The 288358-nt window shown below is 42.4% G+C and overlaps 3 protein-coding genes and 1 pseudogene across 3 annotated transcripts; 2 read left to right on the plus strand and 2 right to left on the minus strand.

Annotated features, from left to right (window-relative positions):
• Nucleotides 1-5746: 5746 nt before the first annotated feature.
• On the minus strand, nucleotides 5747-214009 carry UBAC2 (UBA domain containing 2). Its single transcript, XM_075563460.1, has 9 exons — nucleotides 213853-214009; nucleotides 182360-182487; nucleotides 177850-177969; nucleotides 177187-177296; nucleotides 91224-91347; nucleotides 87554-87601; nucleotides 59552-59797; nucleotides 27515-27631; nucleotides 5747-6024 (listed from the first exon to the last, which is right to left on the minus strand). The coding sequence occupies exons 1-9, from the start codon at nucleotides 213881-213883 to the stop codon at nucleotides 5917-5919; spliced, it is 1032 nt and encodes a 343-aa protein (XP_075419575.1). The 5' UTR covers nucleotides 213884-214009; the 3' UTR covers nucleotides 5747-5916.
• Nucleotides 119797-121226, plus strand: LOC142460849 (G-protein coupled receptor 183). The gene has a single exon (XM_075562616.1). It carries the CDS (start codon nucleotides 119810-119812, stop codon nucleotides 120881-120883), a length of 1074 nt encoding a protein of 357 aa, XP_075418731.1. The 5' UTR covers nucleotides 119797-119809; the 3' UTR covers nucleotides 120884-121226.
• Nucleotides 160924-161919, plus strand: GPR18 (G protein-coupled receptor 18). The gene has a single exon (XM_075562617.1). It carries the CDS (start codon nucleotides 160924-160926, stop codon nucleotides 161917-161919), a length of 996 nt encoding a protein of 331 aa, XP_075418732.1.
• Nucleotides 214010-245435: 31426 nt separating the features above from the next.
• On the minus strand, nucleotides 245436-246208 carry LOC142460851 (rRNA-processing protein FCF1 homolog pseudogene; annotated as a pseudogene).
• Nucleotides 246209-288358: the final 42150 nt, after the last annotated feature.

The following is a 288358-nucleotide window of genomic DNA, read 5'->3' on the forward strand; positions in this document are numbered from 1 at the left end:
AAAGGCGGGCTTTCTACTCCCATGAACAGTGACAGTCTTGGGAACTCACAGGGGCAGTTTTACCCTGCCCTATCGGGTGGCTATGAGTTAACATGGCATTGCGATCAAAGCTGGGTGGGGCTAGACTGAATGCGTGTGAGCCCTTGCCCACTGGGAGCTTCTTAGGGTTTATCCGGCGCGCACTCAGGGACCCAGCCGAGAACCACCGGCATGAAGCAGACTTGCTGTGGGATTAGCATCATTAAGTCAGGTCCCGGGGAGACCAGCAGACTTGCTTTGTTGTGACATGCCTGCATCGTTTCACTCCAGAGAAGGTAGAGGCGGGCCCCTGTCGTGGGTCAGCTCCCTCAGCTGGTCTGTATCCTGCATCTTCCTCTCCACACAATGAGGCTGAGAGCAGAAATCAGGGCTGAGGTGGACTCAAGCCCACCACAAGCCCAGGTGGACAGTCCAGGCCAGGAGGGGCCCCTTTCGCAGGCTCAACCAGAAGTGTCTCCACTAGTAAAACAGGGGAGTGCTGTAAAAGAAGTTCTTCGGGGTGCTCTCTCTCCATTCTAACACCGCTCTGGGGCAGATGCGCTGAGAGGTACCAACCTCCATTGCCCACGCACACCTAGCCTGAACTGCTGGACGGAGTTTGTAACAGGCCAGAATGAGGGGAATGGGAGGCTGCTTTGAAGGGTTTTCCAGGTTTTAGTTAGAGAACTCACATTCCTGTGCAGCTCCACCCACTCAGGAAGCAGAGTTTACCTTTCAATTACCCTGAAGCGCTCTGTGCACCCTTGATGTGCATCCTTGCCCCAAAGCTAGCCTGTCCTACAATTTGCTTTATCATGTGGAGTGGTTTGGAGCCACGGAAGTAGACCTTTCATATGCACCTGCAACGTCCACTCACACACCCAGACGGACAGAAGAGGCTGAGGGCGGGTAGTTGGCTTTATTAATTTTTAAGTAATAAAGCATCGTGAAGATTTGGCCATTTCTGAGCAGAACACCATCCCCGCTCTGCCCAAGCAAGGGGCAGGGGCAGGGCGGGGCAGGAGGGCCTTCCCCTCTGTTCTGACAAAGCAGCTTGGCTTAGCTAATAATTTGCTGGGCTCTTTATGCTTAAACAAAATGAATTCACTTATTTTTGTTTTTCCTTAACTAGGTCCTTAAGGTCACAGCAGGTGTGGTAGCATCAAGTTAATCTCTGTGGATATTTAAATAGAACAGCCTGACACACACACACACACACACACACACACACACACACACACACACACACACACACACACACCCCTCCCCCTTTCCTAAGCCCTGAGTGGAGACTCTTGCCTCCCCCGCAAGGACTTCCACGATCCTTGGAAACACTGGGGTCTGTCACTAAGTTACAATATGCAAGGATTACAAAAGCGGCATAGACATTACCAAGCTGAAAAATTTTCAGGTAAAACACAGGATTTCTGTTGAGCATGACATCATCTTCGATAGAAAGTCAATATACAGACCTGCCCAAATAGCAAAAGGCTAAAACCAGGAACAGGCAATCCCAGTGGACTCCTGGGCCTGGCTTCTCCCTCTGTGATGAGCGCACAACCAGTGGGAGAGGCAGAGGGGACCCCAGCTGACGAAGGGCAAGCAGGAATTCTGATCCTGTTTCCTGCCACAACAGGAGGGCCCTCCCTGCGCCCACCGTCTCTGCAGGCTCCTATCACCTCCACCTCTAACAGCCCAGCAAGGACACAGGGAGTGAGGCACAGCGACCCCCCTCATTCCTTGTGACAGCCGCTCCCAATCTCGTGTGAGCGTTGTGAGCATGTGGACACCCATCACCTTTATGCCTGAGGTAGCACGTGTTCGAAGGTCTGTCCTGGGTCAAGTACATGAAGGGTTTACAAAGCCCCTTTGGGCTGATGTCAGATCCAGTCTCCCATTTAGGCTCCAGCTGGACACCGCTGCAAAGGCCCATCTCAGAAGGCACCAGTCACCACGGTCCGCATAGGCTCGCGGGGTTAGGAAGCCCACCCCCCCTCCTCTGTCAAGTCTGTTCTAACTCACATGGGCCCTACAGGACATGGCAGATGCTCCATCGGCTTTCCAGGAGTGTAAATCTTACCGGGAACAGCCGGCTCCTCTCTCACCCACTGAGCAGCTGGGATGTTTGAATCACTATGTTGCAGTTAGCATCCCAATGCTCAAACAGCTGCACCACCAGGGAATCTTGTGTTAGGAAACCATGCCTTATGTGTAGGTTATCTAGTTTCTCATAAGCAACCCTGGTGGTGCAGTGTTTACCAATTGGGCTGCTATCCAAAGGGCCAGAGGTTCGAACCCACCAGCCGCTCCTCTGGGGAAAGAGGCGGCTTTAACGCCTGTAGAGTTAGTCTGGGAAACGCACAGGGGCAGTTCTAACCCATCATTTAAGGTCACCAGAGGTAAGAATCAGCTCAAAGGCAGTGAGTTTGGTTTTGGTTTGGAGTTTCTCATAACTATGTGTGAAGCGGGGAGCAGTGCTGGGGATGGCAAGCTGGCTATGGCTTCTGCAGACTTCAGTCGTTTGGAGAGGCCTGGGCTCTATGCAGTGAGAGGGTATTTCTCTGCAGTGTCATGTCCCTGAGGGTCCCTCTTCCAGCACTGTCAGCGGGGAGTCCGGGCCACCCAGGGTGACATGCTGGTCGGGGAGGGTCTGGGGTGTCTGAAAGCGAGAACTGCCTGCCGGGCAATTCTGAAGGTTGGACCAAGATGGACCTTGCCTTTCCACCTCTTCCTCCTCCTCCTGGGCTGAGGGCGATCTCCCCCAGCCCCACAGCACGCACGGTGGCCCCATGGTCTCAAGGAAGCATGCCCACTCCGCCCCGTTCCATCTGCCTGAGTCCTTCTTAGTAGCACCAGTCAACACAGCCACTGGAGAGACACTGCTGGGTCCGGCAGGTGGGCGCACTCAAGATTCGGGCGATTTTGACCATCCCTTTGAAAAACACCAAAACAAACACAGAGCTGGGATGGTGAAGTGACGAATGTAGGCTTTTGGCTCTCACAAAAATAAATACTCCCATCTGGTTCAAAGGCGCCGTGGTGGCACAGTGGGTTACGAGTTGGGCTGCTAACCGCAGGCTAGCAGTTTGAAACCGCCGGCCCCTCCTTGGGAAAATAATGAGTCTCAGAAACCCATAGGGCGGCTCTACCCCGCCTGAAAGGGTCGCTATGAGCTGGACTCGTGGATGGCAGTGAGTTGAATGAGCATTTTTTTCTGTAAACATGTAGGCTATGGTTTGGATATGCCCAATTCAACTTTAAGAATAATTGTGAAACGTACATATTATGAGCTCAGGGACTCTAAGAAAGCATTCTAAGTGATACTGAAACGTTTTACTATTTTTCAATTTTTCTAACAAGCTTTACCTGGGAAGGGAGGAGGGGTTCACCAAACACCTACGCCCACTTCCTCTTCTGAAATCTAACTTGATCATTAAAGCCCATGCTGGTGGTGAAGTGTTTCTAAGTTGGGCTGTGATCCACAAGGTCAGCAGTTCGAAACCACCAGTCACCCACAGGAGGAAGACGGAGCATTTCACTCCAGAGCAGAGCTATATTCTTAGAAGCACAGGGGCAGCTCCATCAGGTCTGACGGGGTCGCTGTGAGTTGGCATCAAGTCGGTGGCAGTGAGTTGGTCTTTGAGGCACTCCATTCCCACACGCTCTTTCTGAACCAGAGAGCTCTCTGGCCGACCCCACTGTGTGTGGAGCTTGATGATTTCCTTTAGGGGGTCTGCCAGCCTGGAAGGCTTCTGGGTATCTTGACAAGACCTGTGGGTGTTCTCAGGTGCTCAAAACCCTGCAGTGGGTGCTGTGCGCTTGGCTCCACGGCATAAAGACAGAAGAGTGGGCGGGATGGGGACCTCCGTGTGCACGTGTGAACAGTGGACTGGTGGGTGCCTGAAGAGAATGGTAAATACCATGTTGTGTTCGGGAGGGAGAGGGCATCGCCACTGTGAAAACCGAGGAAGAGGTTGAAAGAAGCCATGAACAACGCTGAGGTTGCCTCCCAGCCCTGTCCCTGTTGAGCTACTTGTCTACCTGTGTCTCAGCTTTCCACACTGTCAAGTCAACTTACTGTTGAGTTGGAAGGTCACTGAGGTTCCCTCGCAAAGGGTAAGGATCTCAGAAATGTTATCACATTTAGAAGGAAATTCTGATTAGAAAACAAACAAGAACTCTTTCATTTGTACTGTGACCATAACACTCCCGAGGCCACCGCTCCCACCCTCTAGGAGCCAAGACTTGGAATGGCTCAGAGTCCAGGGTGACTTTGGACTCTGACTTAGCTGTTGTGCTTGTTCCCACAGGAGGGGTGCATTTGGGTGGGAGTTGTGCCCTTTGGCCCTCTGCATCAGGACGTGCAGAGGATGGATTCCAACCTCTCAGATGCCAATCCCAGGCTCTCCTTATCACAGCCTCGGACAGTGCCGTGGGACAAGGACATCTCCAATCCCACCCATGCCTCTTTAGAACCTGGGTGGAGAAACTCATCTTCAGGTCAAGTCAGGGCATGTGCTCTCAGAGCAGCTGGGCTCCCACAAGGTTGCCTGATAGTGGCTCTCTGGCTTTGACCAGCCTCAGGAGTGGGGCCTTAGGACTGCTGACCTGATGGTGCTCAAGGGCCTGTCCACAGAGGCTTCTCACAAAACAAAACACACCCAAATATTCTGAAGGAAGAGACGTAGGCTGGAAAATTTTGTTCTTTTTTTCTTTTTTGTGGCAAAGAACACAAAAGAAAATTATTGAGATGGAGCTAAACCCAAAATAAAATGCTAAAAAGGAAAACACGTTGAAAACGTTATTGCAGCACGTATCTAAATGTGCATCAATTTGACACATCTCTGCCCATTCTGTAGAACCTAACAGTGACACAAGTTTCTTAAGTCATCAGAATCAACGTGCTCTAAGTCTTCATGCTCATTTCAGCCTATCTCCTATCTCCTGCCTCTTCCTCTTCCCCTGCCCCATGCCACGCTGCCCAGGCCCCAGGGAACCTGGAAGAGCCTGCTTCGGAGGGGCAGCCGTGAAGTGTGAGGGACAGGCAGGTTCACCTGCAGCCGCAGGGATGGGAGCCAGGAGAAAACACCAAGTAAGGGGCTTCCTCTTCATGTGCACAGTGGGGTCCAGTTGCCCTGGGCCAACCTGAGAGCTCTCTGGTCAGGCCCTCACATTGTTCCAGGACTCACTCTTGTCTAGGCCTGCTCTTCACACTCCCCTTTTAGCCTTTTTAGCTGAGAAGGCTAGCTCTGGGTATTCTGAGCAAAATTAATCCCAGTTAAGTTTCACAGAATCTTCCAGAACCTCAAGCGGGTGCTTTGCGACTGCTGTTTTTCTACTGGCAGCGAGGAGGCGCAGAGACAGAGGAACAGAATCCCGTGTCTTTCTTACCCCGTCACTGAGGTCTACTGTCCAGCTCGCAGGGGTGGGGGCGCTGGGCTGCCAGTGGGGTTGCAAACACTTTTTCAAAGAAAACAAAAGCAACTGGGAAAGCCCAGACCCAGTACCATCGCCTTTCTGAAGTAACCGCCTCCCTTCCCGCATGGGAGCACTGTGTGCCAATCAAATCCTAGGTGGGATGACGCACTGCAGTCAGGAGAATGAGGTCCTTTCCCATCGGGAGTGCCGTCCAAGTTGCTGCAGAAACCGGCCCCTTCAACGCATTGTCAACAGCGCAGGAGGGAAGAGGGACGATGCTCCTGACTCAGGAAAATACCCAGTAGAAAAATAAAGATAGAAAATACATGCTAATTTAATGGCAAACTGATTTGTGGTAGTCTGGCTATAACAATCTTGGAGTTAAGGAAGGTGGGGAGGTGCCCACCCTGGCACGGGGTCCTCCGGCCACCTCCGAAGCAGGGTCATGCCCAGCTCGTCCCTGTTTGGGGGCCTGGACCCTCAGTGCTGCAGCAGGAAGTTGGTAGCCATGTTCAGGTCGTTGTTTGATGCTCGCAGGGCTTCCAAAGCATCCCCTCTGGAAAATCCCATCTCCATGAGCCGGGCCACCTGGGAACAGAAACCAAACCAATCAAGATGTTGACACACGGCCATCTGCCCCTGCATGCAGGACGGCTCCCGGGGCAGCTCCGTGGCTCATGTGGAATGGTCAAAAGTATCACTGGGAGAAGGGTCAAATCCGCGTAAAAATTAACCAAAGTGCATCTGTTGTTTAAAAAAGTAGAGCGAATAACACTTGTAAGTACTTGCTGTGCCTTAGAGTTTCAGTTTCACAAGATGTAGTCAATGTATCTGTAGAATCTCACTTCAATGCGCTAGGTGAGGAACTGGGGGTTCCGAGAGCTCAGTTGGCATGCCAGGATCCACCTAGTCCTGGGGGGACACGGCAGCCCCACATTCCGGCAGGGCCATGCAGTCTGATTCCTGAGTAACCCAAGAAAATCCTGCTTCCACACACACGTGGTTACCTGCACTGCTGAAGGGCTATTCTTGATGCAGACACAGATGTGGAAATGCACTTGTAAGTTCTTATCAGAGAGAGAACTTTGAGGCATGCTTATCTCTTCACAGCTATACCATTTGCTAAGATCCTGTGTGACAAAGATCTCCCCCCTCCTCCCCAGCATTTCTGCAGGCAGCACTGGCCTGCAAAAGTGAAGTGGGGCTCAGCCTGGGGCCTCAGCCAGGGCAAGGTGGTAGAGCCACGCACCTGGGGGAGACAAAGCTGGGTTTTCCTTGACGATGGATCCTGCATCTGTGCAAACCGACATCTCCCATACACCAATGGGCAGTACTAGCCCCCTGCCGCCCTGAGCTGCTCCAAAGGGTGTTGGAGAGAGTCAACCTTACCGGCCCTGTCGGCCTCGTCTCTCTGCCTGGTCCACGGTGGGGTGCTAAACGCCTTGGGTCACTAGGCTCCTTCACAGGCAGTATTATGAGGGGTGATCTGTAACCTAGTTGCTCGGAAATTGGTTTCCTACTAAATAGGGCATTTCAAGACTAGCCAAGGTCCCAGAGCAGCGAAGGGAATCACACATCTCATGGCTTTTACAGTTGCTACAGGACTGTATGTGCTACCGCATTTACCGTACTTGTCCTTGTTCTTGTGAACGAAGTATTTTTTACTGTGAGTTGTGGTCACAAACAGCAACAAGATGTTTTCTACAAGAATGGCCTGTGCATGTGAAAAGGTGAGCAGGCAGGAGATAAAAAAGGTGGTACCCAAAAGCCAAATACAAATGGAAATATCTAGGGATATACCTGACTAAAAGAACAAAAGATCTATACAGGGAAAACTACAGAATACTATTACAGGAATCAAGAGCGACCTCAACAAGTGGAAGAAGATCCCACCTCGTGGATTGGAAGACTCAATACAGTAAAGATGTCAGTTCTGCAAGTTTAATGCAATTCCAATACAATTACCCTCATCTTTCTTCAAAGAAATGGAAAAACTGATTACCAACCTCATATGGAGAGGGAAGAAGCCCAGAAATAGCAGAGAACTCCTCAAGAAGAAGGACACAGTGGGAGAGCTTGCTTTACCTGACTTCAGCACATACTATACAGCCACAGTTGTCAAAACTGCATGGTTTTAGTACAATGACAGATACTCAGACCAATGGAAAAGAACTGAAAACCCAGAAATAAAGGCATCAGCATACAGACAACTGATCTTTGATAAGGGCCCCCAAAATATCAAATGGGAAACAGATGCCCTCTTTAACCAGTGGTGCTAGAAAAAATGGATATTTACCTGCAGAAAAATGAAGCAAGACCCTAACATCACTCCATGCACAAGAATAAACTCAAGGTGGATCACAGACCTTGAAGTTAAACCCCAAACTATTAGGGCCATCAATGAGGGAATTGGAGCCAACTTGAGAACTTTGGCGCAGGGAATACACAGGCTATCAGAAATAGGGAAGGACACAAACACAGAGGAGGCACAAATTGACAAATGGGATATACTGAAGATAAAACACTTGTGTACATCGAAAGAATTTACCAAGAGAGTAATAAGAGAGTCCACAGACTGGGTAAACATCTTTAGCAATAACTCATCAGACAAAGGCCTTATTACTAAAATCTACAACACTCTGCTAGCTTCCAAAAAGAAAAAAAAACTAACAGCCCACTTGAGAGGTGGGCAAAAGACTTGAACAGAAGTTTCACAGGGGCAGAAACCCGAATGACCAACAAACATATGAGAAAATGTTCCCGATCTTTAACCATAAGAGAAATGCAAATTAAAACAACAATGAGGTACCACCTAACACCCTCAAAGGTAGCCCAATTCAAAAAATCAGAAAGCAAGTGTTGGAGGGTCTGTGGGGAGACAGGAACTCTCATCCACTGCTGGTGGGCCTGTAAGTATGTACAGCCACTATGGAAATCAATCTGGTGATATCTAAAACAGATGGAAATAGAGTTACCATATGACCCAGCAATCCCCCTACTGGGCATATACACAGAAGAGGCAAGAAACAAACCAAGGCCAGACATCTGTGCTCCAATGTTCATTGCGGCACAGTTCACAATTGCAAGGAGTTGGAAGCAACCCAAATTTCCATCAACTGACGATTGGATTAAAAAACTGTGGTATATACATACAATGGAGTACTACGCATCACTAAAAAGCAGTGATGAACGTATGAGGCACATAGCGGCATGGGAAGAACTGGAGGAAATCATGCTAAGCAAAGTAAGTCAGGCACAAAAGGACAAGTACAACATGAGCCCGCTGAGGTAAGTGTTAAAAAAATGCAAAAGGGGCATAGGGAAAAAGTTACTGTATACAAACATTCTTGGGGTGAGGATCGTGTAGTATGGCAGGGACCAGATCAAATGCAGGGATGCACATGGTAGACAACTGGGGAGGAGGTGGGTAAAGGAAAAAAAAGATGAAAATAAGAAAGAAATGGGTAGTGGGGGCACAGGGCGCTAACCCACCCAAGGAGATGGTTATTATTTATATCTCCACAGGGAAAGAGGGACCAGACTTCAACCCAGTGCCGCAAGGTGTGAATGCAACATTCCGGCGCAGAGTAGGGAACCAGTGGAGAGGTCTGGGGGGCTGGCCCAGTACCCAATACTAAGTGGATGCCTGCCCCTCCCCCCAGAAGAATTGTTTTTCAAAGGACAGCATTGATCTGCAGCTCTTGGAGAGGGACATATCTGATCGGAGCACACAGGATCAGATGAAGGGGGAGTAGAAGAGAGTGGAGCACATCCTGGCCCACCAGGCCTGAAGGACGATGACCCTAATTAGAGCAGCCAGTCCACAGAGGGAACCACATGGCCAGCCCCACTATGAGACATGACAGCCCTCACTGACTCATGGCGCTACAGGGGACAGCACCGGAGACAGTGTGGGAATTGCACCCAACCTGATCCCACCACACCGAGGCAAAGCACTGGGGGAGTGCAGCGGAATAGCAAGGTAATGGAACAACTAAGTCCCCAGGGAATGCTGAAGGTGGACTTTGGGGGCCAGGACGTGGTGCCCAAACAGACTGGACTGGAAAACACTCCTAAAGGCCAACAAACGATCCTTGAACTAACTACAAGCTTTTCTTTCCTGTTGTGTTTTGTTTTGTTCTTTGTCAGTGGTTTGTGGTTGTTTTGTTGTATACTGTTGCTTGGTTTTGCTCTGTCTTGTTTCTGTGAAGGTTATTATCTCCGCAGGTTTGTCTAAATAAGATAGGCTGGATGAACAAGCTGCAGGAGAAAACAACGGGACCGACAGTTCCGGGGGGACATGGTATAGGGGTGGGTGAGGGGAAAGAAAGTGGTGTTAACAAACCAGGAACAAGGGAACAACAAGTGATCCAAATTGGTGGTGAGGTGGGTGTGGGAGGCCTGGTAAGGCATGATCAAGGGTGATGTAACAAAGAGGTATTGCTGAAACCCAGGTGGGGATGGAGCATGATAGTGGGACAGGAGGAAAGTCAAGGGAAATAGAGGAAAGAGCTGGGAGGCAAAGGGCATTTATAGAGGTCTAGATAAAGACATGTACATATGCAAATATTTTTATATATGAGTATGGGGGAAATAGAGCTATGTGCATATATTTATAGGTTTAGTATTAAGGTAGCAGAAGGACATTGAGCCGCCACTCAAGTACTCTCTCAATGCAAGAATACTTTCTTCTATTAAATGGGCATTCTATGATGCTCACCCTTCTGACACAACCACTGAAGACACAGCAGGTGAATAAGCAAATGTGGTGAAGAAAGCTGATGGTGCTCGGCTATCAAAGGATATAGCATCTAGGGTCTTAAAGGCTTGAAGATAAACAAGCGGCCATCTAGCTCAGAAGCAACAACAATGCCCACATAGAACACACCAGCCTGTGTGAACATGTGGTCCCGAAGGGATCAGTTATCAGGCATCAAAGAACAAAAAATCGTATCATTGGGTGCATACCTCCATGATACAATTGCTGAGGACAATGGGTGCATAACCAAATGTGGTGAAGAAAGCTGATGGTGCCCGCCTAATAAAAGAGATAGTGCCTGGGGTCTTAAAGGCTTGAAGGTAAACAAGCGGCCATCTAGCTCAGAAGCTACAAAGCCCACACGGAAGAAACACACCAGCCTGTGTGATCATGAGGTGTCGAAGGGATCAGGTATAAGTTATCATTAGAACAAAAAATCTTACCATAGTGAATGAAGGGGGAAGTGCAGAGTGGAGACCCAAAGCCTATTGTCGGCCACTGGAGAGATCCCCTTGCAGAGGGGTCTAGGGAGGAGACGAGCCAGTCAGGGTGTGATGTAGCACCAATGAAAAATACAATTTTCCTCTAGTTCCTAAATGCCCCCCACCCCCACTATCATGATCCGAATTCGACCTTGCAAGTCTGGCTAGACCAGAGGATGTACACTGGTACAGATAGCAACTGGAAACACAGGGAATCCAGGGCGGATGATACCTTCAGGACCAGGGGTGTGAGTGGTGATACTGGGAGGGTAGAGGGAGAGTGGATTGGAAAGAGGGAATCGATTACAAGGAGCTACATGTGACCTCTTCCCTGGGGGACGGACAACAGAAAAGGGGGTGAAGGGAGATGTTGCACAGGGCAAGATATGACAAAATAATAATTTATAAATTATCAAGGGCTCATGAGGGAGGGGGGAGCGGGGAGGGTTGGGGGAAAAAAGAGGACCCGATGCCAAGGGCTTAAGTGGAGAGCAAACGTTTTTAGAATGATGAGGACAATGAATGTACAGATGTGCTTTACACAACTGATGTATGTATGGATTGTGATAAGAGTTGCATGAGCCCCTAATAAAACAAACAAACAAAAAACAACAAAGAAAACGTGAGCAGGCGAGAGGTGGCAAGACCCACTCTTGAGAGACTGTGGGGTGTCCAATGTGGGTTCAATGTTCTCTCGCCAGAACAGTAGGATTCTCCTCATTTCATTTCTCACCTGGGGCAATCAGCCACAGCTGGACATTCTCTCGCTGCCCCAAACTGCTGCAGGGCACCAGGGGGATGCTGTGTTCCTGTACATGGGATGTTCCGGGAGGGGGAATCACTGACCAGATCGCAGACAGCTATTAATGGGGTGAAGGGATAGGCCGTCCACAATGAGGGGGAGGCCAAAGCAAAGGAAGGTAAAGGACACAAAGGTAAGTATTATTAGGGACAGAATCTGGCAGGAACAGTAAGAGCCAACTTGAATCAGCGGGCAGATACCCATGTGAGCTGAGTGGGTGTGGCATGGTGAACAGGAGCGCACCCACGAGTACATGGAGGTGTGCAGAGGTTGCTTCCACATATGCATCTGCATGTGTTGCAAACACATCCATGTCTAGCACAGAGCATAGAGACCAGAGTCATGAGGACTGCTTAACCATCACTCAACCCCTTGGCGGGCAGCTAGGTAAACTGCATTACATAGCCCCCAAAGGCAAGGCTCTCCATCCTACTTTGGAGAAGCATGACTATGACTTTTGTCAAGCTTGTGAGCACTCATCTCAGTTGTAACTAACTACTGGTCTCTCTCACCAAGAGCCAAGAAGAGCAATGAAGATCCAAGATGCTAGGACACAACTGGTCCAAAGGACTAGTCCGAAACACTAGCTGGAGACCAGAAGAGCTAGCGAGCTACCCTGCTGACTGCGATGACACAAGTGGGTGACAACAGAATGTCCTGGCAATAGAAGGAACATGTAGAACGAAATTCCAAATGAACAAATTAGCAGCAGTCTCTGGTTAACTCTATTTTCTTTCTGTGACCTATGAACATGACATCAAGGACACAAGACAGTATAGAGACCGTACCACCTGGAAATGAATTCACGTCTGGGATCAGCTTTCAATCAAACGACAGACAGACCCATGGAGGGAACCCCACCGCTCGGGAGGTATGCATACCTTAGAGTGATCAGCCAAGTGTCTCGGTGCCACCTGGTGTCAACAGGGGTACCTTCAGACCACAACATTCTAAACATTCGCAAGTCACCTCTGGAACAATCTCTTTCAGGCTTCCGTGAGACGTGAAACATCAATTTTGTCTTGCAATTCTCAGAACTCACACTTTCCTTTTTCTTGGGAGGTGTTTCTAAGGATTCTCCTTCCTTGCTCGTGATGCCCAAAAGACACACGTGGTGAGAGATGTTACAGCACCTGGGCTAACAGCAGGGAGAAAAATCTAGCCAGTCTATGCTTACCAGACTATTTCTAATCTTGGATTGAAGTAACCCTGTTATGGAGTTTATTCCAACTATTTCCAGCTAAAGGTCCATTATCTCTAGGGGAGATGACTATGCCCATTAGGAGTTGGTTAACTCTCCTTTCTTTCTGTGACCTATGAGCATGACATCAAGGACACAAGACAGTCAGACCAGTTGGCCTCCTTTAAATAGCACGGAAACACTACACTTACTACCCTAATCACGTGGCCGCCCTGAGCATCTCAGGCACAGCTAGGGCCTGGCTGCTACTTTGCCCCTGGCCTGCATGCAGACACCGTTTGTCGTGGTCCACAGTTGGTGATTTGCGGCTGGAAAAACCAGGATTCATCCGTGGTTGCTGGTGGAGTACAGACCTAGACTCAGCCTTGTGAGGCTGAGTCCATCTCCCGCCCACTGACTGTGACTTTGGTTTGTGAAGCAAAAGATGCTGATGATGGGCTGGCAGGTTACACAGACAGAGATCCAAGGTGAAGGAGCCGCAGGAAGGCAACACTCCGGACTCTGGATCGCTGGGCGCTATCTGGGCACTAGTCCTGTGAGAGTTCCCTTACCCCCCGGCCTCGGAGGCTTCTTTCTCTCTAGCCCTCGCCACCGCCGCCTGTCACTGGCTTTAGTAACAGAGCCAGGCTCAGTGTTGGCTGCTGCAGACTTGTTCACCTCTGGAATGTTGGCGATCATGCTTCCTTCTGCAGCCAAATGTGGTCTCAGAGCTCTCGGTGTTTACTTTTCAGGGCAGAGAAGGCAGTGTGATGAGATAATCTTTACGGTGGATTGACTCACTTTGATCAGATAAACCCTCACGAAGTAGATAATGTGTTCACACAGTTCTTTGCCTTCGTTCTTTCTTTTTTTTAAAGACCAATTTGAACCTTGAGTTCAAAACTAAAGGCTCAAGGGAAAAAAGCACCATTGCACGCTCCTTTTGCAACTTGCTCGTTGTGCTTGTTTGGATAACCATCAGTCCGCAAAGATTATCAGTGAACAGATGTTGAGCTAGCCGGGCCCTTCCTCGGTGGCATGGTGAGCAGACTGAGCTGCTGTGAGCAGTGAGGCGGCCCTCCCTTTGGGAAGTTACCAGAGCCCAAACTCACAGCTCAGACAACAGATACCCAGTGCTCGCTTTGGAGAATGCTAACAATAAGACTGCTGTTGACCTACCTCAGTTCTCTTCTGCTCAGAGAATACCTGTGTGGCCAATCTAGGAGTGTATTTCATTAGGACTGTAAGTGTGAAATCCTGTTCAAATGGCAAGGAGAAAACTGAGGCTGATGTCAACTTGTGGTCAGGAGGGCAGAAAATGTGGCCAGGATAAGACACAGGAAGGTCGGGCCCACTGCCCCGAGTGCGCCTGAAGCAGAGGAGGGCCGCTCTCCCTGGGGTTCCAAAGCTGCGCGTCTACAGGAGCAGACGGTCTTGAGGAGCTGGTGCATGGACCCCTGAGCACGCAGCCGGCAGCCTGCCCTCACCCTGCAGCGCTCCTGCGACAGGACGCCGAGGCTCACCACACTCAAAGCGAAAGGGACGGCTGGCAGGCACTTTCTATCCAACTGAAGGGCAGCCGTCCTTGCTGGCAGTGGGGGCCCCTTCAGATGGCAGTGGGGTCCTGAGCTGGCAGTCTGGTCCCAGTTCACACGGCTCCTGATTTTCTCAGTCTTGAAGCGTGGAGACATGTTATGTGGAAAGGCCTGGGGTAGTGGCTGGCACATACCATGGACTTCAAAATGTTGGTGGAAAAATGGAATGAAAAGATAATGGAGTTTTTCCAAAGATTTTTGTGAAAGCCCTTCGTAGGTGTTGCTATGAGTCGGAATTGATCCAATGGCAGTGGGGTTGGCTGGCTTTGGGTCATAGGAGTTCAATGTGCATCTGTGCAGTCCGATCCCACTCAACTGTGAGGGGGCTTTGTGTGTGAAAATCCCGATTCCTGAACAGCCCAGAGACTTTGTTAGTGTGACAAAACCGCCTGCATTCCCACGCCTCTGGGATCCTGGAGCTGTTTCTGTCATTCCCTGTGGCATGCTTTCCCTGCCACTTTGCTAGGGAGAGAACGCGTGCGTCTTTCACAACGGCGGCACAGGACCATTTTCAGAGAGGGCCTCTAGTAGCCTGGACAGGCCGAGAGCTGAGCTTTGGATCACAGATGCCACCCTTCCTGACCCTTGGTCATCGCCATAATGGAGAAACCCATTGTCCCTGCCAGGTGACAGGAAACCCAAAGAAAGGATTGGCTCCACAGCTAAATACGTGACATATACACATAGCTCACCCAACCTCGCTCCCCCACCCCAAATGCAAACCCACTGCCATCAAGTCAATTCTGACTCATAGGGAGCCTACACAGATGGAGGAGAACGGCCTCCTTTGGGTTTCTGAGGTGGTAACTCTTTATGGGAGCAGGCAGCCTCATCTTTCTCCTTCAGAATACTGGTGGTTTCGAACTGCTGACCTTGTGATGAACAGCCCACTATGTAACCAGTTCATCTCAGTATATAGCAATCTCAAAATCCTTTTCTCTAACTTGTTTTTACCTTAAACCCATTGCTGCGGAGTTGATTCTAACTCGTAGTGACTCTATAGGATGGAGCGCTGCCCCTGTGGGTTTTGGAAGCTGTACATCTTTTTTATCTTTATAAATTGTTTTGTTGGGGGCTCTCGTGGCTGCAAGGTTTTATGGAAGTGGATGCAGACAGTCACATCTTTCTCCCACAGAGCGACTGGTGGCTTCGAGCCGGCAACTTTCTGTTAGCAGCCAACTGCTTATCCACGGGGCCACCCAAATGGCTTCTCACTTCTTGGAGAAACCAGGGATCATTGAGTTAATATCTAAAGTGGGTGCTATGCTTCCCATATCTCCTATTTCTACTTGTTCATGAAAACTCAGGTTAATAAAATGTGGCCTTTCGAGAACGGAAGAGTTGACAACACAGAGGTAAAGATCAGAGGGAGGGAGACACCCTTGTGGGCGTGTTTACTGTGTCCCACTGGGAGCAAGCAGCGGTGCAAGTTCCCCTCAGCTACGAGGTGTCCCCGGCACCTGGAAGGACACTGGCATGACAGCTGTGTGGCTGGTTCATGGAGTGGTGGTGCTGCCAAGCCACGGCCATTTGGGAACCCGCGGCAGAGAACTGTCTACAAGAGACCCGGGAAGGAGACTTTTGCCTGTACTACGCTTGTCCACCAGAGACCAAACTGAAGCGTGAACGAGCAGTTAAAAAGATCAAGCTGTAAGTGCATCGGAGTCCCTTTCCTTTACAAACCCACAATACACATTCTGCCTTGGGGGGACAGCTGGGTGTCCCTGGGATCCCAAGATCTTCGTTACCCAAGTCAACGAGGGAAGCCCATGCCGGCATCACTCTGCGTGCTGGCAGCTCAACTACTCTTGGCCTGAGGAAGAGTCGGACAGTCATTCCAATGAGAATGATAAGAAATTTCTCAGTGAAATCTGTTGTTTTGTTCAAACAAGACTGTGGTTTTCATTAACTTCCCTTTAGTTAAGGGTGCTGAAAACAAATGGTTCCTTTTTCTTTTATTTCCCAAATTTGGACACTACTAGAGATGGACATGCCCACTGGAAGGTGCCTCTCAGACGGCTGCCCAATGGTGGCACACACTTCCCTTTCGGGGTCACATACACATCTTTCTGGGAAAGCCGCTTACGTGAAAATGTGGCTTGCCTTTCTCTTTGTGATGACAGTATTTACTTGTTATACCACCAGGCACACCGTGTCCCCCAGCCAGTTCCCCCAACCCCAACCTTATTCTGATGCAAGAGAAGATCACGCTGTAAGATGTCTTGGGTCGGGGCAGCTTCCTCCCTATTATCTGACCACTCTCTTCCTCCTCCTCATTGGGACCTCTCAACAAACGCTACTACTTACTTTTCTTTCCCACACCGCCTGCAATCTGCTCAGTGGCCGGATCAGATGGGTGCTCCCCATCTGTGCGCGTCTAATAACTTCAGGATTCGGTACTGAGCAGGCCCTCGATGAAGGGTGAAAGGGTTCCTTTACATCTTCGTTTTGGACTAAAACCAAACCTACTGTAAACCAAGTCAATTCAGACTTGTAGTGACCCCACTGGACAGAGCAGAACTGCCCCACAGGCGCCCCACAGCCCTGGAATCTTTCAGAAAGAGACATCTTTCTCCTGTTGACCATTTGGTGGGTTCAATGCCAACCTCTGGCTAGTCGCAGGGCATTTAACCTGTGCAGAGCCAGGGTTCCACTCAAGTAGATTAGGTAGCCATGAACAGGTAAGTATTTGATTGCCACCTAATATTTTATTGTGACAAATTCAACTTTTTATATTCTACTAGAAAATACATTTCTGCTTGATTACAACTTTAGGTAAAGAAAAGGAATCCAGAGGCACAATGGTTCAGAGCTTGGCTGCTAATTGAAAGGTGAGCAGTTTGAATCCACTGGCTGCTCTGAGGGAGAAAGATGGGGCAGTGTCCTTCAATAAAGGGCACAGCCTGGGAAGCCCTAAGGGGCAGTACACCTGTCCTGGAGCAGGGGTTCTCAGCCTTCCTCATGCTGCGACCCTTTCATACAGTTCCTCATATGGTGGTGACCCCCAACCATAAAATTATTTTCCTTGCTACTTCATCACTGTCATTTTGCTTCTGTTATGAATCAGGTGACTCCAGTGAAAGGGGTCATGGCCCACAGGTTGAGAACTGCCGTCCCAGAGGCTTGCTATGAGTTACACACCTCAATGGCACACAGGAAAAAGTTAGAGGTGAACGAATGGATACAGCTCCACTCTGCAGTCAAGTTGCACATGGAAACCAATGTCCCGAAAGCCTGTGTGTGAGCTTCTGGTCTGGGTGCTGCTGGTGTGTGGGACTAAGTCAGTCGGACATGGTACATGGTATCAGCCTCCCTGGAGCTTACTATCCACCAGGGAGAATGGCCACCACAAGTCACTCTGCAAATACTCAGGTCGCTGCCCTATCAATACTCACAGAAAGTCAAGATATAGGTCTAAACAAATCAATTACTAAGGGTGCTGTTTTTAGAGGGTGAAGATTTGGGAGTTGTGATGGGCTCTTGAGTTTCTGAGATGAGAAGAGACCCTCACTAAGACTGAGCCTCTAATACTGACACAGTTTGCTACTTATCAACCAAGATTAAAATTGTCATGTGTGATTAGAGCTTGTCTCCACTGGAGCTAATCAAAATTTCAGAGGATGTACGTAGAGCCACAAGATGTTTCTTATCAGTGTAGGGTCTCAAAGCTGCAACACATCTCATCAGGCGTCTTGTGAAGCAGCCTGATTACACAGTGTTTTCTGGACAGGGGTGGGGAAAAGTGTATCAAGAATGGATTCCAACTCACAGCAACTCTATGGGGCAGGGAACTTTCTCATGTCTCTCTCCTGTGGCGCAACGAGTGGGTTCCAATTGCTGACCATGCAGTTAGCAGCCTAGCTTGTCACCCACTACCTCACCAGGGCAAGCTGATAATGATTGTACAGCCCATCCTCCAAGGACGTCTGATGGTGTTACTCTGCAGTGTAAAAAGCTTCCACGGTCCTCTTACACGTACAGTATAAAAATGAGGCTCCACTGTACTGCTGCTGCCTCCTCAAGCTTCTCTTCCCCCCACCCCCGTGTCCAGTCCACCCCACCCATCGCCTTTCACTCCAACCCCACCTACTTGTGGTTCCTCGAATTTGGTACATTCTTTCACTATGCCACATGGTTATGCCACTGCCCTCACGCTCACTGCACTTGCAATCCTTTCTCAGCTTTAGGGGTGCACTCGTCACACTCGGAAGGTGCTGTAGAAGTGCCAGAAGCCCGGCAGCAGGAGAGTCTGCAGTGATCGCGACGGTTCAAGACCCCAGCACAGTGTTTAGCTGGGTGCAGAGTCAACAGTGATAACTACTGGGAGACTAAAAGGAACTCAAGAAAGGCATAGAGGAAAGGGAAGCTAAATTTGTAGCAGTTTTTGTTGATCTTCCTTGTATTAAATTCTAGATTTGGCTTATGGGCCCAGGTGGTGAAATGGTTAACCTCTTAGCTTCTAACAGAAAATTCAGAGGTTTGAATACACCAACTACCACCTGGGAGAAAGGACCAGGAGATCTGCTCCCATAAAGATGAAAGCTGGGGAAACCCAATGGGCCAGTACTACATTACTATGGATCAGAATCGATGGCACACAACAAAAGACTTGGCTTACTTTTGGTTTAACTTCCTTGGTAGACTATCTGTGCCCACTGATTATACACTGAAGGGTAATTTCTGATGCTTGGGAAAGGTCCAAAAGAGACACGTTTGGTGAGTTTTTTTTCTCCCTCTTTAACAACAACAACAAAAGAAATCAATATAACCAAACCCCATTAGTTGTTAATTTCAAGTATTAGGTATAGAAGTGGAAGATAAAGTCCTCACTTGGGAATGAAAAAGGAGATAAATGGATAATGGATGTGCTTATTTTTATGTTAATAGGTATTTGAGCATATCTGATAATTTTACAAAGAGTTTATTGGGCGGCCTGTGATTTTTGTGTATTTTCAAAAAGAGCAGGATGGTGTTTCCAAGAACATACAGGAATGGAATGAGAAGGATTAAGAACCGAAAAACTTAACAACAGCAAAAGTAGCCAAAGTATAAAAGGTGGGGGAGATTTTCTACAGGTACGTGCTAGACCACTATTGGATTTAGGAAGGGATGCACATTAGTTCTTAGAGCAGTTTGCTTTCCAATGACACATCAGACAAAGGCCTTATTACTAAAACCTACAGTACTCTGCTAGCTTATAAAAAGAAAAAACTATTTGCCCCCTGAGGAGGTGGGCAAAGGAACTGAGCAGAAGTTTCACAAGAGCAAAAATCTGATTGGCCAATAAACTTATGAGAAAATGTCCAGAGTACAGAGGAGCAAATGAAAAGGGAAGGAGAGAGAGTAGAACACATCCTGGCCCACCAAGTCCTGAGGATGATGTTCCTGCTCAGAGCAGCCGATGCAGAGAGGACCATAGGGCGGGCCCCACTACAAGACACATTCCCTCACTGACCCATAGTGCTACGAGGGACAACACTGAAGGCACAGTGCCAGAATTGTGCCCAATCTGACTCCATAATCTGACTCTACCACACCAGGCAAAATGCTAAGGGTAAGCAACAGAGCAGCAAGGGGAGCAAAACAATGAAGTCCCTGGGGAATACCAAAAAGACTTTGGGGCCAGGCCGTGGCACCCCATCAGACTTGACCAGAAAACACTCCTAAAGGCCAACAAACAGACCTGGAACTATTTATTAGTCTTTCTTTTTCTTTTGTTGTTGGTTTTGTTTTCTTTTGCTTTGTCTTGTTTTTGTGCTTATTATTGTCTCTGCATGTCTATCTAGATAAGATAGATGGGATAAACAATCTGGAGGAGAAAACAAGTGGACCAATGTTTCCAGGGGATATGGGAGAGGGGGATGTGGGAGAAAGGAAGTGGGTATTAATAAACCTAGGGATAAGGCAAAAACAAGTGATCTAAAATTGATGGCGAGGAGGGTGCAGGATGCCTGTTGGTCTTAATCAAGGGCAATGGAACCAAGAGGAATGACTGAAACCCAAATGAAGGCAGAACATGATAGTAGGACAAGAGGAAAGTAAGAGTAAATAGAGGAAAGAACTAGGAGGCAAAGGGGTCAAATCGAGGTCTAAATACAGGCATGTGCATATGTAAATATATTTATCTATAACGATAGGGAAATAGATCTATGTACATATATTTATATGTTAAGTATTAAGGTAGCAGATGGACATTGGGCCTCTACTCAAGTCCTCCCTCAGTGCAAGAATACTTTGTTCTAATAACCTGGCATTCTGTGATGCTCCCCTTCCCCACAATCACGGAAGACAAAATGGGTGCACAAGCAAATATGGTGAAGAAAGCTGATGGTGCCCAGCTACCAAAAAATATAGCATCTGGGGTCTTAAAGGCTTGAAGATAAACACATGGTCATCTAGCTGAGAAGCAACAAAACCCACATGGAAAGAAGCACACCAGCCTGTGTGATCATGAGGTGTTGATGGGATCAGGTATCAGGTACCAAAGACCCAGAACAAAAAATCATATCAATGGGAATGAGGGGGAATGTGGAGTAGAGACCCAAAGCCAATCGATAGACAATTGGACACCTTACAGAAGGGTCACAGGAAGAGATGAGTCAGTCAGGGTACAGTTTAGCACCAATGGAACATACAGCTTTCCTCTAGTTCTTTACTGCTTCCTCCCCTTATCATGACAGCAGTGCTACCTTACAGATCTGGTTAGACCAGAACATGTACACTGATAGAGATAAGAACTGGAAACATAGGAAATCCAGGGCAGATATACCCTCAGGACCAATAACGGGAGTTGTTACACCAGGAGAGTAAGGGGAAGGTGGTGGGAGAAAGGGGGAATTGATCACAATGATTTACATATAAACCCCTCCCAGAGGGAAAGACAGCAGAAATGTGAATGAAGGGAGACATCGGTCAATGTAAAACATGATAAAATAATAATAATTTATAAATTATCAAGGATTCACGAGGGAGGGAGAAAAATGAAGAGCTGATACAAAGGGTTCAAATGTTTTGAGACTGATGAGGGCAACAAATGCACAAATGTGCTTGACACAATGGATGGATATATGGATTGTGATGAGTTGTATGCGCCCCAATAAAACGATTTAAAAAATGATGTTAACAACATATGTACAAATGTGCTTGACATATGGATGTATGTATGGATTGTCATAAGAGCTGTACGAGCCCCCAATAAAATAATTTTTGTAAAAAAAAGAATAGTTTGCTTTCAAAATACATATATACATTTCCTATATATTAGGTTTACTTAAAATAGTCATTAAGAAATGTACTTGTTTACATTAGGGGAAAAATCTTTGCTTGCTTGGTTTATAGAATTATTAAGTTTCTGAACACATTAAATTATAGGACACTCATTAAATAAAGGAAAATAAGCACACTTAACAGAGTAAGAAAAAGTCTTGTTAATTCAAATGATTTCTAGCTGCATTACTAACAAATGCTACTTTTCATACAGTCTAGCATCAACAAAGTAAGCAAGAGGTTAAACATGAACTACAAGGTCTAAATTTTGCTGTAAACATCCTGAGGACAAGAACTGCAGGTCTCTTTTTGGCCTTTTACATTCTCTGCAACCCTGGTGCAGAAGTGGTTATGGCGCCGACCAGGCTTTCTACTCCTGTAAGGAGACAGTCTTGTAGCCCACGGGGGCAGTTCTCTGTAGAGTCACTATGAGTTGCCATTGACTTGATGGCACTGAGTTGTTTGTTTTGTTATTTATTTATTTAATTTATTTATTTTAACATTTTATTAGGGGCTCATACAACTCTTATCACAATCCATACATATACATACATCAATTGTATAAAGCACATCTGTACATTCTTTGCCCTAATCATTTTCTTTTTTTTTCCTCCTCTTTTCTTTTTTTACATTTTATTAGGGGCTCATACAACTCTTATCACAATCCATACATCAATTGTATAAAGCACATCTGCACATTCCCTGCCCCAATCATTCTCAAAGCATTTGCTCTCCACTTAAGCCCTTTGCATCAGGTCCTCTTTTTTTTTCCCCTCTCTCCACGCTCCCCCCTCCCTCATGTGCCCTTGGTAATTTATACATTGTTATTTTGTCATATCTTGCCCTATCCGGAGTCTCCTTTCTCCCCCTTCTCTGCTGTCCATCTCCCAGGGAGGAGGTTACATGTGGATCCTTGTAATCAGTTCCCCCTTTCCAACCCACTCACCCTACACTCTCCCAGCCTCACCCCTCACACCCCTGGTCCTGAACGTATCATCCGCCCTGGATTCCCTGTGCCTCCAGCTTCTATATGTACCAGTGTACAACCTCTGCCCTATCCAGCCCTGCAAGGTAGAATTCGGATCATGGTAGTTGGGGGGAAGGAAGCATCTAGGATCTGGGGAAAAGCTGTGTTCTTCATCGGTACTACCTCGCACCCTGACTGACCCGTCTCCTCAGGGGATCTCTAGTGGTCGACACTTGGGCTCGGGTCTCCACTCTGTACTTCCCCCTTCATTCAATATGGTGTGTATATATATATACATACACACACACATATACATACATACATACATACACACATATATACATACATATATATATATATTTTTTTTTTTTGCATGATGCCTTTTTCAAGTAAGAGAGAAATAGGAGGTTTTATACTTCCACTGTGATTTAAAGTTTTGGAAACTCAAAGTGGGTGGGGGGCAGTTCCATGCTGTTCTATAGGGTGGCTCTCAGAAGGAATCAACTTGCTGGCAGGGAGTGTGGCTTGAAAGTACCGACCGAGGGGCGCTGGCTGTGTACTGGATTCCTCTTTGGACTGCTAACCACAAGATCAGTGGTTCAAACTCACTAGCAGCTCTGAGGGAGAACGATGAGGCTTCCTGCCTTTGTAAATATCATTACCATGGGAAACCCAAAGGATCAGTTTTACTCTGTCCTGCAGGGTCACTATCAGTCACACTCAGGGTTACTATAAGACTGGATGTCAGTGAGCTTGGTTTGGTTCATGACACCTAGCATAAGAGAGACCAACGGGGTGCTTTATAAATAATGCTGGCAGGGACTCTGTGTTTTTAATGCGATGAGGCTCTACCTACCATCTTCAAGACAGTCAAGAAACAAACCAAAATTATCTAGAAAATCAGTGAATAAGAAAAGATGTTAAGACAAAACCTTCGATGTATGCCCCACAGCTTTTCACATTAGAAGTAAATGCTCTTTTAAAACTGAATTTGACCACATGTTAACCTCACTGTTGTCATCCTTGGGAGGATAAAGGGCAAATGATTCATTAAAAAAAACCCCTAAAAACTTCAATGACATGCATTCTTCTTGCTCTTGCCTTTTGACACCTTTCTCCCAAAGTGCCTGAACAAGAAAGAGCTCCCCTTCAAGCCCCTCATCTCTAACGGCTGCCCTGTGAGGGAGGTGACTCACTCCTATGTTCAGTACACAGCAATACACCAGAAGCTGAATTTTTAAAATCTGAAACTGAGTAAGATCATAATTCAAGAAATTGTTATCGTGAAGTTCCTACAAATGAAGTTACCGGGATTTAATTTCTTATCCACGAGAACGCTATTTTGCTGGAGCCTCCTTCCCTAATGGTGTGGAAGATGAGAGGTGTGGCCCCATGCCCTGCACTTGGTCCTAAAACCAAACCAAACTCGCTGCTGTCAAGTGGATACTGAGTCACGGCAGCCCCACAGCTCTGCTACTTGATCAGGTGTCTGCAGGACAGGGTAGAACGGGCCCGGAGGGTCCGAGACGGTAACTCTGCTGGAGTAAAAACCCATCTTTCCCATGGCGGGGCTGGTGGTTTCAAACCGCTGACCTGGTGGTGAGCAGCTATGCCAGGAGGGCTCCTGAAGAGTCACTGAAATTCTCAGCCTGCGTTGATTAGCTCTGAGAGGGAGGACAGGCTGGGTAAAATCCATGAAAACATGAATTGGACTTCTTTCAAAAGCATGTATTGTGACCTAACCCACGAGTGGCAGTGGCAGCCCTGCCCAGGCATGCCTGGAGCTCCAAGAGGGTCAGGCCAGCCTGCAGACAGTTTCCTCTGCGGTCGGAGGACAGGGAGCCTAGGCTTGGACCATGTGCACAATTGGGAAAAGCTTGTTTTGTTTGCTGAGAATCGCGGTGCAGAAAGCAAATTCTAGAAATTTGACATTTACACACTAATAATCTCATCTGGGTTACAGGTTCATCAATGGACCCTAGAATGTAACTAGCACTCAAAACTGCACTCCTCCCACTGTTGCAATCGAATTCCACGCCATGCATTACATTTACTGATCATGGGCCGTCCATTCCCTTTGTCCTCTAAGGGTCCACAGCATTGGTACCACTGAGGCAGAGAAGCCTAGGCACTCACTCTTCGGGAGGCTCACCCAGCCAGTCACCCGGTCCTGACTTTTTAACAGCGGTGCCCGTGTCACGGTGGCACATCGGAGGCACACCAAGCCCGCTTGTGTCATCACTGGTGACATTCATTTTGACAGCTTGGTTGGGATGTGCTTCAGTTTTCCCCGGAGGAATTGACTGATTTCTTTTGTAATTAATAAGTACCGTATGTACTCGTGCATAAGCCGAGTTTTTCAGCTCATTTTTTCCTGTTACTATTAATATTTTATTTTGTTTTCTCCTGATAGTATTAGCATACATATTTTTCATTTTAATATTGAAATCACAAAATGTGCGAGATTTAGTGCTGTTTTCCCCCTGATCAGCTAATTTTTAATGCAGTTTTTGTGGTAAAATTAGGTGCCTTGGCTGATAGCGGGTTGATTTATATTCGAGTATACACAGTAATTTGGGGGGATACTGTTTGAACCTACATATATATATATACATGTGTGTGTGTGCTTATATATGTGTGTGTGTGTATATATATATATATATATTCCTTGTATACCGATGAGTCTTCCTTAAAGGAATTTTTAAGATGAAGGAAGCAGTATTGTGATTTTTCCAATAGCATAGCCACTCTTTCTGTATTTCCTCCTTGACATTCTACAGAAAGGGAAAACATTTCCTTCCTACTGTGTGTGTATGTAATGTGTATGAATGATCATCTATTAACCTCATTGTAAACTCAGGAATTTCTCCCTACAACCCCATCTCCCCCTGCCCCCAACCCGGAGGATTATATTACATTACCTTCATTTTTAATTTTGATGGTCAAATCTGGTATCAAAGCTTGAGCACCAGGTGCCCAGGTTAGGCCTCTGGGATCACACTGACGTCAGTGTCTCTGTGACATGCTACCATTAGCTATGAGATCACACTGACATTAGTGTCTCTGTGACATGCTGCCATTAGCTATGAGATCACACCGACGTCAGTGTCTCTGTGACATGTTACCATTAGCTATGAGATCACACCGACATCAGTGTCTCTGTGACATGCTACCATTAGCTATGAGATCACACTGATGTCAGTGTCTCTGTGGCATGCTACAATTAGCTATGAAGCACTCTTTGGCAGCAAAGAGGTAACAATTTGTGCTGCTGAAAACTACTACCGTATATACTCGAATATAAGCCGATCCGAGTATAAGCTGAGGTACCTAATTATTACCTGGGAAACCAGAAAAACTGATTGACTCGAGTATAAGCCGAGGGTGGGAAATTCAGGATGTGAATTAACAGAGACCAGGGGAGAGATGGAGCGCAGCCACAGACACATTCTTACCAGTTCAGCTGCCGGCGTAAGTGAATCACTACGGGTGCTTTTGCAAATTGGAGCTGTCCACATCATAGGACGGCTCTGATTGGTTAGATGTGAGTAAATAAACAAACATTCCAAGTCCTGCAGTGTCAGCGGGGCTTTGAATGAACAGCGGAAGAACAGCAATCACCCGCGAGATGTTACACCTCGCTGGGGTACCACTGATCTGTGTATAAGCCGAAAATCAGTTTTTTAGCACAGTTTTTGTGCTGGAAAACTCGGCTTATACACGAGTATATATGGTAACTGCTCCGAGGGAGAAAGAAAAGCTTTCTACTTCTGTAAAGAGTTACAGTCTCATAAACCCACTCAGAAATCCAGGGGGGCAGTTCTACCCTGTCCTATAAGCTCACTATGAGTCTGCACCAACTCGGTGGCAGTGAATTAAGCTTTGGTTTGGTATTTCTAATAGAAGAAGCTGCAGGATCACCTCATCTGAGTGTCACTATTTCTCTAAAGAGACCTGGCTCCCCTTAGTGGGGAGAGGTATTAGAAACCAAGATCTTGACACAAGATATGCTGTGACTACTGAAATGTCATGGGTTCTGAGCCCTTTCAGTAAACTGAGGTAAGGGTCACACACACACACATACACATTTCTGCCATCATGAGTTCATGATGACACCTCTAATTGCTATCCCACCCGACCCAGCTCCTCCTTGCTGTTCCCTGTTCTATACTTGTATTTTCCTTCTCACAAAGTAAGAGCAATACACTTATTCATATGCTCTAGGCTAATATATATATATATATATACACACACACATACTTACTGCTATCAAGCTGATTCCAACTCATAGGGCAGGGGAGAACTGCCCCTGTGCATTCCTGAGGGTGTAATTCTTTACAGGAGTAGAAATCCCTGCCTTTCTTCCACAGAGTGGCTGGTGGTTTTGAACAGCTGACTTTGTGGTTAGTAGCCCAGCAGTAACCACTATAGCCCCAGGGCCCTTCCTAGCCTACTATACACACAATATCATTTTTAGAGTTGTTGTATTTATTCATTGCGAAGAATAAATCTTTTTAGGTAAGTGTAATATCTGTCTGGAATTCTTTTTATTTTTCTTTAGACAGAGGTTATATAAACTACTACATTCAATACTTACTACTGACATTAATTTCCTTGGAAATATAGTTGGCTAATTTATTTGTTTCTTTTCATTTTACACATGTACCGTTCATGATGTGATGTTTATTATCTACCACATTAACATAAATCCCCAAATCAAACCATATACATTATACTCCTTCCCCATCCCTTTTAGTCACCCCCATCTCTGCCTCTTCTAGGGATGTCAGCATCATAATTTCTCATTACATATGACATTGCAAATTTAAAAACAAGCTATTATGCCACACCATGCCTGCTTCAAATGCCAGAGACCCGGATATCAACAAAAGCCCAGGTTGGAGTTTAATTGTTATAAAAGCCCTTCGTCTCTGCAGGCTGGGGTTCTTTCTAGCGTTGGTCACAGGCATGGCTGGCTTGCCATTTAAAGCCCGGGCTCAGGTGAGGGAGGAAGAGTAACTGATTACCTGCTCCTCGGAAATTTCGAGAGGAGGGGATGCTTGCTGCTCAGATCCCCGACCATCCTGATAATTTCGTCGTTGGCGAAGAGGAGGGAAAAGGCGGTTCCAATTGATCATTCCTCCCTAAAAACAGATCAACACATGTTTATCACACACAGAAGGAGCTGGACCAATACACTTTCAATACACTCACATCTATGCACTATGAAAGACAATGTTCTATCGGATTTACGTGAGCAAGTCCAATCTGGCAGCAGCACAACAACGGGGTGGAACTGGTGAACTGCAGCGGGGCACAGAGCGTAAGGGAGGCAGTGAAGCTGCCATTTATCTGTGCAATCCACACCACCTGCACAGCGGTCCAAACGAGCCTCCACCGACCCTGCTCCAGCTCAGCCTGACTCTCAGGGGGCCCAGCTGGCCAACTGTTTTGCTTTGGACAACCTCATGAAAACTTGGGGTCTCATAGCACGGACCCCTCAAAGTCGGCCTGAGCACGTGCCACCTGCAGATGTTGGCGCTTTCCCAACCTTCTTGGTGTAAAGGAAGCAATTCTGTTACCGTGGGCTCGGGACAGCCGGGTTCTGTGAGAGGCTGTGTGGTAGGACAGCCTAGGCCGGTAGGTCAGACGCTGGACCATTTTGAATGCCTCCGCACAGCGTCCCCGGAAGATGAAGGCACTTGAGAGTTCAGAGGTCAAATAGGACTGCCAGAACATTTAATTTTTATGAACTCCAATTTATCTTTCCCCCCCACTTTTTGCTGATGTTTTGGGGGCATACTTGAGTCCATTTTAAAAAACAAGGGTCTATTTTCCAAAACAAGGTCTTAAAGATTTACCCTATCTTTTTTCCCTTTCTTATACATAGGGCATTTTGAGTTAAGTTTTGTAATATGGTGTGAGCTATGAGGCTAACTTTATTTATTTTTTGCATGTGACAATCTAGTTGTTCCAATACCATTTAATAAAGAGACTATTCCTTCCCTGGTGGACTTGGCATCTTTGTCAAATATCAATGGGATTTATCTCTACGTCTGCACGATTGCTTTTATGTTTGGATAAAAATGACCAGTCATAGGAGCGGTTTTCCTCTAAGGCACAGTGCTTGCCAAGGGAGAAAGAACAGGGCTTTCTGAGGTCCTATTGATATTCCATTTCTTGATATGGTGACTGGTTACATAGTACACTCAGTTTGTAAAACACCAGGGAACTGTATAATTATGTGTGTATGTGTTTCTTCGCAGAAGCTTCTCCCTATGTACATTTCAATAAAAAGTTACCAAAGTAAACAGAAAACCCGACAAGACTTCCTGCCATTAGTAAAACTGAAATAGTATTTAAAAATCCACCCACAAAAACTTAAAGGTGAAGTCCATGAAAATGCTAAGGACTCTCCATCTTATCAACATATTGTAGAAAGCAGGAAAAATTTCCCCTCTAAATTTTTAAAGATGAGTATGTCATGGTTTCCAAAACCAGAAGAGGCCATTGTGATAGAGAGAAAAAGGTAGAACAGTTCTTTTTTAAAATCTATGAACATAGATATATCAATCCTAAATAAAATTATTAGCAAACTCTAACAATGTTCCAAAAATAAATTACCTGGCGTTACCATGAAACTCCAAACCAAACCCACTGCCCAAAGGCGGATTCTGACTCACAGCGATCCTAAAGCGCAGAGCAGAACTTCCTGTTTGGGTTTCTGAAGTTGGAAACCTTCAGCCTTCTCCTGCAGAGTGGCTGGTGGATTTGAACAGCTGACTTTGCAGTTAGCAGGCCAATCCTTACACCACTATGCCATCAGGGATCTGTGGTATTGACTTAACTAGGGTTTATTTCAGGAGTTGAAGAAAACAGAAACAGAATAAAGGGGAAAAAAAGATTGTCTCAAAATAATATGAAAAAAATTGATGAAGTTTAGTATTTGTTCGCAAAAAAACAAGAATGCCTATTTCTACCTCTTTGATTTGATACAAATCATAATATAATGAGGCAAAAAAGACAAGAAGAAAATGTATAAATGTGAAATGGTAGGAAGAATATGGTCATTATTAACATATGATGATTAACTACTTGGAAACTCCAACAGTTCACCAAGCATTGGAATCAATGAGAGAGTTCAATGGTGCCCTCAACTCCTCAATGCTACTGACTGCTCCGAAGGGCTCATACTGGAAGGTATTAGACAGAGGGGTCTGAAAATGTGACACCAAACTCAAAACCATAAACAAAGAAAAGAAAAGAAAACCAGGCTTCCTGGTTTGGATAAAGACTAGTGACATCCTGGAGACTATGGTCTTTAGTCACTGTTCAGGCCTGGAACTGCGCCCACCCCTTTGGCTCAACTTTCAGATGAACAATAAACAGGTCTACTGGGTGAACATTAATACATGGGAACATGGAGACTCCTTACAACAATCAAGCAGCTGGGACCAGAAGGCCAACATTTGTCCAAGGACAAAGTCCGGGCGGCAGGGTTAGGAAAGGAGAGGGCGGAAATGGCAGATGCAGGCGGGAAGTGGGATGAGTGATATCACTCTGGGGAGACTGGAATCAATGACAGGAAACAAAATGTGCACGACATGTTGAATGAAAAACGGATTTGCTCTGGAAGTCTTCATCCAATACACAATATGGAGTTAAAAATAGACAAAGTGAGTTAAATTCTCTGCAGACAGGCCCTGGGTTATGAATGAGATCTGCTTCCAAATGCATCGTAAGTGGCATTTGTAAGTAAGGAGGAACAAGTGCATGGTGCCCCCCCCCCACTTTGTTTTAATACAAGAAAAGGAGTCCTGGTGGCGCAGTGGCTAAAGAGCTTAGACTTTGAAAGACTCAGAACTGTATGGGACAGTTCTACTCTATCCTGGAGGGTTAGGGTTGGGGTTAACTTGGCAGCAGTGGGTTTCAGTACAAGAACTGGCATGAAGGCTCTTCAATGATTTAAAGCTTCTTGTACATCACGTAAAGTTGTGATAAAGGATTTGTTGCAACTTGTGGTTAGTTCAGTGATTTCAAAGTGAGGGCAAGTTTATGTCTCATTAAAAAGCAAGTATGATTTTTGTCAGTATTTGTAACCCGAAGAGTTAAAATCTAGGTGCATAATGTTACCATTAAAAATAGCAAATGAAACTGTAAGGCACTAAACCTAATGAAAGACCTGTGATGAGTTATATTGTGGAACATAATTTATGGGGAAAAAAAAGAAAAATTGGATCGAAGGATATCAAAAGACCCAAGTAAACCAAAAGATTCTGCACACACCCATGCTTGGGGACTCAATAGTGTCCATAGCAGGTCAAGAGCTAACCACTCACTGTCAATTCCACTGTGTGTTGGTTGGCTCGTAGACAGATTCCCCTTTCTTCAAAAATAGGCTTTTAAAAAAGACGCGTCCACTACACTTCTCAGCTTCCCTTACATGTGGAGCACGTTCTGTCTTGGTATGCAAGTACAAAGTGAATGTGGGATTTCCAGGAAGAGTCCTTTGTTGCTTTCTCCTCCTTCCTGGAGCTCCATCAGCCATTTTGGACACCGAGGCAGAAGCCCAGTGCTGAGAATAACAGCAGGGTAACAGGAGCCCAGGTCCCTGGCCACTTTGTGAGCTGTCTCACCAGCCCAGAGCTGCCCATTTCCGGACTTCCGTTACATTAACCCAGCCCGCTGCCATCAAGTCAACTCCAACTCAGAGAGACCCTGCGCATGGTGTCCAAGGCAGTAAATCTTTACAGAAGCAGAAAGCCTCATCTTTTTCCTGGGGAGCTGCTGGCGGCTTCCAACTGCTGACCTTGTGGATGTGGCTAATCATATCATGAGTATCACTCAGCCAGAGAGAGAAGTGACGTCCGCATTCATGATGGTGTAACAAACTCTGGAAACGTCAAGCTGAGTGGAGTAAGTTAAGGAGAAACAACAGAAGACTCACGAGAAACCTGATAATGTCTATGAATTGATACCTTCCAGAAGAGGAACTCCAGAGTCCATAGTACATAAAAAGATGTTTACCCTCACCTGCATCAGGGAAATGAGTTAAAGCAACGAGGTATTGCATACCCACACACTGGCAAAAATTAAAAAGCATGGGGAGGGTGTGAACGGAATGGGAAATCTTTATGTTGCGGATGAGAGTGTAAACTGACATACATTGAAGGGAGCAATTTGCAAGATGTGGTATTACAAGTGCTGAAGGAGACTTACAGGCGCCCTGGAGGCGTAGCGATCATGCACGGGCTGCAAACCACAAAGTGAGCAGCTCAAAACTGCCCTGGGAAAGAGGTGTTCTACTCCTGTAAATAATTTCCAGAAGCCCCAGGGGCAGTTCTTCCCTGCCCTGAGGGATCACTATGAGTCAGGATCAAATCGATGGCAGTGAGGCTTTGTTATGAAGGGGCTATATGGACAGATGTTCTCTGAAGCACAGATTGTGATGGTAACTAAATAAATGTGAAAAAGTCAACGACCTGTAAGTAAGGAAATAAATTCATAAATACTTTCTTGAGATAATAACAGACACAGCTGGAATAAATAAGGCTAGACTGACCATGTGGGAAAGTCTCAAAGGTGCGGTGTTAAACAAAGAAGGCTGTATGAGTATGCATATACAATATCATTTACTTAAATAACTTTAAAAACCCTTGGGAACATCAGATTATGCTTTAAGCTATGTGTGTGTGTGTGTGTGTGGGGGGGGGGGGGTTTCTCCCCACGGGTTATATGGCAGTTATCTGGGGATATTTGGTTGTCATGACTTCGGATGTTTGGCATCTAACGAGGAGGTCAGGATGTTCCCAAGCCTCCTACAATGCATAGCACAGTCCCCCACAACAAAGAATGACCCGATCCAAAATATCCTCAGTGTCCAGGTTAACAAATGCAGGTAAGTACATAAAAACGCGAAACACACCACAAAGTACACAAGAACACCAGTTGCAAGGGCAGTGGGGTAGGTAAGACATTCAGTACTATCTGCAACATTTTACTTCTTAAAAGAGAGTGAGAGTGAAACGGTAAGCAAAACAAAGGAAAACCTTCATTGTTGAACGCCTATGATCGTAAAAAAGTGCTTAAAAAGCAGAAACTTCTCAGAGCGCTAGGTTCTAGGATGTTTTGACACTCATTTGCTCTTTATATGGAGCCTCTGCAAACAGGAACCATTTCCTGCACTTTGTTTTCTTCAAAAGCAGTAACCACACATTAAAAAAGGAAGAAGGAAACAGCTTGCATTTTGAAGAGTTTTTTTAAAAATGAATTGTATATTAGTTGTTAAGGAGATTTTAAAATATAGTAATATTTCTCCTGAGAATACATGCCTCATTTTCAATGTGAGGAGGAGTAAAACGGATTATATCAGGCAGAAATTGCATGGGACAGAAAGAATTACAACCTAAGGAGGGGTCTGAATGTTTCTGAATGGAATAGGTCTCACAGAGTGTCTACATCAGATAAGCCACGTCAGAAGAATGTAGTGGTGAGTTTTCTTGGGCACTAATAATTTCTACACACGATCTAGCATTTGCTCATGTAGAGCTCATAATTTTATTGGGAGATGGCAAGACATCCCCAAATTGAAAAATCACAGCAATAATACAGTAATACACTTCATGAAGAGGAAGACGGCAGGCAAGCTTTCAAGGGTTAGGAACGTTCAAAGCAGCCCGGATCAATGGCAGCTTAAGCACAGACGTAAAACTTCAAGGCAGATAAAGGGGTTCAGCTCCATTTTAAAGGATGAGAATAACCTACATCACAGCGGCGAGGGCAGATACTTTTGGTCAATGGGTTCAAGGGAGGGAGAAAGATAACGTATTTACAGCTACTTCAAAAAGCAAAGCGAAGGACTCATACTAGTACAGACTCAGTCCTGCAATAACTGCAATAACAATAATCAACGAGTGAATACACAGATAGCATCTCAAGCTGTACAGGATGGGAAGGTGAATGGATGACACTCACAAATACGTAGATTTGCAGGTGGTAGTTCTACACATAAATAGATCTGCGTGTGCAAATATACCCTGCGATAGAGTAGGGCGTATCGTTGCTGCTGCTGCTGCTAGGTTCCAAGGAGCAGTTCCAACGCACAAAGCACGATGGTGCCCGGTGGTGCACCATCCTCACAATAGGTCCTGAGCTTAATGGGGACAACCACTTTAGTCAATCCTGTACACAGCCTTCCTCTTCTTTTGTCCAGCCACTTCACCGAGCATGAAGTCCTGCCCCAGGAACTGGTCTCTGATAACATGTCCAAAATGGTGAGATCAAATGTCACTACCCTTGTTTCTAAGAAGCATTCTGCTTGTACTTCTGGCAGGTCATAGTCCATTACATATTTGTTGTCAACACCACACTTCAAATGCTTTCTCCAGCCTTCATCTGAATGTCCTTAAGGTAGCAAAGTTGTGTCACGGGCAGTCAGGAATCTTGCTACAATCTTGATGTCTCTTTCTCCTTCCCCCAGAGCAGCTAGCTGTCCATATTATTTGCTCCGCATACAGATTGAACGTATGTGGAGGATAGTGTATGGGAAAGCCTACAACCCTGACAGGTACTTACCCTGATCTTAAGCGACGCAGTATCCCCTTGTTTGGTCAAACATCTGTTTCTCAGTCTATGTTCAGATTCTGCAGGAGTGTACGTAGGTGTACTGGAATTTCCATTTTCCCACACATCCGAATGCCTTTGCACAATCAACAGAACACTAGTGAACGTTTCTGTGGCATTCTTTCCTTTCAGCTAAGAGCCATCTGACGCCAGCAATCATATCCCTCTTCCCACGTTGTGTGAGTCTGTCTTGAATCCTGCAAGTTTTCTATACATTGTTCCAACTGGGTTTGAATGATCTATTGCAACATTTTCCTTATGTTGTGACATAATGGTATTGTGAAACAATCTCGGCATTCTCTTGGATCTCTGTGGAAGATGAGGCTATCTACTCCTTGAAAGATTCACAGCCTCAGAAACATTCTATAGGGTTGCTATGAATCCGAATTGATTCAATGTCAGTGGGAGGGGGTTGGATAACGCTTCTTTGGAATGGGCACAAAAATGCTCTGTAAACTTTCTTGCAAGTCACAATAAAAAGTGAGAAATATGTGCACGTAGAATGTTTACAACAGATGGAACACTCCTAAAAGGTTATCTATCATACATTAGCTCTTACTATTCTAATATTTGGCATAATGTTGTAGACTGTTAATTGGCTTTTTTACAGTATAGTCATCTTCCCAATAATCTAAAAGATTCACACACACAGGAGTACACATTCCAAACTCAGAGTAACTTGAGCTGCTTCCTCAGTGAAATGGGTTTTCCATAAGTGAATGAAACAGAGTACAATTATAGGGAGTGGGTATTATGAATGTGACATCTGAGGAAAAATTAAATAGTAATAATAATTTCATCTTAATCTTAAAATCTTGGGCATCAGGGGGGAAAATGTGTCCTTTATTCTTGTTTCTGGTGACTGGAAAGCTTTTAATAGTACGATAGACTTTGAAGGGTGAAGTATACGGCCAAGGCCATAGTGTTCTTCTGAGGGCTACAGCCTGCAATATATTGTTGGTGGCTGCTTCCAACCACTACCGTTGAGAAGGTTCTAGAGGAGAGTGGGGTTCAGTGGGACAGAGTGAGTGACATGACTATTTATGATGCCTGCATTAGGGTAGGTGGCACCCACAGGAGGACTTACTAACACTCTTAGAGATCGGTACTTTCCAATATTTTTCACACCATGGCACAAAGAGAATGGTAGGATTTGCATGACACACCAACCAACCGCTATTGAGTCAATTCTGACATATGAAGACCCCACAAGACAGAGCAGAACTGGTTCATAGGGTTTCCCGGCTGTAATTTTTATGGGAGGGACAGGCTCATCTTTCCCCAGTTATCTGATACAAAGTGACTGACAAAAATTCCTGCAACCAGGCTTGGAGCTCCAGGCCCTTCCCAGTTATCTTAAGGGCGGAGGGCTGAATATTTCAGCACATTTGTGATTTCTCTATGACCTTGACACAGTGGTTGGTTAGTTCTTATGTAGATAATAAACAGACATGCATACATTTTAAGATCAGGCTCATTTAATATGAGCATATTTACAACAGTGTTGATCTTCAATTAAGTTTGCCTTTTGTTTTAGTTGCACTATTTAAGATAAACTCAATAGAATGAACAATTATCTTCTAATATAACAATGTAGCTAGAAAAAGAATCCTTGACTTCCAGAAGCTCACAGGTTGGTGCCTGGCTATTACATTATTAAAGTGTTTTTTCTTATTTTTCAATGTCACTAATAACACCCTTTATTAAATCCACCCCCATGGATCCTCTTAGCTCTCGCTCCCAGAATCACTGGATCCAAATGACCACTCCATCTCTGACCCTCTTTCTTCTCCAGAGAGGATCTTGGTGAGACCACACACACTTCCTTGGTCATTAAAGCCCTCTTGCAAATATTCTTTGAGGTGTCTTTCTCCTATTCATGCCATTTAAACGAAATGCATCCTCAATCCTAAACCCCTTCCTGTATTCCCATCCTCAGGGAATGACATGAACACCCAGACACTGCATGAGTCAAAATCACCAGGCGTTGTCAATGATAACTTCAAAATCTGCTTTGAAACCATCCAATTTCTCTTCACCAACACTTCCCTATTTTAGACCACCATCAAGAATAGGTATTGGTTCAGAGTAATTTTTATAAGCTACCAATTATACCATGTTATTCTTCTACTTAAAAACCCTTCAGTGGTTCATCATTGCACTTTAAAAATTAATTTTAAGATATTTATTAAGAAATAACAAACTTGGACCTGATCTGATCCCACCACACTGAGACAAACACTAAGGGCGTACAACAGAACAGCAAGGGGAACAGACAATGAAGTCTCCAGGGAACATCAAAAATAGACTTTGGGGCCAGAGCATGGCACCCCATCAGACTCAATCAGAAAACACTCCCAAAGGCCAACAAACAGTAACTAACTATAGGGTTTCTTTTTTTGTTGCTTTGTCTTGTTTTTGTGCATGTTATTATCTCCACAGGTCTGTCTAAATAAGATAGGTTGGATGAACAATCTGGAGGAGAAATCAACAGGGACAGACAGTTCCTGGGAGACATGGGAAAGGGGAAGGTGGGGGGAAGGAAGTGGTATTAACAAACCCAGGGACAAGGGAACAAATGATCCAAATTGGTGGTGAGGAGGGTGTAAGGAGGCCTGGTAGGGCGTAATCAAGGATAACGTAACCAGAGGAATTATTGAAACCCAAATGAAGGCTGAGCATGAAGGCTGAGCATGGGACAAGAGAAAAGGACAAGGAAATAGAGAAAAGAGCTAGGAGGCAAAGGGCATTTATAGAGGTCTAAATAAAGGCATGCACATATGTAAATAAATTTATATATGAAGATGGGGAAATAAATCTGTGTGCATATATTTATAGGTTTAGTATTAAGGTAGCAGATGGACATTGGGCCTCCACTCAAGTACTCCCTCAATGCAAGAATACTTCATTCTATTAAACTGGCATTCCATGACGTTCACCTTCCCAATAACAATCACTGAAGACAAATGGGTGCATAAGCAAATGTGAAGAAAGCTGATGGTTCCCAGCTATCAAAAGATATAGCATCTGGGGTCTTAAAGACTTGAAGATAAACAAGCGGCCATCTAGCTCACAAGCAACAAAGCCCCCGTGGAAGAAGAACACCAGCCTGCGTGATCACGAGGTGTGGAAGGGATAAGATTTCAGGCATCAAAGAAGAAAAAATCAAATCATTGTGAATGAGGGGGAGTGCAGATTGGGGACCCAGCACCCATCTGTAGGCAACTGGAAATCTTACAAAAGGGTCGCGGGGAGAGATGAGCCAATCAGGGTGCAGTGAAGCAATAATGAAATGTACAACTTTCTTCTGGTTCCTAAATGCTTCCTTCCCCTGCACTATCATGATCCCAATTCTACCTTACAAATCTGGATAGAGCAGAGGATGTACACTGGTATAGATAGGAACTGGAAACACAGGGAATCCAGGACAGATGATTCCTTCAGGACCAGTACTGAGAGTGGCGATAATGGGAGGGTGGGGTGAGAAGGGGGAACCGATTATCAGGATCTACAAATAACTTCCTCTCTGGGGAATGGACAGCAGAAAAGTGGGTGAAGGGAGCCACCACACTGTAAGATAGGACAAAATAATAATTTATAAATGATCAAGGGTCCATGAGGGAGGAGGGGAACAGAGAGAGAGGGGAAAAACTGAGGAGCTGATAACAAGGGCTCAAGTAGAGAGCAAATGTTTTGAGAATGATGATGGCAACAAATATATATTTTTTAATGTTTTATTAGGGGTTCATACAACTCTTATCACAATCCATACATACATCAATTGTGTAGAGCACATGTGTACATTCATTGGCCTCATCATTTTCAAAATATTTGCTTTCCACTTAAGCCCTTTGCACCAGGTCCTCTTTTTTTCCCTGCCCTCCCCGCTCCCCCTCCCCTCTCCCTCATGAGCCCTTGATAATTTATAAATTATTATTTTGTCATATTTTGCCCTGCCCGACATCTCCCTTCACCCCCTTTTCTGTTGTCCATCCTCCAGGGAGGAAGTTATTTCCTCTGGTTCCCCCTTCCCACCCCAACTTCCCCCCACCCTCCCATTATCGCCACTCTCAGCACTGGTCCTGAAGGGATCATCTGTCCTGGATTCCCTGTGTTTCCAGTTCCTATCTGTACCAGTGTACATGCTCTGCTCTATCTAGACTTGCAAGGTAGAATTGGGATCATGATAGTTGGGGGGTGGGCAGGGGGAGGAAGAGGAAACATTTAGGAACTAGAGGAAAGCTGTATTCTTCATCAGTGCTACATCGCACTGTGACTGACTCATCTCCTCCCCTAGACCCCTCTGCCAGGGGATCTCCATTGGCTGACAAATGAGCTTTGGGTCTCAACTCTGCACTGCCCCCTTCATTCACTATGGTAAGATATTTCTGTTTCGATGATGCTTTATACCTGATTCCTTTGACAACACCTCGTGATCGCACAGGCTGGTGTGCTTCTTCCATGTGGGCTTTGTTGCTTCTGAGCTAGATGGCCACTTGTTCACCTTCAAGCATTTACAACCCCAGACGCTATCTCTTTTGATAGCCGGGCACCATCAGCTTTGTTCACCACATTTGCTTATCCACCCATTTGTCCTCAGCGATCTTATCATGGAGGTGTGCACCCAATGATATGATTTTTTGTTCTTTGATGCCTGATAACGGATCCCTTCAGAACCATGTTATCATACAGGCTGGTGTGCTTCTTCCATGTGGGCTTTATTGCTTGTGAGCTAGATGGCCGCTTGTTTATCTTCAAGCCTTTAAGACCCCAGGCGCTATATCTTGTGATAGCCAGGCACCATCAGCTTTCCTCACCACATTTGCTTATTCACCCGCTTTGTGTTCAGCGGTTGTGTCGGGAGGGTGATCATCATAGAATGTCAATTTAATAGAAGAAAGTATTCTTGCATTGAGGGAGTACTTGAGACCCAATGTCCTTCCGCCACCTTAATACTAAACCTATAAATACAGGCACATAGATCTATTTTCCCATCCTCACATATATATTTGCATATGTACATGTCTGTCTAGACCTCTATAAATGTCCTTTGCCTCCCAGCTCTTTCCTCGATTTCCCTTGACTTTCCTCCTGTCCCACTATCATGCTCTATCCCCACCTGGGTTTCAGCAATACCTCTTCGTTACATCACCCTTGATCATGCCCTACCAGGCCTCCCACACTCACCTCACCACCAATTTGAATCACTTGTTGTTCCCTTGTCCCTGGGTTTGTTTACACCACTTCCTTACCCCCCACCTCTCCCTATCCCATTTCCCCCTGGAACTGTCGGTCCCGTTGTTTTTCCTCCAGCTTGTTCATCAGCCTATATTATTGAGACAGACCTGCAGAGATAATAATATGCACAAAAACAAGACAGAGCAAAACAAAGCAACAATATATAACAACAACAACAGCATACCACTGACAAAGAACAAAACAAAACACAACTAAAAAGAAAAGCTTGTAGTTAGTTCAAGGATTGTTTGTTGGCCTTTTGGAGTGTTTTCTAGTCCAGTCTGTTAGGGCACCATGCCATGGCCCCAAAGTCCACCTTCAGCATTCCCTGGGGACCTTGCCGCTCTATTCCCTTGCTGTTCCGCTGCACTGCCCCAGTGCTTTGCCTCGGTGTGGTGGGATCAGGTCGGGCGCAATTACCACACTGTGTCTCTGGTGCTATCCCCCGCAGGGCCATGGGTCAGTGAGGGACGTCATGTCTCATAGTGGGGCTGGTCATGTGGTCCTATCTGTGGACTGGCTGCTCTTTGGGGTCGTCGTCCTCAGGGCCTGGTGGGCCAGGATGCGCTCCACTCTCTCCTACTCCCCCCACCCCCCTTCATATGCTCCCATCAGATATGTCCCTCTTCTGGAGCTGCAGATTCAATTGAAATAAATTCTTCCGGGGGAGGGGCAGGTATCTACTTAGCATTTGGTACTGGGCCAGCCCTCTAGACTTCTCCACTGGCTCCCTACTCCTTGCCGGAATGTTGCATTCACACTTTGGGGCACTGGGTTGAAGTCTGGTCCCTCTTTCCCTGTGGAGATATCAACAATACCCTCCCCTTGGGTGGGTTAGCGTCCCAAGCCCCTGCTACCCATTTCTTCCTGATTTTCCTCCTTCCTTTTTTGTTCCTTTCCCCACCTCCTCCCCAGTTGTCTACCATGTGCGATGGCAACAAATGTATAAATGTGCTTGACACAATGGATGGATGTATGGACCGTCCTAAGAGTTGTACGAGCCCACAATAAAATGATTAAATTTAAAAAAGGAATAACAAACTAATTTGCTATTTGTAACATACTATATTTTTAATTAAAAAGTAAGTATGATTTCCAAAACAGAATGATAAGAGTGACTTTATTTTATATTTTTGCACAACTCTTCAATGTCTGGAGAAGATATCTAGGTACTCATCATATCTGCTTCTCCATTCAATCCTGTTATGTTACTTTACTTTTTGAAGCATGTTTTAAAAAAATAGCCTCATGCACATGTGTAGCTGGAAAGAAGAGGAAGACTTTAAGTAAGGCCATTTCAGATTGCTGTAGATATTTTCCCTTCCGACTACTCCAAAGATGGCACTATTTTTAAGGTATAATTCAAATTTCTTATTATGACTTACCAGCCCCCTGTTTACCATTCTGGTTCTTTTTCACTACTTGACTTTCACGTTCTACACTCCCCTGAGAGCGACCTCAAATCCCAAAGGTCTGGGATCAGATGGGCCTCTGATGTGCTCTCATATCTCACTTTACCTTCCATGCAGAGAGGGAAGCACATTACATTTCAATTGCATGTTAACTGCTTTGATCTTACATCAGGTTGCAATCCTCGTGAGAGCTAAGCCTATTTGAGGGAACTTCCAAAAGTTTGAAGGAAACTAAAATTAAAAGGTAATGAAATTTCCTATGAGCTTTTTGACGTCTCCTTGTATCCTTTGTTTTAGATCCATGCATTAGTCTAATGCATTATCATTTACATATCTATCCGTGCTGCATACATATGTACACACACACACACACACACACACTCATCCTAAACATACTGCCCTTGACTTGATTCCAACTCACAGTGACCATACACAGGGTTTTTGAGGCGGTACATCTTTACAGGAACGGACATCCTCCTCGTTCTCCCCCAAAGTAGCTAGTGATTGTGAACTTGCAGCTAGCAGTCCACCACTTACCTGGCCGTGCCACCAGGGCTTCTGCTTGTACAGTGTTCAACAAGTGCAAGTAAATAAACGAGTGCACAAATGCACAGTCATCTTCTCTGGGGACTTCCATTTTTTCCCTTCAGCAAAGGCCTCAAGTTAGTTGTACGAAGGAGATTTAAGTTGTAGGCTACTGAAAAGGAGGGAGGGTCATGAAAAGTTCGTGAATCGCTAACAGACTCTTAGGGAGCAAGGGCGGCGAGGCGTCCGCTTGCTTCCTTTTACTACCAAAGGAGCTCCTGCTTGGCACTGGTCAGGGACAGGAAAATGAAAGAAATCCTCAGTGATATACTTGAACACAAAAGCCACAACAGCGGACTCACGCATCAGAGTTGAGACTGTGAAGATGGTGCAAGGTTAGGCCATGTTTATGAGGGGGTACCCCCCGAAATGGAAAAAAGCTCTGCTGGGCGGAGCTTCTGTAGTACACATTTTTCCCCACCAGGCGAGTATTGAGCAACTTGCTCTGAGTTAGTGCACCCAGTGGCATTGCCTGGGAAGGTTCTCACTGATTACGGTGAATTTTTCCATAAAAACAATTTCGCTCTTACCGTGTGTGTGTGTGTGTGTGTGTGTGTGTGTGTGTATGTGAGATGGCTGATTTAAAAGAACAACATGTGGCTGTAAAATTTTGTTTCCTGCTAGGAAAAATGCCACAAAAACTGTTGTGACGTTAAACATAGCTTACAAGGGCAGAGCTATGGAAAAAACTCAAGTGTCAATTGATGACAAACTTCATTTTGCACGTCCATCAACTTCCGGAATGGGCAAAAAAGTCAACAAAATTCATGCACTTGTGCTCGGAGACCGACAATGGACCATTGAAGAAATGGGAAAGTTGTCTGGACTATCTTGGAGTTCAGTTCAGCAAGTTTTAATGGAAGGCTTGGGAATGAGAAGGGTCGCTGTGAAATTCGTGCACAGGGTGCTGGCTGACCAGGAAAAAGAGCATGGAATGGAAACACGCTGGGCTTTGAAGTGATTCAGACTTTATTTCCAAGGTCATTACTGGTGAGGAGACATGGTGCTAGGCTTATGACCCTAAAAGCAACCATCAATCAAGTCAGTGGAAGATGCCATTGTCACCTCGTTCAAAAAAAGCTCATTAAATGTCAAGACAATGCTCATATGCATTTTTTTAATGTGAAGGGGATAGTGCATTTGGAGTTTGTTCCTTCAAGTCAAACTGTTAATCAAGCTTTCTATTTAGAGGTTTTGAAGTGTACAACAAAAAAAAGGCCTGACTTCTGACACACAGGGGACTTGTTTTGCTACCACGACAATGTACCTGCTCACAAGGCCATCCCAGTGTGCTAGTTTTTTGGGCAAAAAACCAGCGTGCCTCTCTTGCCCCATGCACCTGACTCACCTGATCTTGCTCCGTGCAACTTTCTTATTTTTTTTCTGTGAATGAAGAGTGAAATGAAAGGACAGGGATTTGATGACATAGAAGAGGTGAAGAAAAAAAATGAAGGAGGTGCTGTCAGCCATCCAAACAGATGAATTTGAAAAATGTTTCCAAGAATGGAATCGCAGATTTGACAAATGTGTTACATGTAATGGAGAGTACTTCGAAGGCAATAAGGTTGTTTTGGAAAATATATATATCCATGTCTTTGAAAAAAAATCCATCGGGGGGGGGATTTTTGAATTTCGAATTTCTGTTTTCTATAGGGTCACCATGAGTTAAAGTTGATCCAAGCAGCAACTGAAGGATTCTTTAAGACCACGAAGAAGCACCCCCTCTTTCTCACACAGCCTCGCACCTGTAAGAGACAGCAATCACAAAGGAGTGGGGCTGGGAGTTGGGATGACAGGGAAACAACTGGTGAATGCTCATATAGGAGTGTTAATTGTAAATTTACTACATTGCTTCCAAGTGCTCATGGGAAAGCTGAAGCCAACGTGTAGTATAAACATGAATGAATTTCGTTTTACTCATCCATCTTCTACTTGCGTGCGCTGTACTAGGGGCTAGGCTCAAAGGCCTGAGACACACGAAGACTCTTAATCATTTCCTATGGCACTGAAAGAGCTTCGATGAGCAGACAAAGCAAAAACACCTCAGGAACTAAGCAGACACATTAAGGAGGCAGTATTTGATTAAGGATTAAGTGATGGGCATCACGTTAGACTTCTAACTAGCAATAAACACTACTAATGCAGAGGAAAACATATGACTGTAGGCCGTGGTTATCAGAGAAAGCTTCATGGCAAAACTAGACACAAGGAAAATGGAACAGACCCAAAACTACCACTACACGAATGAACTAGCAACCCATTCATTTGTTGGATGAGAGAGGAGCAGAACAGTGAGGTGCAGAAGAAGTCCAATTACATCTTTCAAAAGCATAATCCTTTGGTAATGCCTTAAAGATGTAAATACTGAAAAACTGAGGAAAATGAATCTAACTATGTCACATGAGGTGCTAATCCCTTACATTTGTACAGACTCTTGTACAACAGTAAAGGCAATGTCCTTCGGGGATGTACAGGGAAAAATTCATTAAAAAAATTAACTAGAGAGAAACTCTATGATCATTTGAACAGAATCCCAGGCTAGTCTGACACCTCTCAGTTTCACTTTTTCTTTGTGGTTTATCATACTGACCAGTTTTGGGGAGTGAGTTACTTCAACTCAAACCCTTCTTCTTGGCAAAACAGACAGCGGTTTCTACAGTAGTAAAGTCAGGTGGCCAAAAATAGAGTTCTTGGCTTAGTTTTCAGCGCCTTGGGCTTGGAGGCTAAGGCTTCTAATGGGACAGCAGCTCTTTGATGTTTCTCCTTCCTCTTTCTTGCTCTGGTTAGGTAGAGTTCAGGAGGCCACAAGCCAGGTCTGGTCTATTCCAGTCTCAGTTTGGAAGGGCAAGGGCCAGGGTGATGCTCTAGGGTTGAAATGGGGATGGTGGTAAAGAAAGAGGGGGTAAGGATGCACCTAGAGAGACCTTAAGGGAGCCAGGAAGTTGCGGAATAGGCTAAGATACAACCCAGCTGTGTGGTTACTGCTACTTCCCACTAGAACCATCTCAACTGCTGTGCGAGCCAGTCAGTGTGTCTCCTGGGCCTTGTACATGTACCTATATACTTGAGTATAAGCCGACCCAAATATAAGCTGAGGCACCTAATTTTAAAAATGCTCTGAAAAACTTGGCTTATACTTGGTATATACGGTATTTTGCTTGATGACATTTTTTTCTTTTTTGAAAAACAGTTTTATTGACATATAACTCACATATCCTATAATTCAATGATTGAAGTATATTTAAAATAGTTGTGTAATCATCACAATCAATTTTAGAATCTCTTCAATTTTCTTATTCATTGTTTCAGTGCCCCATTTCCCCCCAACCTAACTGTAAGAAACTACTGATGTAGTAACTGTCTCTATAGATTTACCTAACCTGGATTTCATATAAAGAAAATCATACAGGAAAAACCCCAGCTACAACAAAATTAAATACAGAAAAATCTCAATCCAAAAGAAAGCAGAAAGTATAAAGCAGAATAAGTTAGGAATGTGTTAAAAGGGAAAAGTAATGATAAGATGTGAAATTTAAATCCGACTCTACCTGTGTTAATCCACTTTTCAATGTACTCTGTCTGAGGGCAAGTCTATTCACATCTCTAGACAATGGCCCACGGAGTTCAACGGAGGCTTAATCCACATGGGGGCTCTGCACTTGGATTTTGGGCTTTCACTGTCATCCATCTTTCTGAAAACTGTGTGGGTGAAATGTAAACTCTAAGAAACTCCTCTGATCTTAGATTTTATTATTTACAATCCTTGGATCACACTGACTGGTGTGTTTCTACCACATGGAACTAGCTGGCACTTTCCTCAGGTGGCTGCTTATTTTAAGATAAGCTTTTAAGACCCCAGATGCTATTCTCTCTGATAGCCAGGTACCATCTGACTTTTTACACCCTCCTTTGCTATAGCACATTTATCTTCAGCACTCCCTTCCTGGTGAGCAGGGTTGCGTCATAAGAACTAAATTTTCTTACATTAGGGCTTATGGTTACACGCAGGCACAAAATCTATCCATATATCTAAGGTTTAGATATACTCCTGGCCCACTTTAGTGACAGCATTATAGGTCTCTGAAAGACAATTTAAGTAACCTCCCTGGGGCTCTTGGTAATTCTACTAAGTGCGAGTGACGTTATCTTTCTGATGCATGTGACATCTGACATAGTGGATCATCCTTCTTCTGAGTTATGGGTACATTTGAACAATAGGTTAACTTAATTTCAATTTCAGCTGACAAGAGACATATTTCCCATCTTTTATTGGGGGTGGGGGGATTCAATAAAGTAAGCATGACATCTTGCACACTTCTGTTTGAGAAGACACAGTAGTGCCAGGGAAGGACTACGAAAAAAGCAGCAGGATTCACACCTTGATTACTTACATAGGGAACAGGTGCAGGGCAATTGTCTACACTCCTGGCCCTCCTCCGGTTTCCTCATAAGTCAAATGAGGGTAACAGGTTGTTGTGAAGGTGAGGTGTGGTAGTGTGTTCACTGTACTGGGCCCAGGGCATGCCATATGGTGAGTCATCATGTTTTTCAAGGGCTTACCTCCAGTGGTACTGTTTCCTCCAGGCCACCAGAATCTACGATTTCTAATCTTCCCATCCCCCACTCCTTTGGTTTGGTTTTGGTAGAGAACAGAAGTAAATGCATGCTCAATCTTTTTGTAAGAAGGCAGGGCAAAGGGACAGCATGAGACAGACAACTAGCTTTTAAACATTTTCCACAAATTGAGCTCTCCAATTTAGGATCTCGGGCACAGGGAATTTACACCCATTGTTTGTTTTAAGGCTTCTTTACTATCTAAAAAGGTGTCCTGGTTGTGTGTGGTGAGTCACACACTGAGCTACTAATCGCAAGCCTAGCAGTTCGACCCCACTCGTTGCTCCAAAGGAGAACAATGATGCTGTCTGCACCTGTAAACATTTAAAGAGTCTTGGAAACCCAAAGGAGTGGCTCTACGCTACCCTAAGGGTTAGTATGAGTCAGCATGGACTCGAGGGCAGAGAGTATGGTTTGAGCTGTACTCTCTTTGGAGGCCTGTTTGGGCAGTGGTTGGGCGTTTGGCTGAGAGCTGAAAGGGTGGTGGTGTGAACTCCCCGGCCATTCAGAGAGAGAAAGCTGAAGCAGTCTGCTTCTGTAAAGATTATGGCCTTGGAAACCTGATGGGGTAGGTTCGGCTTTTTCCTACAGGGTTGCTAGGAATCAGAATCAACTCTCCACATCAACGCATTTACAGTCTTAACTTGATTTACCTGCACTTGAACTCTGACCATAAGTTATGGTGAAAACCACAGAGGTATGAACTTTGAGATGGCTTCCTTAAGACCTATCAGTGGAAGAGCATCTTTGGAACTGCATTACTGATTTCTGCACAATAGCATGTGCTTCCATCCATCTGTCCTTCCTTTGTCTGTAAATTTTGGGTCGTTTTCCCCTCCTCAATTTTAGCTGTACACAAAAATATATTAGTCAAAACTAATATTAGAACTTGTTGCCAGTAAATGTTTTGAAGATGAGGCAAAACTCATTAGTAAAAATGAGACTTGGGGCTTACTCATGAATTCCCCTCTTTTACTATCTATTGCCTCTGAAGGCTCATTCTTTTGCATGGCTCAAGATTACTTCTCCCCTCCCCTCTCTCATCCACAGGAGTTCAGCTGGCCAGTCTAAAGGTAGGTTAGCATTTGCTGAAACCCGGGAGGCGCTTTTCTGTGAAGGGTCTTGTGCTGGTTAGGTCTGTACCTCCTCCTCGGACAACAGCTTCTTGCTGCTATCACTGCACTGCTATTTCCCCAAACCAATGTGTACACCACTGCAGATGAAGCTCACGATACAGCCTGCACAAGGCCATGGCCTCCGTCTACACACACCCATGGCTCTGTATAGCTTCCTGCGTGACATCTGTTATTCCGTCCTGTTTCAAGAGTCTCTAAAGTCACCGCCAGTAAACTTATTTCTCAGCTCTCCCAACATGTTCCTTCTACTTCCCATGTCTCCCTCCTCCTGATTCCTGACTGCTCACCCTCTACAAGCTTAACAGAGCCCAAGCCTCGATTCCTACCTTAAACTAGTTTCTTTATTGACAACCCAATTTCCTTATTGATTTCCACCTCTGAACTTCTACAGAGGTTGCCAATTTAAAGCAGAGTAAAACACTGACTGCTGATTCATCTGTAAAACTGGAAGTTGGCCAAGACGATCCTTAAACTAACCATTGAGTTAGCTTTTCCTAATGAGTATCTTAACAGCCAAGACTGAAAGCGGAGCAGGTTTTGCTCCCAATGGCCCAGTTAGAACTACTGTAGAAATGATGTCTGCTTTTGGCAGGCCCTGGGCTAGAGCCCCCCCTTTGTTCTCCCCTGCACCACTCACCATCATGACCCGTGTTGATTTGGACTTCCAATGAGATAGGAACTCCTTCAGCAGTGCCTCCTACCATGACTACAGACCCGGGCAGTTCGCAAATGAAGAGGGAGTCACGGAGCATTCAAGGGAAAAAGACAGTGACGGTCTCAGTCTAAACTCAGGCTCTCAATTACAAACTAGGCCTCTTCTTCAGTGAACACTTTAAAGCTGGGATTTTTCAAAGTCTCACTCTTTTTTCTCTGTGCTCTGGTCTTGGTCAGGAGGACCATGACTCACTACACTGGAACTTCCAGTCTTCCTACTGCTGCAGTCACAAAACCATGTCTGTCGCCCATAGCAATAGGCTGCTGGCCTTGAACTCTGAGGTGAGATCCATGAAAGTAAAAAAAAAACAACCAAAATCAGAGTGTTCCTGAGAGGTTCACGGGTTCCTTTGTGTTCTTTATTAGAACTGTTTTATTTGGAAGTTCCTTGCGGATGTCTTTTTGTTCCCCCTTTATTAAGAAGGAAAACTTGCAAAATGATTATGAAGAAGGTTTTCACAAAATATCCCTACATAACATTATGCCTGCTTCAAGGTCTGCTTCTGAACCCATTTGTGGCTTTATAAACGATTAATATGTGACTTTTAGAAAGACTTAAAAGTTAGGATTTCTTTTTTTAATTATTTTATTGGGGGCTCATACAATTTTTATCACAATCCATACATCCATCATTGTGTCAAGCACATTTGTTGCCATCATCATTCTCATAACATTTGCTTTTTACTTGAGCCCTTAATATCAGCTCCTCATTTTCCCCCTCCCTCCCCACTTTACCTTCCCTAATGAACCCTTCATAATTTACAAATTATTATTATTTTGTCATTTCTTACACTGTCTGATGTCTCCCTTTGCCCACTTTTCTGTTGTCCATCCCCCAGGGAGGAGGTTATATGTAGATACTTGTAATCTGTTCCCCTTTCTACCCGACCTCCTCTCCACCCTTCAGGTGATGCCACTCTCACCACTGGTCCTGAAGGGATCATCTGCCCAGGATTCCCTGTGTTTCCAGTTACTATCTATACCAATGCACATCCTCTGGTCTAGCCAGATTTGTAAGGTAGAATTGGAATCATGAGAGTTGGGGAAGGAAGCATTTAAGAACTAGAGAAAAGTTACATGTTTCATCGTTGCTACCCTGCACCCTGACTGGCTCATCTCCCCATAACCCTTCAGTAAGGGGATGTCCAGTTGCCTACAGATGGACTTTGAGTTTCCACTCATTTACAATGATATGATTTTTTGTTCTTTGATGTCTGATAACTGATCCCTTCAACACCTCATGATCACACAGGCTGGTGTGCTTCTTCCATCTGGGCTTTGGTGCTTCTGAGCTAGATGGCCACTTGCGTATCTTCAAGCCTTTAAGACCCCAGACACTATCTCTCTTGATAGCCGGGCACCATCAATTTATCATAGGATTTCTTATAACATTTACATTTTCCTTATGCTAAGTACTTCATCATCATTTAATCCTTTAAAAAATTTCAATACCATGAATTTGTAGCACATTTTTCTTTCCCATGAAGAAATCAAGGTATAATGGAAACTAGAAAAGATTTTCTTACGGTCCCTTAATGAGTCAGTTTTGGAAAGGGATTAGAACTGACTGATCCTATCTTTTTGTTCAGAACTGTCAAAAAGGTCAGTATAATCAACTACAAAAGAACAAACAACCGAACAGTAGTAAAAAAGAACAGTAGTTTCTGTAAGGAAGTGCAGATTGAGATCAACAGCTCAGCTCTAATTTCACTTGAAAATAAGTTCTTGCATATAACTCTCATTTAATTTTCAGATTCTTATCAATAAGCACTGGTAACTTATTCCACATCTGATGCTTTACAGTTGTGTGCTCATAAAAGAAGAGTCATACAATAACTAGGTCTAACTGATCAGATTGCTTTGTTGAGAAAGAAGCGCAGGGACTTGACAAGGATGCTTTTTAAATTAAATTGCACCAAAAAATTGAAGAGTGTACTTAAAAGAGCAAAGTACCGAGAAGGGTACCTTGTGCCAAGTGACTAACTTTCAGGCTGCTTTGGGTCATCTGAGCATGGGCCTGTTTAGAATTTGTCACTCTGGATTCCAGGTGAATGTCTTTACTCTGTGCATACACTCAGAAATAGATGCATGTGTAGATGTAAGAATAGGAAGATGGTTCTCAGGGTTAATTTCTAAAACGATTTCTTGACCACTTGTGGCTGGGCTACGTTCTTGTAGGTGAGCTTGCCTTCCATTCTACTTTCTAGTCACAGTTGAGGAAGCAGGAGGACACTGGCTTGTTCAGACTCCGGTTTGACAGAAGGGAGGCAATAAACGGGTCTTGTGGGAAGGATGTTAATGGAATTGGTAGTGATATCAAGGGTCAAGGAAGCACAGGAGGCTTACCCAGAAACTGAGTCAGATGACAGAAGTTGTGCCAAGGGGAAGAAACCTTCCAGCATAAAGTTCCATTCCCTGGATCTTGCTAATTAAAAACACAGCATAGGATAATGACACATGCTACAACATGGATGAACCTCGAGAACATTATGCTAGTGAGAAGAAGTAAGTTATAAGGGACAATCTATTAGATGAATCCATTTATATAAAATGTCCCAAACAGACAAATCTATGACGATGAAAGTGGATTAATGGCTGCCCAGCACTAGGAAGGGTAGAAGAACTGGAAGTGCTTGCTAATGAGTGTAAAGTTTCTTTCTGCAGTAGTGAAAGTGCTCTGAAATGGATTGTGGGAGTTATTACAAAACTTTGCATACACTAAACACAAATGAACTGAGCAATTTAAGTGTGTGAATTATATACTATATAAATTCCATCTCAGTAGAGCTATTACAAATACAGCAAGGGCCCCAGAGAACTGTTAATCAGTAAAAATCTTCACTAAATTAAAATACTTGATTAATGATACCAATACTCATGATTTGTAAGGCAGGTATTAATCATAATGATGCATGCGTCAGATGGCACGTAACAACTGTTGTTGGGGGGAGGATAGAGAGAAACCGTTTTCACAGCCACAAAATGTTACTGAGAACACAGCTGTCTAACTTAGTTCACCCAAAACCTGAGAAGTGAGTGAAGCGCATGTGTGAGTCACGGTACCACACCTCTGTCTCCGTATGGAGGTGGTAATCATCCTGGACAGTCAAGCAGTCCAGTGAGGCGACGCGATAATGGATTCCATTGCCTCGTTAGTAAACTTCCCACTTGGCTTACACCAAACCCAAGTTACTTCAAGTGGGTTTCTTCTAATTCTGCTTCTAAAACTCCTGGAGATTTTACAGCGCTCCCTTATACAACGTTTATGTTGCGCTTATATGGCATTAACAGTCACAGCAAAAAGAGAAAATGGTCACCTAAGAGATGGGAAAAATTCTGAGAGAATTACAACTTCCTGATATAAAAGATAGGTACTGGCTGCTAACTGCAAGGTCAGTGATTCAAAACCACCAGCCACTTCATGAACAAAGATGAGGCTGTTCGCTCCCATACAGATTTATAGTCTCATGTAGGGTCATTATGAGTTAGAATCACCTTGAGAGCAGTAAGTTTGCTTTTTTTTTTTTTAGCTTGTGTTTCTTTTAAAAAGGTGCTTTGGAAGGCTCTCTGAAAGCAGTTGGCAGTACTTGTATAATTTTTTAGGGGAGAGGTTGGGAATTTATTTCTGTAAAGGGCCATATAGTAAATGTTTTAGGCTTTGAAGCTAATGAGGCAAAGTTAAGAATATCATGTTGGTACCTGTACAGGCATACGAAATATAAAAACCATTCTTAGTTCTTCGGTTGTACAAAAACAGGTGTTTAGGCTTATGAACCATAGGATGCCGACCTTTGTTCTCTAGAGGTCAATCATCCTTTAAGAGTAGTAACTACCAGGTTAGCGGCTAGGTCAAGACTCGCTCCCACTGCTAGAGAACCACAAGACAGAAGCCACTGTTGTAGTTGTTATTGTTGGGCGTCTTCCAGTGGATTTTGACTCATAGTAACCCCACGTGACAGAGTAGAACTGTCCCACTGGATTGTCTACATGGTAATCTTGAAGGGAGCAGACCATCAGGCCTTTTAACCTGAGGAGATGCTGGATGACTTCAAACCACCAACTTTTTGGTTAGCACTTGTGATAGTTAAGGTTTTATGTCAACTTGGCTGGCCCAGGATTCTCAAGTGGTTTGGCAGTTAAAACCTAGTAACCCCCCATGATGTAGCCTAACACAATATAATTGCCTCCATAATGGCTCTACTATGAGCAACCAATCAGCAAGATTAAGGTGGGGAACAACACTCTTACTCAGGGCACAGCTCTGATGCGATCAACCAAAGTTTCTCCAGGGGTGTAGCCTGCTTCCAATATAAGTGTACACTGTAGAAAAATCTATCTTTTTTCTGGGTCTGGATCCTGCATTTGGCACATGCACCTCTAATCCTTTGGACCTGAGCCAGCTGACTGCCATCTAACCTGCTAGCCTGTTATGTTTTTGCAGCTCTTCGGTTCATCAGCCCTTACAACTAAGTAAGGAGAAGCCTCCAGCCTATCACATAGCTGCCAGGACTTGGGTTTACCCACTTTCACAACCGCGTGAGCCAGTTACTCTTTATACATACCTATAAAAATGCCACTGGTTTTGCTTCTCTAGAGAACCCAGTCTAAAACAGCACCTGTGGACCCCCAGAACTCCTTGGTCAGTATCATAATCATCACTACTTACAAGATCCTCCTGGTCTATGAAGTAATTCTGTACAAATTATTTTTTCTTCATGATAGCCCAAGTAGAAAAGCTGTATCTAAATCTCCCTATCACTATGGTTGATCTTCTAACTAAAAGCTTCTTGCTCTTTCCATTGTATTATGCTGCTTATTTAGTATGAGCAGATGGGTTTCTTCTGTGAATATCAAAAAGAGAAACACAGTCACCGAGAAGCTGAAAAGTCACGAGCACCACAACCATCCATTAGTCATTGGCAGAGAAGATGCAATGATTCCTCTGCAGAGTTGGCTTGTGGTCACTCACGATCAGAGGTCAAGTTCTACCTCATCGTCATGAGTACAGTGAGCTGGGGTATACACCCACTCTTCATCCTCTCTCAACTGGTCTTTGCCCCCAGCCTCACTTTTTCAGTCCATCAATCATATTATGGTCATTTATGTTCTATAAAGGCAAATTTAATATATTCCCTCTGCCTGAAAGGCTTCAATGACTCACCACTTTTTGAAGGACAAAAAAAAAAGTTCTTTGCATGGTATAAGACCCTTTCCCCATGACCTGCCTCTGTCGTCTCCCCAGCTCCATCTTCCACTGTGCAGCAGGCAAATGCAACGCTCTGTTTGGATAGCTGTTTCAACCTCTTTGTGCCTGAATGTTGACATCTTCAGGTTCCACTCAGCGTCCTTGGATTGTACTGACCACTCCCCCCACACCCTCATACTCAGGGAGAAGTAGCTATGTCTATTATTTCTACCTTAAGGCTGTAAACAAACCTCACTAGGAACACACGCTTAGTCTGTTCTCGTTTATCTTCTTCTCAAGGCTGCGGCATTCTAACCTTCTAAGGGCAACACACTGCATCCAAAACAAAAGAGATATAAGTAGGTGAAACAACTAGATCCTGTGGTACAAGAACTCATATACAACTGAAGAAGAATAAAACACAAGCCTACGGAAAGTTTCATAATGCCTCCCCTCCCTCATTTCCCTTCCAGCACTCCCCTTGCCGCTGCGAGTACCACCATGATGGCGATGCCACTGCCGTGGGGCCAGCAATGTGTCGGGTGCAGAGCAAATGCGCCAGAGCAAGGTGCTCTCGGGGAAAGAGTGATGCATATCAACCACACTGCCTCCACATGAAGTATGGAAGAATAACAAGAAGCAGGAGAAACAGGCAGAAGCAGTGTAATGTAGTAAATCAGTTTTCCTCCCCACACTAGCATAGCAATGTGCGAGTTTCTACTGACACACAGGCCAGAGCTGTATGTGAGGTGCACCGGCCAGGAATCACATCTGGCTCACCCATATGGAAGGCAAGAACCCTTCCACGGAACCACCAAAGCTTTAAACAGGAGTCAGACTAAGCAAAACATGTGTTTGTGTAGGCGTGGGGGAGGCTGGCACAACATAAAGTTGTTTCAAGCAGAGAAAAGAACAGATGGGAAAGGAAGACATTGAGAAACAACGTGGGGCCGTGAGAAAGTTCCTCAGGTTAAACTAACTGGCTGTGCCAAGGCCATGGAAGGAGATGTGGCTACAAAGTAGTCAGGTGCCTGTGCAGTGAGTTTTACACTAAAATACAGCTAGAGTTTTATTTCAATGTATCCTTTTGTATTTCTTGAAGGCTACATATAGCTACTATGGAGTTAGTGGGAAGGAAACAATTAAGATAGATCTCTCTGTCGATAGATCTCCCTTGGAGGTAAATTGCTGGGCAGAATGGGGAAAGAGAGTCAATTGGGGGACAAAGATAATTAGATAACAAGATACTGCGGAAAACCAGATGTGGGATGATGGTGGCAGTGGGGACGAAGAGAGGGGGAACTTATGACTTACAACAAAGAGGTAGACTCAATAAGATTTAATTGGGGTGAGAGGTTGATAAGAGGAATATACAGATGTCTATGAGGAAAAATTCTAGCATCAAGCCGAGGTTTCCTAGTTTGGGTATACAATACTTTTTCCTCACTGTGTGGAGTGAGATGGATAAGCAAGTTTAGCCAAGCGATGGCAGATTGTCAAGTGTCCGGGGAACACTCCAGTGGAGATGTCTCGGAGCCCTGGGAATGGGGCCCACGAGAATGCAAGTTGGAATCCATATAACTCAACGTGGGTGCCATCAGTTTTAGACAATGGAGAAAACCAGTTCTTGGGTGCGTCACCTACTGAGCGCTTCCAGAGAGGAAAGCTCAGCTGACTGAGAAGTCTGACTTTTGGGAAACGACACAGGAAAAAGAGGTCAAGAGAGAGAATGCTATCATCTTAGGCAAGGCATGCATCTATCTGAGAACTGGATTTTTAAAATTGCCTTCTATTTATCGCCTTCTCTTGGTCTTTTCTTCTGTTCATCTTACAAACTACAATGAGATCGGTTTTCCCTCCAGAGTGAACTGTCACACTCCCTTTGTTATGGAGTGAACCTCATGTCACAGCCTCCCATCTCAAAACCTAAATCTGTTGTCAAGTTTAAGACTACCTCCCTCCATCATCAAAAGGCACCTTATTCCCCACCCTCCCCATTTCAACAGGGCTCCTTTTCAGAGTCTCTCTCCTAGAGATCCTCTCCTCTCCACTTATCAAACCCTGCCTATCACTCCAGCCTGCGCAGGCTTTGCTGACAGCAGCAGCGCACACTGCTGGCTCGCTTCTCCAGTCTCCCATCAGCCAGTATGTCCTTGCTTGTTCCAGGACAGTGATCTACTTCAAATGTAGCTTGTGGGGTCCCTAAAGTTGATTATAAACTCATGAAGGGAGAGGGCTTCTTCTTTACTTCTTCTATGCCCACAGATTAGCTATCCATCTTGGGCAGAGGGACTCAAGAAGCAATCGGCTGCTACTGAAAGTGACAAGTGAGAAACACAGGCAGATGGATGACAGCCGAGTGTCTAAGCTGTGGCCATATGGCGAGATGAAGGAAGACAAAACTGGGCCAAAGAAGCAGAAAAGAATACAGTGAGATAAGGCTCTAGCAAAATTTTGGAATGATTGATATAAAGAATGCAGAGAGGCCAATGTTATATATAGTAATTGGAAATGGAATGACTTTCTGACCAAGCAGATGCTGAGTTCTAGGAAAATACTAGAGTACCAAGTTTTAAAATAATAGATTTATTTAGAATTGTAATAATAAAAACTTGAGGTTGTCTACAATGAGATACAAGTATATTTTAAACCCATAGAGAAGATGGAGACAAAAGTTCTAACTTTGGGTTAAACAAGCAATTGGCTATATAACTGGAAAGAATGCGCTGCTTGCCAGTCAAAGTGGAGGAAGTGAAAATAAGTGACGGAAACCTGTGGGGAATTCTCATTACAGGGAGGCTAGCCGGTTGTAATGGTCAGGGACATTGGCCTTGGGACAGACACATCTGGGCCCAAATTAGAGGCCCCCCATACCAGCAGCTGTGCCCTGAGCAAGCAACCCATGCTGTCAGCCTTAATGGAAACATGTGTGTCTCTCAAGGCAGATGTTGGGAGTAGATGAAATATCACACACACACACACACACACACTCATTAGCATATGACTGGCACAGAGCCAGCACTTAAAAGGCATGGCTCTTTATTATTGAAAATTGGAACATGATAATTCTCCAAGCTGTGGGACTTAAGTTCTGTTTAGTGGGGTTGGGCAACACCATGACCTTGGTCTACATAAGGCTGCAAAGCCATCAATACCGGCTAACATTACACACCTCCCCCAAGAGAAGCTGTTCTCACCGTCCCTCTCCCAAAGCCACACTCACTGCCAATGAGTCGGGTCTGACTCCTGGCAGCCCTCTGGGACAGGGGTAGGCTTGCCCCTGTGAGTTTCAGAGAGACCAAAGCTTCATCTTCCTCCTGAGGTGCAACTGGTGGTTTTCAACTGCTGACCTTGTGGTTAGCAGCCCAACTCGTAACCTTTATGTCACCAGGACTCCAGCCATCACATGAGGGGTGAGCTAATTACATGTTTGACCAGTGTGGTCCACAAATGATGTTCTCAACATCCAAATGGTCTTTGGAGGAAGAAAGGTTCCCCCTCCCTGGTTTCAGAGTATTGGAAACAGTGTGTCGGACTAAGACCTTCGCTGTCCAGCACTAAGATCACTCACTGCCAAGGAGTATTCTGATGCATACTCAGTTCAGAGACCTCTTTGGGTTTCTGAGGATGTAAATCTCGGGGGAGCAAAAGCCTTTTCTCTCTCTTTTGGAGCAGCTGGTGGAGGCAAACGGCTGGCACTGTGGTCTGCATTACCCACTGTACCACACGTAATCTATCACCCCAGCAGCGCTCCTGCTGAGCGCGAGGCCGAGTACATAATAAGTACTAAGTACACATTGTGGGAAAAGAGAAATGGTATGTTTTCTCAGGTACTCGTTCCAATATAATTCTGTCACATAAGGTGCTTATACACACACAGACCACAATAATTTATTCAGTAGTGCTTTAATAGTGCACTTCTGGTGATATATCACATTGACTTGAACAAAACCTAAAGACAATCAAGTCAAACACAGCCAGGTTGAGCAGGCTCTGCAAGTAGTTAAGCTAATGACATTTAGGCATATAATGGCTATATTTTGTTGATATCTGTACAGCAGAAAAGAATGTACTAGAAGAAAATGTTCTTTACTGGCCAGCAGATGATTCAATGTAAAAGCCTTGGGCAAAAGCTGGGGAACTGGCATTCTGCTCAGGACTTAGAAATACTGAAGTAGGCAAGAATGACCTATGCAAATCGAGGTGCCCTGCAAGCAGCGAGTATTTAAAAAAAAAGACACATGTAGCAACACTTTGCACCAAGGTGTGGCTAAAATGAACGCACCCCCAGGAGGGCGGGGTTCTAATCTCCTTTATTCACTGATACCTGGAAGGTCCTACAGACTGAACACACGTGTGGAACGTATAACAAGCCCAATCCCTAAGGTAATGGAGCAAGTCCATCACATGTAAGACGACACAGTTTCTAAAACTGCTCCGGATACTGGCAGACATGGAGTTCCTTATCACTGGGGCACAAAATAAGCACGTGGTCAGGACTGTGTCTATTAAACTATGAGTATTTCCATTTTAAAAAACATTTTGTTGTAGTTCATAGGGAAGATTGCAGTCTTTGGTTTTTCTGAGTAAATTCTCCAAGTCCTCTTGGCGTTCAGCAAACAAGGTTGTGTCATGTGCACATCACAGATAGTTGATAAGCCTTCCTCCAATCCCGATGTCAGGTTCTTTTTCATAGTAATCCAGCTCCTTGTATCATTGGTTTAGTACAGAGACCAAATAAATATAGTGAGAGGCTAGAACCATGACACACACCTTTGCTGATTTTAACCTATTCAGTCACTCCAAGTTCTGTTGAAAAAACTGCTTCTCGCTGTGTACTGGTTCCACATGAGCACAATTACATGTTCTTGAATTCCCCTTCTTCACAACGTTCACTATTGTTCGTTCACCTTGGGTGTTATATTTCTCTCAGAGAACTCATCTACTACTTCGCCTTCAGCTCTCGTCACTCCATGGCTTCTTGAAGAGAAATCTGCATTTCATCTGTAACCATGACAGGTAGCTGTTTTGTTGTTGTTAACATTTTATTGTAAATCGAGTGGAGGTTTACAGAGCAGATAATCAGTTTACATTAAACAATTCACACATATTTCACATCATCTCATTCATCGCAATCCTCTCAATTTAACATCACTCCCACCTCCTTTCTGCGCTTACTGCCTCTACTGCTCCTTCTCTCCTAACATTTTTGAACTTGGTCCTTGGGCAAATGCTGTCCCTTCAAATGGCTGATGATGCTAAGGTGTGTGTACTTCACTAGTGTTATTATTTCCCTTATAGACCTGCCTATTTGTTGGCTGAAAATTGAGCCATGCGGGTAAGTTCAGTCCGAGACCCGAATGGCAACTAGGGACCATAGACTTTGGGGTTCCACCAGTCTCCCAGATGGGCCTTTTTACCAGACATTCTAGAGTCACGTCAGATTTAAATACATTTGCAGCTAACAGCCTTTGCGTCTCCGTTTCCCCTGTAGTCTCAGCCACTGCGAAGGGGACTTTCTTCCTATGCCAGATATAAACTATGGGATTGGAGTCGCACATGTCCAATGGGCCTCCATACTCTATTTCACTTTTCCAGGCCATGGTGAGGCCCTGCAGACCTCCCTCCCACCTCAAATACAGACAGGAGATAGGGATTTAAGAGAGAACAACACCCTCTCCTATGATCCAGAAAATAGACTCTGAGGACAAGCAAGGAGGAGCCCAGTGTAATGGATCACGGAAAGATCGGGTCCCAGGTTCTGGCCTGAAATACAGTTAATACTTCCCCCCCCCCCCCTGCTTTCCTTGAAAGACTCGAACACTGTAAGATATGACAAAATAATAATTTATAAATTATCAAGGGCTCATGTGGGAGGGAGGGGGGAAAATGGGGAGCTATGCCAAGGGCTGAAGTGGAGAGCAAATGTTTTGAGAATGATGACGGCAATGAGTGTACAAATGTGCTTTCCACAACTGATGTATGTATGGTTTGTGATAAGAGTTGTATGAGCCCCAAATAAAATGATTTAAAAGAAAGAAAGAAAGACAAGTACAGTACCAGGTCATTTGGGTATAGCAAGATTTGTAAATAAACTCTCAATGATACATGATGATTCAGTCATTGTCAATTGTTCCCTTGATAATTTTCTCACTGCAATGTTCCTCTCATTTCTACCAAGGACAATCAAGAAGTTTGACTTCACTCCAGAGCACGTGATAAGCACTTTCACAGGAAGACACTGTGGCTTCAACAAGATTATAAAAACAGATAAATATCCCATCCTCCTAACTAGGTTGGTGTTTCTCTAAGAAATACATGCTTATCTACCATAACTGGAACAGGGATGTCTAGTTTGACCAATCTTTCAGTTGCAATTTATTTATCCTCCTCAAGACAATGAGAGTAGCCACTGGAAGAGATTCATATTCTCTTTGGAAAACTGCCCAATCTACTGGTCACGCACAGATAGAGAACGTAATCTCAGAACCACAGAGGAAATGTTTACTTAGACCACCGAGTATTTTTTAAAATTCTGTTAACATTACTGTTTTTTACCTGTGGCTGTCTTTGCCGTCGCACCTGGGCAAACTGAGAGAGCATCAGCTGTCGATCAAGCTGCTCCATTCTTTGTTGTCTCTGGATGTCTACTGTTGCTCCCATCCCAATTCTGGCTTCGCTGGTGGGCTCCGAGGTGGCAAAGATGGGCTCAAGGGTCCATGAAAATAACTTTGCCAGCCAGCTGGGGACACAGAGCACCTGGTGGATTTTTAACACGCTGCTGTTATAGCACATACCAGAAACCTGAAAGAAACCATTCATTTATTGAAATGTAATGGACATGTAAAGAATATTTTTAACATAGAAATCGAGGCATTAGACCCGTTCTGGGGATATTATTTCTATTCTTTAAATGAGATTTTTATTTGTTGTATTAGGGTCAGGTGATAAACAAAATCATGTTTAAAACTATAGAACTACAGTAAAACTCAACAAAACACCTTTAATTTACATAGTAAAAGCAAGTGAGTTTTGTTCAATTAGAATGAATAGCACAATGCTGGCTATTATCACTGAAACCCGCTTCCTTGGAGCTCATTCTGACTCCTAAGAACCCTATTAGTCAGAGAAGAACTGCCCCTATGGGTTCTGAGACTGTAAATGTTCACAGGAGTCCACAGCTCATCTTGCTCCCATGGAGCAACTGGTGGGTTTGAACTGCTGACCGTGTGGTTAACAGCCCAATGCCTAACCTACAGCACCATCAGGACTCCTTATTTATGACTCAAAGAACCAGTGAAGTATTTGAAAACAACCACCCCAAAAGCCATTTTAAAAATCTGATAATAGAAACACTTTCACACTGAAGTATGTTTGTGGTTACCCTTATTGGCGGAGGGCCAATAGGAGATAGGAACAGAAAACAACTTTGATGTTCAATGGCCTGACACATGATAAATTTATCACAAAAAAAGGCAACCTAAAATCTTTGATTTTTAAATGTAGCACTTTAATCATCATTTCATGTATTAATTTTTTCCTATATTTAAAATTTCTCAATTATGTTCCTAGGCAATCAATAATTACATTTATTGAAAAACTAAACAAGACTTTTTTATCTTCAAGGTCATTTATATGACAAGGGAGATCTACAAACTCTTTTATGGTTTTTGACATAAATAGGAGTATGGCTATTCCTTTGGTGAAACGTGTATAACTTGAATTTTGTGATTTTGATCTCAAGGAGTTACTTATAACAAATTAGAACATATCTAACAATTTCCTGCTTAATGTGAAAAAATTACACTTGAATGTTTTATTAATTAATTTTAAATTAATTCATTTGGAAAGATTTACTAAATATCTGCTCCATGTCAGGCTCAGTTCTAGGCCCTCAGAATACAGCAGAAGTCATGACAAATATGGTCCAACTCTTGCAGAGCTAACAATGCTCAATATGGAGACTAATCAATGAACAAACACACAGAGCAATTTCAGACAGACCTAAAAGAGAACTACAGCAGAGTGCCTTCTCTGGACTGGGGTGGTCATGTAGCTCCTCTGAGGGAGATAACTGAGTGAAGATATTAGGGATGCTGGGATGCCAGTAACTCGACAAATTAAAGAAAAATTCATAAGGATTGTGCTAAGAGTTGTAAGTGATTTTTTAAAGTGCTTGATACAATTTATATATGGATTGTTATAAGAGTTGTAAGAGCCTCCAATAAAGTGAACTTTAAATTAAAGAAAATTTTAAAAGAAAACTTCAGGTGGAGCAAACAGCAGTAATAGTATGTAAGAATACAAGATTGCAGAGATGCATGGTGGCTCTGTCCGATTAAACACTGGATTGCTGCCAGCGGTTCAAGCCCAGGTGCTGCAAAGGAGAGATGGGGCTCTAGGCTCCTATGAGGACATGCAGCTTTGGAAGGCATTTAGAGGGCTCCGACGGGTTAGAATCAATGCAACGGGGATCACGCGGGTGATACAGTGGAATTGGGGGAAAATAGGTAGATATAGGCCTTTGATAGTCATTGATGTATTAGGCAGCACGTAGAGCAATGGGACTGGCTATAATATTGTTGGGGTGGAGGATGTATCACAGAAAGAAAAGAGGGTGTAGGTTTGAGTCCACAGTACCATCGATATTTTATGGGCGGAGAAAGTAGGAGGAATCAGTTAAAAAAAACAAAACTAGAAGGAGCCACCAGTGAACAAACAGAAAAGCAGGACAGAGTATCACCACTGGAACTAACCTAACAGTGTTTTAAGATGTGAATGGTCAGCTATGTCTAATGCAACTGGGAGTTCAAGCAAGAGATATGACACTGGATTATGTCTTTGTTGACCTTTCAACAACAATTTCAGTTCATGAGCAAAGGAAGATAGACCGGAGGTGGCTGAAGAGTGAATGATGGAGGACTTCTGCTTTCAAATAATCGCCATGTACCTTCTATCAAAAAAAGTACAAAACAACAGAGAAAATGAAAACAGAAACAAAGCCCATGTTCAATGACAATAGAAAGCATCTGTGATCCTGAACCACAACAACCTATCGCGTAAACTGATGAAGTATAAATCGTTTAGCATACAGGAAGGACAGACCCAGCTGTCCACAGAGGGTCCTATGAGCTCCAGAGGGACTGTGGTGCTGGAGAAGGCAAGCAGTAAATGGAGGATCGCTTACATTTGTGTAAGAAGCACTCCCAGCTGCCATTTGGCATAGTCAGATATCTATCCCCCCTCTCCTGTGCAGGGAGAAAGTAAAGGCTGCGGAGGACATAGGAAAGAAACTGGAGTGAGGAACAGCAGGCACTGCAGATAAGGCAAGGGGCGTGAAACAAGGGAGGCCCTCAAGTCTGTCTCTCCGAGGTTTCAGAAGGTGGCACAGGGGATTGTGAGGTAGGGGAGACGATAGCTGAGAGTTTTGCAGAACAACTAAGGCATACAAATAGTCAGACTGAAGACAAAAGCCCCAAGAAGGACAATAAAATGACATTTACACATAGATCCACAGTAGTGAAACAAAGAAAGAAATGATTAAAAGCAACTAGAGATAAAAACTGGAGATTTCCCAGGAAGGAAAAAGCCAACTATTAGCATAGTCCAACAACAAAAAATATCAAATACGTAGCAGTAAGTCTAACAAATATATCGAACATTTTTAGAGAAAGTGAGAAACCGTATTAACCAACATTTTGAAAATCCTATTCACGGGAAAAGGCACTACACCTCAATGAATGGGAAGATGAAGGATTGTCAAGATGTAAATTATTCATAAATTAATATACAAGTTCAATAAATTTCCAAATATAACTGAAACAAACTTTTTGTTAGAACATAAAAAGGTCTAAACTTAAAAGATAAACAATGTTGAAAGAAAGAAACGACACAAGAGATTGCAAACATTATGACATCAATTTTGTAAATGGATATTTCTAAACTATTATTATGAGGTAAAACTATAAAGTTAATTAAGTAGGTGGTATTTACTGGTTTCAGGACACTGAGGGCTTCAGGTATTGACTGCTCTGAATTGACATAGATGGTGGTTAAAATGTTCTTTTCTTTATATTGATTTGTACAGCTTCATAACACACTTTTATGCACATTCTTTTATAATTATAATTTATTTATTAAAAGATTATTTTATTGGGAATTCTTACAGCGCTTATAACAATCCACACATCAATTGTATCAAACATATTTGTACGTAGTTTGCCATCATTATTTTCTAGACATTTACTTTCTATTGAGCCCTTGGTATCAGCTCTTCGTTTTTCCATCCCTTCCCATACCCACCCTCATGACCCCTTGATAAATTATAATTATTATTTTCATATCTTAAACCAACCACTGTTCTCCCTTCCCCAAGTTTCTGTAGTTCATCTCCCTGGAGGGGCGTGGGCGCGCATGATGTGTGTGTGTGTGTGTGTGTGTGTGTGTGTGTAGTTATGGGTCGATCATTGTTATAGGTTCTCCCTTTCTCTCTTCTTCTCCCCACCTTTCCCCTACCCTTCTGGTATCTACTCCAATTCCAGTTCCTGGATCCCATGTATCGTGAGCTCTTATTTCTCATCTGTACCTGTGCACATGCTCAGTCTAGCCTGCAGTGAAAGGCAGGACTGGGGTCATGATAGTGGAGTGTGAGGAAGCCTCAAGGAACCAGAGGAATAGTGTCTGTTTCACCGGTGCTTTACTGTGCCCTGGGTTGACTCATCCCTTCCTTGTGACCCTTCTGTGAGGGGATGCCCCATTGTCTACAGATGGGTTTGGGGTCTCTGCTCCGACCACCCTCGTTCTCAACAATATGTTGGGGTTTTTTGTTTGATTTTTGGGTCTTCTGATGCCAAAACACAATTTTTTAACAAGTTAAAAACATATCCAAGGTCAAGAATAACCCTAAAGATTTAAAGGCAAAACATAATAAAGCCTATTAGGTTTCAAGATACAATGAAAGGTGAGTAATTAATATAGTGTGGTCTTTATTTAGCATTACTCAAATATACCAGAAGAAAAGAGCCTAAAAGAAGGCTCTTGAATATATCGGTTACTTTGTATATAACTCAAGGATCCCTGGTGGTGTAGTGGTCATGCGTTGGACTGTGACCTGCATGGTTGTCAGACTGAAACCAGCAGCAGCTTGGCGGGAGAGAGACTGGGCTTTCTAGTCCTGTAAAGTTACAGTCTCAGAAACCCACAGAAGGCTGCTTTAAGTCAGCACGAACTTGATGGCAGTGGGTTTGGTTTTGTGTTTTGGTATATAACACACCTAGGTCCACTGGCGGGGAAAAAGAAACACTAGTTAAACATAAGGCAGAGACAAAATACACCCCTTTTCCTGATATCATTCATTAAAGTAAAATCCCAATGAATTAAGAATACAAATGTAATTTTTAAACTTTAGATCTTTTGGGAAAAATTATAGAAGGAATCTTTTTGGCATTGGAACATTGAGGAACTTTAAAATAAGAAACACAGAGCACAAAAAAGAAAGCATATATTTATCTACTTTAAAATTTAAAAGCTATGATATATAAAAGGTTACCACAAATGGAAGTATAAAGAAAAAACCTGAAAGTATTTATAATATACAGTAATCAACTTCACTACATTGGTGGAAAAGATGATGGAGAAGCTCAGTATCATTGAGCAAAACAAGGCTTGGGGTCAACTGTAGAACAATCAACTGTTTATACGCAGGGTCAGGCTGAAGTTGTAGAAAATCAAAACAAACCCACAGGGCTAAAACATGACCTTGAATACATTCCATCTGTGTTTAGAGTCTGTCACAAGAAAATATTTCATGCATTTAACACTAATGACCAAAGACCAGCTGAGTCATGAGACGACATCAAGACCATCATAGTTGAAGACCATAAGTCAAGAGAAACTAAAGACCAAAGTGGATGCCAGAAGAGACTGAGACTTCTGAGTAGCTAAAGTAAATGGGAAAAGATCAAGTAAGAAAGCTGAGCAAAGTTTCAAAGGGCAGCTTGACAAGATAAAATCAGGCATGAAGGGGTTCAAAGAGTTTGTAGAATTACAGAATTAATAGGTAATGGAATTTTCCCAGGAACTTTCTGAAGCCACTTTTTATTTTAATAAAATGTACACAGATCGGAAGTCACAAAATCCAAAGGTGAGAACATGTGCTGTTCAAACCGAAAGAAACACGTCACATCTTGAATCGCAATATCTAAGTTTTCTATGGGCATAAAAAATGAACGATGCAGGAAGCCATCAATAGAAAATAGAAGGAATGGACAATCACTATGGCAAAAGATGGACGTTGGTAGTTCTGCTGGTTAAGTGTTGGACTAACCTTGTGGTTAGCAGCTGACACTCACCAGATGCTCAGGAGAAGAAAGATGAGACTGTTTACTCCTGTCAAGATCCCCAGTCCTGGAAATCGTATACAGGGTGACTACGAGTTGGAACTGACTCCATGGCAGTGGGTTTAATGGGTACTAAAAAGAAGTGTTTGATGGTCCACCATTTAGAGGTAGTATATGATGGAAAGCCAAAGGTAGCGGTGGAAAACCAGACTCTAATAATTAACAAAATACCAACAGATATGTTTCCATAAACTGATACCGTACTGGAAGCATTCCGTAGTCTATGCCAAGAAATCTGGAAGGCAGTTACACAGCCAACTGACAAGAAGCGATCCATATTTGTGCCCACCACAAAGAAAGATGACCAACAGCATGTGGAACCTATCAGAGAGTGTCATTGGGATCACGTGCAAGTAAAAATTTGATGACGATCATTCAAAAATAGTTTCAGCAGTACATAGAAAAAGAAGTGGAAGAAATTCAAGGTAAATTCATAAAAGCCCATGGAATGAGTATATCATTACTGACATTAGAGCTGTATCTGCACCCATTACAAAGAAAGGTGACCCAACAGAAAGTGAAAATTATAGAATATCACATGCAAGTAAATTTTTTCCTGAAGATCATCCATCAATGGTTGCCACAGTGCATTTACAGGGAGCTGCCACAAACTGAGGAGAGGATGTGGAACAAAAAAGCTGGTGTCAGATGGATCTTGGTTGAATGCAGAGAATTCCAGAAAGTTGTTTACTTGTGCTCTATTGACTATGCAAAGGCACTGATCTATGTGGATCATAACAAACTATAAACATTGCAAACAATGGGAACTATAGGGGACTTACTTGTGTTCTTGTAGAACCTGTACACAGACTATGTGGGAGATCTTCTAACAGAACAAGGGGATACAGAGCAGGAAAGAAAGGTGTGTGTCAGGGTTATATCCTTTCACCATACTTATTACATTTGTACACTGAGAAAATCATCTGAGAATTTGGATTATATGAAGAAGAACACAAAACCAAGATTGGAGGAATGCTCATTAGCAACCTGAAATATGCAGATGAAAGAGGACTTTAAACACTTCCTGATGGAGATCAAGACAACAGTCTTCAATATGAATTACAACCTCAAATGTAATGAAAGCCAAAATCCTCACACTGTGCCAAGATAATCAATGGAGAGTGGTTGAAGTGGTGGCGGATTTCACTTCATTTAGATCAATAATGAATGCCCATGGAAGCAGCCTCAAGAGAGCAAAAAAAGTACTACACTGGGCAAATCTGTTGTACAAGATTTCTTCAGAGTCTTTGAGGACTAAGTTGTGTCTGATTCCACTCCGGAGGCTGCTACCTGCAAGAGAAAGACGAAGCTTCCTAGTCCTGTAAAGATACACAGTCTCAGGACCCAGAGAAGCGGTTCCGCTCTGTCCTAGTGTCGTTATGAGCTGGAATCGACTTGAGGGCATCAGGTCTGGTTTTGACTTGGCGCTGCACGTGAAACTAGATAAGGGAGACAGGAAAATGACTGATGTATTTGAGTTATGGTATTGGGGAAGAATACTGAAATTACCATAAAACAGATCTGCTTCGGAAGAAGCACAACCAGAATAGAAGCCAGGACAGCAAGACTCCGTCTCCTGTACTTTGAACATTGGCCCAGGGCAGACCAGGCCCTGCGAGTGGACGTCATGCTTGGTGAAGGAGACGGTGGACAAAACAAAAGGAAGAAAGGAAAGAAGAACATCCTCAAAGAGCTAGACCGACACAGTGGCTGCAACAATAGGCCCACACATACCACATTGTGAGGGCAGTGAAGAACCAAGCAGTGGGGGCGGAGATGACGGGCCTGAACACAGCCAGCCATTTGGTAGGAATTACAGAGATTATAGCTAGCAGAGCCGGATGAAGTAATTCACCGCATTTCGAATTCGATTACAGACGTGTATGTGGCTGGGCATTGCTTGAATGAACATTATGTGCCACATGTATACAACACGGATACCACTCACCAGTACAAAAACTTCCACATTTACATTGCTATGACATTGATTCTATTCTTTATGCTGTGCAACTACTACTTTTATCCTTTTCTAAAATATCCCACCATTATTAATTAAGAAATAAGCAAATATGCAGACCAAAGAGTACTAACAGTTACCAGGGCCGGGAAGGAGTTTTCCATTGGCGCTTGACATTATAAGTGATACGATACAATATTTGTCCTTTTGTGACCGACTTATTTTTTCAGCATGTTTTCAAGGTTCCCTCGTGTTGTGGCATTCATCAGAACTTCATTTCCCTTTACAGCTGTGTAATATTTCATGGTATGCACACACACACACACACACACACACATTACTTTTCTATTCATTTCTCTGCTGCTGGGCAATTTGGACGGTTCCTTCTTTTGGGTACTGTGAGAGGTGCAGCGATAAACATTAGTGCCGAGGTTTCTGTGCTCATTTTGGCATTACTCTGAATCTATCTAGGGTTGGTATTGTTAAGCCACTATGATAGTTCTATGTTAAAATGTTCTGAGGAAACTAACTGCACTATTTTAGATTTCCATTAGGACGGATGAGGGCTCCAGGTTCTTTATCATCTTGCCAGTCACTGTGGTACATCACTGCTTTTAATAGGGTGAGGTGATAGCTCCTTGTGCTTCTGATTTACATGTTAGTAATAATTAAAGGAAGAGTTGTGGTGGTTAAAGCATTTGGCTGCTTACTAAAGGTTGACATTTTGTACCTATCGGCTGTTCGTCAAGAAAAAGACATGGCAGTCCGCTGTGGTAAAGATCTGCTACATTGGAAACTCTATGGGGCCATTCTCCTATGTCCTTAAGTGTTGGAATTGACTGACGGCAGCAGGCTGACAATGATTTGAAGCATCTCTTCTTGTGCTTGTTGGGTAATTGGTTCTTTTAAAGATTTCAAATTGCACATGGTCAAGAAGAAATAGAAACCTGCCATTCCACTAGTACAAAGATTTCCAATTGTTTAGCATCCTTGTTAACACTTGGTATTTTAGTCTGCTTAATATTAGGAATTTTGTCGTCAATGTATAAAGTGGTATCTCACTGGGGTTTTGATTTGCATGTTCTTTTAAAAAACCCTTTAATGTGAATTGGGTGAAGGTTTATGGAGCTGATCAATTTTACATTCAATAATTCATACACATTTTGTTCCAACTCATCCACTGCAATGCCCTCATTGCATCATCAATTAGCTCACTTCCTCCCTGTGTTTCCCATTTCCATTCCTCCTTTCTTAACCCTCTGAATTTTGTCCTTATATAAGTGCTGCCTTAAAAATAAAAATAAAAAGACTCTTAAATGGTTGATGAGTCAAATATTAGAATTCAGTTCTAGACCTAAAAGATGACTAAGAGTCATAGTCTTGATGGCTCCATTAATGTCTACACAGCCAGTAAGCCTGGCCTCCTTTTTGGTTTGAAGCTTTGATGCAGTCTGCTCTCACTCCTACTCTGTCCAGGACTTTGACTGTGATCCTTTTCAGAGCAGGTGGCTGGGCCTCATCTAATTCTTCTGATCTCAGGATTGTGGAGATGATGTTTGTATGGTCTATTAGTCTATTCAACTAATTGTTTCCATGTATTATAGCTTTTCTTCATTTCCCTTCCTCTGGAGATAGAGAGAGCAGTAATAGTGACTTAGATGTCCATTCACAAGCTTTTAAGACCCCACTGCTACTAGCCAAAGAAGAATGTAGAACACTGTCTTTGTGAACTATGCTATGCCAACTGATGAAGTGTGCCTGAGAACGTGTCCTGAGCAGCTCTCCTAAGCCCATTCCTCAAGGTGTTTGGTTGTGTCTACAAAGTTTTCACAACTTGCCTCCTTTGTTTCCCACCACATTCACAGAGATATATATTTGATTGGGAATTTCTTGATGACTAATGCTGAACATCTGTTCATAGTATGGGCTCATTGATTTTTTTGTCTACCATGTGACGGGTCTATGCAAATCTTTGTCCATTTCTTAAATCAATTACCTGTCTTGATTACTGAGTTGTGAGAATTATCTCACAGTATTCATGTTGTAGATACGTTATGAATAAAAGTCTTTTGTCAATGGGGTTCTGTTCCATGACTACGGTGTCATAAGCCAGTTTAAAGGAAAGTCCAATACCATTCATTTACTTATTTTACTTTTCACTATTACTTCTTTTTATGATCAATATATTTATAACTCTGATCTTTGTTTTGGGGGGTTGGGATCAATAAATCTGAGAATGATCATATCAGCAGGTAGGTGCTGCAAGACTATATGTAGGAGCATGCTAATGATGATGATGATAAAAATGATAAAAAGCAAAACCCAAAACAAACAGTATCTTTTCTCTATTGATTTACCATGGTGCAGTTGCTAAAAATCCATGTGCATCTAGTGCTGAAAATGAATATCTGCAAAGAAAACAAATGACCCTGAGCTCACGTCATACACAAAAATTAACTCTGAAAATAAACTCGTTTTCCCTCCTAGAAATAGAGAAGACCCTCAAATTGACATGGAATTGTAAGGGGTCTTGAATACGAGAAAGACAATATTGAGAATGAGTAAGACATTTGAAAGACTCATATTCTGATTTCAAAGCTTACTCCAAAGCTCATCAAAACAGGGTGGCATTGGCCTAAGAGTAAATAATTTATAGAACAGAAATGAATAATGCAGAAACAAACCCAAATATCGAGTGACTATTGGACTCGGACACAAGTGCTGAAGTATGTCAGGGAGGGAGAGAACAGTTTCTTCAGCAAACGATGCTGGAACAACTGGATTTCCACATGCAGAATGAATGAATTTATTTACTTATCTTACTAAAGATTAACTCAAAATGGATAAGTGACATCAGTGCTAAAACCATACAATGTAGAAGAAAACACAGGGATAAATTTTCTTGACCTTGGACTTGACAATGAATTTTCAGATATAACAAAAAGAGTAAAAACATCAAAAGGAAAAACTGGTCATTTGGACTACCACACTTAAGTTTTGGGTGTCAAAGGGCCTTATCAGAAAAGTGAAAAGACAACCTATAGAATGAGAGGCAATATTTTCAAATCATAAATCTGCTAAGAGTCTAGTATAAGAATGTATAAAATCCTCTTAAGTACACAACAAAAGAAACAAGTCTATCACAGAACGAACTCAAACATTTATCTAAAGAAGGTTCATTAAATGGCCAACTAGCACATGAAGAGATACTTAAGATCATTAATCATTAGGAAAATGTAAATCAAAATGACAAGACACCATTTCACACCCACTATTAAACAGCTATCAAAAAACAGAGCCCAAAACAGTGAAACAAAAGATGTGGAGAACCGGGAACCGTTGTACATTGGGGGAATACAAATGGATCTGTCTCTATAGAAGACAGGCTCATACTTCCTCATATAATTGAATACAGACTTACCACAGAAGCCAACAATTAACTCCCTAGGAATACATCCCACAGAACTCAAAACAGATACCCAAGCATGTATGTCCACAGCAGCATTACTCATAATAATCAAATGTCCACAAACAGATCCATAAATTGTAGTATATACAAACAATGGAAGATTGTTCAGCTATGAAGATATAGTACGACATGCAAAATGTAGATAACCCTTAAAACCATTATGCTGAGTGAGGCCAGACACAAGATATAGAGGAAATATGCTGTATAATTTCACCTATATGAAATTTCCAGCATAGGTATATCCCTAGAGATAGAACACATATTGGTGGTTACTAGAGACTAAAGGTAGGAGGGACTGAGGAGCAATTGCTTACTGGATATGGGGCCTTCATTTAGGGCAATGAAATGTCTCGGAACTCAATAGGAGAGGTGGTTGCATAGATGTTACTGAGCTACTCACTTAATATTGATTCATCTAATGTTATGCGATTTCATCCCAACTATAATAAAAGCAAACACTCTAATTTCCTGCGGTCAAGCCACAGGAATCTGGAATCCTCGCCAGGAAAATGAGGTCTGGCAACTAGTGTCACCAATAGTTTAAGGACACAAGGTCAAAGACAAACCATTAGTCTGGGCTATAGATAGGGGATTCCCGGATGCCACCAGTAAGAACTATTATCTCAGCAATCTGAGACTGTAATCATTGACATTTAGTCAATTACAACTCATAGCAACCCTATGATGCAGAGTAGAACTGCCCCATGGGGTTTCCAAGGCTATAAACCTGTCAGCATCAGACCACGACATCTTTCTCCCACAGAGCAGATGCTGGGCTCAAACTGTAAGCCTTTCCTTCAGTAGCTGAGCCCTTTACCACTGCACCACCGGGGCGCCTTCTGAAAGTACGAGGTCAATAAATTACCTTACAGCCCCTAATGAATGTGGACACCAATTATACACTTATTTGGAGATGGACAGTTAACCTTTTTATGAAGAAATTAATGAACTATGCTCATAGATAAAGAACTGAATTTTCTGGGTAGAAAATATGCGAAATAGTCCTGATTAGAGAGAGCAAACCTGGTCTGGTTCAACATTAGAACAAAACCTCAGCAGGCAGAGGTGACCCTGCAATGACACCGGGAGATGACCTCTTCCAAAGGGCGACAAACAGCCATGCTGGGAGCCTTGCATAGCACAGTCTCAATATGTAAGAAGCCCCCATCCAATGCACAGGACAAGCGCTAGGAATCTACATATTCAACAAACATTTACTGAAACCCCACTATGTGTCATTCTGGTTGTAAACACTGGGTTATAGCAGGCAACAGAGCAGACAAAGCTCCTTTTCCTACTGGATCTCAGGTTTTCTACAGCTTATTCTTCACTGAAAATGTTAAATAAAGAATAAAGGAAACCGTGAAATTCCTTATTTTATTAGCAAAGAATATGTATAGATATTGGAATATCCAAATTTATGCTTTCCAGTTGTGGTTATTAAATGACAACCCTTTTCATGAAAGAGTGTGTGGCTTTGGCATTTATTTACCTTAAGGAGCTTGCTGTCTTGACTTTTTATTAAGTACAAAAATGATTCAGATGAACTTTCCTACGGGTGCTGTATCTTTTTTTTAAATAGAAGGGTATCTACATTAACTCAAAAGATTTTGAGGTATTTAACTAAAATGGGGATATCCCTCTGGTTCGTTAGAAGCTGAATTGGAACAAGGACAAAATTAAGTAGATCAATTCAAAAAACCTTTGTTTTTTTCTGAAAAGTTATCATAGCTGTCCTAAGATTTCCTTTTTGGAAAATCATATATCAGGAGAATTAAATTAACTGCAAAAAGCAGGAAACCCCCAAATAATGGGGAGAAAAAACTGAGTAACTTTAATTCATCCTCAATGTTGTTTTTTTTTGTTTTTTAAGTTTTAACCATTCTAACTACATTCTATACCTCTGGAAGAAAACAGGAGGGATTAAAAAAAAAAACACACCACTTTTGGTACAGATAGGAACTGGAAACACAGGGAATCCAGGGCGGATGATCCCTTCAGGACCAGTGGTGAGAGTGGCGATACTGGGAGGGTGGGTTGGAAAGGGGGTACCAATTACAAGGATCTACATATAACTTCCTCCCTGGGTGATGGACAACAGAAAATTGGGTGAAGGAAGATGTCGGACAATGCAAGATATGACAAAATAATAATTTACAAATTATCAAGGGTTCATGAGGGAGAGGGGAGCAGGGAGGAAGGGGGAAAATGAGGAGCTGATGCCAGGGGCTTAGGTGGAGAGCAAATGTTTTGAGAATGATGAGGGCAATGAATGTCAAAATGTGCTTTACACAATTGATGTATGTATGGATTGTGATAAGAGTTGTATGAGCCCCTAATAAAACAATTTTTTAAAAAGAGCTGGAAGAGCCCCCAAAAAAGTGATTTAAGAAATAGAAAAGAAAATACACTTTCAGGAGCCTTTCCAGAAGGCCCACTATACTTATAGCTCATTAGCCAAAATGTCAGAGCGTACACTGACGGCCATATCGAAATGCAAGGGAGACTGGGAAATCACTGCCCCAAACAGAAAAGCTAGCCTTTACTAATGAAAAATGAAACTGGGAGGTAACTAGGGTCTCTAGAGTCTCTAGTATATGGGAAATCCTTTAACCAGATGCTTAAATATAAAAATCTTCTAATATCCCCTTTAATAAGGAAAAATATCTAAAATTATGTTTACTTTTACAAACGGATTTAACAAGTTAAAAATTATGGGAAAATAATATGCTTAAGTTAGCTTCTTAACCTGGACTAATATAATAACTGCTATAGTTTATTGTGCCAGCCTGGCTGATAAACACAAGTAGGATTAACTGAGGGGCAGAGGGATAAATGGCTCGGTGAGCCTCACCTTGGTTGTTCTGTGCCTCAGTGTAAAGAGGTACACTACCTGTGGGATGCCTAGCCTGTGGACTGTGTCGCTGTAAGTTGAGGTCCCTTTAAGCCCACACGATTGGAATGTTCATCTCTGGAGCTGGGGACTGACAGTTGATGACAGTTGGGGACCTGCCTTGCTGTTTGCTGCCTGGGTATAAATAGCCCAGCTCTCTCTATAGGAGGGGACTGGTACCTGGCAGCTCTCAAAACTTGAAGGACTGCTAGTGTCTCACTGCTTTAAAATTTAACTGTTAATTTCTTGTATTATCTATCTGTGTATTATTTAACGGTTTATTTCTTGAATTATATATCTATCTTTATAAATATATTTATATATAATTACTAGCAATCTGGTTTGTCTCTCTAGAGAACCCTGTCCAATACAGTAACCTAATAGTAAATATGAAGATATAGAAAGATTTATGCATTTAAAGATGCAAACTTAACATGAAAGATTCACTATTTTCTATCTAAGATCAGGAACAAGAAAATTATTCTAGTCTTACCACTATGATTTAATATATATTCAAGATTCGAGTCAGTACAATAATGAAAGAAAATAAAAGCATGGATCTGAAAGGAGAAAATAACACATATAATACAGTATTATTTGCTGAAGTCACGGTCCTGTCTTCTCTTTCAATAGAGAACAAAAAGATATCTGAAACAATAAACTTATCATATATACTCATGTATAGGCCACGTTTTTCAGCACATTTAAAAAAATTTACCGTATATACTCAAATATAAGCCGACCCGAGTATAAGCCGAGGTACCTAATTATTACCTGGGAAACCAGAATAACTGATTGACTCGAGTATAAGCCTAGGGTGGAAAATGCAGATGCTATTGGTGAGTTTCAATAATCAAATCAAATGAAAATAAATTACTAAAAATTGAGACATCAGTGGGGTAATGTATTTAAATATTTATTTTAAATAAAAAACATAAATAAAAGGACAAGTCATTTAACATCAGTAAACCAGCACACTAAGTGGAAAATAGGTCCAACAAACACAATAAGGTATCAACAACGATACCTTAAGAGTACTATTCCCTGAGCTCAATCAGCAACCAAGCTAAAATGTAAAGAGTTAAAATCCTTCAAAACTGGATTCCTCATCATCATCCTTATCCCAATGCAGAGCTTCAGCTGGTGTGAGGTCATCATAGACACTGTCCTCACTGAGATCGCCGTCATCACCATCACTGCTGTCATTTTCGTACACAGCACAGTCTTCACTGCATAGCATTACTAATACTACATTTCTGGAAGGCACGTCACACCATGTCTTCTGGAATGTCTTCCCATGCATCGCAAACCCACTTTGCTATTAACTTTATGTCAGGCTTCATGAGATTTCCTCCTTTTGTTAGTTGGGCTTGACCAGATGACATCCATTCATGCCACATCCTTCGCACACAGTCTTTAAAAAGGCTTATTCAAAGACACAGCCAGAGGCTGCAGTACAGATGTAAGCCCACCTGGAATAATGGCTAAAGTAACTACTAGATTTTGCCAATTTTTTTATGTCACCTGATAGGTGGGCTCTGAGTATATCCCAAACAAGTAACGATGGCTTTTTCTTTAATGCTGCTGCTGGTCGTCGGGTCCAAATTTCTTCCAGCCATTTTTTTTGTTCCGTCCGCATCCATCCAGCCTTTAACATGCACACGCACAGTCATTCTTGGTGGGAAATTGATCTTTTTAAGCAAGGTCTTTCTTTTAAAAATGACAGTACGCAGCTTAGTTCCATTAGCCAAACATGATAGAACTGTAAAGGGTTTTGTTTTTTTTCATTTCCTGTGGTTTGGAGAAAAATGCTTTTTTTCTCCTAAACTTGCCACAGATCTGTTGTTTGGAAGATCAAAAGCCATGGCAGTTTCATCCATATTCCCAATATCTGCCAGGTCATAATTATAAATCCTTCTTTGTTGTATAATAAATGACTGGAATGACATAATTTTTTTCCTTCAAGGTCTTATGGCAATTTCTGGGAAATCTTTGTTCTTTGTCTCAAACATAGTAGGCCAAACCTATTCATGAGGTGGGTACACCATCCTGCTGATGCAGCAAATTTTTCAATGCCTGGTGCTTTATATTTCTCATCCTTAGCCATTTGTAGAACACATATGTGGATTCCCATGCATGTTACACAGTAACCATTTTGACGACACTCTGTCACCCATTTATGCAATTCACTTTCTAGAGCCCCATAAAAAGACGTTAAACCACGACAAGCTTTTTTTAGCTTTTGGAATATGTTCCAAGTCAGTCTTCATTTTCTGCCACTCCCTCACTTGCTTTTCATCAACACAGAATTCCCTACTTGCAATACTGTTATTGCTCTCTTCTGCTCTTGACACACCTTCATTTTGAAACCAGCCTCATATGACTGGTGTTTTTGTTTTGGTTCAAGAGTATCCATTTCTAATAGGATATGTGACCTCAAATCTATACATACAGACAAGGAAACATAAACACGAGAAATACCCTTCCCAGACCAGAATTTTTTTCAAAGCTATGTACTTAAATTTTTTTTACAAAACACATTTGTCAAATCTGCGATTCCTTTCTTGAGGTCACATATCCTCTTCTATGCTGTCAAATCACTGTCCCTTCATGATCCTCTTCATTTGCAAGGGGAGGAAATAAAAGAGGTTGCATAGGGCAAGGTCAGCAGATGGCTATAGAACAGGTGCATTGTCGTGGTGGCAACACTAGTCCTCTGTTTCCCACCAATCAGGCCTTTTTTTTGTTGCACACGGTTACATAATCTTTTCAGAACCTCTAAATAGAAAGCTTGATTAAGTCTGACCTGGTGGAACAAATTCCAAATACACTATCCCCCTGAGGTAGTTAGTTTATTGTGCCAACCTGGCCGATAAACACATGTGGGGTTAATTAAAGGGAGGAGGGATAAATGGCTCAGTGAGCCTCACCTTTTGAGTTCTCAGGTCTCTTGCTTTCTGATGGTCGGACCAGGTTTCAGCTGCTTTAGCTGGCAAGACTCTCTTCCTGCAAGACATCCCCGAGGAGAAGCCACATGGAGCTACCCCGATACAGCTAGAGCAGCTGTGTGGAGACCCCTGACAGCGCTGAGATGCTTACACATTCACTGACTCAGCTTTCCTCCTGCAGTCGGCATTATTGCGTGTGTTTTGTGAGATGGAGGAGGACTTTGTGGATTGGTGTTGGTCATATGGGTTAATGGGTACTATTGGACTTGTGGGCTTGGGTAGCACTGGATTGGGATGTTTTCTTGATGTGCACTTAACCTTTATATAAAACTTTCTCTTATACATGAGTTTCTGTGGATTTGTTTCTGTAAAATACCTAAACTAACACACTCCCTTACATCAAAAACCAAATTAATATTGTCTTGATCTTTGATTTGACTAGCTTTTTGGGATAAGGGGCTGCTGGCGTCCTCCACTAGCTCGACCGATGCTTGCTTTGGGACCTGTAAGCAGAGCACCATGCCTCCTCACCAGGAATGCCAGCGCAACAACAAGTCTGTGTCGCTCAGAGCTATTCCTTCACAGCATGGCATGCTTCCACTGCACAATCTTTTTCTTGGTCAGTCGGAAGCAAGGCACAGGTTTTGCAGCGACCCTTCTCATTCCCAAATCTTCCATTAAAATTCGCTGAACTGGGAATCCAGAACAGATGATCCCTTCAGGATCAGTGGTGAGAGTGGTTATACTGGGAAGGTGGAGAGAGGGTGGTGTGGAAGGGGAAACCAATTACAAGGATCTACATATAACCTCCTCCCTGTGGGGCGGACAACAGAAAAGTGGGTGAAGGGAGATGTCAGACATGGCAAGATATGACAAAATAATAATTTATAAATTATCAAGGGTTCATGAGGGAGGGGGAACGGGAGGGGAGGGGGGAAAATGAGGAGCTGATGCCAAGGGCTTCAGTGGAGAGCAGATGTTTTGAAGATGATGAGAGCAACAAATGTATAAATGTGCTTTACACAATTGATGTACGTATGGATTATGATGAGTTAGTGTATGAGCCCCCCAATAAAATGATTTTTAAAAATTCACTGAACAGAGCTCCAAGATAGTCCAAATAACTTCCTCATCTCTTCAATGGTTTGTAGTCAGTCTTAGAGCACAAGTGCACCAATTTTGTTAACATTTTTGTCTGTTCAGGAAGGTGACAGACATGCAGAACGAAGTTTGTCATCAATCGACATTTCACCTTTTTTGAAACGAGAAAACCACTTGTACACTTGGGTTTTTCCCATAGCACTGTCCTTGGAAGCTGTGTTCAACATTACAACAGTTTCTGCAGCATTTTTTCCTGAGCAGGAAACAACATTTCATAGCCACACACTGTTCTTTTAATTCTGCCATCAAAATAAATGAAGTTCGAGCAAAACTGCTTTTATGAAAAAATTCACTGTGACCAGAGAGAACAGAACCTTCCCAGGTGATGCTACTGGGTGCGTAAGTCAGAGCAAGTTGCTCAATGCTTCCCTCGTGGGGAATAAATGCATACTATGAAAGTTCTGCCCAGTGGAGCTTCTTTCTGTTTTTGTTTGTTTGTTTTGGTACCCCTTGTATGTAGAGATCAAAAGTGACTCAAAGATACACCCTGTACGAATCCTGTCACCTTAAGACAACCTACTGCCAAATGGGATTATAGTCATAGGTGCAGAGGGTAGGATTTAGAACACATAATTTGATCCATAACACCAAGGAACACAATTCCATTAAGCTTTAGGCTGTATATAAGCAGCCTCAACATCTGCCCTGGTTGTTGTGGGGTAGGTGTCATTGCTTTATCTATACCTATCACACAACTTTTGCCAAGTCAACTTTATATTGATATACAACTTATTGACAGCAAATGCAATACGGTTGTTGTCGTATGCCACCGAGCTGGCTTTGACCCATAGCGACCTGATGCACAACCGAAGAAAACACTGCATGGCCTGTGCTATCCTCACAGTTGCTCCTACGCCTGAGCCCACTGACACAGCTAGCACGTCAATTCATCTCATTGCAGGCCTTCCTCTGTTTGTCATCCTTCAGTCTCCCACCTTACCAAGCAGGACGTCCTTCTCCAGGCACTGGTCTCTCCCGACATGTCCAAAGTATGTAAGATGAAGTCTTGCCATTCTTGCCTCTAAGGAGCACTCTGGTCTTACTTTTTTCCAATACCAATTGGGTTTTCCTTTCAGCAGTGCATGGTACTTCCAATATTCTTCTCCAACACCACAATTCAAATGTATCTATCCTTCAGTCTTCCTTATTCAATGTCCAACGTTCAATGCACATGATGCAATGGAGAATATCATGGCTTGGGTCAGGCGCCCCTTGGTCCTCAAAGTAACATCCTTGCTCTTCAACACTCTCAAGAGGTTTTGTGCAGATTTTTTTTCAACATAAAATTTCATTTATAATTAGAAATAAATATTTCATAATATATAATTACAAATTGTTTTTGTGATTAATCACTATGCTTTAATTATGCCTAATTTGTAACAATGAAAATACATCCTGCACATCAGATATTTACATTACGATTTTTTTAACGTTTTATTAGGGGGTTTGTGCAGCAGATTTACGCAGTACAATACATCTTTTGATCTCTTGACTGCTGCTTCCCTAAGCATTGATTGTGGATGTAACTAAAACAAAATCCTTGACAACTTCAACCTTTTCTCCCTAACCTTGTTAATTCCTACTCTCCTCCTGACCCTCTCACTGCCACTGAATCTATTCTGGCTCATAAAGACCCTATGGACAGAGCAGAACTGCCCCTGTGGGTTTCTGAGAGTATCATTATTTATGGGAGTAGAAAGTCTTATCTTTCTCCTGCGCTGTAGCTGGTGGATTTGAGCTACCGACTTTGAGCTTAGCAGCCTGACGCGTAGCCCACTACACCACCAGGGCTCTTTCCTCCAGCCTCTGTTAACCATCCATAAACTCTGGTCGCTCTGCATTTACTTTTTCTTGCCTTTTATAAGTTAGATCATATAATATTAGTCCTTCTGTGGCTGATTTCACTTAGCATAGTATCTTCAAGGTCCATCCCTATTATAGCATGTATCAAGACTGTGTTTCTCCTACTTGCTGTGCAAAGAGAAAGATATGGATGTATGGTGGCTTGTCTCCAGGAAAACCTGCATGCTTGGCCTTGAAACCAGAATGGGATAGTGCCCAGCTACCATTACTAAACATTTTGATCAGCAGAATCCTGAGGAAAAAGGGAAAATACAGGACATGGCTTCAAATTTTCATGGACTCCAGGCTTTCTGAAAGAAAATGTAAGACTCAAGGAAACAATTAGTCCAAGGATGCAAGTCACAACTTCCAACTGCCCTGAGACCAGAAGAAGTACATGGTGCCTAGCAGTCACTACTAACTCTCGGCCTGGAGCCACAGAGGTCCTGGACAGAACGCGAGAAAAGTGCAGAACAAAATTCAAAATCACAAATAAGACCCGAATTACTGGTTTGATAGAGACTGGTTTGAAACCTGGAACTGAATCCAACCCCAGGGAATACTTACAGCCAAACAATAGGCGTGCCTATAAAGTAAATAACAACACTGTGAGGAACATACTCTCCAAAAATTACCAACCACACAAGATGAAAAGGGCAGCATTTGCCCCCACACAGCTCAAAGGCAGGAAAGAGTAAGAAAGGAGGCGGGATGGAAATGCAGAGCTCGGGGAGGAAGGAAACAAGGGTGCTGTTCCACTGCAGGGATCACAGCTGATGTCACCCAGCAAGGTATGCATGTACCTCGGTGAACGGAAGACGAATTGTAAACTTTCACCTACACCACAAGCAAAACAAAACAAGACAAGCATTCAGACTCCGATTTTGATGAGCAAATATTCGTCTTATTGGTTTAGGTACAGGAACATCTAAAAATAGTTTTTGTGCATAAGTTTCCTGTGGTTGGAAAAGACACAAAAGAACTTTGACATGTACCGTGGAACGCACTTAACCCACTGGATTGGGAGCAGAACACGTGGCGTTTGGTCCGTCTTTAAAATGAGAAGCGTAGGTAGGTACTCAACCATCACAGAGATCATGTCAAGAATCTAGTACACACCGGGAACGCAATCACATAACATTACAGTGGCTGATAGCACAGAAATTATGTTGCTCATACTGATGATTTTTAAGCTCAACAAGTGTTTATAGACTATATATAAAATGCCAGACATTGTGCTAAGAACTGGGATCCATAAATCATAATATATCATTCCTGAACTGGAAGACACAGGGCTGACTTAGAAAAGGCTTTAAAGCCAGAACTTTTAAAAGGTTGTAAGATTTTGCTAGAAGAGGGGCTAAAGGTGAAAGAAAGAAAACAGAAGGAACTGCATGTGGTTATGCGAACTAGCTTCTTAAGAGCACAAATAAGTAAACTACCCCACCTAAGTTTGCATCTCACCTCCACTACTAATCAGGTTGCAATGGTGCCAAATTCCACTCTCTGTGACTCAGCATCTCATTTGCTAAATGGGGATAATTATAGTAAAATGCCTACTTCGTTTTCCTCTAATGAAGTAAAGGCTAATTAAGTAATTGGTGACCCTGGAGGGTAGGTGCTGGACTGCTCACTGCAGGGCTGCAGGCACCCGAAGGAGAAAGGTGAGGCTGCCTGCTCCCATCGAGATTTACATCCTGGGAAAGCCCATGTGGGGCTGCTGAGTCCCAATCGGTTTGATGGCAGAGGTTTTGGTTTGGGAATTAAGTTAATGTTTGTCGAGTACTTAGAAAAGAGCTCTAGTAATCAAGTTTTACTGAGGCAGCACACAACTAAGCTTTATTTCCCCTCCTGATGCATGCACGCTCCCTGGACCAGTCCTCTTCCTTTGGGGTCTGGCCTGAAGCAGCAGCTTGTATTTGGCATGTGCTTTTATAGTGAAAGGTGAAAGATACGGCACATGCTTTTTTAATGGCAAAGGGAAAGAGCAATGGTACAAGCACTCGATGCCCTCCACAGAGCTACCTTATTGGCTAGAGTATGTCACAGGGCCAAGCCGAATGCCAATGGGGAGGCATACAGGAAGGAGCTCAGCCAAGCAAATATTGCGAACAGCTCACAATATCATGGTCTTGTGAAAGGAAAATTAGTGGTTGTGCAAGTGCATTGAACCTTGAGCTAGCACTGTTTGGGAACAGCAAATGGTTCAGTATAGCATATACACCACAGGAGAGTGGAACGTGAGCAGAGCAAATTTTGAAAGGCTTTGAAATGAGGTCAGACAGTAGGCTCTAAGTGTGAGATATCTCATAGTCATAAAATTTCATAGTTATATTTCATAAACCACAGAGGTACTTTAATCTGCCCGTTTGTTATGAAGACACTGACAGAATTTTTTCCGCATTAAGTATTTATAAATCAAATGTCTACTGGTCACTTCTTCCTTGTGCTGTTAAAACACATAGGCCACAACATGCCGAATAGGCGTTCCCTGTGAGCTCTGGTCTGAGCTGCCTTTGTGACAGCAGGTACAGAAGGTCTATTTCAGTAGGGCCCAGTTTACCTGGGAGTGGAAGACGGGGGATAAGCATGTGAATGACTCAACATAAATGTACAGGTGGGTGCAGTGAGCTATGTGCAAGGGAGAAATAAGCACTCAATTCAGTGTTGGGATGAGGGATTAGAACTACTTTTCTAATTATAAAAGGTGAAAGTACTCTTTCAATAGGAATGCTTTGTATCTAAGGATCTACTTGTCATCTTCTACTTCCACACACGATCCTTTCACAAGTCAACTACCTCACAGCTTTAACAAGCCCTGACTTCTCTTTGAAACTTCTGTCCTCATTTTCCATGGCCTGTGGGAAAAATAAACTAGATTCCTAAAGTGTAACGAGGAGCTCTGTACTGGGGCCTTCTCAGGTCCATCCGCAGAAGAAATCAGTAAGAAGGGGGGGGGGGGAAGGATTCGAAGGAGAGGAAACATGTTGGGAGGAGGAAGCCACACATACAAAAGAAGAGAAAGGCACAGAGTGCAACACACCATCCCCTCTCCAGAACAGCTGGCAGCTCCAACGCGCACTCCAAAGGAAGTCTACATTCCCACTCACTCCACAGTCTTCCCCTTAGTATCACACCGCAACTTGGAGAGAAAATCAACATGAGGTTTGGTTTGCATTTTTTTTACAGTGATTATAAAACAGTGTTTTGTTTTTCAAACTATTGCTGAGGGAACAGGAGAAGACAAATCAGACCACAAATGAGCCACCCGGACTGCTTCGTGATTGCTCGTGCTTCCTCTCATCTGCACGGCTATCTGCACACCATGAAGGCTTTCACTACCAAACCAATAAAGATGCCCACTGCCGACAGAAAAGACCCGGACAGAGACTCCAGCCGCAACTCTAAGCAATCTGCTGTCAATCTGCTTTCCCAGCCTTGTTACTGGGAAGGCTAGTCTCTTTATTTTTCATACTGAGATTTCTTGATCACACCACGATAATAGAATTTTACATACTGCATAGGATAACAAATCCAGGAAATGGGCTGATGGGTAAATGATTCCTAAAACAAAGAAGCCTAGCGTCTGAGATATGCGTACGCGCTGATTGACGTACTATCAAAAAAGCTGGAAAGAGGACAAAACAGTAAAAAAAAAAAAACAAAAAAAACCCCATGTGGATTGTAAAAGAGAAAATTCACAAAAGCAGGCTCTTTCTATTTTAATCATGGCAGATTCAGCTTACGCCCGAGACCTCGACTTTTGAGAATTTGGGTACAGCCCAGTGGTAATGACTCATCCCATGAATCATAAAACTGCAGAAAATGAAGAAGTGGTGGGATACAGATGGCTCAAAGGCTTTCTGCAGAACCACAAAGAAAACTTAAATAAAATCAAGAAGGAATAAACAAAGTTTTCTTTAAGGAAAAGAAAGGATTACTGTCTAGTAAGACGAATGGAACTACAGATATGTGAAAAGTGAGCATCGCTCTTTGAAGACCTGTCCCCAAAGATATTAAGAAAAACAGTTACACATGATCATGGAAACAGGTGTACACTCATTTTTGTGAAGTACTGGTTTCAACTAAAATCTTATACGTGGCCACTACAAACTCTGCCATTATAATTTCACACCTTCAAACAACACACAGTTCTATTTAAAATCCTGAATGGTGATATTAAAAATCAGCATTGCCCAAAGGGGAACTAGGCAATACAAAAAGGTTGATAAATGAGACATGTGAATTTTATCAGATGTCAACTTTAAGTACAACCAAATACTCACACCTTATGTGGGCAGCAGCTGGGTACCAAAGGAAATTAAAAAGTGACAGCTAACGTCATTTTGTTTCTGGTCAGCTAACAAACCATGTTTGCTCTCAAGTTGGGAAAACAATGTAGTCCCCATTACTTTCCATGAAGGCAGAAAGTCGTGCTCTCTCAGTAAATCAAGACCTCGCTATATGGGAATCAATTTGACAACAGCAACAAGGCTGATCAGAGAAGACGCGCAGAAGGCAGGCAGGCAGTCAGGTTCCTAATTCAAAAATGGAGACGGAGGAGGGCTGCGTCACTGAGAGGATGTAGTCACTGTCACTGAATTTTAACAATTAACAACGCTAAACTTACATACACAGTTAACATCAACAACAAAAGCAAATTATTAAAACAAAACACCCACATACAAAAGCAACTTGACAGAACAAAATCACTATTGCCACCTAGTCAAATACTATACTGGGTACTTCACCACTCTTCCCTTCTTTTAATCACTGAGTTAGTTTAAAGTTGAATATCCAAGGACATTTTTATAATCCTGCAAGAAAACAAGTGACAGACAAAAAAGAGAAATGACCATGAGCCTAAACAAAATAAATAAACAAACTCAGAGATGGCAGCTTTCCAGAATCACTTATGTATCTGGTTTCTATGACAGCAGGTAAAAAAATGACTTATGTTTTACACAATGTCTTTTTAGAAACAAAGCTCTTTCTCTTACAAAAGCACGTAACTGCCAGATTGAAATAAAAGTACTGCTCCTGCCACACAACACGGTATGTTAAGTGAACTTTTGGTTTCAATGCTAAAAGGCAAAATTTCATCAACAGGTTTTGTAACATTTTCCCACAACATTGAATACCATCTGTACATTTCTTGATGGGGGTAAAAGTCTAGCTTTTTATTTAGCATGAAAACCAAGGGGAAAAAAGGAAGTCACTAGATAGATGTCTATGTGGAGAGAAGTCATGTTGAGCAAGAGACATCTGAAAGAGATGAATTATGATTTTTTAAAGATAACCCTTAAGTTTGATCCTACATCAATGTTATATTAATCAGACATTCACCAATAATTCTAATGCCCTATTCATATCTGAAGTATGTCACATTAAACATTTCAAAATAAAATATGATTTTTTAAGAAAAATATTAAGAAAGAACAAACTTCATTATGTTAAAATCAAGCAGGAACATTTATGATATTAAAAAAAATCCCAGTGTCACGGAGTCCTTTCTGCCTCATGGCAAACCTCCAGCATAGGGTAGAAGTGCTCTGTGGGTTGAGAGACGGTAAATCTGTGGAAGGAGAAGGCCTCGTTTTCCTTCCTGGAGTTGCTGGTGGTTTCAAACGGCTGACTTGTGGCTCGCAGCCTAACATGGTTGCTATGACACCATGGCTCACCTGTATATGCTGCATCATGAAAGAAGAAACGTAGTGACCGTTACTATGCACATGAATTGTGTCAAATAAACAGGGTTAGCGCCCTTTGATTATGATGGGACAGAAGCAAAGAACAAGGCTGCTAGGAAGATGGATCAAATTGATGGTCATAGGTAAAAGTCAACACTCAGAATTTAACCACTGTCAAAGATATTCACTAGGAAAGGAAACCTTTAAAAGGCTAGGTTTATCTTGGGTTTAATATGTCAAGTAGAGTGCAGTCTAGCCACCCTTCAAAACTAAAACTTATTAGTTTTGTTCCCTAGAAGAAACAGAACGACCTAAACACGATCTACTTGGTATCTGGCTTGTCTTCAATTAAGAAGCCATCTAATATGTGTCAACCAAGTCCACATGGAAAAAGGCTCAGGTCATCTGAAAACCTCATAAGGAGGTTCGGCTCTCTGATCCTGAAGCAATGGGTATCTGGAGAGATAGAAAATACCTAGAAGGACAGAATAAAAGTGAACTGTATGAAAAACTTTTTTACCTGAAGTACATCAGTGTTTATGAAAGAAGGAACAAGTTGGATATAAAAAGAACAGAGAACAGAATACTATGGAGGGAATAAAGAGGAGAGATGAGCAGGTTTAAACAATGACACATTGGCCAAGAAATAGTAGCGGTGTTTCTAGTACTAGGGATTCAATTATGTGTGTGTGAGCGTCCCCGTCATCATCATCGTTGCCCACGTCCCTTCACCTAGCAAAATTTTCTTGTCAAACTGGCTGGGTCATGATTCTGAGTATTGTGTAATTAATTTCCATTTTGTGATCTGATGTAATTATCTTATGTGTTGTAAATCCTAACCTCTATGATGTTAACAATGCAGGATTAGTGGTAGTTATGTTAATGTAGCAGGATATAATTTAGCAGGACCAGGTTGCATCTTGAGTCAATCTTTTTTTAAGCTATAAAAAAGTTAAACAAGTAAGCGAGACGGGAGGGACCTCAGTAATATCAAGAACGAGGAATCGAGTGAGAGGGTGTTACCTGGACTCAGGGGCCTAGTGTTCTGAACTTGCCAGCCCCAAGGGAACACTGATTTCCCAGGGACAGCCAAGCTCCCACATGTTGAAAGGACATGCGACAAGAACCTTCCTTCAGAGCTGACAGAGAGCGCCTTCCCCTAGAGACGGCACCCTGAATTTGGACTTCCAGCCTTCTAAAGTGTGAGAGAATACTTTACAGTCTGTCAAAGTCATCCATTTGTGGTATGTGCTACAACAGCACTAGATAAGCAAAATACGCAAGAAGCAAGATTCGAGTGTTTTAACTTCCTTAAAATATCTGCAGTGGAATAAATCATTATTTCCAAATCCTTTTCCTTTAAGCTTTTCTTTTTTAAATCTCCCTCCTCTTTAATCTTATCCCGTGTGTAAATTTAGTTACTTACAAGACAGAAATGAAAAACTATACCCCATATTCACTTATCAGTCAAATATATATATATGTAAGACTAATATTGTAAGTGTTCTATTTTATAGATTATAAGTTATTTTTACTAAAGCTGGGGGGTTCTTACATGTCATGCATGAAGAATAAAACCCAACTGATGGATGCTCTAGATTTTCTTTTCAAATATTTCATTAATAGAAAGCTTAAGATTAATGTTTATTATTAAAACTAAGCCAAACAAAAAAGGCAGCGTGGGAACGAGTGAGGTGAGTAATTACAGCACACGGAAGGAGGGAACTGGCCCCGTGCGCCAGGCTCGCTCTCCTCTCCCTTCTCTGGCCACAGACCCTGATGAGTCCTCAGTCAGCTCTAACCCAGCTGACTTTCCACTCAGCCTGCTTCGACCCTTTCCCCTCGCCCGACAGGGGCATTTTACAAAACAAGCAGAACATTTCCCATTTTTTTTAGTAGCTCTGACTCTTTTTTCTCCTGTCAGTTTTTCCTATTAATGAAATTCCAAAAGGACAACACTGACAAAACTTCAGCTAACACGGTCATCAAAATCACCTTAGCAAATGAAGCAAACTAGACCCTTTAATCTCAATTCACCATGCAATCGACTCTCTTCATAATCATCAATGAAGTAACATTAGGTCAATAACTAACATGGCAAAAAGAATACTGCAGGTAACTGAATACGTTCTCTAATCTAAATCCCCGAATGGTTTTGTTTCAAAAGAGAGAAGAGTTGTGGGGCAGGGAGATCAGACTTACAAGTCCACTTATGGCTAGGATCCAGATGTAGGGGCCAGAGGTGAAAAGCTATGAAAGAAAAAAAAAGGCAACTAAAAAAGAAATTCAACTCTTAGTCATAGTATAACCATAGTGATTCACATTAAGTATTATTTATATATGACATAGTACAAATAAAAACAAATAACAATACTGCTATTTAAAAAGTATTAGTTTAGTTTTCTTTGTTCTTTTGTTAATCCAAATTTCAACCCAATAGCCTCACAAAGATTGATACAGCCCAGTCTAAGTCTATGAAAAGAAAAATAAGTGAAATTCAAGCATATTCTTAATTAGATGTAGGCTTCAAGTGATTTCATGTAAATACTGTATCTAAAGAAATTATTAGCATTATCATCCAAATCATGTAGTTGCCTTCTTGTGCTTAGTCTTCGGTAATGACACACAGCATGAATTTTATTTTCATGATTTAGGGTTTTCACTCTAAATTTAGATGTAAGAGTTCTGCAAGCATATAGGTTCATGTTCAATACTACTTGCTTCAAACGTCGATATTCTCATTCCAGTTCACCCCAAAAAGAGAAAGCTCTCTTTTACTTTTATTGTCAGCAACAATAAGTTAGTTAATTGCAAAAGTAATTAGAATTAGAGCTCAAGGATCTGTCCCAAAATATGTTCTACAAGAAAGCAAAGACGAGTCTGCCTGGTGTTGATGTTTAGAATTATGGTTGGGAATGTAGGACTTCTGATTGCAGAAGAACCAAGATGGCACGCTGCGCTTGAGGAGACCTCAAAGGCGAGCCCTCTTGGCTAGGAAAACAGAGCAGACAGACAGAAGCAGTGAGAGAGGACACGATCTAGGTAAGAAGCTTGGCAGGTCTTGCCTAGAGCTACATCACCTGGACCTGAGCAGTGGCTGCAACTTTAGAGCTAACCCTTTAATTCAACATCCATTCTTGTTTGGTGTAGATGCCTCTGATATTAACATGGATGAGAATTACATGAAAAAATATTTCATGATATTTTTCATCTAAAAATATAAGACACGCTAACAGCAGCTAAAACTTTCAGAGTGCCCAGTAAATCCCAAGTAGTGATTTTCATATACTGAACTCAAGGAAGCCTCATCATCACTGAATGAGGTAAATTCTATTCGTATCTCTATTTTACAGGTGAAAAAAGCATAGGTTAGGCCATCTGTCCCAGGTCAAAAAGTTATTAAATGATGGAGCTGGGAGTTGTATCCAGGTGATCAGTTGGTTGATCAGGAATTACAGCTCTCTGCTGTGCTTGCAATTTCTCCAGTCTAAGAAACATGTGTCACATACAATTTAAGTGAAATCATTTTATCAATAAAAAACGTTCCCTTTGAACTCTGAACTCTTGTGCCTCTCCTCTTGTGGCATGTTTGGTTGTACTCACGCTTGTTTATGCTCTGACCATGTGTGCACTTCCTGCCGGCTGCGGGGCACCTTGAGGACAGGCATCACCTCTAACAAGCCATTTAATGCGACGGAGCACCTAGCATAGAGTGCTAGTAGGTGACTGGGTCTAAATGACACTCGACAGATACTCTGCTTCTTTTATAAGGATCACAGCCAGCCATCCGCCATGCCCTGGCCTCCACAAGCTCTCGCAGGAAGAGGAAAAGCACAGGGAGTCCCGTGTGAAGGTTCGGAACAGCACTTTTAGGCATAAGGGGCTCAGTGCCCTCGCCACCATTCATACGAAGGACTTTAGATTGCATCCACAAGTTATGGAGGCATTTGTACTCCTACTTCCGGAGACAAACTTCTCACGCATTACTGAAAATCTTAGGACAATGTTAGAGATACATATTCTTTTGGGGAAATGTCTGTGGTAAATCCACCTGCATGTTTGTGGTGTGGCAGGGATAAAAGGATACTTTTATTCATGCGAATTGCAATAATACTGCTAAAACAACACCAGCAGTTACTCGCTAATTAGGATCTCTTTTCCGTAAGAGTTTGAAATACACATAAAAAAGAAAAAAGTAAACATTCCTAAGCCCAGAAAAACCAATGGTGGATAAGCAAATTAATCAACTGACTTAACTTTTTAAACTTAAAATTATTATCTGTTCAGATTACACTATCAAGCAACTATTATCTCTAATGCTTCAAACAAAACTGTAGCATAGATACTATTCTCCCTGCTATACAGATGGGGAAATAAGGATACGGAAAAGGAAAGTGACAAATCTAATAATTACCAGCGCAAGTAATCGGACGCAAGTTCACATGGCTCCTAATCCTTTCTACTACCTTACACCGAGCTCTTACTCCACCATTCCCAAAACAATGCTCTGTCCTCTCAAAGAGCTGATGTCACTTGTGGGTTGGAAAGAACTGTATAATTCAGCCCAAGGCTCGGCGGTATCACCGGACTTGATCCAAGATAACTCCCAGTTACTGAGCTATCTCGCTATAACTAGCACTTAGGGCTCCTGCTCCAACTCCAGGGTACTCGACTATTATATTCTGTTTTCTGTTCTAACGTCTCTAAAACAGGCCAACGTGTCAGAGAAGATCCTTGTAATAAGAATAAAATGTAGAAATGGGCTATTAGGTTAAATGAATATTGGGGGGGAGGAGGAGAGAGAGCGTGTAAACACGAGGTTGGGAGATGAAGAAAACATTTCATGAGAAATGGTTGCAAAAGTGGTAAGGAAACACCCACCCTAGATGAGCATTGATAACATAAGACAGCAAACTAAATGAGTGAGAGGAAATGTGAAAGGTTAAAAGGGGAGAGAGAAGGGCATTTTAAAGTGACATGAGGATCCGGTTTGACATGTGTGCGAAAAGAATGCTATGAGCACTAATCAGTGCATCCAAAGGCCAAGCTACACATGGTGTCGCAGGAAGCAATAGGGTCAAACTTCACATCAGAAGCTGTGGGAGTTAAAGAAGCGACAAGTATTAGAGGTGGGGAACTGGAAATCTTATGTGTCTTCTATCATAGGGCCTGGAACACAGCAGGCAATTAAAGATTGGTGAAGATAACCTTTTAAACGAAGTCAGGCAACAAGTACTCAAAAGGTCTTCTTACTGAACCATTTAGCAAATGGTGAGAGTGCCACCATATTTATGACAGTTATGAAATTCATTGCATTTCATGAAAAAAAAAAACTTACCGTATATACTCGAATATAAGCTGACCCGAATATCAGCCAAGTCACCTAATTTTACCACAAAAACTGAAGTCAAAATGTGCTGAAAAAACTCGGCTTGTGCTCGAGTATATATGGTAAGTTCAGGTCAGAAATGCAGATTGATTTCTTCTTGAGAGAATAAATAGCCAACGAATTAAGTTGACACTGATTTTCCACTTTCAACATTTGATCCTTCTCATTAGTTTCCACTTCATATGATGATTTTTAAAAAATACTCAATTTACAATTCTTCAATGAACTTTAAATATTTTCCACTGATTCAAATTACAGTGAAAGCTCTTATCAGATATCAAAAGAATATGAAAGCGTTCTAGTACCTGATGCACCTTGATGTTCTTGCTCTATAAAACCTGCTTTGAACATTTGATAGAGATCATGAAGCTAAACTTAAGGGGAAACAAATTGTTTTCAGGAGATAAAATGAGAAAAAGACCAAAAGGTGAAGAAAAAAAAATCTGGTTCAAGAAATGTGAACATAGAAAGTGCATACTATACCTGTAGTCCCAATATATAAATCAATGTCTTGTTTGTGATGGAAAACTGGCCCATAATCTGTGCAACTTGGACTCTTGGTATGGAGCAGTAAAATGGTACAAAAAGAGCAAACACAGGTGCCAGGCTATGCAAATGAAAAACAAAACAAAACATATCACTATAACACCGAATTTAAAATATCAATGACAAATGTATATATTTGAAGTGACACTATTTATAATGTTATCGCGGTCTGAAATTGTGGTCTTTGACACACAAGTTGGTTTCTATATATGCATAAAATTCCCAACTAATTTGTATTACAAGTAACATATTACAAAAACTCTAATTTTCTTATTTTTGTGACACTCCCAGACTACTGCGAGATGTGATTCATCATTTCCTAATTAATTTTCAGATAGGTGAGAAAAATGAACACTGATGTTTGCTTTCTTCTCTTGAAGAATTTAAACTACAACAGAGAAACTAGAATAACCACAAACGAGAATTAGAACTCTTGGTTCTGGTCCAGCTCAAAAGTCCCATTTCCAAGTTGGTCCAATTAAACATCATCAAAGCACTTCACGCCACTCACCACTCCTCTTATTCTTTCCTGAAATCTCTCCATGTTTTTTGGTTTTAAATTCTGCTGCTTCCTTAGTTTCCCACCTTGGCTTCAGCTCTCTCCAAGGTTTCATTATATTTTTATTTCTTGTTCTAGTCTCAATTGCATGATCTCAACCTACACTGTGCCTTCAACTAAGAAAAGTCAAAGTGAGTCCCAGCCTTCCAGTCTGTTCTCTTGCCGTGGTTCTGAAACTCAATTTGTTGATACCTTCAAATTCCCATATTCAAAAGCTGAGCAAGCCTCTCTACTTAAAAATGTAATACAAATAGTAGCATGAGAGAAGAAAACCCTTCCACTCTGTCTTAGCCATGGAGTTTCCCAAGCTCTCTTCCTGTCCCTTCCCCTGCTCTGGCCACAGCCCTTTCTCATGCCCACACCAGGCTGTTCCCTAGGGAGATTAGGCTTGTTTGTGACTGTACACTGACATGCTCTTTCACATCAATATGAAATATCCTTTCCACTTTTCTTTTTTTTTAATTTTAATAATTTATTAGGGGCTTATACAATTCTTATCACAGTTCATACATATACATACATCAATTGTATAAAGCACATCTGTACAGTCTTTGCCCTAATCATTTTTTTCTTCTCTTTTCTTTTTTTACATTTTATTAGGGACCCATACAACTCTTATCACCATCCATACATATACATACATCAATTGTATAAAGCACATCCATACATTCCCTGCCCCAATCATTCTCAAGGCATTTGCTCTCCACTTAAGCCCCTTGCATCAGGTCCTCTTTTTTTTCCCCCTCCCTCCCCTTTCCCCCCTCCCTCATGTGCCCTTGGTAATTTATACATCGTTATTTTGTCATATCTTGCCCTATCCGGAGTCTCCCTTCCCCCCTTCTCTGCTGTCCCTCTCCCAGGGAAGAGGTCACATGCCTTTCCACTTTTCTTATTTAAAAAATCAGACTAGTCTGGTATGAAATAACTTGGTTCTTCTCAAACTTCCCCAATTCTTCCTGGCAGTGAGTTTTGCTCTTTGGCCTCAGATGAAATTTGGGGAATCAATCAGTTGGCTACTAACTATGTGTGAGGCAGTCTCTCATGCCTTGGAGCTTCAGTTACATCTATGGGTAAGAAGCAATCCCTAACCTGAAGAAACTGGGCAAATATGAAACACTCACATATGCGCATGCGTCAGGCAGTTAGCATGCATGAATAAAGTGGCTTGGGCACACGTGCATACCAATTTTTCATTTAACAATGTTAGTGTAATTCTGTATTCCCAGTTTTGACAGGATATTAGTACAGAGTTATTTCTTCACGACAACAAAATGCATGAAATAATTATTTCACAAAGAAATATTCTACCACTTTCATGGAAAAACAGGGCTCTTGTGATCTCTACAATATTTTCCCACCATTGATAAGAGACTGTGTTAAAGGAAAACATTAACTGCTCTATTGATTCTTGTTTTTTATTGAAAAATTTATACATATTTTGTTTCGATGATATTAGTTGCAATCTCTTCAATGTATCACCACCATTCGCACTTTCTCTCTGGGTTCCTCCCTGGGTTCCCTGTTGTAATTTGCCATTGTTCCTGCCCCGTCTGTCTTCTGAGCTTTGTTTCTAACAACACTGCCCTTTTGGTGCACTGCGATAGATTGCTCTGAGGAATGAGTCATTCCAGGTATGGTCGTGATTTACTGCCAGTCTGTTGTTTGTCTAGAAGGTGATTTCTGGGAGTAGATTTTTGTTTAGGGTTTCAAAAATGTGGAAAAGCCATAGTCTTGGGGTCCCCTACTCCTCTCTATTAGACTAGTAAATTTGGTCTTATTTTATGATCTTGAACTTTTTTCTATATTTCCCCCACCTTCTCTCCAGGATCTGAGTAGTTGGTAGTCATAGCAGGGCGCCATCTAGTTATTGTGATCTTAGGCTAGTGGAGGCTGTGCTTTATATGCTCCGTTTGTCCTGCGGACTGATTATTTTCTTATCTCTCTGATTTTTTCCACTCTTCTTTCCTCTGGACAGAAAGAAATCCATAGTTACATTGTAGATGGCTACTTGCAAGACTTTAAGATACCAGTTGTTCCCCAACACAGTAAGATGGGGAACATCGTCTTTATGGACTTTGTGAGGGATACAGACCTAAGCCCTCAAGCCCAGTGGCAGTCCCTCACGGTGTTTGCTTATGGCTAAGAAGTTTGCATGTCCCGTATGCTGTCCTGTATGAGGGGCTACCAACAAAACCCCAGAAGAAAGCTCTGCTGGTGGGGCTCTCATAGTATGCATATTTCCCTGCCAGAGAGCAACAAGCACCCCCCTCTCGACAAGTGCCCCAGTGGCGTTGCCACAGAAGGCTCTCTCTGGTAACAGAGAATTTTTTGTAAAAGAAGTTCTGCTCAAAGCTTGTTTTTTGTGACGGCAGATTTAAGAGAACAGCGCGTAGCTGTGAAATTTTATTGCCTGCCCATGAAAACTTTCACAGACATTGTTGTGATGTTGAACACAGCTGACAAGGACAGTGCAATGAGAGAAACTCAAGTGTAAGAGTAGTTTTTTCATTTCAAAAAAGGTGAAATGTCAATTGATGACAGACCTTGTTCTGGATGACTGTCAACTACCTGAATGGATATCTCGTAGTGCATTTGGAGTTTCTGCTACCGGGTCAGACTGTTAATCAAGTTTTCTCTTTAGAGATTCTGAAAAGACTGTATTAACTGTCTGTGATTTTTAAAAGGCCTGATTTGTGGCAGATGGGGGACTGGTTTTGCCACCATAACAATGCACCTGGCTCACACAGCCATCTCTGTGCACCAGTTTTTGGCAAAAAAACAACAACCAAAAAGAAACCCAGCATGCCTATCTTGCCCCACACACCTTACTCACTTCACCTCAACTCGGTGAGACTTCTTTTTGTTTCCGTGAATGAGAGGAACATGAAAGGTCAGTGATTTGACGATGTATAGGAGGTGAAGAAAAAACTGAGGGAGGTGCTGTCAGCCACCCAAACATGAGTTTGAAAAATGTTTCCAAGAATGGAATCCCAGATTTGACAAATGTATTAAATGTAAGTACATGGTGGAGAGCACAAATGGAGAGTGCTTTGAAAATGATAAGGTTGTTTTGTTAAAAAATTTAAATACATAGCTTTGGGGAAAATTTCTGTTTGGTGGGGCACCCCTTAGATATATTTGCAGCACATATAAATATGTACAAGAGTGCTTCAAAAAGCTCATGAAAAATAGAATTAACATAGAGGGGTTTAGGAGAGGAGATGGGACAGTCAGTGTGCGATGTAGTACCGATGAAGAACACAGCTTTCCCCCAGATCCTGGATGCTTCCTCCCCCCAACTACCATGATCCGAACTCTACCTTGCAGGACTGGATAGGGCAGAGGTTGTACACTGGTGCATGTGGGGGCTGGAGGCACAGAGAATCCAGGGTGGATGATACCTTCAGGACCAAGGGTATGAGGGGCGATGCTGGGAGAGTGGAGGGTGAGTGGGTTGGAAAGGGGAAACTGATTACAAGGATCCACATGTGACCTCCTCCCGGGGAGATGGACGGCAGAGAAGTGGGGGAAGGGAGACGCCGGATAGGGCAAGATATGACAAAATAACAATGTATAAATTACCAAGGGCACTTGAGGGAGGGGGGAGTGGGGAGGGAGGGGGAAAAAAAGAGGACCTGATGCAAAGGGCTTAAGTGGAGAGCAAATGCTTTGAGAATGATTAGGGCAAAGAATGTACAGATGTGCTTTATACAATTGATGTATGTATATCTATGGATTGTGATAAGAGTTGTATGAGCCCCTAATAAAATGTTTCTTTTAAAAAAAGAAAAGAAAAATAGAATTAAATGATTTTGAAATTGTTCCACAGACTTTTTGAAACAGCCTCATGTCCCCTACCAAACCTCTGCACTCCCATACGCCATCCCACATCTGCTCGGGTTGCAAGTATATGGCTAGTATCTACCGGCAAATTATTACACTGCAGGACTGCGTGCTAACAGTGTTTGCCATTGCTACTATTTAATCTGGGTTGCCTCCTAGTATCTTCCTTTGCTTGTGTAATGTTGCGCTGAACTTCCCTTTATAGTCTTTTGCACTTCCTTCACCACAGTTACTATATTTTTAGTACCTAGTTAATGATTTTCTCTCCTCTCTCCCTTCCCAGATTCTCATCAAAGACTGCTTCTTTCTGTGTATAAACTTTTTCCAGACTTTCATACAAAAGCATAATATCCTCTAGATTATTCTAGGTTGTCAGGTGTTTTGTGGATTATTTTAATAGCATAGTATTCCATTGTGTATTATGCATCATGGTTTGTTTATCCATTTACCCATTCATCTGTTCATGAGCACTTAGGTTTAAGTTGTTTCCCTTTGGGGGGCTGTTATTAATTATGCTTCCATAAACGCGTGTGTGTATTTGTTTCACAGCGCCTATTTCTCTAAGCTACATAAATAGTAGTCAGATGGCGGAATCATGGGCTATTACTATTTCCAACTGGGGAAAGGTTTAATGGCAGATAATTCGTATGTCACAGAGCTCAATAGTTTTATTACATTCAGGAGAGGTGTGCAATCATCAGCACGACAATTTTACATTTCTCCTTCTCATATCCACTGTTAGCTCCCCATTTGCACCAACCTTCCCTTCCATGCCCCTAGGAAATTATTAATCCATTTATCATCTCTATAGATTCGCCTATCCTGGAAACAAACAAAAACATGCAAACAGATTAAAACAAAGTAAAACCTCGGTTGAAAAGCAGAAAATGTAAAAAAAAAAAGAAACAAGTCCAAATGGCGATCAAATGATAGTACAGTAGTGTGTTACATTTTTAACCTAACTGCATATGCTACAATTGATTTTACAAGGCGATCTTATGGCTATTCACGTCCTCAACTATGGCCAGAAGGGACACATTAGAGGCTCAATCCAAGTGGGACATCCTACAAATGGAATTTTGGCATCTATTATCATCCATGGCCTTCTGAAAACTAGGTTTTCACAATTTAAGTTTTAATACCGTTCCCTCTTCCAGATTTTGAGTTTATTATTACATTCCTTAGCTCATTATACAGGCTGGTGTGCTTCTTCCATGCGGACTTAGTTGACACCTCTCTTGGATGGCTGATTGTTTGAAGTCAAGATTTTAAGGATTCAGACTCTGTTCTTTCTAATGGTTGTGGACCATGTGTTTCCTCACAACACTTTGCTTTAGCACTCTGTCTTCAGTGATCTCTCCATGAGGGCAAGCATTAAGTAGGGCCATGTCCTAAGAATGAGCTGTTCTTAGATTAGGCCAACCAATTGACAGAGTCTGCATTTGTGCCCACTCAAAGAAAGGTGATCCAACAGAATAGAAAATTACCAAATTATCATATACAAGTAAAGGTTTGCTCAAAATGGGTTGCTGATGTATACCCAAAGGGAACTGCTAGAAATTCATGCCAGCTTCAGGAGAAAATGTGGAGCAAAGTATGTAGCATTTCTGATGTCAGCTGGATCTAGGAAGACAGCTAATACCAGAAAAATGTTTACCTTGTTTTAATGACTTTACAAATGATGAACAACAAAACAAAGAATGGTAACTTCATTTAAATGTCACACATGAACCTGAGTATAGTCCAAGAAAGAGGCAGTCATTACTGATTTAAAATCAGGAAAGGTCTATGTCAGAGTTACATAATTTTAGCACACTTTAAAATTTTTTTATTTTTTAATCATTTTATTAAGGGCTCATACAACTCATCACAATCCATACATACAACAATTGTGTAAAGCACATTTGGACATTCATTGCCTTCATCATTCTCAAAACATTTGCTCTCCACTAAAGTCCCTGGCATCAGCTCTTCATTTTTCCCCTCCCTCCCCAATCTCCCTTCTCTCATGAACCCTTGATAATTTATAAATAATTATGTCATATCTTGCACTGTCCGACATCCCCCTTCACCCACTTTTCTGTTGTCCATCCCCCAGGGAGGAAGTTATATGTAGATCCTTGTAATCGGTTCCTCCTTTCCATCCCACCCTCCCGGTATCCCCACTCTCAACACTGGTCCTGAAGAGATCATCTGCCCTGGATTCCCTGTGTTTCCAGTTCCTATCTGTACCAGTGTACATCCTCTGGTCTAGCCAGATTTGTAAAGTCGAATTGGGATCATAATAGGAGGGGTGGGGGAGAGGAAGCATTTAGGAACTAGAGGAAAGTTGTAAGTTTCATCGTTGCTACACTGCACCCTGACTGGTTTGTCTCCTCCCCACCACCTTTCTGTACAGGGATGTTCAATTGCCTACAGATGGGCTTGGGTCTCCACTCCGTACTACCCACCTCATTCACAATGATATGATTTTTTGTTCAGATGATGCCCGATACCTGATCCCTTTGACACCTCGTGACCGCACAGGCTGATGTGCTTCTTCCATGTGGCCTTTGTTGCTTCTGAGCTAAATGGCCGCTTATTTACCTACAAGCCTTTAAGACCCCAGATGCTATATCTTTTGATAGCCAGGCACCATCAGCTTTCTTTGCCACATTTGCTTATGCACCCATGTCTTCAGCGATCGTAACAAGGAGTTGAGCACACAAGTATATGAATTTTGTTCTCTGATGCCTGATAACTGATCCCTTCAACATCTCATGATCACACAGGCTGGTGTGCGCCCTCCATGTGGGCTTTGTTGCTTCTGACCTAGATAGGCACCTTTTTACTTTCAAGCTTTTAAGACCCCAGATGCTGTTATCTTTTGATAGCCGGGCACCATCAGCTTTCTTCACCACGTTTGCTTATGCACCCGCTTTGTCTTTGTGTCGGGAAGGTGAGTATCACAGAATGCCAGTTTAATAAAACAACATATTCTTGCATTGAGGGAGTATTTGAGTGGAGGCCCAATGTCCATCTGCTACTTTAATACTAAAACTATATATATATGCGCAAATATCTATGTCCACATCCTCATATATAAATATATTTACATATGTACATGCCTTTATTTAGACCTCTATAAATACCCTTTGCCACCTAGCTCTTTCCTCTATTTTCTTTTAATTTCCTCTTGTCCCATTATCATGCTCAGCCTTCATTTGAGTTTTCAGTAATTCTTCTTGGTTATATTGCCCTTGATCAAGCCCTACAAGTCCTCCTGAACCCTTCTCACCACCGATTTGGATCCCTTGTTGTTCCCTTGTCCCTGGGTTTGTTAACACCACTTCCTTTCCCCCTACCTCCCCCTTTCCCATGGCCCCCGGGAACTATCGGTCCTGTTGTTTTCCCCTCCAGATTGTTCATCCAGCCTGTCTTATTTAGACAGACCAGCAGAGATAATAGCATGCACAAAAACAAGACAGAGCAAAACCAAGCAACAATATACAACAAAACAACAAGGCAATGACAAAAACACACACAACAACAAGAAAGAAAAGCTTGTAGTTACTTCAATGACTGTCGGCCTTTAGAAGTGTTTTTCCAGCCGAGTCTGTTGGGTGCCAAGCTCTGGCCCCAAAGTCTGTTTTTGGTATTGCCTGGGCACTTCATTGCTCTGCTCCCCTTGCTATTCTGTTGCACGCCTTTAGTGTTTCTCGTCAGTGTGGTGGTGTCAGATCGGGCGCAATTCCCACACTGTGTCTCCAGTATTGTCCCCTGTAGGGCTGTGGGTCAGTGAGGGATGTCGTGTCTCATAGTGGGGACGGCCATGTGGTCTTCTCTGTGCATTGGCTGCTCTGAGTGGGAATATCGTCCTCAAGGCTTGGTGGGCCAGAATGTCCATCACTCTCTCTTCCTCCCCATTCATTTGCTCCTGCCTGTGTGCCCTGATCAGACATGTCCCTCTCCCAGATCTGCAGATTCAGTGCTGTCCTCTGAAATAAATTCTTCTGGGGGAATTTCACCATACTTATTGAATCTGGATGCTAGCAAATAATCTGAGAAACAGGACCATATAAAATAGAATGTGGAATTAGATTGGAAGGAGACTTATTATAAACTATGATATGCAGATAACACTACCTTGTTGATAAACTTGATGAGGACATGAAGCACTTACTGATGCAGATCAAAGACTCAGCCTTCAGTTGGATTATACACTTCAACTTAACAAGGAAAAAAACCCTTACAACTCGACAAATAAGCAACCTCATGAGAAATATTGACGTTGTCCACATGAAGCAAATTACCACATGGGAAGAACTGGAGGAAATTTTGCTAAGCGAAGTAAGCCAAGCACAAAAGGACAAGTACTACACGAGTCCGCTGAGGTAAGCTTTAAAGAAAATGCAAAAGGGGCATAGGGAAAAGCTACTGTATACAAACATTCCTGGGGTGAGGTCCAGGGAGTATGGCAGGGGCCAGACCACATCCAGGGATACATATGATTGCCAACTAAAGAGGAGGGGTAGTGGGGGAACAGGGCATTAACTCACCCAAGGGGGAGGATATTGTTTATATCTCTACAGGGAAAAAGGGACCAGACTTCAACCCAGTGCTCCAAGATGTGAACGCAACATGCTGGCATGAAGCAGGCAACCAACCAGTAGAGAAGTCTGAGGGGTCGGCCCCAATCCTAACTAGGTGGACAGCCGCCCTTCCCCCAAAAGACTTTACTTCAGAGGACAACATTGATGCTACAGCTCAGGGAGAGGGGCATGTCTGATCAGAGCACACGGGAGCAAATGAAGGGGGAGAAAGAGAAAGTGGAGCACATCCTGGCCCACCAAGCCTTGAGGATGATATCCCTGCTCAGAGCAGCCAGTGCACAGAGAGGTCCATATGACCATCCCCACTATGAGACACGACATCCCTCACTGACCCATAACCCTACAGGGGACAACACTGGAGACACAGTGTGGAAATTGTGCCCGATCTGACACCACCACACCGACGAGAAACACTAAAGGCGTGCAACAGAACAGCAATGGAAGCAGAGCACGAAGTGCCCAGGCAATACCAAAAACAGACTTTGGGGCCAGAGCTTGGTACCCCAACAGACTCCATGGGAAAAATACTCCTAAAGGCTGACCAACAGTCATTGAACTACTGACAGGCTTTTCTGGTTTTTGTCACTGCTTTTTGTTGTTGTTTTGTTGCTTTGTTTTGCTCTATCTTGTTTTTGTGCATATTACGATCTCTGCAGGTCTATCTAGATAAGATAGGCAGGAAAAACAATCTGGAGGAGAAAATAAGGGGACCTAAGGTTCTGGGGTGGACATGGGAAAGGGGGAGAGGGAGGGAAAGGAAGTGGTGTTAACAACCCCAGGGACAAGGGAACAATAGTTATCTAAAATCAGTGGCAAGGAGGGTGTAAGAGGCCTGTTGGGCTTGATCAAGGGCAATATAACCAAGAAGAATTACTGAAAACTCAAATGAAGGCTGAGCATGATAATGGGACAAGAGGAAATTAAAAGAAAATAGAGGAAAGAGCTAGGTGGCATAGGGCATTTATAGAGGTCTAAATAAAGGCATGTACATATAGAAATATATTTATATAAAAAGGAGAAATAGATATGTGTGCATATTTTTATAGGTGCAGTATTAAGGTAACAAATGGACATTGGACCTCCACTCAAGTACTCCCTCAATGCAAGAACATTTTGTTCTATTAAACTGGCATTCCATGATGCACACATTTCAGACATGATCGTTGAAGACAAAGCAGGTACATAAGCAAATGTGGTGAAGAAAGCTGATGGTGCCCAGCTATCACAAGATATAGTATCTGGGATCTTAAAAGCTTGAAGACAAACAAGCAGCCATCTAGCACAGAAGCAACAAAGCTCACATGGAAGAAGCACACCAGCCTGTGTGATCACGAGGTGTTGAAGGGATCAGGTATGAGGCATCAAAGAACAGAAAATCACATCATTGCGAATGAGGGGGAGTGCAGAATGGGGACCCAAAGCCTATCTGTAAGCAACTGGAAATCCCCTTACAGAAGGGTCGCGGGGGAGAAGCAAGCCAGTCAGGGTGCAGTGTAGCAATGATGAAACATACAACACTTTCCTACTGTTCTTAAATGCTTCCTCCCCGCCACTATCATGGTCCCAATTCTACCTTACAAATCTAGCTAGACCAGAAGATGTACACTGGTACAGATAAGAACTGGAAACACAGGGAGTCAGGACAGATGATCCATTTTGGACCAGTGGTGAGAGTGGCGATACCGGCAGGGTGGAGGGAAGGTGGGGTAGAAAAGGGGAAGCGATCACAAGGATCTACATATAACCCCCTCTCTGGGGGATGGACATGAGAAAAGTGGGTGAAGGGAGACATTGGGCAGGGTAAGGTATGACAAAATAATAATTTATAAATTATCAAGGGTTCATGTGGAAGACGGGAGCAGGGAGGGTTGGGAAAAGTGAGCTGATACCAAGGGCTCAAGTAGAAAACAAATGTTTTTAGAATGATGATGGAAACAGATGTACAAATGTGCTTGACACAATGATTGTATATATGGATTGTGATAAGAGTTGTATGAGTCCCCAATAAAATGATTTTAAAATATACATATTAAAAATAAACATTAAAGTTGTCAAGAATTTTATTTTACCGGAACCCACAGTCAATATTCATGGAAACAAAAGTCTGCGGCAAAAGCTCTTTAAAGTGTTAAAAAAGCAAACATTTCACTTTGAGGACTAGGTGTGCTTGACCCACGTCCTGGTATTTACAACCACTTTAAATGTATGCAAAAGCTGGACAATGAATAAAGAAGGCCAAAAAAAGGGCCAATGTCTTCAATTTTTTGAGACTACCATAAGAACAAATCTGTTTTGGGAGAATTACTATCAGAATGCTCTTTAGAAGGAAGGATATTGAGACTTTGTCTCAAGTGCTTCCGACATATTATCAGGAGGGGCCAGTTCCTAGAAAAGGCCTTTATGCTTGACAAAGTGCAGGGCCCTGGGAAAAGAGGAAGACGCTCAACAGGAAAAGAGGAAGATGCTCAACAGGTGGGCTGACACCGTGGCTGCAACAATGGGCCAGCAACAAATGTGAGGACTGTGTGGAGCCAGGTCTCCTTTTGTTCTGCTACACTGAAGGCTGTTAGGACTCAAAAACAACTCAAGGGACACTAACAGAGTAACATGCCTACTCTGCTAGCCGTTTCTATCAAACGTCTTTTCTGCATCAATGGACAGGATAATGTGGTTCTTTTGTTTCATGTGGTATACTCCATTGATTGCTGTTCTAATGTTGAACCATCGATGTATACTTGTAATGAATCCCACTTGGTAATGATAGATTATTACTTTTGATAAGGCATATCAAAAATTCTATTGACTAGGATTTTGTTGAGAACTTTTATGTCTCTGTTCAGGCCAATCTATTGATTATGCACATGTGGATCAAGAGGCTGTTGTGCAACGCGATCAAGGGGATACAGCATGGTTTAACATCAGGAAAGGTGTGCAATAAGGTTGCATCCTCTCGCCATACTTATTCAGTCTGTATGCTGAGAAAATCATCAGAGAAGCTGGATGACATGAAGAAGAATGTGACATCAGGATTGGAGGAAGGCTTCTTAACAACCTGCAATATGGAGGTGCCCCAACCTTGCTTCCTGAAAGTGGAGAGAACTGAGGTACTTGCTGAGAAAAATTAAGGATTGCATCCTTCAGCATGGATTGCAACTTCATGAAAAGAACAAAATCTTCGCAACGGGAATAATAAGGTAAAATCAGGATTAATGGAGAAAATGTAGAAATGGTCATGGATTTTGTGTTACTTGGCTCCACAATTAATGGTCATGGAAGCAGCAGTCTGGAGATCAAAAGACCGGTTGCATTAGGTCAATCTGCTACACAAATACCTCTTTAGAGTATTGAAAAGCAAGGATGATACTTTGAGGACTAAGGTGCACCTGACCCAAGCCATTGCCTCATATGCATGTGAAAGTTGGATGTTGAATAATCGATACATTTGAATTGTGGTGCTGGGGAAGAATATTGAGAAAATCATGGACTGCTAACAGGGCGAACAGACGTGTCTTGAAGAAGCACGACCAGAGTGCTCCTTATGACAAGATCTCTCCTGACGTGCATTGGACATATCATCAGGAGAGACCAGGCACCAGAGAAGGACATCATGTCTGTTAAACAGGGGGAGGAGGGAAGAAGAAAGAGGAAGGACTTCAATAATATGGACTGACATCACGGCTGCAACCATGGACTTGGGTGCGGGAATGATTGTGCAGTGTCTCATTCATGGAGGCATCATGGGTCAGAACTGATTCAATGGCACCTAACACCAACACATAAATACATACATAAATGTGTGTGTGGGGGAGAGAGAGAGGGAGGATATGGGGGGCGGGGGCGGGAGGGAGGGGACCTAGCTTTTGTAATTAGCTTTCAAGAACAAATTCATGCGCATCCTCCTATGTTTTGAAATAGCTTGAGTAGAATGAGGGTAAGCTCTTCTCTAAATATTTGGCAGAGTTCTTCGGTAAGACATCTGGGTTAGGGTTTATTTTTGGTTGGGAGTTTTCTTAATGACCTCTTCAACTTCTCCTGTTATGAGTCTGCTTGCATTTCTGCCTCCCTCTGCACTCATTTAGGTAGTACACTGTTTCTAGAAATGTGTCCATTGTTTCTAGGCTTTCAAACTTGTTGGGGCACAGTTCTTCGGTAGTATTCTTCTTTTAATTTAATTTGGTTATGTTGTAATGGCTCTCATTTAATTTCTTATTTTTGCTATTTACTTCTTCCCCCTCTTCTTTGTTAATTGGATCAGGGCCTTGTTGATTTTATTAATCCTCTAAAGAACCTAGTGCGAGTCTTGATGCTTTCTTTTATTTTTTGGTTTCCTATTTCAAGTGGTAAGTCCTACCCCTACCTCATAGGTCAATCTCTACTCTGCATTCTCTAGTTCCTAACCCAACTTTATTTTTTTTTCATAGCACCTATAACTTTTAACATACTATGTGATTCATTTCTTTTTATCTGTTTCCTCCAATTACAATGCTAACTCCACAGGAGTTAGCATTTTCCTGCTTTATCCTCAGTGTCCAGATGAGTGCCTGGCACAGAGTAGGTGCTATATAAATACTTGCTAGATGAGTGAATTTACCTTGGTAAAACCATACAACACACCATTTGTCTTTTGTTTTAAAAAGTCCAATTCCTTGCCTTGTTACATTTTTTATATTAAAAATGTATTCACATATATTCAAAATACGGACTGTGTGTCTCTATGTAATTAATAAATTCTATTTTTGCTAGCCAATTTTTAAAGTATCTTACCACAAAATATGTCCCTTGAGATACTTAATTTATCGCAGCTCTTCTGTTTACATTCAGTAATTAAGCACAATACTGATGTTCAGTTAAAAATTTGAAACAGAGTTCTTAGTTGAGTTTATATTTCTATGCAAACTACAAAAATACAGGTAGGAACATTAATAACCACAGCCTATGTCTTATTTACCAGAAGAAGAAGAAAAATTCCTAAAAGTTATTAATCATGACCTAATTCTAAATAATGACTCAGTATTAGACCAAATATACCCATAATTAAAAAGCACACCTTTTAATCCTCAGTTAAATAGGTTGCTTTATAGAAATGTTCTGTTTCTATTTCTACACATACAGAAAATATCATAATGTTATTCACCATTCAACAGTTTTTCTCTTTCCTTATTTTGCTTGATGACATCTGTTTTTTATACACTCGGCAATAATCCAGGTTGACTTTTTTCAAACTGTGAGCAGCTAAATCCTTATCTAGCTGAAGCCTTATCTAGCTGAAGGGTATTAGGCTGGAAGTAAAGAAGAGAGGAAACTAGGCTATAAAGAATTCCTTCATTTACTAAGTGCCTACTATATACTCAGGACTGGACTTGATAGAACTCACTAATAATACAAACACCCAGGTCACAAACCTGGTCTGTCTTATCTCTTCTACATAAAAGGATATCAAATCCACTTTTCTAGTATAATCACAGATAAATAAATACTGGCAAATTTTAACAACAATAAAATTAAGGGTGTAGGCTCATGAAACCATCACACACTTAATAGCATCTCATAAGACAATTGATCACCTCCTCTTTATACATTTGATTACTCTAACAACCCCTAAAACATAGATGCAGTTTGTTAAAAAATAGTTGTTTTAACTTGTTGAGCCTTTAATTGTATAAAATCTTTTATAAAGAACAATTTGAAAGACTGAAAACCAAAATATTCCACTAGCAGTGGCATTCAAGTTTGAAAATTCTCTTTAAAAAAAAATACCCAAGTACACCCTCAATGCAAGAACACTTTGTTCTATTACACTGGCATTCCATAATGCTCACTTTCAAGACATGATTGCGGAAGACAAAGCAGGTGCATATGCAAATGTGGTGAAGCAAGCTGATGGTGCCCGGTTATCAACAGATATAGTGTCTGGGATCTTAAAGGCTTGAAGATAAACAAGCAGCCATCTAGCTGAGAAGCAACAAAGCCCACATGGAAGAAGCACACCAGCCTGTGTGATCACAAGTTGACGATAGGCTCAGGTATCAGGCTTTAAAGAACAAAAAATCATATCATTGTGAATCGGGGGAGCGAGGAGCAGAGTGGGAACCCAAAGCCCATCTGTAGGCACCTGGACATCCCCTTACAGAAGGGTTGCAGGGAGGAGACGAGCCAGTCAGGGTGCAGTAGAGTATTGATGAAACATAATTTTCCTCTAGTTCTTTAATGTTTCTACCCCTTCCACCACTATCATGATCCCAATTCTACCTTACAAATCTGGCTAGACCAGAGGATGTACAGATCAGAGCTGGAAACACAGGGAATTCAGGACAGATAAACCCCTCAGGACCAATAATGAGAGTAGAGATACCAGGAGAAGGGGAAGGAGGGGGAAAAAGGGGGAACCGATCACAATGATCTATATATAACCCCCTCCCTAGAGGACGGACAACAGAAAAGTGGGTGAAGGGAGACATTGGACAGTGTAAGACAAGAAAAAATAATAATTTATAAGTTATCAAGGGTTTGGGAGGGAGGGGGGAAATGAGTTGATATCGAGGGCTTAAGTAGAAAGCAAATAAATGTTTTGAGAATGATGATGGCAACAAATGTACGAATGTGCTTGACAGAATGAATGTATGTATTGTGATAAGAGCCCCAAATAAAATGAGTTAAAAAACAAACAACTTTTTTGGCATATAATTCATGTACCATACAATTTAACACTCAGTCATTAAGAAGAGTTATACAATCACTTTAGAACAATTATTCTTCCTTGTACTCATTGTTATTAGCTCTCTATTTCCCCTAACATGCCCTGCCACGTCCCCAAGAAACCATTAATCCAGTTGTTGTTTCTATAGAGCCACCTATCCTGGAGCTCATACACAGCCACGTACACACACAAACTTACCCCCCCCAAAAAATTCAATTCTCAACAAGGTCTTCAAGTACTCTTTAATCCAACTTTTAGTTCTCGAATATTTCATCACATGTAACTAACAAATTAATTAAATTCTTGTATTTAAAATTTTTTCCTCTCTTATGATTTAGATACTAAAAATTATCTTGGAGATCATTTAGTACAATACCTTAATTTTATAGGCAGGGAGACTAAGGTTCGAAGAATTCGGGCGATTTACTGCTCTTTCTCATATTTTCCGATGCTCCTCTGCAGTGCCTCAGCATGCCAGCTGAGAAAAACATAACAAGCTTTTAAATGGAATGACAGCTTCACTGAGCAGCTAAAGTCACTAATTCATTTGAGTCTTAGAGTTGAAAGGTCTCTGAAATGATGGAATTACAACCCCCTTAAAAATGATTCAATGCTGTGTGTCATCCCTGAAAATAGGCATTCCTTTATGCAAGCATGTGAAAAGACTATTCCAGTTTTTCATGACCCTGACTTTGAAGAACTTTCTTATTTTGACCCCAAACTGTCTCATATTAAGTTCCTTTTATGAAGACTGACACAAGAAATCTAAGTCCTCTTCAGAGAGGTTGCTCCCAAAGACATGAGGATAATTATCACATCCCTGCGAGCTCAAATGGACTCGGTTTAATTCAGTCATTTATCACAAGACTGGGTAACCAGACTCCTCATCACCCTGGTAAATTTTAAATCATGTATGTTTTTCCTAAAATGCAACACTCAGAACTGACTGGGCCTGGGCAGATCAGTTCTACGTAGAATGTAAATGCAGCTCTCTTGTTTTGAGTTCTACATTTCTATTTGCTTGTCCTACAAATAGATCATATTTTGACAGCTTTGCTGCGCTGTTTACACAGTCATTCTAAAACTGTAAGGTGAAGAGCTTGGGTCTTTTCTACTGGGTAAGCATTGGACTGCTCACAAGGTCACGGTCAAACCCACCTGCTGCTCCATGGTAGAAACAGGAGGCTGTCCCTACACAAGGTTACTATTATTTGGACTCAACAGAGTGGCAGTGATTTTACTCTTTATCCTCAAACAAAAGGCTGCATTTTAGAAATCAAGTGTCTCCTTTTAATGTTTTCCCTTATCAGCCATGGGTCCATGGCATTACTGATTTAGTCAGTCATCTCTTGCTAGACGACACTGAAGATTCCCGTCCAAGGATCAAATTTAACCCTTGTTTCTTCATCTGAACTTGTTAGATCTAAAATGAGTATTCTACTTGCGGACAGCAAATTTTCAGTACTATCAAAGCCTGCCATTTATCCTTAAAGCACTGAAAATCCGTAATTTTATGTAGAATATATAGATGTATAAAATCTGAGTCTGCCTTTTTAACCAAGATTATCACTTTAGTATCATGAATTTTTTGATACTTAAAACTTTATAGAAAAAATTTAAAGTTCCAGAGATATAACCAAGTCATAAATTCCAAGGGGCTTTTTTGATAGTTATTTAAAAAAAAATCACTAACAGAAAATTTTCACTTCCTACTTGATTTTAAAAAAAAGGCACACACATTTATGAGGCTGACTGATCATTAGCACACTCAGTCACAGGATGACAGAAAAAAGAAGTCACCACCATAAAAGGATGTCTGTATAATCTCTCTTAAAACAACACACCAAGGTTAACCTACTTCAGTTGGGCAAGTGCTGGCTGCTGCACGCAGAGGACCAAACAAGCAATTGATATGTAAGTACCGGACAGCTCGCCTTTTCCACAAATTCTGTCGAGCAATAGAGAACTCAGAAGTCTAAGCTTAAAGTATAAAGGAGAAGAAAATGATCTGTTCAATAGCAAATTATAACATTCCTAACAAAAAAAGTTTACCATTAACATGGTTTAGACTCTCTGGTAACTGGCACTTCTAATTAGCTACTATTAAGTTGAGAGTAAAAGATCATGTCAGAAATATCCTTGCCCAAAAAATAGGGTTCTCTTTTATGTGAACTCACTAAAAACAACAAAATAAGAGTGCCGTGTATGTAGCAAATAATGCCAATATTTCAAAGTTCTTTATCATAAAGTTAATAAAAATAAGACTGTTGTTTTTTTAAGGGAAAGGAACACAGGTACTTTAGAATGAAGTAAATAAATCTCCATTGTTTGGTTTACCTTTATTCAATGATCGGTAAAACTAAATATTTCTCCATGTGTTTTCTAGAACTTTTATGTTCTTAAAACATAAAAACCAAAATCTGTGAATTCTATCCAGTAATTTATGTTCAGGTTGAGAATATAGGTAAGAGAAACTTATCAAACATAAGCTGTGGGGCTTCCTTTAAAATGAAACTTTGTTGAGGGTGAAGGAGAGGGTCACTTCAAGTACAATGCAGTGTAGTGGTTAGGAACATGGACTCATGGAATTAGGTTTAGATAATACAGCTAAGAGCTTTTAATATTGCTTCTTATACTAAGTATTAAAAACTTGTCTATCATTATTCTCCCCTTTGTCCATTAAATTATCAGAGCCTAAATCCAATATTTAACAGTTTCTTTGCCATATCCTATCTTGACTATGAGAATTACTTTTCTTGAACTTATCTGCAAAACTTCATTTGAAGGACTATCTTACCTGAGGACTGTTGAGTCTTTGGGAAATTTTACTTCTAATTTTATTTATTGCTTGGACTAAATATTTGCTACTACTTTATCACATGTGTTTTCTCTGGGAATTCATTGTACTTTGTAGACACAAGACTGTAAAACTATCCAAAAATACCCTTAGAATTTATGATTTGGTTATATCTATGGAACTTTTACTTTTTTCTATAGTTTTAAATATTAAAAAATATTCCTTGAGACTAAAGATAAAATCTTGGTTAAAAAACACTCAGATTGTATACATTTATAGATTCTATATAAAATTATGGGTTTTGATGTTTTCAGGGAAAACGGCAGTCTTTGATAGTAGTAGAAATTTGCTGTCCCCAAGTAGAATATTCATTTCAGAGCTGCTCCAAGTTCAGATGAAGAAACAAGGCCCTGTGGACACAAGGCATTTTCACTGCCATGCTCATCTACGTATTACAGGAGTGCTCTCATGTGTCACCCTGTGGTGTGGCTTGGGTGTGCCTGTGATGCTGAAGGCTATTCCACTGGCCTCTCAAACAGCAGCAGGGTCACCACTGTGGACAAGTGTCAGAGGGATTGAAAGGTCTGATGACCTGCCTCTGAAGACCAGTCACTGACAGCCCCATGATTCTGTACAATAGGCGGCTCTGAAACAGTTTGGAAAGTGTTCCAGAGGCACACTCTGAAAAACCCACCCATTAAAAACTCGGAGAACGCATGCAAACATCCTCTGTAAATTGTTCAAGTTGAGCCAAGAGTCTGTGAGACCTTGGAAATCCAGCAGAGAAACATAAAAACCTTTTGTTAAATTCCTGCAAGCCTCTATGGAGCCCCGGTGGTGTAGCGGTTATGCACTGGGCTGCGATCCACATGGGCGGCAAGACAAGACCACCGGCAGCTGCACACGAGAGCGGCTCTCTACTCCAGTAAAACAGTGACAGTCTCAGAAACTCGTAGGAGGGGGGTCGCTATGAGTAAGCAGTGACTGGATGGCAGCGAGTTGAGGGAGCAAAAGTAAATAATACAAAAGGTATTTTAAGTATTCACCTTATTTTGGCTGAAATTCCAGTCTAAATGGTTCTATTATTAAAATATTGCTAGACAAAGCAAGCCTACTTCATTTTTTTTTTTTTTTTACAAAATCTTTCCTTGACTATAAAGTAGGCTACAAACAAATGCTTTCTTTAAATCATTGTCTCCCTCACCCTCCTCCTCTTCTCAGCTATATGCGAAGGTTTGGGAATGTCTTCCATTTTTGCTTCTTTTCTACCAATTAACATCAGATTTTGTAGGGGAAAAAGCAAGGGAAGAACCGTATCATCATTTTCTAGATTTCTAGAGCCCAACTGTCTGGGTTTGAATTCAGACGGTGACATTTAACAGCTGTATCTTTAGGAAAGCCTCCTAAGTGCTCTGTGGCTCCATTCTCCTGTGGTAAATGGAGGTGTCTAAGTAGTGATTTGGCAACAGTCTATCTTTGGATTCAACAATTGATACCCATGTTGCTTGGTGGCAGGGGCTGTAACACTCTGCCCAGGGCTCTTCCACTTCTTCCTGTGTTGGGCATTCCCTTCCCACCCTTCACTATCCCTTCTGGCCTCCAGCGCTTCATCCCTGGGCAGATGCTGCCCTTGGCTCTCCATAGTTGAGTGTTCTAATGCATGTGTACTCCTCTATAGGCCTGTCTACAGTTTGCCTGAGGTAAGCGGGTTTTTGAGTTTTGTGATAATCCAATGAGTAGATGAATGACTACATGTAGACTGCCCAGGGAAGTGTCTGGCAGACAGTCCATGCTCAGTAACAGTATGAATCATGGGTTTATGTGGTCTAGTCAAGAATCTTTGAAGACCACAAAGCTGGAATTTGACTTGTCTGTAACTATGGGCATTTACAGAGAATCAATCATGAATCAATTCAACATATAAGAAATGAAAACACAATTCCCACTCACAGGCTAGGGGGAAACAAGGAGGAAGGGAGCACTCAACTGTATATCAAGGGGCTTAAAAAATGTGGTGGACCATTACCAACTAAGTGGACACTACCACCCCCCCCGCACCCCCGAATAATTCACTTCAGAGGACAGCACTGAAGCTACAGCTCAAGGAGAGGGACTTGTCTGAACAGAGCACACAGGAGCCGAGGAGGGGGGAAGGGGGGAAAAAAAGAGTGAAGCACAACCTAGCTCACCAAGCCCTGAGGACAATTTCTGCTCAGAGCAGCAATGCACAGAGATGACCACAGGGCGGGCCCCTCCACAGGACACAGCATTCCTCACTGACCCACAGCACCTTGGGGGACAACACTAGAGACACGTGGCAGGAATTGTGCCCACCCTGAGCCCACTACTCTGAAGCCAGCCACTGTGGGTGTGCTGCAGAGCCAGCGGGTGGGGCAGTGGGGAGCAGAGAAATTAAATCCTCAGGGACAGATGTGGGGCCAGGGCATGGCACCCCATCAGACTCGACTGGAAAGCACTCATAAAGGACAACAAATAGACCCTGAACTATTTATAGGATTTTGTTGTTGTTGTAGCTATTGTTTTATTTTCTATTATTGCATCATTGTACTCAGTCTTGTGTTGATGCATACTGTTGTTGCTGCATGTCTGCCTGGATGGGACAGGCAGGATAAATAAGCTGGAAGAGAGAACAATGGGATGACAGTTCCGGGGGAGACATGGGAGATGGGGAGGGGGGGAGAAAGGAAGTGGGTGTTAACAAACCCAGGGACAAGGGAACAACAAGTGCTCCAAAATCAGTGGAAAGGAGGGTAGAAGAGGTCTGGCTGGGCTGAATCAAGGACAATATAACTGAGAGGAATTCCTGAAACCCAAATGAAGGCTGAACATGATTGTGGGACAAGAGGAAAGCACAAAGAAATAGAAGAAAGAACTAGGAGGCAAAGGTCAGTTATAGAGATCTAAATACAGGCATATACAGAGGTAGATATATTTATATATGACGAGGAGGAAATAGATCTATGTACATATATTTATAGGTTTAGTATTAAAGAAACCGATGGACAGTGGGCCCCTACTCGAGTACTCCCTTCAACACAAGAACACTTTTTTCCTAACAATTCGGCAGTCTGAGATGCTCACCTTCCTGGCACGATTCCTGAAGACAGCGGGTGCACAAGCAAATGTGGTGAAGAAAGCTGATGGTGCCGGCTATCAAAAGATATAGAGTCTGGGGTCCTATAGGCTTGAAGATAAACAAGTGGCCATCTAACTGAGAGACAACAGAGCCCATGTGGAAGAAGCACACCAGCCTGTGAGATCACAAGGTGTCAAAGGGATCAAAGACCAAAGAAAAATCATAGCATTGTGAATGAGGGGGGAGTACATGGTGGGGACCCAGGGCCCATCTGTGGGAAACTGAACATCCCCTTGCAGAAGGGTTGCGGGGAGGAGGTGAGCCAGTCAGGGTACAGTGCAGTTCTTGAATGCTTCCTCCCCCCCCCACCCCACTATCATGATCCCAATTCTACCTTACAAATCCGGCTGGACCGGAGGATGTACACTGGTACAGATAGGAACTAGAAACACAGGGAATCTAGGACATGTGACCCCCTCAGAATCAGTGGTAAGAGTAACGATACCAGGAGGGTGGAGGAAGGTGAGGGAGAAAGGGGTAACAGATAAGAAGGATCTACATATAACCTCTTCTCTGGGGGATGGAGAGTGGAGAAATGGGTAAATAAAGGGAGACGTCGGACGGTGTAAGATATGACAGAATAATAATTATTTATAAAGTATCAAGGGTTCATGGGATAGGAAGGAGCGGGGAGGGAGGGGAAAATGAGGCGCTGATACCAAAGGCTCAAGTAGAAAGCAAATGTCTTGAAAGTGATGAGGGAAACAAATGTACAAAAGTGCTTGACACAATGGATGGATGTATGGATTGTGTTAAGAGTTGTACGAGGCCCCAATAAAATGATTTTTTTTAAATGTGGCGGAAAAGGTAATATTTCCAAGAACTTCTTGAAGCCCTCACATAGATGCTGTTAACAAACACAGAGCCCAGCCAGAGCCCACACTGCCTTCTTGGAGGGTGTTGGAGAGGAAGCAGAGAGAATGAAACTAAGAGCGCTTTCAGAAGCAGCTGAGTGTGAACTCACTCCTGGCGGAGAGTAGGACGTGAGGCTCTAAGAATGGGGAGAGGAGTGAAAAGCATCACAGGAGCCGGCTGTGAGAGCCACGAGACAGCCAAAAGCATGCGAGTAACTTGGTATGGCAGACCCCAGGCATCAGAGGAGGAGATGTGATCAGCAAGGAATGCAATGACGGAGGAAAGCATGCATCCAGGTCCGTAAGTTTTCACTTCGTCGTAGCTCCACAGAGAAGTGAGGATGGTCTGAAGGAAGGCAGTGGTAGTGAGAGTAGTAAACAGACAGACAGACATAAATAGATGATGCATGAACAGAAAAGGGTTAGGGTTAGGCTGAATGCACAGAACCGCTGACTGAGCAAACACAGTGGGCAAGGAAGACAGAGTCTAGAATGTCTCACAGCCCCTCACCGCCCCTGGCTGGGAACCTGCACTTCAGGTAAACATATGGTATAATTTTTTCGTGAATTCTGTATTTCTATACAATAAGTATATTCAATGTTTCATTGTACATTTCATGGCATAATAGAGACAAAAATAAAACTTGAAACTCCTTTGAATTTTAAAGAGAAAAGTTATGGGTTACTTCTAGAAATGTTTTAGACTAAAAAGGTATATTGTGCAGATACAGATCCTCTAGAGAAGAGTCCTTTTATCTTACTCCCCAAACCAAACTCACCATCAAGTCGATCCAGATTTATAGCCACCCTACAGGGTAGGGAAGAACTGGCCCCTGTCAGTTTCAGGGACTGGAACTCTGTAAGGAAGTAGAAAGCCTTGTCTTTCTCCCATGGAGCAGCTGGTCATTTCAACTGCTGACCTTACAGTTAGCAGCCCAACTAATATGCAGGTAGTTATCTTACATATAGGTTAAATTATGCTACATGTAAGCATAGGGTATTTGTCTCCGTACTCTAGAATCAGTACTAGAGTGAGATTTTAATTTGTTTCTAGTTTCTACAGATTATACTATGCAAATCAAGTCATTAAGGTCACCACCACTTTTGTCCTTTGATACTTTCATACCTTGGTGGTGTACTGCTAATCGAAAGGTTAGCAATTCAAAGCCACCAGCTGCTCCGCAGGAAAATGATGAGACTTTCTACTCCCGTGAAGGGTTACACAATCTCAGAAACCCACAGGGGCAATTCTACCCGGTTCTCTGGAGTTGCTATGTGTCAAAATTGACGTGATGTTAGTAAGAACTAAGCTTTCCAACAGCCATGCAAGGAACAAATAATCATGGAAAGGGGAAAGAAAAATAGCTGGAATAGGTAAAAGCCTCAATGTGTAGGTACATGGTTTTAAACCAAATAATTAACAGCATCAGGCACTTTTCACTTTTCTAAGATACACCTATTTAAGAACTCGAGGCTGGCTGTGAAGTGCCCACTGGGTTAGGACTCCCAACAAGGCACAAAGAGGCATCTGCAGAATGGTCCATGAGCCTCAGAGGACGGACAAGGGCAGCTGAGTGTTAGCAGCAGGATCACGGAGTTCACCAGGCCACCACTGCTCCTCAAGTTTGTCACACTTACAGAAGCAGGCTTGAGTAAGCTCCTCGGGAGACAAGCAGGGGGAGGGCCGCTCAGATAAGACTCAACATCAACAGCTCTACTTTGAGATTACCATCCTGATATAGGTGAGGTTCCTTCAGGGTTTTCTACTTCCCCATCATCAGAAGGCACAGGCAGGCACAAGTACAAAGACATAGCCATCAAGGCAGGACTTAAACCTGGCTAAAAAAGAAGCTGATAATAGGCAAGGACTCATTTAAAAATAGGCTAACGGAGGTGTGCAACGGTTGCCATCAAATCAATTCTGTCAAGGTGACCCCTTGAATGTGTCAGAGTAGAAATGCCCCCCACAGGATTAGCTTTTAATGATTGATTTTTGGGGAAGGAGATCACCAGGCCTTCCTTCTGAGGTACCTCTACCCTCCAAGCTAACCCTTTAGTTAGCTGCTGAGCACGTTCCAATCGCACCACCGAGGTGTGCACTAAGTGTTAAAGTAATAATGGAGTGGCCCACTGAAGTGATGGGAGGTTGTGGCTGTACTGGTCTTCACCCGTCGGTGCCACAAATGGTTTCCACACCGGGAATTAGTGCTTTCCACTTGCCTAGTTTATAGAACATGTCACACATAAAAGTTCAGGCGATGGTTTTAAGTCAACAAAAACGGAAATGAGAAGTCATCCACTGAATGACGTGTGTGACAATGGGCTAGACTCATATGGCCCTGTTTGTTCAACTGCTAGAACCAGGAGACTTTTCCCAAATAATGAGCAAATGCTTATATAAACAGGTACTAAGTAAGGAGGAAGTCATGGCGATTTCTCTCTCCCACAGTTATTGACATCCTTTCTCCAGGGAGGTGAAACAGCCTCACACACTCTCCTGACAGATCTATGTCAGTCTTCCTCAGTAACATTATGTCCTTGCTGGTCAAATTTATCATGAGCCTTCCTTCAGCCTCTCCCCACTTTCTCAATGATTTTACCCCCACACAAGAATTTTTTCTTCAGTCTTAGTTTTTGTCAAGAAAATAGTCAAAGAAGGATATTATCAGGTGAAACCAGACAAGGAATCTGGTCAACCCATACTAATTAGCAAACCATATAAAAATACAGAGTTCTACAAGCCCCTAATAAAATGATTAAAAAATACAAATTCATATTTTGTGCCTCAGTGTGTTGTTTTTTCAGAGTTCTCACGAAACTGCCTCTTTGCTGCAGGCACCGTCAGCATGCTGAGTTAGATGACCTCACAGCATAAACTGCCTTGAGAAAACTTGGCCTTACACAGAAGCTACCTCTTAACAGTTGTCATTTCAGCATCACTGGAGCCATCCAACTAATGGTTATGGCCTGAGCATAAACAGGGTTCCTAAAAGTTTCACCCCTTCTCACTCAAAGCGTTGATATTATTAAAATAATAAATATCAGGGGTAAGGATGGTATTTCAGGGTTTTCACCCTTGTGTGACCAGTGGGCCGTCTGTACCTCACAAGCAATTTCAGCTTCTCAGGTGTCTGGGGAAGATGCCGCCCCAGTTGCGCCGTGTTGCCTGCCACTCGCTGGCAGGGGCCTGCACAACCACGTGACTGTAGACCGTGCCTTTGCTCCATCTACCCTACCACCCATAAACCTACTGCCAGGGTCCGCTCGGACCTAGCTGCTCCACATACTTGCATCAAAACCCACATTTCCTCAAAAATAATTTCATTTGCCTTTGATTTCAGCATCATTTCCATTGCTGAGGACATGTGGTGTCAATAAAAAATCCAGAGCAGAAAACAATTCAGCTTGAAAGGGTTATCGCTAACTAAAGGCTGGTATTCTAAAATTATCGACACTTCTGAATGTAGTAGATGGCTTTTTAAAAAATTACTATTTTTACTGTGAATTGGTGGGGGGGCTACAATATCAGATCATCGAATGGGATTCAACAATTTAAACTAACCTATCTGTACCCATAGTAAGTTTGTTTTGTTTCTGCTGCTGATAAAAACTAACCAAACGTTTTAGTTAGGGCCCTGGAATATATATGTACCTCATGAAAAATTTGTTTCTGCTGCTCATAAAAACTAACCAAACGTTTTAGTTAGGGCCTTGGAATATATATGTACCTCATGAAGAATAGTAAATGCCTCCAAGTTTGTTTCCAGGGTAAATATTTTCAAATGACAATTTATGGCAGATCTCAGACCATTTCCTTAAATACTAATAAATGGGTTTTGCTTAGGTCTTCTATTTTTTTCCATTTTGTGGCTAGACAGAACCTGTCAGTTCATGTCAACATGTCCGGTTATGCAAAAATGTGATGATGGTATCTAACGAAATGCTAGCAACTCCATTGGCAATGAGATACATTCTAGAGAAAACACACAGTCAGTGTTCTGCGTTTTCCTCCAGGCAATAAAAAGACGGGATACCATCTACTCCAAGTTCAACTCAATGTATCTATATAGCATGTCAGGAGTGGTCACCCAAAAGTGGTTAAAATGTGAGTTACCTTGAGCACTACATCCTAGAATATACAGTTACACCCGACCAATGACCAGGAGAGGCATTTACTATCCAAAAGCTGAAAACAACAAGCAGGACATATGACCCTTAAAGCCTAGATAATTTTGACAGCACGGCTCTTGGTGGGTGATTTGGTGGCAGTATGAAAGATCTTGGACGGAACAGGAGATCTGAGGTTAGCTCACAAGAGAGAAGCGCAAGGGGATAGGGAGGGGGCTTCAAAAGATGTATGTGAAAATAAAATGAGAAGATAATGGAATTTTCCCACAAACTTTTGAAGCCTCCTCCTATCTAGCACAACCACCAAGTGATCTCACACTCCGTTTCCACCCCTGGCAAATAAGAACAGTACTTAGCTCACGGGGCTGCACTGAGGTTTATACACGAGACGTGATTCAAAAGCTTCTGACACGTGGCAAGCACCTAATACCAGTAAATCGGTCACTGACTAAAGCGCACTGAAAGACTAGCTTTGGAAAGTGTATCAGAAGAACCAAGGTTAATTTGAAGAATGACTAAATTGCAGACAAAAAAAAGAAAAACCATTTGCTTCCGATTCCAAAAAGAAGACGATTATTTACCTATTCATTTCATCATCAATTATTGTTTGGGCACTGTTCGATGTTAAACATGTAGACTATACAGATAAAGTAAAAAATTATTATTCCTAGAATTATTATTAATAATAATAATTATTCCTTCCCAGGAAGGAGCACTGGATTCCACTGATAGTGATCCCCACCAGCTATTTTAAAAGTCGTTCAGCAAAACGAAGAAACATTCCACTGGGGTGGTCTTCTGAGTGACCTGCTGTTTCTCCTACAGATTCACTGCTCTGCTCGTCCCTCCTTGTTTGAGGAGGTCTCGCCCTCCTTCGTGGAGTCTTACTGTAGAGCACTGTACTTCCCTAGCTAGGGTTTTAAGAATTCGGTCACGGAGAAGAATGGAAATAATCCAAATGTCCACCAAGGGAGTAGCTTACATAATTATGCATTGGTACATTGAAATATTAAAGAATATCTAGCTAATATCTGCATATATGACACATAGATAGCTTAACTGATCCATGAGACTGTTAAGCAAATACAGCAAAGCAGAAAATATGTTATATGTAATGTTTGCTATTACATGCAAATGTAGGAATGTATACTAGATGTATCATGGGGATACCTGCAGAGTGATAACATTTTAAATTAATTTTAAAATGTCCCCTTAAAGTTGCTTAAGTTTTTTCTTTCTTCTCCTTTTTTTTTTTTTAAAGGAAACCTAACTTTCAGTTCCTGCAAGATCTAAGTTTGTTTCTCATACTTTTTAGGTTAACACAAATCAGATCACTGTGGTAAGTTCATATTTCACTACATAAATGTGTGACTAATTTCGTTTCCTGGCAGTGATATGCACTTGGCTTAAAAGAAGAAAAAAAAGCCCAAGTAAAATTCAATATAAAAGCAAACGTTTATACCTATCAGGAATGTGCTCGCTTTACATGATTTTATTCTTAACCTCTTTTGTCACAAAAGAGGCATTTGCCTTATTTCAAGGGTTAGGCAAGAAGCTGCAAATTGGAAGGTGGACCAGCCGCCTGACAGAAGAGAGACGAGGCCATCAACTCCCATACAGATTTAGTCTTGAAAACAGGGCTGCTGTGATTGGGTACCATCTGAATGGCAGTGGTTTGGTTTTGAGTTTAATTTCTTTAAATATTAGAATAAAAACATAAATTTATGCTCGGTTCTTCCTAATCTTGATCACCTATGTAACTCTATCATATAATCATAACGTTTTTAAAAAATAATATAAATCCTGATTATTTTCAAAATTAGACAAACATTTTGAATTAAATGGACCCTTCTTGGCTTTTCCTAGAGACCTGGAACACCACCGAGAGATCTGAAGATGGACGTTAACTTTACCACAGCCTCGGCAACTCCTCAGGGGAACGACTGCGACCTCTATGCGCACCACAGGACAGCCAGGATCCTCATGCCTCTGCACTACAGCATAGTTTTCATCGTGGGACTGCTGGGGAACTTACTAGCCTTGGTGGTCATCTTCCAAAACAGAAAGAAAATCAACTCTACCACCTTATATTCAACCAACTTGGTGATTTCTGACATACTTTTTACCACCGCTTTGCCTACAAGGATAGCCTACTACGCGCTTGGCTTTGACTGGAAAATCGGCGACGCCCTGTGCAGGATAACGGCGCTCGTGTTTTACATCAACACATACGCAGGTGTGAACTTCATGACCTGCATGAGCATTGACCGGTTCTTTGCTGTGGTGCACCCTCTGCGCTACAACAAGATGAAAAGGATTGAACATGCAAAGGGCGTTTGCATATTTGTCTGGATTCTAGTATTTGCTCAAACTCTTCCACTACTTGTGAAACCCATGGCAAAGGATGAGCCTGAAAGGACCACGTGCATGGAATATCCAAACTTTGAAGAGACAGAGTCGCTTCCCTGGATTCTGCTAGGGGCATGCTTAATAGGCTATGTTCTTCCGCTCGCCATCATCCTCATCTGCTACTCCCAGATCTGTTGCAAACTCTCTAAGACCGCCAAACAAAACCCACTGTCTGAGAAATCTGGTGTTAACAAAAAGGCCCTCAACACCATCATTTTTATAATTATTGTGTTTGTTATCTGTTTCACACCTTATCATATTGCAATTATTCAACACATGATTAAGAAGCTACATGTTCCTGGTCTCCTTGACTGTAGCCAAAGACATTCCTTCCAGATTTCTCTGCACGTTACAGTGTGCCTGATGAACTTCAACTGCTGCATGGACCCTTTCATCTACTTTTTTGCATGTAAAGGGTACAAGAGGAAAGTGATGAGGATGCTGAAACGCCAAGTGAGTGTATCAATTTCCAGTGCGGTGAGGTCTGCCCCTGAAGAAAACTCACGTGAAATGACAGAAACACAAACAATAATACATTCCAAGTTTTTAAATGGAAGATAAATAAAAGACTAAATCTTGGATTTACAGCAAAATAAACTGCAAGACTTATAAAGCAAAATTATCATTCAACTTCTAATTAGGATTCCCTTAAAAGATAAACACATCGTGCTCTCACTTCTCATCGCTTCCACCCACCCAGCGTGAACGTAGATGCATTTTACAGCTAAAGAGGGGGCTTCCAAAAATGCATGGGAAAAGTCCATTATCTTTTCATTCCATTTCACAAATTTTGGAGCCCCCGATATACATAAAGAAGCTATCTTAATAATTTTGTGTACAGAGAAAACTTGTGGGTCGATGAAAATTTAATCGATATTTTCTGCCAATAATCTGGGAAAAGACTGACTGGATTGTATATTACCAATGTAAAAATGTTCATATTGTAACTTTTTATTCATAACATTTAAAAAAATCAATGTTTCTTACCATTTTAGATTGTATTTCCTCAGTAACACCCGTTATTTTTGTTTCATTTTGAATCATGCACCTTAGTTTCAAAGTACCCTTTTGGAATAAAGAGCTGAAAGCTACCAAGTTTTCAGTATGTTTCCAATGCTCACTGTTCACTGTCAGTATTTCAGTGAGAATTTAATGAGTAATAAATAGACTGGAGAAGCAACATCAAAAAAGGCAGTGATGACTACAGTTACGAGTCTGCATAGTACTTAAGAACCTGCCGTGCAGAAGTGAGACAAGCCCTTCACACTGAAGTAACCAACCATTAGGAAGTGGAATCCCGGGGTGGTACACACAGCTAATATGCTTAGCCGATAAAGGAAAGGCTGGATGCTTACGTGTGCCCAGGAGCACTTTGGAACAAAAAACACAGCCACTGGAAACTATGAAGTACAGTTCTATTCTGACATACAAGAGGCTTTTCATGAATTCGAAACAACTCAATAGCAATCAATTAACAAAAAAACCCAATATGGAGGGAGATCTACTTGTTTTTTGGTTTTTGTTTAATCATTTCATTAGGGGCTCACACAACTCATTACCATCCATACATACATCCATTGTGTCAAGCACATTTGTATATGTGTTGCCACAAGCATTCGCTTTCTACTTGAGCCCTTGGTATCAGCTCATTTTCCCCTCCCTCCCTCACGAACCGTTGATAATTTATAAATTATTATTATTTTTGCATGCCTTACACGGTGCAATGTCTCCCCTTCACTCACTTTTCTGTTGTCCATCCACCAGGGAGGGGGTTATATGTAGATCATTGTGATCAGCTCCTTCTTTCTCCCCCACCTTTCCCTTCCCCTCCTGGTAGCTCTACTCTCATTATTGGTCCTGAGGGATTTATCTGTCCGGGATTCCCTGTGTTTCCAGCTCTGATCTATACCAGTGTATATCCTCTGGCCTAGCCGGATTTGTAAGGTAGAATTGGGATCATGATAGTGGCGTCGGGGAGGGGAGAGGGGGAGTATTTAAGAACTCACTCGAGGAAATTTGTATGTTTCGTCGGTGTTACATTGCACCCTGCCTGAATCATCTCCTCCCAAATGACCCTTCTGAAAGAGGATGTCCAGCTCTCTACAGAGGGGGTTTGGGTCCCCGGTCTGCACACCCCCTTATTCACAATGGTATGATTTTTTTTGTTCTTTGATGTCCGAAATCTGATCCCTTCGACACCTCATGATCTATGTGGGCTTTGTTGCTTCTCAGCCAGATGGCCGATTGTTTATCTTCAAGCCTCTCAGACCCCAGATGCCTTATCTTTAGATAGCCAGGCACTATGAGCCTTCTTCACCACATTTGTTTCTGGCCCCATTTGTCGTCAGTGATTGTGTTGGGAAGGTGAGCATCTCAGAGTGCTGGATTATTAGAACAAAGTGTTCTTGCATTGAAGGAGTACTTGAGTGGAGGCCCAATGTCCATCTGTGACCTTAATACTAAACCTATGCACATAGATCTATTTCCCTGTCATCATATATAAATATATTTACATATGCACATGCCTATATCTAGACCTCTATAAATGCCCGTTGCCTCCTCGTTCTTTCCTCTATTTCCTTTTACTTTCCTCTTGTCCCACTATCATGCTCAGCCTTCATTTGAGTTTCAGTAATTTATCTCAGTTACATTGCCCTTGATGAAGACCTACGGGCCTTCTCCTCCTTTGTTGTTCCCTTGTCCCTGAGTTTGTTAACACCCACTTCCTTTACCATGTCTTTCCCTCTCCCATGTCCTGCCAGAACCTTTGGTCCTGTTGTTTTCTCCCCCAGATTGTTTACCCAGCCTATCTTATCTAGATAGACCTGCAGAGATAACATGCACAAAATATAAGACAGAGCAAAACAAAACAACAAAAGAAACTCTAACAACAACAAAAAGAAAGGTCTGTAAATAGTTCAATGTCTGTTTGTTGACCTTTAAGAGTGTTTTCCAGTTGAGTCTGATGGGATGCTACGCCCTGGCCCCAAAGTCTATTTTTGGTACTCCCCGGGGACTTTATTGCTCTGCTCCCCTTGCTGTTCTGCTGCATACCCTTAGTGTTTCATCTCAGTGTGGTGGGGTCAGATCGGGTGCAATTCCTGCACTGTGTCTCCAGTGTTGTCCCCCGTAGGGCTATGGGTCAGTGAGGGATGTCGTGTCTAACAGTGGGGCCATAGGGCTATGGGTCAGTGAGGGATGTTGTGTCTAGTAGTGGGGCCAGCCATATGGTCCTCTCTGTGCATTGGCTGCTCTGAGCAGGGATATAATCCTCAAGGCTTGGTGGGACAGGATGTGCTCCACTCTCTCTTCCTCCCCCTTCATTTGCTCCGTGTGCTCTGATCAGACATGTCCCTCTCCCTAAGCTGTAGCTTCAGGACTGTCCTATGAAGTAAATTCTTCTGCAGGGAGGGGGTGCTGCTCATGTAGTTGAGATTGGGTCGGCCCCTCAGGGAAGGTCTACTTGTTATGTTCTTCTTGGTAACAAATAATTTTATGCGGAGTTTTCTTTGTGTCTCTAGGGGATCATTTGCTTTTCAGTCACTGGTTGGTAGTTATCTTTTACCAGTGTTTCAATAGTTGGCTAATTGAGAGGGGACGAGGGGAGGCAGGAAATGTAGTTGCTGCTTGTTTAAAAAAGACTCATTTGAGGAAAGATAAGGAGCAAAATATAAAATTACAAATGCAGAGATCCCAGGATTCTTTACAAATCATCCACTTGCCCAAAAGTATGTCATAATATGGGTCGTAGGACTTTTCCAAGTATGAGCAACCTGTCTGCCTTCTCACATTTGTCTTTCCCAATCTGCATGTTACCCCCAACAAACACCAATTGTCTCTATTGACGATTATATCGATTCTGATAATGAACAGTATCACAAGTCATATTTTTAAAAGTAAAGTTTGTAACCTCTAACAACTTGTGACTTAAACTAGACATCTTAAAAGACACCTAATTATTATGGGAAGGGAAGGGATATATTGGAATAAGTAAGATTTTTATTTCAATAAAAATATTATGTAATTAAAAAAGCTAATTAACCAACAAGCCAACTTAGATATAAAAATATGTTCCACTCGGAGAAAATGTCTTATTTCAAGAGGAAAGGTTGCTACTCCTTTCAATCAGTTAAAAAACAAAGGCACACAATGTATAATTTAAAAAGGGGAAGCACGAAGCTTAAATTAGCCCTTAAAATGATCTATTTTGGTCACTTTTTATTTATGGTACTTTGCTATTATCTGTAAAAGTAAAAATATCTGGTCGTTGACACTAGATGAACAAGGAGAAAATGAAAAACATAAGTTAAAATCTTGTAACAATGTGGCCCACTGTCTTGGACCCATTGAGGTCGAAGTTCATGTGAACAGGTGTCAGTGGACATGTGGTTCCACATTAAACTTTTAAAACATGATCACTTAAAGAACAATCCACAAAGTTCTATTCAACAAAAACCTACATTATATAGGAAGAAACCATTACTAGACATGTCTCCATGCTGCTGGTCCAAACTCTCTGCAGCATTCTCTCATTTAACTGACGAGAAAGGGTCCTGGCGTGGTGCAAACAATTAAGTGCTTGACTATTTGCTGAGAGGCTGGTGATTAGAACCCGCCCGAGGTGCCTGGGAAGACAACCTGCTTCCAAAAGGCTGGAGCACAGGATGGCCATGAGTCAGAATAAACTCCGTGGCAGCCAACAACACACCGATAAAAGAGGTGGGTACTAGTATCATGCCTGTTTTAATGAGGAAACTAAGAGGATCAGGCCAACACTGAGTAGTGATCACAGAATTTAAATCCAAGCCAGCTGGCCCCCAGACCGTGTATTCTGACTGAGAGCATTAGGCTATCACCATTATGTGAAATGCGTTCAGTAAGAGATGGGTCTGATTCTATGCTTCTCACCCGGGTTCCACATTTCTATTTCCTCTGGCCTCTTATGCCTCAGACAGCTCACTATCACCATAACTGAGCTTTGATTCAACATCTGTCCTATAAAAGGCACTTAATTTCTCTATGAGCTTTATTCTCCCTGAGATCTGCTTGATCTTCTCTCCTATCTGGTACACAGTCAGTAAATAAATCCTGCATGGGTTTTTTTTAGCCAATATCTCTCCTGCCCATCTCTTCTTTGCCTGATATTAACCTCCCAGGTAATATGGAAATTACTAGTCTCTTTCCCTCTGGTCTCCACGATGAGAGTCAGAATCTTTAGCCTTCTTTTAGGATGTGGTAATAGAAGCTAGCGGATTAAACTATTAGTAATAACATCTACAATAATAAATACCAATAAGCTGTGTGAAATATAGTAGTCTAAGCCCCTCTTATATAGAAGCTCACTTAAGCATGAAGGGTGTCTCAAAAAGACCATGGGAAAATCCATCATCTTTTAATTCTGGTTTTCCAGGAATATTTTGAAGTCGCCTTGTACTAAGATTCTGAGATTTCAGGAGTAATTTCTGACTGAAATTTAAACTAGTCTATTCTGATTAATCTCAAACTTTCATCCTACTTAGAATGAAAAGACCAATTCACATACTGTCCGAAAAATGTAGAACTATCCAGTTCTCCTGGCAAAGAGATTCTTCACTAATCCACGTTCATTGTGTCCTTTCATGCTCAAGTTCAAGTTCCTCTGCCACACTTTCAAGCCCCTGCAACTTTATTTCCCTCCATTGCCTGATAACTTCAATTTAGTCTGGCTGGGTTTGTCATTAGTCCACAAACACAGCAGGTATGGTGAAACCCACCAAAGCTGGAACCTATGCAAGACGGAAAGAAGCCTGTCAGAGAAGAAAAACTCAAGTATCTTCCCCTAATAGAAAGTGATAGGAAAGTGGTAAGATTACACACTGTCAAAGGCAGCAAATACACGCAAAGGCAAGATCAAGGCAGACCACGTGTGCTCAGTGTGCTACACAGGTGTCACTCTGCCTTTGGCACTCATTTGGCTAGGTTATTCTGCTCTTGTACTTCTTGTTCATTACATCTACATCTCATCTTGTTAGCTACTTTTTAAAGCCGTCAACATATCCATCAACACTTTTGGTTTACATTCTATGCCACAGGGTTTTAAGTTGAGATGTGTATATATTATCTTACAGCTAAGAAAGGAGAAAGAAAAAAAATACACTGGATTGGCAATCTGGGGTCTGGTCGTGGTTTGACGGCTAACCAGCTAGATAACCTCCTGTCAGCTAAGCTTCATGATTTATTGTCAGAAAACTCAGAGTGTCAGGTGCACACCATGATACTGCCCACCGCCTGTTAGCTCACATGCATTAGGCTTGGATGCCTAAACCAAAGCACAAGCTTCTCTGGGACGGCGCCTTTCCCCTTATTTCGTTCTGTTCCCGTACCGAGCACAGCATCTGGCAGACAAAAAATGTTAAACGCTTCCAATAGAAGGGGGCTTCAAAAAGCTCATGAAAAAATTCCACGATCTGTTCATTCAAATTTTCCACAAACTTTAAAAAATCCCTTTGTGTATGATGACTCAGTCAACCAAACCACTGCCATTGAGGGGGCTCAAACTTACAGCAACCTTATGTTGGGTTCTCGAGACTGTAAATCTTTGTGGAGCAGACAGACTTGATTTTCTCCTACAGAGCAGCTGGTGGGTTTGAACCAATGACCCCGTGGTTAGCAATCTAACACTTAGCCAGAACTGCTACCAGGACTCTTTCTTTACATGTTAGCTAAAGGTCATCAAATATTAGCAGAGGATACTACATAATAGTTTGTGTTACTAAAGTCTAGTGGAGGCTGTAAGAGGTACACATGATTACATACTGTGATTGGCTAGCCAGCAAGAGATTTTTAACAGTGTGCTTGGCATGGAAACATTAGTGATGGAAAATATATTAAACTGGAAACTAGAATTTAAGTCAGGATTTCTTTTTCCTGAAAGTTTCCATTGAGACTTTATCTCAGAGGTCTGTCACCACCTTTTCCCCTTCTTCCCATGCAGACAAAAAAAAGCAACATACATGATTAATTATTTAATTGATTCCTGATAATACATAGGCAGGCTGTTCAACTTAGAGAAATCTCTGCAACACTGTAGCTGTTAGAGGGAAGTAACAAGTATGAAGTAACGTAAGATGTGGAAAAACACAGTACACAACTTTGTTTTTGTTTTAGTTTACTTTCTTCAAAAACTTCACAGCACTTCTTTCTCTTTGGGGCCCATCTATTGTGTTGCTTCTCACCGTTAACGATACTTTTTAGAGGTCTTGTCTACGCAACTAAACTGCAAGCAGCTCATGGACAGGAGTTCAGAGTACTTTGCCCTGCACAGAATCTACCAGAGTGGATCCAAAACAAAAACTCAAATGTTGATTGGCTTTTACTAGATTTCTCAGAGTGTGAGAATACTTAGCTCTGGTTTCTGTATCTTGTAAGAATGATTTTCTTCCCATGAAAGTTTTAAGAAGAAAAAACATCTGTCAGAATGAAACTACTGAGGCTACAAACTACAAAGAGGCTGAGTTTTAGAGTTACTCCAAAGAAGTAACTTTTGTTTTACGTTTTTACTTTGATGCTTGAGGGCACTAGCTCCACAATGTTCCCTCAACTCCTACAGTCAAACACTGCTTTGTCCTACAGTGAAAACACGGTTAGTGCCTGCATTACGGCTTACTAGGAGTATTTCAATGTGGTTAAGGTTCACATGAAAGTAGTAAAAAAGGGATATAAAGAAGGCTAGCCACTTTTCCTTTAAAAGAGAAACCGACAGCTTACTTCCGGTAGGCTCTCCCCACTGCCAGCCTTTTGCTGAGACCAGGGCATCTTTGCCCCTCTCCTCCCCTGTCACACGTGCTAACATTCCAAAGTAAAAAGGAAGTAGAAACAAATTCCAATAAAGTAAGGGAAATCCTTTACACTGCCCCAGTTGCCTCAGAGAAAAATGGTCTCTGAGAAGGGACAAAAAAGCAAGGGTCACCTACTTGCTGGGACCAATGCCACTGCAGTGACTGCTGCTTCTTAACCTCTGGTGGAAGGGCTCCTTTGAAGTGTCTGGCTGAATAGAAGAGTAATCAGTTCACAAGTGGGTTGCTGTAAAAGTGTGTTTGCATGGTTGTGGTGAGAACAATATGTAACATATGTAAAGCACTCTGAATGGTGCTGGTACAGAGCAGACTCGGGGATAAATGGTGGATTTCTTTACCCTCCTTTCTTAATCCTTAGAACCCCCAAAGCAGCCAGTTACGACCTACAGGGACACTCTACTTATAATTAGAGAGAAAAGTCCCATTTGGATTGCGGCTGTCAAGTGACTTGGGTTTCATGTTTCTCACAAAAGGTTGAGCTGATTCAAGCTAGGCTGAAGGGCGGAGCGCCCCTGGCGGGTGGAGAGGACATAGATGGCGATCACTCTGCTAGCCTACGCACTTGCGCTGACAGCTTCTGCAGTAAAAGCTTCTAAAGCGGTACCTATATTACCTGTGCTTCTATACTCTAGTTATATCAGGAGTGAAAGCAGCAATTCAGAGAATGAGTCTGCAAAAAGGGGTAATTCACAGTAGCAGATACCTACAGCTCTTGTGTGGGTACTAGTTGGTTTCTAATCAGGTATCTGAAGCAATCTAAATCTTATGAAAAGACAGGACGGGGACATACTGGGGCCACATGCTAACACGACGTCTCCACAGGCCTTCAAGAAGGCTTAGAAATAACTGGTTTTTGGTGACAAAGTCCCCAGCACATAACAGGTTATACCAGAAGTCCACATGGAAAGATCAGCAGGGTTTCATATATACACATATGCACACTCCTATAAATAACTTGATCCCTTAGCACAAAGGACAGTGAAAAGCCATGCTCCGACTCAAAGCTAAATGTTTCAGGTCCAAGTTTGTTGCTTTCTATAGGGACATGTGAAGTCAAAGAAGTTCTGTTCTTTAAATTACTGGTTCTGTCAGTCAAGGTTCAGTTATAGGCAATAAAAACCTCAAGCTATTTTGAGCAGAAAAGTTTTAATAGGTGCTTACAAACTGTTGAAAAGGCTAGAAAAGCTGATACAGCCTGTGCTTCTAGGAACAGACTCCTAGAGCACTACGCAAGAACTGACCTACTGAGAAAACTGCTTCCACAGCCACATTCACGACATGGGGGAAACACAAGTCATCACATTGGCTGTGGGTTTCAGAATTAAACCCTTCCACAGCATCTAAGGATTAACGAGCTGTTTGAACTTTGACCTACAGAGCCCTGTAAGGTTTGAAGAATTGCGCTAGCAAAACATTGATCTCATATGCTACTTAGCTCAATCTAAATTCAGTAACTGTGCAAGTTCTACTAATTAAACCTATGTCATGTCCAGAACACTAGATGCAAAGGAGGTTAGCAAAGAGAGCATTAAACTCTGTAACCTCTGCTTTACAGCAAGGTATTCTAGGAGGATTCTGAAACAGATCACAAGCAAGCCAGTCTAGTGTATCATATCAGTTCAAAGTACTTTACCAATTATATGTGTGTATTTGTTAAAACATGTATATATGCATATGTAAAAAGGAAGCAGATGGACTTTGGGCTTCTCCTTAAATCTTACCTCAGTACAAGAACAGTTTGTTCTACTAATGTGGCACTGTGTGAAACTCACCTTCCTGACACAATCACTGAAGACAAATGGTGCAAGCAAATGTGGTGAAGAAAGCTGGTGGTGCCTGGCTATTAAAAGGCATAGCATCTGGGGTTTTAAAGGCTTATTGATAAGCAAGCGGCCATCTGGCAGGGAAGCAACAAAATCTCCTCCAAGATAATTGGACAGCCCCTCTCTGAAAGGCCACACAGAACGGCTGATATACCCAGGGTGCAGTATGGCACTGATGAAGCACATAACTATCCTCTAGTTCTTTAAGATTTCCTTCCCTTATTATTAAGGGTTTTGTGTGTTTAACTCATTCGTCATGTTAATTTGCATATGTTCAATGGAATATTTTAGATCTCTCAGTACATGGATGTCAACAAAGATGACCCCTCAGAGACAGCGACAGGAGTACTGGTTCCCTGAGGGTACAGAAAGAGAGGGGCAAAGTGGAGGAAAAGGTGAGCTGATAGTGTTGATGATTATATAACCCCATCCAATGGAACTGAACAACAGAATTTTATGTATATGGATATATTACTTTACCAAAAATGAGGAAGGAGTGCCTCATTAAAAGGACAAATACAATACATGTAACAGCCAGATGTAAAGCAAATGTAAAAGAATGTTTTAAAGGTAGCAGGATAAAATGAATATAATTCTGGTTGTGTAAAAATAGTAAAGAACAATGAGTAATTTTGCTACGTACAGCAATAATATGGTTACATAAACAACAACCAAAAACCTCACTGCCATGGAGTGGATTCCAACTCACAGCCAGCCTATAAATTGGAGTAGAAGCGTCCTTGTGTGTTTCCAAGACTCTGACTCTTTACAGGAGTAGAAAGTGTCAACTTTCTCCTGCAGAGTGGCTAGTAGTTTTGAACTTCTGACCTTGTGATTAGCAGCCCAAAATATACCCATTATGCCATCGGGGCTCTAATATGGTTATATAGAATGCCCGTATTTTGTAGACGAAACCCTGGCATAGTGGGTAACATGTTGGGCTACTCACTAATAGGTCAGCAGTTTGAAACCACCAGCTTCTTCACGGGGGTAAAGAGGAGGATTTCTACTCTTGCAAAGAGTTACAGAAATCCACGGAAGCAGTTCTACCCTGACCTATAGGTTCACTATGAGTTGGAATTGACTCAATGGCAGTGAGTTTGGTTTGGAGTTAAAAAACAAAACAAAACTTTTCTTAGTATTACTAAAATATTTAGGAATAAAAATATTATGATGTTTAGACATTTCCTCAAAATACTCCCATGAAAAATATGGAAGACTAGAAGACGGCAGAATGGATGCCACAAATATCAACTATTCAATCTGTATACTGGGGCTAATTATATTATCCTCACTGCTCCCGTGACTGAACATTTCATAATGAAGTTTTAAGTGTTATACCAAGAGAAAATGCAAACCATTTCATCCACTGATTTACCTCCCCGGACCTTCATTTAAGAGACACAATATTAAACAAGTACTGTCTTTTTGTACAGGGCTCATTCCCTGTGCTAGCCCTCTACCCTCAATTTGATCCATAGTGACCTTAAACAGGATTTCCGAGGCTGTCAATCTTTGTGGAAGCAGGTAGTGTCCACTCTCCCCCGACTTGGCAATGCAGTGCTTATCTGTCAGCGCTACCAGAGCGCCTTCCCTTGTTGCACTAGCGTAAGACTGAGCAAGAGCCACAGTCACCTACAAACTCTGCCTGACACAGATAGCAATAGCTCTCGTTCACAACCCAGTGGCTGCCTGTATATATTTATTACGATTTCTTAAAAGAAAAGGTACATTCTGCTGTCAAAATATCTCCAAAGAGAATATCTACCATTAATATTGCATATGCTTTTTGCTTTTGTCTCTGGCACTGATATTGACAACCAAATTCTTGGTCTAGTAATTTATTTATTCAATAAATGCTTACTTATTGAAGGCTTGCTAAAGAGCTCTGGTGGTACCTGTTGGATAAGTGTTGAGCAGCAAAGCACAAGGTCAGCAGTTCAAACCACCAGCTACTCCTCCAGAGAGAGAGGACCGTCTGTCTGTTCCCTACAAGAATTACAGAGTCCTGCAAACTTGTACAGGGTCGCTAGCTATGAGTCAGATGTGACTTGATGGCCGTGGATGGCATAGGCCAACAAGCCCCAGTGGATTACAAGTTGGACAGCTAACTGCAAAGTCAGCTGTTCAAATCCACCAGCAGTTGCTCCAAAGAAGCTAGATGAGGATTTCGGATCCTGTAGAGATTACATCCCCTGAAACCCAGAGGGGCAGTTCTGCTCTGCCCTGCAGTATCTCTGAGTCAGAATCACCTCAGTGGCAGTGACGTTGGCTTTGGTACTATTGGCAGGCACTATTCTAGACACTAAGGAGGCAGCTGAGAACAAAAGAACAAGCTGCCCTTAAGCTTATATTTTGTTTGCTGACTTCAACACTAAGCAAGCAAGCAAATAAATATCACCATTTTCAGCAAAGGGAGGGTTTTGAATATTGATCTTAGCTTTGCCCTCTCAGATATTTTCTGAGTCCTTAACACATTCCTTTTCTGCTCTCTCGGCCAGAATGAGTCCTAGTGGGTCCCTCAACTAGAAAGCAGTCAGTAGAGGCAGACCTGTGTTCTGCTAACCGAGAAGGCCTTTCTCCTGTGACTTCAGATAAGCACCTTAGACATTTCAGAACTCAGCAAACTCCACATGCCATAAGAGTAAACCATAAGATAAGCATGAGATAAGTTGTGTGTGTTGTACATTTTGCTATGGTTACCAAGACATGGTCAGCATTTAAAAAATTTCCTAGAACAATAGAATGATAGGAATCTGAAATCTTTCATAAGGTGAACTTCCCAATTGTAAACAAGACGAAGGAAACCTTGACTATGGCCAGACTTCTCGTTCTCTTCACTAGTAATAAATGTGCCTCTTTGCTGTCCCCTGGATTGCCCTCACCAGTGTGCACACTCCCAGCACCCTGGCCTAAGATAACAGTCTGGATCAACAGTACATATTTCCTATTAAACTGGAAAATTTGACACATGCGCAAATATTTAAGTCCTATGAGGAAGATAGCTAAAATAAAGGAATTGAGTAGCAAAGCAACTTTCAAAAGCAGAAATGAAAGCAGATGTTAAACTTGTTTGAGCAAACTTTTACTAATAGCCTTAGCCAAGCTATTTCAGTCAACTACTAGACAGATTCTACCCGCTCAAAAGATCTTCAGCTTTCTAGCTCATCAGCCCTTACTGGGTGTGGGCTAATGACTCTTCTCAGGGTTCTGATTGGTAACCAGTACCATGCATGTTATGAGAAGTCAAAAACAGGTGCTCCCAGAGAGCTAGAGCTCATGGTGTAGCCCAGTGGCTCTCAACCAGTGACAACTGCAGTTCCTAGGGATCTGCCCGCTAGAGCGTGTGATGGTCCAGAGTGGGGTGGGAGTGCTACTGAATGCAATGGGGAGAGCCCCCACTGCAAAGGATGATGTAGTCCAAGTGTCAGCAGTTCCAAGGTTGAGAAACGCTTCATAACCCAAAATGTAACTACATGATCACGTGGCTTCACATGAGACAAATGCCTCTGATTGCAGCTTACAGACCCTTTCAAAGAGGAGACAATGTGTCCCAAGAAAGCAGCTCTGGTCATTCAAGCTGTCTATGAAATCCCTACAGTGTTGAAAGCCTCTGGGTCTCTCTTGGCAAATAACTGACAATCCCAAAGTTACCTGCTTCTGATGAAATGGGGCTTCAGACACTTCTGATATGTTGGCCTACTTGATCAGCAATCTCTGTCCTCCGATGATGTTGGTGATGTGAAATGCATGAGAAGCCACTTCCTCTCGTTACATATCTCCCAACATCGTGATTTCTCTTTTACCGTCTTACAGACGAGAATGCTTAAAGTTTCTGAGCCTGTTTCCTCAATGGTGATGACAGTTTCTACCTTACAGGGTCATTGTGAAGATGAAGGGGACGCATGACTGTGTACGCTCAGCAGTGGGCCTGGACCAGACCCCACATGGAAAACGCATGCTGTGTACTCAATGGTTGCTGGCATCATGCAGCACCAAGTACAAGTCTGGACACACGGCAACCAAAACACCTCATGGAATAAAAAGCTTCAGAACTTTTTGGTTATTTGGAGGAGATATTTCTGAAAATATAAGAGTGACTGGATTATGTGTTCAAATTTTTACATTTTCTCATGAGTATCAGATTGGAAGCAGCTTATAAAAAAGACAGAAAGGGGGGAAAGGCATATCAACCATGAGATACTACATCCCACTGGCACTGATAGCAAAGTTCAATAAACACACAAAACCCCCAGAAAACAACAAATGCTGGAGAGGGTGTAGAGAGATGAGAATCCTCATGCACTGCTGGTGGGACTGTAAATATGTGTAGCCACTTTGGACAGCAGTATGGCACTCTGTGAAACAACTTTGGAGAGAACCATCGCACGATCCAGCGTACCCTGTGCTGAGTACACGGCCTAAAGAAAAAGGACTATGAGCCATTAGCATGGACATCACACCCATCTTCATCGCAGCAGTGTTCCCAAAAGCAAGAAGACTGGAAAAAAAACTAAACGGCCATTGGGGAAGAACAGATAAACTTTGGTACGTACACACATTGGAATATTATGTGGTCCTAAATAATAATAATAGAATTGTAAAGCACCTCATGGCATCGATGGACTCGGAGGACATTGTGCTGAGTCAATCACAAAAGGAAAGCTAGTATAAGAGACCACTATTGGAAGGAAAAGCCAAGACAAAAGTTTTCATGCCAGAAGGAGCAGGTTTTGATGGTTACCTGGGGTAAGGAAAGTTGGTTTGGGTGGTGAAGCAACAGGCTAGAAGGGAAACAGGTGTTAACCTGGATAAGGGAGAAGAGAAATCAAAGGGGCGGGTAGGCAAGTGCTGGAAGATTTGATAAACAGTTTTAAGTTATTAGACACAAAATTAATTATCTGAAATGTGAATCCCCATCAGATTCACAATAAAGAATTAACAAAAAAACAACGAACTAAAATCCCTGGTTGCTCTAAGCAAATGAGAATGCACTGGAGGATAGAAGGAATGGAAGGGATGAGAGGAAACAGAGCGGGTGGGTCAGAGAAAGGGAGGAGACAAAGAAAAGGAGAAGGGGGGGGCGAGTGAGGAGAGGAGCAGAGCTTAAAATCCAAACATTTGGCTACAGCAGTCGGTGTAAGACATGAAAAGAAAAAAACATTTCTAAATTATCAAGAGGGCATGGGGGAGGGGGGTAAAGGAGAAGGAAAATTGAGGGGCTGATGCCAGGGCTCAAGTAGAAAGAAAATGTTTTGAAAAAGATGATCACAACATATGTAAAGATGTGTCTGACAAAATGCATACATGTATGGATTGTGATAAGAGCTGTAAGAGCCCCCAATAAAATAATTGTAAGCTTCATGCAGAGTTGAGTTTTTTAAGGACAGAAAATCTGAGTATTTGGTGTGATTTATAATCAGAAACATAATTATCTGCAAAATGATAACCAGAAGCTTATGAACTTATATTGCTTGATCTGGAATGGGTTTTAGAGTCTAGTCATCTAACTTGAAATTCCAGGGTTTTTTTCTAGTCAACTGAGTTATGTGGCCCTGGGCAGATTTCATCATATTTGTAAAAGTAAGTTTTCTTATCAGTAAGAAAGAAATAACCATACTAACTTAACAAGGTTTTCGTTATTTAAGAATTAAAGAAGATATTTACAATCTCTGTTCGTTTAACATGTTCACTCGATTGTTGTTATATTATACGCACATTATTGTTACTAGTATTATACACACATTAATGCTTTCACTTCAAATGCAAGAGTTCTTCTGGCTCTTCATTTTGAGAAACATCGTCTTATAAGGGCCTTCTCAAATAAAGCCACCAATCATCACTTACACAGTAACTATAAAGATGGTGAATATTTTTTGCCTAAATTCAAGCCAGAGGAGAAAATAAAATCACTTATTTTAGCTTTGTCTGCAATACCCACTTCCTTTAAAAACATTCCAACAATTGATATCCCCAATGACCACAAATGATCCAGGTGTGCTGCTACTGTCCAACTGACTGTCGCCCAGGGAGCCCGACCCCTTGGCATTTACGGGATAGTACACATCACCTCTGGGTACCAACTCTGTAGCCACACCCTAGGCTGAGAAGCAACCCTGAACGCCTGACACTGAAACGACAACTGAACGTCTAGCAGAGGGCTACAAAAGACAATATAAAATATCTAAGACTAATCACTCTTAATAGGCCTAAGAAGTCAACCTAGATTTCATGGCACAACAATAATTGCTTATTATTTATATTCTTGTTGTGAATCACCTATGGCCACTCCTAGAAAGTTTTTGGTGCCTGCAATTCAGAAAGGAAGAATTAGAAAATGTGGATAAAGCAAGGTGTGCAGCAAACATACAGCGTGTACATCAATGACAACAGGAACGCTCTGAAACAGCGAGACGAGGGTATCTTGTGGTATTTGCAGAGATTAGAAGCACATTAAATTCCCACACACAAACCCGGAAACCAAGTGATCTCCTTCCCACCCACTTCATCTCTCACAGATTACAGACAACAGGAGGTAGATGCCTAAGACACAGTGTGTAAAGAAACAAGGGCTAACGCCAGCAGAGAAGCTCACGGTTGGCAGGACTGGGTGTGAGCAAGTATGGATACCCACCAACTGCAATACTGAGAGTCTCAGCAAACAGGATCAGGAAGTAAGAAAAACATAACAGTGATACAAAGTCTCTCATTCGTGCCATACTATCTCTTATTTTAGGAAAAAAGAAAATTGTTTGAAGATAGCACAGTGGAAAATGACCTTAATAAAACTGTTGGGTACTTGAGGTGATGACAAGATATTATCAATGTAGAGAAAATAACTTGCTTACATAACTTGAAGTGCTCTTTACACATACACACACACACACACACGTAAAATAACGCTGCATTAAAGTTGGTGGATTAAGCAACTCTGTTCTCTCCCCAAATCTCTTTAAGGTGACTTTAACAGTTTTTGTTTAAAGGCGCAAATTCACAAAGACACAGAAAATAAAGTTGATGTCGGTAATTTTTTTTCTAAACTGGAAAGCAGAAGTGGCGATTGACTTGGCAAACTTGAGAACGTTAAATACATATCAAGCAATGGTGAAATCCTAGAAATAACCTAAGTTACAACCCAACTCCCTCAACAACCTCCCTTGAGGATCAGCAGTACTAGATATTTCTACACCTTGTAAAGGGGCATTCAGAACTCTGATCTCCTCCTGACACTTTGTCCACCCACACAATTGTAAACAGGTAAAATTATAATATATTGTATTAGTCTGGGTACTTCAGAGAAACAAATCCACAGAAACTCCTATGTGTAAGAGAGAGTTCTATGTGAAGGGTAAGTGCACATCAAGAAAACATCCCAACCCAGTGCGGCTCAAGCCCAGAAGTCCACCATTAACCCATATGTCTGACACCAATCCACAAAGTCTTCCTCCATCTCATAAAACACACACAATGATGCCAACTGCAGGAGGAAAGCCGAATCAGTGAACGTGTAAGCATCTCGGTGCTGACAGGGGTCTCCACACGGCTGCTCCTGCTCCCAGAGCTGCATCGGGGTAGGTCCATGTGGCTTCTCCTCAGGGATGTTTTACAGGAACTGAGCCTTGCCAGCTGAAGCAGGGAACTGGCTAAGCCAGCTGCACTGTGGTCCGACCATCAGAAAGCAAGAGACCCGAGAACTAGAAAGGCGAGGCTAACCGAGCCATTTATCTCTCTGCCCTTCAATTAGCCCCACATGGGTTTAGGTCAAAACCCAATACGTAACCACTACACCACCAGTGTAGTTACAGAGCCTTAAAATGGAGAAGTCAAGTCTATTTCAAGATAGAGGAGATTGCTTTAAACATGGGAAGAAATGAATAAATTACAGGATAAACTCAAAGAAAATTAATAGACTTCATCCAAATAAAATATGAGATCATCAAGATTTTTAAACACTAAAACAACAGCTATAGAGAAAATGATGAAACTCATGAACAACATCAACTCAGCACAGAAAATTACGTGGAAGAACAACAAAAAACAGTAGACCACTCACAAATGCCAAAAAAAATGCCTGGAGCAAAATGACAGCCATAAATTCAGACCTATCAATAATTACACTGGGTGTAAAGGAATGAAATGCACTCGTCAAGCGATTGAGAGTAGCATAGTGTGTAAGAAAACACGACTATCTACAAGAGATATTCTAGACATAATGACAAAAACATGCTAAAAATTAAAGGACAGGAAAAAAGTATCAAGCTAACTTCAATTTTAAATAAAGCAGGAAAAGGAAATCTTAATTTCTGATAAAACAGATTAGAGCAGCACACCAAACAATGAGATAGCACCCCAACCAAGTGTTAACATCAAAGTTAAACACACAAATGCTAGAGAGAGTGCAGAAAGACTAGACCCTTTATCCACTGCTGGCAGGATTGTAAAATGGTGCAACCACTGTGAAAAGTAGCATGGGACTTCTCAAAAAGTCAGGAAGGGAAATATTGAATGACCCAGCAGTCCTTCTACTTCTCCACTTAGCATAATGTGCAAGAAAACTAAGCACTGCAATATGAACAGATATTGCCACCATGTTCGTAGTAGCACTATTCATAATAGCAAAACAGTGAAAACAATCTAAATGCCCAGTAGTAGAAGAATGTATAAACTTTGGTACGTAATCACAATAGACTTCTATGCAACATTAAAGAATGATGAACCGGTGAAACGCCTGATAACATGGATGATGAACCCGGAGGGCTGAAGCTTGGGTGAAATTAGTCCGTTGCAATAGTATGAGATGGCTATTCTTATCAATCTGGCTAGACCAGAGCATGTACATGGGCACAGATAAGAGCTAGGAATACAGGACAGATAAATGCCTCGGGACCAATATTGAGAGTAGCGATACCAGGAAGGTAAGGGAAAGGTGGGAGGAGAAAGGGGGAAGCAAACACAATGATCTACTAAAACCCCCTCCCAGGGGGATGGACAACAGATAAGGGGGTAAAGGGAGACATCGGACAGTGCAAGAGATGGAAAAATAATAATTAATAAATTATCAAGGGTTCGTGAGGGAGGGGGAAAATGAGTTGATACCAAGGGCTCAATTAGTAAGAAAATGTTTTGAGAACGATGATGGCAACAAATGTCCAAATGTGCTTGACACATGGATGTATGTATGGATTGTGTTAATAGTTGTATGAGCCCCCAATAAAATGATTTTTTTTAATCAAGAAAAGGTTTGCCCACTAAAAGATATATTCTTTGATGGTTACCAAGGCTGAGAGGGAAAAGGAGAAAGGGAAAGTCACTAGTACAAGTGATTATTTTGGATGAAGATAAGTGTTATTTTGGGTGAAGGGGAAGGCAACATAGAATAAGAGGGAGCTTGGTAAAAAGTGATGGAGGCAAGGGAAGTCACTGTGAAGTCTGCAAGAATGATCGGCAACAGAGGAAAATACTATGGTATATACAGTCCTACCATTAAGGTGTTCTAGGAGCAGATGCTTGAGTAGATATGCAGGCTGAACAGATGAGGGAGGGAAAGTGGGAGAGTACCCATAAAAACATAGAGGTTTGTTACAAATCTGGCTAGACCAAGGGAGGGACACTGGTACAGAGAGGAACTGGAAACAGGGAATCCAGGGCCAATAAACCCTTCAGGACTACTGGTGAGAGTGGCGATATGAGGAGGGTGGAGGGAATATGGGGTGGAAAGGGGGAACCGATGACAAGGACCTACATATAACCTCTTCCCTGGGGGACAGACAACAGAAAAGTAGGTGAGGGGAGATATCGGACAGTGCAAAGACATGACAAAATAATAATAACATAAATTCTGAAGGGTTCAGGAGGGAGGGAGTGGTGGGAAGTGAGGGGGAAAAATGAGGAGCTGATACCAAGGGCTCAATTAGAAAGCAAATGTTTTGAGAATGATGATGGCAACAAATGTACAAATGTGCTTGACAGAATGGATGTATGTATGGATTGTGATCAGAGCTGTACAAAGCCCCCAATAAAATGCCTTTTTAAAAAAGAGTTCTACAATCCCCCAATAAAATGTTTGTAAAAAAAAGAGTTGTACAAGCCCTCAATAAAATGATATATATCAATAAAATGATATATATATATATAGATATGTTTGACAAAGGATATTTGTATTTGTGTTAATATTTACCTTTGCTGCAAATATATCCATGAATATGATAGGACATATAACAGGGGGAAAGTTATGAAAACTTCTTAGACGTAATCAAACAAAATGAAGGAGTAAGTTTCCTGGCCTCGGGACCAAGGAGTTCAGGACTATAGTCTCAGGAAACACCACAGTCAATCAATATAACATAGTTCACAAAGGTCATGTTCTACATCTAACTTTGGTGAGGGGCAACTGGAATCTAAAAAGCTCATGAGCAGCCACTAAAATACAACTATAGGCCTCTCCTTGTCCAGAGGAAAGAAGAGTGCAGAAAATTAAAGACACATAGAAACAATTAGTCCAGTGGACTAATATAGACCACATAAACATGAGTCTCCACAATTCGTTGATCCAAGGAACTAGATGTTGCCCAGTTACCATTACCAATTTCTCTGAACTAGATCAAATTAGAAGTGTCTAGTTAGAATGGAAGAAAAATGTGGAACCACATTCAAAATTACAAAAAGGACCAGGTGTATTGTTCAGATAGAGACTGCCAGACAACCCAAGACTAGTCACACTTTATGTCTGAAACCAAATTCATCCTCATATCAGACTAATAAACCCTTAAAAATAAAAAAGATATCATTTTCCCAGAGACACAGCATTAGGAAAGGAGGAGGAAAGGGTCCAGGAAACACTGGGGGAAATGAGGTCAGCAATGGTACATTGAGAGGACTAAAACAAAATGTGTATAAATTATATAATGAACACTGTTGATCTACGATATAAATCACAAAAGCTTTCAAAAAATCAAAGTAATCTACCACAAAAAAACTGGGGGAAAGAACCGCATGACTATATCAATCAATGGAGAGAAGGTCCAATACATTTCATGATAAAATGCTCAGCAAAATAAGAATTAAAAAAAACTCTCAACATAATCAGAAGTATATAGCTAAACAAACAGGCAGCATTATTCCCAACACGGAGTAACTGGAAAAATCCCCCTTGAGAATGGGAGGCAGATAAACATGCCCCCTTTTATCACCACTTTAATTCAGTATTTTACTGGAGGCCTGGACAGAGTAGTAAGGCAAGAAAATTAAAGAAACACCATCCAAATTGGCAAGGAAGAAGCAAAATTTGATATGATCTTATATACAGAAATCCCCAGAGACTCTATAATAAAGCTATTGGAATGAAGGCATTCAGCAAAGTGGCATGATACAAGATCAACATATAAAATCAAAAATACCAAAGAAAACTCTGGGAAAAAATCATGAAAACCATACCATTTACAATAGCCGCTGAAAAGATGAAACACTTAGGAATAAACCTAACCAGGCATGTAAAAGAATTACACACAGAAAACTGCAAAACACTACTTCAAGAAACTAAACTCTCACTGGCATGGAGGTGATGCTGATTCATAGTGACCCTATAGGGCAAGGTCAAACTGTTGCTTCGAGTTTCCAAGACCATAACTTTTTATGGGAGTAGGAAGTCCAGCCTTCATTCCAAAAAAGTGGCTGGTGCTTTCAAACTGCTGACCTTGAAGATCACAGCCCAAAATGTAACCACTATACCACCAGAGGTCCTCTGCAGGAAACCCAAGGAATCTTAGAGGAAGAGGCTATGTTCATAGATAGGACGACGTAACATTGTTAAAACCGCCAATACTACCCAAAGTGATCTATAGATATAATGAAATCCTGGCCCAGAGTCCATCATTGTTTTCTAAGGATATAAAAAAGGCAATCACTAACTTTCTGTGGCAATGAGAGAAACGTAGGAAAACCACAGCACTACCTAAGCCAATAAAAGTAGAAGGCCTCACACTTCCCGATCGCAGAGCCTATTATACAAGAGTGCTTCAAATAATTAGTGGGAAAGTTCTATTGTCTTTTAATTTCATTTTTATGCAAACTTTTTGAAGCTCCCTCCCATAGCCGATGTGGTCAAAACTGCCTGGTACTGTTACAACAGTATCAAAGCCCAAGAACCAGCCTCCCTGTGTAAGCACCACAGTACGACAACCTGGCAGATGGACAGTGGATAGAGCATAGAAATCCTAAGACATGATAAGTTCACCCCCAGAGGCTCTTTGTTGCAGTCACTTTGTCAATCCATCTCATTGAGGTTTTCCTCTTTTTTGCTGACCCTCTACTTTTCACCAAGTTTGATCACACCCCCCACCCCACCCCAGGGACAAGTTCTTAAGGACATATGCCCAAAGCACATGAACCAAAGTCTCACCATCCTCCCTTCAAGGGAATATTCCAGCTACATGTCACCAACACAGACTTGTTCACTCTCCTGGCAGCCCCTGTGCCAATATCACAATCTAAATGCATCAGTTCTCCAACTGTGCTGCATTTAGTCCACTCATAATTAGAACCTAAAATTATTATATATTTACCTGATAAAAGTTATAATCATTGCTATACCAATGGCACTGAAATACATTCATTGTCTAATATTTTCTTTTGGAAAAGGAATATTTCTCTATGCAAATAATAAGCACACACAGTAGCAGGTAGGGTTACTATAGTTGGTGTAAACCGTTAAACAGTTAGGTGGCTGCTAAACAAAGGGTGTCAGTAGATATTCTCCCAGAGGCTCTTTGCAAAGAAGACCGGGTGATGTGTATCTGTACGCTCAGCCACTGGAAACCCAGTGGAGCCCAGTTCTCTGACTCATGTGGGAACCAGAGTCACGGGGAACCAGTCTAGACAGCTGGCTGACGGCACACGTTCTGAAAATAGTCCATGCGTACCCGAACTTCTGGATTTCCCTGTATAAACGATAACACCTCTCTTTTAGTTGTTTTATTACAAAAACATTTTGGTGTGAGGCCCCACTTGGTCAAGTTTCTTGCAGCTTCTCTCAAGTTCTGTCAAACACGGTTCTCTAGGGGTTTCCTGAGTGACTGCAAGCAAAGCCATTAAACTACTGACTGTGCTCACTCCAGAAAACGTAGCAGCTAAATAGTTCACCCCAAAGCTCTGCAAAGATGCTTAGCCATAAATAGAAAGTGTAACTGGGGGGAATACTTCATTTTACTGATGTTTCAAAGATGGCCCCCTACCCACTCATACTCTGGTGGCGCTATCGGGATAAGTGTTGACCTGCTAAACACAGAGTTGCTGGGTTACACCCACTAGCCACTCATGAGAGAAAAGTGAGGTGGTCTGTTCCTGGAACCCATTATAAGGTCACTATAAATTGGAATCAACTCCATGGTTGTGGGTTTGGTTTTGTTGTTTTTTTGCCATTGTTGTTTTTTAATAACCTCATTTCAATGATGCCAGAGTTTTCTCATTCTGTACTTCTTTAAAGGAGCTGCAGTGAGACTGTCAGGTAAGCATCAGACAGCTAAGTCCAAGGTGTGCAGTTCAAATTGCACCAGTAGCAATGTGGGACAGAGAAGAGGCTGTCTGCTTCCATAGATCTTCAGCCTCAGGAACCCTAGATAAGGTCAGAATTGACTCAATGGTAGTGGGGAGTTTGGTTCCTCTTTAAGTATTTATAAAAGGTTTTCTGGAAGTATATAGTCAAAAACTGTAAAACTCTTTGTTTATAAGAACGTCAACTCAATCTTTTAAAAATCAGTTTATTGGGAGCTCGTACAGATATTACAACAACCCATAGTTCAAATTCGATCAAGCATAGTTGTATAATTGCTGACACCATCATTTTCAAATTTTTCTTTCTTATTATAAGAAATATTAAAACATATTTTTAAATCGGTTGCCAGATTCAAAACAAAACACCGAAACCCACTGCCATCAAGTGTAAGCCAACTCAGAGAGCCTATAAACTGCCCCTATGGATTTCCAAGGATCTTTACAGAAGCAGAAAGACCCGTTCTTCTCCCTAGGAGTGGCTGGTGGTTTCAAACTACTGACCTTGCTAGTTCTCTGGTGCTGGCTAGTTCATTTTTAATGCAGAGAAACCCCATGCCACAAAGTTCTTGTACAACTGCTGTAATCTCTACAGAAGGAGATCACCAGGTAACCAATGGATGATGAGTTCAAACTTTCTAACTGCAACAACTGTGCATAGTAGTGAACTGGGTCCTTGTTAATACAGTTTTAAAAGCAAATTCTGCTCTGCTAGTACTAGGCTGTACAGAACTTCCCTCACATCCCTGTCTCTTAACTGAACTCCTACTAATTTCTTTAGTTCTCCAGCCTTACCTCGAACTTCTGCAGTAAAGAAGGAGAATATGGAGTCGGAGATGCCCAGGAAAGGTTTAAAGGGATTTTGTAGGCATTTCCTCGGCAACATCTTCCTTAGTGGTTTTCCAGCCTTTACTTCCACTTCTTCAGTCTCATGAATTCAGAACATCTCAAGAGAGATCACTTCACCTTGGGGCAGTTCTTAGTACTATTAAGCTACATCTTATACCAAAAGCCTACAGCTATGTTCATGAGGCACATGCCCACAGTCTTAATTCACCCCAGGAAATATCTCCTTCCTCTCCCATAGGGTAGCCTTTTAAACAGTTGAAAACGGTTTTCCTACTTGAAGATCCAAACCACAGCTGTCCTTTGGAGCTCTGACCCAGTGAGCTCACCAAGATATGAAAGCCTCCCGCCCAATTCACCTCTCCCCCAGATCCTCTGTCCTCTCCTACTGCTGGATGGTGGTCCCCAGGCTGCAACCGCTGGAAGGTCTCTCCTGGTGGTCTTCCCCTCTCCCGCATCCCTGTAGAGGCACCAATCCACTGCTGTTGCATCAGCTCTGACTCATGATAGAGACCCCATAGGACAGAACAGAACTGCCTCATAAGGTTTCTAAGGCTGTAAATCTTTCTCTATGGAGCGGCTAGTGGGTTCAAACCTCCACTCTTTGGTTGACAGTCAATAACTTAACAACTACATGGGCACTACTACCCAATTGAGATGTTTAGTTCATTGTGCCAACCTGGCCGATAAACACATGTGGGGTTAGTTGAAGGGCAGAGAGATAAATGGTGCAGTGAGTCTCACCTTTCTAGTTCTCGGGTCTCTTGCTTTGTGCTGGTCGGACCAGGGTGCAGCTGCCTTAGCCAGTTCCCTGCTTCAGCTTGCACGGCTCACTTCCTGCGAGACAACCCTGAGGAGAAGCCACATGGACCTACCCCGATGCAGCCCTGGGTGCTGGAGCAGCCGTGTGGAGACCCCTGCCAGCACTGAGATGCTCACTCACTCACTGATTGGGCTTTCCTCCTGCAGTCGGTGTTATTGCGTGTGTTTTATTAGATGGAGGAGGGCTTTGTAGATCGGTGTTGGACATATAGGCTAATGTTGGACTTGTGGGCTTACACAGCCCTGGGTTGGGATGCTTTCTTAATGTACACTTAACCTTTATATAAAAATCTCTTTATACATATGAGTTTCTGTGGATTTGTTTCCCTAGTTTAACCAACTCACACGCCAATAAAGAATTTTGTTTTGCAACACTGCCATCTAGTGGACCTTTTCCTTCATCAGTCCCACAAATCTTTGAACTTGCCACAAAGCAGAATGGCTATAAAAGGTGTATGTTCTCTTTGCACAATTTCCTCTAGTTCTTCTTATGTGGTGATGTGCTTCATGCGTTCATCATTGCTTTTTAGGGATGTTTAATTCCCCATTGCATGTTTGTACCACGAAGTAAGCCAAGCACAAAAGGTCAAGTATAACACGAGTCTGCTGAGGTGAGCTCAAAAAATTCAAAAGGGGCCTAGGGAAGAAGCTATTGTATACACACATCCTTGGGGTGAGGTCCAGATCATATGACAGGGGCCAGACTAAACCCAGGTATACATATGGTAGCCAACTTAAAGGGGGTTGGGGGTGAGGGGGGAGACATGGGTAGTCAGGGGAACAGGGCACTAACCTACCCAAGGAGAAGGTGTTGTTTATATCTCCACAGGGAAAGAGGGACCAGACCTCAATCCAGTGCTCCAAGACAAGAATGCAACACACTGGCATGAAGCAGGGAACCAACAGAGAGGCCTGAGGGGTCAGGCCCATTACCAAGTTGACAGCCACCACCACCCTCCCCCGCCCCAAAGAATTCTTTTCAGAGGACAGCACTGAATCTACAGCTCAAGGAGAGGACGTGTCTGATCAGAGCACACAGGACCAAACAAGGTGGGAGGGGAAAGAGTGAAGCACATCCTGGTCCACTAAGCCCAAGGACAGTATTTTTGCTCAGAGCAGTCAATGCATAGAAAGGACCATAAGGCCGACTCCACCACGAGACATGATATTCCTCACTGACCCATGGCACCACAGGAAACAACACTGGGGACACAGAGCACACTGGGGGCGTGCAGCAAGCAGCAAGGGGAGTAGAGCAATGAAGTCCCCAGGGAACACCAGAAATAGCTTGGGGGGCAGGGCATGGCGCCCCATCAGACGCAACTGGAAAACGATTGTAAAGGATAACTAATAGACCTTGAACTATTTATAGGGTTTTCTTTTTTTCTGCCATTGCCTTGTTTTTGTTGTTGTTGTAGCTATTGTTTTATTTTCTATTGTGTTGTGCTCAGTCTTGTGTTTGTGCATATTGTTGTTGCTGCATGTGTATCTGGATGGGACAGGCAGATAAACAAACAGGAGCAGAGAACAGGAAGACAGTTTTGGGGGCCATATGAGAGGTAGAGGCGGGGGTGAGGTGGTGTTGGTGTTAACAAACCCAGGGACAAGGGAACAACAAGTGATCCAAAACCTATGGCAAGAGGATGTAGGAGGTCTGGCAGGGCTTGATCAAGGGCAATGTAACCAAGAGGAATTCCTGAAACCCAAATGAAGACTGATCATGATAGTGGGACAGGAGGAAAATAAAAGGAAATGGAGGAAAGAACTAGGAGGCAAAGGGCATCTATAAAGATCTAAATACAGGCATGTACATATGTAAATATTTTTATGTGATGATGGGGAAATAGATCTATGTACATATATTTATAGGTACAGTATTAAGAAAGCAGAGGGACATTGGGCCTCCCTACTCAAGTACTCCCTCAGACAAGAACACTTTGTTCTAATAATCCAGCACTCTGCGATGCACACCTTCCTGACACAATTGCTGAAGACAAAGTGGGTGCATAAGCAAATGTGGTGAAGAAAGCTGATGGTGCTCGGATATCAAGAGATATAGCATCTGGGGTCTTAAAGACTTAAAGATAAACAAGAGACCATCTAGCTGAGAAACAACAGGACACATGGAAGAAGCACACCAGCCTGTGTGATCATGAGGTGATGAGATCAGGTATCAAACATCAAAGACCTAGCACAAAAAATCATAATGTGAGTGAGAGGGGGAGTGCAGAGTGGAGGCCCAAAGCCTATCTATAAGTAATTGGACATCCCTTACAGAAGGGTTGTGCGGAGAAGACGGGCCAGTCAGGGTGCAGTGTAGCACCGATGAAACCTACAGCTTTCCTCTGGTTCTTTAACTTTCCTCCCCCCACTATCATGATCCTAATTCTACCTTACAAATCTGGCTAGACCAGACCACGTACATAGGGACAGATTCGAGCTGGAAACACGGGGAACCCAGGACAGGTAAACTCCTCGGGACCAACTATAAGAGTGATCATACCAGGAGGGGGAGGGGGAGGTGGGGGGCAGGGAGAATCAAACACAATGACCTACCTATAACCCCCTCCAAAAGGAATGGACAACAGACAAGGGGTGGGGGGAGAGACTGGATAGTTCAAGACATGGAAAATAATACTAATTCATAAATTATCCAGGGTTCACGAGGGAGGGAAGGATAGGAAGGGGGATGAGGAGCTGATGCCAAGTAGAAAGAAAATGCTTTGAAAGCGATGGCAACATGTGTACAAATGTGCTTGACACAATGTGTGGATTGTCATAAGTTGTATGAGCCCTCAATAAAATGATTTTTTAAAGTCTATGTTCTCTTTTCATTTTCATATTATTATGATTATACAGAAAAACCATTTTCAGAGCATAAGCAAGCAGTCCCAGAAACGGAAAATGGCTTCTGATCCTGGACCAAGGCTTGCTTCTTTGTGTTCTAGCACACATTCTCCTAAGCTCAGTAAATGTGCTGGACTGTCTTCAGGTGACATCGCAGGGGAAGGTACTGCGAGGACCCACTGATGTCTCAGAACCAAGTCCACCGTAAGTGTGTCCCTGATAGCACCAGTGGTTTCCCAGCCTCCTGGGAAAGCTCTGACATTCTTCCTTACCTTCAAATGTGACAAACAGACCTCAAACCTCTATGCTTAACTCTTAATAGAACACAAAACACAAAGAAGCTTGTAAATGTTTTATAAATTCTTCTCAAGAATGCATGGCCCCCAGAAGAAAACTGTTTGGGCTGCTTACAATAAAGGAGGAAGCCATCTATGAGCCGAAAGGTTTGAGAAGAGTCAGGGCATGACTATTCTGTAACAACAGAAATATTTTATAAATCAACATCACAATGCTTCCATTTCCTTCACCAATCCCCTTAGAACTGTTTTAAAACGTACTTCAATTTCAATCAGGCAAAGGACAAAAGAGCTAAGTTTTCACTGTCATCGGTAGGTGGCAGCAGGAGCATAATGCTGATTGCAAAGGTCCCATGAAATACGGATCAGCATCCTAACATTTGACAGCATACATATGAATTTAAAACTATTTCATGTCCAATTAACCATGTAAGTAACTCCTATAGTAAATAAAATTCAGTTAATGCTTTACATAAAGATTGTTACCTTCTGATTACAAGGATCCACATGTGACCTCCTCCTTGGGAGATGGACGTCAGAGAAGGGGGGGTAGGGAGACTCCGCATAGGGCACGATATGACAAAATAACAATCTATAAATTTTCAAGGGCTCGTGAGGGAGGAGGAGCGGGGAGGGAGGGGGAAAAGAAGAGGACCTGATGCAAAGGGCTTCAGTGGAGAGCAAATGCTTTGAGAATGATGAGGGCAAAGAATGTACGGATGTGCTTTATACATTTGATGTATGAATATGTATGGATTGTGATAAAAGTTGTATGAGCCCCTAATAAAATGTAAAAAAAGAAAATGATTAGGGCAAAGAATGTACGGATGTGCTTTATACAATTGATGTATGTATATGTATGGATTGTGATAAGAGTTGTATGAGCCCCTAATAAAATGTAAAAAAAAAAGAAAAAAGATTGTTACCTTGTCTAAATACATTCACTATAAAGCTTCTAAAGTAGCCCCAAGTATTCCTGCCTCCTTTCAATGACCACATTTCCTCTTCTCCCTCCAAAAACTACCTGAATATTATCTTACCTGTCTAACCATCCTGGAATCTTTCTCATTTATTTTTAATAACTTCAGTATTTAATTTATTTAGTTCTATAAAATGTTTTATTTATATAAACAAATACACCAAAACCCAGTACCATCGAGGTGATTCTGACTCAAGGTGACCCTCTAGGACAGGGCAGAACTGCCCCTCTGTACTGTGAAACTGTAATAACGCTTTTTTAAAATTTATCAGTGGTTCATACAACTCTTATCACAATCCATACATACATCAATTGTGTCAGGCACATTTGTACATCCATTGCCCTCATCATCCTCAAAACATTTGCTCTCCACTTAAGCCCCTGGCATCAGCTCCTCATTTCTCCCCTCCTTCCCTACTGCCCCCTCCCTCATGAACCCTTGATAATTTATAAATTATTATTTTGTCATATCTTACACTGTCCGATGTTTCCCTTCACCCACTTTTCTGTTGCCCATCCCCCAGGGAGGAGGTCACATGTAGATCCCTGTAATTGGTTCCCCTTTCCAACCCACCCTCCCTCTACCCTCCCAGTATGGGGAGAGGAAGAAGCATTTAAGAACTAGAGGATTTTTCACTGTTGCTACATCGCACCCTGTCTGGTTCATCTCCTCCCCGAGACCCCTCTGCAAGGGGATCTCCAATAGCCTACAAATGGGCTTTGGGTCTCCACTATGCACTGATTCCCCCCCCCCCCACTGTATCTTTTGATAGCCGGCACCATCAGCTTCATCACATTTGCTTATGCACTCATTTGTCTTCAGAGATCGATCGTATCATGGAGGTGAGCACACAATGATATGATTTTTTGTTCTTTGATGCCTGATAACTGAGACCTTCGGCACCTCATGATCACACAGGCTGGTGTGCTTCTTCCGTGTGGGCTTTGTTGCTTCTGAGCTAGATGGTCGCTTGTTTACTTTCAAACCTTTAAGACCCTGTATCTTTTGATAGCCAGGCACCATCAGCTTTCTTCACCACATGTGCTTATTCATCCGCTTTGTCTTCAGCGGCTGTGTCTGGAAGGTGAGCATCATAGAATGCCAATTTATTTATCTATTTATTTATTATTTATAATGCCAATTTAATAGAAGTATTCTTGCATTGAGGGAGTACTTGAAATGGAGGCCCAATGTCCTTCTGCTACCTTAATCCTAAACCTATAAATATAGGCACATAGATCTATTTCCCCATTCTCATATATAAATATATTTGTATATATACATGTTTTTAGCTAGACCTTTATAAATGCGATCGCCTCCCAGCTCTTTCCTCTATTTCCCTTGACTTTCCTCCTGTCCCACTATCATGCTCAGTCCCCACCTGGGTTTCAGATATTCCTCTTTGTTACATCACCCTTGATCATGGCCTACCAGGCCTCCCACACCCACTTCACCACCAATTTAGATCACTTGTTGTTCCCTTGTCCCTGGGTTTGTTAACACCACTTCCTTTCCCCCTACCTCCCCCTTTCCCATGTCCTCCCAGAACTGTTGGTCCCGTTGCTTTCTCCTCCAGATTGTTCATCCAGCCTATCTTATTTAAACATACCTGCGGAGCTAAAAACATGCACAAAAACAAGACAGAGCAAAACCAAGCAACAATATACAACAAAACAACAACAACAACAAAACAATGACTAAAACAAAACAAGAAAGAAAAGCCTGTAGTTAGTTCAAGGATCTTTTGCTGGCCTTTAGGAGTGTTTTCCAGTCCAGTCTATTGGGGCATCATGCCCTGGCTCCAAAGTCCACCTTCAGCATTCCCTGGGGACCTTGCCGCTCCATTCCCTTGCTGATCTGTTGCACCCCCTTAGTGTTTTGCTTCAGTGTGGTGGGATCAGTTCAGGTGCAATTCTGTAAGTAACTCTTTATAGGAGTAGAAAACCTTATGCTTCTCCCTCACAGCAGCTGGTGAGCTTACACTGCCGACCTTGCAGTTAGTAGCCCAATGCTTATCCTACCAAGCCACCTTCATATATACAGGAAAACCAAGTTCACTGCTCAAGTCAATGTTGACTCATAGCAATCCCACTGGACTGAGTAGAACAGCCCTATGAATTTCTAAGACTCTATCTCTTTATGGGAGTAGAAAGCTTCATCTTTCTCCAGAGGAGTGGCTGGAGGTTTTGAACTGCTGACCTTGTGGTTAGCAGCCCAACACATGACCACTATACTACCAAGGCTCCTTTCCTATATGTGAAGGTGCTTTTAAAAGTTTGTGGAAAGTTTGCACGAGCTTTTCATTGCTTTTCTCTACATACTTTTCACAGCCCCTCATGTAGACAAAAGGAGTCCTAGTGGCATAGTTGACTAAGCTCACAGTTAGTGCTTTGAACCCAACCACAATTCCACAGGAGAAAGGTGAGGCTATTTTACTCTCAGAAAGATTGAAAGTCTTGGAAACCTACAAGGGGAAGTTCTACACTGTCTTACAGGGTTGCTATGCATCTGAGTCAACTTGTTTAGAGCTCATATCAGGTCTCCTCAAACTACGGCCCACAGGCCACATGCGGCACGCCAAGGACATTTATCCGGCCCGCCGCGTGTTTTTGCCCCGTTTTGTTTTTTTACTTCAAAATAAGGTATGTGCAGTGTGCATAGGAATTTGTTCATAGTTTTTTAAAAAAACTATAGTTCGGCCCTCCAATGGTCTGAGAGACAGTGAACTGGCCCCCTGTTTAAAAAGTTTGAAGACCCCTAGTTCATATAAAGCAAATACTTTATTCAAATAAGATTACTTGCACATGTGAATGACTTTGGAATGCACTGATTTAATTCTCATATCCCTCTTACTTTGAAACTTTATCTACAGAGAAACTAGAGAATTAGGTACATGTTTTAACTAGGCCTGTTTATATTTACATATCTTAATATTTTTTAAATTCTATAAAGTTGAGCATTAGATATTTGAACTAATAGTAATTCTTGTTAGCTCGGTGAGGTAAATAGCTGTTTGCATGACTAACAGTACACAGAAAACTCTAAGTAAACAAACCATACTAATGATCTTCTGATAAAAATCTTGTGACTAGGTGTCACACTTTTGTCATTAAAAATTAGTTGGCAACCCCGTGAATATCAGAGTAGAACTAGGCTCCAGTAGATTTTCAATGGTTGATTTGGGGGAAATAGATTGCCACCCTTCTTTCTTTTGCTGATGAGGCACAACTCAAAATAAGAGACAAATATTTATTCAAAGGTGGAATGTGGAAGGTACAAAGCAGGAAAATTAGAAGTCATCAAATATGAACTACAACACATAAAGACTGTGATCACAGGCTGTAGAAAACTGAAATGGATTGGTACTGGCCATTTGAAGTCAGACAATCACAGGGTCTTAATGTGCTGGCAATGACAAGAGCAAGGAGGACAGTTTCACTTTCATCTTCAAAAAGACCATTTCAAGATGTATCTTGAAGTACAATGCTGTCTGTAATTTACAAACATCTAGGAACTAGAAAGACCAGATAATACAACTATGCTTCAAATTTACACACCAACCACTGAAGCCAAAGAAAAACTGAAGAATTCTACCAATTCCTCCAGTCAGAAATTGATCATATAGGCAATCAAGATGCATTGATAATTACTGGTGATTGGAATGGAAAGAAAAACAGAATCTGTTGGGACCAACAGATAAGATCAGGATAACTGGGGAAAAAAGATTAAAGTTGGTTATTAAGGATTTCATTTTGCTTAGATCCACAATCACTGCTTATGGAAACAGCAGTCGAAAAATTGAGTAAGTCTGCGGCACAAAGACCTCTTTGAAGTGTCGACGAGCAAGGATCTCACTGTGAGCATGCAGGTGCGCCTGAGCCAAGCCATGAGATGGTCAATTGCCTCATATGCATGTGAAAGTTGGACAAAAATTAAGGAAGAATCGGTGCATTTGAATGATGGTGTTGGCAACAATATTGAAAAGTACCATGAACTGTCAGAAGATCCAACAAATGTGTCTTAGAAAAAGTACAGCCAGAATGCTCCTTAGGAGTCAGACTGATGAGACGGTGTCTCTCGCACTTTGGGACATATTGGTAGGAAAGGCCAATCTACAGAAAAGGACATATTTGCCCAAAGTCCTGTGAAGATCACTGAAAAAGAGGGAGACCTTACAGGAAGCGGATTGACACAGTGGCTGCGATCATGGGCTCCGCCACAACGACCCTAAGGATGGCACCGCACGGGGCACTGTTTCCTTCTGTTGATTACACACAGAGTCACTGTGGGTTATCACCCACTGAGAGCCACTTATCAACAACCATGGCACTGCCAGGCAAGCAGTGGACGGTTAACCACCCAGGTTGACCGCGTAAATATATTATCAGCTCCCGGGGCAGAGGAAGCTGTCTGCTCCATAAACATCCACAACCTCAGAATCTCTCAGTAGGTAGCTGTGAGTCAGACCGCCTTGACGGCTGCGGACAATGGCTAACAGTCACCAGCATATTTTCAGGTAGTTGTTGGCCATCCGTGTTGTTTTGTAAAATGTCCATTCATATCGACTTTCCGGTTGGGTTGCTTAGTATTTCGTTGTTGGGTTGTTGAACGCTTCTGTACATTTTACCTATTAGGTCCTTGTTGGCGTGGGTTGCTGCTAGAGAAGTTTTCCCTTGTCTGTAGGTCCTCTGCTTACTCTTTGGTAAAATCTTTTGATGGGTATAACTATTTAATATCTAGGAGGTCCCACAACATAAATGATCTTCTTTATGCATCTGGGTATTATTAGTTGTGTTCAACCAGCCATTTATGTCAAGATGTATGCCTAATTCTGTTCCACATAATCTTTCAGGAACTCTATTGCTGCAGCCTTAACATTTACGTCTATTACCATTTTGAGTTAATTTTTGTGCCTGATGTGAAATATGAATCCTGTTTCACTTTTATGCAAAAGATATCTAGTTGTGCCAGAACATGTGTTAGAGAAACAGCTTCTTCCTTACTGTGTGGACTTTGATCTTTTGTCAAGGATCAGCTACCAGAGTTTGAATGGACTTGCTGGAGTTCTACATTCTGTTTCAGTAAACTCCATGTTTGCCACTGTACCGGTGCCAGACTATTCTGATCACCATGGGTGGATAATAAAACATCACCTCTTCCAGTGTGCAAGTGCCAAGAGCAAGGTCAGTGATTCAAACCCACCAGCTACTCCACGAGAGAAAGTTGAGGCTGTCTGCTTCTGTATAGGTTTACAGCCTGGGAAACCCTTTATAAAGTCACCATGAGTCAGAACCAACTGATGTTTGTGGCCGTGGTTTTTGATTACTGTCTTGTCTGACAAAAAAAAGAGTATGGGCACTCAATTTATCTTAAATTCTTAAATTCAAACCACACGCATGCAGTTAAATTCAAGTTCTTTTAAAGGTTAACATCATATATAACAAAATATTAAAAACTAATATTTTAGAACAAGCAAAAATGAGAGGGTTTTTTTCCTGTTTTTTTTAACAGAAAAGAGAAAGCAAAAAAAAAAAAAAAACCAAACCCTTGATATAATAAGGCAGCATCTGAACTAACACTTCCCTTCCCATTGGTTTCATTTCCCTTAGAAAACTAAAATACTCCAAACATGTAAATTATTCCAGTACAGACTCCCAGAGCCATTTGCAAAGGGTTAAAGCCATAAGAATTATTTTGAGACATTTTTATGATAAAATAGGAGCCCTGGTGGTGTAGTCATTATGGGTTGGGATGAGATCTGCATGATGGGCCATTTGAGACCACCAGCAGCTCCTCGGGACAAAGGCTAGGCTCTTCTATCTTGTAAACAGTTGCTGTCTGGTGACTCACAGGGAGTCACTAAGAGTCAGCACTGACTTTATAGCAGTGAATTTGTTTGTTTGTTTTTTGGTAGCTGATAACAAGGGAAACAAAGCTTTGGTGACTTAGAATGTTAAGCAACTAAAGGGGATAAATCTATATGATAAGCAGAAATACACAGCGAAGGTGTAAATTTTAACCATTTCAAAATGCTTACAAGTAAAAGGCGATTTCCTGGAGCTTTGTGTAGGTGCTGCCGTGTTTAGGGGAATACATATAAAGTGTTGGGCACTACATTAACCAGTGGGGTTTGTGGGGTTTTCTAACTTAGAGTCCTCACAGTACTACTGATGGACTTTATCAGTATATTCCAGAGACTAAGTAGGGACACAAGCACAGGTCATTTATTTAGAGTCTAGATTCTACACAAGGTTGCACAGCCTGCCTAGCAACCATGAACTTGATCTGAAACCAAACTCGCTTGTCATCCAGTCAATTCTGATTCATAACAACCCTGTACAACCCTACAGGGAAGAGTAGAACACCGTGAGTTTCCGAGACTGTAATCTTGACAGGAATAGAGAGCCAAGTCTTTCTCCCCCAGAGTGGCTGGTGGTTTAGAACTGCTGATACTGCAGTTAACAGCCCAACTCCTAACCACTACGTCACCAGGGCCCCTCCATGAGCACAAACCACCCCTTTACTTGTGCATCTTAGAAACCCACTTTGAGAAAGGGGCTTTCCCTCAGCTGCGGTCAGTTTCTCAGGATGGAAGGAGAAGACCAAGCAGATGGTCACCCCAAATCAACAGACATGCCTACAAGTGTGATTAGCAAACCCACCAGAAATTCAAGCCAAGAGTCGGGGAGAAGGTAAGCCTATCTCAGAGGATACGATTACAATTCTGTTGATGGATAAACTGGTCAGGGCAACCAGTCATTGGGAAAGAGGCTCAACATTACTTATGTAGACCGCAAAGAAAGAATACGCCTATATTGTGGTCCTAACTGGACACGTTTGATCTAGTTTCTATCCGGTCCGTTGTGACCCAACTGCTTGTTACAGACTGGAGTTTTAGACTCTGCCCTTTCAAGGTACACAGCGTCCTTCATAGCCCACACCAAGTAGATTCAACTTAGAAACCCCACTACGCAAACTAGACTTTACCTTAACGCATCAGCAGCAGCTTTAAGGAATTAACACATTCTCTAAAAATGCCCTCGTCTGAGGAGAATCAGATGACTGCTTCAAGGTCATGGTATTGGTGGTCACTGGACTTTGGCTGAGACCTCTTCCTCTGAAGGTGCCCAAGGTATGGTGACCCAGGATGACCATGTTTCCTATTTTTATCCTTCTTTGTTTTTTGTTACATGTGTTAGTCTAGCAGGCATGGTTCTGCCTTTGTGAATGGTATTATTGAAAATTATGCCCTATCTACAGGCCACATTGTCTAAATATTGTGTAGTCACTTAATCTTTTAATCTGTACAAATCAATTCACGTATTATGGTCTAAAAAACTGCCTATACGTATATAATTTCCTTTTCTTAACCATGTTTTACTGGAGCTCTAGTGGTGTAATGGTTATGACTTGGGTTGCTAATCACAAGGTCAGTAGTTCAAAACCACCAGCCCCCTCCTTCGGAGAAAGATGAAGCTTTCTATTCCCATAAAGAGTTAACAGTCTTGGAAACCCAGAGGGACAGTTCTACCTTGTCCTATAGGGTCACTATGAGTTGGCAGTGACCCGATGGCAGTGAGTCTTTTGAAAGGTTTTTAAAATTTTATACCACTGGCTAAACTACTGATACTACTATAGAATTACCTTATGCCCCATGGAGATGATTTATAATGCTCCCCAATAAAATGACACTGCTGTCTCTTAAAAAAAAAAGTCACATAGCTTAGAAAGTGAAGAAGCACTGGAGAAGGCGGGCTTTGAACTCTGTCTTATTCAACATCAAATATCATTCTTTTCCCATAGATAATGTAGACTTGCGGCATCAAAGTTAAGAAATTGAAGTAATTTCCCCCTTTTTGTATGAGTCTCTTAAATATATGCCATTATTTCAAGGGGAGCTTATGCTAAACGTGATTTCATAAACAAATCATTTGTGAAAGGGGAAAAACCACATCCAGGGTAAAGTAAAAAAAGAAAAAAAACACCCTTATTTCTGAGTACTTCCTGAAAGAGACAGAGCAGTTTAACAACGGCAGAACAAGCATCACCACCATCTCTTTCACCAGGTTCTAGATTCGAAACAGTTTAAAGCTACGAAAGAGCCTAAAACAAAAGTAATCTGGCATTTTGCAAAGATACTGCGTGTAGAAAGAGCTGACTTAACACAAGCTACTGGACACACTGAAAGACGGCCGTCTCTGACACAGCTTCGGCACGGACATGAGGTAAGCAGCACTTACGAGCCTCAGCAGAGATAAGATGACCACAAGTGCTTTACTTACTAAATATGAAAAACAGTGTTAATAATTTTATATTCCTGAAGCCATTTTGGCAAAAGACATTGAAATGTTTCATGCTATCATCTTTCCATATAATTACTGTGATTTATTTATTTTCAGTACTGTTATACATTATTAGCTTGTGTTTTTTTATTTGGGGAAATGCTGATACAATATATCATAAATATATTTAGGATTTTCTATCATATGGTTTCAAATGCATTTTTTCACAAAATGTATTTAATAGTTTTTAAGGGGGGAAACAGAGCACAGGTAATTATTCAACCAGGGAAAGCTTTTTAAAAGTCGATGTGAAAGCCAGTGACTTCTCAGTATTTCTACACGGCTTCATATGTGCAAGGCATTTCTAGTGGCAAACTCTTCTTTCTTTGTTCTCTTTAAATTATCATCGATCTAGAAACAGATAAAGAACTTGACTCTTGGAACACTAGATAAGCATTTTTAGAATGCACAATTAAGGAGTCCCTCTTATACTGATAATGCCTTTAAAATGCAAGCATTACTCCTATTTTTAATGACTTATGCAAAAGTTGGTGACAAACTGGCCATATAAGAAAGTGTACAAATGTAATGAACAAAAAAGAGACTTAGTGAAAAATGGTTTATAAGTGTGGTGGGAAGTCTACAGCATAATTAGGAGGGAGGCTGTTCAAAGGGGGGGTCTAAATTTAACACCAAAAGTGAGAAAAAACAATATGAAAGTTAATTTAACAGAGTACAAGATGGAGTCAAGCCTCTAAACGTTTTCTCCTCTGTATGCTACTAGTGATTTCATTTTTCTGCGTAGTATTTTCATCAGTTGATAGAAATTAACAGTCCAGTCGTACAAATATTTGAAAATTACAATGAATACAGGCTTCCTAAATCTTATTTAACCTTAATATTTGGCAAACTAACTTTGGCCAAATTTTAAAAAAAGGAAGAAAGGGGAGAGAAATTTCAGCAATTGCTGAAATTATTTCTCAGTTACGAGCAGCCCAGGATGTCACTGATGACAGGCTGCTAATCTCTCCCCTCTCCCCTCCCCCGTCTTTGCTCGAGAGATACCGAGCTGAATGAGAGACACAACCCACTCTGCAACAGGACATGAAACTTTGCACACTCCTCCACATTGCAAGGGGAGGCCACAAGGTTCCATCCTTTGTGCTCAGTCTATGTCTAAAACCTCTACTGGTGTCGCAACATGGGTGGTGGAAATTTAACACTAAAGGGTCAGTAGTATTCATGTACAATCACACTACTTTCCATTAAAAATCACACTACTTTCCACATTTTTTGATCATGGAAATTAATTTCTGTATACACATCAAGTGCGCACATTTCTTTTTATTGGGGCTCATACAACTCTTATCACAATCCATACATACATCAATTGTGTAAAGCACACTTATACATTCGTTGCCCTCATCATTCTCAAAATTCGCTTTCCGCTTGGGTTCCTGGAATCAGCTATTTTCCTTTTTTCCCTCCCCCTCCCTTCCCGCTCCCATCTCCCTCATGAAATCTCAATAATTTATAAATTATTATTTTATCTTATCTTACACTGCCTGGCGTCTCCCTTCACCCACTTTTCTGTTGCTCGTCCTCCAGAGAGGAGGTTATATGTAGATCCTATGATCAGTTCCTCCTTTCTACCCACCCTGCCCTCCCGGTATCACCACTCTCACCGTTGGTCCTGAGGGGTTCATCTGTCCTAGATTCCCTGTGTTTTCAGTTCCCATCTGTACCGCTGTGTATCCTCTGGTCTAACCAGGTTTGCAAGGTAGAATTGGGATTATGATAGTTGGGGGAGGAAGCGTTTAAAAACTAGAGGAAAGTTGTGAGTTTCATTATTGCTACACTGAACCCTGAGTGACTCATCTCCTCCCCACTATCCCTCTGCAAGGGATGTCCAGTTGTCTACAGATGGGCATTGGGTCCCCATCATGTGCTCCCCTCATTCATGATGATATGATTTCCCCTCCCCCCGCCACCTTTGGTGCTTGAAACCTGATCACCTCGGCTCTTCATGATCACACATGTTGGTGTGCTGCTTCCATGTACTACCACTTTGTTGCTTCTGGGCTAGATGGCTGCTTATTTGCCTTCAAGCCTTTAAGACCCCAGATGCTATATCTTTTGATAGCCGGGCACCATCAGCTTTCTTCACCACGTTTGCTTATGCACACGTCTGTCTTCAGTGATCATGTCGGGAAGGTGGATATCATGGAATGACCATTTAGCTGAGCAAGGTGCTATTGTATTGAGGGAGTGTGCGTGAGGAGGCCCAATGTCCACCTGCTACCCTACTACTAAACCTATAAATATATGCACATAGGTCTATATCCCCCCATAATCATAAATATATTTACATATGTACATGTTTGTATTTAGGCTTCTCTGTATGCCCTTTGCCTCCTACTCCTTTCCTCTATTTCCTTAATGCTTTCCTCCTGTCCCACTACCATGTTCAGCCTTCATTCTGGTTTCAGTAATTCCTCTCAGTTTCCTTGCCCTTGGTCGCTCCCTACCAGTCATCCCATCCCCTCCCTGACACTGGTTTTGAACCAGTCATTGTTCCCTTGTCCCTGGGTTGGGTGCGCACATTTCTTAACACTTGTCTTTGAGACTTTAAAATTTGATTTGACAAAAATTCCTTTGCTTCTATATCTAAGTAGAGTAAATGAAAAATTATACTGAAAATATATTATTTTCAAGGTTCTTAGAAACTGTTGTTTTCTGTGCACCATTACAGCACATGTAATTAGCTTGTAAGTCGTGGGTAAACACAATCTGAAAGACTCGGTCAGCACAAGGCTCCAAAGTATGCATTCTAAAAATGCTTATCTAGTGTTCTAAGAGGCAAGTTCTTGATCTGATTCTCCAGATCATGATAATTTAGAGAAGAAAGTATTATGAAGGAAGAGTCTGTCACTTGTTTTAAGAATCATAATAATGATGATAATGATAATGGCTAACAATGCAAAATTTTCTTCCAAAGGTTTCTTCTCTCGCTTCATTAAGTCAGCAAATTTTTACCAAGTATATACCATGTATTGAAACAATGGAAAAAAATTTCACTTGAGTGAAAATTTCTGTAAATATTCTATAATTAGCCAGTCATGGTCATTATCTTTATTTTAACAAGACAACATATACTGATGCTCAATAAACTGCTCCCAACATTTAAATTCACTAATGACAAGTAGAGTATGCGAATGTTAAAATATTATATTTCAATACTGTTTCAGTGTATTTCTAATCCTTCCATTTTCTTAACTATTTTGATTTTCAGTTTCTAAGACCATGCCGACCAAGAAGATAGAAGATGACTACTTCTAACCATCAAGATCAGCCTCGAGCTTTTAACGCCTCACACCCAGAGGAATACAAAATTGCTGCCATCGTCTTCTATAGCTGTATCTTCATAATCGGATTATTCGTTAATGTCACCGCGTTATGGGTTTTCAGTTGCACCACCAAGAAGAGAACGACTGTAACGATCTATATGATGAATGTGGCGTTACTGGACTTGATATTCATACTGAGCTTACCCTTCCGAATGTTCTATTATGCAAAAGATGAATGGCCGTTTGGAGAGGACTTCTGCCATATTCTCGGTGCTCTCACAATACTGTACCCCAGTATTGCTCTTTGGCTTCTTGCTTTTATTAGTGCTGACAGATATATGGCCATTGTGCAGCCAAAATACGCCAAAGAACTGAAAAAAACATGTAAAGCTGTGCTAGCATGTGTGGGAATCTGGGTTATGACTCTAATGACCACTGTCCCTCTGCTATTTTTATATGAAGACCCAGATAAAGCCTCCAAGCCAGCCACCTGCCTAAAGATTTCTGACATTATCCACTTGAAAGCCATCAACATATTGAACTTCACTCGACTGGTCTTTTTCTTCTTGCTTCCTCTGTTCATCATGATTGGGTGCTACCTGGTCATTATTCACAGTCTCCTTCATGGCAAGACATCTAAGCTGAAACCAAAAGTCAAGGAGAAGTCTATCAGAATCATCATCACTCTTGTGGTGCAAGTGCTTGTCTGCTTTACGCCTTTCCACATCTGTTTTGCTTTCTTAATGCTGGGAGGGGAAGAAAACAGTTACAGTCCCTGGGGAGCCTTTACCACCTTTCTCATGAACCTCAGCACGTGCCTGGATGTTATTCTCTACTATATTGTTTCAAAACAATTTCAAGCGCGAGTCATTAGTGTTATGCTGTACCGCAATTATATCCGGAGTGTGCGCAGAAAAAGTTTTCGATCGGGTAGTCTACGATCACTAAGTAATATAAATAGTGAAATGCTATGATAATAAGAAATTTTGCTTATTTTTCCCCTTCAATCTCTTCAAAATCCACTTTATAACTACCCTATGGTAAGCTTGAAGGATATTCTGTATTACTAAGTGCTTTTTTTCCTAGAAAAAATAAACCATAGAAACTCTTTTGTTGGATATTATTATTTGTAGAAACATTCACGTAATGAGTAAATTGTTTTGTTTTGTTTTAATAAGTGGCTTAAAACACTGGGTTGGGGTCAGATCATGAAAGAAAGGGAAAGAACCTCCAATAAATTAGAGGTTTGAGTCTACGGTTTATTGCAAAAGTGAATTTATTTCATCTTCTCCACTATGAAGTACAGAATACTTCAACTACAAACTGAGACTGGGAAAGAAATTAGGAAGAATTCATTTGTTCGATACCACACATAGCAAGTAAGTAGCAGAGGTAGAATCTCTACTTTGGTCTGTCTAGTAAGCAAAGTCAATGTAATTCCCAGTATTTCAGTGGTATCTTCAGGAGTCTAACTTTTATTCTGAAACAAATGAGGACTTAAAAGTTTTTGAAAGGAAGACTAATATAATAAGAAAGGTTCTGCCTTAAGCTGGGTTCCCTAGGAAAGCAAAACCAGTGAGGCACACACACACATAAAGTTCACGGCATATATATGAATATACAAATATATATGTGTACGCACACAGGAGGTAAAGGGGGAGGGGTTGTTAGAGATTTAGCTCAATGGAATAGCTTATGAGGATCACAACTCCCACATTTGTAAGCCAAGAGTCAGGCTGGAGGCTTCTTCTGAGTCACATGGTTGCTGGAGCAGATGAACCCAAAATCAGCAGGCTGCTTGCTCACAGGGCTGCAGGAGCTGGTAAATCCCCAAATCATAGGTTAGGCAGCAGCAGCTGGCTCCATTCTCAAGAACAAAGGTCAAATGATAACATGTTGTTTGCAGGATCAAGAGCAGCTTTACCAGAAAACCCATGCATAATGAATGTAAGCCACATCCCACAGGAAACTCCTTTACAACTGATTGGTTGATCACATCAAATCATATTATAGAAACGATAACTTTAAATTACATTATGGAAAAGCAATCTGTTCAATGTCTGCCAAACCACTAAAAAATAATAACCTAATCAAGTTGACACATAACATTAACTATCAAATTCCACACTTTGTCAAGCTGGTACCTATACATAGCTCCTTGAACTATGCATGACCTGTAATTTAAAAAAAATTGTAGAGAAAAAGCTACTGTATACAAACATTCCTGGGGCGAGTACCAGGTAGTATGGCAGGAGCCAGACCAAATCCAGGGATACAACTAAAAAGGGCGAGGGGGTGTGTAAGGGAAAAAAATAAAAAGGAAATGGGTAGCGGGGGAACAGTGCACTAACCCACCTAAAGGGAGGGTACTGTTTATGTCTCCACAGGGAAAGAGGGACCAGGCTTCCACCCAGTACTCCAAGATGTGAATGCAACATGCCAGCACAGAATAGGGAACCAATGGAGAGGTCTGAGGGGCCGGCCCCAATCCGAACTACGTGGATACCTGCCCCTCCCCCTAGAAGAATTTATTTCGGAGGACAGCACTGAATCTGCTCCTGGAGAGGGATATGTCTGATCAGAGCACACAGGAGCAAATAAAGGGGGAGGAAGAGAGAATGGATCACCTCTGGCCCACCAAGCCTTGAGGACCATATTCCTGCTCAGAGCAGCCAATCCTCAGAGAAGACCATATGGTAGACCCCACTATGAGACACAACATCCCTCAGTGACCCATAGCCCTACAGGGGACAGCACTGGAGACACAGTGTGGGAATTGCACCCAATCTGATCCCACCACACTGAGGCAAAACACTAAGGGCATGCAACAGAACAGCAAGGGGAACAGAGCAACAAATTCCCCAGGGAATACCCAAAATAGACTTTGGAGCCAGGGCTTGGCGCCCCATGAAAGTTGATCAGAAAATACTCCTAAAGGCCAACAAACAGTCCTTGAACTAACTACAAGTTTTTCTTTCTTCTTGTTGTGTTTGGGTTTATTTGTTTGTCATTGGCTTGTTGTTGTTGTTATTGTTTTCTTTTGTTGCTTGGTTTTTCTCTGTCTTGTTTTTGTGCATGTCACTATCTCTGCAGGTCTGTCTACATAAGATAGCCTGGATGAACAATCTGGATGAGAAAACAACGGGAACAACAGTTCCAGGGGAACATTGGAGAGGAGGAGGTGGGGGGAAAGGAAGTGGTGCTAATAAATCCAGGGACAAGGGAACAACAAGTGATCCAAATTGGGGGTGATGAGGGTGTAAGAGGCCTGGTAGGACATGATCAAGGGTAATGTAACCGAGAGGAAATACTGAAACCCAAATGAAAGCTGAACATGATTGTGGGACAAGAGTAAAGTAAAAGAAAATAGAGGAAAGAGCAAGGAGGCAAAGGGCATTTATAGAGGTCTAAATAAAGGCATGTACATATGCAAATATATTTATATATGAGGACGTGGAAATATATTTATTTGCATATATTTATAGGTTTAGTATTAGGGTAGCAGATGAACACTGGGCTTCCACTCAAGTACTCCCTCAATGCAAGAATACTTTCTTCTATTAAACTGGCATTCTATGATGCTCACCTTCCCAACACAACCGCTGAAGACAAAGCAGGTAAATAAGCAAATGTGGTGAAGAAAGTTGATAGTCCCCTGCTATCAAAAAATATAGCATCTGGGGTCTTACAGGCTTGAAGGTAAACAAGCAGCCATCTAGCTCAGAAGCAACAAAGCCCACATGGAAGAACACACCAGCCTGTGTGATCATGAGGTGCCGAAGGGTTCAGTTATCAGGCATCAAAGAACAAAAAATCATTATCATTGTGTGCTCACCTCCCCGATACAATCGCTGAAGACAAATGGGGGTATAAGCAAATGTGGTGAAGAAAGTCAATGGTGCTCGGCTATCAAAAGATATAGTGTCTGGGGTATAAAGTTTTGAACGTAAACAAGCGGCCATCTACCTCAGAAGCAACAAAGCCCACATGAAAGAAGCACACTAGCCTCTGCAATCACGAGGTGTCGAAGCAATCTGGTATCGGCCATCAAAGAACAAAAAATCATATCATTGTGAATGAGGGGGAGTGCGTAGTGGAGACTCAAAGCCCATCTGTAGGCAATTGTACATCCTCTTACAGAAGGATCGCAGGGAGGAGATGAGCCAGTCAGGGTGCAATGTAGCAACGATGAAACATACAACTTTCCTCTAATTGCTAAATGCTTCCTCCCCTCCACCCCGCCACTATCAAGATCCCAATTCTACCTTAAAAATCTGGCTAGACCAGAGGATGTACACTGGTACAGATAGGAACCAGAAACACAGGGACTCCAGGGTGGATGATCCCTTCAGGACCAGTGGTGAGAGTGGCGATACCAGGAGGGTGGAGAGAGGGTGGGTGAAAAGGAGGAACTGATTACAAGGATCTACATATAACCTCCTCCCTGCGGGATAGACAACAGAAAAGTGGGTGAAGGGAGAAGTCAGACAGTGTAAGATATAACAAAATTACAATTTATAAATTATCAAGGGTTCATGAGGGAGGAGGAAGCAGGGAGGAAGGGAGAAAAATGAGAAGCTGATGCCAGGGGCCGATGCCAGGCCAATTAATGTACAAATGTGCTTTACACAACTGATGTATGTATGGATTGTGATAAGAGTTGGATGAGCCCCTAATAAAATGATTTTTTAATTATAAGTCAGACTTGCAGATAAGATGATACAACTAACAAGTACACAAACTTATGCTCATGGAATTTACTGATCTTACCATATTCTCCATCAACTTGAAGCAATTAGCTTAATAGAATGATGCAATGGCCTCTTAAAGACACTATAAAATACCACTGGTACAGCACTCAGGTCTTTATACGAGTGCCAGTGTGCCAACTTTTCTCACTTTCAAACAGTTTGCTTCTCTGTAGCTGTGCTGACCAACTTTGCCAAAATTCACTCTTGATCTGAACTTGGCTTGCCTCTGCCTGACCTCTGCCTTGAGCTGGTAGTTTATTACTTGACCTAATTTCTTAGCTTCTATAGCCTAGTTAGTTAACAGGTTCCCACATATTTTGCCTACTACACCTTTTTCAGAAAAAAAAATTATTCAACGTCCCATTGCCATTAAAAGATTTTGTACTACAGACCATAATCCAGAATAAAGAGTAGGTATCTGTTTTTGCAGCATCTCCCTGCTTCATTCCAGGGCACCAGAAGGAGTGGTATCCGCCTACTTTAAGAAGCACTGCAGACATTACATAAACTGTGGATTTGGGATTTGCAAGGCTCTACAACCAGTGAGAACAACGAATGATTAAAAAGGAAGAAGTTCAAGCTGTGTTGAAGACATTAGCCAAAATCAAGGCTCCAGGAATTGACGGAATACCAGTAATCACTCCAAAGGAAAATGACTCAAAAGAACAATACCATTAGTCTCACATGTAAGTCAAATGTTGCTGAAGATCATCCAGCAATGGTTACAGCAGTACATTGACAGGGAGCTGCCAGAAAAGCAGGCTGGATCAGAAGTGAACATGAAACAAGGCCTATCACTGCTGATGCCAGATGCATCATGCCTGAAGGCAGAGAATACTGGAAAGATGTCACCAAATGTGAGCAGGTTTCACCCAAAGTGAATAGGTTTCAGCAGAGCTTCCTGACTAAGAACAAACAGTAAAGAAGGAATTGGCTGCTTACTTTAGGAAAAATAGCCACTGAAAACCTTACACATTGCTTTGACTGTGTGGATTATAACAAACTATGGACAGCCTTGAGAAGAATGGGAATTCCCAGACACTTCATTGCGCTCATGCAGAACCTGGACAGACAGCTTTGTAAATACAACAAGGGAATCCACTTATTCAATCTGTATGCTGAACAAGTAATCCAAGAGGCTGGACTACTTTAAAAAGAATGGAACATCAGGATTAGAGAAAGACTCACTAATAACCTACAATGTGCAGACAGCAGAGCCTTGCGTGCTGAAAGTGAGGAGGACTTGAGGCACTTGCTGATGAAGAGCAAGGATTGCAGCCTTCAGTATGGATGACAACTCAATGTTTATGTTTCTTTAGAAAACCAAAATCCTCACAACTAGACCAACGGGTAATATGATAAATAAAGAAAAGTTCGAAGCTGTCAAGAATTTTGTCTCTCTTGAATTCACTATCAATGCTCATGGAAGCAGCAGTCAAGAGACCGAACAACACATTGGATTGGGTAAATCTGGTGCACAAAACCTATTTAAAGTGTTGAAGCGTAAAGATGGCGCTTTGAGGCGCAAGGACTAAGCATACTGAGGGGTGGTTGGTAGCAGGGAGAATGGAGTGGTGCAGGAGTTTTTGAAACGTAGAGGTAGTTGGGTCATCTTTAACATCTACCTCATTGGGGCCAGCGCTGCACTTATAGCTCCGAAATAAACTATTTCTGCACATCCCTGCTCTACTGATACGCCGCAGGGATGCTTTGTGTCTCCTTGCCTTAGGGTCAGTTCCCTAATTCAGAGCCAGTGTCCAGTTTTCTCCAAAATGTCTGATTTATTTCCTTTTCCCTAGTAAATGGCCACTTTCCTGAGAGACCTATAATAATCAGCCACTTTCCTAAGAAGAAGACTGTCCTTTGGGGGAAGTCTGAAAGAAGGGTCAGTGATATAAATTTTTAGCAGTATGCTGCTGTTGTGAGGTGCTGCTGGTCCAGTTGATGCATACAGACTCCGTGAACAACACAACAAAACAGCGCCCGGTCCTGCGCCACCCTCACAATCGTTCTTATGTCTGAGCCCATTGTTGCAGCCACTGTGTCCATCGATCGCATTGAGGGCCTTCTTATTTTTCACTGACCCTCCACTCTTCCGAGCATGATGTCCCTTTCCAGGGACTGGTCTCCCCTGATAGCATATCCAAGAAAAACAAAACAAAGTATTTGAGACAATGTCTTCGCATCTTTGCTTTCAAGGAGCATTCTAGCTGGACGTCCTAGATTTGTTTGTTCTGTTGGCAGTCCATAAGCTGGTCCATATTCTTCACCAGCAACATAATCCAAATGCATTGATTCTTATTCAGTCTTCCTTATCATATGCCCACCAGTCACGTATACACAAAGCAACTGAAACTATCAGGACTTTGGCAGTATAGTATCGGAACCTAGCCTTGAAGTAGGTAGACCTATAAACTGGCTCACTCTGGGAAATGACAAGGCCATAAAGCTCTACACCAGCGGTTCTCAACCTGTGGGTCGCAACCCCTTTGGGGGACCAAACGGCCTTTTCACAGGGGTCGCCAGATTCTTAACAGTAGAAAACTTAAAGGTATGAAGTAGCAATGAAAATGTTATGGTTGGGGGGTCACCACAACACGAGGAACTGTATTAAACAGCTGGGGCATTAGGAAGGTGGAGAACCACTGCTCTACACTCTGACAATTCAAGTTAGATGGCCAGTCACTGACCCAAGAATTATTCTGCTTGTAGAGACCAAGGAAATATTTAGATCTCAAACCTATTTCACTCTGAGGTTATATGGCTTAACTCTGCTCTCCACTCTGGTAAAAATGCCTGCCTTGTCTTTGGTGATTAAGTGCTATCACATGGCCCCTGCCACCACAGGCTCAAACCAACCAACGGCAGCTAGGTGCCCTACTTCATTTAGGGCAGTTCCCACCGGCAAATGTGACTTACAGAAGATAGCCATCACAGCCATGTTTAAGGGCCCTGGGGCCCTTCCCAAGTTTGTGCATCACCATCTAGTAAAGGATGGGCTCATGGATGTTATCAATCCACTCTACATACCAATTTCCCTAAGTCTTTGGATACCTTCTTCTGTGGTATACCAAGGCAGATCGATCTGCCATTTCGACTTGATTTTGTGTAGGCCAAAACTTCATACAGGTTTCAGTGAGCCAACCAAATAAACGAGTAGGTATTTTTCTAACTTCTTGAATTGAAACCAGTGAAAAAAGATCTGTGCTTAGTGGCGCACACCAATAAACTCAGACAGATCCAAATTCATGTTCCTTTCACCACTATTCCACACCCTCAACAGCCATCCCCACATATACCCACCAGGTTTCTAGTGGTATGTATTAGAAAAGTCGAGCAGTGTGTGTGTGTGTGTGTGTGTATGTCTGAAGTGAACTTGTTTGTCACAAGACTCCAAGTCCATTTCAGGTTCACTTTCTTCTTTTTGTCTTTAAGCCCCTCAGACCACTGTTTAGGTTTGAGGGCTAAGGAATCGAGCAGTTCTTTTGGAGTATAGTGTACTTCTTTCTGGGCCATACTTTGTACTTCACCTCTTAGGGTTTGCTGGAACTGGATTATAGTCTGATTATAGGTCTAGACGCTAAAATGTGGAGGGGGGCTGTGGTAACGAGTCCTAGGGGCATTCAACACTGTCTTTCAAGGCATCTGCTACAGGCTCTGTAGCCCATGTGCTGCCCCAGGTGCTAGCTCACACAAAGAGGCTTTAGCATAGCAGGGTTAAGCTCACCAAACTACACTATAAATAAGCAGGAAGCCCAATGAGAATCATAACCTAACTAGTTTGACATATAATGTTAACCATCGTGTGTAACTTATAAAAGGCACTGACATACTTTAAAATGGACAGGTTACAAGATTTACTGTAAAAATCATTGCAGAAAAAATTAGAGTAGTGATGATAGAAGAGAGAATGAAATGAAGGAATGAGTTATTTAAGATCTGGTGCCCTATACCACTAATAAAACCAGGGAGAGTTTTTTGTTTTGTTTTGATCTCCAGTGACTGTGTAAACGTAAATAGCGTTACTTAAAGAGGAGCAGAGCAGGAGGAGAGAGTAGGAAAAGAGAAAAAGTCAGAATTGAGTGCTTCCACATATGAAGAGTTGGTTTGAGTTTTTATTGCTGTAAGATCATAAAGGTCTTTATTAAGCAAAATTATTAAAGCGTGAACCTATTGTTTCTCAAGGTATGCTCCATCAAGGTCTACATACTTTTTTCTTATGGTTTTCCTGGTATCAATACTTCAGTCAGCCAGTCACAGGGAGAAGAGCTGTGCTGCCGTGGCCACAATCCACTTCAGAACGTGTTCTGCTGGTGCTCACTGTAGTTGCTCCCTATTTCCTACTACCTCCCCAGCCACGCCCTAGGTAAAAAGTACTAATCCAGTTACTGACTCTATAGATTTACACATTCTGGATCTCATATACAAAATACAAACAGAAAGAAAGCGAAACAAAGGCACCACCAACGACGACGACGAAGCAAAGAAACCTCAATAAAAAAAAAGCAGAAAGTATTAACAACTGAAACAACTTTAAGATAAGGTATTACATTTTCACCTAACTCCCTCTGCCAGAGTGGACTTTACAGTGGTTTCCGTCTGAGAGCGAGGCTACTCCCACCCCTCGACTGTGGTCAGAGGGGATTGATTCACTGGAGGCTTCATCCCTGTAGGGACCCCGCAAGGGGATTGTGGGCGTCCACTGTCATCCAGAGCCTTCTGCAAACCATGTGTTCACAAGTTAAGCTCTGATGCTGCCCCTCCTGTGGTCTTGGATTTTAAACATGATGAGTTTTTAGACCAGAATTATTAGAAAATGCCTCCAAAAATATTAGAAAAGTAGTATGGCTGAGAAACAGAGAATTAGGAAACAAACTACAACTGCTAGCTGTTGTTGAAGCCGTGGGAGTGGATGTGCTACCCCCAAGAAACCACTCAGAATAAACTTAGGAGTGCAGCTGCAGGCAAACAGAAGCAGGAGAAAGTTGTGTGGTGGGCTGTTTCGTGAAAATGCAGGGGAGTCAAAACCACTTAAAGTACTGCTGAAAGGTCAAATAGGATGAATGAAAATATAAATTAGTTACTAGTGAACCTTCAGAAGAGAAGCTTCAATAGTGAAAGTTAAAAAAAAGCGAAAAGGCATTGGATAAAATTAAACAAACCTTCTTAATGAAAACCCTTAAGGAGATTGGAATAGAAGGGAAATTCCTCAGTATGGTTCAGGGCATGTGTGAAAAACAACAGCAAACGTTACACTTCATGGAGGGAGACTGGGAGTTTTCCCTGGAAATCAGGAATAAGACAATAGTGCCTAGTCTCATCGATTCCATTCACTGTGGAATCAGAAGTCTTAGGCAGAGACATAAGACAAGAAAAATATGACCAAGTGAGAAAAGAAGAAGTAAAATGTGAGAGTGATAGGCTCCTATATATAGAAAACCCACGAGAAAACTTCCAGAGCTAATAGAGCAGTGGTCTCAACCTCCCTCGTGCCGTGGCCCTTGCATACAGTTCATGTGGTGGTGACCCCAACCATAAAACTATGTTCATTGCTACTTCATACCTTTAATTTTGCTACTGTTATGAATCGACCAACCCCTGTGAAAGGGTCGTTCAACCCCAAAGGGGTCATGACCCACAAGTTGAGAGCTGCTGTAATAGAGGAACTTAGCAAAGCTGCAGGGTAAAAGGTCAAATAAAAATAAGCTGAGTTTCAAAACATCAGCAATGAGGAGCCTGAAAGAGAAACTGGGATAACAATACCATTTATGAGAACAAAATACCTAGTAAAACTACCAGACATACAAAGGAGTTATAGAATGAAAACTATAAAACACTGCTGAATGAGATTAAAGAAAATTTACATACACAGAAAGATGTTCCATGGTCACTGATTGGAAGGCTTGATATTGTTAAGATGGCAATACCATCCAAAGATGCAATGCGCGTCCTATTAAAATGCCAACGCCTTTTATACAGAAACAGAAAAGCCAATCCTCAAACTTTTTCTTGTACTTTTGAAATTTTTATGTATATACACACACACATCATTTCATAGTTCAATCACGTCAAGCAAAATTATACAATTGCTGGCATTCTATGATGCTCACCTTCCCAACACAACCGCTGAAGACAAAGTGTGTGCATAAGCGAATGTGGTGAAGAAAGCTGATGGTGCCCGGCTATCAAAAGAGATAGCATCTGGGGTCTTAAAGGCTTGAAGGTAAACAAACGGCCATCTGGCACAGAAGCAATAAAGCCCACATGGAAGAAGCACACCAGCCTGTGTGGCCAAGAGGTGCTGAAGGGATCAGTTATCGGGCACCAAAGAACAAAACAACCATATCAATTTGTGCTCACCTCCCTGATATGATCCCTGAAGACAAACTGGTGCATAAGCAAATGTGGTGAAGAAAGCTGATGGTGCCAGGCTATCAAAAGATATAGCGCCTGGGGTCTTAAAGGCTTGAAGGTAAACAAGTAGCCATCTAGCTCAGAAGCAACAAAGCCCACATGAAGAAGCACACCAGTCTGTGTGATCACAAGGTGTTAAGGGATCAGGTATAAGGCATCATCAGAACAAAAATCTTACCATAGTGAATGAGCGGGGGAGTGCGGAGTGGATACCCAAAACCCATTTGTAGGCCACTGACATCCCCTTACAGAAGGGTCTTGGGGAGGAGATGAAACAGTCAGGGTGCAATGTAGCAATGATCAAAAATACAACTTTCCTCTAGTTCCTAAATGCTTCCTTCCCCCCTCCCACTCCCCCACCCCCACTGTCATGATCCGAATCCTACCTTGCAAGCCTGACTAGACCAGAGGAGGTACACTGGTACAGATGAGAACTGGAAACACAGGGAAGCTAGGACGGGTGATCCCCTCAGGACCATTGGCGTGGCACTGGGAGGGCATAGGGAGGGTGGGTTTGAAAGGGGAAATCTATTTCAAGGACCTGCATTTGACCTCCTCCCTGGGGGACATACAACCAAAAAGTGGGGGAAGGGAGACGTGGGACAGAGTAAGATATGACAAAATGATAATTTATAAATTATCAGGGGCTCATGAGGGAGGGGGGAGTGGGGAGGGAGGGGAAAAAATGAGGACCTGATTCCAGGGGCTTGGGTGGAGAGCAAAAGTTTTGAGAAAGATGAGAACAATGAATGTACAAATGTGATTTTACACAATTGGTGTATGTGTGGATCGAGATGGGTGGTGTATGAGTCCCTAATAAAATGATTTAAAAAAAAAGAAGTGGGGGAAAGTGGGAAGATGCCATTATATTTTAATTCATTTTTTCTACACTCTAAAAATATCCCCTCATATTATACTTAACCTTAAATAATACATTATTTAATAGTATTTTTTTAATATTATATGCCATCTATGTAAAAAAAATAAAGAAAATGTTTTGAAACCAACTGTGGTACTAATTGTACAATACTGTTTTATGTGATTGATGGAATGTTATGATATATGTAAGAGCTCCCAATAAAATATTATAAAAATATTATACAATTGCTACTATAATCAGTTTCCAAATATTCTTTTTCTACATGGATCAGTTGACATCATCTCTTCTTTCCCCCAATCCCCCCCAAAAAAACCTTATTCTACGTGCTGCCTCTATAGGTTCATCAATCCTGGGTTACACACCTCTGAGATACACCCTAATATGAGCAAGCAAAAACCAAACAGAACAATACAAACCAAAGTTTCAGAGGAATGAAAAGATGTCCAAATAGCTGAAGAATGTTGACAGGAAACAATAAAATAGGAGGGGCTCAAACTTCCTGCTATTACTCAGCCAGTAGGAGAAATGAAATCTTGCTACAGGAGGGATGGAGCTTAAAGACGGTACGTGAGTAAACTCAGCCAATCACCAAAGGTCAAATATTGTATAATAAAAGGACAAGAAAATGCAAATGAATAGAGACCAAAGTTTTATTGATGGGTCAGAAGAGATAGAGAAAAGGGGGTTAACAGGGATAGGAAAATCACATTGATTAAGGGTAAGGTTGTACAGTAGACCATTGTGATTACTGTCAATAAATTGTACGACTGTAAAAAGTTGAATTGGCAAAATGTGCATGATCCAAACCAATCTCCCTACCATCACGTCAGTTATGACTCATAGGTACATTCAAACAATGACAACAGAAGGAAAAAGAAAGTAGCTGCTGAGGGTGCTTCTGTCCAAACAATACCTCATGGGAGCCGATTCCTTTACTTGAAGGTTTAGGCTCAGGGTTTCAGGAGACTTCAGTTAAATGGCAGAGTAACATATTCAGTACTTCTGATCTACCTCTTAGCTCATTATATGGAGCCTGGGGTCTTAACAACTTGCAAGAGAACGTGCAAGGCATAATGGGTCGCCATTCGCCTGAAGCCACAGAAAGACAGTCGGGAATAAGAAGAGGACATGGAATGTGTGGCTAATTGCCCACACTGCCATGACACCAGAACTGGATGGTGACCAGCTACCATTATTGAACATTTTATCCCAAGATTCATTCATTCATATTCTCTCTCTCTCTCTCTCTCTCTCTCTCTCTCTCTCTCACACACACACACACACGCACGCACGCACGCACGCACACTTTATCAAAGGGGGAAATGAAGATTGCAATTTTAAATTCTTATGCACACAAGCCATTGGGGGAGAGGGAGATGAACCCTGAAACTATCTCCCTGATATAATCTTTAAACCTTAAATTAAAAATATCCCCTGAAGTCAACTCAAAATTGAACTATGATTTAGCTTAACTAGGAAAAAGTCTGTCTTGAGTATTATACTCTTTAAACAAACTATCTCTATGGGATTTAATTGTCAACAGCAACTTGATAAATGGGAGGCAACTGGCTCCTATTACTGAGGGAGGACCCTTTCAGGAAAGGAGGATAAAACGGTGCATAGCTTCAAGAACATAACCAAGGTCCCTACAAGGCACATTAGATACTTGAACTGGTATATGTTTTGGTGGGCATATTCTCAACAACAGTAAAATAACTAAAATTTACAGAGCGGAAAAGAGCACTCAATAGAAAGTGAAGAATTGTGGAGAATGCATATAAACTTGGCACTGATGGAAAAGAAAAGCAAAACTGTGTGGAAAACACTCCCTGCTGCAGGGCACTCTTCACTGAAAATAAAGAAAGTAGTTTCCTTTCCTCCCCAAGTGTTGATGTTTTGGAATATATATATATATATATATATATTTCAACGCTTATTGATTAAAGTCAATGTTTACTTCAGCAAATATTCCAAGAAGTCTCTATTTAAGAAATCTTCACAATTCTAAAAAAAAAACATACTGTAATATTTAGTAACTTGAGAAGGAAAAGATATTTTCATCCAAGTGAGAGCTTAAGTGAATCATATTTCTGTAACTCAAGTTTGCACCTCTTGCTACAAACATGTATAAATAGATGTAAACAGGTAAATACCTTTCTTCCTTTAGTACAAGTAAAAGTATTTCCATCAACTTCAAAACTGAATCAATTCTTTCTATACCAGTTAATAAAATCTCTCATAAAAAATAAATGAGTATCAATGCCCTTCACCTCTAATACATCAAAATGAGGTCAATGTAAATAAGAATTAAAAGAATAGTAATTTACTCTAATACAAACACACATGACTGACATACACACTTCTAAAGTCCGAATACTAAGAGAACTGGCCTGAATGAGAAATGTTTTTGGAAAAAAATTGATTTAGTCAAAATCAACTTAATGACAGCGGGCTTGGCTGCTCTTCTGAATCAACAGGAAATCACTGCTGACAACTACCATATATAATTGTGTATAAGCCGAGTTTTTCAGCACAAAAAATGTGCTGAAAAACTGGGGTTGGGCTTATACACGGGTCAGTGGTACCCCAGCGAGGTGTAACATCTCAGGAGTGATTGCTGTTCCTCCGCTGTTCATTCAAAGCCCCGCTGACACTGCAGGGCGCTGAATGTTTGTTTACTCACATCTAACCAATCAGAGCCGTCCTATGACATAGATGGCTCCAATTAGCAGAAGCACCCGTCATGATTCACTTACACCGACAGCTGAATTGGTAAGGATGTGTATGTGGCTGTGCTCCGCCTCTCCCCTCTGGTCTCTGTGTTCACATCCTGCATTTCCCACCCTAGGTTTATACTCGAGTCAATCAATTTTTCTGGTTTCCCAGGTAATAATTGGGTACCTCGATTTATATTCGGGTCGGCTTATATTCACGTATATATGGTACACTCTTTTCCACAACAGCAGAACAATCAGTAGAAGTTTCTGAGTCTAATTATACCGATTACTCACTTACTGACTCTCATGATCTGACATTCTATCAAGGTTACATGTCACCTGGGCTGGCTGTGCATCTCGGGTGGTTTGGCAGCTTGGTAATGACATAATCTGGGGTTATGTAGTAATGCGGCAGTCCTCCATTTTGCCGTCTGATGTGGACACCCTCCACTTTTTCATAATGCTTACTTTCGCATAGCTTGGTCTTTGGAACCAAAATGATGTTGGTAAGTAAGGAGTGAGTATAAAACTACAACCCATAGAAGTCAACAAAATCTTCAGGATAATTAAACACAACTTTATCAATCTCTTTGTAAATATTATTCAAAATCATACATTATTAAGACTGTAAGGGTTAATGCTCATGCCAACTATGATTTGTTCATTTCCATTAAGGGCAGCTAGCTATAGCATTATAAAAAAATTAACACTACAAATATGGACACTTATTTACTTTTAAAAGAGTTCTAAAGTGAATTAAATCAACATTACACAATTAACCAGTAGTTCTCAAAAAAATCTTTAAAATTATACGACTGTAGTACACAAAATGTTAGATGATAAGTATTTATATTTTATACTATCTCATCTCCCAAATCTAATACTAGATTCTTAATTCTGAAATTATTTAAGGCAATCTATATGTATGGTAACTGCTCCTAAATCTAGTTATTTCATGTAACATGTTTATTTTGTTTTGCTTTTCTCCTGAGAATCACAACACAATAGGAAAGCACAAACATTCTGAATTACGTTGACATTTACAGGTTAACTACAAAGTGAGAACCTATGTACTGATTTCTTTTTTTTTCACTCTTTGGTGCATCAGTTTAACCTCAAATTTTTTTGTTACCTAAACTGATGAGATTTTGTATTTTTGTGTTTAATTCACAAAAGTACGAAGACCATAATTCCCTAACATAACACACAAATTGATTCTCTCTTTAAGACCTCCTTAGTAAGTTCAATGAAACATTATCTAAAATATGAAATTAGAATCAGAAAGAAAAATTTTAAAGTAAAATTGATTCTGTAACAAAAACATAATGAGAATACAAGCAAAGACTGACTCATTTTTACACAAACTCAATTTTACTAAACCTAAAAGTTTAAAATACTGTTTTATTGCTCCCTGCGTAAGGACACCTGAGAGGAGCTGTTAGTGGTTCTCAATGACGCCAAGCTGTAAGAGCTACTTACAATCCAGAAGGCAGATCAGTGGCTGCGGTGATCCCAAGGGAGCGCTGCATGGCTTCCACGAGGAGGAAGTCAAACAAGGCTGACAAAACCCAGGAGCCCAGCAAGAAGGACTAAAAGATAAAACAGCAGAACATTACACAGATGGCACTTCAAAAAGTAAACTAACCTTCTTATTTGTCGGAACCAGCTCAGGTATATTTTTTTAAAAGAGAAAAAATAAAGGATTGCTTTTAATTAAAATAAAGCTTTTCACAATGGGGTAGTGAAACATACGGCTCAAATACATTGACTTCTGTAATGTCTAAGTATGCTGAAGAAATGAAGAGCACCGTTATTTTTAGCAAGTAGCATACAACCCAGCAAGCAAAATAAGTGACTGATATTTCATTAAAATCAGTCCTGAATAAAAAACATTTTATTACCCACTCACACCCAAAATTGTAGTTATAACTGTTATTGTTTTACTATGACAAAGATTTAAATATTTTCATTTTTCTTTGGTTAATATCCATGCTCCAACTCAGATATAGGATTATATAATGTAAAAGAATCAAATAACAATAGAAGAATTAACAAAATAAATCTACTTTAAGGAAAAAAGAAAACCAAAGTAGTTCTTTTCATATAACCCCTACAGCAAAGGCAACACACACGAAAACTTACTGCAAATTTCCTGCTGCCATATCTTCTTTCAAATATCCTGAAATTATAAATAAGCAGGCTACTGCAGAAAGTGTCTTTCAAGTCAAGGCAGATTATTCTTCCACATATCAACCTCCAAATCTAGATAGGGGGTTAAAAAGAACAATAAATAAAAACTTTTAAAAGGTGTTTAGGTTTCTTCCTTAGCACATCTTCTTTATACTATCTATTTTGGGTTTGAATTTTAAGCAAAATATGGCTGTACATACAAAAGGAAAATTACATTTATGTTTTCCCTAAAAATTTCATGCAACTCTCTCATATGAAAGTCTTTTCTACACAGCACAAAGGGTACTTTAAAATCTTTTGCTTATTATAGAAATACAATGTATTTTCACTAAGATAATATAAAATTTCCTGCAAAACATTTTAGGTCTATATTTTAGGTCTACATAAGATAAACATCTTAATTATATACATGAGCTGGAATAAAAAGCTGTGAAATGGTCGAAATGGTCATTTTTATGCAATTGGATAAAACAAAGCTGTAACTAAAAAAAAAAAATTGAGTATAAGCCCCAAAAAGAAAATTACACCTCTCTGAGCTTACATGCTAATGACCACCTTTCCAAACTCACTGGCATTTTCAATGTTGACTCATAGTGACCCTTTAGGACATGCTAAACCTGCTCCTGTAGATTTCCGAGACTATGACTCTTTATGGGAGTAGAAAGCCCCATCTTCTCCCATGGAGTAGCTGGTGGTTTTGAACTGCCGACCTTTAAGTTAGTAGCCCATTGTGTAAGCACTACACCACCTAGGCTCCTAATTATCATCTTTAATTCATAGCATCCATGAGGACAATTTATCGTGCCTCTTATGAAATGTGAAGCTTCAAAAATTTGGGGGAAAATTCCATTATCTTTTCATTTCATTTTCCACAATTTTTTTGAAGCCTCTTGTATTACTAGGCTTGAAATAGTTTAATAAATTTACTTTTAATTTATTTAAATAAACTTTTGGTGACAACCAGTAATGGGCATACAAAGAATTAGCCACTGAAAGGCTAAATTTGAATCTTCCTAAATAGTTTCCAAATTTTTAAAGACAAACTCAATATTTACAAAATATTTTGATTTATTTTCCCCTGACAATAACCTGTAAGATGGGTAAATATATATGTGTGTGTGTGTGTGTGTGTGTGTGTGTGTGTCTGTAAATCCTATCTTTAGAGGAACATGGAAAGTATTTTAATTATTTAAGTTCATACAGCCCATACTTTTATCAAGAGAAATAGCAAAAGTACAAGTAAAAAAAATGTGACTATACCAACTGTCATAAATTTCACATCTTTACTACTCCAAGCAAAATACCAGTTGGCGTCTTTGTCATCAGCGTATCCAAGGTTCAGAATGGCTACTACCTTTCATGTTATCTGTCAATCTAGCCAAAATGGAGGTGGCTGCCTGCAAGTGCCTGTGGAAGCTGGATCAGGGTTCAACAGTAGTGACTGTCATGAACACACAACACAACTAAACGAGACAGTACTCATGGGAGTGCTTTGTAAACCACAGAGCACTTTACAAACATAAGATGAAATGATTGTCATCTTCGCAGAACAGCACACTGAGAAGTAATGAAAGACAGGTCTACCTCCTCTATCACTACATGTCATTTTCAAACTACAGTAGTCAAACGTGGCAAAATCTGGGGAATTATAGAAGTTAAGAGTCCAAAGATTATAAAAAAATTAAAAATTGGGTTTATGAATCAACTTGTTAGTTTTATTTCCCCAGTTAATGTAAAACTAATATAATATAATATAAATTATATTTTATAATTATGCTCAAGGACAAACTTGAAACATGATTTTCAAACAACCATTATGGAGGAAGACCACAATGGCAGCTTAGACAAACTAGGCCAGAAGTTCTCAACCAGTGGGTTGCGACCCCTTTGGGAGTCAAATGACCCTTTCACAGGGGTCGCCTAAGACCATTGGAAAACACATCTTTCTGATGGTCTTAGGAACCGAGACACAGCTCCTCTCTCCGTCTCCAAGTAGGAGATGCACGCAGATACGCCCACATAAAGACTGTTAGCCATGCTACGCCGTGCTTCAAGACAAAATTTCATTTATGTGTAATGAGAAATAAATATTTCACAATATATAATTATTGCTTTATATCCTGCCTATCGGATATTTACATGCCAATTCATAAAAGTAGCAAAGTTACAATTATTAAGTAGCAACACAAGTAATGTTATGGTTGGGGTCAGCACAACAGGAGGAACTGTATGAAAGGGTCACGGCATTAGGAAGGTGGAGAACCACTGCTCTAGACCATCCCTCTATACCACAGACCCAAAGAACTCAGTGATTCAGATGCAAATGACAACCCAGGAATCCTGAAAATCAAAAAGAACAATAAAGAACTGCATCAACCCAATTGTACTTTACAAATCCGGCTGGACGGGAGGATGTAAACTGGTACAGATAGGAACTGGAAACACAGGGAATCCAGGATAGATGGAACCCCTCAGGACCAGTGGTGGGAGTGGCGATACCAGGAGGGTGGAGGGAAGGTGAGGGAGAAAGGGGGAACAGGTTACAAGGATCTACATATACGTCGGATAGTATAAGATATGACAAAATAACAATAATTTATAAATTATCAAGGGTTCATGGGGGAAAGGATAATGGGGACGGAAGGGGGAAAATGAGCTGATAGCAAGGGCTCAAGTAGAAAACAAATGTTTTGAGAATGATAATGGGAAACAAATGTACAAAAGTGCTTGACACAATGGATGGATGTATGGATTGTTGTAAGAGTTGTACTAGCCCCCAATAAAATGATTTTTTTTTAAAAAGACGGAAAAACCAGCCTTTGTACCACTGCCTCCTCATGGCCCAAGGACGACTCAAGAGGACGGTTTATTTTCTGTGTATTCATAAAGATCAGATGAAAGGGTCATCATTTTCTAATGTGACTGTTTTACCAGTTTCTCTTTCTGTGTCCTGCTGTGGGGGAAACTGCATTAATAAACTATGTTTCAAAAATAAATAAATAACTGGATCAAACACCAAGTGGAAGAAGAAACTGAAAAAAGTCAATGAATAAGAAGTGATCTGTTAAAGAAAAAAAAGAAAAGAAATGACCTGGAGTCAGGTGTTAGGTAGGGAGAAATAAGGACCAGGGGGTTGTCCCTCTCCATGCCAGCCTTACAGTCTACTGGGCATGCGCCAATTCAAACCCGTGCCAGGTGGGTGGTACACCAAGGCGGTCCAAACTAGGCCCAAGTGGGCTTAATTCAGCCAATGGGGTCAACCAATGCCTTCAACCACACCTCCTAGCCAGAGGCCTCAACTACCCTGACCGCAAGGCCCCCAGGCCTTCTTCCCCTTTGGTTCCTGTCTTGTGCCTGCTCTGCAGAGACATGGTCTCTCTGGCCTCACGTTGCCAAGTGTGGGTGTGCAGTCCCATGAGGTTGCCTGTGTTCAGTGACTGTAAAACCTGAAACTTCCACCATCCTTTACAAAAACTCACTTGGGTCACAAACCAGGCTTCGGCGTCTAGACATAACCATGGAGAGGCAAGGTGAGCAGAACATGGTTTGGCTGTAAGGAAGTTAAATACAGGGAGGAAGGCGAGAGCTCCAGGGATCCTGGGACCCACAAAGCAAGAAGGGAGCCGGGACCTCAGAACCAATACCCTTACCATCAGAGTGTAGTACACACTAAGTATCAGATCCAGTCGCTATTGGCAAGAGCTCCCCTATCTAAGCTGACTCCCGGCCTCCTGCACCCCATCTCTCACTTTATAGGACCAAGATTCATCTGCTGGCTGCAGTCAATAAGAAGTGCCTTGGCACGCACATCCGGTGACAGAGCAGCACACACTCTGTCCCCTCCCCTCCGATAGCCAGGGGTGGAAAGCCCCTTACTCTTACTGCCCACCCAGGCTATCACCTGTAATGCTATCACCCCCTTAGCCTCACCCCTGTCCTATCCACCCCTGCACACTCAGTGAGAACACTCCTGTGCCCACACCCACCCATCGACCACCCCCACCCCTACCCCTCTGCTGACAGAGAGTGGCGTCCACTCACCCACCTACCACTCTCTTGAACCAGCACCACACCCAAAGTCACTGCCATTGTGTCCATTCCAACTTATCATAGTGGCCCTATAGGACACGGTAGAATTCCTCCTGCGAGTTTTCAAGACCCTCACTCTGCGGCAGTAGAACGCTTTATCTCTTTCCCATGGTGCAGCTCGTGATTTCACACTCTGGACCTTGTATTTAGCAGCCAAAATTATAACCACTATGCCAGTGAGGGTCCTCAGCTAACGCACTCCCGAGAGCCTGCTCTCCAACCAACAACAACCAGAACTGTCTTGTTAATTAAAATGGATTTCTTACCAATTTAGGGGCTCTGTGTGACTAGCAGTCATGGCAGAAAAGTTAGTGAAAACAAAATAACGGCCCCTCCCCCTTCCCCTTCTCAGATGCCAATGAAGCCAGCTCACCTGGAAGTCGTTTTTAACAGCCTGCAGGTCATACAGGAAGAACTTCTGACAGTGTGGCAGGAGAAGGGCCAGTAAAAGGGACAGGGCACTGGGAACCAGTAGAAGACTCTTAGACAGAGGTGCCTTATCTGGAGAGAGAAAAAGGAAAACATTTTGGTATGACTGGGACTTAAAAAGGCTGAAAACCAAGGGAATACAATACACCTCTTTTGGAAGAAATTGAAGGCAAAATCCAGAAGCTCTGAAATGTAGTTCTTATTAAACTTTATTTTCAAAGCATCTACCTGCAAAGGTCCATGACCAGCGTACCCTGGGAAACCAATGCAAGGAGGTGTGGGTGTATGCTATCAAGTCAAACTGTTAGTTCGGAGAATGGCCAGGGCTCAGACACATGCATAAACATATTTATTAAATGAACATTTAAAAAGCTGAAAATGCAGTGGTCGGCTGGGATATTCCACCAGGAAGGCACTTGCAGCCTGAGGCATTCCCACTTTGAGATTGAGAGCCTGAGATGACTTTGATGACAACCCTACTCCTTGTGCCCCTTGATCTTGTCATTTACAGGTACCTATGGAGAGACGTTCTCACATACTTTGGACAGGTCATCAGGAGGGGCCAGTCCTTGGAAAAGGACATCATGCTGTGTCTAAGAGAGAGCCAGGGAAAAAGAGGAAGGCCCTTGGTGAGATGGGTCACCATCTCTGAATGATGAGCTCGAATAGAGGCCTGATTGTGAGGATGGAGCTGGGCCGGGCAGTGTCACTGTGGTAAATAGGGGGTCACTATGCATAGAAAGCAAGTCAACAGCTCCTAACAACAACAATATGATGTAAATACACTGTCCAAGGACATTTTGAAAAACCTAAGTTTGGTCTTTTGGTGACACTTCCGTTGTGTGCCTTTGGACACATTTCCTGATCTCTCTGAGAATCACTGCCTCCTCTGATCCTGTCAACAAAAGTTCACAGGGGTACTGTGAGAATGAAACAACAGACATGTTCAGCTAGAGTGCCCATCCAATAGTGGGTGCTGAGAGCATAATGAGCACAGGTCTATGAAACCACTCCTTGAAAATAAGCGCTCTAGATCACACTCAGACTCCCCATCCTCAAGTCAATTCTGACCCGCAGGGCTCCTATAGGCCCGCAGAACTGACCCTTTGGGGTTCCATGGAGTTAGTGGTGGGTTCAAACCACTGACATTTTGTCATCCACTACTACACCAGGGCTCCTACTACTCTCTATAGAAATAATCGTATAACCCCTGGGTGATACCAACAGTCAATGTGCGAAGCTGCTAACCAGAAGATGGAAGTTTAAATCGAACCAGAGGCACTTCAGCAATCTGCTGCCCAAAACAATCAGCCACTGAAGACCCTATAAAGTGCATTCTAATCTGTCCACCCAGGACCACAGTAAGTGGACTCATTCATCAGTAGCCGGTTTGGTAGGGACTACCCACAGTTCATAAACACGCCAGTGTTCAGACCCACGTGGTACAGGAGGTTTGGTTATAAAATAGCAGAAATACAACCTCGTCGAAAAACACTGCCTCCTTCTTTATATCATTGTTTTCCCCGCTCTTTCATTATAAAAACGTCTCCATTTTAAGGAAAAGCATGGTTTTCATTTCAGTTAATAATCCTCGCCTGAGTCAATAATGACAAGCACTGTGGTTTACAAATGTGAATTTTCTAATTCTGGCATTACTTCTGTATTTATTAGCATTTTTCATATAAAGAAATTATATTGTTCTTTCTCAGTTCAGTATCGCTGTGTTGACAGAATTTTAATGAGTCAGTGTATCATAGTTACATCTATACAATTACAGATAGCTTCTTTCTTTAATGTTCAAATTGTCCCATTAGCCTGGATCTCCATGTTTCCACAGCCTGGTCCTCCTGCCTGTATAACATTGCCTCCCACTGTTCTCATGTATAAATCCTTTGCTGTAATCAAACTGGCCATCTCATAACCTCCTAGATATCTTTTTTTGGCACGTTTTTGGGGAGTGGGGTGTGTGTGATTTGTTTTCTGTTTATTCCACTTTATGCTTTTGGGGGGTTAACTTCCGGGGCTTAACACCCCCCCCCATGAAGGCTTGCAAAAAATAATGAAGGCACAGGGAATCTCGGATGGATGAACCCCTCAGGACCAGCGGTGAGCATGGCGACACTGGGAGGGAAGGGGGTGCAGAAAGGGAGAACAGATCTCGGGGATCTCCTCTCTGGGGGATGGGCAACAGGAAGGTGGGTGAGGGGAGACGCCGGGCAGTGTACAAGAAGATAAAATGATAATTTATAAACTCCTAAGGGTTCATGAGTGGACCGCACAAACATCATCAGTGTCCACAAACCTGACACCAGAACTATATGGTGCCCAGCTAACCACGGCCAACTCCTTTGAAAAGGGTCACATTAAAGGGCCCTGATTAGAGTGTGTGACAAAAGAGAAACAAAACCAAAACAATGCAGAGAACAGGTTCACTGGTCAGATACTTAGTCACCCTTCCTTCAGGTCTGGAACCGAACTCACCTGTGTTACAGTAATCAACTACTTAAGACAGAAAGGGCAGCATGTACCGAACATCAGAAGTTAGGAAAGAGGAATGGAAATAGGAAGCAAAGGGAGAAAGTAGGATAAGTGAGAGGATATTGAAGGGATTGAAATAGATGAGTTGAAACAAAATGTGTATGAATTGCTGAATGTAAACCTATGATCTGCTCTGTAAACCTTCACCTAATTCACAATAAAGTTAAAAGAAAAAAAATTGATTCTTACCAGTGCATTTACTCCCTTATCTAACCCTTATGCAGCCTTCAAATTATAGCTCAATTTTCACTTCACTTTTGGCCTAAGGCTCTTACTCCCATCTGCAGCTTTGTTTGCATACAATACTTTACATAGAACTCGGTATATGTGTGGTCTGCCCACATATATTAAAGATTCCTAAAGAGCAGGTACATGCCCTTAATCTTCTATCTATAGATCAGAAAGTCTAGCACCTTGCTCATAAGAAATGTTCAGATAATCAATAGTAAGATTGCAGAAAAGTAGTCATGATTGTCCAAGGTACTCTTTAATCTTGCAGTCAAAAGAAATCCCCTGTGGGTAAGTTTATCAGTTACAGTTGATGTTGTGGTTATTGCTTAAGTACATAAAAATAGTCCAATTGTTTCCTCTCTGGTAAGGTTTCGCAAACATCTGAATTAGAACCACATGAGCTTCTCTTCGTGGCCAGGATACACTCAAGACTTTACGGACTCTAAAAGCTCACAGTGCTAGCAAAGATTTCCCACTGCTTAGGACCTCAAAAGTAGTAAAAGCTAGCACGAGGGCTCTGAGCTGGGCCCTTTTAAATTCCATCTTGAGGAATTTAAGTCTCAGCTTGTCTCATTTACAAAACGGGGATGTTAAAAGCCACCTCCAGGTATTGTGAGAAATAAAGAATGTTGAGCAAGAGGAAAGCTGCTGTTACCACCACCACCACCACCACCACACTCCTGGAGAGTACTCAAAACTCAAACTCCTGAGTCGATTCTGACTCCTGGCTACCTTACAGGACAGGGTACAACTGCCTCCGTGGGTTTCAGGGACTGTAATTATCGATGGGAGTAGTTAAAGCCTCATCTTTCTCTTGTAGGGCGGTTGGCAGTTTTGAACTACTGACCTTGAAGTTAGCTGTGCAACTGCATAACCACTATGCCACGGGGGTTCCTCTGGAGAATGAGTTCCTCCATTAAAGGCAAACTCCCTTATTATTCTGACTGGCCGAAGACAGAGCAGGAAATGAACCAAATGGCCCTTCCATCGAGTCCCAGTGGCATAGTGGGTTATGAGTTGGGCTGCTAACTGTAAGGTCAGTAATTAGAATTACCAGGCACTCCATAGAAGAAAGACAAGGCTTTTTGCTCCTGTAAGGATTCACGGTCTCGTCAGAAACCCACAGGGGCAGCTTCAAGGTCATGACAAGTTGGAACTGACTCGATAGCAGTGAGTTGAGGCCTTTCTCATCAACATCTGTATTCACTCCAAGGGATGAGCTAGATGCACCAAGGGTTTAGACCTGACCCTTATTTGCTTGCCACAGCGCAACTCAGTATTACTTTAGAAAGCCACACAACTGGGCTGCAAGATTTCCCTACATAGCCATAGCCTCAAGCCTCACACTGAGAGTCAATACTGACCAGCAATCATACTGTCTAGAATTGAAAAGCATAATGCATATGCTTCCCAGGTTTTTATTTTATACCACTTCCTCTTCCCTCCTCAAACCTCCTTGCTTTGCATTCCTAATGCCATGTCACCAAATGACTAAATTAATGACTTGATACCAATCATCCTACCAACACTAATAAGCAACTACTATATATCAGATGAACAATGGGTTTTGATGGGTTACGAGTTGGGCTGGTAACTACAAGATCAGCAGTTCAAAACCACCAGTTGCTGTGTGGGAGAAAGATGAGGTTTTCTCCTCCCATAAAAGGCTCAGATATCCACCCACAGGAGCAGTTCTCTCCTGTCCTACGGGGTCGCTATGAGTCGGCATAGGCCTGATGACAGTGAGCTGGAGTTGGGAGTACTCTCCAGGGGTGTTGTGGTAATGGTGGTAGAAGCAGTTTTCCCTCCCTCTCTCTCTTTTTTTTTAAAACAATTTATTGGGGCTCATACAACTCTTATCACAGTTCATACATATACATACATCAATTGTATAAAGCACATCTGTACAGTCTTTGCCATAATCATTTTTTTTCTCCTCTTTTCTTTTTTTACATTTTATTAGGGACTCATACAACTCTTATCACAATCCATACATATACATACATCCATTGTATAAAGCACATCCATACATTCCCTGCCCCAATCATTCTCAAAGCATTTGCTCTCCACTTAAGCCCCTTGCATCAGGTCCTCTTTTTTTTCCCCTCCCTCCCTTTTCCCCCCTCCCTCATGTGCCCTTGGTAATTTATACAACGTTATTTTGTCATATCTTGCCCTATCCGGAGTCTCCCTTCCCCCCCCCCTTCTCTGCTGTCCCTCTCCCAGGGAAGAGGTCACATGTGGATCCTTGTAATCAGTTCCCCCTTTCCAACCCACTCACCCTCCACCCTCCCTGTCTTGAGGGTTTGTTTTTCACTGTATATCATGTAAGGAGCCCTGGTGACAGAATGCTCAAGTGTTCAACTGCTAACTGAAAGGCTGACAGTTTGAACCCACAGAGTTTTGATAAATATTTGGTGAATGAGTAAATAATATAGTTTAAATCCTAAAAAAATTATGTGTGTGTGTAGATAAATAGAGAGTAAATACTACCCTCTCCAAATTTATACATGAGAAAATTGCAGCTCTGAGAATAAGTTACCTGTCCAAGATCATAGTATTCATTAGCCGTAAAGTAAAGGCCTGCAATGCAAGCAGTTCATTTTGGAATATAATCCCAGGGAGGAGTGAAGGGCCTGGGGGAGGAACATCAATACAAGGATCCAGGAGCAAACCAGCCTTCGCTATGAGTGACACACGTTTCTGGTGGTGATCAGGTCTCAGAACTTTCATTCAGGGAGGACACAGAGAAAGCACTTTCATCCATCACCTTCCATCCCTCAAGAGCCAGTCTGGAGTGGCCACAGGCAGGAAAGTCTATGAAAGGATCAGAGAGGTGAGCACAGCCAAACCAGATTAGCTTACACCCAACAAGACTCTGAGGAAGTGGCTGGGATAAGAGGTGAGGTCGAGAGTGCTGACATGAGGCAGAAGAGGCACCAAAAGAATGGCCACTGGCTGGCAGAGCTGGCGGCCTGACGCCCACACCACAAAACCAGTGAGACTGCTTCCTCGTGCCCTGCCATTCCACAGTCCGAATGAATTTCACCCACATACACAGTCACAAGCGGCAATAACAGCAGGCAAGGATCCTCGGTAGTGCGACAAAAGTAAATGCATTTGTGAGTGGAAATATTAAATACTGAACTCTGCAAAAGATGCACAACACAGGTGGATCAAATATTAAACATTATAGCCTTGGAAACCCAACGGGCTGTTCCACTCTGAGTCAGAATCAACTTGACACGAACTGGTAAGTGTAAGGAGAAGTCAAAAAGTACTGCTATACAAACTTGTATGGTTTTTTTAATCATTTTATTGGGGCTCATACAACTCTTTTTTTTTTCTTTTTTTTTTTCATACAACTCTTATCACTACCCATCCATCCATCCATTGTGTCCAGCACAGTTGTACATTTGTTGCAGTCAACACTTTCAAAACATTTTCTTTCTACTTGAGCCCTTGGTATCAGCTCAATTCCCCCCCCCCCCAGGAACCCTTGATAATTTATAAATTATTAGTATTTTTTCATTTCTTATACTGTCTGATATCTCCCTTCACCCATTTTTCTATTGTCCATCTCCCAGGGAAGGGATTATATGTAGATCATTGTGATCGGTTCCCCCTTATCCCCCACCTTACCCTTACCCTCACCCTCCTGGCATTGCTATCTCATTAGTGGTCCTGAGGGGTTTATCTGTCCTGGATCCCCTGTGCTTCCAGTTCTGATTTGTACCAGTGTACATCCTCTGGTCCAGCCGGATTTGTAAGGTAGAATTGGGATGATGATAGTGGGGGGGAGGAAGCATTAAAGAACTAGAAGAAAGTTGGATGTTTCATCAGTGCTATACTGCACCCTCATTGGCTCATCTCCTCCCTGCGACTCTTCTGTAAGGGGGTGTCCAGTTGCCTACAGATGGGCTTTGGGTCTCCACTCTGCACTACCCTTCATTCACAATAATATGATTTTTTGTTCTTTGATACCTGATCCTATCGACACCTTGAGATCACACAGCCTGGTGTGTTTCTTCCATGTGGGCTTTGTTGTTTCTCAGCTAGACAGCCACTTGCCTATCTTTAAACCTTTAAGACCCCAGACACTGTATCTTTTGATAGCCAGGCACCATCAGCTTTCTTCACATTTGCTTATGCATCTGCTTTGTCTTCAGCGATTGTGTCGGGAAGGTGAGCATCATGGAATTCCAGTTTAATATAACAAGGTATTCTTGCATTGAGGGACTGCTTGAGTAGAGGCCCAATGTCCATCTGCGACCTTAATACTAAACCTATAAATTTATGTACATAGATCGATTTCCCCATTGTCATATATAAATATATTTTACATGTGTACATGCCTGTATTTAGATCTCTATAAATGCCCTTTGCCTCTAGTTCTTTCCTCTCTTTCCTTTTACTTTCCTCTTGTCCCACTATCATGTTCAGCCTTCATTTGAGTTTCAGTAATTCCTCTCAGTAACATTTCCCTGGATCAAGTCCTACCAGGTCTCCTACAACCTCCTCACCATCGATTTTGGATCACTTGTTGTTCCCTTGTCCCTGGGTTTGTTAACAAACCTGCCTTCCCCTCTCCCATATCACCCGGGAACCATCAGTCCAGTTGTTTTCTCTTCCAGATTGTTTATCCTGCCTATCTTATCTAGATAGACCAGTAGAGATAATAATATGCACAAAAAAACAAGACATAGCAAAACAAAGCAACAAAAACAAGACAGAGCAAAACAAGGACAAAAAAAGGAGAAAAGCCTGTAAATAGTTCAAGGTCTTTTATTAAGCTATTCTTGTTAGCTCTCCTCTGCTAGGTCTCTAATCTCTCCACTGCTTCCCTGAAGAAATCTATGCTTGTCAAGTTACACCATGTCAAAGGTGCATTGAGAGATCCTCAAGGAACTCAAATTGTGTTCCTTTCCATGTTCTTTGAATTTAAGGAACAAAAAGAAGTCTGCAGAGACATGATCAGGGCTGTAGGATGGACAGAGTGAGGATTCCCAATGAAAGCCTCTGAGGACAGCCCCTGCTGCCCTCAAAGATCAAGCAGGTGCACTGTTATGAGAGAAAAAGCAATTCCTTGGTGCAACCTTCCTGGCCTTTTTCTCACCACTCCAGCTTCAAGTGTCTCAAAACCTCTTCCATGATCATCCTGCATCCTTTAGGAAAATCTATGCAGACCCCCTTTGGATCCTAAAAAACACCATAACCTTCTAAGCTGATATCTTTAACTTGAATTGAACTGGTCAGGCAGATACCCTCAGAAGTCACTGTTTTGATTGGGCCTATTTTGGGGGGGGGGTGAGGTACCCAAGTGAGACTAAAGAACGTGCATCACTAAGAGAAGTTGTCTGCAGTCGTTCACGGAGGTAAAGACAGGTTTTGTTGAATAGACCCGTGCATGTGTGACTTGTGACCCTGCTAGCAATCTTTTTCTTTTACTCCCCTTTGTCTAATGGCAGCAAAAACCCTCTCAAGCTATTACTGGCTTTGTTTTAAATACGTAAAACTATATGGGGTTTCTTAAGTGCCTACGAAATATTAATGGTGATCATTTCTGGATGATCTCTGAATAGGTAATCTTTATTTTTAAATAGAAATCTATTTTAAGAATTCAAATAAGCAATCTCTGTATATCTAGTTGCTAATTAATAAAAAGCATTTCATAAAATCCTTAAGCACTGCGATGGGGTAAGTCACTAGGCACCTTTGGGCCTCTAAGCGAGAGCAACAGGAAGTGGCTCGTGTATAATGAACACCAGCAGCGATCAAACAAAAGGTTTAAAAAATCACTCTCCACAACAGGATGTTCCATCTATAAAAATAGGGATGTTACAAATGTTAAGAGAAGACGCATTATCTTTTTTTGGATACATTATCTTAAAAGGAAAAAATGCAAGCTAGATGGCAACGTTAATATAAAATACAGAAGCTGAAGATGTTTCCTTTTGGGATATTCACCTGCTCTAACTTCTCTTTGGCATGCTGACATATGCAGCCGTTTCTTCTGGCAATGAGTGGCAATCACTGTCAGACATTGGCTACTGTGTATCATCCTAAAATAATTATTACATTACATGGGATTACTTATTATATTCTCGGCACAGTCCTATAAAAAGCTCTTCTGTGTAATCCCATCCCTAAGAGTCCTTACAACACCCTGGGGTAGGAATTATCTACATGCTCTGCATGACAAAACAGACGAAGAGATGAAACCATGTGCCCAACTGTTAGTTATAGTGAGAACAGGCTTTCTGCCTACCCGAAACCCTTGTTCCACTTGCTGGCCCTATAGGTTCATCGATCCTGGGTTCCATATACCAAAAGACATATAACACAACCTCAAGAGGGTGACCCCAATGTGTTAGCACCCTTGAGATAGACCCTACCATGAACAAACAAAAATAAACAAGACAAAAATGCAGAACATCTGAAAACCAGATCAGGTCCAGCATGCATCAGAGGGGGAGGCAATTGACAAAGCGTTAATGTTTCAAAGGAAGAAGAGAGAAAAAAACAAAAAAACTAGCATGTAACAAGGAGCTATAATAATCTTACATACTTGAGTTTAATACTTAAAATACTTTTTAGTTCCTCAAAAAGTTAATTATCATGACCCAGAAATTCCCCACCTAAGTTATGCACAAAGGGAGTTGAAAACAGATGTTCAAACAGAAGCATGTACATGGATGCTCATGCTAATAATATACCCAAACATATGGAAACAATCCATATGTCCATCAACTAGCAAATGGATAAACAAAAAGTGAAATATTCACACAATGGAGTATTATTCAGCCTTGAAAAGCAATGAAGTCTTTAACTTTTTTCAAAATTGCATTATTAATTGGGAGCTAATACATATATCATTCCATAGTCCAACAGCATCAAGCAGTATTGTACAATTGCTACCACAATCATTATATTTCTTCCTGGACTCCTTGTATCATCACCCCCTTCCCCCCCACTGTACCCGGCCCCCTCCTGAAATCCTTATTCTACTTACTGACCCTATAGGTTCATCAATCCTGGGTTTCATATACCAAAAGACATATAATGAAATTTCAAGAGGGTGACCCCAATGTCACAACACCTCTGAGATAAACCCTACAATGAACAAACACACATAAAACTAAACAAGACAAAAAGGCTGAGAACCAGATCAGCTCCAGCATGCATCAGAGGGGAATCAACTGACAAAGCTTTAACTGGTTCCAGTCAGATTTATCCCTTTGATCTTCTATAGTCATCTCTTCAATGCACTGTGTAGTGACCACTTTCCTCCCATCCATCTATGAAGGGTAGAGGGAGATCCCCGGAGGCTTATTTCCTCTGTAGTTCCACAAATGAATCTTGGGCTCCCACTGTCATGCACAGTCTTTTGCAAACCAGATGTTGACAATTTAGGCGCTGAGGAATGAAATTCTGATACCTACTACAAGACTGAACCCTGACAATCGAAGGCTAAACGAAAGAAATCAGGTATAAAAACCAGGTAATATACGACTCCATTTAGAGAAGATGTGTCCAACAGGCAAAAGCAGAGGGACAGAAAACAGATCAGCAGTTGACGAGGGCTGCGGGGAGAGGACAATGGGGCGTGACAGCCAAATGGGTATGGAGTTCTTTGGGGCACGGTAACTGCTCAGGAAGTGAGTAGTAGTGGTTGATGGCTGCACAACACTGTGCATGTACTGGAAGCTACGGGTTTGTACACTTTAAAATGGTGACGTTCATGCGATGTGCCTTTCTACCTCAGCTAACATGCATCTTTCAGGGTGGAAGACCCTCACTGCAGGTCTTACGAAGCTCAGCCATGTGGGCTAAGAAACGTGTGGGAGATGAGAGAGGCCGTAAACTAGCAGCACTGCTGGTCCCCACAAGTCAGGCCCCTAAAACTCCCCAACACCCCAGTGTGGTTCACACTCTTAAGAGCAGGGGCCCCTTCTTCCAACGCAGTACAGGTCTTCCCGTTTCTGACTACTTGCCATTTGGTGAATGACTCAAGCTCCCTTTAAGTTTTTCATCAGAAAAACAATCTAAACTAAACCTAAGTGGTGAAAGGGTAGAAGTCACAAAAATGCAGGGTCCCACCTTAACACCATTCTCACTGATTCTTTGGGCTTATGAACTTCCTAAGAGAACACTTAGCAAAACTTCTCATTAGCAACCAAGGAGCAGCTCCTTGTGACCATCTCCACACAGACTGCTCAGCAACAGTCCCAAGTTCATTCTGCTCACTCCTGTTTCCCTACAGAGCTTGGAAGTGGGATGCTGAAAGCCACCCACAAACCCCCCACTGGTCCCTAATGCCTTAGGGAAGATTCAATGACACAGGGCTACCTGTCACACGGACCACTCCTCGAACAGTCCCTAAGCACCGTGCCTGGCTGAGAGGCTGGCTTAGGAAGGCAGCTAATAAAGAACTGGTATGAGTTTCAATGGTTACCAAATTTATCAGGAAAACAAGCAGGAGGATATGGAGCAATGTTCAGGGCAGAAGGAGTGATCAAAGAGGACTTGTCCTCTAGATTAAAAAAGCAAAATGTATTCCACACCTGTAATATTTAGACATGCAAATCAAGAACAAACAATGAGCAACAAAAACCAAAAAGGAAGCTCTAAAGTGGAGCCTAGCATAGAACTCTGCATCCCAGAGGAAAGGATGTAAACCTGCAAAGTACCAACCATGGGATGAGACTTGAGGCATGAGGCATATGTCTCTTCAGTTGGGACCTGCCAGCAGATTGACCACTTGTTAGGTTTACACCTCTCAGGGGGGGTACTATGCAAACATGAACCCCTTCATGCCAGTGGTTACAAAAAGCAGTGTTTTTTAAGTGTTCATTAGACAAGCAATATATAATAGTGAAATTGTCATTTTAAAAGCCAAGGGTTGTAGGAAAGTTATGGCCATTGTACATAATATGGGGTACATCACTGAACAGTAGGAAACTGTACCATCTTAACTCCAAAAGACAGCAAATCCAGAAGCTGGTTGAACATTCTGGACCCATACAATATACTTGGAGAGAGAAGTCAAAGTCATTTTAAAATGGATTAACATCTGATATAAGTGGCAAGAAAATGTAGCATACATTCAAATGTCTAGGGGGCCTACAAGGGTGTCTGTGAAATTGAGGAGACAGCAAAAGGGGAAGAAAATGTTCAGGAGATACGTTTTTGTTACCTAAGAATTCAGCTCTAATGTTGCCAGCTAGCCTACCTCAAAAGAGGTCAGAGGTCTAGGTTTCTGTCTGAACTGTCCCAACTGTAAAATTCTGACAAATCACTATGCTCTCTCCCCTTCCTATCCTAGACACACACACACACACACATGTGCACCGCATGTGCACACCAAATAAAACACAACTGAGGGCTGTCATTTTTCAGCATCTCACTTAGAGAAGTACCACTGAGGTCAGTGCCTATAGCATAATGTTAATTTAAGACACAAGGCCAAGAAGAGTGAAAACACCCTGGTGGTGTGGCGGGTTACAAACTGGGCTGCTAGCCTCCAGGTCAGCAATTGGACATGACCTGACACTCAGTGGCAGAAAGACGCTGCCGTTGGATCTTGTAAAGATTTGGCGTCAGAGGCCTGCAGGGCCAGTTTTAGTCTGTCCTATAGAGTCACCTGGAGTCGAAATTGACTCAATGGCAGTGAGTTTTGGGTGAAACTACTACTAATAAAAGCTCTGTGACAAGTTGGGAAAGGCTCTATAATAAGTATTTGCCTCAAAGTCAATTTCAATTCTTGGTGACTCCAAGTGTGTCAGAATAGAACTGTGCTCCTTGATGTTTACAGTTAACTCACTCGCTGCCACTTAGTCAATTCCAACTCATAGTGACCCTCTAAGGCAGCGAAGAATTGACCCTGAGAGTTTCTGAAACTGAACCTCTATGGGAATCGAAAGTCTCACCTTTCTCCGAAGGAGTAGATGGTTTCGAACTGATGGCCTTGTGCTTAGCACTGTGCTACCAGAGCTCCAGGGTTTCAATGGTAGTTTTTTAGAAGCAGATCTCCAGGTCTTTTTTTTTTTTTTTTTTTACTTATGGCTAAGCAGCTGAGTGCATTAGTCATTTGTACTGCCCATCATGGTACTACGACATCTGAAAAGATAAATAGGAGGGGGAGAGCTATCTGCTTTAGCAGATTTTCTTAAAACATAGACTAAAGTGGTCCGTTTGGAGTAAAGATGACAAACAGAACACATATCTGCGAGATACAGAAACCATATGGCTGATTTTGAAACCATGATGGTCCAAGGGGCCCCTTTCACTTCTCTCTGGTGCTAATGCCTAAGAGACCACATTTAACATCCCTTCAGCTTTGGACGTGAGTAGATGTTGAGAATGCTGACTAGTCGGAGAGGAGGACATGTCCCCCATGATGCTCTGTGAATCCCAAAAGGAGGGGTCAAATAAAAGTAACGACCAAACCACAAGGAGCTAGGTCAACGGCCAGTTCAAGAAAGCAGACTTAGCACATTTGATCTATTTCCCTCCTTCCCCAAGTCGTAAAAGAGCTCTCAAAACACCTGGGAAAGGGACCCTCGACACTCTAGAGAGAAGCGCGTCCTTCCCAAGGGGCCTAGCGAAGCCGTGGAATGAAGACCAGCCCCTGGAAAAAAGCCCGAGCAACCATCAGATTAACACCACTGGTTCCAAACAGCAATCACTCCCAGAAGAGTACCTTAAAATCATCTCACTATGGTTTATTTAAAAACTGGATTCCAGAGGGTATTTTCCATCACTACAGTAAATGGACTAGTGTTACTGTGCCAGCAGTAGTGTTATTGTAGAGATGAGTACAGTAATAACAAAACTGAGTTGTGAAAGTCTAACTACTGTTACTGACAGAAAGCTCCTGGTAGGTAGATCGGCCTCCTGTTGTCTTTGAAACTAGCAACTATTGAAGAGGTTTTCCAGACTTCCAACTATGAGACTTTCTCTTTGACATAATCAGGACTAAGGCTTTTCCCCCAAACCCCAGCCTCAGACACATCCCCCCCCACACACACATAATCTATCCCAATGGAACTATGCCGGTTGGTTTGTAAGGAGGAATCTGTCCTCAGAATAAAACATAAAAATTAAGAATTGTGCTGCAAATCTGCTTCAACAGACATCTAAGCAAAAAAGTAGGAAAGAACTTGGGATAAAAGGACATCATTCAGTAGACTCCTAGGGAATGATAAGAGAGGGGTGGTAAAAATGGCAGCTTCCCTCCCGCAGAAGTAGTCAGTAAAAAGAGCTAAGCCCCTATAGCTTTGACAACCGTGGAAAATGCTCACGGTGGCTCGTCTGCTGACAGCTCCCCACCTCTGCACCCTCTACGGAAGGAAACCAGAACTGCTTGTACACTATGGCAGGGGCCTCTCGGGAGAAAGAACTGCAAGCAAAGAGGAAACCATTATCTGCAACAGAAGACTTCAGCCCATCACTACTGGACAAGAGGGCCAAACAAGGCTTGAGAAAGTTCACCCCCTCATACCCAAGGAAAAACGTACTCCAGGGGGTACCAGGACAACAACGCAGCCATCAAGAAGAAAAGGATAAAGACTTAACATAAGAGATAAGTTGTTATAGATGTGCCAGCGGAGTGTGCCCCTAAAGTAGTGAGGAAACAGAAACGCTCCTTTAATCTACCACATCCAGATTCCTTGGGTCTACAATAAACACAGAGTAGGAATAATAATGCCAACATAGCTGTTGGTTTTCACATTCTGTATATAATCAAAGCTTGAGTAACAAAGAACAGACTGGAAACACACATCTACAATTCAGAAATGAGGAATTAAAGTACAGAAGAGGTAGACATAGTTCTGATCTTATTTTCTCATTTTCATGGCAGTCTACTGTTCATGGTAAAAATAAATTGATAAATGAATACATATGGGGGGCTCGTGTTCGTGATTTAAATTGATCAAGGAAACCACTACAGCGTGGACCAAGCCAACAATGAGAGATAAAGGAGAGGTGAGAGGAATACAATTCTTCGGCTCCTCTTGTGGGGAATATATAAGAATTAGTAAGGAAGCACAACGACATCATTTAATGTTGTAATATTAATTACCAGAAGAATCAACGGTGTCCAGACTGTTGTGTCACTGGGAAAATTGATGATGTTACCAGCGCAGTCAATCCCCTTACACCCCAGGGAGATGATTGGCAATGTTTTACTTCTCTGCTTCTTTGGGGTTTTGTTTCCCTGCCTTTAGTTTGCTTGGTTTTTGTTGTCTGCTAGTTAGTTTATTGCTGTTGTTGGGGTAGTTGGTCTCATGGGGTTTTGATTTGGATACAATATGGCCACCATGCATATCCCAGGGACAAGCAGATGGATTCTACAGCCTCACTTAACTCTAGCCCCAATCCAAGAACAATTAGTTCTGATAACATAGTCCTGCTCAATACGAACCTTCATAAAATGATCACTGAAGAGAAGGGTGCTACAACAAAATATGTTAAAGAAACAGATGGTGCCCAGCTATCAATTGGAATAAACAATTGGTTCAAACAAGCAGCCATCTAAGCAAGGAGTCAACCAAATCAACATGGAAGACGCACACCAGCATATGTGATCCAAAAATGACAATAACAAAATTCAAAAATGACAAAGAGAAAAGTATAAGAGCCTAACTATGAACACCCAATTTGTAGAATGCTATGGAGGACAGTGGAGCCCAAAACCGATCAGCAGAGTATCTAGTCAGAGTAAGTGGCTGGCAGATCCCTCTAGTCACAGGCAAGGGTCTTGAACAGCTTTACGATCATGTAGAGCTAGATCACTGTAATTGTGATTATACTGGACCGAACTTGATAGCTGCTCAGTTGGCCACCCTCTTGACCCAAACTGAAATTGTTCTAGTTGTGAGTACTTCTTGCTTGTTCCATAACAAAGATTTCTTCCCTGGCTTTTTAAATACTGATGGTGGTCCTTTCTTTCTTTCTTTCTTTTTTAAACATTTTATTAGGGGCTCATACAACTCTTATCACAATACATACATACATCAATTGCATAAAGCACATCTGTACATTCATTGCCCTCATCATTTTCAAAGCATTTGCTCTCCACTTAAGCCCTTGGTATCAGGTCCTCTTTTTATTTCCCCTCCCTCCCTGCTCCCCACTCCCTCACGAGCCCTTGATAATTTATAAATTATTATTTTGTTATATCTTGCCCTGTCCGACGTCTCCCTTCACCGCCTTTTCTGTTGTCCATCCACCAGTGAGGTCACATGTAGATCCTTGTATTCGGTTCCCCCTTTCCAACCCACTCTCCCTCTACCCTCCCAGTATTGCCACTCACACCCCTGGTCCTAAAGGTATCATCTTCCCTGGATTCCCTGTGCCTCCAGTGTCTATCTGCACCAGTGTACATCCTCTGGTCTAGCCAGACTTGCAAGGTAGAATTCAGATCATGATAGTGGGGAGGGGGGGAAGGAAACATTTAGGAACTGGAGGAAAGCTGTATTCTTCATCGGTGGTACATCGCACCCTGACAGACTCATCTCCTCCCCTAGCCCCCTCTGCAAGGGGATCTCCAGTGGCCAACAAATGGGTTTTGGGTCTCCACTCTGCACTTCCCTCTTCATTCACTATGGTAAGATTTTTTTTTTTGCTCTTATGATGCCTTATATCTAATCCCTTCAACACCTCATGGGCTTTGCTGCTTCTGAGCTAGATGGCCGCTTGTTTACCTTCAAAAGGTATAGCGGCTAGGGTCTTAAAGGCTTAAAGGTCTTTTTTTTCTTATACATTATTTGTATTTTTATCTTTGCATTGGTATTACTTTATTCTTCCCACTTGTTTGCTTCTTAATGTTTCTCTTGGGTTCTCCAGTTTGTAAAGCGTAGGAGTAGATGCATAGAGATAATAAGTGATGCAAGGGCTTATAGGAGGGGGTGGGAAGTGGGAGACAGTAAGGATGAGGGGGTTGGAGGAGCAAACAAAGTATTCAGGGAGAGGGGGAGAACTGATGGTGAGTACACAACTCACTTTAAAAGACTTAACCATGAAAAAAAGAAGGTCTAACATTGATTGGAGTAATGATTGTTCAATTATTCTTGATATGATTAAACGATTGGATTGCATGATATGTGGATTGTATGCCAATAAAACTGTGAAAGAAGAAAAAGAATGAAAAGGGAACTTGAAAATAATTACTCCTAGGATGTCTAATTTGGGAGAAGAGGGTAAAATGATACTTTGTCCTTATATATTTTCACTATATGTATGTATTACTTTTTTAAAAATTATATAAATGTGCGTATACAATGAAAAACCAGAAAAAAGCTCTGCTGGGCAGAGCTTTCATAGTACGCATTTTTCCCCTCACTAGGGGAGCAATGAGTAACTCACTCTGAGTTAGTGCACCCAGTGGCATTGCCTGGGAAGGTACTCTCTGGTCACTGTGAATCTTTTTGCAAAGGCAGTTTTGCTCAAACCTTGTTTTTTGTGCTGGCCGATTTAACAGAACAGCGTGCAGCTGCGAAACTTTGTTTCTGGCTCAGAAAAAAATGCTGTAGAAATTGTGATGTTGAACATAGCTTAAAAGGACAGGGTTCTTGGGAAAATTCAAGGGTACAAGTGGTTTTCACATTTCAATAAAGGTGAAATGTCAATTGGTGACAACCTCATTCTGGATGTCTGTCAACTTCCCAAATGGATGAAAGTATCAACTCCCACTGCATTTGGAGTTTTTCCTAACAGGTCAGACTGTTAACCAAGCTTTCTCGACAAAAAAGGCCTGATCTGTGTCAGAGGGAGACTGGTTTTGCCAGCACGACAATCCGCCTGCTCACGTAGCCATCTCAATGTGCCAGTTTGGGGCAAAAAAACAGCATGCCTCTCTTTCCCCATGCACCTGACAACCTGACCTCGCACTGTGTAACTTCTTTTTGTTTCTGTGAATGAAGAGGGGCATGAAAGGACAGCGATTTGATGACCTAGAAGAGGTGAAGAAACAAGGGAGGTGCTGTCAGCCATGCAAACAGATGAGTTCAAAATATGTTTTCAAGAATGGAATCAAACATGGAGGTCTAGACAAAGACATGTACATGCAAATATATATAGGAGGATGGGGAAATAGATCTATGTGTCTATATTTATAGGTCAAGTATTAAGGTGGCGGAAGGACCTTGGGCCTCTATTCAAACACTCCCTCAATGCATGAATACCTTCTTTTATTAAATTGGAACTCTATGATGCTCACTCTCCCGACACAACGGCTGGAGCCAAAGTGGGTGAACAAGTAAATGTGGTGAAGAAAGCTGATGGTGCCCAGCTATCAAAAGAGATAGTGACTGGGGTCTTAAAGGCTTGAAGATAAACAAGCGGCCATCTAGCTCAGAAGCAACAAAGTCCACATGGAAGAACACACCAGCCTGTGTGATCGAGTGGTCCCAAAGGGATCAGTTACCAGGCATCAAAGAACAAAAAATCATATCATTGACTGCACACCTCCATGATAGGATCGCTGAAGACAAATGGGTGCATAAGCAAATGTGGTGAAGAAAGCTGATGGTGCCCAGCTATCAAAAGAGATAGTGTCTGGGGTCTTAAAGGCTTGAAGGTGAACAAGCGGCCATCTAGCTCAGAAGCAAAAAAGCCCACATGGAAGAAGCACACCGGCCAGTGCGATCACGAGGTGCCAAGGGACCAGGTATAAGGCATCATGCAAAAAAAAAAAAGATATAAGTGTGTGTATGTATGTGTATATGTGTGTATATGTATATATATGTGTGTATATATATATACCATATTAAATGAAGGGGGAAGTGCAGAGTGGAGACCCAAGGCCCAAGTGTCGGCCAATGGAGATCCCCTCACAGAGGGGTTTAGGAGAAGAGATGGGTTAATTAGGGTGCGAGGTAGTACCGATGAAGAACACAGCTTTCCCCCAGATCCTGGATGCTTCATCCCCCCAACTACCATGATCCGAATTCTACCTTGCAGGGCTGGATAGGACAGAGGCTGTACACTGGTACATATGAGGGCTGGAGGTACAGGGAATCCAGGGTGGATGATACCTTCAGGACCAAGGGTGTGAGGGACGATGCTGGGAGAGTGGAGGGTGAGTGGGTTGGAAAGGGAGAACTGATTACAAGGCTCCACACGTGACCTCTTCCCTGGGAGAGGGACAGCAGAGAAGGGGGGAAGGGAGACTCCGGATAGGGCAAGATATGACAAAATAACGATGTATAAATTACCAAGGGCACATGACGGAGGGGGGAAAGGGGAGGGAGGGGGGAAAAAAAAAAGAGAACCTGATGCAAGGGGCTTAAGTGGAGAGCAAACGCCTTGAGAATGATTGGGGCAGGGAATGTATGGATGTGCTTTATACAATTGATGTATGTATATGTATGGATTGTGATAAGAGTTGTATGAGTCCCTAATAACATGTAAAAAAAGAATGGAATCAAAGATTTGACAAATGTATTAAGTGTAATGGAGAGTACTTTGAAGGTGATAAGGGTGATTTGTAGATAAATTTAAATACATGGTTTTTTGGGGGGGAAATTCCAGTTTATTTTGGGTACCCCCTCATATAGATCATACTCATTATTCACCTTTATCTTCTAAAGAGTTACCACACACACTGAATTACTGAATATTGAACTATTGCTTTTCAGGGAGATACAGGATGAGGTTTCAAATGTTTTGTGGTCAAACATTTTTAACAACCAAATTAACCAATCAAGACTTAAGTCTGTCTTAAGTGTATTTCTATTCAAAGTCATTTTATTAATATAAGTTGTTAATTCGTTAGCATCAAACTCACAGCCAAGAGCCTGAATAAAGCTTATCAAACACACATATTTTCTCCTTGTTATCTAGTGCTGCTGCTGTAACAGAAATCCAACCCACAAATAATGTTAATAAACTTATTTCCTTACAGTTTAGGAGGTTAGGAGTCTCGGTTCTGAGCACCAGCTCTAGGGGAAGGCTATCAATCCTGACTCTGGAGGAAGGACCTATCTCTTTGGCTACTGCTTCCTGACTCGGTGGCAATCTCCATGGAGCTTGACGCCAGGCTTTTCCCATCTCTACTTGCTTACTCAATGCCACCAAGTAAAGCAGAGTACTTTTGTGCAGGAGGCTGGCTTGTGGAACTGCGTGCCTCTGGGCTCTCAACTCAGGAAGTTGGGCTTGCAGACTCATGGCGCTTGATGCCTCTGGGTTGAGGTTTCCAGAGAAGTATAAGTGATAAGCCCTTTGAGCATTTCAGAGGACACCTGAATTAACATTAGCAGACCTGAATAAACTCAACCCTAAGTGTTTCTCACTAGCATTATGACTTGTTAACTTCCTTAATAAACTCTTCAATCATGAGTTTTGTTTGTGAGTTGTGTATAGCCATTGCAATAGATATTAGAACATAAAGAGATAAAATTGAAAACAATAATTAAGACAATAAAATTGTTTTCCACCTCCATGGTGTGTGGATTTCAGTTAACATGTCACCCTGGGTAATGAAGAGAATCTGAGTCTTCAAAGGGGTGAATCCAGCTGGGTCTCCCTTAGATACAGCTGGCTGATTGTGTTGGGTAGCTAGCACAGGGACTGCAGCGTCCACTGCGCATGCACAGAAGTTTGAGCTTCCGGCCAGGAAGGGGTGGTACACCTAGGTGGGTGTTACACCTGGATTGGCCCATCTGGGCCAGGTGAATTCAATTCAGTCAATGGGGCTGACCAGGATCGTCGGTCATGCCTCCCAGCAGTGGACCTGAAGAGCCAGAATCCAGAGCCTTGCGGCCCCTTCTGCTTCTTAAGCTGCTCCTTCGAGGCCATGCAGATCTCCTCTGGCCTCAGGACTCCATGTGTGGGGGTGAAGGGCCCTGCGGTGCCTGCGTAAACCTGAAACTTCTTTTACCTTTCATCAAACTCACTTGGATCATGACCAGGCTTCAGAGTAAAGTCTCTCTCATGGGGAGTCAAGGACTGAGGTATATTTCTCCCACAAGAGAGATCTAACAGTTGTCCACCTACTGATCCCTTACAACCTACTCTCTATCCTATGATTGACTTCATACCTCAACAAGAGATGGTTTGGTCCTCCATGATCCACTGAAACTGCTCTCCCTAAAATAACTAATAACCTATCGAAGCCAAATACAGTGGACACTGAGGATATAAAAGAGTTGGGAATGAAGTAGATCAGGTATTATGGGGAAAAGTCCACCCCAAAATACACTGTTGACTTCTGTGGCCCATACCTATGAATGGGCCTTTACTTGGAAATAGTTGTTTAACATGGGTCATGCTGGGGTAGAGTGGGTTTTACCCTAACGACTAGCATCCTATTAAAAAGAGAAGAGACACAGACACACAGGGATAACTAACATCCATGGGAAAATGTGACAGAACTGGAATTGTTCTGCCTTAAACTACGGAACACCTAAGGCTACCAGACGCTGACATCAACAAGCAAGGATGTTCTCAAATTTCAGAGAAAGCTTTGTCTTGCTGAAACCTTAAGTTCAAAATTTTCTCCTGTCATTTATTTTTAAAATCTTTATTGTGAACTGAGTACAGGTTTACTAAGTAGATGATCAGTTTGGAACTCAATGACTCATCTGCATTTTGTTTCATCTTATGCATTGCCGTCCCCTCAATGTACCAGCATTTATCCCTTTTCCTGCCGCTTTCATTCCTAACTCTTCTGAACTGTGTCCTTGGCAAATGCTGGCCTCTTGATTTCAAATGGTTGAAATGGGATGCCGTCTTCAAACCCTTGATCCATCTTATCTCCCACTTTGTCCGTCCATTTCTGGCAGCGCTTTCTTCCAGGCTCACCCAGTGTGGACCTCAGTTAGTTTTCTCATTTATAATCTCATCAGGACTCTCGCAGCTCCGCTACTCCCAAGATATAGTCCATTAATATGGCCCTTCTAGCCTTAATTCCTTATGTGATGTATGATAATTCTGGATTCTATGCTTATGTTATGATCTCACTTTGGAGGGAGTTTTCTGTTACAGGATTAAGGTGGGGTTAAGTCCTGACATTAGTAGAACATGTGAACCAAACCACATCCTGTTTCCTTGGGGGCATGGTCAAGACTACGTGAGTAGAAGGTGGGGCTTAAGACACCATCCTTCATTTTCCTTGGCGGAATAGTCAGCTAAAAGACAAACCACACCACCACTGAAGCCATTTCTCAGTATATAAGAGTCATCTGGGACACAGAGAAGAATCGCAGGACCATTTAGATTACAGCAGTTCTCAACCTGTGGGTCGAGACCCCTTTGGGGGTCAAATGACCCTTTCACAGGGATCTCCTAAAACCATTGGAAAACACAATTCTGAAGGTCTTAGGAACCAAGACACCACTCCTCTATCCATCTCCAGAAGGGTCCGCCCACATGCAGATATGCCCACATACCAGTACCCTGCATGCAGACTGTTAGCCATGCTACCCCATGCTTCAAGATGAAATTTCATGTAATTAGAAATATTTCACAACATATAATTACGTATTGTTTTGTGATTAATCACTATGCTTTAAGTATGTTCAAATTGTAACAATGAAAATACATCCTACCTATCAGATATTGACATTATGATTCATAACAGTAGCAAAATTAGTTATGAAGTAGCAATGAAAATATTATGGTTGGGGTCACCACAACATGAGGAACTGTACTAAAGGGTTGTGGCATTAGGAAGGCTGATAACCACTGATTTAGAAGAACATGTCTGAAATCTCTATCTGAAGTGGTGGAGGTCACCAAGGCCATAAGCACCAGACTGTGGCACGGAGACTCGGGGGCAGCATTGAGACTATGGACTACCTTGTCTTCATCTGGCCCAAGACTATGAAACTGTGAGACGTAATAACAGGTGAAGCCAAAGCCACAGGACCACATGGCTGAGTGACTGATGACTGGATAGCTGCTGTCTAAGGAGAGGGGTTGCTGTGGACCAGGGACTGTGTCCTTACTGTTTGCTGATCCTGACTTGTGGTAACCTATTAACTTCCCTAATAAGTCCCCTTTATTGTTAGTATTATCTTTGTGGCTACTATAACAAATTATCAAATCCACCAGAGAAGTAAAGTGTCATGGGAGGAAAGGTTGGTGTCATAATATGTAGAGAAGGCAAGTCTGGTTCCTGTCACCACTGTTTATCCACAAGTAAGACCCACTCCCTTCTGATAAGGGATCAGTAGGTAGACAACTGTTAGATCTCTCTTGTGGGAGAAATATACCTCAGTCCTTGACTCCCCATGAGAGAGACTTTACTCTGAAGCCTGGTCATGATCCAAGTGAGTTTGATGAAAGGTAAAAGAAGTTTCAGGTTTACGCAGGCACCGCAGGGCCCTTCACCCCCACACATGGAGTCCTGAGGCCAGAGGAGATCTGCAGGGCCTCGAAGGAGCAGCTTAAGAAGCAGAAGGGGCCGCAAGGCTCTGGATTCTGTTTCCTTGTAGGAGACCCCAGAGAGGTCAAGCCCACCCAAGGGTGACAAAGGTTAGGCCGCCATCATGAATCTAGGGTCCGCTCATCTTGTCACATGTATACCTCTAGTTCCTCCCCTTCCTATCATGTGTGCTAGCTCATCCCTTTCCTGTTATGCCTATGCCCATTGTACATCCCCTTCCTATAATGTGTATGCCCCTTCCTGTGACGTGTGGTGACCTGCAATCACACTCCCGAAGTAGATATAACCCTTGGTTAGCAATAAACAGGGTCCTCGAGCATCCTGCCAGGTTCCTGCTCCACCTCACCTCGGCCCACACTGTGCACAGCCCTGGCTGGTAAGATCATGACCATCCAGGAGGTAAGCATGCTACCATGAAATGTGTCTGACTCCATTATTTCAATCTCTCTTCTATCTCCCATGCTATAACTTTACTATAATATTTATATATAATAACCATACAATTGTGCCTATTGAACCCGTGATTAGTGGTGGGGGCTAGCACCCCCTTTGCAACCACAGTGACTCAATGGCACCAACAACTACCATTACCACCTGCTTAAACATCATTAGAATCCTCTCCTCTCTCTAGCCATTCCCATTGCTACTACTTTACCTGAGATATCCCGCATCTTACCACTCAACCCATGACACAGCCATCACCCACTGCCCTCTGCCTCTCCTGATGACCACCCTCTTGCTCTGATCTACATCCATTAGAATTTCCTGGGGAGCCTTTAAAATTACAGAATTCTGATACCCCCATTAGCCTTTCTGAATCTGATTGGGGCGGGGGGCTTCTGACAGAGGGAGGGAAGGCCCTACGCAGGACCCTATAAACTCAGACAGTTGCCTGGGGGGACAGAGAGAACATTCAGAAACCACTGGGCTACCTCTGAACAGCAACCTCCCACGGCTATGAGACACTGCTGCCTAGTGCTCTAGACTGTGGGCCCATTGTGGCGTCTCTGTGGTTAAGGAGCTCAGTTGCTAACCAAATCACCAGCAGTTTGCACCGCCCCGCTGCTCTGCAGAAGCTGTGGCAGTGTGCTTCTGTAAGAACAGCTGTGGAAACCCTCTGGGGCAGTTCTACTCTGTCCAACAGTGTCACTCTCAGCTGGAGCCACTTGACAGCAGTGGGGTTTGTATTGGGGCTCTAGCTCAGGCTCTAGACCATCGCTATCACCCTTTCAACCTAGCCCTCCCTCTCCACTGGATCTTTCCCATTACATTGAAACAAGTTATTCTCAACTTCAAGAAGCTTTCCCTTGAAACTTTTAATTACCTCTAAGGACAACTCACTTCCCCTTCCTTTTATATGCAAGGATCTTGAAGACACGTTCTAAGCTTTTGTCTCTTCTTTTCAACCTGTTTATGCCCTGGCCAACTATAATCTGATTTCCCTTCCCGATTATGGGAGCTATTCTAGCAAAGTTCTAGATGACCTCTTCCTCAGAAGGGCACTTGTCAATCTTTTGTTTTCTTTTTCAGATCTGCAAAATTAGGACTGTTGATTTGAACTATTCCTTCCCGGAAATTCTTCCCTCCTCAGTGTCCCTCTACCTCCTTGGCCACTCCTCAGTCTTCTCAGCCCAGCCTCCCCTCCTCCTTCCTCTTTAAATGTTGAGCCTACAGGTTACGTGTCCAGTTCTCTCCTCACTTAACACTGTTTTCAGAATGACGTCACGGCACAGTCATTAGGAATTGCTGACACTAGTCATCATCAAACAATCCACTAATTATCCTCTTCCCTCTGCCAAGTCCTTCCCAGACTCTGTCCCTCAGAGCTCTCTCCTCATTTCTATGCCTAACCAACTCTTACTCATTCCTCAGAAACCCAAAACCCACTGCTTTCAAGGCAATTTCAACTCACATAGCAACAGCATGTATGTTTTTTGAAGTTGTAAATCTTTACAGGAGCAGTCTCATCTTTCTCCTGCAGATGGCTGGTGGGTTTGAACTTCTGACCTTGTGGTTAAGCAGTCTTATGCCGAACCCACAGTGCCATGGGGGTTCCTTCCCAGAAAAACCCACTGCCACCAAATCGATTCCAACTCATTAAGCCTTCCAGGACAGAGTAGAGCCACCCCTGTGCGTTTCCAAGGCAGCTAACTCTGTACAGGAGAGCAGAAAGCCTCAACCTGGTGGTTTCAAATTGTTGACCTTGTTTTAAGAAGCCTAAGGAGTTACCCACGAGGCTATCAACGCCTCTTACTCCAGGAAAATCTGCACAGATCTCACCTACTGACAGAAGCCTTTACTAGTTGTGTCTACCTCCCCACCAGCCCATCACCTTCAACAAATTCTGAGGCTGTTTTCTTGTTACTATTCTCCCACCAAGCCCTGAGACCCTGGAGTATAAGAATTATGCCTGGCACACATTAGACATGTGATAATTGTCAGTTAAGTCAACTGTTACACTGTGAATATATTGTGATATCAACATGCAATGGGAACACTTACAAGTAAGAACTATGTTCTAAATGTCATGTTTCTTTGTTTTCCCCATAACTCACAATTATTTATTTAAAGATCATATTATTGGGGGCTCTTACAGTTCTTATAGCAATCCCTACATCAATTGTATCAATCCATACATCATTTGTACATATGTTGCCATCATTATTTTCTAAACATTTACTTTCCATTTTTTTCCAGATTTATCATTTTATTTTTTTAATCGTTTTATTAGGGGCTCATACAACTCTTATCATAGTCCATATAAACATCAATTGTGTAAAGCACATTTGTACATTCATTGCCCTCATCATTCTCAAAACATTTGCTCTCCACCTAAGCCCCTGGCATCAGCTCCTCATTTTTCCCCTCCCTCCCCATTTACCCTCCTCCCTCATGAACCCTTGATAATTTATAAATTATTATTTTGTCATATCTTACACTGTCTGACGTCTCCCTTCACCCACTTTTCTGTTGTCCATCACCCATGGAGGAGGTCATGTGTAGATCCTTGTAATCAATTCCCCCTTTGCAACCAACTCTCCCTCTACCCTCCCAGTATCACCACTCACACCCCTGGTCCTGAAGGGATCATCTGCCCTGGATTCCCTGTGTTTCCAGTACCAGTGTACATCCTCTGGTCTAGCCAGACATGCAAGGTAGAATTGGGATGATGGGGGGGGGGGGGAGGAAACATTTAGGAACTAGAGGAAAGTTGTATTTTTCATCGTTGCTATTTTCCATGTTTCTTAACATATAGTTGAATGATAGTATTTTTTCAATAGCAAAGAATATAAAATAAGTTATAAACACTAGTCTTTGGACTTTTATCCAGTCATCCTTTTATGAGTGGGCAGACAAGCAACAGATTTTTAAAGAAATGGTCACACATCCCTTCCCCAGATCTACTGTGCTGGCTGCACCAGGCCTCTGTAGTTCCCAGTCTGTGCTCACTGCTCTTTCTCTTAGGAGAATGGAGACTCTACAACCAAGCCTGGTATGCCCGCCCCTTCAAACCATTAGGTCTCCGCTCAAATGCCACCTTCCCAGTTATGGTCCCTGGTCAAGCACTATTCCAACTGTGAACTCCCCAAAACACCAACCTTCACCATTACCCTCCTGTTTCTGCACAACACTCATCACTAGGGGCAATCACATTACTTGTTAATATATTTTGAGTGGTATGCTGTTTGTTTACCCTCTGTGCATGAGCAGTGTGTGGCTTACCTGAGTGCTTAGGGCACACTTAATGAACGAGAGAGAGGGAAACGTGTAACACTGATGCATCAGTAATAAATGGCCTGGATTCGCCACTGGACAGAGAGAATGTTACTCATCACCCAGTGGGGCAGGGATAGACAGGTGTAGTCTTCTTCCTTGAAGTCAGAATTTTGACTTAACAAAGGTCACACAACCTCCACCCAAAGGAAGCCATCTCCCTTCCTGTGGGCAGCCTTTCCAGAATAAAGTTTTAAAACAGCTAACTGCTCACACCTCAGCGGAACAGAAAAGTCTCAGAGAAACTGGGAAGCACCATAAACAAGGACGCTGCACTCCTGGCAGTCCCAGCCCACGGTAGTGCTCAACAGGCTTGTCCAGTGAGGAATGGCCAGCCTGTCAACTCTAAGGTTGTAGCTACATTTATTTCAGAAATAGGGTGAGGCAGCAGTGGAGGCCTAAGTCTAAACCGCTCTCTCTGGCAAGAGTTTTTGCCTAGAATGCAAAGTTCATCAACCTTGTGTCAGAGGTAATAATTAACTCTCCTCCGAGCCACCTATGGCAAACTTGTATAAACTCTGCCAATGCAACATAATAGCTAATCGGGTAAAGCATCCAAAAGATGCCTCCGTGTTATGGATTCTATTGTTTCTCCCCAAAATATGTGTTAGAATCCTAGCCTCACTACAGGTGGCTTAAGGAGGCCTGATGCACAATGGTTAAGGACTCAGCTACAAACAGAAGGTTGGCGATTCAAACCCACCCACGAGCTCCTAAGAGAAAGGCCTGGTGATCTGCTTGCATAAAGATTCAGCCAAGACCAAAGTTGTGTGATGGCATTATTTACAACAATGGCAAATGCTGCTGAGGCTGGGTATACACAACCCTAAGCATCATGGGATTTGATGCCTTGGCTTGGAGGTTTAGGGCCATGGTTTTATGGAACATCCCAGTAAACTGACCTAATAACATGTCTACTGCTTCTGTTCTCTTCATTTGCTACATAGTGCCTGGGTTCTTAAAAGCCTGCAAGTCACAATTCAAGGTACAATAATTGGTCTCCACCTGAGAAGGTAGGGGGGTAAGGAATAGAAAGGGGAAATAGAATATGTGGTTAATTCTTCCATGAGTACCTGAAATCAGAAGTGGAGGGTATCTGGCTACCATTACTGAACATTTTGATCTAAGATTATATCAAAGAATACTGATCAAAGGAGGGAGGAATACAGATCAGAATTGCAAATTCTCATGGAACCTAGCTTTTCTGGAGTAATGCAGGCTGACTGAATGAGCCCCTAAGTTAATTTTTTTTTTAAACTTAAATCAAAAATCTCCCCTGAAGTTTTCTTAAACTAAATCCCAGATGCCCACTCCATTGCCATAGAGTCAATGCCTATATAGTTTCCAAGGCTGTAAATCTCTATGGGAGCAGAGAGCTTCATTTTACTTCCTAGGTGATTTTGAATCAGTGACCTTAAGCTTAACAGTTCAATACTTGCCCAACAGTACCGCCAAGGCTCCTTAACTGGTAGTGCCAGCTTAAGGTCTATCCATACAGAACAAATTCATAATGCAACAGCCGAACTATCAGAAGGAAATGGAGAGGGCAGGGAGTTTATGTCACCGGAGGAGGAATAACTCAGAAAAGGAGGGGAAGAATGGTTGCAAAACAAAGTGAGTGTGATCCATGTCACTGAACTGGCTATGGAAAAACAGATGGACTGGTATTCGAGGGGATACCCCCCAAAACCAGAATCACCCACCCACCCAAAGCTACGTATTTAAATTTTTTATACAACACAACCTTATTACCTTCAAAGTACTCTCCATTACACTTAATATATTTGTCAAATCTGTAATTCCATTTTTGGAAACATTTTTGAAACTCATCAATTTGAATGGCTGACAGCACCTCCCTCATATTTTTTCTTCACCTCTTCTATGTCATCAAATCGCTGTCCTTTCATGCCCCTCTTCATTCACAGAAACAAAAAGAAGTTGCACAGAGCAAGGTCAGGTGAGTAAGACGCATGAGGCAAGAGAGGCATGTTGTTTTTTGCCCCAAAACTGGCACGCTGAGATGACTACATGAGAAGGTGCATTGTCATGCTGGCAAAACCAGTCACTGTCTGCCACAAACAGGCTTTTTGTCACACACTGTTATGCAATGTTTTTAGAACCTCTAAATAGAAAGCTTGATTAGCAGTCTGACCTGCTAGAAGGAACTCCAAATGAACTATGAGTGGACATTTTCATCCATTCAGGAAGTTGATGGACGTCCAGAACGAGGTTTCTCATCAATCAACATTTCACCTATCAACATTTCACCTTTTTAGAAATAAGAAAAACACTCATAAACTTGAGTTTTTCCCATAATGCTGTCCTTGTAAGCTGTGTTCAACATCACAACAGTGTCTGTGGCATTTTTCTCCGGAGCAGGAAGCAAAATTTCACAGTCCCATGCTGTTCTCTTGAATTGGCCATCACAAAAAATGAAGTTTGAGCAAAACTACTGTCATGAAACAATTCACTGTGACCAGAGAGAACCTTCCCAGGCAACGCCACTGGGTGCACCAACTCAGAGCAAGTTGTTTGATGTTCGCCTAGCAGGAAAAATGTGTATTACAAAAGCTCCGCTCGAGACCGTTTTTCCATTTTGGGGGGTGGGGGTTGTGTGTTACCCTTCATATATTCTGTGTATACTCTCAACAAAAGTGCAAAAATACAATTATATATACACACGCACACACATGTTCCTTAATTACAAGCAAGAAATCAGGCGGCTCTTCTGCAAGATGCAGAGCCATTTTGAGTTGACTGGACTAGAGTATACCTGCGAGTGTCATCTCACTTGCAAATATGAGCTCTGTTACACTGGCGGGGTCACAGCCGGGCAGGGTGCGTTTTATCACAGGTGACGTTTGAGATACACGAGGAGCAGATTGGACAGAGAGAGAAGCACACAGCAAGCCCAAACAGGAAAGGTGCCATGTGGGGATCCGGAGGTTCCCCTTAGCAGACAGCTGTCCCCTGAGGCAGTGGCCTGAATTAAAGTGAGGGAAAATCAATTTGCTTATTAAAGTCACCCACTTATGATCATTGTTGCAATAGCACTGGTTAACTAATGCTGATGGCAGGCAGGATGGCTCAAAATGCTGAAAGAACTAGTAAGAGTGAGGAATTATGCAAACAATTTCCACACAAACCCGCCCGTGCATAGCTTACTGTGTGGTGGTAGAAAAATTATATCACCCTCTATTTGTTTCATAAACAGTAATAATGCTCTTCATTCAAGGGCTGATTTGGGGAGGATTAAGTCGTTAGTAGTTGTTATATACTCTGAGACCACTGTTTGTAAGTACGAAATTAAAGAAATCGTAAACATTCAACCCACTTTGAAAGCTGAGAAACTAAGAATGATATAAAATCATGCCTTATGGCTTCCATGTGTAAGACTAACAAAGTCAGACTCACTGCCAGGCAGCCCTTTCCGATCATAGCAGCCCTATAGGACAGGGAGGAACAGGCCCTGCGGGTTTCCCAGGCTGTAACTACCTAGGGACTAGAAAGTCTCCCCTGTCCCCCACCCCCCTAGCGGCTGGTTTTGAACTACTGACCTTGAGGTTGGCAGCCACTAAGCCACCAAGACTCCTCTAGCAATCACAAAAAAAGATGTGACAATCACAAGCCATCGTTCATTCTGACAGGTAGATGTCAAATGCTTCCATACTCTGTCAGCACTGACTTCACGTGTACAGACAGGAAACACTCAAAAACAATCACAAAATTATGCTTGTTCAAACCGTTCCTTGTCGACGGATCAGTGCCGAATCTCAGTCCTCTTGAGTTACCATACAGACACAGTCCGCCCTTGGAAACATCAATGACATACAAGGAATTTCCGCGAGCAGCGTAAACCGCGGTTTAAAAAACTCTAATGCAAACTTGAGCTTGACCACTACTGACACGCGAGTAACAGCATAGCGACACGGCGGCAGCAGCAAAGTGTACTTGATGGCCAAATTCCTTCCTAACTTTTTTCCCACTTTACAATACTTTGATCACTTGAGTTTGCCTAAGAACTCGTAAGGGAGACCGGGCAATGCACCGAGCTAAGTACGGAGGAGTCGGAGGCTGAAATGCACTTCCCCGGACGAGGTGGGCTGCAGCCTAAATGAATGGACCCGGGTGACTGCGAAGGGGCAGCACCGCCTGCCCGGGCAGTCCTGCTTTCAGCCTGGCACCTTCAGCCTGCGCCTGGCACACACCTCCCCCAGGGCCAGGAGCCGGGGCACCCCGACCGACCCCAACTGTCCAGCACTCGGCTCTCAGGTGAGCGCAGCGGCTGGCGGCGGCGCTCATTCCTACTTCCGGCTACCGCGGCGGAGGTGGGGGCCGAGCCCGCGGCCCCTCAGGGGCAGGAACTGCCGAGGGGCGGGAGAGTCCGTCCTCAAAGCGCCAGCGAGCCCGAGGGTCCCCGCCGCTCCCACCCGCCCGAGAAGGTGCCCACGGGTCGTATGGGGGCGGGGTGGGCAGTCAGGACGCCGGCGGCCAGTACTCACAAAGCCCACTGGAGCCGGTGCTGGTGAACATGGTCCCGCCGGGCACGGAGCCCCCGCGGGGGGAGAGGGGGAGGGGAGGCGGCAGTGGCGAGACCCGTAGGACGCGCAGGCGCACTAGCGGGCGGCCGGGCGGTGGACCGGGCGAGCCGCGCGCTCTCGGGGCCGCCGGACGTACGGAGCATGCGCGGCCACCGGGACGCACGCGCTGCGTCCCCCCCCCCCTTCCTGCCCGCGAAGGGAAGTACGTCCGTGACGGGAGGGCGGCCGCCCCGCCAGGTGCTTTCGACGGCTCCGTGGGGGCAGTGCACGCGCGTCTCTCCCTGTCCGCACGTGCCCGCACAGCGCCAGTTAGAGCGGGCACTGGGGATTCCTTGCGCGCTCCGCCCCACTCTGCCCGCGACAGCACGCCCGTTGGGCGCCGAGCGAGGCCCACGCATGCTCGGTCTGCCCGGGCCGTGGCCAGCAGCTCGCTCCTGCGGGGGCTGTGGACAAGTAGAACCTTGTCGTTGCCGGTGCCCCCACCCGAGGGGTCAGTCGGCTGCCCTCGCGGCGCTGCCTGAGCCACCCCGTCGTGGAGCAGCGCGGCTGTCGAGCGGCTCACCCCATACCTGGGTCTCCCCTGAAAAGCGCTGTGTGTGGGGTCCTGGGGCCATGGCCCCTCCCGAGTGCCCACGCAGACTGGCCGGCTGGGACTCGGTGGCGGACCGACGCCGATGTAACGTTTGCCCTGGCAGTTCCTTCTAGACTTGAGTCTTCTTTTTAGTGCGTCTTCCTTGATTTTTTTTTTTTTTGCTTTCCTTGATTTTTTTTTAACTTAACACTGAAACTTTATTCATCGTTATTTTTCTTTGATAAGAAAAAGTAAGTTTTTAAAAATGTTTTAAACTAGAGAAGCATTTTAGATACACTTAAATTTTTTTCTAAAGAATACATCTAGACAATGTAGCACTATGAAGCTAAAGACGGATTTCAGAACTACACACATGATAATTCTTTATAATGACCAGCCACATTTTGGATTTTCTAAAACTTGGATCAATAAACACAATCCCTACCTTTATAGAACTCCCAGTAAACCAAACTTTTAACATTTCTAGAGAGCAAAACGCCTTGACTCACTGCCCTCAAGATTCCAACTCATAGTGACTCTGTAAGGATTGAACAGCCCTGTAGGTTTTTGAGACTTCCCTCTCGGCAGGGAATAGAAAGCCTCATCTCTCCCCCAACCAGTAGCTCGTGGTTTCCTTAGGGCTACACAACCCACTAAGGTACCAGGGCTCTTTGCAGAGGGCAAAAGCAAAGGTAATTTTTATTCTCTCCTTCAGGTTGTTTATGTGTGAAATTGTTCACAATCATCCTGAGTTACAGTTTATGTTTAATTTGGGGTTCAATTAAGTTGTAATAAAATGGTAGTTTAAAAGTTCTTTATGTTTGCAGAAGCTGTTTGACTGCAACCAGAATAGCAAAGTGATTTTCATAATAATATTAAGACTTGTTCACAAGAAAGGACACATTTGCTCTTAATCTAAAAGCAACACGATTTATTGAAGGTTCAGAAATAGTGGGAATGGAGAACAAATGAAATCCAGGACTCCAAAATGCCGGCAATTCCACCATATTTATGGGATAAAATCAGGGACTGATGATACAGCATCCTGATTAGAAGTTGCAAGATCAGCTAAGCCAGAGACATAGCAGCTCAAAAGCGGGGAGGGACTGTATAAAGGTTCAAGCAAATCTGGGCTGTTTTCATTGGTTAGTTTAAGTATGGATGTTTTCACAAGAGATCTTAAAACATTCTCTCAGACTGCTGAGAATTTCTGATAAAAGTTTCGTGTCAAGACCCTGTGTTAAGAACATTTTTTTCATATACCTAACCTCAGAGAAAAACATTTCCTTTCATATGTGCTTCACTCTGTCTAAGGGTTTGGGGAGCCCTAGTAATGTAGTAATTATGTGTTCTACTGTTAGCAATGTCATTACTCTGGAGCATTTTTCTCACTCAGGATCCTGCCTCTGACTTTCATCATTTGACCTCTAAAGCTTGTGACTTGAGCCAGCAGCCTGCCAATCTTAGATTTGTCCGCTTCTGCAGCCTGTGAACCAGCAGTCTGTTGTCTGAACTGCCAGTCTTGGATTTCTCAGCCCCTGCAGCTATTGGAGTCAGAATAGACGTCTAGCCTGATGTGTTAGTCTGGGTTGACTAAAGAAACAAAATCAGAGACACTCATATGTACCAGCAAGAGCTCTGTATCAAAGCTCTATATTAAGAAACAGCCCAGCCCAGTCCAGATCAAGTCCATAAGTCCAATATGAGCCATTAAGTCTGATACTTGTCCATGAATCCCTCTTCAGACTCATGCAGCACATGCTATGATGCAAAATGGAGGAAGATCACAGACTGGTAGATGAAAAGTCTTGTGGATGCAATGGCGGTGAAAGCATCTCAGAGCTGGCGTGGGTCTCCATGTGGCTCCTCCAGCTCTCCAAGTATCTCAATGCAGGAAAGTGAAGCAGAGAGAGAGAGAGAGAGAGAGGAAGTTCCCAGAATCCTCATGAGAAGGTCACGCCCTTAGGGAGGCATCATCAGGCTGTGATCTGATTGACAGGTGAGACTCCACCCCCTATACTTACTTATCAAGTTGACATGAAATTATATAACTGCCACACCTGACATCTGGCCAATGGACTTAGAACTAGCCAATTCCTACAACCATGTGAATCACTTTCTTGAGCTAACTCTCTTTCCCTCCCTCTCTCTCTAGGTCTGTGTGTGTATCAGTGTGCATGCATGCATGTGTGTGCATGTGCTCACGTGTATTGTATCTGAAGCTCTTTGAAAATAAGAGTAACAGTCAGTCGTCTAGAGATACGTTGGTCTGGAGTTTTTAAAAAATGATTTTATTTATTTAAGCTAAACTTGCTGCCATTTATACCAGCTCATACCAACTCTGTAGGACATAGAACTGCTCACTGAGTTTTCAAATCTTTACAGGAGCAGAAAGTTTCATCTTCTTCCTTCAGAATGACTGGTGGGTTTGAACTGCTGACCTTGCAGTTAGTAGTACAATGTTTAGTTCATAGCAACACCCAGGGCTCTTTATGTGTGTGTATATATATGTTCCACTGATTTTGCTTCTCTACAGAATCCAACCGAAGACAAAGAGAACCATTTAAAATACGCAGAACCTTGACATCTCTAATCCATATAATAGTCTGTAGCCAAAATAATGTCATTAATCACTGAAGTAACTGATTCTTATATTGAAAGGGAGGAAGGAAGGAGGTTTTCTTATGTCTGAAAACTAGGAAACCCTTACAGTAATTATTTTGCTTTACTAAGTATTACGTATGTAATTAATTTTGCTTCCATGGAAGGCTGGGTGGACAGAAATCTGAAAACTTCCCTAATTTTTACATTAGATTTTTGAAAACCTTTATTCAGTTTAGCAGTGTGCACATTCAAAATATCAATATATCTGTAGTAAAGGTAAATATGTATATGTAAATATATCTTGCCATTCCAGTGGGCCTGGAAGTTGGAGCTGAAGCCCAGGCCCTCGAGGTCTCTACCCAGAAACTAGAGGACTGATCAAAACAATTGCCCAGACGGTCTCAAAGAACAAAGAATTATTTTCTTTTCAATTTTGTATTGTGAACTGGTTTCCAGAGATTCGTTTTCCATTCAACAATTCATACACATTGTGTTTCATCTCATGCATTGCAATTCCCCCAATATAGCATCACTTATACCATTTCCTCCCCATGTTTTCTGTTTCTATTCCTCCTTTCTGCACCTTCTAACTTTGTTCTTGGGCACATGCTACCTTTTTTATCTCAAGTGGTTGATAGTTCTCAGGTATTCTTACCTCCCTAATGTGATTATTTCCCTTATGGATCAGTTGTTTGACTGAAAATTGAGCCTTGGGGTGGGTTCATTTCCAGACCTGAAGCGTGACTACGCGCCATAGTCTGGGACATTCCGCCAGTCTCTATTTAATAAGCTTGGTATATGGCTACGCCTAAGATGTTTTCAGAACTTGGCCCCCTTAAGGGTCCATCACATTCATGAATATATTTGTAGCAAAGGTAAATACATATGTACAATTATATACAATTATTTCCAAGTCTTGGGAGAGAGTATAAATTGTTCGGCTGCGTTTGGGACTTGCTTGGTGCCTATTATCTCTTCTTGCCCTCTCATTATTTCCCCCCATTTGTAATTGGAATGAATGTAATGACTATCCCATCATTTTATATGGAAAGAGGTCACTTGTAGTCTAGATTTCACAGTTTCACAGAGGAACGGGTTGCCTCTAGGTGAATTGCCCCTGAAGTCTCACTCATATTTGACCTCAGTGCTTCATAAGATGAAATTTTCTCATCTTTTAAAAAAATATGAATTAGGTGGAAGTTTACATTTCAGGTTGTGATAATTAAGGTTTATTGTGCCAACTGCAGGTGATTAGAGCAGCTGTCCCGCATCAAGCTGGGTCCGAAATGAGGCGTGCGGATGAAAGGAAAAGAAAGCATGGGATTGGGAGGACTTCAATCTGATGGACTAAAGTACCGAGTATATTAAAGCTTGGTTTTTATACTCTTCTTCCACAAGGGGATGGTTACAGAATAAACATCAAAGAATTTGCTTTAAAAAACATTCTGAACCTCATATCTATGCAGGTGTTACTTAACTAGGCACACTTTTAAACACTTGAATAATAACCACTATATTTTAAGATAAGCACAAGGACATGCAAGGTTTAAAAGAATCTTAAAGAGGTCTTAAAGAACTGAGTTATCTGACACTGCTTTCAGCTGCAAGGTCATAAAGAACTGAGTTACTTAGCAATGCTTTTAGCTGCTAGGTAAACAGAGTCACAGGAGACTAATTAGTCACCCATTAATAAACACCTTGACCAGCAGACCTCCTACAGCCAACCTGGCCGATGAACACACATGGGATTAATTGAAGGGCAGAGAGCTAAATGGCTCAGCGAGCCTCGCCTGTCTGGTGTCTTGCTCTCTAATGGTTGGACCAGGGTGCAGCTGCTTTAGCCAGTTCCCTGCTTCAGCTGGCAAGGCTCACTTCCTGCAAGACATCCCTGAGGAAAAGCTGCATGGACCTACCCTGATGCAGCCCTAGGTGCTGGAGAAGCCACGTGGAGACCTCTGTCAGCACTGATATGCTTACATCTTCACCGATTAGGCTTTCCTCCTGTAGTCGGCGTCATTGCATGGGCTCTGTGAATTTGAGGAGGACTTTGTAGATCAATGTCGAATGTATGGGCTAATGTCACACTTAAGGACTTGGACTGGACTGGTTGGGATGCTTAATGTACAATTACCCTTTATATAAAACTTTTATAAACTATGAGTGCTTATGGATTTTGTTTCTCTAGTCTACCTACCCTAACACAAGGTTATTATTTTTTAATTCAACAGCTTAAACAATTAGTCAAAACTCCCAACAACTTAAGTTCCTTCCTTCCTTATGTTCCTTTCCTTTTTCTATGGTATTACAGGAGATGAACTTTTTAACTTATAATTGATGCAAAACTTTGATGATGAGCAGATGGGGTGAATGGATTTTGCACATGCCAGCGACATACCGTAAATTTTGGTCCAAAGGGTGGAATGATTCATATTGAATTACGATCGCAAACAATATGTATTGTAATTCCAAAACCCTATACCCAAGGTTATGATTCCATTTGGAAATGGTTTATCTTTGTTATGTTAATGAAGAATGCTTAGTACAGAGTATATCTTTGACTTTTCCCTTCTAAGGTATGACAGACAGCAAGAAATCAAGAGGATAGATACACAAGCTCAGAAGAGAGCAGGACACTTTCTTCAGAGCCAACTTAGAAAGTCTTCCTTTAGAGCCAAATGCTGAATCAGATTTCTAGTCTCCAAAATGGGGAGAGAATAAATTTGTTAACACCATCCATTTGTGGTATTTCTATTATAGCAGCACTAGATAACTAATATAGCTGGTTTCAGCATTTGTGGGGAACAGAAGGATTTCTCCCAAACTGCCGCCCCCAAATATAAGCCAAACTTAGCTGCTTGCAAATGACTATAGATCAGGAGTAGATCAGGGCTTATTCTCCCTAAGAGCTGTCTGCCATCTAGAGCAAGCAGACACCACTGTTTATCCCACAATTAAGTAGGGCCCACTTCCTTCTGATAAGGATAGTAGTTGTTTCCTTGTAGGAGACACCAGGGAGGTCAAGCCCACGCAAGGGTGACCAAGGTTAGGTTGCCATCATGAATTTAGGGTCCACCTTTCTTGCATACCCTTAGTCCCTCCCCAACCTGCGTGCACACCCCTAGCTCATCCCCTTCCTGTCATGCCTATGCCCATTGGATATCCCCCTTCTATTGCCTGTATTGCCTGTTGTACAGCCCCTTCCTGTGATGTGTGTGGTAACCTGTAACAACGCCCCCTAAGTAGACATAAGCCTTGGTTAGCAATAAACCCTCAGGCTATCCTCTCTCCAGCTCTCTCTCTGGCTCTCTCCTGCCGACCTGTCTCCCATCTCCACGTGAACCACCAAGCAGGGCTGCGGTGAGCATGCAACCATGAAATGTGTCTGACTCCATTTCAATCTCTCTTCTGTCTCTCATATTCTCCATGCCTTTACTATAATCTTTACTTATTATCATTGTACAATTGCGCCTACTGGACCTGTGATGATTTATTAGGGGCATTCTCCCCTGACAAGCAGGGTCAGTTAAGGTGGACAGAGTGTATGCATTAGTCCAGGTAGACTAGAGCAACAAAATTTATAGACACTCGTGTATAAGAAAGAGCTTTATCTACAAGAGCAATTGAATATTAAGAAAACATCCTAGCCCAGTCCAGATCAAGTCCATAGGTCTGATATTAGCCCATATGTTGGATACCAATCTATAAAGTCTTCTTCAGACTCACGAACCACATGCAATGACGCTAAATGTAAGAGGATTACAGGACAGTGGGTGGGAAGTCTTGTGGATCCATTGGCATTGTAAGCATCTCAGTGCTGGCAGGGCCCTCTACCTGGCTCCTCCTGTTCAGGGCACTAGCCTAGCTCCAAGTGTCTTCTCAGCAAGCATGTCTCGCAGGGAGTGAGCGTGTGTCCCGCCTCCAAGGAGCTATTTATCTCCTTAGTGCCTCCAAATGAGGTCATCAAGCTCTGCAACCTGATTGACAGGCTAGACTCCACTCCTTCACTCATAAGTCTCAAATTGACAACAGAGTATATAAAGCTACCACAGTGTATAAACTAAGAACTGTCTAGGAAGAAAGAATAGGCGGACCACTTCTGAGATTTTAGCCACTGAAAATCATATGTCTAGCAGGAGAACATTGTCAGATATAGCTCCAGACGATGAGCCCCTCAGGTTGGACGGCACTCAAACTACAACTGAGGAAGATCTGCCTCCTCAAAGCACAGTTAACCATAATGACAAGACTGGAATAAAGCTTTGTTGCTTTTCTCAGCTCTGTTAAACATTGAGGTCTTGTAAGCAAAGCTTGAGTTGTAACTCCAAAGCCCTGAGTAGGGCTTTTGGTCTCATAAGTTGGACCACACAACCAGACTTCCTATACTTCTCACCCTGACAAAATTGCAGGAAAATATCAAATAGAGATCACCCAGAACCTCATTTCCTCTTCTGGTGGTTATATTTTGTGTATTAACAATGCCATCTCACTTCCTGGATTCACAGGAAGTGACCTTTTCAGGAATAGAGGCAGAAGGATCAGTGTTGTTGACAGAAACAGAGTTACCAGTACCTTGAAAACTAATCACAATTGAGAACCAATTTAGAAAACTCATCCTTGCGATTTTGTTTCTCTAGACTCAATTTTAAAACAGCTTTATTAGCACTTCCTCTCCATGCATACATTTCAATAATTCAATCTTATCAAGAAAAGGTTTACAATTATCACCACATCCAATTCTATAGCATATTCTTTCTTCCTTGTGCTCCTTGTTATTCGTGTAATTACAATGGTTTTAATGGTGGCAGAAATACACACAGCAAAACATTCTCCAATTCTACAGATTCTACCTGTATAATTCAGTGCCATTGATTCTAATCTTGGTATTGTACAACCATTATTGATATCCTTTTCCAAATTATTCCAGCGCCATCAACATAAAATCAGTGCCCCTAAACAACAACTCTTTCTCCTTCACACATGGGAACCATTGGCAAGTTGGGTTTCTTTTCTTTTCTATTTTACTAGTTTTCTTGGTATAATATTCACATATCATACACTCCCATGGTTAAACCACATTTTAAAAGATTTGTACATACATAATCACAAGCTGTTCTGGTGCTCCCTTCTCCCTTCTGTATTCATTGTTTGCTCCCCAAGCCCTCTCAATCTCCCCACCTTCCATCCCCCTCCACATCCCAGATCAACCTTTTCATCAGTTACAGTTTCCTTTTTTTCCCAGCCTCTGCTCCCACCCCCCCCTTCACCAACCAACCCCCAGTTACAGTTTTCTATGCATCCACTCCTCTGTGCTTCACAAACTGGGAAACCCAACAGAAACAATAAAAACAAAAAATGGCAAGAAGAAAATAATAATACAAAAATAAAAACACAAAAATGCACAATAAAGAAAGAGCATCATCAATATTTACAAGGCCAGAGAATAAATTTCTGTCTGGAAACAGATGAGCAATACTTCAGCTTACAGCAAATTCAGGATAGTTCAAGAAGTAGCTTAAGTGGAACAGGAGGAAAGTAAAAAAGTAGAGGAAAGAACTAGGAGACAAAAGGAATTTATAGAGATATAAATTGTATATATGTAAAAAATGTATATATGTAAATAAATTATGAAGATAGGGATATAGATATATGTTCATATATTTCTAGGTTAGGCATCAAGGGAGCAGGCAGACATTGGGCCTCAAATCCTCCCTCAATACAAGAACACTTTGTTCTAATAATCTGGCATTCTGTGATGCTCACCTTCCCGACATGATCGCTGAAGACAAAATGGGTGCATAAGCAAATGGTGCCTGGCTGTCAAAAGATACAGGATCTGGGGTCTTAAAGACATGAAGTTAAACAAGCAACCATCTAGCAGGGAAGCAACAAAGACCACCTGAAAGGGCAAACCCACATGTGTGATCACAAAGTGTCCATGGGATCAGGTATCAGGCATCAGAAGACCCAAAACAATCATATCTTTACAAAGAAAGGGGGCTCAGATTGGCGACCCAATGCCCATCTGTAGACAATTGGATATCCCCTCACAGAAGGATCACAGGGAGGGATGAGCCAGCCAGGGTGCAGTATAGCACCAATGAAATACACAACATTCCTCTAGTTCTTTAATGCTTTCTTCCCCATGATCATGACCCCAGTTCTACCTTGCAAATCCAGCTAGCTTGGAGAATGTACACTGGTACAGATAAGAGCTCCCAACACATGGGATCCAGGACAGATAAACCCCCTCAGGAACAATAATGGGAGTAGAGATACCATGATGCTAAGGGAAGGAAGGGGAAGAAGCGGCAAAAGAGAGAACGGATCATAATGATCTACGTGTAACACACACAGCCTCAGGGGATGAGCAACAGAAACATGGGTGTAGAGAGACAGTGGACAGTGTAAGATATGAAAATAATAATTTATCAAGGAGTCACAAGGGTGGGAGGATTTGGGGAGGGAGAGAAAAAAAGTGCTGATACCAAGGGCTCAAGTAGAAAGAAAATGTTTTGAGAATGATGATGACAACATATGCACAAATGTGCTTGACACAATTGATGTAGGGATTGTTATTAGAGCTATAAGAACCCCCAATAAAATGATTTATTAAACTTTTTTTAAAAGCAGGAGCTCCACTGATCAATCTCATTATTACCATGGTTCCATCCACCATAATCAAATTGACAATAATCTGTGTCTGAGAGTAAATCTGTTCGTGTCTTGCCTGTGGCCAGAGGGGATCTGCCAGAGCCTTAATCTGACTAGCTACTCTGCAGATGGGTTGGGTGCTCTTAACACCGTGGGGGCTTACTGGACTTTTACTGCCAAACCACTGATAATTCTGGCGGAGCCGAGTTGACACAAACTTAGTATCATATAAACAAAATTTCAAATTGTTTTAAGTCTGTTGCTTCCTCATTTGGCCGGTGTTCAAGAGAAACTGCCAGTCATTCATTCACCTAGCTTCAGCACCACCCACCTCTGAACTTCCCGAACACCTACCTCATAACTACCTCATCCCTCAGCTCCAGCTTCATCTTGATCTCCTTCTGTCCGTTACTCCCTGGAAGATTCATCACTAAAGCTGGCCACACCCACTGCCACCCAATTGAGTCATCTCATGGAGACTGAATACAGAGATTCTGAGAGTGTAAAGGTGGGAGCAGTCCGCTTCATCTTTTGCAGAGCCGCTGCCAGCCTTGAACTGGTAACCTTGCAGTTAGCAGTCTTATGTGTTAGGTAAAAGGACTATGCTCTCTTTGTACCTGGATTCTATTTGGGCTCCTTTTCCACCTGTGTATTCATCTACCAATGCAGCTGTACGCCTACGAAGAGGTCCAGCTCCTCCACTCAGGTGGGCCTGAGTGAGGTCCAGGGACTGTCTTCATCTTCCTGAGACTTAGTGTGTGTGTGTATGGTCCCTGGGTGGTAAAAACATGTAAGCATTTGGCTGCACCAAATATTGGTGGTTTGCATCCACCCAGTGACACTTTTGGAAGCAAGCCCTGGCAATATGCTTCTGAAAAAATTAGCCATTGAAAACGGAGGGGTTGGTTCCGCTCTGATACACATGGGTCACCACAAGTCAGAATGGACCCATTGGCAATGACAGTGAAGCCTGGGAGAGCTGGGGCTCAATGGGACTCAATATCTGCTTTCTCTGGGTCTCACATTTTTCAGTCTCGGCCTTTTGTGGGGAATGGTTGAGTTTTCATTATCCAACGGGATTCTGCATAACACAGGCCCTGCCCTTCACAGACTTCACTGGCCAATAGAGACGCAAGTCAAAAAGTATTTCCGCCAAAATCAGAGACACTTTTTAAAAAAAATTTTTGAGACACTCTTACTAAACAAAAATAGCCAAGGCCAGCCTATCCTTTTCCCCACTTATCCTCTAGCCAGGTCTTCCCACCTCGGAAGACCATGTTTCCATGTCTCTTACCTTTCCCTGAAGAGCTCTGTCTCTGATTTATACCATGCCAAGATGGCAGGTCGGGCATTCTAGAGGGATTCTAATCGTGTTCCTTGTCAATGTTCTTTGGGTTTTGACGACACAAAGAAGTCTGCAAGGGTAAGGTCAGGGCTGTAGGGTGGATGGAGTCAGGCTTCTCGATGAAATTCTCACAGAGCAGCTCTGACTGCCCTAGAATGGGCACTGTGAGGACAGGGAACCATTCGCTTTCTATCCATTTCTCACCAGTGTAACTTTCTTTTGTCTTCGAACCTCCTCCTAATTGGTCTCCACCATCTTCCTGCATCCTTTGAGAAAATCTATCCAGATGACCCCTGACCAACAAAACTCCAACTCACTGCCCTTGAGTCCGTGTATCCTGACTCATAGTGACCGTATGTACATAGGACACAGCAGACCTGCTCCTGTGAGTTTCTGAGAGTGGGGTTACGGAGCAGCAGCTCGTGGTTTGGGACTGCTGGCTTTGTGGCTAGCAGCCCAACTCATAACACATGACCTTTTGAGGGTTCAGTGTGGAGTCCCCGAAGTATCTGCCATAACGTTTGGAGCCGACCTCTCTGCTTTGAGTTTCATTAGCACAGTAGATGTCCTTGGGGACCATTGTTTCGATTGGCTCCTTTTTCTGAAGGCACCCTAAGGAGATGAAGGCAAATGTACCACTCGAAGAATTGCTGCCATCCATTGATCACAGACTTCTTTAAAAATGCTTTGTTTGAACTAAACTGTATGAGAACCCTAGGATGGACGAGGACCCTCGAATGGACGAGGACTCTAGGATGAACGAGAACCCTAGTAACTCAAAAAACTCACTGCCATGGAGTCATTGCCGACACACTGTGACCCCATAGGATAGGGTAGAGTCACCCCTGTGAATTTCTGAGACTGTAACTGTTCACAGGAGTAGAAAGTCCCATCTTTTCCCCAGAACCCTTGTAATAATGCTTATTTACTTACTCTAATATAATATATATTGTATCACACTGTCATTGAGTCGATACCTACTACTCATAGAAACTCGATTGGACAGAACTGACCCTGTGAGTTTCCTAGACTGTAACTGTTTACGGGAGTAGAGAACTCTGTCTTTCTCCTGAGAAGCATCTGGTGGTTTCCAACTGTGGACCTTGCAGTTAGCAGCCACTATGCCACCAGTGCTGCTCCATACATTATATCTATAGAAGTACGTTATACGTGTACTTCTGTGTGTGTGTGTGTGTGTGTGTGTGTGTAACTCATAGTTTGGACATATCATCTAGTCCCTGGAGAAGACGTCATGTTTGGTAAAGTAGAGGGGCCGTGAAAATGAGGAAGGCCCCAAACAAGATGGATGGACACCATGACGGCAAGAGTCAAGCCTAGGAAGAATTGTGAGGATGGCTCAGGCCTGGGCAGTGGACCATCTGTTTTGCAGAGGGTTGCTATGGGTCAGAACTGACTCGGTGGGGCCTGACAACAGGGCTATGTCTATTGAGACGAACAAACACTGCTTGCTATACTGATGGACATCACTTCTGTTATCCTGGGCTGCCATCAGGAACCCCTTGTTGTTAGCTGCTTCACAGCCCAGACTGTGTGTTTGATCTGTCTGATGAGACTTGCCCTCAGCTTTCATTGAGGCCCCCCAGGTCTGATTCAAATCCCCGCTCTACCCCCATTGGTTGTTTAACCTGTGACCTCGGGGGTGGCCCACTTAACTCCTCTGCACCTCAATTGTCTCATCTGTAAACACAGAATGGCAGCCTCAGAGGTTTTGTGAGCACTAAATAGGACAATATATCAAACACATGCAACACAAACTGTGGTAGTTACATAAGCTCCTGTCAATTGAGAATATTAAGAGTGAATGGGGTGGAGTCTAGTCCGTCAATCAGGTCACAGCCTGATAACTCCTCCTTGTGGGCATGGCTTTCTCCTGAGGATTCTGGGAACTTCCTCTCTTCCTTCCTGAAGGGGAGTCACATACACATTCTCTCTGTCTTCCCTTTCCTGCTGTTCAGACAGTCGGAGAGCTGGAGGAGTCACATGAAGACCAGCACCAGCGTTGAGATGCTTCCACTGCCAATGGATCCACAAGACTTTCTACCCACCGGCCTGTGATCTTCTTGCATTGGGCATCATTGCATGTGACTGGGTGAGTCTAAAGAGGAATTTATGGACTTAGTATTAGACAAAAGGGATAATATAGGAATTGTGGACTTGATCTAGACTGGACTGGGATATTTTCTCAATATACAATTGCTCTTGGATATAAAGCTCTCTCTTACCACACATATGAGTGTCTCTGGATTTGTTTCTCTAGCCAACTCGGACTAACACAGAGACACACACAGGTGCACACATCTATCACGTTCATTTAAAACAAACAAACGTACTGCCATTGAATCAATTCCGACTCATAGCGACTCTATAGGACTCTATAGGGTGGAATTACCCCTGTGGGTTTCTGAGACGGTAACTCTTTACAGGAGTAGAAAACCTCATCTTTCTCCTGTTGAGCTGCTGGTGGTTTTGAACTGATGATCTTTAACCACTATGCCACCAGGGCTCCAAGGGTTAAAACCTGGGGCTGTATATGGTGGTGCCAGCCCCTTGTGGCACAGGTCTCCAGCTGCCCAACCTCATTGCTCAGGCTCTGCATGGTGGGTTTCCATGTAAGTCTGTGCTGCTCTGTCTCACTGAGCTGTCCACTCCCCGGCATATATGTACAGGCACAACAATCTCCTTTGTTTTCTGGGGAATAAAATGTCATTTCCATGAACGAGAATAGTAGCTAAGGTGTACTGGGTTTGTAAGATGACAGGCACATCTTTTGAGCCCTGGCCTCGTAGGGAGTTACATGTTGGCGTGCTAACCTGACGGCAAGCAATTCGAACCCCATCAAGCACTCCGGGGAGAAGGATGAGGCGTTTTGGTTCCAGTAAACATTTACCACCTCAGAAGCCTGCTCTATAGGGTTGTATGAGTTGGAATCAGCTCTGTGGCCGTGAGGGATTTTTTCCCCTCCTTTTCTAACTTTGATTTAGTTGAGACTATACCGGCAAAGCATGCATCCATTCAGCAGTTCGTACGTGTACAATTTATCGGCATTGGCTGCCCTTTCGAATTGTGTAGCCACTCGTCCTTTTCTGCGTGCTTCTTCCCTCGTTTTTTATTTTTAATCATTTTATTGGGGACTCATACAGCTCTTATCACAGTCCATACGTGTAAGTCACAGACCCGAGCGGCAGATACCGCTGTCATTTCCGTTTACAGATGAGCAAACATGCTCAGCGGGGTTGTGACTGCCCGGGTCGGCCATGGACCGGTGGAGCGGATTCTCTGACCGCAAGTCTGTGGCCGCACCGCCCTCTAGTGACCTGCCCGGGAGCATCCGGGGCGCCCCTTCACTTCCCACCGCACGCACCTGCTCTTTCAGCTCTGACGGCTCATCTAGTTCCATCCGGCTTGTATGACGGCAGGTGGCAACTGTGGCTGGGTTGCCGTACACCTCTCATGAGGTCCCCCAGAGCCCCACCTCACTTCCCCACCCCCCTCACAGAAATGTACGGCAGTCACCTCTCTCCCCCAGATGACAAGTACGAGGCAAAGCCAGGAGCACCCCTGGCGGCGTCAGAGGCTGAAGGCAAGATTATCCGTGTTCCTGACAGATGAAGTATTTGTCACCCTCTCTGGGGGTACAGATCCTGGGATGGTGAAAGCTCTCCTGGGTGCTGGAGCCCAGGCACACGAACTGCTTTGGGGGGAATGACTCTCCACGCTTCTCCCTGACCCATCGGAGCGGGGCTGTTTTTCCACCCCACGCTGGCCACTGCGGACGCCTTCTGGAGTTCTAGCAGACAAGACCTAGGATGACACGGGTCTCTTTTGTTGTTGGATCTAGGGTCCAATTGAGGTTCGCGCATTGCAGTTGGTTATGTTTCTGAAAACCAAAATGAAAATGAAAATTTCCATCCAGCCAAGTCCAAGGCCGTGTGTCTCTCCGAGCAGACGGAACTGCGCTCCACAGCGACCATGTGGCTCGGACTGGTCAGCGCAGGTTGCCGGGGCTTCCCCACCCACACCCCAAGTACCTTTGAGTGAGCAGCGTCAACCACCAACTTCTGGGTCAGTATGCAAATACTCTAGTCCAGTGGTTCTCAACCTTCCTAACGCCGCCACCCTTTAATACAGTTCCTCATGTGGTGGTGACCCCCCAACCATAAAATTATTTTCGTTGCTACTTCATCACTGTAATTTTGCTACTGTTATGAATCATCATGTAAATAGCTGGTAGGCAGGATGTATTTTCATTGTTATAAATTGAACATAATGAAAGCATAATGATGACTCAAAAACAATATGTAATTCTATATTGTGAAATATTTATTTCTAATTATAAGTAAATGAAATTTTGTCTTGCAGCCGGGTACTCATATGTGGGCATATCTGCATGTGGGCAGACCTGCCTGGAGATGGATAGAGGAGCGGTGTCTCCGTTCCTAAAAGACCTTCAGGCAGATGTGTTTTCCGATGGTCTTAGGCAAACGACCCCTGTGAAAGGGTAGTTTGACCCCCAAAAGGGTTGCGACCCACAGGTTGAGAACCACTGCTCTAGGAGATCACATATTTCAGTCAAGTAATGCTGATTCTTTATTATTTTTTCAAAACCATTTGTTTGGGAGTTAATACAGATGTCATATTATTCCATAGTTCAATCACATCAAGCAGTATTGTACAATTGCCTCCACAATTAGTTTCAAAATATTCTCTTCCTTCTTGAACTCCTTGACATCAGCTCCTTTTTACTGTGCTCCCCCCCCCCCACTGTCCCCCTCCAGTCCCTTATTCTACTTGCTGTTCCTGTAGGTTCATCAATCCTGGGTGTCATACACTGAAAAACATATAACAAAATTCAAGAGGGTCACCCCCAATGACAAAACATTTCTGAGATAAACCCCAATATGAACAAACAAAAAAATACAGAAAACTTTCAAAAACCAGATCAGGCCTAATGTGCATCAGAGGAGGGCTCAGCTAACAAGACTTTAACTGCAGGAGTCAGGTCTCTTATTTTGATAGTCATCGCTCCAATGTACTCTGTTTCTGAAACTGTAACCAGTTTCCCCCATCCCTCCGTTATGGATATAGGGCCATCACCAGAGGCTTATTTCCTATGGAGTTCCCACAAATATAGTTTGGGCTCCCATTGTCAACCATAGCATTCTGCAAACCAGAATCTCACAGTTTAGACTCTAACACCATTCCCTCTTTTGAGTTCAGATGATATGATTTACAATCCTTTGATCACTGATGTTGGTGTGCTTAATGCTGGTTCTTTAATCTCTTTTCCTTTAGAACAGTCTTTACCCAACCCCCTTCTTATTAAATTTTTTATCACATGGGAATTTCTGGAAAAATCTTGACAAGTTATCGACAGATTGCTCCCTGTGTTGCATTTGTCTAATAGGTTCTTCATGATTTGAGTTAAATATATTTTCCAAGATAACTTCATAGGTGATAGTTTGTACTTTTATTGCATCATATCAGAAGGTATACAAATCCTGGCCTCAGAGTTGCAAATTGAACATAGCAATGCACATTTTGACATAGTAAATGCATCCTAATACTTGTATGAAAACTCTAATCTTATTCCAGCAGCAAAACACTTCGATACAATCAAACTGAAATACTATTCTTTGACTTGCTTTGAATATGGAAGACTGAAGAAGAGTCAATGCATTTGAAGTGTGGTGCTGGAGAAGAATACTGAAAGCACCAAGGAATGCTAAAAGGACAAACAAATCTGTCTTGGAAGAAGTATGACTTGAATGCTCCTTAAAGGCAAGGATGGCAAGACTTTGTCATGCATACTTTGACATGTCAGGGGAAACCAGAGAAGGACATCATGTTTGATAAAGTAGAAGGGTAGCCAAAAAAGGGGAAGGCCTTCAATGAGATGAATTGACACAGTGACTGCAACAATGGGCTCGAGCAGAGGGACAACTCTGAGGAGGGTGCAGGACTGGGCGGCGTTTCACTCTGTTGTTCACAGGGTTCGCTATGGGTTGGAACCACTGCAGTGGCACCTAGCAACAATAATAACAGCAATAACTTGTTTCTATGCGCCACTCATCCTTCAAAGTCTTCAAACATTTCCATCAGTGATCTCAGTGGATTAGGCACCAGAGCGTGTAGATAATGGAGGCCCATGGAGAAGGCACAAAATGAGGACATAGAGGGCTCAGAGTTAAAGCCCTCTCAGGGTCGGGTTATCCCCAGAAATGAACCGCCCAGAGGTCTGAAGAGAATGATTAATTTGGATGTGATTTAACATCCGACAGGTGCAGTCTAGAAGGGACAAAGTAACAGGCAATTCTAGACAGTAGTTGATGATACGCATTGACACTGCTGGTGATGTGTCTGTTTAGGGTAGATCTCTTTCTTCTTGTTAGGGATAAGGACATAATTGAGACTGCAACTACAAAGGTTTGCTTATTTATTTTTCCTTTTATACCTATGTGTTAGGGTATTATTATTATTCTATATTGTGGTCTGAGTGAACGTTTCCCTAGTAAATTAGTTTTCTATTCATGAATTTATGCACATTTTGCTTCACACCATTAATTGCAATTCCCTCAATGTAAATGTCACTCTTCCTACTTCCTCCCTGGCTTCCCTTATTTCCATTCATCTTTCTTTCCTGCTTTTTAAAAAAAAATACTTTATTGGGAGCTCTTACATATATCATAACATTCCATCAATCACATAAAACAATATTGTATAATTACTACCACAGTCGGTTTTAAAACAATTTCTTTCTTTTTTTTACATAGATGGCATATAATATTTTAAAAGTACCATTAAACAATGTATTATTTAAGGTTAAATATAATATGAGGGGATCTTTTTAAAGTGTAGAAAAAATGATTAAAATATAATGGCATCTTCCCACTTTCCCCCACTTCTTTTTTTTAAAATTAGGGACTCATACACCACTCATCTCGATCCATACATACATCAATTGTGTAAAGCACATTTGTACATTCGTTGCCCTCATCATTCTCAAAACTTTTGCTCTCCACCCAAGCCCCTGGAATCAGGTCCTCATTTTCCCCCTCCCTCCCCACTCCCCACTCCATCATGAACCCCTGGTAATTTATAAATTATTATTTTTTCATATCTGGCCCTGGCCCACGTCTCCCTTCCCCCACTTTTCTGTTGTCCATCCCCCAGGGAGGAGGTCAAATGCAGGTCCTTGAAATAGGTTCCCCTTTTCCAACCACCCTTCCTATTCCCTCCCAGTATCACCCTCACTCCACTGGACCTGAGGGAATCATAAACCCTGGCTTCCCAGTGTTTCCAGTTCTCATCTGTACCAGTGTACATCCTCTGATCTAGTCACACTTGCAAGATAGGGTTCGGATCATGACAGTGGGAGGGGGTGTGTGTGGAAGGAAGCATTTAGGACCTAGAAAGTTGTATTTTTGATCATTGCTACATTGCACCCTGACTGCCTCATCTCCTCCCCAAGACCCTTCTGTAAGGGGATGTCCAGTGGCCTACAAATGGGTTTGGGGTCTCCATTCCGCACTCACCCACTCATTCACTATGGTACGTTTTTTGTTCTGATGATGCCTGGTCTGTGATCTTCCTGAATTCAGCATCATTGCATGCGTTGCATGAATCAGAAGAGGAAGTTATAGATTGGTATTGGACATATGGGCTAATATCAGACTTATGGACTTGATCTGGACTGGGCTGGGATGTTTTCTTAATATACAATTACTCTTTGATATAACGCTCTCTCTTACACACATGTGAGTCTCCCTGGATTTGTTTCTCTAGTCTACTCAGACTCACACAGTGATGGCAACGGACTTAACTATTCCCTAAGACTGTGGTCTTAAATCCTAAGCCCGGTGACTCGGTCTCACATGGGAAGGTGGTGGTTATGGCTAAGAAGAGACAAAGAGCTGTTGGGGTTGGCAAACTATGGTAGAGACCAAACTTGTCACACACAACTACCCCTATGCACCTTGGTTTGTATATTTTTAGCTCTTGTTAGATGCCAGTGAGTCCGTTTCAATTCATAGCAATCCTATGACTACAGACCAGCACCAGCCTCACAATGTTATTATGTTTGAGCCGATTGTTGCAGCCACTGTGTCCATCCATCTCCTTGACTCCTTTGCACGGATCTTCTGTCTTGCATGATGCCCTCTCCTTGTAACCTGCCCAAAGTAAGTAAGGTAAAGTCTCACCTTGCTAACTTCCAAGGAGCATTCTGACTGTACTTTTTTGAAGACAGATTTGTTGATTCTTCTGCGAGTCCATGATACTCTGTATGTTCTTTTCCATAATCCAAAGGCATCAAAAATAAGTTTGTCTTCCTTGTCCAATGTTCACATGCATAATTTTACTAGCTACTTGAAATAGTTATATATACACTTATATAACACTCTCTTTATTGGATGTTTTATTAATTATATTTTTCCAATTGTACAATCATTTATTTAATAGTCTCTCTTTTGCCTCCTGATAATTCAAAGCTTAAAATATTTATCTTGACCTTTTACACACACACACACACACAGAGAGAGAGAGAGAGAGAGAGAGAAACAGAGTTTGCTGACCTAATTTAATGGAAGGGCTCAGGGCTGAGATCATTCTTGTGAGAAACTCCATTCATATCAGCATGGGTTTGATTTGTTAGGTATGAATGCCTGGGATCCAGGTCGCACACAAGAGAAACCAGACCTTTAGAAACGCAATGAATTTTTGACCTAGTAATGATGGTGTTGGAAAAGAAGAAAGATAGGATGCTCTTATAAATATTGATTTAGAAGCTGGCCAGGCCCGACTCTTCTAGTGAAGAAAACTCCTTTCACAAGGCTTGCTGAGGACAAATGCTAGCGACTTCTCTTTTGGTGGAGAATATATATATCTATAATTTCCACAAGGCAATTAATTGCAGTTTTTTACATTATTTCATATGACAATAAAGAGTAAAAAAAATCCAGTATAATTTTAGTAGCAATTAACCTCAATTCTATGCAGGAGTGCTTTCACCCTGAGGTAAAGCAGGCTCCGGCGAGGGTGGCCAGGCCAGGACTGTTGCCTGAAGTTCTGCGCCCCCACTCCTTTCCCTCCTGTGCTGTGCTCCATCATCATCACCTTGTCGAGGGTTATCTCTTCTCTCTTTCAAAGAAGTCATGACTTGAGGACATTCTGCAGAAGCATAACTAGATACAAGGAGGCCTAAAAACGTTCAGAGAAATAGTCCATTCTTTATCGGTGGATTTCATTTTCCCATGAACTCTTTGAAGCCCACTCATACATTTGAGGGTCAAGAAATGATTCTGTCACTCACTGCAGGCAGCTGGGGTTGACTGTTGGTCTGAAGTTGATTTCCACTCATGCACAGGTTAGAACTGCTCCGTACGGTGTTCGGGGCTATTGAGGTAGTTAGTTTATTGTGATGGAGGAGGACTTTGTGGATTGGTGTCGGACATATGGGCTAATATTGGACTTGTGAGCTCAGGCAGCACTGGGTTGGGATGTTCTCTTGATGTGCACTTAACCTTTATATAAAACTCTCTCTTATACATATGAGTTTCTGTGGATTTGTTTCTCTAAAGTACCCAGACTAACACATTATGATATCTCGGGAGTGGGGCACTGGAGAAACAAATCATAAGATGGAGAGTAGATGTTTGTTTGACCTCTCCCTCATGGTAGTTTTTCTTCTTTGACCAGAGACCAGATAAAGCCGCACTGTTTCCTCGGTGATTTTCTGGGGGAAATAAGAAAACAGAAAGCTTGTAAGCCCACCTACTTTCAATTATTAACATTTGGTTGGGTTTTTTTTTGTTGTTGTTGTTTTTAATTTGCTCTTTAGGTGGGTTTAGGTCATACCTGCAAACAAAGCTTTGAAAAGTTATGCTCCACCCAGTGCTTTGGAGTGCTCAGGAACCAATGGTCTTTGTCAGAAGCTGGAAAAAATCTGGAACCATGAAGAAAACTCCTCTCTGGGCCTGAATGTTAAAGGGAGCCTGAGAGCAGGCTAAAATGCTTGCTAGGTGACCACCTGGAGCTACTTGTTGAGTGGAAGTGGGAGAAATGCAGCAATAAAGAGACAGGTTGAGTTTGGCCACTGACACCTGTGGACTTGGTTTACAGGAAAAAGAGAAGATGAGAGCGGGTTGACTGGTCTAAGGTTCCTGACCTAGCGCATGGGGTCTAGGCTTGTTGAGTATTTGTGAGAGCCCATGGCCTAAAGGCAAGGTGACCAATGGGCACCCTGTGGAGCCTCAGTGAGGCAGCCCACATTGAGTTGACCAGAACCCAACCAGATGGAGATTTTTGAGCCTGTGAACTGGTGCACATTGTTGCTGACTTTATGGATGGCCTGTCAGGATTTGCTTATGGATATGGACTTCACAAGGTTCCAACTGGAATGAAGACTCTTCATGTCGAAAAATATGATTGTCTCTCAGAGCACTGGATTGATGTAAGTGGGCAGTATATAAATTGGATACCGAAATTGGGGGGATAAAGGCATGAAGTAGTTGGCTTACAAACTTTCATAGGTGGGGGAACATATTCAAAGGATTAAGGTGTAGGTGTTACTTAATTCCAATTGTGACGCTAAAGAATAACATACAGGTGCCAAGTTGGCAAGGGGTGGATTGATATAGTTAAAGTTTATTGTGCCACCTGGCCAATAAACATGTGGGGTTAATTGAAGGGCGGAGATAAATGGCTCAGTGAGCCTCACCTTTCTAGTTCTCGGGTCTCTTGTTTTGTGATGGTTGCACCAGGGTGCAGCTGCCTTAGCCAGTTCCCTGCTTCAGTTTGCAACGCTCACTTCCTGCAAGACATCCCTGAGGGGAAGCCACATGGACCTACCCCGATGCAGCCCTGGGTGCTGGAGCAGCTGTGTGGAGACCTCTGCCAGCTCTGAGTTGCTTACACATTCACTGATTTGGCTTTTCTCCCGCAATCAGCATCATTGTGGGTGTTTTGTGAGATGGAGGACGACCTTGTGGATTGGTGTCGGACGTATGGACTAATGTTGGACTTGGGGGCTTGGGCAGCACTGGGTTGGGTGTTTTCTTGATGTGCACTTCACCTTTATATAAAACTCTCTCTTATACATGAGTTTCTGTGGACTTGCTTCTCTAAAGTACCCAGACTAATACACTCTCACCTATGTGCACACCTATCTACCCAGTAGCCTATTACTTCCTTTCTCCTCCTACCCCTCTCACTTCTTCATAACCACCAAAGCCTGTTTCTTTTGGTAGGAAAGCCTGGATCTTGATTTTTTTTCTTTTATAAAAGTAATCGTACAATATTTGTCCTTTTATGATTGGCTAACTTCACTCAGCGTAATGTCCTTTAAATCCTCCAAGATATGAGATGTTTCACAGCTTCATCATTATTTTTTTTAGAATTTATAGTATTCCGTTGGGTGCATGTATCCAAGTTTATTTATCCATCTTCTTGCTGTTATGAATAGTGCTGCAATGAATATGGTTGTGCATATATCTGCTCATGCTGTGTTCATTTCTTTAGGGTGTATACCAAATAGAAAAATGGCTGGGTAATTCTGTATTTCTATTCCCAATTGTCTGAGAAAGCATCTGCTGCTTTCTGCAGTGGTTGTAAGTTTGACAGACCCACAAACATTGTACAAGCATTCTCCACCCTCTCTAGCATTTTAAAATTTCTGTATCTTTAAACTTCATTTTTAATGGTGAGGTAAGGTGGGATCATAGTGTTTTCATTTGCATCTCATGAATGGCTTGTAATAGAGAGCATTTCCCCATTGATTTGTTGGTTACCTGGATGTCCTCTTTGGTGGCCAACTGTCTTTTTATGACCTCTCCCCATTTCAGATTGGCTTATTAATTTTTTTTCTTGAGATGTTGACATTTTCTATAGATTTGAGGAAGTAGACTCTTGTCCAATACATCATTGCCAAAATTTTATTCCTAGTCTGTGAGTTCTCCTTTTACTTTTTTGAAGAAGTCTTTTGCTGCATATACATGTCTTATTTCTTAGGAGACCCTAGTCATCTATTTTGTGTTTTGCTATGTGTGTGTGTTTGTTATGTTTGATAGTGTTTTTATAACTCTCTCCCTAGTTTTTGTTGATGATATTTACAGTTCTAGGTTTACATCTAGGTCTTGAATCCATTGTGAGTTTTGTATGTGGAGTGAAGTATGGGTCCTTTTTCACTCTCCTGCAAATGGAAATCCAACTCTGCCAGCACCATTTGTTAAAGAGACTCTCTCTCTTCTCCATTTAATGTATTTTGGTCCTTTGTCAAAAATAATTTATCTTTAGGTAGCTGTCTTTATTTCTGGGTTCTTTATCCCTTGGTCTATGTGTCTATCATACCCCAATACTAAGTTTTCCCTTTTTACTACCTTGGATGTGTAGTAGGCTCTGAGGTCTGGAAGTGAGAAGTCTCCTACTTTGTTCTTCCTTTAGTAGTGCTTTGTTTATCCGGGGTCTCTTTCTTCTCCATACAAAAGTGGTGTTTAGTTTTTCCATCTCTTTAAAGAATGATGCTGGGATATGGATAAGAACTGCACTGTATCTATAGATTGCTTTGGGTAGTTTTTACATTTTCACAATGTTCAACCTTCCTATCCATGAACATAGTATAGTCTTCTATTTAGGCAGGTCTCTTTCAATTTCTTATTTTGGAGGGTGTTTTTAGGGCCCAGGACATGGTTTTGGAAAGACAACAGTGATTTGACACAGTAGTTGAATACCTGTATATGCCCAAGGTTTTTACATGTACCACGTTCAGTCATCATTAAAACCAAAAACTAAGCTCACTGCCACAGTCAATTCTGACCCAAAGCACCCTTATAAGACACCCTAGACCTTGCCCTGTGCATTTCCTAAACTGTAACTTTATGAGAGCAGACAGCCTCATCTTTCTTCTGGGAGCAGCCAGTGGCTTCAAACTGCTGACTTTGAGGTTAACAGCCCAACACGTAACCATGATGCCACCAGGCCTCCTTTAACGTCCCTCAAATCGATTTTATTATGGGACATTTTGCTGCAGAGGAAAGTGAAGCTCCAAGAGATGAAAGCAAATTGCTCTCGACTGTTGTAGTTATTAGTTGCTGTGGTGTCAGCTCCAATTCACGACGACCTTATGTAATAGAAAGAAACATTGCCTGATCCTATGAGCACTTTGTAAACGAAGGCGGCACAACTCAAACGGAATTCTCTGATCGGAAGCCCTATGCTTTACCCCGCATGTCTCTTTAGACCAAACGGCTTCCCTTCCTGCAGCCTTTCTCCATGTGATAAATCTGAAAACTGCTTTCTAGAACTCATACTCCAAGAGAGATGTGCTTCCTAAGAGTACTCCGTTGTTTTTGTTGCTGTTGTTGACTCATCCGACCTCATGGCAACCCCCTGTGTGCAGAGTAGAACTGTTTCTTAGGGATGTCACCTTCTGGAAACAGATCCCCAAGCCCTCTTTTGTTTGCTGGTAGGAGTGTTTTTTGGTTTGCTCTGTACAAGTCCTTTGTTTCGCTGGTTAGGTTTATTCCCAAGCACCCCAGGTTTTGGGTGGCTATTCTAAATGATATTGTTTTCTTCATTTCCTTTTCAGAGCTCTCTCCTCATTATTAGAGAGCACTCCAGTTTGTTGTTGTTGTTGTTGTTGATCCTGTAGTCTGCCATGTTGCTGAATCTTCAATTATTTCCAACAATTTTCTTATCTAGTCTTGAGATGGTCTATGTATAGAATCATATCATCTACAAATAGAGAGAGGTTTACCTCTTGGCCAAGCTGGATGCCTTTGATTTCTTTTTCTTGTCTAATAGCTCTGGCTGAGACTTCTAAGGCAATATTGAATAAAATGATGAAGGACATCCTTCTCTCATTCATACTCTCCAGGGTCTGCACTCAATTGTTCTCCATTAAGCCAGCTGGCTACTGGTTTTCTGCATATGGTTTTTATTTATTTTAAAGAATTTTCCTTATGTTCAGATTTTATTGAGTGTTTTTATAAGGAATAGGTGTTGGATTTTGTCAAATGCTTTTGCTGCATTGATTGACATAATCATGTAGTTCTTTTCCTTTATTTTATTATATGGTGGATTACATCGATTTTTTTTTCAAATACTGAACTATTTTTGCGTATTTATCCCACCTGATCAGGATCTATTATTGTGTTAGCCCAGGTTGACTAGAGAAACAAATCCAGAGACACTCCTATATATGTGAGAAAACTTTATATAAAGAAATAATTATACATCAAGAAAACATCCCAACCTAGATCAAGCCCATAAATTAGATATTACCCATAAGTCCAATATTAGCCCATGAAATCCTCTTCAGACTCATGGTGAACATGCAATGGTACCGAATGCAGGAAAACCACAGGCCTATAGGTGAAGGTCCTATGGTTCCAATGGGTCTGGGCACGTCTTCAGGGCTCTGACTGCCATCATCATGGCTCCTTGTGACTTGTCAACAAGAATGTGTTGCTGAGACAGTGTGTTCCACTTCCAGGGAAGAAGAGAGGAAGTCCCAGAATCTGCATGAGAACGCCACACCAACAAGGGATACCAGGTTGTGACATGGTTGGCAGGTGAGACTCTACCCCTTCATTCTTTATTTTACACTTTTTAAATCATTTTATTTGGGGTTCATACAACTCTTATCACAATACATACATTTGTTGCCCTCATAATTCTCAAAACATTTTTTTCTTGGTTTTCATTTTTTATTTTTAAAATAATTTTATTGGGGCTCATACAACTCTTATTACAATCCATAATCCATCCATTGTGTCAAACACATTTGTACATTTGTTGCCACCATCATTCTCAAAATATTTGCTTTCTACATGAGCCCTTGGTATCAGCTCCTCATTTGTCCCCTTCCCCCATGAGCCCTTGATAATTTATAAACTATTATTATTTGGTTATATCTTACACTGTCTGATGTTCACTTCACCCCATTCCCTGTTGTCCATCCCCCAAATAGGAAGTTATATGTAGATCCTTATAATCGGTTCCCACTTTCTACTCCACCTTCGTTTCACCCTCCAGTATCACCACTCTCACCACTGGTCCTGAAGGGATCGATCATCTGTCCTGGATTCCCTGTGTTTCTGGTTCCTATCTGTACCAGTGTACATCCTCTGGTCTAGCCAGATTTTTAAGATTGAATTGGGGTCATAATAGTGAGGGAGGAAGCATTTAAGAACTAGAGGAAAGTTGTATGTTTCATCATTGCTTCACTGCACCCTGACTGGCTTGTATCCTACCCATGCTATGTCTTTTGATAGTGGGGCACCATCAGCTTTCTTCACCACATTTGCTTATGCACCTGCTTTGTCTTCAGCAATCATGTCAGGAAGGTGTGCATTATGGAATGCTAATTTAATAGAACAAAGTATTCTTGCATCGAGGAAGTACTCGAGTGGAGACCCAATGTCCATCTGCTGCCTTAATACTAAAACTATAAATATATGCACGTAGATATATTTCCCCATCATCATATATAAATATATTTACATATGTACATGCCTGTATTAAGACCTCTATAAATGTCCTTTGCCTCCTAGTTCTTTCCTCTATTTCCTTATGCTTTCCTCTTGTCCCACTATCATGCTCAGCCTTCATTTGGGTTTCATTAATTTCTCTCGGTTACATTGCCCTTGATCAATCTCTATCAGACCTCTTGCACCCTCCTTGCAACTGATTTTGGATCACTTGTTGCTCCCTTGTCCCTGGGTTGGTCAACACCACCTCCTTTCCCCCACCTCTCCCTCTTCCATGTCCCCCTGGAACCATCAGTCCCATTGTTTTCTCCTCCAGGCTGTTCATCCAGCCTATCTTATCTAGATAAACCAGCAGAGATAATAATATGCACAAAAAAGACATAGCAAACAAAGTGACAAAAGAAAACAAAATGATGACAACAAAAAAACCAATGGTAGTAAATAAATAAATAAATAGATAGATAGATAGATAGATAAAAAATAAAAATTTAAAAAAGGAAAAACCTATAAATAGTTCATGTTCTGTTTGTTGACCTCTAGGAGTGTCCTCCAGTCGAGTCCAATGGGGTGCCATGCCCTGGTCCCAAATTCTATCCTTGTCACTTCCTCGTGACCTCCCTGCTCTGCTCCCCCTGCTGCTTTGCCTCATACCCTTAGTGTTTTGCCTCAGTGCGGTGGAGTTAGATTGGGCCAATCCAGACACTGTGTCTACAGTGGTGCCCCCCATAGGGACATGGGTCAGTGAGGTATGGCAAGTCTCATAGTGGGGCCAGTCATATGGTCCACTCTGTGCATTGGCTGTCTGGAGCAGGGATATCATCCTCCAGGCTTGGTGGACCAGGATGTGCTCCACTCTCTCTTCTTCCCCCTTCATTTGCTCCCATGTGCTCTGATCGGACATGTCCCTCTCCCTGAGCTGTAGCTTCAGTGCTGTCCTCTGAAGGGAATTCTTTTGGGGGGAGAGGCAGTTGTCCACATAGTTGGGATTGGGGCCGGGCTCTCAGACCCCTCCACTGGCTCCCCGATCCATGCAGGCACGTTCCATTCGCATCCCAGAACACCGGGTTGAAGTCTGGTCCCTCTTTCCCTGTGGAGATATGAATATCCTCCACTTGGGTAGATCAGTGCCCTGTTCCCCTGCTACACATTTCTCTTTTCGCACACACACCCCCATTTTATGTACCCCTGGATTAGGTCTGGCCCCTGCCCATACTACCTGGACCTCACCCCTGGAATGTTTATATATAGTAGCTTTTCCCCTGTCCAGCCCTTCATTCTAATTTATCAACTTGACATGAAATTGTATAATTACCACAATTTTTTGATATTTTGTTGGATTATATTGGCTAGGATTTTGCTAAGAATTTTTGCATCTATGTTCATAAAGGATATTGGTCTATAATTTTCTATTCTAGTCATTTCTATAGTTTTGGTGTTGAAATTAGGCTCACTTCATAAAATGAAGTTTCGTGTTTGAGTTTGCTGGGTTCTTTTAGTTTACTTTTTAAATATTCTGGAATAGTTTGAGTAGAATTGGTGTCAATTCCTTTCTGAGTATTTGGTAACATTTCCAGTGAAGCCATCTGATCTTGGGCTTTCTGTTGTGAGTTTTTTTTAATGCCTTGACCTATTTCTTCTTTTGTTATGAGCCTGTCGAGATTTCCTACATCAGTCTGCATTAATTTAGGTAGGTAGCGTGGTTCTAGAAATTAGTCTTTTGTTCCTAGGTTTTCCAATTTGTCAGACTCCGGTCCTTCCTAGTGTTGTCATTTTTATTTCTGTAACTTCTGTTCTGATGGCACCCATTTCACTCCTGAGTTGTGATGTTTGCATCTTCTTCTTTTCTTTGGTTAAATTTGCCAGTGATTTGTAAGCTTTGTTAATCTTTCAAAGAACCAACTTCTTGTGTTTTTCTGTTTTCTGATTCATTTCTTTCTTTCTTTCTTGACACTAGTTACATGTCAGACAAGAATGCCGGTCAGTTTTCAGTTTCACTTTTACTCTTTTTCCTACAGTAGCCACTCAGACGAAGGTTTAGGGTAAGGAACCTCAATCTCTCTGGCGCATTTAAAATTTAACTTTAGTAGTTGTTAATCTTCCCCTTTTGCTAGTGGAGGATAACAAAAAACCCACGACCATATTATGAGTTGTACAGTCCGTACCATCAAAACAATGACGGTGCCCCTTAAACCTCCCATGTATGAGCTTCCTTTTGGTCCTCCTGTTCTTTGTTCTCACCACCCTCCCTTCTTACCTTCCTGTCCCTTAGTGCCCTCTTGAGTCATTTTGCTTTTTAATGGTGTGGTGTTAGTATCTTTATTCCTCATGATTTCCTGTGTTTAGTTTCTTTTGTTTTCTTGTCTTTCTTTTTTTGCTGTTATTTTACTGTTTGCTATGTTTTTATGGCTTTCCTCTTTTATTTTGATGAGGCTTGCCCATTTTCTTTGAGTTTACCTTGTCATTTATTCTTTTCTTTTTTTTAATTTTAACAATTTTATTAGGGGCTCATACAATTCTTATCACAGTTCATACATATACATACATCAATTGTATAAAGCACATCTGTACAGTCTATTATTTTCTTTCAAACAGTCTGTCTCTCCTGAAAACTACTTGACTTAGTCTCCATTTCAATGTTTTATATCTTACTCTATTCCTTCTATGGGAGTCATTATCTGCGTTGCAGAATGTTATCTCTGACTTCCTATTTTCGGTCTTCTGAGTCTGTTTTACTTCGGATACTGTTTTAAACGGGTTGACTTCTGGGTGGTGGTGTCTTCGCAGGTTAATGTATGCTATTGTATGGTTTTTGATTCTCTGTCCAAAGACCACCTCTGAGTATTTTTGGGTGTTGGTGGTGGTGATGTCAGGTTGTTCTTGTTTGCACAAATTTCTTCATCTCTGGAAATATCCTTATTTCTCCTGTGCACATGAGATATCATTTGATTGGCATACGATTCTTGGTTGGCAAGTTTTTTCTTTCAGGAATCTATATATGACATCCCATCGTCCTTTGTGCCTGCATGGTTTCTGCTGAAAAAATTAGAGCTTCGTCTTATTTATTCTTCTCTGTAGGTATCTTCTTTTCCCCTGTCTGTGGGTTCTCATTTGACCTTTTGGTGAAACCTTTTGATGCACAGTGTCTGATTTTTTAAGAGGGCCCAGTGATCTAGCTTGTCCTCGGCTGCTGTGTGTTTTCAGTTGTTTGATAGCGCATTTATACCATACTTTGTTGTTGCTGCTATGAAGTATCAACCAGTTGGTTCCGACCCACAGGGACTCTGTGCATAGCAGTGTGAAGCACTTCCCAATCATGTGCCACCTCACAGTAATTCCTAAGCTTGAGCTCGTTCTTGCAGCCACTGTGTCCATCCGTCTCGCATCTTCTTCTTCTTTGCTGCCCCTCTACTTCACAACGTGATGTCCTTTCCAGGGACCGGTCTCTCCTGGTAACATGTCCACAGTTTGTAAGGTGGTCTTGCCAACATGGCCTCTAAGGAGTTCTGTGGCTATTAGTAAGTGTGTTCTATTTATGATTCCTGGTGTACATGTGCAAGACTTTTCTTTTTCTTTTTAAAAAAATCATTTTATTAGGGGTTCATACAACTCTTATCACAATCCATACATACATCATTTGTGTAAAGCACATTTGTACATCCATTGCCTTCATCATTCTCAAAACATTTGCTTTCCACTTAAGCCCCTGGCATCAGCTCCTCAGTTTCCCCTCTTTCCCTGCTCCCCACTCCTTCATGAACTCTAGATAATTTATAAATTATTATTTTTTCATATCTTGCCCTGTATGACATCTCCCTTCACCCACTTTTCTGTTGTCCATCCCCCAGGAAGGAGATAATATGTAGATAGAAGAAGACCGTGGATCATAGGGGGTCTATATTAAAAAAAAACTGTTCCCCAAGTGATTGTGCCAATTATGTGTAATTTCCCATCAGAAGAATAACAGCTTCCATGTTTTATATTTTTGATACTTGGTATTGTCAGATTTTACATTTATGATTATATGGTGGATATAAATGGTATGTGTTAGGGATTTCAATTTTCATTTTTCTAAATTTTTCTGAATGAAATTGACATCATGTTTATTGTCCATTCAGGGCTCTTTTAATAATCATAATCAAAATAAAACATTGCTGTTGATTTTGCTCCTACCCATTGTTCTATTGGGTATGTTCTTTGTGTTGCTAGTTTGTAAGATAAGTTCTTTATAGACTTCAATAAGTTTCTGTTGATTCTATATGCTGCAAATGTAAGCTCTCTCTCAGTTTGTGCTTTGTCTTTCTGTGATTTTATTTATTTATTATTATTTTTTTAACCATTATTGTCAGGTTGATCATTTTCATCTCTTTTTTTTAAAACATTTTATTAGGGGCTCATACAACTCTTATCACAATCCATACATATACATACATCAATTGTATAAAGCACATCTGTACATTCTTTGCCCTCATCATTCTCAAAGCATTTGCTCTCCACTGAAGCCCCTTGCATCAGGTCCTCTTTTTCTTTCTGTGATTTTAATAGTTGTTTTTGGCTAGTAGAATTTAAATTTTTATTAGTGTATTTTTCTTTGTAATTACTGTTATATGTACCTTTTTAATGACATACGATGACATTTGCTTACTTTCATCAAATTTTTTTTGAAGTTTTGCACTTCATTTAGGCTTTTAATCCATGTGGCACTTGTCATTCTGTGTTGGGTGATATGGAGATCAAATTATAATTTTTGTTTCCCTGGGGAACAATATTACATTTTTTTGTTCAAGATTCCTTATTGAAACACTTTCTTTTATTTTTTTAATATTTTATTGGGGGCTCATACAACTCTTTTTTTTCTGAGTATCTGATTTATTAAAAATGCAACAATCTGTAAATGGAGATAAATTATTTTGGAAGCAGTACCAAACACTGAGAGCATCTAATTGCACATTGGCCTCTAATGCACAGGAAAAAGAGCGTCCTGTCCGCTGAAGGGACAGGGTTGTTGTCTTCTCAGAATCAAAACCGCGGGGCTCCATAGTCGTCTGGCATCCGCTCAATGTTGTATCTGTGGTTAGAAATGTACATGATAGGGACTCCTGGGATCTTCCGATTCTTCGCTTTAGGTCTCGGTCAACTGTGGCCACAATGTAACACTTGTGCTGCGTTAATCTCTGCATTAAGCAGTCATCTGCGTAGGTTCCTTTGTACGTGCATGGTAACCGTTCAAATCTTGGGTCCTTGGCGATCCTTAGGGCCACTCGATACTTCTGCCCTAACTTCTCAATTTCAGCCATGACACAGTCAGTTATACAAGGAATACACTTGGCATACAGACAGTCCATCATTGACTGCACTAGGTCCAGTTTGGCTTTGATGGAGAAGTTGATAAAGTTGGTATCAACCAGGATGTGGTAAGGCGGGCCCAGCTGTGTGTTATATTGGAAGAACAAGCAGGAAGGGTGTTGGGGGACTTCTCTTTCTTTGAGTGCGCTGGGGTCTTTCTTTTCTTTCTTTTTAGGTTTTAATCTGTCTTTTTCTTTAAGCCTCTGGTCTCTGAGACTGAGCATTCGCTTCACGGTCGCATGTTTCCTTGTTTTCTTGTGCTTCCCCATCTTCCAGCCACACTTCGCTTCTCGCTTCTGCAGTCACTGCCGGCGCGAGCTTTTTCGCTCATACAACTCTTATCACAATCCATCCATCCATCCATTATGAAACATTTTCTTTACACTCTCAATTTCCTCCCATCCAATTTGCTGTTGTTTCTTGATTTCTATTTGCTTCTTCATTCTACCCTCTAAATGATGGTGTGACCTACACGTTTCTCTTCTTTTGTCTACCTGTCTTCTGTCAGAATTCGTTTTAGATAAACTCACTCAAGCTCATGGCCATGAGCAACATCTGTAGGCTGAAGAATCCCCTCCGTCTGCTTACCCTCTTCCTTCAGCCATCCACACAATTCCTTCCCAGCACTCAGGCCCTTGTCAAACGTCATCTCTTCAAATACCTGCTATAACTATTCTGTAAAATAACAGCAAACATAATTTTTTAATATTCGTAACTTACCTTATTTTATATCAAATAATTATGTGTAATTTCTTAACATAAGAAATATACTATATATTGTTTATCCAGCACTAGAATACATGCTTCATGGACTTGATTGCTGATACATGTAAGTGACTAAGAATATTTCCCAGCACATTGTAGATGCTTAATGAATATGGGTTATAAAAAAGTCAATGATTACCTCCATTTATATAGTACTTTATTGTTCATGAAACTTTTATGTGTATATAACTATGTTTCTTCTAGAATAATTTTAATCCTCAGTAGCATTATTTAGCTTACATTCATAAATGTCAAAGCAATAACATCTCCTTTCTTGAAGGCTTCTTAAATATTTAGACTTAAATCCCTTGATGTTATTCTTAGTTCTATACAAGATTATACATGTGATTCCATCATTTTGAAGACATAGAATTATGGTTCTTAGATGTCTCTGTGCCATGCTATTCTCTCATTTAATCTTTCACATGAATGAAAGGTAATTATTAGAAAATGACAAGCCTTTCAAACTAGTGCATTCACAAATTCCTGAGAGGTCCAGGGTTATTTAGATCATCAGTTCTAAATAATGTTGCTTTAGACAGAATACATATTTACAAGCCCACATGGATTTTGGTAAAACCATGAAATTTTTGCTGGAAGCAAAATATGACAAAGCACTCTTAGTCACCCCCACAGTCAGCATCTGATTCCTAGACTCGCGGTCCCCAGTTCCACACAGTGTTACCAAGCAGACGTGGTTTCTGCTTCAGAGCCCCTTCCAGGAAGCATACAAAGAACAGTATCCAGACGGAACAGGGTTGCTACATCAGTGAAGTCCTTGTAACTAAATTGGTAAAAATATATATTTAGGGAGTTTGAGCATCCAGAAAAACTCATTCATTTACCATGTCTCCTGAGGATTTTGAAGTGTGTAACACGAGAATTTTGGTTACTTCTGTTCACATTACTGGTTGACATCATTCCACAAAAACAAATAGGATGAATTTGCTCTCATCTTTCCCCAAGGACACAAAATGAGAGCTTGCGGCTGATGTTAAAATAGATTTCTAATTATCCAGAAACTCAATGGGCTAATAATATAACCAAATGTCCTGGCACTCAACTGTATACTGACAGTTCTTAATCTCAAAGCACGTGTTCGAGAAGACATGGGAAAGATTCCAGGCATTTTCCAGAGGCAGTGAAGCTCCAAGTCTTGTTGACAGAACTGCGGAAGACAGAGGTGACAAAATGCTTAACCAGGGAACCATGGACATTTAAAGCTTCTTATCAGAACAGAGCTAACTGCTTTGCTCAATAGAAATCCCTTTCTAAGGTGGTTGGACTCAGTCAACTGATTACAAATGAAACAGGAAACGGAGTCAACAGCAATGACTTTGGTTGGAGACTAGTAGTGTATAGATATCTTCAAGAGCAGCCCTGGTGTCTAATGTGCTACAGAATGGGGCTTCAGACTAAGGGCAGGTTGTATCTTCAGAATCCTTAACAATATAATCAATAATTATTGATTTGTCAGAAGAGGCATACAACTCTAATATGTAATCTCTAAATCTCAAGGGCTTCATTCAATAACAATTAAAAAAATCACAGTACAATATGGACTGGAAGAAAGAGATTTGGCTCCATATAGTCATTCAGAGACTCAGTATCTTCCCATCTAGTGGTCCTTTCAGCATCTAGAGACCTGGAGTTCTTGGAAAAGTCTTTGCATGCAACCAACAGACAAAAGAAGAAAGGTGCTTGGAGAATCCCAATGGAAGGAGTAAGGGACAAATCTGGAAGTGCCACACATCATCTTTCCTCCACATCCAATTAGAAAGTTGAGCTATATGATGTCATGTAGGCCAAAATTTCTTAAACTAGGTTGTGACCCCATATGAGATTATATAAGTGAAAGTGGATGGGGGGGGGTGTCACAAAAATGTTGGCAACAGTAAAAGTTTTATGAACACTTAGTGGCCAAAATTAATTCAAAATCAAACACACGATGAATTGGAGGTGCTTCTGGAAGCTCACGTCTGTGATGCCTCACTGGACTTCCCTGCAGCTTTAATTCTGAGCATACAACAAGCACACTTTACAGAAACATGAGTGTTTAATTGGACCAAGTAAAGACAAAAGCCCTCTAACACGATTTCTCTACCATCATTGCTATATATGTATGTAAGGGTGAATATCAATTTTTAAAAATTAAGCAGAAAACAATGTATTTTCACAAATTAAAGCTACTATTTGAGAAATTATGAGGAATATTTATATTTAATGACAAAAATACTTTTCAGCTATGGCTAAGTGGCTGAATTTAGGCAGGAGCAGTAAAAATCCTGATGACAATGAGGCAGAGCCTTCACTCCAAGTTGTAGTACCCCTAAATTGACGAGAAACAGAAACTATGGGGATTCTGAGAAGATGACTAACAGTCACAGGGACAGGAGAAGCCCCTCTTCAGCCATCAGGAGAAAACGAATGAGACCAATAAGCCCTGGAAACATGGACGACAACTTGAAAGTTAAATGGACCAAGGCCGCCACCTCCAGAATCTGGAGCAAGGCAGCGGAGAGAGGCTAAGATACACAGGAGGCACTCAGTACTAGCCCCTGGTTTTCAGACACTATCACTGTGTGCTCCCCAACAGGTAGCTGACCACTGGCCAGGGCCACCACTGATTCCTCTCCCAACACAGGCAGTCACCGCTGCTGCAGTGTGCACTCAGGGAGACCTGATCCTGAGCCCCCACACTGAGGCCCCCCTCAACCCTCCTGGCCATTGTGAGCAGTTGCTGCTGTCACGCATGCGCCTAACTTAGAAAGCAGCCAGTCTTGAGCTCTTTGACCCTCCTGGGCCCCAGATCCTTCTTGGCATGCTCTTGATGGGGAGAAAAGTCATTCTAGAGCTCTCTCACCCCGCAGGGCCCCAGCTTCCACCTGTTCTGCTCCTGACAGAGCCCTCTGACTCACATGAGCTTCAGCTTCCACCAAGCACCCTCGTGACTCTGAGATCTGCCACTCCTGAGTCCTCCCGCCTGCTGGATCCCCAGCTGCCTCTGGATGCACTCCCCATGTGGAGAACTCCTACTTCTCGGCCCCTGCACAGGCTGCATCTGCCACTACTATCTCTGTGTGTGTTGCCAGCTCCAGATCCATCATCTTCCTAAGCCCCTGCCTCCACACTCTACCATGCCCCCCATGCCCACCCTGGCTCCTAGCTCTTCTGAAACCTGAAAAAACCGCAAGCCTCGAGGGCTGAAGGAAGAGCCAAAGCAAGCAGGAGGGGTTTTAGATTGTTTTTTATGGTTGGTTATTTTTGGTTGTGATCCTCCCCCCTTCTTTTCTCTTCTCCTCTTTTCTCTTGTAACATATTTTTATACCCATTTCTTTGACAAGTGTGTTAGGCAGAGTTTTCGAAAGAAACAAAACCAAGACACTTGATTATATATATGAAGGTCTATACAGTGAGAAGGAGTATAACAGCTAATTAGTCCACACAGCAGCACAGAGGGCTCAGTTCAACTCACTTTCATGGAACAGTTAATTTACTGGAAGTCCTTGACTCACGTGGGCTGCTGGGTGCAAAGTCAAGGAAGCAGACAGCTAAGTCCTCCCTCGGGCAAGGAAGGCAGAGTCTGCCCACAGGCAGCAAACAGCAGCGTGGGTCAACAGTCAGTAGCTTGGAAGTTTAGTGAAGCAAGCCCACATGGGATATCGAATTCAAGCAATGCAAGGTGACAGGATCCACCATCCTCAAGCTTAAGTGATATATGCACCAGCAGCATAGCGAAGCAGATTTTGAAGGAGCCTCAAGCTCTAGTGACATGATCCATTATCCACAGGTTGGCTTGGTCCTCAGGTGGTGTAGCACAGAGGTTGAGACAGAAAGCTAGCTAAAGCAGCCACACACTGGTCTGATCACCAGAGAGCAAGAGAGACAGGGGTGGCCCTTGAAGAGCTATTTATCTCTTTGCCCTCCAATCAAACTATGACCACGTGTTCCTATTGGCCAGGTGGGCACAATAACCTAACTATCACAAGAAGGAATTGCCAGACGTTAAGCTGGATTCAGAAGACCACATGGAACAAGGGATATCATTGCTGATGTCGGATGGACCCTGTCTCAAAGCAAAGAACACCAGAAAGATGTTGACTGTGTTTCATTGTCTATGCTAAGGCCTTCGACTGTGTGAGCTCTGACACACTGTGGCTCACCTGGAGAAGAATGGGAATTCTGGAACACTTCTTTGTGCTCATTTGGAAGGTGAAGATGGAGTTGTACAACAAGAACAAGGAAATATTGAATGGGTTAGCATCAGGAAACGTGTCTGACAAGGCTGTGTCCTCTCACCATACTTGTTCAATCTATATGCTGAGCAAATCATCAGAAGTTGGATTATATGAAGAAGAGTGCAGTATCAGGATTGGAGGAAGGCTAATTAACAACCTGTGGTATGCAGATGACAACTTTTCTTGTTGAAAATGAGGAGGAATTGATAAAGCTCAAGGACTGTAGCCTAGAGCATGAATTATAACTCAATGTGAGGAAGACCGAAATCCTCACAACTGGGCCAATAGGTAATATCTTAGAGAAAAGGTTGATTTTGTCATGCTTGGATCCATACTCAATGCTCAGGTAAGCAGCAGATCAAAAGACATATTGCATTGGATAGCTATGTTGCACAAGACCTCTTTAGAGTACTGAAGAGCAAGGTTGTTTCTTTCAGGGCTGAGGCGCTCCTTCAGCAAGCCAGGGTGTTCTTCTGAGCATCCTATGCGTGTGAAGGTTGGACATGGAATAAAGAGGACCAAAGAAGAATCGATGCATTTGAATTGTGGTGCTGGAGAAGAATATTGGAAGTAGCATGGGCTGCTGAAAGGACAAACCAATCTGTACTGGAAGAAACCAGACCACAGTGCGCCTTAGAAGTAAGGAGGGCAAGACTTTGTCCTACATACTGCGAACATACTGTCAGGAGAGACCAGGCCTTGGAGAATGACATCAGGTTTGGTAAAGTGGAGTGGTCCCAAAAAAGAGGATCAGATGGATCGACACAGTGACTGCATCAATGGGCTCAGGCACAGGAACTATTCTGAGGGTGGTACCGGACTGTGCAGTGTTTTGTTCTGTTGTCCACAAGGTCGTGATGGGTAAGCCACCTTGATGGCAGCCAACGATAACATTACTTCTTATCACTTTTCCCAAAATCAAATTTGTTTCAATAAATTTTTCATAAATTTTGGTCTTTCCTTCTATTTTTTTCCCTCCCTTTTCTCTTCTCTTTTTCTATCTCTCTTTTCCTCCTGTTTCCCCATTGAGGTACCTATTAAGCCTCTCCTAAAACACAGTGAAATATCTTCATACAAACTAGCCTCCCTCCCACCCTTAACAGCTACATCACAGTGTTGCAGAGACAGCAGAAAACATCAGAGCACACAAACACCAAACAAACCAAAAGCAAAATCAAGAAAAATAGACACAAACAAGAGAACAATACCCAAATCCAAAAGTATTTAATGAAGAAAATATTCAGAAATGACCAGAAGTGCAATTCATAAGAACGATATTCAGATCCTTCCAACAAGTGGAGCAAGAGCTCAAAGGAGTTGAGAAAGAATTAGGAAAACTAAAAATACTACAACAGAAAAAAACAAATAGAAAACCCAAAGACGAACACTAAGGTAACTTCGAAAGATCAGAGTGATATAAATGAATACATGGAAGGCTAAATTAATGGGTTGGAAGACAAATCCCTTGACTACAACTAAAGAGAGAAGCAATTAACAAAAAGAGCAGAGGATTCGGAAAAAAAGCCTAAGAACTATGTGGGACACTATCAAGAGAACAACTTTCATCTTATTGGGATTCTGGAGCAAAAAGAGACCAAAAAGATCTACAGAGAAAATAGTGTAAGAACTCTTAGAAGAAAACTTCGGTAATACCATGAAAGAGGAAAAAAATATTCAAGAAGCTTAGAGGATCCTAAATAGGATAGGTCCCCAAAAGAAAAACCACATGTCATACCATAGTCAAACTCCAATATCAAAGACCAGGGAGAATCCCAAGAGCAGTCACCTGCAAAGGAAAACCAATAAGAGTAAGAGTGTATTTTCCAGCAGAACACACACAGGCAAAGCAAAGGAATGACATATATAAAGCCCTGAAAGGAATAACAAAACACAGCTGCTAACCGAGGATCTTATCTCGGGTGAAACTAAACCTGTCTTTCAAACATGAGGGCGAAATAAGGAAATAATGGTATTTCCAGAGAAGGAGAAATTAAAGGAATTTTCAGAAACACGATCAGCATGACAAAAACACTAAAAGGAATCCTTTGGACAGAGAACCAACAATAAGAACAACAAGTGATAGATCAACATACACGATAACACCATCCAGAAACCAACATACCTGAAACGCTCGTCAGAGCATCGCCGAAATACAGGAAGAACAAAGAAATCAATTGCACCACCAAAGGCACACAGCAAAATAGCAACAAATCCACATATATCAATAATGCCACTGGGGAGGAGATTGTATAAGAAGACCCATTCGTATGCTGTCTACAAGAAAAACCTTAAACAAAAAGACTGACAGAGACTAAACATCAAAGGATGGGAAAAAAATTACCAAACTAACATCACAAAAAAGAAAGAAAATCAAACTCGCGGCCATTGGGTTGATTCTGACTCATCGCGATCCTACAGAACAGGGTAGAACTGCCACTGTGGGTTTCGGAGACTATTACTCTTGATGGGAGTTGGCAGCCTGGCCTCTCTCCTGTGGATCAGCTGGTGGTTTCCAACTGCTGGACCAGCGTGGAACCATGATGTTGCCAGGGCTCCCGCAAAAGCAGGAGTAGCAGTGTTTCATTCTGTTCTGCATAGCAGAGTTGCTCTCCGTCAGAACTGACGCAACATAACAACTACAACTGACTGCCTCCAGAGGAGAAGAAACCAGCCCTTTCCACCTGATGCCTGGCTTCCTAGCTCTGTCCATACCTGGGCATGCCACTTCAATTCCCCAGACTCCCTATGGATCCCGCCAGGCTCCTGGAGTAGAGACTCAAGCCAGACTGCTGTGGTCCCCAACTGGTTCCATCCACCAACTATAGGTCCTTGGTTACATTACTTTGTCTTTCTGAGTTTCTGATTGACCAATACCTTAAAATGGTAACAATAGTGACATCCATCTACTACCTAGGTTTTTAGGATGAGTAGATGAATGAATATTTAAAAACAGATTAACGTATTAACCGACACCTTGGTAAGCATGCTATCACTATAAAAATCACTACTTACAACAAAAAATTACACATCCCAGTGACAGGATCTTAAACATATATTATTTTTAGAAAATAAATAAATATTCCTTTGTTTGCCAAATTTCTTCAACTTCCAGATAAGATTAGGAGTAGCAGCAAGATCTTTCAAAACAATATCAAAATGGGGGGAGGGATCTACTGGACTTCAAACTTAAAAACCAAGATTTGGTTAGAGCCTAAAGCCAGCCTATGTCTGTGACCTGCGGATTCACGGTCTTCCTACAGTTGTAGAATGTTCCCAGGTTAATCTTTCCGAAACTTCCTCTGGTTGTTTTCTTTCAGGTACAAACCCATTTAAGGTGTCCTCGTTGCTCAGCCTCTGAGATCCCCCATGTTCTGGCTCTCACCAGGCATTCAAGGCTACCTTCCAAGAACTCTTCTGCCATTTGTGACCCATGCAAACTGGATAATCCTGCTTCTGCACTTACTCCTCTCTCTCTCCTCTGCTTATCTGCTCTCTCTCCTTCCTAGAAGGTATCTCACCTTTCTCTCTCATGCTGGCTCTTGAAAACTCATCCGTCCTCCAGGGCCCAGGAAAATGCCTTTTTCCTTAGGAACATTTCCCCGATCTTTCTGACTCTATCATACTTGGGTAGCACCTCTTAAGTCAAACATTTTGTGATAGATGAAAGAAAGAAAGAAAGAAAGAAAGAAAGAAAGAAAGAAAGAAAGAAAGAAAGAAAGAAAGAAAGAAAGAAAGAAACATAGATACCCCTGCCAGCGCTGAGAAGCTTACTACAATGTCACTGAATCCAAAGAGTTTCTACCAATATGCCTGAGATCATCCTGCACTTGGCATCATTGCATGTGTTTCGTGAGTCTGAAGAGAACTGTATATATTGATATCGGGCATATGGGCTTGGCTTGGACTGGGCTGGGATGTTTTCTTAAGGTTCAACTTCTCTTATATATAAACCTCTTTCTTATACATAGATGAGTGTCTTCATGAATTGGTTTCTCTAGTCTACCCAGACTAACACTATATACATCTCATTCAACTTTCTGTTTTCTATACAACCGAGCAAGATGACCTTTTTAGTAAATACACACTAAGCATTTATTCATACAATGAATTTAAGACATCGATATTATTTTTTTTAAAACAAACTTTTATTGAGGACTTAGTGTGTGCCAGGAGGAGCACTGGTGGCATAGTGGTTATGCGTTGGGTTGTGGCCCGCAGGTTTGGCAGTTCAAACCGCCAGCTGCTCCAGGGGAGAAATGCTGGGCTTTCTACTCCTATAAACAGTTCTAGTCTTGGAAACCCACAGGGGCCATTCTCCCTTGTCCCACAGCTTCTCTACGAGTTAGTATTGACTCGATGGTGCTGGGAATGTGTGCTAGACCGTGCTCTCACAGCCTTCCCATGTACCTGTCATTTAATTTCTTATAGACATCTCCAAGTAAACAATATTGACATTTAATTTTCCAGGAGCCCTGATGGTGTAGTGGTTACACATTGGGCTGTGATCTTATGATCAACATTTTGAAACCACTGGCCACACTGTGGGAGAAAGATGAGGCTTTTGACCTCTGTAAAGAGTCACAGTCTCAGAAATCCACAGGGGGCAGTTTACCTTGCCCTTTAGGGTCTCCACGAGTTAGAATTCACTCAATGGCAGTGAGTTCATTTTTTATAGTTAAATTTTCAGTGTTTGGAGCTACTTTGTGGGTATAAAAACTTCACTGCTTTTGAGTTGATTCTGATTCAGAATAGTCCTGTAGGACAGGGTACAACCACTTCATAGAATTTCTGATACATTTTTTCCCCACGGAGGGGTTTGTGAGTTCCAACCTATGGCCTTTCCATTAGCAGCTCAACACAACTGGGCCACTATTTTATGTATAGCTCAATAAATAATTCACTAATGTGCCATGCATACATGCTAAGGTTCAATACAGTATCAGAGGAAATAAAATACAAACATATGTATTTAGGTAAACTCATTGTGGTAGTTACATAATTGTGTATCAACTTGAAGTGCAGGGGTGGAATCTAGCCAATCAACCTGATGGGGTCTCCTTGTGGACATGACCTTCTCATAAGGAGGGTCCTAGGAACCTCCCCTCTCTCTCTGGCTTCACCTTCCTGTTGAGAAGCCATGCTGAGACCTGAGGCAGTTCTGGAGATGTGTCCACTGGCATTGGATCCACAAGACCTTGCACCCACCAGCCTGTGACTTTCCTGCATTCTGCATCATTGCATGTGCTGTGTGAATCTGAAGAGGGATTCATGGACTAGTATTGGACTTATGGACTAGTATCAGACTTAGGACTTGATCTGGACTGGGCTGGGATGTTTGCTTGATATGTAATTACTTCTTGATATAAAGCTCTCTCTTACACATATAAGAGTGTCCCTGGATTTGTTTCTCTAGTCAACCCTAACACACTCATATTTAGGAATTTTAAAAAATTTTAAGAGACTTGGATTTAAAAGGGCATGGGTTGGTAAAAGAATCAGTATACATATGTCAGTCCAAACATAACACATAATATTTTACTTTCACCTTGAAAAACAAACTTATCAGGGACTAGAGAAATCCTTGCATTCTTGGTGGTGGGTCCTTATGGCTGGGACATGAAATACCATCAGAAATTCCAAATGATACTAACTCACAGAGTTTGCATTCATAAAGAGGTTACAGTATAAACAGCGTAGACACTGTAATTATGTTTTGTGAAGAAAATAAAAAAGAGAGATACTTACTCAGGCATTTGGATCAGTTTAGCTAATTCATTTCATGTGTAAGACAAAACACACAACACATGGCCTTTTCCTCATTTTTAAGAAACTCAGAAAGCAAGACAAAACTAGTGTTGTCAAGCCTGTTGGAAGCATATCCACTTTAGGACAGAGTAGAATTAACTGCCAATAAAGCTTTTCAAGGCAGTAACCTTTATGGAAGCAAACTGCTACATCTTTGGGTTTGGACTGCTCTCTCTAGTTTATCAGTATAGTATTTTAATCAATGAGCCATCAGGAACATTTTTTAAAGTTTTTGTGGTTTAAAAAGCAAGAATATTAAAAGCATACCTGCTCTTATCAACACAATAGAGTTCTAATGATCAGGTTGGTATGCAAAAATCAGTGTTATGAGCAATTGGCTGACTACATAAGATCATTACGTTACTGACAAATTGTCCCGCTCTGTAAGTGCAACAGCAGTGCCCACCGTGGCCCAGACACGTTAGCACAGACCCTCAACGAGCACAGCCAGGGTGGCTCCACCTCACTCACCAGTGTTCCTTCCTGCACACAAAAGTTGCTAATGTGCAAAATTGTACGAAAGTAGATTTTCCCCCTATTGTCATAAATGTGAAACACTGGATAACAAGGACTGCCAGCTAAGAGAGAGTAAATGTAGTTACAATTTTATAAATAGCTATAATGAATGATCGGGGGTTTCACCACCTTGGTGGCAATGACCAGATGAGCTTGATGATCACACCTGATTGACTATAAAAATCAATAGGTAAAAGGAGTGTGCGGTTTTTTCTTAACGTGTAAATCTATTTTCTAACTGTATTTCTAAATGTAAAGCTGTGGTTTTTTATTAAAATGTAAATCTATTTTCTAACTGTATTTCTGTATTTCTAAATGTAAAGCTGTGGTTTGTATTAAAATGTAAATCTATTTTCTAACATGCTGATAGAACAACTCAGAATGTGGTTGAGAGTGCTCTTAATAAGAAGTCCAATGTTTGGCCCGTGCCTGTGGTATTAAGGGCAAGTATATATAGCAGGGGGTCACTTCTCAGAGAGTAGAAATTCTCCACGATTTTCCTATAAAGACTACTTTTTTTAAAATGGAGCATCCAGATTCAGTGAATAAAAAAACCATTAAAAATTAGTGTTATGTTGTTTTCAGGTGCCATCGAGTCATGCTGATCCACAGCGACGCTGTGCACAATGGAAGGAAGCAGGGTTCACCCCTGCACCCCACTAAAAATTGTTCCCATGCCTGAGGCCATCATGGCAGCCTTGTGTCAGTCCTCCTTGTGGACGGCCTTCCTCCTTCTGCTACCCTCCACTCTATCAAGTATCATGTCCTTCTCCAGGGGCTGGCCTCTCCTGATGACATGTTGAGAGTGTGTCAGATAAAGTCCTGCCATCTTGCTTTTAAGGAGTACTCTGGTTGCACTTCTTCCCAGACAGATAGGTTTGTTCTGGTACTTTCAGTGGTACTTTCCAGCAGCATAATTCAGTCCATGGGATTTTCAGTGGTCTTTTCCAGCAGCATAATCCAACCATTCAAATGCTTCTGTTTTTCTTCTGTCTTCTTTATTCAATGTCCACCTTTCACATGCCTGTGAGACCATTGAAAATGCCATGGCTTGGGTCAGATGCACCTCAGTCCTCCCCCTAGCGTAACATCCTTGCCTTTCAATACTCAAAAGAGGTCCTATGCAGCCGATTTACCCAGAGCAACCAGTCGATTGATTTCATGACTGCTGCTTCCATGAGCATTGGTTGTGGAGGCAAAATTCTTGATAACTTCATCTTTTGTTTAAAAGCTATCAGGATGTTACCTAGTGCTCCAGTCGTAAGGACGTTGGTCTTCTTTACGTGAGTTGCCATCCCTACTAAAGGCAACTGTCTTTGGTCTTCATCAGCAAGTGCTTCGAATCCTCCTCACTCTCAGCACGCAAGGTTGTGTCATCTGCATCCATCACTCTGTTAATAAGACTTTCTCCAATCCTGATTCTGCATTCTTCTTTTTAAAACACCTTTATTGGCACTTAGTACACATATAACACAGGTGAATAGTTTACATTTTTCGCCCCATAATCCTGTTTCTCTAACTATATGCTCAGCATACAAACTGAATCAGTACAGTGAGAGGATACAACCTTAATGTACACCTTTCCTGATTGTAAACGATGCGGGGTGCCTTTGTCCTTGGGTGAATCTGCTGGCCCTTGAAATACTAGTGACATAGCTTACAGCATGCCAAGTAACACACAAGCCACCACAGTAAGCAAACTAACACAAGCTGCTGGTTAATGTCATGGGCTTTGGCTAAATGTATCCCCCTCCTGAACCAGTCTCAGGTTCTCAACGCGGCTCCTTAGGTGGTGTCAGTGGAATCCAGATCCCGTTGAACACACAAGTGACTAAATCCATAAATTCAAAGACTATAAAAAATGAATGTCGATCAAAAAGGGGTAAGTGCAAAGTGGAAATTCAAGTTTTCATCGACTTCAGATTTTTTGGAACTATGTAGGTGGAATAAATCTAAGATTATCTTTAAGCCTTAAAATAAAAATAGGCTGTTCAGAAGGGCAGTGCCCCTGCTGTTATTTTTCCTTCTCCCCGGTTTGCAGCACCCCCTCTTCCTGTGACCCCATTTTTCAAGACTAAAGCCTACTGCTTCAGCACTCTCCAACAGGAGAAAAGATTCCGACTTCAGAGAAATGTGGAATCTATACCCTTGGGTTGGGAATTTCCATTTTTCCTACAAATCCTTATCATCTTCCTAACAATGATCGATGCAAATGATTTGTTTTCTGTAGCTCATAAGCAAGCAAACTCCCCAAAGTATGCATCAGTCAAAGCTCAAATAAGAAAAATATTTCTTCTCACTGATTGACTTTGGGTTTACCTTCTTTTGGTAAGCCACACCCGTTCTGGGGCAGCACACATCCAGTGAAAAGTGAGGTGTGAATATCTATATATAATTTTATATTGGTATTATATAATATTTATGTTTAATATATATATAAAGCAAAGCCACTGACCTTGAGTTGACTTTGACTCAAAGTTAACATAGAAGAGAGTAGAACTACTCCAGGGGGTCTCTGAGACGGTAAGTGGACTGTCTCATCTTCCTCCTGTGGAATGGCCAGTGGTTTGGGACAGCCTTTCAGTTCGCCGTCCAATGCTTAACACACTGTACACCAGGACTCCTTGTGGCTATAAAAGACCCAGTCATGCTGACCTGATGAGAGACAGCTCTAAGGGACAGTATTTGCTCCAAGCGCCCACCAAATGGACCAAGGCTTTGTTGAGTCTGCATCTCATGTCTGCTTCCTTCTCTGCTCAACCCTACTTTCCCCCCTCCAGTCACAGATGTTGTTCAGCAATCAGTGTCTTGTACCTCAAACTTCATTTCAGCATCTGCTTCCACTCTATAATATGTTTGCAAAATCATAAGCCTGGAGTATGTAGCTAAGGACGATTATGGACCTTTCCAGAAACTTGCTTCAAAACTAAGTGAAGTGTCTGCCATTGCCCTGTTCTCACCTTTAGGTATTGGCATCTTCTTTACCTCTCAATCGATTACTCTTGCTGGGGAGATGTCCCCTATGCTACAGTGGAACCACTTTAGATGATCATCACTCTTGTGTTACTCCAAAGAGTTGTAGGTCCTTGAATGCTTCTCTTGCTTCCTCCTAATAAATGTGGGAATCCCTTTGAGGAAGTTGGATTTTACCCAGATAAATGATCATTTTAAAAGGTTTTATATCTACACACCACACACAATTGAAGTTATTTTGCGATTCTTTCCTGTGGCTTCCCTTCTCACCTAAACACAGATGCCTCTTCAACCTAAAACACTTGTACTAACCTTTCTCTTGACAGGCAGTTCAGCCTATTATTCAACCCATTAAGTCTGTGTTCTAATCAAATCTAGTTTCTCTTTAGATCCTAGGCCCATTGCTAATCCCATCCCCAGCCATGCTTCATACTTCTCTGCCTGGATATACTTTTAAGTTCCACTCCACGTTTCTCTTCCTCCAGGAAGTCTTTCCAGTGTCCCTTGATCTTTTTGTTCACTGCACACTTGTGTTTAGGACTCATGTGTGCCATCTGTTACTCCTTTATGTGCACGCTCCTCTCCCCATCTTTACTATACAATACTCTTCATAGTCTCCAAATAGTCTTGCACTCTTTTCCTCCACTACTATCCCACCCAGAATGTCCAGTAATTTAGTTCTCTCAAGCCCTGGTGGCACACTGGTTAAGAACTCGGCCGCTAACCAAAAGGTCAAAGCTTTGAATCCACCAGCCATGCCCGAGGAGCAAATTTGGCACCTGCCTCCATTGAGTTAACAGCCTGGGAAATCCTAAGAGGGGTTCTACTCTATCCTATAGGACGTTATGAGGAATCCCCTTGCAGCCAGCAAGTTACTGCTTCGTAGCAAGCAGCATACAGTCCTGTAGGTTGACTGAGTTCAATTGGAAAGTGGCTCCTTGCTCTCTGATGCAGTTACAGTCACATTTCAGCAGAAGGTTCAGTCATCCGAAGAGTCCACTGGGCTAAACATCCCGGGGCTCACTCTCGGGAAAGCTCAGCTGCGGCTGTGAACCGGAGTCCCCATTCCTGGTTTCACCATGTGGCCTTTTGCCATTCCGCTGTGCCCCAAGAGCATGAGCGTTTCAAGATTTCCAGGCCGAAGCTGCAAGGCTAACTGTGGGCTCGGAAGTTCCAGAATGTCACTTCGACGACATTCTCTGAGACAAGCAGGGCACTAAGGCTACCCCAGATGGGAGGGGAGAGAAACGAGGCACCTCAAGATGGCATCACTGAGGACCATGTGGAATGAGAGCTATTGGTGTAGCCATCGTGGGAACGCAGTCTGCCAAGGCAGGCAACATTCCCATCTGAAACCACATCAACTTATAACTGACTGCTAAGGGGTTGGGGCTCATCCGAGGCACAGCAATCGATTCTTCTATCCTGGAGGTTCAGTGTATATTTATTTTTAATTTTTTTTTAGGTTGAGTGTATATTTAAATCATTGTTAGGAACGCCTACTGGATGATCAGAATTGAAAACGTTCAGTGTCTTAAAACTGATTAAATTTAAATAGCAAAGTAATTTTCGTAACTCAATCTAGACTTTGTATAATAAATTATTCTTGTTGTTCTAAAGACATTTGTGGGGAAGTTTGATATCTTGATTGGAGTGCGATTAGTGTATTGAATAAACTGTGGAAAGAAGATAGGTTTGGAAGGTATTTAGAAAGCTAGGTGGGACTTGGTGAAGGAGTCAAGGTTATTTCCTCGTTTTCTCGATGGCCAGTAGCTAAGCATGTTCTTCTGGGGGATGAGGAGGTATGGCCATGGGGAAGAATGCCTGTTTGGGAGGGAAGCTCCTGAGTTAGATTTCAGGTGATGTTTGATCTCTGCAGGCTGCCTTTTCTTGGGCTGCAGTTCCTCGGGGTCTTGGTGACTCTTGGATTCCTCACTTTTATTCCTCTGCTTACCCTTACTCTCCAATGTCCCTCTGCAAAACCCCGAGCGTCAGCTCTCTGAGGCCGGGGGCTGCCCAGCTTGCTCGGGGCTGCCCAGCTTGCTCGGGGCTGCCCAGCTTGCTCGCGGCTGCACTTCCAGCTCTGAGCACAGAGCTGGTCACATGCAAAGTGAGGAGAGGAGAAGTGTGAAGGGTGCCCTTTGTTAGTTTTAAGGTCTGGCTGGCAAGCTTAAAGCTACAGAATACAGTGCCACATTTGCTGGACTGTAAAACCGAAAATTTCCCTTGAAAACGTGTAAAACCAAGCAAGCGAGTTTTCAACATAACTTGAAAACAACTTTCACTGCCTGTACACTTAACGATGAACGCTATATGTTATCTCACTCTTGAGGAAAGTGAAAAATAAAAAAGAAAGATTGCTACAGTTTTTTCTTGCAGATTTGCTATCAGACTGTTTTTTAAATACTTCCCAGAAGAGGTCATTCTCTATTAACATTTCCCAAAAATGTCATTGTGCCCTTTCCTTATGTTCCCTACCCAACTAGATTGCTCTCCAGATCTGCGCTTCAGGGGGATTTGGAGAAGGTGGATCCTGCACTCCACCTCCTTTAGACACTCACTCCCCTCCTCATATTCAGTGTACCTAGCTTTCACTCAACCCGTGTCTAAAGACTCGCCACCAGTGTGTGTCAGGCAGGACTTTACCCACTGAGGGCACCAAAAACCAACCAAGCAAACAAACGGAAACTCCAGGGCTGACACGCCAGTTCTGCCTCATTAGGACCTCGTGTTTTACAAAGTAGCACTGAGTACTATGGGATGTACTGAGTTGTCATCTGTACAGAAAGGTGCTCTGGTGGTGCAGCCGTTGATCCTTCAGCTGCTAACTGAAAGGTCAGCAGTTGAACCCACCAGTGGCTCCACAGGAGTAAAGAGCTGGCAATCTGCTCCTGTTAAGGTGACAGCCTGGGAAAGTCCAGGGGGGAGTTCTATGAAATTCATAAAGTTGCCATGAGTCAGAATTGACTTGTTGGTATACAACAACAACCACCAATCTATGTGGAAGCAGATCACCAGATCTTTCTTCTGTGGCACCATGGGAAAGGTTGGAACCACCAACCTTGTAGGTTAATAGTCGAATGGAAACCATTTAAGGTAGGGTCCCTGTCCTAGAGACACTTGCACTCCAGCAGAGACTACTGTCTAGTATGCTCCATCTGCACCTGTCAGGCCATGGCCTTAGGCCCAAGGTCTCTCCAGTGTCATGGACGCCTGCTTGGCATGCTGTGGGCAGTTCTAGACAGTGTGATGATGTGGCTATGCGAATTAATAGATCCTTAACCGTGGGGAACTAACGCTGAAGGAAATATGACAAGGATTAGTATCCCATGGTAGGAAAGCCTCCACTTTGGAAAATTAGAGGTAAAGTCAAAGTACATCATCCTGCTTTAAATTCCATCCCCACCGATTCTACCCTAATCAGCTATGCTGCCTTAAAGTGAGCCCGGGGTTGATTTCATCTCCTTACAGAAAGCAGACAGTATCCTTTTGTCCTCACACCTTCCCCCAATGCAGGTATTAGGTTTCCTCCCCAATGAGCTCAGGGACCTTGATGTAGATACCACCCGCCTTGTGACACATGTAACTACTGAACATGCATGTCTTAGGCTACCTATAAACGTCCCAAGTAACTAAAAGCTCTCTCTCCTCCCAGTTCCAAGTGAATCATGAAGAGGGACCGAGGGGCGCATGCTGCCATCAATGTGTCTGTCTCCCTGTTGTATTCCCTCCCCTCTCTTTCCTGTCCTCTCTGACTTCACTGTCATCTTGCATGTTATCGCCGCACAGTCGCGCCTAATGGCCCTTCGGTTGCTGGAGGCTGGTTTCCTCTCACCCTTAACCTCTAGTTGCATAAAGCATCTGAACAGTATCACCTGCACAGAGCTCCTTTGTGCCAGCGAGAGCCATCGCAATGGGGTGGCCATTTCAACCCAGGGAGCAAAATCTCAGACTCACGCAGACATCTTCCCCAGCGGGAGTCCACTCCTTCCGGTCCATCAGTCCTGGCACTCCTGTCCCTCGCTGTTTCAACACATGGCTCGTGGGATACGCAGTCTCACTTCAAATATTGCACTATGCTGGGAAATAAAAGACATGAAAACAACTAACTGGAGCCTAGGTAAAAATGATAGCAAAATGAGTTGCTAATTCACCTTAGTCCTTGAACTTAATTGCTAGGTGGCAGCTAATCTTAGATATTTTCAATAATGCTGCACATGAGTACCACTGTCAAAGGCATATATGGGTGGTGTGTGTGTGTGTGTGTGTGTGTGCATATGCGTATGAACAGGGATTAAAATGGGCTTTCAAATATTTACTTAAAATGGCTTACCATTGCTTATTTTCTACTTCAAAAAGATTTTCTCTACACCATGGGCCAACACTGCATACAAGTGTTAATCATCCATGTGGAATTCTATATTTATAAATGCTCTTAAAGGCCACTCCTCTTCCTGGCCCCTACCAATTGAGCTTACAAGTCATGGCCCTTGGGACAGGGAAAAACCAGTCTGCTTATTTGTTAAATTTGTTTTCACAGCCAAGTTGCCTAACCGACTTGAACTTCCAGGTTCACAAATACCTGTGGACCTGTTGAAAACGAGTCAAACAAATTAAATTTTTTCCTAGAGTCAGAAATGTGTCAATGATTTTCCTATGTCCAGCAGGGTGTGTGTTGTTCAAAGCAGATAAAGGGTGAGGTCACCGTGCTGCATACATTATGCAGCTGTCTGGTGTCTAAGTCATTGCCCATGAATATGTGAAGCATGGTTATGATTGTTTTGAGCATACTAGGTGGTTTGTCTGACTCAATATTTCTCTTTGAGCGAAAAAACATCAGTAGACAAAAAATAAACAAGCCCTTCGTGTGAATTACACTATAAAACCAGGTGTGTGGAAGCTTATTTCCAAAGCAGGTAATAGACTTGCTCCCTCTCAGAAGGGCCGCATGGCAGGGATGATATATCCAGGGTGCGGTACAGCACTGATGAACCACATAACTATCCTCTAGTTCTGTAATATTTCCTTCCCTTACTATTATGGTTTTTGTTTTATGTCACTAATCTTGTTAGATTTGTGTATGTTCATATGCATAATTAAGATAATTTGATCCATGAAAACCAAGATGGATAATCCTTCAGAAACAGTAAAGGGAGTAATGGATCCCTAAGGGTCTGGGAAGAGAGACAGTCAAGTGGAAGCTATACCATTGACGGCTGTATAACCCCACTTGAGGGGGACAAACAACAGAATTGTACGTGAATGGATATATTGGATGGGGTCAGATATGACAACAAATAAATCAATAACAAGGGTTCCTAGGGGGCATGGTGGGGAGGAAAAGGATAAAGGGGAGCTGATATCAAGTTGTTCAAGAAACCAGAACATGTTTTGAAACTGCTTGTTGTGGCAGTTGTACTCTACTGCTTGATGTGATTGAACTGTGGAATGTTAGGATCTCTGTAAGAGCTCCCAATAAAATGATACATTAAAAAAATCTGTATATGAAAAAAAGTCTTGTCCATATCAGTCAGTGACTCATCATACACCTGGCTACTCAGGTCAAAAGTCTGAGTCACGCTTGATAGGTCTCTTTTCCTTACCTCTCCCCCATCCCGTCCCCCATATTGATTTTTAAATTTTTTTTCCTGAGGAACACCAAAAGGTTTTTATTAAAAAGAAACAGTAAAAGCAATTTTTATCAATTTTGTTAAACACAAAGATGATCAGAGAATTATCAACTAATGGCAGCATTTAGAGAGCAATTTTAATGTAAATATGGGTCATATCAGCATATCATCACTACAGATCCTTGTAATGATATAAACAGTAAAGTGTTCCATGAGCAAAACTTAAATTTGCCTGCCCTTACAGGAAAGAGCAATACATGAGTTGGCTGAAGCAAGCTTAAGAGTAAATTTGCTGCTCTAAATATTTCCCTAAATTTTTCTAGTATTGTCTTTTTGTTGTTGTTGTTGTTAAATTAATAAATCTTTTTATTGGGGCTGATTTTTAAATTTTTTATTAAAATATCATTTTATTGGGGGCTCTAACAACTCTTATAACAATCCATACATCAGTTGTATCAAGCATATTTGTACATATGTTGCCATCATTCTTTTCTATACATTTACTTTCTCTTGAGCCCTTGGTATCAGCTCCTCTGCCCCCACCCCATCCTCATAACCCCTTGATAAATTATAAATTATTTTTATTTTCATATCTTACACCGACTACTGTCTCCTTTCCCCCATGGTTTCTGTTGTTCGTCCCCCTGGAGGGTGTGTGTGTGTGTGTGTGTGTGTGTGTGTGTGTGTGTGTGTGTGTGTGTGTGTGTTTATGTGTTGATCATTGTGATTGATTCTCCCTTCTTCCCCTCCTCTCCTGCTACCCTTCTGATATCTCTACTCCCATTCCTGTTCCTGGATTCCATGTTTCGTGAGCGTTTCACTTTATCTGTACCTGTGCGCGTGCTCTGGTCTAGCCTGCAGTGAAAGGCAGCACTGAGGTCATGATAGTGGGGGTTGAGGAAGCCTACAGGAACCAGAGGAATAGTGTCTGTTTCATCAGTGCTTTACTGTGCCCTGGGTTGACTCATCCCTTCTCTGTGACCCCTTTGTGAGGAGATGTCCCATCGTCTACAGATGGGCTTTGGGTCTCTGCTCCAACCCCCTCATTCTCACCAATATAGTATTTTGTTTGTTTGTTATGGGTCTTCTGATGCCTCTTACCTGGTTCCAATGACACCTCATGATCACACAGGCTGGTGTGCTTCTTCCACGTGGACTAATTGCTTTGCTGCTAGATGGCTACTTGTTTAACTTCAATCCTTTAAAACCCCAGACACTTATCTTTAACAGCCAGGCACCATCCGCTTTCTTCACCACACTTGTTCAGGTACCCATTTTGTATACAGCAATTGTGCCGGGAGGGTGAACATCACAGAATGCCAATTTGTTAGAACAAAGTGTTCTTGTGTTGAGGGAGGGTATGAACAGAGGCCCAAAGTTCATCCCCTACCTCAGTGTATTGCTATATATGTACATAGGCCAATATCTCTATATTTGTTCATTATATATTTATGTAAGTACACACCTATGCTTATACCTTTATCCATAGCGTTGCTTCCTAGATCATTCCTCTGTTTCCTTTCACCTTCCTCCTGCCCCACCATTAAGCTCACCCTACTTCTACCTCTTAGTACTTCCTCTCAGCTAGATTGCAGTTGCTCCAACACCCCCAAGATATCTATATTCACCTCGTTGTTGATTTTAATCCCCTAGTTGTTCATTCCCCTGTCAATGGCGTTGTTTAAATACCGCTTCCTTTCCCTGCCTCCCTCTCCCCCAAATCCCTCAGGGACCATTGGTCCAGTTGCTTTCTCCTTGAGCTTGCTTCCCATGCCTATCTTATATAAGTAGGCAAAGCAACAATAACAGAGACCAAACAAAAGATTGAACATAAGAAAAAAAACCATATGTAATTCCAGGTCTGTCTGCTGACCTTTACGACTGTCCCCCACTGGTCCTGGGGGAATTCCAGGAGCTGCCCTTCTTAGCCTGAAGTCCATTTTTGGGCTCTTCAGGGGCTTTGTGGCTTGGCTTTGCTCCCATTGCTAATCTGTTATGTTCCCTTCTTGGTTCACCCCACTGAGAGTGGTTCAGACCGGACTAACTCCCCATCATGTGTCCCTAGTATTGTCCCCTGTGGTGATGTGCTCCAGTAAGGGGACAACATGCCTTGAACTGTTGTCACCCCTACACCCCTCTCTGTGCCTTAGTGGTTCTGTGCAGGGACGTCTTCCTCTGGGCGTGGTGTGCTGCTATGGGGTCTAGACCATCCCTTTCTTTTTCCTTCTTGGTTTGCTTCTGTGTGGGCGTGGTCTACCAGCCCCCCCCCCAACCTGTAGGTTTAGTGTTGTTCTCTGTAGCACATACTTTTAGGGAGGGGTCAGTTTGACTCTGAATGAGGCTGGCCCCATATTGATTATTAACCAAGTTTTTTGCCTCTGGCTTGAAAATACTTACATTCTCCAAGCTGCAGCTTCTTGTTCCATCCACTAGCATAGTTTTGTGCACGCCAACAGACAGCTCCTCCTGGAGAACTGAAACAATTTGGTCCTTATTGATAAATTGGACCAAAAATATTCTGCAAGACAAAACATACTATAACAAAACCCAATAAAACTGTTACGGTGGAAACAAAACAAAGATAAACAACCAGACATGTATCTGCCACATTCATGGCCAGATTTTAAAATATTGAACTAGAGATATGGGAAATCTATTGGAACCGTTTACTAAAACAAAAGAAAGGACGTCCACTGCAGTTGAATCCACTCTGACTTGACCCTGAAGGGAGTCTGAGGCTATGAAGCCTTTATGGAAACAGTGCTTCCCTTGTCGTGGATGGTGGGCTTGAACTGCAGACTCCCGGTTAGCACAGTGCTTACCCCGCTATATTACTAGGGATCCTTAGTTTATAATAAAGGAAATATAAGCTTTTCATAGACACTCGAATGTTCAATCTCACTCTAGTAAGAGAAATAAAAATTTAAAGTTTAATGGGATGCTACTAAAATTCAAAAAGTTTAACAATGCATTGACCACAATGATGGGGAAGCAGTATTATTGTTGGTGGGAGGATAAATTGGTACGTGCTCTTTGGGAAGCAATCTTCAACTAGTTAACAAATTTTAAAATGCTTATGCTTTGGACTAAGCCATTCTACACCTAAGAATTTGTCTTACAGATATATTTGTGTATAAATATAGAGACATTGCTCATAATACATTGCAATAGCAAAAGGCACCAGCCAAATGTTCACTGACAGGACATTAAATAACCACTAAACAAATTCTGGAGCAATGATGGTGTAGTGGTTACACATTGGGCTGCGATCCTCAGGGTTAGCAGTTCAAAACCACCAGCAGTTCTTCGGGAGAAAACTGGGCTTTCTACTCCTGTAAATAGTTACCATCTGGAAAACCCAGAGGGAGTCGCCATGAGTCAGCATTGACTCATTGGCAGTGAGAGAGAAATAAATAAATTCTGGTACATCTAAACAGTGGATGTGGCATTGGAAAAAGAAAATACATTAAGGAATGCAAGTGTACGTCACGTACTACTGTGTGCATAAATGCAGGTGGGGAAATACATGTATATTGCTTGCATGTAAAAGGACTATTTCTGGATTATACAAGAAACTGATAACAGTGGTTGCCTCTCAGAAGGTAATCTTACAGTCTGGGGCAGGTAGTCAGGTGAGTCTTACAGTGCTGAGTGCAACGTTGGCAGTTCAATCCACCAGCAGACCAGAGGAAGAAAGATAAGCCTATATGCTCTAGTAAAGATGTACAGCCTCAGAGACCCTCAATAGTGTCACCAAGAGTCAGAATCGACTTAATAGCAGTGGATTGGGAGTTTGGGTGGGGTGGGAGATGTTCAGAAATGTACTTTTTACTTTACTTCCTTTTGAGATGTTTGATTTTGTACTACGTTCAAAATTTGCCTGTTAAAAAAATTATACATAACTTGATTTTTCCCCATAAAATAAGTTAGGATGAGAAAATGTTTACTTTGGTGATCTGAAATTAAAGTCAGAAGGACAAAGAGAAAAAAATACTTATATATCAGTTACTTAAAAAGAAAATGTTAGTATTACTTTTCTGGAAAGAGTTAGGTTTTACCTAAAGAGTGAGATTTGATCTCAAGAAATTGTTTAAAAGTCTGTTTTTGCCTTTCCATTTCTAGAATTATTATATGCACACTAATACTTCTGTGTTAGTCTGGGTTGACTAGAGAAACAAATTCATAGATACTCATATGTGTATAAGAAAGAGCTTTATATACTAGAGTAATTGAATATTGGGAAAATATTCCAGCCCAGTCCAGATCAAGTCCATAAGTCTGATATTAGCCTATATGTCCGATACCAATCTATAAAGTCCTCTTCAGACTCACACAACACATGCATTGACGTTAAATGCAGGAAGATCACAGGCCAGTGGGTGGAAAGTCCTATGGATCCAGTGGCACGGAAAGAAGCATCTCAGCATTAGCAGGGGTCTCCACGTGGCTACTCCAGCTCCCGGGCTCTAGCATAGCTCCATGTGTTTTCTCAACAAGAATATCTCCGAGGGAGTGAGCATGTTTGTCCCGCCTCCATTGAGCTATTTAGCTCCTTGGTGGCTTCAAATGAGGTCATCAAGCTGCAACCTGATTGACAGGCTACACCCCACCCCTTCACTCTTAAGTCTCAAAATGACAACAGGTTATGTAACTACCACAACTTCTCTAACAAACAGCTAATATTCAGTGAGGCTCTCCTATGAGCAACTGTGCAGAATGTTTCATAATTACAATAGTGTTCTTCCCCCTGCGATAGATGAGGGAATCAAAGTGAAGTGGGGTGGTTGATTTGCCTCACGCCACACAGACTGAATTTATAGAGCCAGGATGTAAACCTAAGCCATCTGACACCAGAACCCAGTTTCTTAATCATAGTACTGCTTATGTATTGTATTATTTTTTACTTATCTGCTTCATAAAAAGCACTTAATGGGCATATAATTTCTAATTCAAAAATAACTGATATTTGCCAGAACAAGAATCTAACCCTAACTATAGCCAATAAAACCCAGAAATGTTATACGTTTAGAAGCCCCATAAGTGAACTCAATATTGATCCTAACTTTAGAGTCAATTATACACACATGCATGTACATAGTTGAATAACAATTTGGAAATATAGCATACCAAAACTACAAATGCACTGCCATGGAGTCACTTCTGATTTACAGTGATCTTAGAGGACAGGGTAGAACCTCCTGCTGTGGGTTTCCAAGGCTGTGACTCTTTACGGGATCAGAAAGCCTCATATTTCTCCGGCAGAGTGGTTAGCGGTTTCAAACAGTTGACCATACAGTTAGCAGCCCAACTCATTAGCTATTACACCATCACACTCCATAATAAAATAATCAAAACCAAACCAAATCCACTACCACTGAATTGATTCAAATTCATAGCAACCCTGTAGGACAGGGCAGAACTGCCCGTCGGTTTCTGAGACTGAAACAATGTACAAGAGTAAAAAGACTCATCTTTCTCCCTCCGAGCAGCTGGGAGGTTTGATCTGCCAAGTTTGCAGTCAGCAATCCTTACTTACTGCCTCACACAGACTGTAAGATTATCTCCCCAGCGGCAACCCAGGTCATCAGCACGTCACCCAGTCACCCACCACACCACCAGGGCTCCCTGGTATATTGCTACACAGATTTTCAAAACACGACAGACATATTTCTGTACTAGGTAATAAGAAGCCTCAGGGCTCCCAAAGAAACCCCCCCCCCCCATTCCATTGATTCCTTTCCTGGAGTGCTCCTGGGACCACATCGGGTCTGGCAATTTGAAGTAGCAGGCACAGCCAGGCAAAGTTATGACCAGTGCCCCTTCTAATAGGTCAGAGGTGGTAGATATCAAATTTAAGTCCTGCTGTGGATCTATTCCAGTGATTGGAACTGTGAGAGACAGAAAATAAATATGAGACCATCTCTGCCTTGTAACTTGAGTAGCAAAAAAAAACCAGAGATAGAATAATTAGGAATAATTACCTGCTAAACCCTGCTACTATGACACTTAAAAATTTACCAGTAGACATTTTTTTCTGGAAAAATAATGATTAAAAAAACTGCATGAGCACAGTATTAATCTGCAACTTAGTTCATCCTTGATACTCAGGTTTCATGAAATTTCCAGAACATTCCATTTTTAAGAAATTACTCACTCAGTGATTTATTTATACAATTCCCATCACTTTTATTATATTTTCACAAATTAATGAGCTCCTTTCACATTGCGCACATAGACAAACAAGGAATTTGTAAAATTCTACAATCACAATCTTTAAAAATTAGAGTATGTGGCATGTTAGCTTCCCACAAAAAAAGAGATTTTCTCAGAGGGAAAATAAAACAACCGATTCTGAGACACTGGCGATTTCCTCAGGAGTGTTCCCAGCCACATTTGTGGGAACCAGAGAAGAACATGATGGGAGGCCCACAGTCTTCCCCAGGTAGCGTTGCATCATAGGCCCACTGCCCTTTGGGAGTCCAAGCCTGAGCATGGACAAGAAGGCGGGCATTCATTGGAACCACCTCTTTTTCCGTCTTGGCTGCACTGGGTCTAAGTGCTTATGTCAGTTTCGGTTTCTTAAGATAGCATATATGAACAAAATGGATCCCAAGAAGCCTGCCTAATTGGTAGTGTTCATAAAGCACGCTGAGATTTGTGGATAACCATCACGGCTATAAAGTGATTAATTTGAGACCAGGACTTAATTTAGGATAATAAGTGGCAGGCATTAGGGGAAAGAACCATATTTTGAGTAGCAGCATGAGGTGGATTCAAAAAGTTAGTGGAAATTGCACTTAAAAGATAAGAGAATGTTCCCATGAGCCTTTTAGAGGCCCATGATATATAATAAGTGTTGGAAATACAGCACTTGTTTGTTGCTATTCACTGCCATCGAGTCAAGGCTGACTCGGAGCATCCCCATAGGATAGGTAGAACTGCCCTGTGAGTTTCCAAGACTTTACCTGTCCCTGAAGAGTACCTGGAGGTTTTGAACTGTTGATCTTGCAGTTAGCGGCCCAATGCATAGCCCCTACACTAGGGCTCCTATGTTACGAAGCCCCTCCCCTTTCTGGAAGTGGGCTTAGAATGGCTTCAACCAACAGAGTGTGGAGGAATGGCGTGGCTTTACTTCTGAGAATGGGCAAAAACGGGAGATGCCTCTTCCTCCTTCATGTTCAGAGCCCTGAGCAGCCATGGAAGAAGGCCAACTCTCTGGAGCCACCTGCAGGCCCTCTGGCCAATCCAGGCCCCAGCCGGGTGATCATCTGGCCATGCCAATTACTCCAGTCCCCCAGCATTCAAGCCTGCCCAGTTGAGGTGCCACGCCTTATAAAACAGACAAAACATCCCCATTATCCTCTATTGGGCTTCCTGGTCCCCAGAACCTGTGAGCACAGAGAAAATGGTTGTTGTTTTAAGCTGTAAATTAGGAGGTAATTCTTTCGGTAGCAGTAGTAACTTGAACAGTGGACCTAAAGGCTCTAGAACAATCATATTCAATTCTCTTCAGACACGTTTGCTTGTATGATCCCTAAAGCACGTTGGAAAGCTATCAACCCCCTGACGTATTTTCCTATGAACATATAGTTTTGTCCTGATACGTTTACCAATTCTGGTGTATTGTAAATGTGAAGAGTTTATTTCTAAAGCTGCCCCATTTTTTCCTTTGGAATATATCCAGTGAAATCTACATGCCACAGCACTTTAATATTTGCACCACTCATTCAAGGAGTACAACAAATGGACTGCTAAGGGTTCGTTCTGGTTCAACTCCTTGCTGAACATTGGCTTTCTGCCCCCAGACATACTGAACCTGAACTTACAATAGAGTCATTTCTAAGAGGTATTAGAAAGACAGAAAACGTTTAGACAATGACTTCTGTACGCAAGTCAAACACCACAAAGAAAGGATAAACATACACAACAAAATGACAGCAATCATTTCATACCAATCAATAATTATGCTAACTGTAAGCGGATTAAATGCTCAAGTCAAGAGAAGGAGAGTAACAATGAATAAGAAAGCAGGACCCATCACATGCTATCTACGGGAGACACACAGACAAAAATAGACTAAAAATCAATGATGGAAAAAATACATGAAGCTGACAGCAATTGAAAAAAGAGCAGAAGTGACATTACTAACATCTAATAAACTAGACTTTATGGTAAAGTCCAGCATAAGAGACAAAGAAAGTATTATATGATAATTAAAATTTCCATTGAACAAGAGGGTATAACCATAATAAATATCTATGGACCCAATGAAAATGTATTAAAATACATTAATCAAACTTGTACAGGATTGAAGAGAGGAATAGAAAGGTCTTCAATAATAACAGGATACTTTAATATGCCTGTCAATGAAGGAAAGAATGAAGTGCAACTAACACTCCAAGAACAATACCATCAACCAGCTGACCTCACAGACATACAGTGCACGCCACCCAACATACTGTGTTCTAAAGTATATAGAAAGTTTAAACAAATTCAAGATGGATCAAAGACCTAAATATAAAACTTAGATTATAAAGATCACCAATGAAAACTTAGGATTTGGCATAAGTACATTATCAAACATAATTTGAAACACGCAACATGGCGTGAAGCAAGAAGGGAACATAACAGACCAGCAATGGGAGCAAAGTCATGAACGAAGTCCATGAAGAATCCCGAAAACAGACTTCAGACTGAGAGTGGCATGCTCAGAGCCTCGCCACACTCGTGGGGAGAGTCATGAAGGTCAGCAGACAGACCTGGAACTGTGTATAGGGTTGTTTGTTTGTTTGTTTTTCTTTGTTTTCATTTTGTCTTCATTGTTCTATTTTGTCTGTCTATATAAGATAGGCATGCGAAGCAAGCTGGAGGAGAAAGCAATGGGACTGGTGGTTCCGGGAGGACTTGGGGGTGGAGTAGGCAGGGGGAAGGGAGCAGTTAGCAAATAACATCATAGAAAGAGGAACAGCTAGGGATCTAAAAATCGATTATGAGGGGGTGGGTGTAGAGTTCCTGGTAGTACTGGAACAACCATAATCTAGCTGAGATAAACTACTGAGAGGCAAATGAGGGGTGAGCATAATAGTGGGACAGGAAGAAGGTAAAAAGAAATAGAGGAAAGATGCAGGAAGCAAAACTGCTTATGGAGGTATAAACATAAATGTGTATATATATGAACATATTCATTCATAATAATAGGGGTATTGGAATTAATACATGTACATATATTTACATGGCAATACAGTGTGGTAGCAGACAGACTTTGGGCCTCTACTTAAGTATTCCTTCAACACAAGAACACTTTATTCTAATAATGTGACACTGGGCAATTCCCACCACCCTGACATGATTGCTGAAGACAAACTGGGTGCATAAGCAAATGTGGTGAAGAAAGCAGATGGTGCCCAACTATTAAAAGATATAGTGTCTGGGGTCTTAAAAGCTTGAAGCCAAACAAGCACCCATCTAGCTGGGAGTCAAACGAAGCCCACATGGAAGAAACACACCACCCTGTGTGATCACCAGGTGTCATTGGGAGCAGGCATCAGAAATCTAAGACTAAACACTCTCATTGAGGTGAAGGTGAGGGGTTGAAGTAAAGACCTAGAGCCCATCTAGAGATAATTGGACATTTCTGTGCAGGGGGGCTGTATGGAAGAGAAAATACATCCAGGGGCAGTTTAGCACCGACCAAACACACAACAGCCCTTTACTTCTTTAAGCCTTCCTTCCCCAATGATTATGGCCTCAGTCCTACCTTGCAAATCCTGCTAGACCAGTGTATGTACACCGGTATAGATGAGAGCTTTCAATACACAATTCAGGATAGTCAATCCCCCTTAGAAACAGTAATGGGACTAACAATTCCGAAGGGTAGGGACAGGGAAGGGGGATGGATACCAATGATGATGGAATAACCCTCCTCAAGGGGATGAATACCAGGATAGTGGGTGAAGGGATAGAATGGACAGTATAAAATATGTATAAATAATTATAAAATACTTAATATATAAAGGATTTGTGGGGCTGTTAAAAATGATACTTATATGCAACAAACTATTTCACCAAAAATAAAGAGAAAACCCACAGAGTGTGGTAAAAACATCAAATAAGAGACAAAGCTATAAAATGTATAGCAAATATAGATATCTCAATAAGAAGACCATTAAATTTTAAAATGAGCAGAGGACAAGAATAAACACTTCACCAAAGGAGACACATAGGCAGTCAACAAGCATGAAGAAACACTCCCAATCCTTAGCCATTAGAGAGCTATAAAGGAAATGACCGGGAGATATCACCTCAGCCCAACCGTAATAGAGATGTTTAAAAACAAGAAACAACAACTGCTGGTGAGTTTGTGGAGGGGTAGGCACCCTCAGACAGTGCAGGTGGGACGAGAAAATTGTGCAGCCACTGGGAGCACGTCCTCAGAAAGCAACATACCATACAACTCAGCAATTTCTCCAGCTGATCCATATCTTAGAGAAAGAAGAGTCACTGTATGACTAGACATATGCACACCCATGTTCTTGGCAGCATTGTTTACAATACCAAAAACTGCAACCAACTTAAATGTCCATCCATGGAAGAATGGACAGATAAACTTTGGTATCTGCATACAATGGACTACTTTTAAAAAGTTTAAAACACACACTCACTGCCATCTAGTCAATTCTGACTTAAGGTGACCCTCTAAGAACAAAAGAACTGCTTCTGTGGGTTTCTCAGACTAAATCTTTACAGGAGCAGCAAACCTCGTCTTTTTCCCCTGGAGCAGCAGGGGGTTTTGAACTGCTGACTTGCTGTTAGCAGCCCAACGTGTAAACCACTATGCCACCAGGGATCCCTCAATAGAATAATGATAAATCTGAGTGTGGTAGTTATATAATCTGTTGTCCATTTGAGACTTAAGAGTGAAGAGGTGGAGTGTAGCCTGTCAATCAGGTTGCAGCTTGATGACCTCATTTGGAGGCACGATGGAGACAAATAGCTCACTGGGGGCAGGAGACACACATGCTCACTCCCTGGGAGATCTTCCTGTTGAGAAGACACATGTTGCTACACTAGAGCCCTGGAGCTGAAGGATCCATGCAGAGACCCCTGCCAGCGCTGAGATGCTTCCACTGCCACTGGATCCACAAGACTTTCCACCCACTGACCTGTGAGCTTCCTGCATTTGGTGTCATTACATGTGTTGCATGAGTCGGAAGAGGAATTTATCAGTTGGTATGAGCTAATTTATCAGTTGGTATGAGACATATGAGCTAATATCGGATTTATGAACTTGATCTGGACTGGACTGGCATGTTTTCTCAATGTTCAATTCCTATTAGATATAAAACTCTCTCTTACACACATATGAATGTCTCTGGATTTGTATATCTAGTCAATTCAGGCTAACACACTGAGAAACACCTCATAACATGATAATATGTTATATGAAACTTGTCAGTCACAAAAGGACAAATATTATATGAAATCATTATCATAAAAAGTTAAGAAACAGTTTTCACACTAAAAGAAATATTTTATAATTATTACCAGAAGTAGAAGAGGAGGGGAGAAATGGGAAGCCATAGGCTAGTGGGTAGACAAGGGTTAAGTTGGGTGACAGGAAAGGCAATATACAAGAAGGGAAAGATTAGGGGAAAATATGGAGACGGGAAGACACTGGAGGTTTCCAAGAGTTCAAAGCAACAAAGGTAAATCTGTTATATGCATAAGCCTGCGACAGTGGGGATCTAAGAGTAGATGCTTGGACAGACATAGACTAAACACATACGGGATAGTGAGTGGGAATATACCAATGAATATATATATGTATATGTGTGTATATATGTGTATGTGTGTGCATATAGATATGAGTTTGAAAGAGGGTTTTTGTGTACGTGTGGTTATCTTTGTACAAATATAAGCATAGAAGCTTAAATATGGTGGAACACAAAGAGGGAAAAGTTATACAAACGCCTTAGACTTAACCAAACATTTTAGTCACGAGGCCTGGGGGGTCATGAACATAGTCTCAGGGAACCCCAAGGTCAATTGCCATAGCATAGTTCGCAGGACGATGTGGGCTGTCCTACGTTAGAGACTAGCCAGCGGGGCCTTATAAGCTCACGGTCAGCCCATCCACGAGGTGCAACTCTTGGTCTCTTCCCATTGGAAAGCAAGAAGAGTGAGGACGGAAAGGTCTGTAGATGAGGGGAGTAACATATCACACAAACAGGGGTCTCCACAGGCCTGAGACAGAAGGCTGAGATGACGAGATGATGTCTGGGTACCACACCACCAACAGCTCTGAAAAGGTCCTGGACAGAGCCGGAGAAAAATGTGAAACCAAACTCAAAACCATCGATGAGATCAGGCCTCCTGGACCAAGGGAAAATATATCTGGTTCTAGGTTCCTGATTGGACACGTTCGACCTAGTTTCTTCATAGTCCTTGGTTACCCAGTCCATGTGCCATAGACTACTGGGACTTAGACTCTGTTCTTCTGAGGCACCCAACCTCCTTCGTAGGCTATACCAGTAGGACTTGATGTGGAAACACCACTAAGTGAGCTGGGCTTTGCCTCAAACTCATCTGTAGCCATTAGACCTAAGGCTGAAACTCCCGAGGGTGAGAGGAAACAGATGACTGCCCTTTCCTAAGGGCCTAGAACTGGCCAACATTGTACTTTGGTTTAAATCTCTTGCCTTGAATGTGCCCAATTAAAGGTGATCTGGCTCTACCGTACGCTTACTATTTTAATTTTCTCCTTGCTTCATTATGACATGTATTAATCTGGTATGTGTGACTCTGCTTCTGTAAATGAATATTATTGGAAGATTTTCCTAATGCCAATCCCATAGTTGATGTAAATAGTGTCCAATCCCTTCAGAGTTTAAGCTGTCTAAGTCAACAATTTATGTACCACAATTCATATACTTGTACAATTTCCATTTCTCAGCAGTGCTTTAAACTCTATACCATTGGCTAAACCTACAGGTGTGGTGATTACACAGCGGGTTGCTAACAGCAAGGTCAGTAACTCCCAAACACCAGCTAGCTCCCCAGCGGAAGAATAAGGCGTTCGACTCTTTTGAAGACTTGCAGGCTTGTAGACTCACATGGGCAGTTTTACCCTGTCCATAGTGTGGCTATAATTCAGCATCGATTTGATGGTAGTGGAAGTAATGACCCAGGAGGAGGATGGATAATTCTCTATAATGTAAAATAACAATGATGTCTCTAACCAGAGTTATACATAAACCATAGACGCATGCGTGGATTTGGGACTTGCACTAATTCTAGCCCCAACGGAAGAACAATTAGTCCCTATGACACGGCCCTGCTTGATGCTCGCCCTCAGGAAGAGACCACTGAAGATAAGGGTGTGTTAGCAAAGTGTGCTGATGAAACTGGAGGGTGCCGGGTTCGCAGAAGAAATAATGTCTGGGGTTCTAAAGGCCTGTTTTCATCGGAAAGCTTTTCTAGCTTCCCCAAATTTTATCACTTTCTATTTTGTTAGCTATGAATCTTGTGTCTGTATCTCAGACATTGATTGACAAAAACAAAATAGACGAGAGCCAAGGGTGATCTCAGAAACTATTAGCTCTCAAAAATCCAGTTAACTTCTCAGTTAAGCCTCCGTTTTCCTACGAAGTGGAGGTGGGGAAGTTTGCTTTGGTTGCCAATCTGCTTTGGGAAACTTGGCCGCCCTTTCATCAGGGTCCCAATTTTTAAGAAGGGCTGTCTCCCTCCTCCCTCCTCCCTCCTCCCTCCCTTTACTCCTTAGCAATATCCTGCCTCTGCCTCACTCCCCGGCCCACTCAGCATCCCTAATCCTATAGTGGGATGATGTCCTCTCTCCTTAGTTCAGGAAACAACCTCAGCTCACCACCTTCCATTCTTGGCTAATCCTGTCCTGCAAACAAACAAACAAATCCACGGATAGCAATTCTGTCTCATGTTGTTGTTGTTTGGTGCTGTCGAGTCAGTTCCAACTCAGAGCAGCCTTATGTGCAACGGAACCAACCTCTGCTGTGCTCTACACCATCCCCACCACAGTTGCTCTGTGGGAGCCCATTGCTGCAGCCACGGTGTCAGTCCACCTTGTCGAAGCCTTCCTCCTTTTTGCTGCCCCTCTCCTTTACCCTTCTGATACCGTGACCAAAGTTGGTTAGAAGAAGGCTCAGCATCGTCGATTCTAAGGAGAATTCTGGGTATATTTTTCCAAGACAGATCTGTTTGTTCTTCTGGTAGCGTATGGCATTTTCTATATTCTTCACCAACACCATAATTCAAACATACCAATTCTTCTTCAGGCTTCCTTAATCATTCATTGTCCAACATTAACATGCATGTGAGGTGATTGAAAAGATCACAGATTGTGTCCGGCACACCTTAGTCCTCAAAGTAACACACTTGCCATTCAACACTTTAAAGAGGTCTTGGTGGCGCAGTGGTTACGAGTTGAGCTGTGATCTGAAGGGTCAGCAGTTTGAAACCACCAGCTTCTCTGGAGAAAGTTGAAGCTTTCTATTTCCATAAACACTTACAATCTGAAAAACTCATGGGGCAGTTCTACCCTGTTCTCTAGGATCATGATGAACACGCATCGATTCAATGGCAGTGAGTTTGATTTTGGGATTTGTGCAGCAGATCTGCCCAATGCAATACGTCATTTATTTCTTAGCTGCTGCCTCCATTACCATCGGGTGTGGTTCTAAGCAACGTGAAATCTTAGACTATCTCGTTCTCGTCTCCTGTTATCAGGATATTGTCTCTCGATCCAGTCGTGAGGATTGAGGTTTTCTGTACACTGAGTTGTAATGTTGAAATCCACACTGAAGGCAGCACTAGTCTTTGATCTTGAACAGTGAGTTCTTCGTCCTCTTTGCTTTTAGCAAGCAAAGTTGTGTCATCTGCATATTTCAGGTTGTTCATAAGCCTTCCTTCATCCCTGAAGCTTCATTTTCTTTTTCATATAGTCCAGCTCCGCATACAAATTGAATAAGTGTGGATAAAGGGCCCCACCCTGACGCACTCAGAGTGACCTATACCAAGTTTCTGGAGTTATGCATATCTTGACTGGAATGGCTGGTGGGGAGTCCAAAGTTTAGCTGACCGGGCCCACCGGGCCCGTGTTTTCAGATGCAAGGAACGTTGAAAGTCTGCTTCTGGCGAGTCCTCCTCAAGCGTGCTGTGGTGTTGGGTTTTCTTGAACCTTCGTCTGGTAACTGACCTCTTCGTCTGCATTTTTGTTTCCTTGGCACATGGATTTTCTCTCTCAGTCCTAAATTTTTACTGCAGTGTATTCTTTGTAACACTTTGTTCCTCAAAAATTGGCCGACATTTTTTTCTTTTGCACACACGCACTATAATTCTTTAGAAGTCTTAACAAGTAAATATCCCTTTAGTGAGTCCTGAGTGGCAGGTTTACAACCTGTCTTTTCATAGCACCATCTGTGACTTGCTCCCTGCTGCCAGGCCTCGGCTGCCTGCAGAACACCCACTTTGGCTTCATTTCTGGATCTCCCAAAGGCTCAGCACTGCCTGGTCCATTGCCAGCCAGGCCTTTCTGAGCAGGCAAGGAGCTGCTTGCCTGTGGCTTCCTCCCTGCAAGCATCTGTCATGACCATGTCTAGACTCCAGGTGCAGACCCTCCTGCGCTGGTCTGTCTCATCAAGCCAGTTCCTAGGCTCCAGTCCTGTAGAAAGAATATGGGATTCAGAGACTTCCCAGCAGGGTAACTGCTTGAAGGTAGAGACCTCATTTTACAGGTGCTCAGCTCTATTAAACTCCTCGTTGTTGAGGGATGGGAATCCAGTGTTCACATTTCATCACTGGCCTTCATGTGGCTCATTCATCATGCAGTCTTGTTCTCTTACAGAAACACACTTGAAACAAAATTCCTTCTGAAACTGTGAGGAAAGCCCTTCACTCCCCGGCACATGCAAGGGGAATGGTCAGGAGCGTGTTCTTCCAGCCCTGCTCCGACAGCAGACTCCGAGGCTTCGGCACATTCTTTTGGCAGCTTGTGTGACTCATTTCCTCACTTGCAACACAGAGATCCTAGCACACTGCCAACGAACCAGGAGGGAGGGGTATGAGCGTTCTTCTGGTCGTAGAGTAAATAAAATGTTCTTCCATATATGATTTTGGCCTTATGCTTTTGTACCACATGACACAGGCTTGAATATCTTCTTTCTGGCTCTGCTTGCTGTGACTGGCAGCTGTGAACTATATAGAATGTGATGGAAAATCACTCCCCGGGCAGCGCCCTCCACAGTGGTGTCCATAAAAGGCAATGTGCTGGCTCGAGATACTGAATGATTTCATAACTAACCTATGATCTTAGTTCTCCCCTTCGTGCTGGTACAGGGGGGAAAGAATTCTCTCTCTCTCTTCACGGTTCTGATGGTATATAGTTCACACATCATACAATTGATCAGCTCATCGCAGCAAGAAGAACTGGACAATCATGACCAATAATCAGCTTTAGAACATGTTTGCTGTCCTTGTACTTATCGTTATTAGCTCTCCACTTCCCCAAACTCCCCCTGCCACACTCACAAGAACCACTAATCCAGTTCCTTTAGATGGACCTCCCCTGGATTTTACATACGGAAAAAACAAACACACTAACAACAATGGCAAAGGAGAGCAGATTTAAACGGTCAATAGAAAAGGAAGCAGAAAATATTAAAAACTAGAGTAAGTGTTAAATCGATCAAAAGGGAAAGAAAATGACAAGGTGTTAAATTTGAACCTAACTGCATCCGCAATAACCCACTTTGCAGTGCATTCTGCAGATAACAACGCTATTCCCAACCCTGGTCCATGGTCAGAGAGGAGTCACCAGAAGACAAATCCATGTGAATTTCCCTTCACTTAATGTTTTTAACTGAAACAAGTTTAAAATGGGTCAAAAGCGGATCAAATGATACGATATTGCATTTTAACCTTTCACTACATCCGCCATGACCATCGTTACAATGCTCTCTACCTGATAATAGGGCCATTCATGTCCCTCAATTTTGATCCGAGGGGATCTTTCTTCAGAGGCTTAATCCATGTGTGGACCCTCCAAATAAATGGATTTGGGGTTTCCACTGTCATTCATCTCTTTCTGCAAACCAGCTATTCACAATTTAAGCTCTGATGCCATTCTCTCCTCTGGATTTGGATTTCATTATTTACAGTCCTGGGATCACACCATCTGGTGCGTTTCTTCCATGTGGACTTAGTTGACACCTCACGTAGAAGACGGCTTGTCTTAAGACAAGCCTCTAAGATTCCAGACACTAGTCCTTCTGATAGCAGGGAGCCCCCTAGTTTCCTCACCACACTTTGCTGTAGCAGCCATTTACTCAGTGGACGCTTTCTCTCTCTCTCTCTCTCTCTCTCTCTCTCTCTCTCTCTCTCTCTCTCAATATTTTCATCTTACAACCTCTTTTCCAGGTCTCTTAGTTGGAAAGGCCTTAATTTTTATAGAAGGAGATGATTGCTCCTGGGAAAATCCTTCCAGGTCAATCAATTCCGATGCAGAAATCCTATCTACAAAACAGGTGGCCTGCGAAGGATGTGTTTGCTCATCCATCTATTGAGGAGCAACTATGTGCACGACAGTGAGCACAGTTTTTCACAATGGCTGACCCCAATATAAGGGCAAGCGCTAAACCAAAATAAAATTAATTGTCCTTGAAGTGATTCCAAACTCAAAATGACTCTCAGTTTCAAAGACCGTAACTCCTTAGGGGAGTAGAAAGCCTCATCTTTCTACCATGGTAAACTGGTGGCTTCGAACTTCTGACCTTGCAGTTAGCCACCCAACTCATAACTGCTACACCACAAGAACATGCAGTCCTAATTCACAACAACACTTTGTTCTAACGACTATCATAAGTTAATTCTGCTGTGTCTCAGACGTCTCTGTTTTTTAAAGGTGTTCATTATTATTACCCTTTATAATTTTTCATTGAAGATTGGCATAGGAGAATGATAACACCAGCCAATTATTCACTGCAACATTGTATGTAGTATATACTACTGATAAGGTATACAATGCCCCCCGAGCAGATAGTCATAAGTGTAATTCACAATAATTGAATATGTCTTCAGTTGAGGTATACCTGTGGTTTATTTGAGAAAGGAAGCCTTTGACTTTGGAAGTGAATGTGAGGTGTGTGTGTGTGTAAAAGAGGGGGAGGCACCAGTAGCCTCTACACCAGTCAAGAAGACAGACGTACGTAAGATGCCCTTCCTAGTGGTAACCTGAAGGAGTGCCCAGTACCTGCTCTCCTCGGGCACAGCGGTCTCCAGGCGAGGGAGGGATGTGAGTCCGCAGGCCGTAATGACTGAACAGGACCCTTCTAGCCAGAGACGTCGTGACTCCCACCAAACAACTTTTCCTAGTGGGTGTGGGTAAGAGCAAAGTGGGGAAAGGTGCCAATGGGGTTGCAGGATTCAGTTTTGAATGATTGTTAACAGGGTTAACTGTGATTGTAAACACTTGGCAAGTGGGGTGCTTGCACTATTGAATTTTATGATATATGGATTATGTGCCAATAAAACTGGGTTTTGTTGTTGTTGTTGTTTTGTTTTGTTTTAAAGAAAGGGGAAGTGAGGATTTAATTCCCATCAAAAAAGACAGGGCAGGTATGGTGTGCATCTTTTGGACTCTGGGATCCCTGCGCATTGAACCTCCTTGAACCTGGGCCAGAAAGCTGTGGCACAAGAGTGGCAGCAGAGTGGCAGCAGAACCAAGACCCGGAGCAAAAGACGGAGTGATGAGAGTCAAAGGGGCTGTGAGACCGCGAGGCGAAGGCCCAGAGAAAGAGGTGTGCTCTCCGACACAGCCAGAAAGAACTGTATCCTGAGCACCTCTGATCTGTTCACCTCCCCCAATAAACCCCACAACATTATAATTATCATCTATGAGTTCTTTGTTGTCACTGCAATGAATTACTGAGCACAGCAGAGATGTAGGTCAGCCTTGGGAGGAAAGGCTGGGGTCAGAGTTGGTAAGACACCTATAGCGTGGAGAAGTAGCTGACCTCTGCCTCATAGGAATCAACCTTGGGCGAATGTCAAGTTTGAGTCTTCTTCCCTCTGGGGAAGTCAGGGGAGCTCAGATGCCACCCCCATTCCCTTGTATAGAAGCACTAGGAACGTGCAAAACCTGAGTCCAATTGGGGTGCAGATGAGGCGTGAGTATGAACAACATCTGTAAATGACATCAGGCCATGACTACCATTGGTCGACCAAAGAACAATATTGTCAGGAATGACATGAAAATACCAGGTTGGCTACAGCCATGCAGCTGAAGTTTATGACTTCCCATGGAAAGAAAACCTGATAAAAAGTCAAAGCCTTGGGCACAGGGTTTGGAAGGAAATGGGTAAGCTGGACAGAGCCTTGAGCTGCTCTGCTGGCCTGAAGAGAACGAATTGAAACAAGTCAGGGATCCAGGACCAACTGGTAGACTAACTGCATGGGCACCATAGGTGCACTTGCTTTCATGAGACCTGGCATTGTTTAGCACCAGGACAAACACCACTTAAATGTACTTGCTTGCAGGGAAAAGCAATGAATAGCCAACAGAGGTTGTAGTGGCTTTTGTTTGTTTGTTATAAGATTGAACAGGCCTGGCTGGACCTGGAAAAGGCCTCTCTGGGTTGCCAGGGTTTTACAATCAGTCATTAACTCAATGGTTGCCCAAGGTGACCCACCCATGGGTGCAGTGCTATTGTGAAGACCACAGTTAAGAAAACCCCAGGGAATCGTTTTATTCTGTAACGCAGGAGGCCACCGTGAGTCAGAAGTGGCTCTACGGCCACAGGTGTGCTATTTTAGAGTTTGCAAGAAGTGAAAATTCATTAGGGGGCTGCCGAGTGCAGGACAGGTGAAGCCGAGTCTCCAACTCAGGGTGAGGCAGTCCAATTGTAGAAAGTCTTTTTAAAGGAGTGAGGGGAAATCTACTCTTGTCGAACTTTTCCTTGATGCTAAATCTATATTTTGGAACTTTTCTCCCCCATCAGTCTCAAGGAAAGAATTTGCTAGCACAGATTTTTGTCTCGTTGGACTCATAACACCCAACACAACTGTTGAGTAGATGTCCGTGTTCTCGGAGAAACTGGGAAGGTTATGACAGAAGGCTGTGATTACTGGCTTCTCTTCTGGCTTCAGCTCAACTGTCCTAGTCTACTTGTGTTCAGCTAACTCTGCCAGAGACTCAGGCTCTGTAATTCTTTCCCACCAAGCAACTCATCGCATGTGAAAGTTGGAGATTAAATTAGGAAAAGTGAAGAAGAATCGATGTGAGAATCGTGTCACTGGTGAAGAATATGGAACATACCATGGACTGCTAAAAGGACAAACCAATCCGTCTTGAAAGAAGTATAAGCTCCTGGTGAGGCTCTGTCTCACATGCTGTCAGGAGAGACTGCTCCCTGGAGCAGGACATCCTGTTTGATAAAGTCCAGGGCCAGCGAAAGAGACGAAGGCCCTCCAGGAGATGGACTGACCCCGTGGCTGCAGCAATGGGCTCAAGCACAGGAACAGTTGTGAGGTCGGCGCGGGACCTCGCAGTGTTTCACTGTGTAGTGTGCAGGGTCGCTGTGGGTCAGGACCACGCAGTGGCACCCAACAGCAACAAGAAGCATCTCGTGCAGGGTTGGATTACCCAATAGGCAGGTGAAAATGTTCACTCTAGATTAGTAAGTAAGCCCGGGGAAGTCTGTGCTTACCTTGCTCAGTGGGTACTCCCACTTTCAAACAGAAAACCAAACCGGGTGCCAATGAAGTCAATTCTGACACACGGTGACTCTGTAGGACACACTAAACCTGCTCCTTGGGTCTTCAAGACTGCACATCTAGATGGAAGCAGAGAGTGGTTGGTTAGTGGTGGGGATGGCTGACCTTGTTAAGCAGTCCAACGCTTAACCTGCAGAGCCACCAGGGTTCCTCCCCTCCCTGTCAGGGATTGTCTGTCAATTGGAAAGGGATTTTGATTCTGGAAGCATGTACAGTATAGTCGGATTGGGAGAGAGGCAGATGTCAGCCACACCTGAAAAGAATCTTTGATGTACTTAAAAAAACATTTAAAACCCTGCAATGGCTCACGATAGAGGATAAGCCTCAGCTCACCTTGCTCATTAGTCAATCGGACGCTGATCTCATCTCGGCGCGTTTTCTGCCCATCCTTGGCTACCCTTGGAGAGGCTGAGTCAGCATCTCCCACCCATCGCTTTGATTCCCCTTTGATAGCGATGGCTATTCTTTGTTCAAATGAATTCAACATTTGTTCTTTCTGGTTTAAAGTATGTTATTGCTCTGTGAACTTGCCGTGTTGATAAAGAAGGACTTTAATTCCATTTGGAGTCCTCGTGTTCTGCACATCATTAACACCTTTGGTTGCTACCCACAAGGTTGAAGGTTTGAGCCCACTCAAAGGTACTTTGTGTGTGTGGAGGGGGTAGCCTGGTGATCTGCTTTTGAAAAATCAACCACTGGCCATCCTACAGGCCGATCCTCTACTCTGGCACACATAGGGTTTCAGGACAAGGAGACGGTGCAGCAGCGACTGGTTTTTTATTTGAAATCATTAAGTCTATGTGACCTGAAATGTAAAGCATAACACAATTTAGACCGAAATGATCAGTATATTAGCCTATCTAAACCAAGTGGGTTAGGGTGAGGGGAATGGGAGGAAGACCACCATTATTTCAGAGCAACATCTTTAATAATTACGTGCCACTACCCCCCTGCAAGGCTGCCCTGTGGTCATGTGGGCACAATTGTATCTCTTTTAAAGTTTTCCCCATTTAAAACGAGACTTTTATTGTTCACTTTATTTTGTCAAACTACTCAAACCCAAACCTATTGCTGGTGGGTTCATTTCAACTCACCAAGACCCTAGAAGACAGAGGAAAACTGACCCACAGGGACTTCGAGGCCGTGATCCTGATGGAAGCAGAGTGTCACAGCTTTCTCTCCTAGAGTGAAAGATGGGCTCGAACCCCCAACCTTTCCATTGGTTGAACGTGTTAGCCACTGAGCCACCCAGCCTCTTCTCTGCTCTATATTACCCCTCAAATGTTGAAACACAACTATAGACAGCCGGTAATTGGATTAGCCTGGAAGTTATAGAAGAAGGGAACTAAAAAGCTTGACTGAAAGAGCTTCTGTAAAAAATACAATTTTTATTTCAGTTTCAAGTTTACGGGTTTCTTTCTCTTTTTTTAAACAAAAGGGAAGAAATTTATTGGCGCCTATACAGGAAACCCTAGAGGGGCCCAGCATACACTCCTGTGTTGGCATGCCCAGCAAAGGGTTACACCGTTCCCTGTACCCCCATGTCCCAGAGGGACTTCCCTTGAGCCAAGTCCCAAAGCTCTAGGACTAGCTGGGAGTGGGGACGTGTTTATGGGTTTCTAAGAAATTAAAAGCCATGTGTTCTTATTACAATAGGCAGCCAGAGCAAAGACAGGAAAAGAGCAAGGAGGTAAACATCCCACCTAAAGAAGCTCAGAGGA

Source organism: Tenrec ecaudatus, chromosome 11 (assembly GCF_050624435.1).
Source record: "Tenrec ecaudatus isolate mTenEca1 chromosome 11, mTenEca1.hap1, whole genome shotgun sequence".
NCBI lineage: Eukaryota > Metazoa > Chordata > Mammalia > Afrosoricida > Tenrecidae > Tenrec > Tenrec ecaudatus.

Coding starts and splice junctions, on each gene's coding strand:
- GPR18 (XM_075562617.1), top strand. CDS start 160,924: ATGACTACTTCTAACCATCAAGATCAGCCTCGAGCTTTTAACGCCTCA.
- UBAC2 (XM_075563460.1), bottom strand. CDS start 213,883: ATGTTCACCAGCACCGGCTCCAGTGGGCTTT. Junction 177,297..177,849: donor ATGGCAGCAGGAAATTTGCA/GTAAGTTTTCGT, acceptor TTTATCTTTTAG/TCCTTCTTGCTGGGCTCCTG. Junction 59,798..87,553: donor TCCTAGCCATAAGTGGACTT/GTAAGTCTGATC, acceptor GGTTTCTTTCAG/GTTTCTGGTATGTGCTATAA.
- LOC142460849 (XM_075562616.1), top strand. CDS start 119,810: ATGGACGTTAACTTTACCACAGCCTCGGCAACTCCTCAGGGGAACGAC.